Source organism: Pristis pectinata, chromosome 5 (genome assembly GCF_009764475.1).
Source record: "Pristis pectinata isolate sPriPec2 chromosome 5, sPriPec2.1.pri, whole genome shotgun sequence".
Taxonomy (NCBI): Eukaryota; Metazoa; Chordata; class Chondrichthyes; order Rhinopristiformes; family Pristidae; genus Pristis; species Pristis pectinata.
The window spans coordinates 82,836,786-83,081,176 of NC_067409.1; the positions used below are offsets into that span (position 1 = coordinate 82,836,786).

General features: G+C 41.4%; 1 protein-coding gene across 1 annotated transcript; it reads right to left on the reverse strand.

Moving 5' to 3' along the window:
* Positions 1 to 50,785: 50,785 nt before the first annotated feature.
* On the reverse strand, positions 50,786 to 238,891 carry LOC127570593 (engulfment and cell motility protein 1-like). The gene is given in 24 exon segments (XM_052016288.1): positions 50,786 to 51,785; positions 51,787 to 51,857; positions 59,009 to 59,086; positions 66,105 to 66,187; positions 68,209 to 68,316; positions 70,819 to 70,931; positions 74,330 to 74,493; positions 112,965 to 113,101; positions 131,770 to 131,878; positions 140,758 to 140,862; positions 146,550 to 146,678; positions 148,439 to 148,561; positions 153,205 to 153,255; positions 165,218 to 165,296; positions 169,296 to 169,447; positions 174,456 to 174,555; positions 182,716 to 182,751; positions 194,380 to 194,549; positions 196,116 to 196,166; positions 200,079 to 200,151; positions 201,514 to 201,554; positions 205,071 to 205,225; positions 227,382 to 227,622; positions 238,777 to 238,891. Coding segments are annotated over 22 exon segments (2,178 nt in total). The 5' UTR covers positions 205,149 to 205,225; positions 227,382 to 227,622; positions 238,777 to 238,891; the 3' UTR covers positions 50,786 to 51,658.
* Positions 238,892 to 244,391: the final 5,500 nt, after the last annotated feature.

Here is a 244,391-nt window from a genome sequence, read left to right on the forward strand (position 1 = left end):
TCACCTGAACATAGAGGGAATCGGTAAATATGAAAGGCTGTGGAAGGGGTTAAAAGATAAAATAAATTTCTGTTTCCTCAGAACAGTGAATCAGAAATCAAGAGGTGGTAATTTTGGATCATTATCAGAAGATTTAAACAGAATTTTTTTTCTCCACATCTAACATAAGTTTCTGCAGGTGGCTTTCGATGCACAGGCTAATATAATTCAAACTGTGTAAGTCTTTGAAATGAATAAAGGCAAGCACAACTAGCAGGAAAGGATGAATGGACACACAAGAGACTACAGATGCTGGAATCTGGAGCAACAGAATAAACTGCCGGAGGAACTCAGTGGGTTGAGCAGCATCTATGAGGGGGGAAAGGAATTGTTGATGTTTTGGGTTGAGACCCTACATCAGGAGTGAGAATGGAGAGGGGAAGATAGCCAGCATAAAGAGAAGAGGGGGAGGGGTGAAACAGGGGCCAGTTGGTGGTAGATGGACCAAGGAGGGGTGAAGGATGACGGGAGGATGGAGCCAGTTGTGGGAGGGGTCCTCAGTCCATCTATCACATACTGGCCCCTCTCACCCCTCCCACTCTCCTCTTTATAATGGCCATCTCCCCTCTCCGCTCTCAGTCCCAATGCAGGGTTTCAACCTGAAGCAATGACAATTCCTTTTTCCCCACAGCTGCTGCTGGACCAGCTGAGTTCCTCCAGCAGTTTGTTTTCTGCAGGATGGGATGAATTGCCTCCTTCCATTGAATGACACATGGCAGGAAGAGCAACCAGTACCGTATCAAGACGAGGTGACAGAGAGATTGGTGCAATACCAGACTTGTACCTCACATTAACCTTCCATATAACCTAGAGCATTTGCCTGTTCCCCTCACCAGATTCAATATCTGCTGGGGTTGCTTTAGATCAGTAACTAACTGCTTGATATCCCTCAGCTAGTAAGCCAAATTGGAAACACAAATTTTACAACAATCTGTTACTTTGCCACAATTAAGATAAATATGCAAATCAGCAAAATAAAAGCATGCAACCTTACAAAGATTTCTGCTGGATTCCCTGTGTAACTACAGCGTGAACAAGCCCACCAAGGCTGGAAGCTCCAACAAACATGACAGTTTATTCCAACATCTCCTCCAGACTGACCACAGAACTTCTACACTTTTGCATCCCAGTGAACCACCTGATACCGTAATTAAGAACCATACAGCACAAAACAGGCCCTTCGGCCCACCATTAAAGAGGTGGCAGCCTTAAAGCAACAAATGCCTGTTTACAACCAAAGCTACATATACTACATCACCTATTTAGTATAGGGAACTTTGTTTTCTTGCCTGTCATCTCTTACTCCTCCCCTTTTTTTATCCTGTTCCTTCCCTCACTCTTCAACATTGCATTTGGAATTTGGGGAAGGAATGGTACAAATTAGCAATAAGAAGGATTGAATCTAAGCATTGCCAAACAAAATAGACCATAAAATCTAATTACCAAAAAATTACAAGTACAGCACTTGATTTGACAGTACTTACAAAGTCACATTTATGTGTTCTTTCTCCAGTCCTTTCAATAATCCAACATCCACATAGTAAGTGAAACGCCAGCCAGTGAATGAATAAACCCAATCCCTTGCACTGCTTTTGTGGTAGAATAAACTGGGGCTACTATTTTTAGAATCGACGTCGACCTCCCAGCAACCCATTTATTAGCTGGGAAGACTGGAAAGCACTAAAAGGTACTCCTATGTTTAGGGAATAAAACATTTGGAGATGGGGTAATGGAAATTGAAATAAAAACAGAGAAGGCTGGTAACTCTGTCCAAGTCTAGCACAAGGAACAAAGGAACTAAGTTAAGTGGGATATTTTTACATTGAATGAGTGCACGGATTTGGGTAAGGTGGGAGGTGAAGTCCCATGGATTTAGTCCTGCAGGAGGAACAAGGCACAGAACGACTTCAGATAACTCTGAGGAGGAGGAAGAGAAGCAGGGTGCTAATTCAGGCAATTTACCAGCAGTATCGTATCTTGTTGCCTGAGATGTTTCCATTGTTCCACAATTCACTTGGGTTCCATCAGCTTAGGCCATATTTGTTCCATAGCATCACACCTACCTACTTCCCAGCTTCGCCCCCACATCCTCCCCACTTCTTGTTACGAGCACTAAGCTGTCCTGCAAAGAATCTTGGGTCACTTTCTCAGCACTCCCACTATGCATACTACTTGGCAACAATTCATGCCTTCTCATTCAATATCACACACCTGAAAAGGTCGCTTAATAGTCAACATAAAGAAAAAGCAAGATCTGAAAGTGGTGCAAAACAATATTATTTACATGGAACTCAGCATTCTAACTATGTGCAATTCACCCTTACATAACTACAAATCTCTTTGCTTCCTTTCCCTACTAGACAACGTGCTCCCTCCTCAGATAGAGACCAGGGAGAACATGAATAGGAAGCAGATTCGCAGATGTATCATTTACTGTTTTTTCTCCATTATCTGACTGATGATAGGACACATGGGTTATCAACGTGGAGAAGCTTAAGGCAACCCTGGAGATCAATGTGAGAACAGTTTCAGCATATTGCAAATTGCAATAAAAATTAGTCAATCTTTTTTCATTGCACAGTTGAACAAACAGAATCATGTGAATATTATTCTTTATCTAGACCTACGGGTGATACCGTTATACATTTTTTAAGCTAGGTCCTGAAGGACTACATCCCAGGGTCTTAAAACAAATGGCTAGTGAGGCCAGTGAGGTTGTTGCAATGGTTTTAATTTTTCAAAACTTCTTAGGTTAGGGGAAGGTTGCATTGGTTTGGAAAAGAGCAAATGTAATCCATTTACTCAAAAAGAATGGGGGATAGACAGGAGGAAACTACAAGATATTTAGCATGGGAAAAAGGCAGAGTGGATGTGGAGAGGATAGATCCCCTGTTAAAAAATAAGGGGCCCCCACTGAAGATGGAAGTGAGGCATGCTCTCTTCTCTCAGAGGGCCATCATTCTTTGCAACTCTTTTCTCTGAGAGGTGGTGGAAGCAGTTTCTTTGAATAATTTTAAGGCAGAGGTAGATACACACTTGATAAGCAAGGGACCACAGGTAGAGAGAAATGCAGAGTTGAGTCCACCTTCAGACTAACCATGATCTTATCAAATGGGCAAAGCAGATTTCAAGAGCCAAATGACTTATTCCTGCTCTGGATTCATATTTTTGTATGTTTGTATTTTACATGAATAAGTCTCTAGAACTTTCTGAACATATTTGGTCTTCTTCCACTCTGTAACCCTCTATTGCACTGCATTGTTTTATTTCATTCTTTCCCAGAATCTTGTTGGTTTTGAACTTTTTTTACTTTCCTTCAGCATCCTTTTACAAGTACAGAATGACTGAGGGCAGTGAAGGCCTTCAATATAACAGCAGGTGGCTGACTGTTATGGGAGGTGTTGGACCAGGAACAGTCCCTCTGCCATCACTTCCTCATGCACTGCTTCATTGCAATGCCCTGGTGGTCCAATTGCTTGTGTTTGTCTATACTCTGGGCTAAAAAGTCACCATAGATTGTCCTTCTCCTTTACCTTCTGCACTACCTTGAGGTTTGCAGTAACATATCCAATGATAATTGTTGCAACCACACATTCAGATTGAACAGACCTCTGCACCATTACACTTTCTCTGCAATGCTGCTATTGTAAGTTTTTCCCTGAATTAACCTCTCTAAATTTAGATAAGACAAAATAAATTGCTCGTTGTTTACTGACTGCAGCTGCAAAAGGCTGCCTAAATTCATTAAGGATATTAACATGACTTTTAATGAGCAAGCATGGACCTTTATCTCCCCTCTCTTTGTTTGCCTTTTGTAATCGCTATTTAGAGGGACAGAGATCCCCAGAGTAAAGCAACACACAGATGTATTGGCATTTTGCACTGACATTTTTCAGTTATCTACACTTTTGTCTAAGATTAATGAAGGAAATAATGTTGGCTCCATAAGCCTGATGTTTTGCTGTGGACAATGAGATTGTGGATTTGTGACAGGAGTTCATCACTGTCAAGTTTTACAATTTCAGCAGGGGTTACTGTCTGCTCCCGGGACTCTGTTATTTTTCACTTGGCACTTGACCTTTTTGACTTCTTATCAGTCAGGATGAGATAGAGCCAAGGGCACTTATATCAAGGGCAAAGACACCAGTTGAGGAAATCTTCAAATTGTTCCTTCCAGCAGCTGGTGATTACCTTTCTGTCCTTGACAAGTTTGTCTCTGTTCTTGGCTCCCAATAAAGTGAGGTTTTGCATTTTTGGGTCATTTTTGGCCTTAGTAGTACTGAATAATCCGAGCATGCTATGGCTATCAGTGAGTTACTGGGCTCCAGCGTTCTTTCCATCCAACATCTGTTCTTTAGGTCACAGGTTTTATGCTGGACCTCAGCCTTCAGGTGCTTATAGATCAATTTCCCTTCTTTTGAGGCATGGTGGTGCTTCCACCTGGAATAACTTGCATTTGTAGCTAATTATCTCCTCAATCTCCTCATCATTCTCATCAAATTAGTCCTGCTTCTTCTTAGTAGGAAAGCCAAGAGTCTCTTCAAATTAATTGGAAGGATAAGCAGACCACTGCCAGCACCTTCTCCCTCACCAGTGTCCCCAGCACTGAGGTTCAAGTTACACTTAGTTGTCACCATTGGTCAGACTACATCATTTGCAGGCTCCATATCAGACTCTTGAAGTAGAAACTCTATTCCAAGTTCCTTCATGGGAAGAGGTTACAAAGTGAACAGAGGAAAACATTCAAGGATGCCTTCAAAGCCTCCTTGCAAAAATGAAACATCCCCTCCAACTCATGAAAATCCCAGGCCCATGAATGCTCAAAGTGGACAAGGAGCATTCAGAGATGGCACTGACATCAGGGAAGTCCATCATCAGGGGCACGTGCAAGCTCATCAGAAACGGAGGAAGGAGCACATCACTTCACCAACAACCCACTCATCCATCCTGTCTGCTGTCTCAGGTCACATCTGTAGTAGAGTCTGCGGGTCCCACATCGCCCTCTTTAGTCACCTCGGAACCCAGAGTTGGAGTGGGAGTAAGCCATCCTCAATCCCAAAGGATGATTTAAGAAGAAGAAGAAGAATATTGTCAATGGTTCTAGTCTAGTCTATTGGTTGCAGGGTGAAGACAGTCTCAGCGAAAGAGTGACAGGATACCGCACTTCAGTTTCTTCAATAAGAAAGTTGAGTACATAATATAGTGGACTTCTAATTCCCAGTGCTTAGGTCATATTGTGTCTTATTTAGCAAGAACCTACTAAGATGTGAGAATTCCAAATGCTTTAGTCTAACGATGCAGACTGGATTTTAAGGATTAGCACATAATAAGAATATAAGAAATAGAGACAAATATAGGCAATTTGACCCCTTGCATCTATTTCACCATTCACTAAGAACAGGATCGACCTTCTACCTCAGCACCTCATCTCTGACCTGCAATTCACTGCTCTGACACAGTCCTTTGTTTAATTCCCCCTCTCTCTGCGCTGATTGATCCATCAACCAGATGCCTCCATAAACAGTATATCACCATGGCAACCCTGATTTCACACAATCACAGATATTCCCTTTGTCCTAAGTATCTCTCCTCAACCCTTTCTGCAACTTAAAACTAAGCTTTTATCTGATTTTTCCAGTTCTGACAAAGGATCTTTAACCTGAAATGTTAACTCTGTTTCTCTTTCCACTGATGTACCTGACCTACATGACATATTTTGCTTAATTTCCCTGCCATTTCCTTTTCCCCCAATATAACTTCTCTTGTCTCTGTCTATGAGGGGTGCTCTTTACTTTCTGCTAATCTTTTCCTTTTCACATATCCATGGAAACTTTGGCAGTCTGTTTTTAGCTCACAGCTTTGCACAGTTAGAGTTGGTTACAGTCAAGAATTCTAGAATTGAGTTCTACATGTGAAAGGAAATCATGAGATTCACAAATTGTTGTTGACAACTATCCATATTCCTCACAGGTATTAAGTGTGGCCTTACACTCTAGGACAAGATTCCTCAATCACATAATGTGTCCTATAATGGTGAATTTAGTGTCTCCATTACAAGTTTACAGACTCTTCTCACTCACAAGAAATGTTCCATTGTCAGCACCTGCAAGGTTATTTTGCTGGCTTTATCTTAGTTGATATTGTTCCAAAAATGATGCATTTTCCTCTTTGAGCAATTAAGGCATTAATTTTAATTGCCAAAAACAGATGAGACTTGGCTCAAGAAGGATGTTACAATACAAAAAAAATCTCAAACATGAAATCTGAATCCAACCCATTCAAACACACTCATTGGTTTTAACAGACAACTGGGGTGGGAATAATTTAAATTTCTAACTGTGCTGCAGATTGCATATTTCTTATTTCCTAAACAACATAGAAGGGGACTATTCAACCCACTGAATCTATGCTGGCTCACAGAGTAATTCCATTCCCCCCCTAATTCTCTCTGTAACCTATTGTCCCCACATTCCCATCAAATATAACACCCACCTACACTTGGGCATTTTATAGTGGCCAATTAACCTACCTGCCCACACGTCTCTGGGATGTGGGAGGAAACCAGAGTGCCCAGAGGAAACTCACACAATCATAGAGTCAGACAGCACAGAAACAGACCTTTCAGCCCACCATGTCAATGTCATCAATTACCCATCTACACTAACCCCATTTACCACACTTCATCCTACGCCCTCAATGCCTGGACAATCCAGATGTTTGTCTAGATACTTCTTAATGGTTCATATTTAAATTATTAATGTATATGACAGAGAATAAGGGTCCCAGCATAAGGGTCCCATATGGTACACCAGTGGTCACAGGTTTCCAATCAAAAAACAACCCCCTATCATCACCCTCTGCCTCCTATCACCAAGCCAATTTTGGATCCAATTTGCCAACTTGCCTTGGTTCCCAGATGCTCTAACCTTTTGGACCAATCTCCCATGTGGGACCCTGTCAAAGGGATCACAGGGAGAACATGGAAACTCCATATAAATGGAACCAGAGGTCAGGATTGAACAAGTCACTAGTGCTTTGAGGTGGCATCTCTATTAGCTGCACCTCTGTGCTTTACCTTACGTCCAGAAATTGTAAATTTGTCTGCCCAAACTTCCCAGCCCTAGGGAAACCTGGCAGTTATAGGAAGACAAGGACTGCTGTATCAAAGAGGTAGGTGCTCTTCCAGCATTGTTTGTGGGGCAGGAGGAGCAGGAATGTTCCATCCCACCGCCTCAAGTAAATCTATTTCCCACTTCACACATTGAGACCACCCCCATTCTGTCCCTGCTCTCCGATCATCCCACAATTGTTGTCCACTCTTGAGACTTGAATTTGTTACGAAAGTAGGAACAGGATGTCAAAGGTTTTGAACATGGGAGCCCAATTCACCAATTCCTTTGTGCCATTACTGTTGCAAACCAATTGCAAATGCTTGTGTTCTAAAGCCAGTTACTACAGGAGAAACTGCTGTCGAATTGTAAATTGTGGAGAAGATCAGGAAGGTCTGGCTGTAGAAAGACTGCCATACCAGGATATGTCCTTGAGATTCTGCTTCTGGATGGAGGGGTCTAAAGTTGTTCATGGGGGAAGCACTAAGTTGGGTGATAGTGAATCAGATCTCTGCTTTGCATTCCTTCCCATTCTCTTTTCCTTTGAAGTTCTTTTCACAATTAGCCACTTTGCATTATCACCTCCCAGTCATCCAAGGCAGTGCGGATTGGAGCAATGGGTGCAGTGTTCAACGTGAAGGATCTGCACTGCTCCAGATTTGTCAGAGCAAGATAGCAAATATTCCAATATAAGCTTTCCCTATCAGATGAAAGCCTCAGCATTATTTCCAAAAATACTCTGCTTTCACTGACATCCAGAAGTCAGGCAAATGCCTCACAGATGGATGATTGCTTGTTTAATTAAACTGATTTAATCCGACATGTTCAATAATTATGAAGCAAAATTCATCATGGAACATACACAGGGGGTCTTTATCCTTTGTATTATATTGTTCCAAATAAAGAAGTTCGTCAGCTTGACTTGGCTGTAAATACCACATCTTCTCTGAGGTGAAATTTCCTTGTTGCTTTATTTTTTAGGCAGGCACACCTTAGGTCACTTTCTTTGTGTGTTCCTATGTTAAGTTAAAATGTTAACCCCCTCCCCCTTCCCCCCTCCCCCCCAGCACTATCATATATGAAAACGTTCAAACATCTGCTAAAACTAATGAACCACCTGACATCTGGGAACCAACTCATTTTTGAGCTCCTCTTTGTCAATTGGACAGTTGAGAAAAGATAATTTATCTTTTTGATTGTGTGTGCCTGCTCATAAAAATGAGTAATGACAATGGCTGGGAGTGAAAGAATAATAGAATCAAACATTTCATGGTCAGGAGCAAGACAGGACAAACAAAATAGAGAGTTGCCCAGGCATTAATCTGACAGCTAACATTTAATAACTGTTCCTAACCGAAGAAAATTGCTTTATGGACAAAGCCAGAGTTACAGTATATGAGTAATTTAGTACATGACGTGTGGAGGTACAACATGTTTGACAGGAACAGCTACTTTTGACTTCCCAAAGCTTTTCACCATTAACATTTTCATGGTAATATGCCTACATCTATTATAGACTGATTGATAAAGACTAATTGCAGTGATTAATCAACAATATCATTATCCTTGTATAAGTAATTGCCAGGACATAGTGGATGGATTGTGGCCATTTCTCAGCTCTCAGTTCCTCTGTGGTCAATGGTGGAGAAGTTTAGAAGATCTGAATGGTCTGCTACTGCCTCCATTTTCTATGTTTTCATTGCGAGAAGAGTTGCTCTATTCAGCAAATGACACTTTCCCCACTATTCCATATCCCTGCCATTGCTGGCTCCTATTCTGTAGCTGGGGCTAACTAGAAGACTGCAGAATAGAAGGATGCCTTCAGTCCTTGGCATAGAACCATTTCTGTTCACAGTTAACCCTGAGTGAATGGAAAACAGCATGTGCAGGGATCAACTAAGTGGCGAAGCCAGTGGATCATATAAGATAGGGCTGGGTCTATTCAGAGTTCCCAGTTTAAAATAACTGGGAAAAGAAGTGGCAAGGGGAAGCAGGAGTTTTGTTTTACTCAGTAACTTGTCAAAGTCTGGAATGTGCTGCCTGATAAGGTGGTTGGATGGGATTCAATGGCAAGTTTCAAAAGAATGTATACTTGAAAAGGATAAAAGTGTGAGCTAATGGAAAAAGAGCAAGGGAGTGGGAATATTTTGTAGCTCTTTCAAAAGAGCTGGCATAGCTCTTTCTGTGCTCTATGATTCTACAAGGATATCACTTTATATTCCACCTCCGTAAAAGGGTCTTCTTCTCTTCAATTCTTGATCTGAAGCTATCTGATATAAATTTCATACCTTGACTAGACATGAGCATGGTTTAGAAATAGATTCATATGTAGCACCATCTCTGCTCTGCACCCACCCTTCATTTCTACTGAAGCAATGCAGATGAAGGTTTTTGTCTGTGATCATCTTCTTCATGCTATAAGGTAAGGGTCCCCAATGGGAAATATTCTTTATCATCTGAAATTAAGATTTACTTACAGCTAATGCTGCTGTTAATCAGCTGGAGATCAGTCACTGGCAATCATCAGTTTTGTTTGGTAGGCAGTAATACCTTATTAGTGGAATCTGCATATGCCTCTGAGGCTATTTGCACAATAAATATGTGATAATCATTTGAAGTATCAGGCTCAGCTGCTTCAGAAGTAGATTGTAGATTCAGACTTTACTCTAGAGGTTGAGTATGTTTTTGGAATGTCCTCTGGCCCCACAAAATTCAGACAGCTTTCATTTCTGCACTGTTGAGCATCCTTGATTTCATTCACTCCACAAGCAGCAGCTGTGCCAAGGCTCAAAGTTACAGAATTACAAACCTCTCCCTCCTACTTTAAAATGATTCATAAAATCTATCTCTTTGTCCAACCTATGATCACCTGATCTAATGTCGTATAATGTGCGCGTTGTTAAGTTTTGCCTAATACCCCTTCTATGAGGTAACTTGAGGCATTTTACTATCATCATTACCACTAACATCTGGGCTGAGGAGGTACTGCATTATCAGAAGAGCCATCCTTTGGATTTGAACTTAACCTGAGGGAATTCCATCCACATGTTCTGATATTAATGGTGAAACTGAAAGATCCCATGTCACCACTGAAAGAAATATGTGGGGGAACAATTCCTCTCTTTAACCAAAAGCAGCACCAAAAACATATTCCCTGGATTCTATGATCCTTCTGTATTGGTCTAGGTATTTCCTTTTACTCATTTTCAGGATGAAGCCATTGTTGGCAAGACCAGCATTTATTGCCCACCTCTAACTGCCCTTCAGAAGGTGAAGTATGCCACCAAGTTGAGCCACTACAGTCCATCTGGTGAAAGTACTCCTATAATGCTGTTGGGCAGGGAGTCCCATAATTTAGACCCAAAGATGATGAGGGAATGGTGAAATATTTCCAAGTCAGAATGGTGGACAACTTGGAAGGGAACCTGCCAGTACTGTTGCTATGTGCCTGCTGCCCTTGTCCTTCTTGGTGGTTAAATGCACAGGTTTGGGAGATGCTTTCAGAGTAGCCTAGTTGAGTAACTGCAGTGCATTTTGCAGTGACAAATACTGGAGATATCAACTTAGGATGGTGGATGGGCCATAGCAATTACTGGATGGTTATTTTGAGCTATCAGATCTGGTGTGAAGTCAGGACTTTGTCTCCACAAGGACTATGTGGTGATCACTTCTACCAATGCTGCCATGGACAGATGCATCTGTCAGAGTTAGGTCATCACTCAGGTTGGTTCACAGACTACCTGCCACAGACACAATATGGAAGCTATGTTCTTTGGGTCTCAGTACCTCAGTCAGACGTAGTACTACCAAGCTACTCTTGGTGATGGACACTGAAACTCCTCTTCCCTCTGCAACTTTCAGTGTTTCTTCCAAATGCTGTTCCACATGGAGGGGCACTAATTCATCAGCTTAATGAGGACAGTCAGTGATATTCAGGAGGAGGTTCCCTCACCCATGTTTGGCTGATATCAAACATTGTGGTGTATGTGAGAGAGAGCAACATTGACTTCTGGAGTAGTATGTTGAGTATGTCCTGCTGAGTATGTCCTGCTGGAGGGACAGAACATACTTAGGGACTGTGATGGAGGAGTCAAGTACATTGTCTGTAACTTATGATTCTGAGGACTGTTGCTTGTCTCATCTGTAGGACAGCTCCCTCAAATTAAACACCAGTCCTCGGATGTTTCTGAGGAGCATTTGCAAGATCAGCTCAGCTGGGAACTGAATTTGCTGTGTCTGATTTCAGTGCCTAGGTCAATGCTGTTTGGCGTGTCCGTTTTTTTAAAACTTTGTTTAAGTTAAGGGTTGTGGTAAAATAACCATGTTACATCCCCTTAAAGGGCATTTAAGAGTCAAAAATATTGGAGTGATAAACAAGTCAGACCAAGTAAGGATGACAGATTTCCTTCCCTGTAGGACATTAATGGAGCAGATGAGTTTTTACAACAACCCACAGTTTCTTGGTCATAAGTGCTAACGCTAGATGTCATTTGTTTTTCAAATCCCATATTAATTGAATTCAAATTCCACAGCTGTCATGGTGAGACTTGAACTATGTGTCTGGACTGTTAGTCAAGTTAATGCATCTATCCATGTTAACTGCCCATCATCAATGTGCAGGCTGTTGGAGACTGATGAACAATGTGATGCGATAACTGTAAATGCGAAATTCTTCTTTGATCCTAGATAGACATACCATGAGTGTAAATGTGACATTTCCAGTCTTTATACTTGGTGCTATGTACAGGCTTGCAATGGAGTTTAAAGGGCAAAATCACTTTTGGATGTTTTCTCAATTAATCTTTTGTCAATGATGGCAGCTAATTTTTATGCATGATAACATGAATAGTTAATGGACTAAAATCCCAAGAAGCATAACCCCAAGGTTCAGAAGTATTGTATTAAGGGAATGTGATAAAAAGAAAAGAAAGACTTGCATCTACATTGCACCTTTCACAACCTTTGGGCTTCATAGAATCATAGAATGGCTACAGTACAGGAGGAGGCCATTGGGCCCATCAAGTCCATACATCTGCTCTCTACCAGAGCAACTCCCAGAGCTCTCTACAACTGATAAGTGCTTTTGATGGACAGTCACTTTAGAATATATCAGTAATGTTGTTGGAAAGATGAGTATTGCCAATGGAGTCGTGTTGCCTGCGTCAGCTTTTCTTTTCTGAAGACAAAGGTAAAGGAGTGGATATCAACCTGGTAAACCAGACAGCAGTCAGGAAACAAAGACAAAATATAGTCGATTGTCAAGTTTTTTGATGAGGTTTATCATAGAATTATAGAATCATAGAACAGTACAGCACAGTAGAGGCCCTTCGGCCCACAATGTTGTGCGAACGTTTAAACCTTGCCTAAGACTAACTAACCCCTTCCTCCCACATATCCCTCTATTTTAAATTCCTCCATATGCTTATCTAGCAATCTCTTGAATTTGACCAATGTACCTGCCTCCACCACTGCCCCAGGCAGCACATTCCATGCCCCAACCACTCTCTGGGTAAAAAACCTTCCTCTGATATCTCCCTTGAACTTCCCACCCATTACCTTAAAGCCATGCCCTTTTGTATTGAGCATTGGTGCCCTGGGAGAGAGGCACTGGCTGTCCACTCTATCTATTCCTCTTAATATTTTGTACACCTCTATCATGTCTCCTCTCATCCTCCTTCTCTCAAAAGAGTAAAGCCCTAGCTCCCTTAGTCTCTCCTCATAATGCATACTCTCTAAACCAGGCAGCATCTTGGTAAATCTCCTCTGCACCCTTTCAAATGCTTCCACATCCTTCCTATAATGAGGCGACCAGAACTGGACAAAGTACTCTAAGTGTGGTCTAACCAGAGTTTTGTGGAGCTGCATCATTACCTCGCGGCTCTTAAACTCAATCCCACAACTTATGAAAGCTAACATCCCATAAGCTTTCTTAACTACACTATCCACCTGTGAAGCAACTTTCAGGGATCTGTGGATATGGACCCCCAGATCCCTCTGCTCCTCCACACTCCCCAGAATCCTGCCATTAACTTTGTACTCTGCCTTGGAGTTTGTCCTTCCAAAGTGTACCACCTCACATTTCTGCTACTTGTCAGCCCAGCTCTGCATCCTATCAATGTCCCTCTGCAATCTTTGACAGTCCTCCACACTATCCACAACACCACCGACCTTTGTGTCGTCTGCAAACTTGCCAACCCACCCTTCTACCCCCCTCATCCAAGTCATTAATAAAAATCACGAAAAGCAGAGGTCCCAGAACTGATCCTTGCGGGATACCGCTAGTCACAGCTCTCCAATCTGAATGCACTCCCTCCACCACTACCCTCTGCTTTCCACAGCCAAGCCAACTCTGAATCCACACGGCCAAGCTTCCCTGGATCCCATTCCCTCTGACCTTCTGAAGAAGCCTACCATGTGGAACTTTTTCAAATGCCTTACTAAAATCCATGTAGACCACATCTACTGCACTACCCTCATCAACTGCCTTGTCACCTCCTCAAAGAACATGATGGATGTGATTGGGAACTGAATGTCAAGGGGTATACAGTATATAGGAAGGATAGGAGGGTAGGCAGAGGGGGAGGTGTGGCCATGATGGTTAGTAGCGATATAAAATCAATAGAAAGGAAGGACATTGGGTCAGAGGAGGTGGAATCCTTATGGGTGGAGCTGAGAAATAGCAAGGGTAAAAGAACAATAATAGCAGTCATATATAGGCCCCCGAACAGCAGTCAGGAAGTGGACCATAAGTTGCAGATTGAGATAGAAAAAGCATGTCAGAGTGACAATGTGAAGATAATTATGGGGGATTTTAACATGAAGGTGGACTGGGAAATGCAGCAAGGCGGTAGTACTCAGGAGAGTGAGTTTGTGGAATGTCTAAGGGATGTTTTTCTGGAGCAACTTATTGAGGAGCCCACCAGGGGATCGGCTGTTTTGGATTGGGTGCTGTGTAGTGAACCCGAGGTGATTAGGGAACTAAAGGTAAAGGAACCACTGGGAACAAGTGATCACAATATGATTGAGTTTAGTTTCAAGTTTGAGAAGGAGAAGCTGATAACTGGTGTATCGATATTTCAGTGGAATAAGGGAAATTACAAAGGTATGAGAGATGAGTTGGCCCAAATTGATTGGAGGAGTAAGTTAGCTGGAGGGACGGCAGAGGAAAAATGGAAGAAATTTCTACAGGAAATAAGGACAATGCAGGACAGATATATTCCAAGAAAAAAGAAGGTTTTGAATGGAAAAAAGGCACAGATGTGGATAACGAGGGAGGTGAAGGATAAAATAAAAGCAAAAGGGGCGGCGTACAAAGTAGCAAAAATTAGTGGGAAAACAGAAGATTGGAACGATTTTAAAAATCTGCAGAGAGAAACTAAGAAGGTCATTAGGAAAGCAAAGATGAGTTACGAAAGGAAGCTGGCGGACAACATTCGGAAGGATTCTAAGAGTTTTTTTAAATACATAAGGAATAAAAGAGAGACACGGGTTGACATAGGACCAATTGATAACGGTGCAGGAGGTATTATAATGGATGATAGTGAGATGGCAAGGGAATTGAATGAATATTTTGCATCGGTCTTCACCGTGGAGGACATAAGCAATGTGCCCATTAGTCAGGAGTCTCACGAATTGGAGCTGAGTTCAATTGAGATTAATAGGGAGAAGGTGCTTGGAAAACTAAAGGGGCTTAAGGCTGATAAGTCTCCCGGACCGGATGAGGTGCATCCCCGGGTTCTGAAGGAGGTGGCTGTGGAGATAGCGGAGGCGTTGGCGATTATTTTTCAGGAATCGATAGATTCTGGCATGGTTCCGGAGGACTGGAGGGTAGCGAATGTAGTTCCGTTATATAAGAAAGGTGGGAGGCAGCACAAAGGCAATTACAGACCTATTAGTCTGACGTCAGTGGTGGGAAAATTATTGGAGTCTATCCTCAAGGAGGAGGTTACCGAATACCTAGAGGCGCAAGGCAAGATAGGACCTAGTCAACATGGTTTTGTGAAGGGGAGGTCCTGTCTGACCAACCTATTGGAGTTTTTTGAAGAAATCACAGGTAGGGTGGATAAGGGAGAGGCGGTAGATGTTGTGTATTTAGACTTTCAAAAGGCCTTTGATAAGGTGCCTCACAAGAGACTGATTAATAAGATGAGAGGTCATGGAATTATGGGCAGGGTAGCAAAATGGGTGGAGAATTGGCTGGTTGGCAGGAAGCAAAGGGTGGAAATAAAAGGATCTCGTTCTGGTTGGTTACCGGTTACTAGTGGTGTGCCGCAAGGGTCGGTGTTGGGGCCTCTCCTTTTTACCTTGTACATCAATGATTTGGATGATGGAATAAATGGTTGTGTGGCTAAGTTTGCGGATGACACCAAGATAAGTGGAGGAGTAGGGAGCATAGAGGAAATAGAAAGAATGCAGAGGGACCTAGACAGTTTAGGAGAATGGGCAAGAAAATGGCAGATGAGATTCAATGTTGAGAAATGTGCAGTTGTACACTTTGGAAGTAGAAATAAGCGGGTAGATTATTATCTAGAAGGAGAGAAGATTGATAGTGCGGTAGTACAAAGGGACTTGGGGGTACTTATACAAGATACCTTAAAAGTTAACCACCAGGTTGGATCGGTGGTTAAGAAAGCGAATGCTATGTTGGCATTCATCTCGAGAGGTATAGTGTATAAAAGTAAGGAAGTGTTGATGAGGCTCTACGGGGCGCTAGTGAGGCCTCATTTGGAATACTGTGCGCAGTTTTGGGCCCCGCATCTTAGGAAGGATGTGCTGACGTTGGAGAGGGTTCAGAGGAGATTTACGAGAATGATTCCAGGAATGAAAGGGCTTAAGTACGATGAGCGTTTGTCGGCTCTTGGACTGTACTCGCTGGAGTACAGAAGGATGAGAGGGGACCTCGTAGCGACATTTAAAATGTTGACAGGTAAGGATAGAGTAGATGTGGCTAGGCTGTTTCCCTTGGTGGGCGTGTCCAGGACCAGAGGGCACAATCTTAGAATTAGAGGGTACAGTTTCAAGACAGAGATGAGGAGAAGTTTCTTTACCCAGAGGGTGGTGAAATTGTGGAACTCCTTGCCACGCACAGCAGTGGAGGCCAGATCAGTGGGGGTGTTCAAGGAGGAGATAGACAGATATCTAAATAGTCAGGGTATCAAGGGATATGGGGATAAGGCTGGCAAATGGGATTAGAATAGTTTTTTTTTTCTCTCTCTTTTTTTCCCACCCCATTTCTTTTTCCCTTTTCCTTGGAGCAGACTCGATGGGCCGAATGGCCTGCTTCTGCTCCCTTATCTTGTGATCTTGTGATCTTGTGAACACTATCAGGCTTGTGAGACATGATCTGCCCTTCACAAAGCCATGCTGGCTGACCCTGATCAGACCATGATTCTCTAAATGCCCATAGATCCTATCTCTAAGAATCCTTTCCAACAGCTTGCCCACCACAGACGTAAGGCTCACTGGTCTATAATTCCCTGTAATTCCCTGTAAAACCTTAAACAAGGTTTAAACTCCTACTTTCCATAAATCAGAAGATTTCTATATATTTTTCTTTCTTTCATTCTATATACACCATCTAAGATCATATGAAACCCGAAAGACACATTTCTGAAGGATCTTGCCCAAAAGTATTCCCTCAAACCTGCCCAAGACTGGAACATTATTAATAATTTCTACAGTTTCTCAGAGGTCGGGTGCCAAATCCTAAACCACACCACCACACACCCTGGGAGTAAACAGACAATTAGTCTCCAGGTGCAACCAAAATACTTCTAAGGATCCACTTAGTGGCTATTGAATTATTTCACAGTAGTTCACCAGGTATATTAGCCAAGTAAATCCAGGATTTTCTCAATGTGCTGTGCTCTCATCCATTCAATAAAATGATATTCTAGTGTGGAGCAACACACAAGGGAGCTGGAGGAATGCAGTGGGTCAGGTAGCATCTATGGAGGGAAATGAACTGTCCATTTGGGTCGAAACGTCGACTGTCCATTTCCCTCCGTAGATGTTGCCTGACCCACTGTGTTCCTCCAGCTCCTTTGTGGGTTGCTCCAGATTTCCAGCATCTGCAGTCTCTCGTGTCCTTATTCTAGTGTGGTTTTGCTCTTTCTGGGTTCCCCTGCAAACCATCACAGCACTTTAGTTATAGAGAGATACAGGCTGGAAACAGGCCACCAGGTCCATGTCGACCATCAAACATCCATTTTCACTAATTCTGTGTTAATTCCTTTTCTTTAATTCTCCTATCAACCTCACCAACTCCCTGACCCCTTCAGATTCTACAGTGGCCAATTACAGACAATGTTCCCAATCCACCTTGCATCAATAAAGCGTTTGCACTATTGAACAAAACACTTTAATAAAATGCTTTTCCTATTTACTAAATACTTAGGAGCAACAAGCAAGTAATTCCCTTCCCTTTTGCCTTCTCTGGGCAGGGGTAATTCAGTGAATAGCAGTGTGTTGCCAAGTTAAAATCAATAAGCACAACTTCAATCAGAGTCCTTTGAGCATTAAAGAAGAGCAGAGTGGAAGGGCAAGACAAGACAGACCAAGAGTTTAACTGGAGGTTACTCCCTGACCCCTTCAGATTCTACAGCCTGGATATCTTTCGGATGCGGGAGGAAACCAGAGCACCCGAAGGAAACCCTCATGGTCACAGGGAGAACTTGTAAATTCCACGTAGACAGCACTGCAGGTCAGGATTGAACCTAGGTCTCAGGTGCTGTGGGGCAGCAGGTCTATTACTACTTGTACGACTTAACTCCATTCAGAGTGGTTGCTCATGAATGATCCTTAGGCAAAATCTGCTCTCATATTTCTATTTCAAATAATTTTCTGCAGCCAAGTTTTTGACGGACTACCAAGATTTACACCCAGAGGAATTTCCAGGATTTCCAGTACTTTCTAAATTACGTAACCTCCAGTTAAACTCTTGGTCTGTCTTGTCTTGCCCTTCCACTCTGCTCTTCTTTAATGCTCAAAGGACTCTGATTGAAGTTGTGCTTATTGATTTTAACTTGGCAACACACTGCTATTCACTGAATTACCCCTGCCCGGAGAAGGCAAAAGGGAAGGGAATTACTTGCTTGTTGCTCCTAAGTATTTAGTAAATAGGAAAAGCATTTTATTAAAGTGTTTTGTTCAATAGTGCAAACACTTTATTGATGCAAGGTGGATTGGGAACATTGTCTGTAAGGAATGATTCTGCAAGTGAGAATGTGTCAGACTGTTGAGTCTCATCAAAATGCCGAATCAATACTGTATCAGGTCTAAAGCAGCCATCAACTCGATTTGTATCAAATTTATGTCCTAGCCAGTTTACTTGCAGGTGAGGGCTAAAAGTCATATTATAAGGGAAATATGTAACTGGGTGCCAATTACATGGACATCAAATGACCAATACTGAAAATCCACTGACTTCAATGCTCATTCGTTCATGCACCCTATTCCTATCCCCATCCCCAAACCCACCCCCAACTCCCAACATCTCAAATTTTGCAGATACACACCAAGTTTTGCAGCTGTGTGTGAATCTAGCTTACGCAAACCAAAGGTCAACTATCTCTTTGTTATCCATGCTGTAAGTCACACAAAGTCCCATTCACCTGTTAGCCCTGTGGTTACAGACCTACACTGGTTCCTGGTTAAGCAATGCCACAGATTCAAAATTTTCACTCTCTTCCATGTTCTCAGTCCTGCCCTTTCTCCTTATCTTCTCGCTTTACAATCAATGGCATGTCATTCTTGTTCTCTTGATCTTCCCCAATTTTATAATGTAGTGCATTTTAATAATTCATGTAGTGTACTTAACATAAGCGGGCTGAGAATGAAGTCTCATCAGACTGGCTGAATACAAGCCTGTGGATGGCTGAAAATGTCAATGTGCCCATCAAATTTAGGACCACCTCCAATTCCAACTGGATTATTCCTGGGATAGAGCTAAAAATATATTGTAGGAGAAATATGTCTTTGGGTCTCTTTAGCTGCCAAAGTCCTAAGCTCTGAAATCTCTGAAATTCCTTTCCTACACTTTTCTTCTCCTGATGTCCCCTTTTGCCTTTAAGATGCTTCTTAAAACTACCTTCCAGGGAAGAATTTGCTCTCCTGTTCCAGTATATCCTTGTGCTATTTGGTATGAATTTCTGCCTGACAATGCTCCTATGAATTGCCTTGGGGTACTTTGCTCTGTTAAAGGCATTATGTAAATGAATATTGTTGTTGTTATTGTAGTGGGATGATTTTCTTGTCTGCATTATACTTGGCTAACAACCTTACCCTGAATAAAACATTCAAATATGCCCAGAGCGCTGAAAGATTGTTGGACCATCCCACTCCACGGCCTGTCTATTTAGCACTCTAATTCAAATCCTACAAGGCTCATGTAGACAACAGAGAAGGGAGAAAGACTCAATTTATAACAATTGACTGAGTTTGAATAAATGTATCTTAATGAATCCAAGAATGGAAACCTAATGGATCAAATAATGTGCCCATCACCCCCTCTATATGACATTCAAATAGACAAAGTCACTTCTCATTTGCTCTGTAAATGTAAAAAAGCCAAATACCCAATTGTTCAATTTGAAATAGAGGCTTTGAGCTATAATAATTTCTTATCACCCTGTGCTTACTAACCTCATTGTGTCCTGCAGAGACTGTGGCTGCAGTAGTAATCTTGTACTGATATCATAAGATGTCAGGATTTATGCCAACATTCACTTATTAAGCAATTGCATCGAAAATTAATGCCTAGTGACTGGATTGCACTGTGTTTTGGTGTATTGATTGTGAAGAGCAATAGGTGCCCTACAAAAAAATTGCAAAATTGGTGAATATCCATCTTGAAATGACAGTAGGGTGGTTCATACTCCAAAACAAGCTGAAACAGGACTTGCAGGATTCCTGATGGGATCTCACTTAGTTTCATACATCTCCCAATACTTCGCTAGCAAACTATAAGGGAAGAGAGCCAGACCACCAGCAATACACATTTAGTTGCCATGGAAGAGACAGGGGCCACAGAGTGAGGGAGACAGCTCCCATATTCACTCAAGGGGACATGCAGCTCCTGGTCCATGTGATACATGTAGGGGATGGGGAGTGGTGGGTGTGTGGGAGGGGAAGGCAAGACCCTTACTATTTGTGGTCAGATGAAGCTGGCAAGAGGTGGTTAGGTGGTTACTGAAATCTCCTTCTGCACTGAGATACCCCACATGCAATGCAGAAAGAAATTTCATTTCTTCACAGGGTGCATCCTGGTGATTTGTTTATCATTGTGTACACCCGCAAAGGGGAGATGTCACAAGAAAAATATTCTATACAGAGGTCTGAGTTAACATCAGGGATCAGAGATGTTATATCATGCCATTATAGAGGCAAAGATTCATTCATGTGTTACATTCAGTGCAAATGGATCAGCACAGCAGGATGTCAGGCGATGCTGTGCCTCATCTGGCTTCTCTTGGTTCAATTTCGATCTTAAGGATTATAGGAGGAGTTTGCATTGGGAATTATGATTATAATTGTCAGGCTCCTTATGAAGAATTCCTCTTACACCCCATGTCGATGCTGCCTGACAATGTTGCTCAGCAGGGAGTTGAGGCTGATGCAGAGCAGGAGCCCCATACTGGCCTTCTTCCTGCTTGTCTTCAGGGTCCAACTCATGGTCCTCAGGCTCTGGCTCTCATTGCTCTTCTTCCAGCAGTGGCTGCTGACTCGGGCTGCACAGCAGGGCACACATGATGACAAAAGCTCCTCATATTCTTGGTGTGTATTGCAGCACACCCCAGACCAATTCAGGCAGAGAAACCAGTGGCATTTCCCAATATGGTCCTACTAATTGCCTAGCTCTCATTGTATCTGCACTCAGTTTCTGTGGTTGAAGAGCCATGAACTTGTCCTCCCGAATCCAACCCTCTGGGCAGTATTAGCCACTGAAAAAATCCATAAGTGCGGTCTCCTTCCAGATGAAGTGGTTATTTGTGTTTCCTGTAAAAATGGTATTTAGAATTATACAGCACAGAAACAGGCCCTTCAGCCCAACTCATCTATGTCGACCAAGGTGATTTCCTGAGCTAGTCCTTTTTGCCTGAATTTGTCCATATCCCTCAAAACATATCCTATCCATGAACCTGTCGAAATGTCTTTTAAACGTTGTAATTCTACCCACCTCTACCACTTCCTCTCGATATACCCACTGCCATCTGTGTTAAAAACTTACCCCTAAAGTCCCCTTTAAATCCTTCTCCTCTCACCTTAAACCTGTGCCCTCTAGTTTTAGTCTCCCTTACCCTGGGAAAAAGACCATGACTCATCCACCTCTCCTTATACCCCTCATTAAACCTCTATTAGGTCACCCTTCAGCCTCCTTTGCTCAAGACCTCCAGTCCCAGCAACATCCTTGTGAATCTTTTCTGCATCCTCTCTAGTTTAGTTACATCCTTCCTATAGTATGGCAATCAGAACTGCTTACAAATATTCCAGGTGCGTTTTCACTAATGCCTTATACCAGCTGTAACATGATATTGTAACTCTTGTACTCAGTGCCCCCATCCAAGGAAGACAAGTATGCCATATGCTTTCTTCACCACTTGATGATTTGTGTCACCACTTTCAGGGAACTATGTACTGGTGTTGATTTACTTTAAACTGTACTGGTGTTAAGTGGGAAGCCATCCCTATTTACTATTGCAATACACAAAAAGTGCTGGAGGAACTCAGCAGGTCAGGCAGCATCCATGGAGGGAAATAAACAGTCGACATTTTGGGCCGAGACCCTTCATCAGGACTGGAAAGAAAGAGGGCAGAAGCCAGAATAAAAAGGTCGGGGGAGGGGGAGGAGCACACGCAGGGAGGGGATAGGTGAGTTCAGGTGATAGGTGAGTCCTGGAGTTGCAACTTTTGGTCACATTCAATAATTGCAAGAAAAGATTAAAATTGGAAAATATACAGCACAATTTTAACTGGAAGCAATAGTATTGAGCAGTTCCAGTGTGTTCCCTGTGAATCAAACAGGGAACGTATGGAAGTTTTTTCAAATGAACTGACCTCACAGAATGACCAGAGGAGCTGTATCTGCTGGTTGTGTAACATGCTACCGTGAGGAAATTCTTCATGTTCCACAACATGCTGTAAATTGAGGGTCTGCAAATCTTTCCTATTCACGATAAGCTCTGGGTTATTAAGGGCAGGGCTTATGGACGTCCGCACTCATAAGAAGCCAACAGTACTGACGATCCCAATGCCGGAGCTCCCACTTGGTCATCACTGAAATCAGTGTAAGTGAATCGTTAATTTGGAGAGAGCAGCCGGGCACAAGAGTGTGGCCAAAGATCTTCCCACAGAATGCCACATTCTCAGTGATGGAAGACCTGAGCCAGCAGATACATTACTCACCAGAGAGGCCCAGGTGGGATATGGTGCCTCTGAAGATTTTTTGCCTCTCCCCATGACTGCGTGGGTTTCTTCCGGGTGCTCCGGTTTCCTTCCACATTCCAAAGAGACGTACGGGTTAGGAAGTTGTGGGCATGCTATGTTGGCGCCGGAAGTGCGGCGACACTTGTGGGCTGCCCCCAGAACACTCTATGCGAAAAGATGCATTTCACTGTGTGTTTCGATATACATGTGACTAATAAAGATATCTTATCTTATCTCTTGCCCTGAGGTTCTCAACCTACCACCAGCCATTGTCATAACAATTTTTCCAGTCAAGTGGAAAAGACAAGTCAAAGTTTTGTCAAGTAAATTGTTAAACCTTAAACTTACCTTAAAAAGCAAAAAGTGTCAACACTCTTGTACCCGACTGCTCTCGCCATGGAAGTTAAGGTTACATTGACTCTGAACTTCCTCCCCGCAGAGTCATTCCAAGTAGCTGCGGCAGGTCTCTGCCATGCCTCCCAATATTCCTGCTCAGCACTGCATCAGAGGCGTCTCCCAGGCGTCACATACACAAATTTACTTACATTGATTTCAGTGATGACCAAGTGGGAGTTCAGGCACTGGGATTGTCAGTATTGTTTGGCTTCCTATGAGTGCAGACATCCATAAGCACTGCCCTTAATAAGTGAAATAATGTTCCTAATTCTATTGACCCTGTTCCATGATGATCATATACTTGGGTTTTTGGATTCAATTTATATTGAACACATTTGGAAATGTGTATTATAAGAATAATGATGTTATTTGGGCTCTCCCTAATATTGGGCTGTGCCAATGTGAATTTTAGGTCTGGCTTACCTTCACCCAGAAATGAGTCCTCTGGGTAATGTCCAGATTGGATCACACAGCACTTAAAAAACAGGTGCAACGTGATCCAGTATCAAGGCTTTTATGTGCTATAAATATACACTCATTATCAGCTGCTGCAGTATTGCGTCAGTGAATGATATCTCACTTTTAGTCCCTTCAATCTGCTTTTTAGTTACAAATAGCATTGGGATTCACAGCTTTACTGAAGATAGCTGAAATAACGTCACTTGTCAGTTGACCTTTGGAGAAAAGAAGAGCCTTGCTTTACTTGGTGCCACTTTATTGTTTAATTTTGGATTCAAAATTGATCCATTTGCTGAGTATTGAATGATGGGATGTAACTGTGGTGTGCAACATGCTGAAGACATTCTTTTCAAAGAAAATAACTGAAGTAACAGACCTGCTGTTGGCAGGTCCAACTTAAACCATTTCTTTCTTTTATTGTTACTTCTATCTCTCTCCTCTCTTAATGCTGTGGGTATAAAATTGAACTTTGGCAAGAATAAAAAAAAGGCTCATTATATTGTCTGCCCTTTGTGTTCTTCCAGAATTCAGTCCTATTGAAGCCAATTGGACTGAATAGTGAGCTGGATGGACTACAGGAAACCCTTGCAATTTCATCTGCTTTGCCTCCACTGCCCTTTTCAATTCCACCTCCAGCTGAGCTTCTATTCTCTGTAGTACTTAAAACAGCAATAACTATATCTTGCTTTAGGTAGAAACCTTACCTTTCAGAAGAGATCATGCTCTTTTTTTTCGGAAAATTGCAAAATAGAAAACATGAAGAAAATTCAATGGGTTTTTCTCCTCTGCTTCTTCTAACAATGACAATACTCCCTTCTTCTCCCTCATTTCACTAAGAATTATACTAAACTGCTCCACCCTTTCTCAATCTCACCTATGAGTCCACCATATGTCGTAGATTCAAAGAGAGATAGAGTGATTGAGAGATACAGCACGGAAACAGGTCCTTCAGCCCATCAAGTCCATGCCAACTGTCAACCATCCATTTATATTAATCCTACATTAATTTCATTATTCTCCCCACATTCTCATCAACTGTCCCCAGATTCTACCACTCATCCACACACTAGGCAATTTACAGTGGCTAATTAACCTACCAACCCATATGTCTTTGGGATGTAGGAGGAAACTGGAGCACCTGGGGGAAACTCTCATGCTTAGAGGGAGAATGTGCAAACTCCACACAGACGGTCCGAAGGTCAGGGTTGAACCCAGGTCTCTGGTCCTACGAGGCAGCGGCTCTACTCACTGTGCCACTCTGACACCACTGAGTCATTGTTCACCAGCAAACTCTTCAGAGAAATAGATGGGTAAAATTGTTACCTATTCTAGCAGAATTCTGTTAAAGGAATTATGCTCATAGCTGTCAGTATTAAATTATTTCTTTATTCCTTCTCTGTTATATTGCTGGCTACCATATTTTCCAGAGGTGGTAGGCTGCATGCTGTGCAGGCTTCATAATCCCTGTGATCCTTTGTCAAGAGGCTAATTTGGATAGAACTGGTTGGTCAGTGTACAACAGTACTTGAAATGAAAGACTTCTATTCAAATATAGTGTCATGTCAAATGTTTCGAAGGGTTTCTCTCAGATTCTGCTGTACCATCACACTCAACAACTCAAGTTCTGATTTGGATCCTTCCTTTTACTTCAATTCCAAAATTCTCTTCACACCTCTCTATAGGTTAAGCATCCACTGTTAATGGCCAGATATCCTCTTGGTGTTATATCACATTAGCCTGTGTGTCAGATGGTTGTGTGTGTGTTACTTCAGCAAAGTGAACCCAAAAAAGCTAGGCTGACCATTTGCTGCAGTGCTGGAGGAGTGTTGCACTGGTGGACCTGATGCCTCAGATGTAACGTTGAACTGAACATCGGTCTTCTCTGTCATAGAGTCATACAGCACAGAAACAGGCCCTTCGGCTCAACTTGTCCATGCCAACCAAGATACCATCTAAGCTAGTCCCATTTACCCACATTTGACCCATATTCCTCTAAATATTTCTGGTCTGCTTTTCATTTTTTCACAGAATTCTCAGCCATCAGTGTCCAGGTGCTATGGTTGTATTCACGCTGTTCTATAAAACTAGCACAAACTGACCAAATACTTTACAAGTGGCCCAACTAGAGCTTTATAAAGGTTCAACATAGAGTCAATTACCCTAAATGCTAACATTGTTTCTCTTGACATAGTTGCTGCCGGACCTAATGTGTTCTTCCTGCATTTTCTGTTTTTATTTCAGATCTGTAGATTGTTTTGCTTTCTTTTTGATTTAGCATAACTCTCCTGCTCTACATTCAAAATGTCTACTTAAGAAGCCTAAGATTCCACACATCTTGCTAACCACATTTAACGTGCTCTGCCATGTTAGTTAATGTGTCCACGAACCTCCCCCTCTCCCACCCCACACCAAGATTTTCTGTTCATGAACACCCGTCTTAAAGCTGAGACATGAAGTATTGCTCCAGATTCCAGCATCTGCAGAATCTCTTGTGTCTCCACTAAGTCTATGTTGCCACTCCCCATTCTTTCCATGAAGATGCCCCACCTCATTATTAAATGCCGTCTGCTACCTGTGGTCAGGCCTGCTGGAGCTCTGCTAGGCCATCATCCTTTCAGGTCTGCCGAACTCCACCCTGCCGGGTCCGCACCCAGGTCTGCCAGATGGACTCCAGATCATTCTGCTGTATCTGTGCTTCTCCCTGCTGCCTGCTACCTCTCTGCCCTGAGTGGTTCGCTCTCGCTTCCCTTTCTCAGCTTGTTCATGCTTTGCCCTACCTCGTGCACTGGCTCGTCACCCTGGCTCATCACCCTGCACCTCTTCACATTTCCCGGCCTACATTTAGTTGCCACCTTTGCACTTTCCACCCCTTCTCCTGGTTCACTCTACATGGTCCGCTAGACTATCACGCTTTCAGGTCCGCTAGGCTCAAGTTGATATAAAACAAAATCCCAGGGCACTGGTATTCTAGTCAATGTTTATCCCTCTCTCAACATCACTGAGACTTCTGGTTGTTATCACATTTATGTGTGTTGAGCTTGAAGTGCACAAGCAAGTTGCTACGATTAGAGAAACAAAGGATTGCAGATGCTGGAATCTAGGTGAAAATCTAGTGTGGCCTCCTATACTTTGGTGAGACCGAATGCAGACTAGGTCACCATTTCGCAGAACACCTGCACTCTGTCCATAACCGCGATCTGCATCTCCCCGTTGCCAGTCACTTCAACTCCCCCTCCCACACTATCACAGATATGTCAGTCCTCGGCCTCCTGCACTGCCAAGAGAATTCCAAGAGCAAACTGGAGGAACAGCACCTCATTTTCCGTCTGGAAACCTTGCAGCCTAATGGCATGAATATTGAATTCTCCCACTTTAAGTAATCCCCACCCCCCTTCCTCACAACACCCCCCCCCCCCACCATGCTTCTTCTCTTCTTCCCTTTCCTAGCCTCTTTTTTTTCTAGCTTTTTTCCCTTTCTCTCCCTACCTTTTACCCATCCCCTGGTGGACCTACTCTCCCCTACTCTCCCACACCTGCCTATCACTATCTCTTACCTGCATCTACCTATCACCACCTTGTGCCAACCCTGCCTCCCCTCTTTTGTCCAACTTTCACTGCTCTGTTTTTCCCTCCTATATATTGGGCTTCCCCTTTTCCTATCTTCAGTCCTGAAGAAAGGTCCTCACCCAAAACGTTGACCACCTGCTTTTCTCCACGGATGCTGCCTGGCCTGCTGAGTTCCTCCAGCATCATCGTGTTTTTCAAGCTGCTATGATTCCTACATTTCAATAACATCAACTCTAAGGGCTTTGGGATGTGGAAGTCACTATAATATTTCAAGTCTTTTTCTTAGAGGAATAACATTTTGGAATTTCCCTTGATTAGCTTTTGAACCAGGGGAAATTGTGTTCTGTTTATCCTTTGGAGACTAAGTAAATTAAGGTTTAGTACGTGAATGGATAGATTGCACAAAAACTGTTGAAGAAGTGTTTGGAGACCCAATTGCTCCTCTGTGCTTTTTCTGATTAAGTTCAATTCGGCAATGCCCTTGGGGTGAAGTTCAATTGTTAGCAGAGATGCCGAACTGGATCTGGATGATCAGCGGCCTGTTTATTTGATTTTCCAGCATATCAGATGGGATTCAGATCCTGTTCTTTAATTTAGCTCCCAAGACTTTACTAATTTGCTGTTGCATTGAAGATGCCAAATGCAAGCTCTTATATAAAAAGTCTGAGTGCTTTTGTACCACTTTCCATGACAGAGTGCTGATCTACTGGAAGTATCTTCTCTGTTTTATTATCTTCACCTCAATGTAATTTTCCTAGAGGTTAGCCAGATTAAGCTCCATCTCTTACAGAGCACAGTACTCAATCAGAGAAAACTTTTTATCAGTAACATCACATTTAAAAATCTTGGTGTGGGACAGTTCTTCTGGTTTTACAGCAATACAAATACATTCACCCCCTGAATCTTCTCCTGGGCATTAGAGCAAAGGTGGCGATCTACCCAGTATAAATCCATATTTTCACTTCCTGCCTAATTTATCAAACTTTCCGCTATTATAATAGAGAAGGAGATAGCAAGAAGAAAGGAATTATTTGTCCATTTTCATGATCAGTGCTCCAAATGACTGATTTTTATCTTTCATTTATTTTAATAACTTAAGTTGACTGTTGTTTTAGAATGTTAAACTGAATTGTTAATGTTGAATTTTTTTAAAGAGAATAAGTTGCCTCCCTCACATCAAATAGATGTATTACTTACACAAGCACATATTCACATATTTTATGGAGCAATTATATGATTGAACTGCAAATTTTAAACAGAAAAATTGCAAAGTATTAAGTTTTTGGAATGAATTATTTATCACATTAAATATTTTCCATGCTATTTTTACAAGAGTTAATTTTCAAGAATAAACTGTGATAAATAATTCATCACTTTCCAATTTAAACTATGCTTTAAGTATTGTAGAAGGTTTAATTTAGTATTAGATGATTTGGAGAAAGAGTTCAGACAGATTTACAAAAAGTAATAAATGTTAATTATTTTTCATATAGTAAGATGATGATATAAACTATGCAACATTCCTGACCCTTGTTCTTAAGAAATGACAATCCAGCACTCAGGTAAAAGGTAGCAGAAGTCTCCTTATGAGGATATAATGGGTCTCTTTTTCCTTTATTTTTGTTCCAGGATATGGAGCAGGGTCTGACATGCATTAGCCACAGATCCAGCAATGATAAAGGAAAGGGCAAAGTAAAACTCCCATATGAGATTACAAACTGGAATCTAAAGAATCTGGTGATGGATTTTGCACTGAGACTCACTCAATCTCAGGTTGAAGTGGCAGTGCTGAAGGAAGAGATTTATATGACATACTTTTCCATCGAAACCAGTTTCCAAAAACTATCTAACTGAAAAATAGGGACAGATTTAAGGGCACATCACCTTGCAAGATTGTCAGTTCTGGCTTCACATATGCTTGGAAGTTTCATCACATAACTTGATGCACCAGTGTTGCAGCCCCCACACTGGTCACTCACGGTGTCTTCTTCAGCCAATCACACACCTTACTGGAGGCACAAGAGACTGCAGATGCTGGAATCTGGACCAACAAACAATCTGCTGGAGGAATTCAGCGAGTCGAGCAGCATCTGGGTGGAAAGGAATTGTTGATGTTTCGGGTCTAAATCACAAGTTACTGACCTTTCATTATTCAGTTAGATGACTGAATTTAAATGCATTCTTCTTTCACCTCTTCGAATAGTTTTATAACTAATAAATGTGTGATCAAAGAAAACAGTACAAACATATTGTGTAAAGTTGCCAGGATATTTTTCCCCAGTTGCTCACAGCAGGATCTGGTCAACTAATCTTTAATCCCAGGAGAGTCCAAGACAATCCAGATGGAATGGTAATCCCATCCCATTGACATCCCCCTACAGTCTATTGCAACCCTCACCGCCTCACCTTCCTCCAATCAAGAACATCCTCGTTATTATAATCAAACAGTTGATTCATACTAAAGAGAGGAAGTAGCAGCAGCTGCTATGTTGAGCCTTTCACAACCTCAGTACGTACCAGAGTTTCAATGCCAGCTAATCACTGTTTGAAGTGCAGTCACCATTCTAAAGTGGCAAAAGGAGGCAAGGAAGAAAGCAAGAAAATAGGAGCAGGAGTAGGCCACCTGCCCCTCAAGCTTGCCCCATCTTTCAATATGATCATGGATGATCTATGCTGGTCTCAACTTATCTTCTGTGCCAGTTCTCCATAACCCTCAATTCTTTGAGCTTTCAAATATTGATCTACCTCCACCTTAAATATATCTAATGATCTGGCCTCCACCATCCTGAAGGCCAGAGATCATTACCCTCTGAGAGAAGAAATTTCTATGCACCTCTGTTTTAAATGACTGGTTCCTTATGTTGTAGCTATTTCCTCTTGTCAGTGTGACTCTCCCACCAGTGTGAACATTTCAACATCTACCTTATCAGCCCTCTTTGGAATATTTGAATAACGTTGCCCCTCATTCTTCTAAACTACAAGGAATACAGAACCAAACTGTCTAGTCTCTCTTGATAGGGCAACCTCTCATCCCAGGAACTAGCCTGGTGAGTCTCCAATGTTACTGTATCCTTTTTTAGGTAAGGGGACCAAAACTGTGACTTCAGTGGTTCAGAGAGAAAAGGCCTCTCATCCCCGCTGAAGGGTGACCAGGGAATGGAGAATAAATCACTTTCTAACCAACACCCACACCTGAGAATGAACTTCAGGAAATGATGCCTGGATGAGAGAATCAACCCAGTACAACTGAATGGGTTGTGGTTTGTATGTTGGCATCAGGAATATTTTGACAATGGAATAATTTAAGAAACTGAACATGAAGTATTCCTGTGGGAACTTGGAAGAGAGGACAAACACCAACTCCCTAACTTTAAAGAAAATAAGGCAAAGAATCATTTCCCAATATATTGTACCTAAACACTGAGGGGAATTTTTTCTGGGAATCTGTTCTCACGATTAGGCTGATATGCAAGGTTACACATAACATGAATCTGCTGAAGGGCTATCCATTTTTTAAAAAAATGATTAATTAATATGTGATCTAACAATTTCACAAAAAGTATTTCTGGGACAAATTACTTGCTTTTAGGCTAAGGAGATGCAAAATTAGTAATTTAAGTGTTGGTTTAAAATTATATTAATAACTCTTTCAAACCAATGCACATTTAGTTGATTGGCACAAATGACCTCCAGAGAGTACTATGTAATTAAATCCTGTTCATTAACACAATTCTCTGTCAAGCTATAGGATATAAAACTCTAGTCAGGGGAGCTAAAGACTATTGCTCACTTCCCTGAGCAGCTCCAGGCTTATTCCCAGATTGGCCCATGGCATATTCCAGCACTTGCTTCAATTTTAGTTACTGATTTTAAGGGCTAATTGCGTGCTGGTTTTAATTGAGCACAACTTTGTCAGAGTATTTTTTCCCCATTGGGATATGGAGAGAGAGTGGGAAAAGGGGAAAAGGGAAAGAATTTTACATTTATCATATCATCAGAATGTTCCCAAATACTTGGGAAGAACTACTCCTGCATTATAATAATTTCTCTGTGGACAAACACAACAGCCAATTCCCACACAAAATTCTGTAACACAGATGAATCATGTTCATTTGTTTTTTGTACTGTCAGTTGAGGGAAATACGTTAGCTAGAAGGATAACTTGCTGCTCTTCATTGTATCATTTATATATGCTTTAATGAATGAAATAGGCAAGGGACATGTTTACAAGGTGTCATTTAAAGGAACAGTGCTTCCAACAATGTAGCACTCCCTAAGTACTGCAGTGAAGTGGTAGCCTAGATTATCTGCTCGGTGTGAACTGTAATAAATTGAGCAAAACAAATTACACAGTACGATTATTATAATTGAATTAAAACTGCAAAATTGGGGACATCATCAAAATGAATGGTCATAATGACTCATTACATCAAAATATTTAATAAATATTTATGAAAAGTATGCCCAACATTGTCATATTTCTGTCTGGTAAATGTCTTATGAAACATCATACAGTAATGTCATGGAAATGCTGATAACCACCCTGGTACAGAAATACTAGTGGAAAGGTTTGCAGAACTATGGGGTTAAGCAGGATATGCAACTAATAACTCACTCAAAGAGCTGGCACAGTATCATTCAATGATCCCATGAAACAATTTTATCTGAAGAAAAGCTATTTCTGAATTGTTAAGTAATAACAATATGAAGGAATTAATTTTCATTTATATAGCAACCTTCATGAGTGCGTTTTTATTCCAGTTCTTTTAAGTAGTGGTCGATTATCGCTGCTTAAAATAACTTATCAGACTGATGAGTCACTTGTGTCAGGTTCATTCTACTCACATGTCCCAGGATAGAGAAAATTTATTCAGGAATAACCAGCTAAAATTTTTGGTGATTTTCATTAAAGAGTAAATGCAGGGTAGGGTACTGACAAAAACTCCACCAATTTTTCTTGAAATATGGCCATGGTTTCTTTAATATCAACCTCAGAGGACAGATGCCATTGCAGTTTAATATCTCATCTGGAAGACAGCAACCCAAATGGAAGTACTTGAAGATGGAGTTGTTATGTAGGTGGAGGTAGGCATTTGATGTGAGAACATGTCAGAATTCCAGCTCACTGTAATGAATTGATGCCTGTGAAGATTTATTGAATTGCGTAAATCAGAAAAACAACGAAATCAGTCAATCCAGACTGACAGGAGTTTCCAATAGGCAGTTCATTTAAAAACAGAGTGAAAGGCTACAGAAAGAGAGAGAGAGGGACGGTGAGTGTTGGAGACTTCTCTGCAGCAAATAGCACTTAAAACTGCATTCATAAATTCTTTTATATGGGAATATGAAAAGACGAAAATTAGAGAGCAAAACAAGTGAGCAGGGGATGGAGTTGTTACAGATTACAGACTGGTCCAGATACACTAGGCCAAATACTCATCTTATTGTTTTTAATTCAATCACAAGATGTCTATACCACTCACAAGGGTAGCATTTATTGCCCTTCTCTAATGGCTCCCAAACTGATCTTGCCAAGCTAGGCTAGTTAACTAGGCTAGTCTTTAGGGGAAGGAAATCCATCATCCTTACCCAGCCTATTTGTGAACAAACTGGATAGATTTTTATAATTAGCTGTTACTTTCATAATCAGCATTAACAGAACTAGAATTTCACCCTGGGTTTTATTTAACCATCTAATTTAGTTTAAATTCCACATTGGCTATTGAGGCATTTGAACACGTCTCTATATCATTCTCAGGATTATTAGTTTGTGAACATAACTAATAAGAACTACCTTACCTTATGATCACCAAGGAAGTAGACAAATCTGACTCCAATACTTGGAACATTGTCTTGTCATAATAAACATCCTGTTTCCTCAGAGGGAAAATCATAAGACATTATGGCAACAACCTTCATCCAAGCAGAGGTACCTGTTAGATTACATCACCATCTGATCAAGGGCCTTCAAGGATGTCCACATCACCCACTCTATGACAGGTATCAATGACTGTTGGACAGACTACCATTTAATCCGTTCTCTTATCTCCATCAGCCTGGTCCCAAAACATCAGTATCAACAGAAATGTTAGAAGATCAATATCAAAGCTCTCAAGGATCTTACGAAGGCGGGTCTCCTCTGGCAGCACCTCACAGTTAACGTATCAACTCCCAGACCTCAGAAGCCACAGAGTGTCCACAGCTGAAGGCAGCCCTGATGTCCACCACATGTAAAGTGACTCTTGTCTTCTCTACCAAGAAAAACTAGGACTGGTTTGATGAGAATGACCTGGAGGTTGAGGAGATAATTAACCACAAACATAAAATCAGAAGGTTCACTGATCCTTGAAGAAAAAGAAGTAGCTCTACCTCAAGACAAGGTCCAGCAAAAAATCCAAGACTGAAGAACAGATAGCAGACAGGGAGAGCACAGGAAGCTCAACAACTTGCTGCCAACCATGACATGTGTAGACCCTTCAGTGATATAAAAGCCACCTCTGGCCCAAATACCTAGGGGCCTATTTCACTAAGAGCCATGCACGTGGATGAAGTCATCAGGGACGATGTAATTGCAACCCACTCAGTCCAGCCTTGCTGGCACTCCTGACCAAGAAGAAGTCAAAAAGGCCATTTCCCAACAAAAAAGTAATAAAGCCTCAGAAGCAGATGGTACCCCTGCTGAAATCCTATAACTCTGCAGTGAAGGGTCATGAATCCACAATCTCATCATCTACACCTAGGAAGAGAAGAAGATACCATGATCATGACCATTTGTAGGAAAGGAAACATGTCTAACAGCGGCAACTTCAGAGAGGTTTCCGTGCTGTCTGCCACAGGGAAAGTCCTCACCAGAGTTGTCCTCAGCCTCCTCCTCCCAGTGGCTGAAGTGCAGCCTTTGATCATTTGAAGGAAAAGGTATTTGAAAATCAAGAACTCAGACTTGGCACAAAAATTCCCAACCAAGCCCTTCTTTCTACCAATCAGGCAAGTCAGCCCACCGCTGCCTGACTATCAACCTGCCAACCATACCTCTCACTACTTAATCCCACAATCATGAATCTGCTTCCCCAATCACTGCCTTTCCTCATCTAATGACGTTCCTGACCATGATGCTCTTTCCATTGATTCCCCCATGAACTGACCCCCCCCCCATGATCTCTGGTAGCCAATGCAAGCCCCAAACCCTGTGCTGGCCTCCCAGCCTGACCCCTTTATTGAACCTGGTCATGAACTCTCTGCTTATTCACCACTCCTCAGCCCTTCTCCCAATCCCTAACTCTTATCCCACTCCTGCGACCGTGGATCCCAGTCCAAGTCTAAATAATTTCCTTTGCTGTGGCAATGAATGCATAGGAACATCCTTGGTGTACAAAGCCCATTCAGTGTTCAAAGCTACTGAATATCTCAGTGGTGGGTCTTAGACCTAATTATTTGTTGGTCTGTCATGTACTGACTGTTTAATGCACCTAAACAGGCACCTCTTAATTTCTAAGCAATATTTCTGAATCAGAGTCACTGTGGAACCATGCCTCCTGGTGATCTTACTTTGCACTTACTCTGGTTTATCAGCTGGCATCACTGCAGGCTGATTATGTGGACTGTTAGAGGCAAGTTGATATAATCCAGCGCAGATAAAGCAATAACAAAAGAGGCGGACAGAAGCAAAGATATTTCATTAACCAGAGAATCCCGTCCAGACAGAGCTAGCTTATTATAAAGCCCAGGTGCCTTTACTGCTGTATTAACCACATATGCAAACATTGCATAAAGATTTAAATCTATTAAAATGGACAAAGCTTAGCTGACAGGGCTCTTGATGGATTTTAAGGATTACAACGATGAAGGAGTCCCATTGTTGCTCTGGATGTTTCATATTTTTTACCCACTAAATTAGTATTCCCCATATTCAGTCAAAAAGTAAATTATCTGACTTGCCCAATTAACTCCTCAGCCTAATTTATACTTGTCACCTTTTTAGCATTCATTGCAGATGAACTTCTTCATTATGCAGTCCTGGTATAGATGCTTTACCAAATGTGCCTTGATTATTTAATTGATCTCAGCACTTTGCTGATGTAAAATCATTGTCAAGAGGGTCTCCAGCCATGCAAAGTGTCATGGGGGCAATGGGCCATTTTGTTTACTGGGCCTTATTTTTTGCACAATGCTGATGAATTGTGGCAGCCCACAGGTTTCTCCAGTGACACCATCATGCAAGGACAGCAGAAAGCATGAGCAGAAAGTACTAGAGGCAGAAGTGGAAGAAATGAATGTCAACCTTTGACAAAAGGCAGCACTGAGGCATCACTGAATCATCTGCAGATTGAGAACCTCAGATAAATGCTGCTGTTGAGCTGCAGGTCCCAAATGAGCACCCATGTTCCATGTGGGAGGGAGGGGAAGCCTTCCAGCTTCTCCACTGATACCTTGGAGCTGGAGGGAAGGATGAGTTTGAATGAATTGATCCTGGCCCGGGGAGGGCTGTGAGGTGATCCTGGCAGAGGCAGAGCAATAATACTCAGTACTGCACTGAGGCAGCAGCCTGCCATTGCCACTTGCCAGATAAACTTCATTGGTCCATCAAGAAAATTGCCTTACCTGGCTTAAAGAGGCAGAGATGAGGCATTCAACTAACCGCTGTGATAAAACTAACATCCAAAATTGTGGAAAATGGCTGGCCTGCGGAAAGGACTTAGACATCTAACAAAGAAGAGTTGTGGCTCAGTAGCCACTCTCTTCCCTGAAGAGGACCTTGTTCTGCGTGACCACCTTTGGCACAGTTTAATGTGACCTCTTCAGGCCGAGAAAATGTGGATCTCTATCTATTTCATTCGAGCCTCCTTGTCTATCCCCCCACGAAGTCTTCTATTTTTCAGTAAGATCATCTTCCAACTCCAGTAAGTAGAGGCCCAACGTGCTCAACCTTCTTTCATTCATCAACCACTTCATCCAAAGAATAAACACAGTGAATTTTCTCTGCACTGCCTCCAGTGTAAACACACCCCTAAACATGGAGACCAAAACTGTGCACAGTATTCCAGATGCAGTCTCACCAGTGCCCAAACTTGCAGCAAAACGTCCCAACTTTTATACTCCATTACCCTTGTAGTAAAGGCCAATGTTTCATTAACCTTCCTAATTACTCACTATATCCGAATGCTAACATTTATGGCTCATGTGCTAGGAACCCCAGATCCCTTTGCTTTACAACACCCCACTTATATAATAATTTGATTTTTCATTCTTCCTTCTAGAGTAGATAACCTCACATCTTCCTACATTATACTCCATCTCATAACTTCTTGGCCACTCATTTAACCTACCTAGATTCCTTTTCAGGCTCTTTACTAACCTACCTATCTTTTTATCATTAACAAATTTGACCACAGTACATGCAAACTTTTCATCCAAATTATCAGTATGGATTATGCATAACTGAGGCTGGAGTACTGATTCTTGTTGCACCCCACCATTACTAATTGCCAGTGCAAAAATGATCCATTTATGCTGTCTCTTCACATTCTGTTAGCTACTCCCCACCATCTCCAAAGAATGAAATCCCAACTTCACTCATGTACCCATATAACATAAAGGATTCTTTTGAAGACAAAAAAATAGTGCCAATGCAGTTCTTACTTTATGGCAAAGAGGATTTTAGGGCCATGCAGGACAGAAGGAGGCCCATTGTGTTCATAGAAGCTCTGTGAAACGGCTATCCAATTACCCGCACTCCACCTCTCCTTCCGTATAGCCCTGCAGAATTTCCTTAGCAAGTGTACAACCAATTCACTTTTCAAATTTCCTTTTGAACCCCTCTTCACCATCCTTTCAGGCAAGGCATTCCAGATTTAAAACTCTTGCCTTGTGAAGGCAAATTTCCATCACCACCCACTATCCCCAACTCTGCTGTTTTGTCAATTGTACCCTACCTGTCCTATGGTTATTGACCCATCCAGCAGCAGAAGCTGTTTATTCATCAACATTTTGAGCATTTCTGTTAAATCTCCCAGTAAACTCCTGAGCTCCAGGAAAAGCAACCCCGAACTCACCAGTCTGCCGATATAACCATATGGTTTCTTCTTAAGGAGGAATTAGTGCCGTGGCATTTCCTACACCTATTTGCAAAGCCAGAAGGATCTCTTGGTTAATACCTCTGGCAGTGCAGCACTCTCTCAGTTCTGCCACAGGAGCACTCAACTCTAAGACATGGAACTCAAAACGCCAATCTAATTCCTAAGCCAAAAGAACTTCAAAACTGACCCACATTTGCCTCTCAAGGAACAGAATGGAATAAAGTGCCAATTTTGACCGGTGCATTCTCAGGCTGATGAATCCATGTTCAGACATAGCCAGACTGCTCCCAGGAACTACCACCTATAAAGGGCCGCTTGCATTTTTCCTCAGTAATAGTAACTCCTTTCAGTGTTAGTCTACCATCAAATCAAATATTTATTGTGGACAAAGTAATGTTGCACTTGCTCACAATTGTTACTACAGTTCATTGTTAGGTGAAAGCTTTGTGCATTATTAATCGTTTGAATATTGTACCTATAATGTACTGCTTCTAACTCCATGTCTAATTTAGTTTGCAAGCCTCAAATAAGGCAGCAAATGGAGAATTACATGACATTGAAAAGGACAGAAATATCCAGAAAGAAATTCAACCTGCAAGCTACAAGTTCACTGACTGATGGCTCTTTCAGTTTAGAAATTGGATTGGGGGTTGCCCTAGACTTGAGTACTCCTGTGGCAGTACTGAGGCACTAAATCTAGTCAGTAACTACTCTATCAGTCTGCTATGAATCATCAGCAAAAGTGTTGTGGACAATTCTACTCACAAATATCCTGTTCATCAAGGTTCACTGTGGATTTTGCCAGAATCACTCATCTCCAGGCCTCATTAACCTAAGAACTAATTCCAGAGGCAAGATGAGAGTGACCTTGACTTCATGGCAGAATTTTATGGAGTGTGGCATCAAGAAGCCCTGGTAAAACTAAAATCAATGGACATCGAGGAGAAAATTCTCCACTGACAGCAGTCACAGCTTCCCTAAAGGGAAATGGTTGCGGCTGTTGGACCAGTCATCTCAGCTCCAGGATATTGTTGCAGGAGCTTCTTGGGGCAGGGACCCAGGTCCAGTCATCTTTAGCAGCTTTATAAATAACCTTCCTTCCTTCCATTAAGGTCAGATCTAGGGATTTTCACTGATGTTCAATTCTATTCGCAAATCCCCAAATAATGCAATAGTCCACCTTGTAAGCAGCACAGTCTTGACACACTCAGGCATGGGCAGATAAGTGGTAAGCAAGATTTGCACTATACAACTGCTAGGCAATGATGATCTGCAACAAGAGACAATTGACCACCTAAATTGATGTTCAATGACTTTACCATTTTTGGGTCCCCCACTATTGAATTCTGGGCAAAAGGAATGTGTCACCATTGACCATATATTTTACTGAAATAGCCAAAAAAAATCCAGTTAGAGGCTGGGTATCGTGCAGCAAATAACTCATCTTCTGACACCCAAAGATAGAATACACTCTACTTGCCTGGTAAGTGCAGCTCCAGCAAAACTCAAGAAGCTTGATATCATCCAGGACAAAGTTTTTCAGTTTGTCTAACACTTCATCATGTTCCTCCTACTCCATCTTCCATACATCCTCATCCTCCATCACCTGTGCACCATGCCTGTAGTATGTACCGTATATAAAACACACTGCAGATACACACCTAGGTTTTTTTGACAGCATCTCCCAAACCTGTGGCCGCCATGACCTAGAAAGACAAGGGCAGCGGTGGTATGGGAACACCTCTGTCTGGATCTCCATTGTCTGAATTGTACATATACTGTCATTCCTCCATTACGCTGTGTCTAAATCCCAGAGTTTCTTACCCAACATCGTTGCAGCAATACCTTCACTGCATACTCAACGTCACCATCTCAATTAGGAATGAGTAGTAAATGCTGCAGTGCATTCCAGACCACAACAATATACTGAATACCAAGGGAGATAGAACTGCCCTGATTTTACTGATTTCACATCAAGCTATTCAGACCAGCAAGACTATCCCAGTGTTTATTGCAACACAAAAGCCTACCTCCATCTTACTTCATCTAATACCATCATGATACCACTCCAATTCTCTTTTCCTCATCTAGTTTCTTCTTAAATGCATCTATGCTATTCACCTCATCTTTGCCATGAGTTTATACATCCTATTTTTCTAAATACTTTTCCCTGTTTGATCTTAGTTTTCCTTTGATTTTTCTGTCTCTCCTAGAATATCCTGCCGCTTTCAATGGGTTAGGGCATTGTGATTCAAAGGACATTGTTGTTGTGTGAGTAGACTGGATGACCAGTGAAGCCTTACCTGTCCCTCAATGTGAGTGTGCTCAGGAGAAAATGCGTTTGGAACTGCATACTGCTTTATAATGTAATTTTGATTCAAGAAGATATATCAGTGATTAGACCATGCTGTGCTGATAGAAATTGGCATCCTTAACAATGAGACAGGAGTAAAATTTTACACCCACAAGAATTTTTTTCTCTAATTTCTCACCTAATAAGAGAACTCCAGGCATCTAATGAATTCTGTTTAATGAGCCAGGCACATCTCCAGTATCTAGTAGGCAGTAAATCATATTTTATCACTTCATTTAGCAGTCCCAAGATCTAACTTGATTTTCACCCCAAATTCCTGAGTTAATGGCTATCCTGCAGGCAAAATGTTGATCTTGTAGAATTTATAGTTTGGCTGAGCCATGCTGGGAAGGAAAAGCAAATGTACATTCAAGTAACTGTGTTGATCAAAGGAACAACTGTTAGGAACATTCAACAGTGAAGATAACTTTTTTTATATTAGTGACCCAGGTTTAACCAGACTGTTTGCAACTTTGGTATCCTGTTTGAACTTAAGCTTCTAACACCTAACTTACCCAACATATAAACACCTTCTCTCAGCTCCATAACACTGCAGATTCTGTGCACAATTCATCAACTTTTTGCTGAAATCTTCACCCATCACTTTCATTACCTCCAGTTTCAATTATCTCAATGTTCTACTGGTGGTCTCCCATTGTGAATTCTTTAGACATGAGGTCCAATATCCATACTTGCAAAAAGTCCCATTCATTGACAATCCTTGTCCTTATGGATCCACTTTGCTTGCTGATTTCCTAATATCTCAAAATTGGAATTCTCTTCCTTATGTTGGACACTTGCATAGTATCATCTTCCCTATCACTATAACCTCCTCCCAGAGCACAGTTCAAGTTCTCCCTTCATCTGTCCCTGGCTTTTGTGTGGGTGGCACATCAATGCAGCAGTTGGTGCTGCTATTGCACAGCCTCAATAGCATGGGTTCGGTAATGTCCTAGGGTGGTGTTTGTGCAGAGTTTGCATTTTCTCCCTGTAATCGTATGGGTTCTGTTCAGGTGCTCTGGTTTCCTCCCACATCCCAAAGATATGCTGGTAGGTTAATTGGCTCAGTAAATTACCCCTAGTGTACATAGATAGCAGGAGAAACTGAGTGGGGTAGGTGTAGTTGATGGGCATGTGTGAGAGAATAGGTTGTTGAAAAATAAGTGAGGAATGGGAATGACAGGATTGCTCTGAGAGCTAACGTAAACTCAAAGGGCCAAATGCCCCCCTTGTATGTGTAAGAAAATATGCAGAAACAAAATCCTTTCCTTTGACCCACTGTTAATAACTATGCTGAGGGTGACCTGATAGAGGTATATAAAATTATGAGAGGCATAGGTAGGGTAGATAGATGGAGTCTTTTTCCCAAGGTGGAAATGTCAAATACTGGAGGGCATAGCTTCAAGCTGGGAGGGGGGAAAGGTTTAAAAGAGATTTGCTGGGCAATTTTTTTACACTGAAAGTGGTAGGTGACTGGAACTTGTTGCCTGGGGAGCTGGTGGAAGCAGATATAATAGCAATGATTTAGAGGCATTTAGACAGACTCTTGAACAGGCAGGGAATGGAGGATTTTAGACCACATGCAAGCAGATGGGATTAGTTTAGATTGGCATCATGGTCGGCACAGACATGGTGGCTTGAAGGGACTGTTCCTGCACTTTACTGTTCTATGTTCTATGTAACCCATATCTCCCCTGTAAATTTATCTCAGTCTTGAATGCATTGAGTGATTCAGCCTCTACAACTCTCTGGAAATGACAGTTCCAAAGTTTCACCACCTTTTGAGAGAAGAATTTCCTCCTCATCCCTGCTTTAAATGGGCAACACTTTATTTTGAAACTTTGTCCCCTAATTTTAGTTTTGCCAACTAGGAAAAACGTGCTCTCAGTATCTACCTTATCAGGCTCCCCAGGCATCAATAAGATCACCTCCCATTCTTCTAAATTCAGACGATTATAGGCCCAACCTATCTAGCCTTTCCTCATATGTTAACCCCTTCACCCCAACAATCATCCTCGGGAACCTTCTCTGAATGGCTAACAATGAAAATATATCCCTCCTTAAATAAGACCAAAGCTATGAAGCAGCACGGTAGTGTAGCGGTTAGCACGACGCTATTACAGCGGCAGCAATCGGGGTTCGATTCCCGTCGCTGTCTGTAAGGAGTTTGTACGTTCTCCCCTGTCTGCGTGGGTTTCCTCCGGGTGCTCCGGTTTCCTCCCACATTGCAAAGACGTACGGGTAGGTTAATTTGGGTTTAAAATGGGCAGCGCGGACTTGTTGGGCCAGAAGGTCCTGTTACCACACTGTAAATAAAATTATTTAAAAAATTTAAATTTAAATAAGCAGTACACCAAGTATGCTCTCATTAATGCCTTATAAGTTGCAGCAAGAATTCCTGGATTTATACTCTACCTCCTTTGCAATAAAGACCTTACTAAATACTTGCTGTAACTACATCCTATCATTCTGTGCTTCCTGTACAAGGACTTCCTTTGCACAGCTGCATTCTGTTGTCTCTCTCCAGTTAAACAACGTTCTACTTTTCTATTCCTCCTACTAAAGTGGATAACCCCACATTCCCCCACATTATCCATCTGCTAAATTATTGCCACTCACTTCACCAATATTTATTCCTTTGCACATTCTTTACATCCTCCTCACAACTTGCTTTTTGACCTATCTTTGTATCCTTAGCAACTTTGGCAATCGGACACTTGGCTCCTTTATCTGAGTCATTAATATAGATTGTAAATAGTTGAAGCCACGATACTGTACAGACTCCAATGGAAATCTACTGCTTACATTTTGCCAAGCTGAGATTGACCCATTTATTATTTGTCATCGTTTTCTGGTAATTAGCTAAAGCTCTATCCATGATAATAAACTCAGTTCTTTATCTTGTGCAGTAACCTTTTATGTGGCCCCTTAACGGATACGTTTTGGAAATCAATGTAAATTACATCTACAGGTTTAAGATAAGATAAGATCTCTTTATTAGTCACATGTACATCGAAACACACAGTGAAATACATCTTTTGCATAGTGATTTGGGGAGCAGCCCGCAAGTGTCGCCACGCTTCCGGCACCAACATAGCATGCCCATAACTTCCTAACCTGTACATCTTTGGAATGTGGGAGGAAACCGGACCACCCGGAGGAAACCCACGCAGACACAGGGAGAACGTACAAACTCCTTACAGACAGAGGCCGGATTTGAACCCGGGTCGCTGGCACTGTAGAGCATTATGCTAACCACTATGCTACCGTTTATTCACCCTGCCAGTTACATCTTCAAGGAACTCCAATAAATTTGTCAAACATGATTTCCCTTTCATGAAACTGTGTCGAATCTGCTGGGACCTTTCCAGAGTCAAGGGAATTTTGGAAGATTCCAACCAAAGTAGTCACTGTCCCTGCAGCTTCTTCTCTTAAGACTCTGTGATGCAAGCCACCAGATCCAGAGCAATTGTCAGTCTTCTGTCCGATCAGTCTGCCTTGTACTTTCCATCTAATGACAATAATTGTTTTAAGCTCCTCACTTCTTTCGTGCACAGATTTTCTACTGTTACTGGTTTGCTTTCATAGTCTTCAATTGCGAAGATAGATGTAAAATATTTGTGCAGAGGCTCTGCCATTTCCTTATCTCCCATTAATAACTCCCCAGTGTCATTTTCTGAGAGATCAATGTTTTCTTTAGCTCTTCTATTCTTTTTTTAGAAATTGTTGCTACCTTTACATTCCTTGCTAGCTTCATCTTATAATCTTTCTCTCTTTATTATCTTAGTCATCCTTTGCTGTTCCCTAATATCTTTGCAATCTTCTGACCTATCACTAACCTTTGCAATATTACAAGACTTTTAATTTGATATTGTTCTCAATTTCCTTAGTTAACCATCAATGAATTGCTCTTCTCATGACATCTTTATTTCTCAATTAATTATATTTTTGTTGAGAATGTCTGCCACTGCTCAAATATTGTTTTATCTTTTAATCTATTTTCCCAGTTCACTTTAGACAATTCTGCTGTTAAATCTTATAATTGCCTTTATTTAAGGTTAAGATACCTATTTCAAATCCAGGTTTCTCATGGTCATACTGAATTTGAAATTCTATCTTGTTAACTTTCACACTTTTCACCTTTATTATGAGATCATTACTTAATCCTGCCTCATAATAAAACCCTAAATGTTCTGTTCTCTAATTGGCTCTAGGACATATTGTTCTAAGAAAATGCTCCAACTACGTTCCTCCTCCAACTATCTTTCTACTTTGATCTGTCCAATTTTTATCAAAGTTGTCCACAATTACTGTCGTTCCTTTCTTAGAATTATTTCTTAATTCATACTTAGTCTTTCAATACAACTACCGAACGAGGGCTGTAGACCACTCACACCAATGATTTCTTTCCCTTGCTAGTTCTTATCTCCACCTGAAATGATAGTATGTCTTCATCGTCCAAATCAAAATCATTTCCAACTACTGCACTGATCTCATCCTTTTTGACAGAGTTTTCCTCACCTCCTTTACCTTTCAACCTATTTTCCAAAGATGTCAAGTATCCCAGAATATTTTGTTCTTGGACTTGGTCGACATGCAACCACATCTCTGTGTGGTTTCAAATCATATCCTTTCACAGTAAAAATCTTTTACTTGGGACTTTGGTGGTGCTGGACTGATTGATTTTCTGGACTGCTGGATATTATTCCAACACACTTTTAATTTACTTTTTTTTTACAGTAGTATAATAAATTTTCCTGTGAGTTTAAAGGGAACACGGAACAGAGGCCCCTGTGAGTTTTAAGGGACCAAGGGATCCGGGGCCCTGGTGTATTAATGGGATCGTGGGAATCCGCACATTGTTTACTTGATGCAAAACCATCGGGAATTCTATATAATAGGAAAATAGGTAATTGGAATTTTACTGTATTTTCATTTACGAATGGTGACTTCTTTCAGATAAACAGCCATTAATTTTGTCTTTACGACAACGTACTTGCCTTGACTGGCCATTGTAGGTTCCTTCCTCTGCATTGGAAAACAACTGGCTACGTATAGCTGCTTCGTATTAATGGCTGGAAACTAGAGGGCATGGACCATATCTTCAGTGTCTCTAATAACGTGACTGTTAAAAATGCACATTAGTTGAATTGAGTGCTCCATCACTTTCTAATTATACATAACCACTCCAGGGAAATCGAAAAGGGGGGATGCATTTTATTCACACTTTCACACACTTGAAAGCAAAAGTTAATGGATTTTCCTGAAACAAGTTCACTGTACCTTCAAAGCAATTTTATCTACAAATGCTGTCGCTAGAGGTTTTATTATGTCACTGTAGATTAAGCTGTTAACTGCTGAGTAGCTTTTGGGTCTTTGGAACCTTTTTTTAAATGTGTTCTTTTAATTAATGTTTTCTTTAGGAGGTCAGGGAATCATTCAAAAATGCAGCGAATCAGAACTTTTTTGGTTACTCTAGCACCTGACTATATAATTTAAATTGCATTTCGGTGTTGCATTTTCCATTTCAGTTTAGCACTGAGGGAGTGCTGCATTAATGGATGGACTGACTGATATTAAAAAGAGATCCAATTTTTCCTGTTCAATAGGATGTAAGAGATCCCAGAGCTCCATTCAAAGAGCCACAGAGTCCTCTTAAGGTGCCAAAACCACTAGGATGCAGATTAACAAATTCATTGTAGTCTGTGTGATCTACCTCTGTGTAATTGACCACTACATTTACTTTCATAATTGTGACTTTGATGCAAAAAGAAAATCATCGGATGTGAATTACTTCTGAGAATATGCAAGTTTCCAGATGAATGCAAATCCTTGCAGGTAAATTGGTAAATTGGCTTTTATTGTCACATGTACCAAGCTGCAGTGAAAAACTTTGTTTTGCATGCCATCCATACAGATCATTTCATCACATCAGTGCACTGAGGTAGTACAAGAGAAAAGCAATAACAGAATGTGAATATAGTGTTACAGTTACAGAGAAAGTGCAGAGCAGGCAGACAATAAGGTGGAAGGCCATGACGAGGTAGATTGTGAAGTCAAGGGTCCATCTTATCATACGAGAGGTCTGTTCAGGAAAAAAGTGGAGGAAATATTTCTTAACCCCCTCCCCTCCAAACCCCATTGGTCCATGCTTCCTTACTGGGCAGAACCCCAGAGCAGTACATGAAAATCAGAAAAACACCAGAAACAGCATTACTCAGATGCTGCCTCACCTGATGAATGTTTCCAGCACTTTCTGTTTTTATCTCGGAATAATAAGCACTGCTGGTACAGATGTATTTCATATCCTGGCTGGGATGTGCCAGTGATATCTGAAGGGAAAGAAAGAAATAAAGATTCCTTGGGCTCAGTATAAAATTCATTTCTCTCCTGAGTAGTAAACTCTGCATTCTCTTTTGAATACTACAATTGAACCTGCTTTCTACATCGTTCTAGTGGTGTGTTCCAGATCATTACTACTAGTTGTGTGAACAAATGTGTCACCTGTCTTGCGAGTCACTTTAAGTCTCTGCCCTCTGTTTATCAAACCTCTTGTCACTGGAAGCAGCTCCTCAATTGTCCTATCAAAGTATTTCATGATGTCGAATACTTCTGAACCTTCTCTGCTCCAGAGAGAAGAACCCCACTTTCTCTACGTTATCCACATTCCAGTGCTTTCATAGTGAATCTCTTCTGTAACCTTCACAGCTTGGTATGGCAACTGCTCTGCCCGGGACTGCAAGAAACTGTAGAGAATTGTGGACACAGCTCAGCACAGCACAAAAACCAGCCTCCTCTCCATGTACTCTGTCTAGCTGCCTCGGTAAAACAGCCAACATAATCAAAGACCCCACCCACCCCGGACATTTTCTCTTCTTCTCCCTCCCATCGGGCAGAAGATACAAAAGCCTGAAAGCAGGTACCACCAGGCTGAAGAACAGCTTCTATCCCACTGTTATAAGACTCTTGAACCCAACTCTTTAATAATAAGATGGACTCCTGACCTCAAAATCTACCTTGTCATACCCTTGCACCTTATTATCTGCCTGCACTGCACTTTCTCTGTAACTTTAACACATTATTCTGCATTTTGTTATTGCTTTTCCCTTGTACTACCTCGATGTACTGATGTGAAGAAATGATCTGTATGGATGGCATGTGAAACAAAGTTTTTCACTATACCTCGATAAATGTGACAATAATAAACCAATTTACCTCCCCAAAGTTTGTCATCCCTCCTAAAGCATGGCAGCCAGAAGTGAACACAATGCTGTAGATGAAGCCTAAGGAAGTTTGGGATGATTTTATATCTTTTTAACTCTACCAATAAACCAAAGATCCAGGAATATTTTATAACAGCCTTCCTTCAAGGTTTGTATGCATACTCTTAAAGGCTCTTTGTTCCTTCCCTTTAAATTTATACCATTTGATTCACATTCCTCCTCATCATTTTGCTGACCAAGTTGAATCGCTTCACCCTTGACTGTGTCGCTATTCAATGTCTCCCAGGTCAGAATAAGTTCTCGCATATCTGCCCGCACTTGCTACAGATGCAACCCACCTTCTTTTTAGAAGATCCAGGCTGCTTTTAAGGAGAGCAGAAGTAAAAACACAAAATGCTGGAAACACTCTGCAGTTTGGGCAGCATCTGTGGAAAGAGAAGCAGTTCAAGAAAAAAATGATCTTTAATAAGAACTAGAAAAAGTTAGATATCAAACATATTTTAACTTGCAGGGAAGAGGGAGAGGTGGGAAGAATGGCTGTGATAATGGAGAACAAGAGAAACTGAGTGATGCAAATTGTGTTGGTACTGGTTGAGAGAGCATGGCAAAGATAATCACTGCTGATCTATCTGCAGAATGTGTAAATAGAAGTCAGCTGGCTAGCTTTAAGGGAAACTGGCTCTAAGCGTACCAGTCCATCTCTAACATGCTCCCAATTAGGTGTGCTGACTACATCAGAAGCAAGGGGTGGGGGTTAATGCCCATTTTTGTAGGATTCCGAACTTAGTTGCTAAAGATACCACATCCAGTCATGTTCAATATTTCACTATATCCACCTGTCATCATTAGAGGCAGGCAAAAAGGAGAGCAACAAAGGGGATTTCTGGATCTAGAGGACTGTGCACTGTTGCAAAGTAGAAACAGGCCATTCAGCTCACTGCTCCTCTGCCAGCTCTTAGAAACAGCTATTCAATTAGTCCTACTTTCCCTGCCCTTATTTCCAGTCACTGCAGGATTTTCTCCATGTTAGTAAGATTTCTTTTGAACCTTACAATTGAGTCTGCTTCCAACTGACTTCAAGCTGGTACTTTCTAGATCATAGCAATGCATTGCTTAAAATTTTCATCCCATGTCTGCTTTTTTGCCAAATGTCTTAAAGAAATTAAACCTATTCCCCTTAATCAACCAGAGAAATGGGAAATCCAGCACTGTTTAGAACAAAAAGAATCCTTGTTTTTTTTCCATGGTCTTGCAAAAAGAGGCAAACAGCCAACTTGCTTATTGGCCTCTGATGTACTAGTTTATTAAGAATTTCACCAGGTACAGGAAAACAAGTCTCAATTGCACTAATTTCCTTTCACTCTCACCCAGGTCGTTGGCTGACCTTCCTCCAGCATATCCCCTTGCCTGCACAATGGCAGTTGACAGTGGAGAGTTTTACCTGCTAAGCAATTTCCTATGAATTGGTTTCCTCTGCAGCGCTGATGACTGAACTCTGAGAGGCCTACATGCTTCTGCTCCATCGCTCATCCTCATCAATACCCTTGGAATTTATCAGGCAAGGTGCGACACTTTGTTAATAATGCCTTCTCCTACTGCCTGGATATGGTGCTAACTGATAAAGTTGTGGCTGAGTCACTGCTGGCAAGAATGGATGAAGCTGGACAATGTTGTCTAACAGTCTGACACCTTCACAGAAGGACAGCATTAAAAATTCAGAGAAGAACGTTTGCCAATCTCTTATCCAGCCGATGATCATCTCTCTAAAGATTCCCGACACTCCTCAGTGACAAATGTTCAGTATGTTGCCTTTGAAGTGACTTCTCAGCTAGTGAAACAGCAAACTGAAGTCATTCTGTTTTATCAAAACTGGGGGTTTTGGTAAGCTACAATATCCATGCCTACCCCTAATTTCTGATGAAACCATCATCTACAGTTCTTAAAGGACAATTTAACATCTGCCTTCTTTTTGGCCAGTGGTTTATCCATTAATCACAACACCTCGTTGTTTGGGTGCCTGCAACCAGTTCAGACAGCAGTCTGCAAGGAGAGTGAAACAAGGCCAGAGTGGCAGACTTTTCAGAAGCTTCAATCTGCAAAATTGTGATTAGTTTTCAGAATACGTGGATAATGTAGATATTAGAGGGATGTTTACATCTAGTTAATTTTAAGAGGGAGAATTGAAATAACTAGCATCAATATGAATCTGGGCCTGGTTGAGTTCCTGAACATGCCCAAAATTGGAGGCTGGAGGATCGATATTAATCTGTCCTTGAACTGAATCAGCATACTCACTATCTGCTCCCCACGGATGGGCATGTGTGTTCCTCCAGAAATGTGTTGGACATTCTAATGCTTAATCTGGACTTTCATATTTCACCCAGATTTACCTGCATCTTGTTATCCTCTGTGAAACCATATTACCAGGTGTATAAGAGCAGCAATCCAGGGATAGCCATAAAGAGAGGACGTTTAGCAAAATCCCTTGCGTTCAAAGAGTAATATATGCTTGAAATAAATTAACAGGGAAATCACTTGAAGCACAGAGCATGAATAGGTGCAAGATGGATGCACTTCTGATAAAAATGACGGGGAATATGGAGTGAAAGTGGAATTGACCTCAAAAAAAGATCTATGTTTGAACCAGATGACCTTTTCGTAAAACGTTATCTGAGCTCCTACTGCAGCAGCAAAACATCAGACAGCAAACTTTGCCCATGAAGCTCTCTCTTCAACATCGCTGCTGCTTGCACAGTTTGCCTCCTGCTACGTGAAGGTTGAAACACCAGGAGTTGAGCACTAGGACTGTGGGAGGAAGAATTGCGCTAAAAAGAATGTGCACTCGAAAACAAGTTTTGACATTTTTAGTGTTACCGAAATGGCTGTTGCTAACTTTAGACTTATCCAGTTTTTAAAGAAGAAAGCTACTTAAGCAGAGCCATTTTCATCTAAAATACAATCCTAAAGCAAGGTAATTACACAAAAACTTCATTAAACACCAGTGAAGCCTCAAGCTAGATTGTTCTCTCCAAGTCTAAGCACAACACATTAGAAAGGGTTTCATGACCTCAGGAAGAATGCAGAGATTTGCCAGAATGCTACCAGTGATCAGGAAGTGCACTTACACGAAGAAACAGGAGAATCTGGGATTGTGCTATGGAGTAGGGAAGGTCGTTGGGATATTTAGCCAGGATTTAGAAACGATAAATAGGAAAATGTACTGCCATCAGGAGGCGGGCTGGTAGTCAATTTCAAGATAATTCATAATGAACCAGAGAAGGAACTTTTCTCGCTGCAAATTTTTTTATATATATGATCTGACATGTAAACTCTGGAAGTATAAGAGATGATTCATTAATAACTATCAAAGGGAAATTTTCAAAAAGGAATTAAATAGCAGGTTTATGGGGTGAAAAACAGGGTAATGTGTTAATTGCATCAGTCTTTCAGAGGCACAGAATCAGCATGGATAGGATAGACTGAGTAACCATTTGATTTTTATTATAAAATTATTCAGAAAGGCTTTTTGACACAAGGGACTGGAAATTTGTGAGTGTCCATCACTGGGCAGTAGCTGGCAGAACTAAAGGCCTGGAAACCAGCGAGCTAAGGTTGTTGGGCAGAGGGAGAGCAGGGGATAGTGTGTCAGGTCTGGGCTGGGTGCGTGGGTTGTCAGCAATGTCAGGAAAATGAGGATGGGTTCTCAGAGAGATGGCAACTCTGACAGGGTTCCCCAAACATCAGCTAGGTAGTCCGTGCGGACCTCAGATTTTCATCTGTCATTAGTCAATGACAGACAAACAAGCTATCCAATTCCCCAAACTCCTCACAGTCCCTGGCTCCAGCCAAATTTCCAAACTCTCATCGCTTGATAACCCGGACTCCCAAAATACAGGCCCCCAAAATCGCACATGACTTTTCTGCTTATGGTTTAGCAAAGCTCAAGACCAAATCACTTATTAAACCTTTAAGGAGAGATACTATACATTAAAATTGATGACAGGAAGTTGTGATGGATAACCGATCTACATAACTCTGCACCTGAAGCAGAAAATCCACCTTGGTGTGGTTGACCTGTCACACATACAGCACCTCAATAAAATCAACTGCTCCTTTATGACAAGTGAAAGTAAATCCACTCCCTGGTAATAAACCTGTTACTTTTATTGTAAACCGCAAGGTTCCAAGGACATTTAGTCAGATATTACAAAATGAAGGACCATTACAATACCCAGGTGAGCATTTTCCATAAAATATATATGTAACAAGGCAAAACTGGTAAAACATTTTTATATATATCATACACAAAAAATGTTTTCTTGTAAGTTCTTTTACACTGAAATAATACAACATTGACATAATACTGCCTGTTTGGCATATTTCACAAATAAAAAAAAAGCACATGCAATATAGGTGCCTTACTCTACAGAGGATCAAAGCCATGACCATATGTTTAGTTTAATAGGGAATTAGTCTTTCCTTTTAAGTATGATCCATATTCATGAACTACAATGTTACTAGCATCACAAAGTAAACTTCATCTACTGAACAGAGTGTACAGCTGGAGGGTCGATTCTGAGAGGGAAATTTGAGATATTAACAGACGTAGATTGATTTCAGAAGTCCTTAATGGAAAAACACTGATCATTTATTTGTTTTTGATGTACAGATCAAAAAAAAAGATCCATCTCACCGCCTCTTATCCTCAATCCTCCCTGTTACTCTGGTAACAAGGAGCAAAGGACAATCCCAAAGTGCTGCCAGAAACCAAGGCTTTGGCAGGAAGGTGACGCATCAAAAAATCCAGGAGTTGATTCCCTCTCAATGGAGATTATATTGTGGCAAAGTCACCACCCTTAATGACACAGTGACTCATTAAGTAACAATTTGGTCTAGCTAAACGTTAGTAGAGGCCAGAGAGCAGCAGGAAGGTAGGTATGGTAGCAGATGCGATAACAAAGAGGCAGTTCCAGGTGATGCTGATTCCAGTTTATTCTCACAGCTTTGTCCCCGTGTTTAGTTACAGTCATAAACGAAGTCGTAGTTGCTCGGCTCCTTGGGGATGGGTGGTGGGGCTTCTGGAATTTGGATATTTTCTAGGTCAAGGAGGCGCAGCTTCATTTCCATGCTGAGGAGTGTGTCAGGTCATTCTGGTCAGCTCGCTCATCATCTCCTTCCCGAGTAAAGCATTCAGCCCATCTGTCCACACACAGTACTGGAAGAGAGAAAAGGGTGGCAATGAGAACAGTGGTCAACCTTCCATAAGATAAGTGGCACAGGGAAAAGGCTGTTCAGCCCAGAGAGCCCATGCCAGCAGTTATACTCCACATGAGCTTCTTCCGCACTGTCAGCCAAACCCTTTCTTCCCTTCTCCCTCAGGTGCTTGTCCAGCCTTCACCCAAATGCAAATATACTATCTACTTCTACCACTCCCTGAGGTACTGATCCCCATTCTCACCGAATTCCCTTTGATTTTTTTTGATGACCATCTTACATCGATGGCTTCAACTTCTGCTCCTCCCCTGTGGAAACGTTCTCACTACTTACTCTATCACCCTCAGCCTTCCTAATGAACCAAAAAGAGAAAATAATAAACTGAAAATTGGTTTATTATCATCACATGTACTGAGATAGTGAAAAACTTTGTTTTGCATGCCAAGCAAAGATTTTCCCTTTTGAAATACGTTGATTATTCATTGTTATACTTTTCACCTTTAGCTGTTCTATTTTCTCCTTTAGTAGTGATTCCATTATTTTTCATACCATCAGTGTTAAGCTGACTGGTCTATAGTTTTCTAGAGATGTTCCAATTCCCTCTTCTTAAATATCGATGCAATGTTGGCTGTCCACCAGTCTCCGGCACCAGATCTTTTTCTCGCGAATTGTCGAAAGCACGCAGTAATGCCCAAGCTCTCCCTCTGCTAGTCTTTTCTAAAATGAATGATTGCAAATTATCCAGACTGGTGGTTTTTATCCATTTTGAGCTTGATAGGTTTATTTAATATATGGTCTTTTACTATTTAAATGCACTTTTCTTATAATTCATCTCATTGTCCAATGTCATGTCACCTGTCTAATATCCCTGGCAAATATCCAAATGAAATAATGAACTGATATTTCTGCCTTGGCATTGTCTCATCCATCCCTTAATGACCACATCCCATCCAAACTCTTTATAATTGATGTGTCAGTAAAATGTTTTATGTTCCTTGATAATTTAATTTCATTTTTCCTATTTGCTTCCTAATTATGATTTTATTTTACTACTTTTGTAAATGGTTTCTATTCTCTTTTATCATGGATTTTTCTGTTGCCATTATACTTGACGTCTGTTAATTATGTCATCCTGTAAGGCTTTTTTTTAACATTTTCTCCAGCTTCTCTACAACCCTCACAATACTCAGTTACCATCCATCTCAATTAGGCAACATTTCCTGCAATAGAAATCTGGCTATCCAAACAAATTTGACCTGGTTAGTGACTTCGATGCTTTATTAAAAGTGCATAATATGTCCGGAGTAAAAGGCTGTGGAATCAAGGCTATTCTTTACTTTGAATGCAGCTCAATTTAATGGAACTCAAGACAAATGAGCCAAAATGAAAGAGGACTAATTTTTTTTATGATGATGAAGAACTGTTAAGATCTAAGTTATGAAGTGTTCCATAGACATTCCCTTCTTGGTGGGACAAGGGAAATAATATGGCCTTTTTTAAAATCCAACCCATTCCCTCATTATTTTCCCGGTCTACATGAGGATCCGAACAATAATGGCTATAACTGTGGGCAGTTAAATTGTTTCCACTGCCTCAAGTAAATACACGGTTGGGCCCAAGACACCATTGAGGAACTCCTGCAATGGCCTAGCGCTCAGATGATCGATAGGTTTATTTAATATATCTTCCTTTATCTCCAACCATTGCAGAGTTTTCCCTTTGATGTCCACCGACCTCAGTTTTACAAGGGCTCCCTGATGCATCACTTAGTCAAATGCTGCCTCATCCAGAGTGAAGAACTGTGAATGAAGGGTGGTACATAAACAGTTCAAAAGAATAATGAAATGTAAGTTCATAATCTAATGAATCTACTGAGGTGGTACTGTACATTGCCAATGACAGGTAATAATGTGCCTAGTATTGGCACAATACACCTCAGGAATGTAGAACTGGCGCAGCTAAAAATTAAGGAATATACTTTGTATTGGACCATCTGCAGGAATGTAAATATGAGCATTTTGGAGGGCCACATCAAAGACACATTATGCACGTCTTCCCCTACTTAATGACTTGCTGTGAAGCCTTGTGCCTCTGTGGGAACAGTTACCACCACCCACCTCAAACAAAACCCTAACCCTGCACAAGCCCTATGTTGCAAAATAAAAACTGCAGCTGCTTTTATTAATTGCAAAGATGTACATATTTGTTGAGACAGTACACCAAACTAACCAAGCAATATGTAGGAGAGGGACAGATCAACTCACTTGAGCAGAGTCAGTGACAGATTTTTTTCTGGGGATTCTCCATAATTAAGGAGGTGTAACCGTGATAGATCACTGCAGACAGAGCTTCAGAAAAGTTAGAATGAGAGAATAGTATTGCCAAGGCAAGGAGAGACTCAACTCCCATAATGACAGACATTTTTTCCTGAATAGAGGAATGCAGTGTCAGAAACCCAGAGGATACATTTAGCTACTGTAATGAGAAAGTGACACCTCAAAGTTGTTGGCCTTGGTTTGCTGGGTTTTCTAGCCTATGAGAAACCAAGCACCTTCAGGAAGATATGGACAACTTCATGGAAGAGATAAGTACCCTTACAGCACTGCTTGTGGGTTAGGAGAAAGAATGGTTCTGTCAGCATCTCTAGGACCACAGTTTAGGCTCCTTCTGCTACCACACGTAGAGGGGCTGAGTTGGGTGGGGAAGCCACTCAAACATCGAAATGGTGCATCACCCCAGGGGGCCACATACGGCAATGGTGCTACGGTTTTAAAAGATAAGTTAACACGACTGAATGTATTGACCATGAATGTAAAAGTTTTGCACTGTTTCTTCTTTTGTATATATTTTTTATTATGAATGAAATTTATTTTTGAAATATAAACCCTCTGTTTTCCCTCTTCCCACAGATGCTGCCTGACCTGCTGAGTATTCTAGTATTCTCTCTTGCTTCTTTTACTAGGGAACAGAGAGTGCTTGACACCTTATATTTCCAGCTTTTTTTCCCCCAGTTTCACTCAGAATGGGAGGGGAAAGTCACCCACACTGCCCTTGTCCCGACATCCACTTTGTGTGTGGTTGCATCAAGCTGTGCGTAGACTTAAGTACGCAAACACCAAGTATCACTACATATTGAGGTTCTACCTTGTCCCCTGGTGTTGCAAAGGATGGGCCTGGCCTTGTTGCTGCACAATGTTCCATTCAGTTGGACTTACTGCACTACCTGTCCTTCATAAAAAAAAACCTTCTGCAGAAAAACACCTTTCACCCCAAGTCCATCAGGCTGCGTCAATACAGAACCTCCTGCAGACCCCTGTGGGAGAAGGAAATGATGGATCGTGTGGGATGATTTCCTGAGCGACTGTCAAAGCCATTGTAGCAGAATGCCTCATCACCAGAACTCACTAACAAGCTCCAAGGTCTCTCTTGGCTGGCAGTTGGAGGGACCTCTCTGTCAGATCGTTACTGCACGGTTGGAGTCTCACTCCCAATGCGCCTTGCCCGTGAGACTGCTGCGGAGAGGTTGATACAACTGTCCACCTATTTGTGGACTGCCTGTTTGCCTCGCAAAGGATGCAGTAGTCCTGGCCAACATTTGTCCCAAGCAAAGGCATAACAGAGTCTCTCTGACCTAATGGGCTTTCCCAGGGATGGACACCAAGACAGACATTAAATGCTGCTGGAAGATTATCAACTAGGTGAAAGATGCTCCTTGGTCTTCCCGAAACCTGTTGGTCTTCCAGTACAATGAGATGTCCGTAGGGGAATGCTGCCGACTGGCACATTCCAGGCTGCAGGAGTACGTGCTGAGGGACACCCTGAGGTTCGGTGCAGCCAGTGCAAAGGCTTCATGAGGAAGGACTGCAACCTAAGGTCCCTGTCACCACCTGAATACTGAGGGATCCTGTGTAACAGCCTCCCAAACACTTGATGGGTGCTTTGTTCAAAGAGGCCACCTGAGTGGCATTGGTGCTCTGTACATATAATGTATTGACTTGATGATACTATGAATACAACTAAAGACAAATACTGATGGTATTGTATTTTCTCTATATATTTTCATGAATAACAGTTTATTTTTATAATTAAAACGAAAACGGCCTGCTATCTTGAGAATTGTATGTCCACTCTGAACAAACACCCCAACCAGCCCTGACTCTGATTGGGGATGCTACCCCAAGTGCCCACTGATCCAGTACCTGGTTCCATACCTGATCCTGTGTTTCTGGTTTTTTCTAAAGTGCTCTCTGCCCAAATATGAGCCCAGCCTGATGACCAGGGTGGCTTCTGGACAAGGAGTTAAACCTCCTCAATATATGGGGAAACCATGGCTTTTGGCTTTCCCAAGTAAAACTCCACAGTGGGCAGTCTCAAGAGCTGCATTGTGCAATCCTTTGGTTGTCAGTCAAGTATTCCTACCGATGGAATATTGTGCTGCAAACTGGGACATGAAAGTGCAATAACTTGCATGCCTCTATTAAACCTGAAAGTGAGCAAGTGATTGGAGTTGGATATTATATTTTTAAAATGTTATTTGGTACACCAGGTCATGAATCTGCCCTCAACAACTCCTGTGACCCTGGTATGACTTTGGCCTCTGGTGTCCTGTGTGTGGAGTTTGCATGTTCTCCCCAAGACCATGTGGGTTTCCCCCGGATGCTCCATTTTGTCCCACCTCCCAAAGACACGTGGTTTGGGAGGTTAATTGCTCACTGTAAATTGCCTCTAGTATAAAGCCTAGTGGGAGAATCAAGGGGGTGTTAATGGACATGTAAGAGAGGATAGGTTTACCGGGAAATATGTGGGGGATGTGATTGATAAGATTGCTCTGAGAGCTGACACAGACCCATAGAGGTCATTCTGTCTATCATGTCTTAAGGAAATATGAAATATGGGAAACACAAAAGAATACAGATGATGGGATCTGGAGCAACATCAGATGCTGGAGGAACTCAGTGGGGCAGGCAGCATCTGTGAGGGAAACGGACAGTCGATGTCGAGTTGAGACCCTTCATCTGGGACTGGAAATATCTTGGAAGTAATGTGGAAATATCTTGGTATTAACCATACTGAATTGTATTGAGCTATCGGTTTAGGTTTAAAAACAAACTGGACCAATGCATTTCCCCAGTATAAATTTAAGAATATATTGCGTAATTTCCACTAGAACCTGCTTCATCCCATCTACGTTCTGGGAGTTAAAACTACCCTCCAAATGCCAGTGCAGCTTTCAAAGTTAAACATAATTTGATGTTCAACGTCCTACAGCACTTTTCCCATTTGTGTTATTAAAAATATTTTTCTTTAAATAGTGAGTGCCAATGACATTTTTATGGGCACTAGGATGCTGACAGTGCAATGGATATGAATTAGCACTTGGCAAGTGACTCTGTAAGATTACTGACACATTCTGGGCTCATAGCAGAATCCACAGGGGCAGCTTGCCTATCTTGCACTGCAGTGTTCAGCATCTTGTTTATGTCATAATTTCTGCACACTAAGGACGCAGGTTTTCACAAAAATAAAAATCAGGAGACGTTGAAAAGGGTATCAGAGCTAATCACACCACATTTCAAATGTTATTTTAAATACCAAAGTGCCCTGTGATATAAATTGTTCTTTATGTTCATTTCAAGGACAGGACAACTCAGTCATTACCTTGATTTGCCTGCAGGACATTCACTCTTACAGATCCTATTTTTAATATGTGTCCATGGGATGTGGATGTTACTGGCAACACCAGCATTTATTGTCCATCCCTAATTGCTGCTGAACTGAGGAGGTGGTCAAGCGTCAATCACATTGGTTGCACCTAGTTCATCATGTAACCAGCTCGACTGGTCCTGCTGCAGAATTAAATATTGCTAGTTAGGATTAATGCCTTGATATTTGTCAAGCTGAGCTCTATTTGTTTTAGGCATCATTTGCTAAAGCTGTGGAGTTCAATGAATGTGCAGAAATGAAGAATGTGTTGTTTCCTTTCGGCAAGGAAATGCTTGCAGGGTTGATATCACTGAACAAGGTTCCTCTGCAGTACAAATTCTCCCTCTTCAAGGCATTATGATTGAGCATGCAAGGCAGGAAAGTCAAAGCAGGTCCTCATTCTGCTCTCTTACAAAGGGAATCCACAGTTACCATGTCTTTAAGAATAAAATGCTTCTTGTATGAGCAGACTTTACAGCATGTCTACTATACCTTCCCACAATTTATAACTCAGTAGCTCAGGCAACACAGACAGACACACCAAGAATGACCATAGCTCAACAAGGATTGCCTTGGTCGTCAGGGGAACTTTGCCAAGAGGAGTTTGATGCGTTAATAAGGTATGTCACCTCCTGAGATGCTTATTCCACAGCTTGAATCACAACAGGCTAAGTGGCCTCCAAGAAGTGCTACAGAGAGTCACAACATATGTCAAATTGTGATTTACCCTACAGGCAAAGTTTGGAAATGAGGCAATGACCAAGGTTGACCAAGAGGTGACATTAAGACACACACAAAGGCTGGCTAAGGTAGACTTCTAATGGAGCAATAGAGACTTTATTTAAATTTCCCCATTTAGAAGTTCACCCCCTTAAAAGTGTTGATTTCTCAAGCCATAAAGGATGACAGGAAGCACCAATGAGGACAGTCATAGAGGCACTGGTATCATGATTTATCATCAACACCAGCATTGTCATTTTAACGAAAAGCAAAACACTATTTTACCATTTACTTAGCATTTGTCATGCTAAATTATATTTGCTTTAGATGTCATATACACAAGAGCTCCAGCATTTTCTGAATTTACTTTAACTTAATCTGTTCATTGTTTTCCAACCCTACAGTGGAACAACAACACAAAATGTCTGACATATTATGTGATTCTAAGAGTATGAAGCAATTATATGGAATTTGTCTCATTATAAATTCTGCAGATTTATAAATAATGTGAAGGGAAAATACCAAACAGACCAATTATGATTTCATTTAACCTGATGGAAGTCAGACAGTTCCTCATTCTAACATAGTTGTGGCATTTTTTTATTAAGTATCATTAAGCAAAATACTAACAGATAATTTTTCAAAGCTTGTCAGTTCCCACGTCAAGTACAAAATTGTTAAGAAGGCAGTTTAAAAATAACATTAATGGAGGGGAGGAGTCACACTTACCTCATGCTTGTCAGGGGCAATGAAATTTAATGAGTCATCAGGGTCATACAGAATAGAGAAGGCAAGCTCCAACACCTCCTGTGGAGACCAGAACAATATGAGCAGTCAGTCAAAGTGAATAGGCCATCCTGCTAATGACAGGTCACATCCAAACCACGTGCACTTCACAAACTTTATTTTGAGGATCAAATTCAACAATAATAGCTCCATTTAAAAAGAGTTTTTGAAGTAGTAAAATGCTCCATGATGCTTCATTGGAGCTTTATCTAACAAATCTGAAACCAATCCACATGAAAGAGATCAGGGAAGAAAGGAACTAGTCAAGAACACAGCTTTCAGCAGCATCTTAGAAGAGAGGGCAAGAGAGAGGAAGAGAGGATTAGAGAGGAAATTACAAAGCTTGGGGGCTAATTAGCACCACCAGTAACTGGAGGGGAGAAATAATCTTGGAAGGGTGCAGTGGTAGTACAGTTATCAAGATCGGGAGGGGAGGCCATGGAAGAATTCAAAATCAAGGATGAAAACTGTAAATGAAGGATTGAGAGAAATATAGACCAGTGAGTACAGTGGCTGTGAGCAAACTGGACTTCTTATCATGACTGGGTAAACGTGCTGAGAACAAGTTTACTCAGGGTGCAAGGTGAGAGGCCAATGTGACAATCTCCAGTTAAATTTAGAGGTGACCAAGACATGGATGAGAGTTTCAGTGAACTAAAAGCTGAAACAGCATGGAGGAAGAAGTGAGCAGAGTTAGTGAGCTATCAAGAAGGGAATTACATTAAATGTCAGCCTTGGTAAAGCTTATTTTCTGAGGTTAAATGCATTAGTAAAATTGAGAACAACCAAGATTGTTTTTCTTTTTGGAAATGAGGAACAAGGCAACTAAAACCTTCTACAGTCCAGAATTTGCACTGAAAGGTATGTATCCGTATGTCACCCTCTAATGATACATTAAAAAAACTTTGTTAAAAATCTGCACTTTCCACTTCCGTCTGTGAGAGTTCTTCAATGCAGTCACTTCTCAGCTTGGTTGATGGCATCACTAGTTCTTGTCAGCAGCTTTTTTTGGGCTCAGTGGCAAGTGTTGCTGCTGCAGTGCTGACCGCAAGGTATGCCTCTACATATGTGCAAGGACATATGCAAAAATTACTAGCTGTATTTTAACTACAATGACCTGGATTTTGTCACTGGCAGTGAAGGAATGAGATCCCCCTGTAACTTTAAAGAAGACTTCACACAGAAACTTGATGGGATTGGTTGGCAAGGAGGCTGAGCAGCCAATCAGATCAAAGAATTCTAAAAGACCGCGCACTAGGAATTGAAAAGCACCAAGTATAAATTACTTTTTAACAACTTTGCCAAAAACAGAATCAAGACAGGGACCTATGCTTGGGACTAAAGCAGAGCCTGAAACATCACCAGATTTTAAGATCGGTGATGTGATTGGGGGTGGGGGGAGAGATAGAAAGAATGTCAATCCACAACTTCAAAATTAGACTTTTATGACTGGAGAGATCATTCAGCAGTAATTATCACTTAGTTTTAGTATGCTGTTAAAGTCTCAGATGTCAATCAACAAGGTTTAATACTTTCAACAGTTTTCACGCATTAAATGCTGAAGTTCATGTCAAATTGCTGGTTCTGTCTTGAGCTAATGTCATGAATACTTACTCTCTCAGTCTAGTGCTTTCAGTTTTAGTACATTCCAAAGTTCAAAAACAGCAATTTCCCTTCAACCATTTGGTTCTTGAACCAATTGGCACTTGTGCACATGACAATAAACTCGACTTAGATGTGGGCTTCCCCTTGTGTCCCCAAACAATCCTTCATTCTCCCCACCCCTTCTTTGATTTAGATAGCAGATCCCTTGATCAAATTTCTTCATATAAAGAATCTTCAAAGTGATTGACTTTCATGTGCTTCTGTTTGGAACTGACAAGAAAAGTAGCTGGTAACCAGGGGAGAAAATCTGAAGTACAACTTTTGGAAGGAGTGTGAGTTTACTTTTTTTATTTGTGCTTTCCACCACTCAGGGTTGAAGAGACACTATCATTTTCACAGAGGGAGAAATTAGTTCTGTGGCATCCTGGCTCTCAGTGTGTGCTTGGCAGCAGCTATTCAGCACCACTGGGATATAGCTACCACATCAGCTATTCTGCTCGTGCTCTCCTGCCTCTAGAGTTAATGCTTTGAGCACTGCATCTTGCAGCTTGCCAGAACTCAATAGGTTGTACTCCCACATTTGGTCCAGTTTACCCATCACCTCACCAACCTCTGGCCTCACCAGTATACAATGATTCTTGTCCTCTGACTGTTTCTGATTCTCCCTGGTGTCTTGTTTTGTCTTGTATGAGCAGACAAAAGTAACCAGTTGGAGACAAAAAAAACAGCTTACCTTGAAGCATCGTGGCAACACAGTTTCTGCCACCCACTTGCCCTTGGCAGGAACAAAAACCCATGATAAATGACTGAGAAAACAAATTCTGCAAAAAGAGTGACCGAAACCAGTCCAGGGTTTCACACTGACCAAATGCCTCAACCCATCCTTGCAACCGTTTCCAGTTCTTCCCACTAAAGGTGGTGAATCTCTAGAATTCTCTACACCAGAGGGTTATGAAAGCAAGATCACTGGGGCATTTAAAGAGGAGGTAGATAATTTTTTTTCCCTAGATCAGTGACTGAGGGCTATGTGTAACTGGCACAGAAGAGTTGAGGCCTGGGGCATATTGAAGGATGGACAGGCTTGAGGGGCCAAGTGGCCTACCCCTGCTCCTATTTTCTTATGTTCTTGTATTGGTCTACATCAGCTCCCATATAGTTTGGCGTTTTGTTACAGGACTTCTGCTGCTCCTCATTCCATCACCAGCAGCAACAGGTCTCCCTAGCTACAACTCTCTCTAAATACCTCCCCTTAACCATCCTTGGCAAGGCCTGCCTTTACTGCCTAAATTGATCCAGTCTTATAATAATAGGTTAAGGGACCAGAGTGGCCAAGGATGCCCGTTTCCTTCCCTAGAGAACATTAGCAAACCAGCTGGGTTTTTAACAACTATTTAACATCTTCATGGAATTACAGCAGCCAGACATTTGCAAGAGCAATGCAGCTACACTGCATACTCCACACCACAATTGCTTTCTCTGTGCTGAATTAACTCCCTATTGAAAACCTTGACTGAATTCATCTCCATCATGCTGTCCATTCCAGATGGTAACTGATTGCTGCATAAGTAAGCTATTTCTTATGTCACCCTTGTGCTTTAGTTTCTTTTACTGATCCCAGAATTTTATTTCTGAATTCTCAAACTGCTATGGTGGGACTTGAACTCACTCTCTCTAGCTTTTGTGCTCAAGTGACTGGGATTACTGCCACAGCATTATGCCACCCAACTCTATTCTCACCGTCTGCATGCAGTCTGTGAATATATATTAGTTTCCAAAAGCTGCAATATCCCTTTGTGCTTTTCAGTATTCGAGAGACATTATTTCCTAAGCTATGCCTCTTCATGTGCATTCTCCACACATTCAGAGTGTTTTCATTCCAATTGTTTGTCTGCACGCAGCGTGACAGCACAATTCACTCTAGGATTCATCACTTCTAGTGTAAAAAAAACAACACGGTAGCTTTCACGCTGAATCAAGCCAATTTCAGAGCTGAATTAACAACTTGGAGCACACCCTTTCTTGCAGCATGAGCAAGCGGCACATCCTTCAGCTGAGAAACCGGTCCTAGCTGATCAGTCGGGCCCAATAGTGGTGTCTAAGAGGCTGTTAGATAGACACATGAATATGCAGGGAATGGAGGGATATGGATCATGTGCAGGCAGAGGAGATTTAGTTTAACTTGGCATCATGTTCAGTGCAGACATCGTGGGCTGAAGGGCCTGTTCCTCTGCTGTACTTTCTATCTACAGAGGCCCAGTCCCAGCGTGGTGCAGGTCCATTCTGAGCAAGACTCTGCCCTAGAAAGGCTTTGAAGAGCAGTGAAGCCCAGGTATGGAAATTCACAAACATGTAAAAATGCTCAGGTAGCATAGAAAAATAAAAGTACTTTTTTTTTAATTGATGTGCTTAGTAATATTCACAATTAAAGAAATAACTACATTTAAATCAACAGAATTAAATCAAATAAAAAGGAAACTAACTTCTACTTACAATTCTCTCCACAGTCCTTTCTCCTCATAGGCTTCTAGGAGATGGACGTGGAACAGGCTTAGCAGGCTGACATTTTAGCCTAAGTGCCAGGAGATCTGAGAAAGTCTGTGTTGCCCAGTTAGGAGTCCATGAGGAGTCCAAGAGCATGGTGCAAGGGTGGATTCGAGTACATCTGCTGGCTTTTAACATGGTGTGGATCATTGTTGGATAGGATGTGAAACCAGTGTGACACCCAACCCTGTGGTTTCCCCACCCTCTATATAACGCAAAAATTTCCCCCCACCCTAATCTGTTGAACACTGTTCTCAGATCCCTGGTTGGGAAACATAGCTGGCCAATTCTGGTGCAAATCTGCTCTCAGTTGACAGATAATGTTAACCAGCAAACGTTAATTGTGCCCAGGGAGATTCAGCTCCTCATTCTCCATTCAGGCACTGCCTTTAGGTGGTGATGTGCATCACAGGATGCCTTTATAATACATAGCAAATGTGCTTTACTCTCGGAGATTGTGGGTTCAAATTCCACTCTGGAGACGAACGCATAACCTAGGTTTAGACTCTCAGTGGAGTACTGAAGTACAACTTTCAGATGTCAAACGTGGACTCTGTTGGGTGAATATAGAAGATTCTTTGGTCATATTTTGAAGAATTTCAACAGAAATAGCTCCAACGACCTTGGTGGTGTTCATCTCTTCACTTACTGGGACAGATACCCTGGTTGTTATTACTGTTGTTTGTGGAGCCTTGCAATGTATAATTTGGCTATGAGAACTGCAACACTGATGTCACATCAAAAGTACCTCAGTGGCTGTAAGACTTGTCCCAAATGTTTTGGCAGCATGAAGTCTCAAAAGATCTATACAAATGCAAGCCCCTGCTTTGCTTTCTCTTTTAAATGAAGCAACATTAATTTTGGATGGCTTGATAATGTCATCCAAGGAGCTTACGTAAATTATATTAATTCCACTGAGACAACCACTCTAAAGAAATTTTAATACCTTAACGGAAGGTTAAGGACATTGCAACAAGATAAATAGGACTAGTACTCAAGATAACATCAGAGAAACTAAGGATGGCAGATGCTGGAATCTAGATGAAAAACACTATGATGCTGGAGGAACTCAGCAGGCCAGGCAGCATCCATGGAGAAAAGCAGGTGGTCAATGTTTCAGGTCAGGATCCCTCTTCAAGACTGAAGATAGGAAAAGGGGAAGCCCAATATATAGGAAGGAAAAGCAGAGCAGTGATAGGAGGACAAAAGAGGGGAGGCAGGATGGGTATAAGGTGGTGATAGGTAGATTCAGGTAAGAGATAGTGATAGGCAGGTCCGGGGGAGGAGGGGAGAGCAGATCCACGGGGGGATGGGTCAAAGGTAAGGAGGGAAAAAGGGGTGTAGAAAAAAGAGAGGTAGGCTAGGAAAGGGAAGAAGAGGTATGGTTGAGGGGTGTGTGGGGGAGGAGGGGGGAAGGTTATGGGGATTATTTAAAATTGGAGAATTTAATGTTCATGCCATTAGGCTGCAAGGTTCCTAGACAGAGGAGGCCGAGGACTGACATATCTGTGATAGTGTGGGAGGGGGAGTTGAAGTAATTGGCAACGGGGAGATGCAGATCGCGGTTACGCAGGTGTTTTGCGAAATAGTCATCTAGTCTGCACTTGGTCTTACCAATGTAGAGGCCAAACTTGGAGCACCGAATGCAGTAGGTGATATTAAGGGAGGTGCAGGTAAATCTCTGTCTCACCTGAAAGGACTGTTTGGGTCCCTGGATGGAGCTGGTGTTGGGGCAGGTGTTGCACCTATGGCAGGGACAGTGGAAAGTTCCTGGTGTAGGAGTGGGATGGGGGGGGGGGGGGGGCGAAGGAGGAATGAACTAGGAACGCAGAGAGAGCAGTTCCTGCGAAAGGCAGAAAGGGGTGGGGAGGGGAAGATATGCTTGGTGGTGGTGGTGGGGGTCCCGTTGGAGATGGCAGAAGTGGCAGAGAATGATGTGTTGGATACGTAGGCTGGTGGGATGAAATGCAAGGACAAGGGGTCCCTATCCCTGTTGTGTCTGCGAGGGATGGGGGGGTGAGAGCAGAGTTGCAGGAAATGGCAGAGATGCAGGTGTGAGCTCTTTCGACCACAGTAGGGGGGAAGCCACGGTTAGTAAAGAAGTTGGACATTTTGGATTCCTGGAGTGGAAAGCCTTATCATGGGAGCAGATGTGGCAGAGGCGGAGAAATTGAGAAAAAGGGATCGCGTCCTTGCAAGAGGCAGGGTGGGAGGAGCTGTAATCGAAGTAAATGTGGGCGTCAGTGGGTTTGTAGAAGATGTCGATGGATAAAGAATCTCCTGAGATGGAGATGGAAAGATCGAGGAAGGCGAGAGAGGTGTCAGAGAAAGTCCAAGTGAATTGGAGAGCAGGGTGAAAATTTGTGGCGAAATTTATGAAACTGTCGAGTTCCGCACGGGTGCAAGAGGTGGCACCAATGCCGTCGTCGATATAGCAGAGAAAGAGTTGAGGAATGGGGCCGGAGTAGGCAAGATAACATTTGCTTTAAGTCTGCTCCACTCTCCACATAATCCATTACATTAATACTCATTAGAGTAGGAACCTACACATGCACACTGAGCAGAAGAGTGATAAATTCCAGCTTCTTTTCCCAATGCTCTTGAACTTCCACAAACTTTAACAGATGAAATCATTTTGGCTTTATGCCATGAATGAGAATGTTTGGTCATCTGAACATTAGAAACAAAAGGAAGTTGCAGAATATGGTGATTATCATCACTCCCCGTTCATTCGATCTATTTTGTAGTGTGCCGTGTTTAAACCATGCGTTTAGATATGTTCCTGGTTGCAGTATTGTTATACATGCTCCTAGGTTCAATTAACACTATCTTGATTCATAAAATTATCTTAGTTGAAAACAAAATCTTTTAGGAGTTCAAAGTGAACCATTACCTTATTCTGTTTAAGAGCACCCTTTTCCTTCATATGTGGACAATCCTTTCCTGTCACAATAGCTTTAATATCAGCCACAGGAACTGTGGAAAAACAAGAAACTCTTAAGAAACAATTTCTGCTTTTGGTACAAAGAACTGCATAATATTTACAGTATAGACCTTTCCAACTAACTCAGTGTTCCATAGGACACTCTTTTCAAATTGATTCACTCTCTCATTATGGTTGTAATGTAGTGGCACTGTATTGAGATGTAGTGATCTGGGAGGATTTTTTTTAAACAAAAGCATACAAAAAGGCAAAATTCAGCACACATCCTAGTGAGTGGGAGAGATAAAAAGAACACCAGAAGAAATGAAACATCATAAATTCTGCAAAAAGGAATAATGAAGTTTGCAAGGAATATCCAAATCAAAACATACACAAATTACATCAGTAAAAAAAAAGTGGATGGTCAGCAGCCTCCTAATAGGGATGATGTAATTAAAAACAAGAAAATGGAGGATGTGTTGAATTACTTTGCATCAGTGAGGAAGATTATGGCATCCCAGATCCCCCAAGAAAATTAACACTGTATCAGGAGCAGAGAGTTACCAAAATGATGACAAGTATTAATGAAGAAAACAATTGCACAAATCTCCAGGTCCAGTTGATTATTGTTTCAGTGTTTCATAGGAAGCAGTTGAGAATATTGCAGATGTTTTAATTATACTTTCTTGAAGTTTGCTTGCTCAAGGATTTAAGACTTGAAATCCTTGCTTCTCTATTAAAGCAAGGAGAGAAATGGAAAGCTGGGAATTATGGACAAGTTAACCTGCTGTCAGCAAATTACAAGGTCTATAAATTAAAATTAGAGTGACTGAAAATTTTGAATATTTTTCATTGATCAGAAAGAATTAGCATGGATTTGCAAAGGGTGGAAGCCATCCAACAAACTAGACTGAGTTTTTTGAAAAGGTGACTGAAGTAATGCACTTCCAAAAAGTAGTCGATGAAGTTCCTCATAAGAAACTCTCAGCTGATAAAGAAGCTGTGGAACTGAAGACAAATTACTGATTTGGTTAGGAAATTAACTGAGTGGCAGCAGAGAGAGAGAGAGGGAGAGAAGGAATAATGGATGCAGATTTAAATTGGCAGTTTGTAACTAACTGTATCTTGCTAGGTTCTGTGATGATGGTGCAACTATACATCATATTTATTAATGACTTCCACTAATCCAAGTTTGCTAACAACACAATAATTAAATGCCATTTTAAGCATTTTGTATAATGAAATGAAGTTAAGCGATGGAAAAAATGGTGGTAAATAGGTTTCATTGCAGGCAAATGTGAGATCATCCAATTTGTTTCTGATAAAGCTAAAACCTTACCGTTTAATTAATGAAAAGCTTGGAGCAAAAGAATTCCAAAAAGGCTTGGAGTTCTACTTGCACAGCTGATATCAATGTTATGGACAGACAGTAATAAGACCAACTGAATTCTGTTCTGCAGGTCAACTTACACCAAAACCAGAGAATACTCTGGTTAAACCACAGCAGGATCAGTACACAAAGTTCTGGATGTAACACTCAGGAAAGGTATCCTGGCCTTGGAGGGAAAGCAATGTAATTTAGCAGAATGATAATTGGATAAGGGTTTACACAAAGGAAAGATGTGCTTGCTGGAATGCAGGAAGTTAGGGAGTGATTTGATCAAGATATCAAAGTGAACTGATAGGGCAGCCAGAGAAAAACATGGTGCGAGTCTGAGCTTTTGTTTTGCAAATAGAGACCACTAAAGACAATAAAAATAATTAACATGCTCAGGTATTTATAGAGCATAAAATGATGCCTTTGGAATATTTCAAAGCAATGCATTTTGTAATTTGCACACAAGCACATTTCTAGCCCTCACCGATCAGAAGCAGAAAGTAGAAGGTCGAACAGTGCACTCCATTTTTTGGATTGTTAAGACTAAAATTACACTGCAACATAATGTAGCTCAGGCATAATGAAAGAGCATTCAGGCTTTCACCACCAGAGAATGGTATCTGTAGTCATCACATGCACTGAAAAGCACATAAGTTGCAAAGTACTTTATGCCACTCAGTTAATGATGTCACCTACGCTTGTCCTGCAAAGATTCGTATGGCACCTCTCCCTGTGGGCTCTCTTCCAGGTCACCATAGTGCAGGACCTTGTGGTTTGGCGAAAGCCGACAATACCAGAATTTATCTGCAAAATTAAAAATGTGCTCACTTAAGATTATTGGTTTATAAAACTTTTGAGGAAACACACTTATATAAGATTTTGTCTCAACTTAACCAGGAAAATAATTTAATACAAAAACAGAAAATACTGGAAATACCCAGCAGGTCAGGCCACATCTGTGTCTAGAGAAACAGTTAATATTTCGGGTTGGAGACCCTCTGTCAGAACTGATTTAATACCCGAGTCCAGTTAAAACATAATCACTGAGATTGAAACAAGAGGACTATTCCCAAGGCTGATTTGCTATTACTGCTGCCTTTGCAACTTGGCAAAGACATTCTATGAGGAGGCTCATGTCACCTTGTTACACTCTGCAATTAGTGCACAATAAGCAGGAGGTAATCACTGCAGAGCACTCAAAGACTAATACCACCCACTCAGACCCTATGCCACCTATAAGGCATCACGTAAGGTTCCTTTCCTGCTGTCGAGAACTTGGACTCCTACTTTTTGCTTCACAAATTTGCATGTCGTCCTTTTAACCTCCTCTAGATTGTTCCAGTTTTAGAATGTGGGCAGACAATTTGATAATTTAATTGTTTTGAGGATGGAACCAGGTTTTACTGTATTTTATTGATGTAATTAAAAGCTAAGAGCAGAAGAATATTGAAGTACTGGTGGGTGCAAAGAAAAGACGTCGCTGCTCCTAATTTAGTTGGTTTCAAACACTAGTAACCTAAATTAACATCAGCAAGATTTGTAGTGTGTATGCATACTGTGTCTTCCCTGCCACAAAGCAGTCAACTGCCCAGGGTCTACAGCACACTGCATAATTCCATGACTTTTCATTTACCATAACATTGACTATATGCTAATGACAGATCTCAAGGCCTGGATGATGGAATGGCTGTTGGAAACAGCTATGTGAACTGCTGAACAACAAACAGCTGGGGTTTTGTATCAAACTCAATTCCAACCTAACTTACTTCCATGATCTTGGTGCCTAACCAAGATCAAAAAATACTTTGTGTGCCTGTGATCCCTCATCCTACTCAATGTACCTACACCATCCTCCAACTGCTATCGTCAGTTCTCAGTTGTCCGGTTGAATCCCTTCCCTTTCACTGTTACTGCATTGATTCGACTGAATTTCCACAAGGCTCTCAGCTTGCATCCCTCCTACTCATTCATGTGCTGCCTCTCAGTAACACCATCTGCAGAGATTTATGTCAATGACAGCCTGATCCATTACACTGCAACTTTTCTCCATCCCTCGATGTTGACAGGCTCCTTGTTCATTGTCTAGTTTTGGACAAGCAAAATCTCCTCCAATTATATATTAGAAAGACAAAAGCCATTTTTTTTTGGCTCTTGCTTAAAGCTCTGTCATTCCATCCCATTCCCTGGCCAGTACTTCATGTCCGTTCACAGTCTCAGTTTCTTATTTGGCTCCAGGCTGAGCTTCTAACTCCACCATTTCTTCAGCAATAAGTTTGCCAACTTGCACCTTCAAACAAAAACTCACTTAAATCCTTCTCTGCTTTGACTTGTCTGCTGGCTGCAGCTCTCACTAAATTACCTCCAAGGCACTCCATTCTAGCCTCCTACCTTGCACTCGCCATAGACTTCAGCTCAGCCAAAAGCATAATGCTGTACCTTAACCCACCCTCACCAATTTACCACTTGGATCATTGTTGGCTTCTGGCCCTGCATAGCCTCCATTTTCATGCTCACATTCAACTCCCCCCATGGTCTACCGCTCCCTACCTCTGTCACCTCCTCTATTCTCACAACCTTAAATTAACTCTGCATGTGTTGTACCCTGCACTATCCATTGGGCCTTCCCGTACACATTGGTTAAAATCACAGCTTGCGTGCCATCATGTAGCAGATGCCAGATGGATGTCTGCAGGCAGCCAAAGGCAAGAAGTCCTTCTCAAGTGACAAAATCAAAGGATTTGAGATGTTAAAATGAGGGTGATGGAGTTCCCTGCATTGGTCTTGAAGTTGACATGTGATGTCCCACCTGGGACAGAATTTGTGGGCCCTACAGTAGCCTCATCTACCAACTCAGAACTCACAGAACTGGAGTGGAAGCAGGTTATCCTTGAACACCAATGAAAGCCTAGGAAGACAATATTAGTTGCCAATCCTTAACAGCTGTCAGGTGAAAATCCTGCCATATCCAACTTGGTTTCAGGGTGGCAGGAGCTTCTACTCGGAGACTAGCAGATGCTCAGAGCCCTTAGGAATGGGCAATGTCAGCACTGCCAATGTCACACACACTGAGAACACACAACTATAGAAGCACATGCATGTCTGCACTGTGTAACACAGGAGCGAGTTATAAACTTTGTAGATTAAAGGATTTAAAAATTTGAAAAAGGATTGAAAATTTTGAAAAAATTATTGCAAATAGATGTACTCATCATTGGTTATATGGAAAGGTTGGTTTGACTGTCCATTTAAAACACTTCTACAAGTTGAAATGTTCACCAAGGTGCATGGAGATTTGATGGTTGGTACCTTGTCGCCGGCGACTGCTGATCTTCCTGAAGCAGGTGCCTTCGCACAGTCGGTTCAGCCGCTGCTGCTTCACCAACTCCAGAATTTCAGGCTGAATCTTCTCCCTGAGCTCACTGCAGACAGAAAGGCAAACTGTCACCAACAGAGACCTACACCCTGCTCAAGAAGATGCAAGGGCTGACTGTGCGCAGTCTTTAAAAGTAAACAGAGGCAGCGAGTGAAGTGGTGGGAGTGTGTGCAAGGGCACGGGGGTGGGAGGGGATGACTACATGGGCGGATACGGAAGGCAAGGGGATGTGCTTGAGATGAGTGGGAGGAGGTTGAGTGGTGGGATGTAGGGGTCAGGTAAGTGTGTGGGTATGTGCTGGGGGGGTGGAGGGTGGGAGAAGAATGCTACCAGGACACTGGTGAGTACAGTGGACATGAGGTGGGGAGGGAAGTGCACAGTGTGGGACTAAACAATGCACAAAGGGGTCTGAGGGTAATGTACGGAGGTGGAGCTACTGACCTGTGCAGGGATGGGGCAGTTGATGTACAGTACATGTGTGTAGTAAGGGAAGTGCATCTGGGTGGTTGGCAGAATGTGTATCTCAATGTGATGTTTTATAGGGATGGGTATGAAAGAAAGAGTGTGATTGGGGCAGCAATATGTGAAGGGGAAGATGTGTTCCAGGGAGGTGCGGACGGGTGGGTCTGTGAGTTGGGTTATAGAGTCATGGAGAGATACAGCATGGAAACAGGCCCTTTGGCCCACCAAATCCACGCTGACCATTTACCACCCATTTTACACTAATCCTTACATTATTCCCATTTTCTATTCTCCCCACATTCTCTTCAACTGCCTCCAGATTCTACTTACACTCACCTACACATTAGGGGCAATTTATAGTGGCAATTAACCTTCCAACCCGCTGTCTTACAGTTATGGGAAGAAACTGGAGCACTCAGAGGAAACCCACACTGTCACAGGAAGAATGTGCAAGCTCCACACAGACAGCACCCAAGGACAGGATTGAACCCGGGTCTCTGGCGCTATGAGGCAGTAGCTCCACTAGCTGCACCACTGTGCCATTCATTGGATACTGGGTTGGGCAAGTGCATCAACGAAAGAAATTGGGGAAGTATATGAGGGGTTTGTTCATCAAACAGGTGGATGTTTGCTTGATGAAATGTTTGAGGAATGAGATACACTTTTTGTGGTTTGTTTCCCCTGGAATGAAGGAGGATTAAAACCAAAAATTAAATCGCAACTTTCTAAGAATATCCACCAACTTTCTGTTCTGTTTTAATTAATATATCAATGGAGTTTGGGAATCCTCATATCTGCTTCAGGATATTATGTTAATTTAAGAGCAAAGATAATCTCTACTTCACATATTGCCCTGTTATGTCCCTGATGTAGAATAAGCAATAATAGAACCACATGCTTAAATTAAAGAAATTATTTAATTATCCCACACTAAATTTCCTTAAAGACACGAACATATAAATTTCCTCCTACACTTTCTAATAGAAGCTAAAAATAAAATGGAAGAATGTGAAGACCTTGGGAGAGGGTTACAATTGTGAATGAATACTGAGTCACACTACACCTAAGTATTCCAACTGCTAATCAAACAGAGCTCTTGTTATTTCTTTTGAGACCTTATTCAATGAGACCCTGTGCTAACCACATTTCCCCTTTTCATGTTGACAGAGTAACCTGAGAGCTGGAATATAGATTTATAGTAATGCAATGTAAATCAGAATAACTTCATGGCATTAATTTGGAAATGAATTACATACTAATTTGAACATACTTGCAACCAAAAGTTTGAACAGAAGAAGGATTCACTGAGGTAGTCAATCCATGTTTGAATATGTTTACAAGTGATTTTGATCTCTCTCTTCAACTTTTCCCTCTTGGGCACTCACTATTCCCCCCATGACAAGCCAGTGCAGTGGAAGTTTCAAATTCTCACAAGTGGCATGCTAGTAATGCAATTCCACAACTAGCATGTTGTGCAGTCCCCAACACTAGGGGCAAACACATGCACATGAATGCAACTGATCCACTGTGCACCTTACCTGAAAGCTGAGAGCTTGAAACTAGGAAGTGATAGCTTTGAAGTGTTAGTGTTCAGTGGCACTACCTACTAGTACATGGTACAGACTATTGCACATATATCAGAGTCATATAGCAAGGAGACAGACCCTTTGGCCCACTGAATCCTCACTGACCATCACACAATAACCCTACACTGATCTAATTTCTATTTGTCCCCATATTTTATCCATATCTTATAATGGTGATAATAGTTGAGCCATAATTGACCTCATTTTGGCTGGCATGTGTTTTGGGGGGGGGGGGGCAGTGGGTAAGGAAGGAAGAGGAGGTGTGGGGGTACAAATGATCAACCGTACTTATTATTCCTTATCGTATCCAGTGACTCTAACTGGAAAGTTTTCACATTAAGATATGGGGAAGAGATGAGATGCACTGAATGTTCAAATCACCCGCAACATATGCTCAGGTATAATTTGGGCATTTAGATTTTGTTTTTGACCTTCATTCACGGAAAAGCCCAGAATTTATTGTCCACCTTAACTGCCCAAACTGAGAAGACAGAGTCAACAACATTGCCTTAGGTCTGGAGGCACGTACATGCCAGATGGGCAAGGATGGCAGACTCCCTTCCCTGAGGGACATTAGTGAGCCTTTATGACACTCCAGTGATTTTGTTGCCATTACTAGTGATACTAGACCTTCATTTTAAAAAAGTGCTCAGTTTCTTTTAAATTGCCCAGCTGTCACAGTGAGATTCAAACGTGCACCTCCACATCAATAATCCAGACCTCCGGATAGTATGTCAGTAAGTTAGCCACTTGGTAGGCTACTACACCCATTTTTAGAATGAGGATGGTTTATACCTGCATGTGGAACTGCATATCTGAAGCATTAGCTTGAGAGAAGGGGAGAAAATTAGCCCCAAAGAGAATCAGGTACATTTCCTTATTAATAAAATCTGCTCTTACTTTATGATAATCGTCTGAATTAAACACATTTTGTCTTGTTTTCTCTACATGTCAGTAACCAGAATACACCATACAGCTTCTCAAATCTATTATTCTTTTAATTCATATCCGATCTGTACCTCAAATTCATTGGCTTCAAAACCCTTGACATCCTTACCCAACAAAAAAATCTATTGATTAGAGTCTTGAAGGTATCAACTGATCCCCAAAAAAGTGCTGTCTGTGCAGGAGGCAGAGTTCCAAATTTCCACAAGCCTTTGTGTTGAACCAGTGCTTCTTAATTTCATTCCACATAGACCAGCTCTAATTTTTAGACCGTGCCCTCTGGTTGTAAATTCTTCACTGCCAATGGAAATAATTTTCCTGTCATCCTTCATCAAGTCAAAAACCTCAATTAGATCACACTTCCCAAATTAGAGGAATATATATCAAATTTGCACAGAACTTTCCACTTAGGTATGTGAAAGCGACAGATTAAAAACTGTTGGGTGCTTACAGGATTGGGCGAGATTGGAAGTCCTCCTGGTTCATCCTTTCCGACTGCCGGATTTTCAGGATCTCTGTGTAACTCAGGTTCTGTAATTTGCTCTTGAACTGGTCCAGTGAGTTAGGCTTGCTGGTCAGTGCTCTCATTATCTGCTCCTTTACAACTTGCATCACCTGATGTGAAAGACAAAATAAAAACCCTCTGAAAGTGTTACCAGCTGAGCTACAGTTGATACCCTTCCACTCAGTACCAGTTCCCGTTATTCCCTGTAGAACTATTTGCTGGCTTGAAGGTTCCACTGAAATACTGATGATTCTAAAGTTGCAGGAACCCTAGCTGCTCCATTTACAGTTTAGGAGACTTCGGTCTACAAAACAGATTGTGGTTTCAGAGAGGAGATAGAAGTACAAGTGCAAGCATTTTATATTGTTAGCATGTCAATTTTGAGATTGCTACCGCATGGGTCTCGCTGTTCTTGTCATGGGTCAACATGCCCAAAATGGTCTCCTTCCATAATTTTGATGGCTACTTCCAAACGAGATCTCAGCAACTCCAACAGGTTGTACTTTTTTATCTACTATTTCAGTTGCAAAAATTAGAATGCTTACTCAATACATTGATGCCAATGCACTTTAATGATGCATCTTACACATCTTGACTAACCACCTCCAACACTCTTGTCACCAGATATTGGTAATCATCAGTACTGGTTAAGACATCAGGGAGAACTCCCTGTTCTTTGATTCATACCATGGGATCTCTTACACCCAAATGAGAAGGCACAAGGGTTAACAATAGCACGGTATTACCTCAGTACTGGCAGCCTGGAATTTTGTATCGAAGGTTGTGGAGGGGACTTTAACACACAATCTTCTGAAACGCAACCAACTCAGCACTAGTTCAACTTTCTCCCTCTTGAACAATTTCCTTGGTTCAAGGTGCTATATAAATACCAGTGATCGTTGACATTCAAAGCCAAATCTCTTTTCAGAAGAAATTACCGAATCATATTCAGGCAAGAAAATGGCTGACTGCTCATCAAACAAACAGGCAACAGCAAATCCAGCACAAAAAATTAAACCCGAGTCTTTTTGTTGTTTACACAGCTTTGGACTACACCACATAGGATATTTATTCATTGAGATGGTAGGAAGTTATTGCAGGAACTGTGCCATATTACTGAGACTCAATGCAAACCTGGTCTGTTACAAAGGCTCACATGGCTGTAGAAAGAACACTCCCCTATGGAACAGTTAAAATTGAAGTGATGGATTATCCATTTCCAAGTAATGCCTCAAGTCATCTAACCAAGGAACACATCTTATTTTGCAATTTGAGTTTTAACCTGTGCCCTCTGAAAGCTTTTTGTTCCAAATGTCCAGACTCATCTAGAGACTTTGCAAAGGCACTGTGCAGTGAAGAATGGAGACAAAGTGCAGCCTGAGCTGTGTGTGCTCTCATGAAGCAGCAGGTCTACATTTGACCTTCATGGTCTTAGACTGTCAGCTTCCTCATACATCTTAATTTGAAAACGTGTCCTGAGTATTGTAGCACTTTTAGTTGCTAAGCACTAAAACATGGAACTTCTTCAATCATCACAATATCTTATATATTCCATAAAGCACACACCATGGAAAAGCAATAGCAAATAATGGGAACTAGAGCAGATAAAAGGAACACTATTTTAGCATTACAGGAAGTGTCCCTGGTTAGGAGCAACACACAAGGTGCTAGAGGAGCTCGGCAGGTCAGGCAGGGAAATGGACAGTTCATTTCACTGCATAGATGCTGCCTGACCCTTTGAGTTCCTCCAGCATCTTGTGTGTTGCTCCAGATTCCAGCATCTGCAGTCTCGTGTCTCCCGGGTTAGGAAACCAGCTATCACAAACTAGTTTATGAAATTGGTGACAGATAAAGTGGGGTATGGTTGGCTGTTCATGTTCAAGCTCTCCATAAAAATTCACCAAAATGCTCTCAGCTCAAAATATGATATTTTACTCAGCTTGTGTATCACTACAAAATTTGCTGAAGCAAAATTAATGTATGATTTTTCTCCAATCTCTGTCAGATTAAGAGATTACCAAAAGAACAGAGGAAATGTATCATGAACTTTCTCAAAGCATCCAAGAAAAAAAATATAACAGCCTGCCTGATTCATGGGAATCCCTAGCCCATGATTACTCAAAGTGGAGAAGGAGCATCCAACATGGACACTGGACAGTTCATTTCCCTTCATAGATGCTGCCTGACCAACTGAGTCCCTCCAGCATCTTGTGTGTTGCTCCTAACCATGGACACTGTCTTTGTTGCTGTAATGCTAAAATGGTGTTCCTTTTGCTAGAGTTTGCTAGGATCTGCTAGGGTTTCCAGTATTTGCCGTTGCTTCTCCATGGTGTGTGCTTTATGGAGTACATAAGATGTTATGGCTGACTGAGGAAGTTCCATGATTTAGTGTTTAACACCAAAAAGATACAATGCTCAGGACATGTTTTTGAAGGAAGATGTATGAGGAAGCTGACACTCTAAGACCATGGAGATCAAATGCAGACCTGCTGGTGCACGAGAACACACTCAGCTCAAGCTGCACATTGCCTCCAATGAGACCCTCTAATCTGTCTGACCGAAGCACACGGAAGTCTAGCTAAAATAGATGAAGTGCCATCTCCTCCCATCTGTGGCAGAGTCTGTGGATCCTAGACTGGTCTCATCAGCCATTTCAGAACTGGAGTAGAAGTTCTCCATGATCCCGAGGAAATGCCAAAGAAGACATGCCCAGAAGATGCAATTTTTAAAACCAAGAATTTCAGAAACATTTTAACTTAAAAAGCAGTGGGAAGAGAGAACAGCACATAATCAGGGAAATATTTCTGTGGAAGGGTGTTTTGCAACCAGACGTACTTGTGAACACATCACTGCGCAGAAAGTGGAATTTATTGTTACTTAATTTAAAATGAGCTTTATTTCTTAAATGGAAAAAAAAGTAGTCAGGTTTCATTATCAAGTTGAAATGCCTGTCTTATTGTTCCCAATACTGGGTTATCAAGGGGTTTGATTCTGATTGCTACATCAGTCAAAGCACCTCTGTGCAGTCTTGCTCTTTATCTCTCTCCTGAGGCGATGTGATGTGTATTTGAGCTCTCTGGGTCAACCATCAGTCTCCTGTCCAATGCAGCAGTAGCAGTGCACATAAATCATTTGTAAACAAAGGCCTTTTTGTTCTTTGCACACGATTTTCTTTGTTCCAATCCTTCTTAACATTCATTTAAAATAGCACAGATAGTGGAGAGTACTAATGAATAAAGCACAGTCATAAATGCTGTTAACAAATTGCCTACTTCTGACCACTTTCATTATCCCTTGTCCATACAGAATGCAGACGTGGTCAGATAAAGAAATATGACAGCACTACAAACCATAACACTACAAACAATGTTTCAGGATGTATTTGGAACATTTAAAATTGAAACAATCCCTAGAGAAACAAAGGACTGTAGATGCCGGAATGTCTGGATGAAAAACACTCTGATGCTGGAGGAACTCAGCAGGCCGGGCAACATTTGTGGAAAAAAGCAGGGGGTCAACATTTTGGATCAGGACCCTTCTTCAGGACTGAAGAGGAAAAGGGGAAGCCCAATAAAAAGGAGGGAAAAGCAGAGCAGTGATAGGTGGACAAGAGAGGGGAGGCAGGGTGGGCACAAGGTGGTGATAGGTAGATCCCTTCTTATTTAGTCACTGCTAGATTTCACATTCTTCTAATTGTAAACTTGAGTCACAAACATCTATGATTCTTGTGGATATTTGATCTCCATCATAACTAAGAATAGTAAAGGGAGGCTGATAGAAAGTGAGGGCTTAAATGCCACAGGACCTATGTGTTTCTTTGTTAAACTGACAGCTGAGGGTACCATATTGAGTCATTTTGTTAAGTGTATTATCATGTTCAGTAATCTACAGATGGTTACAGAAGATAGAGGGTACAATAATCATCAGCATCATAGGCACAGATATAGAGAGGATGATCGAGATTCTACACACTGTATGATCAATTGCCCATAGCAAGATAAATATTCAGCAGCCTGTGCTGTTAGCTGCTACCTTTGTAAACTCCTCCACTTCTTTACTTAAAGACACTCCTTGAAATCTACCTCTTTGATCAAGCTTTTGGTTACCTGTTCTCATACCTCCAGGTGTGTCTCAGTGTCAGACCTTGTATGATTCTCGACTATACTCCAACAAAGCTTTTACAGCATTGAAGGTGTGGTATAAATGCATGTTATTCCTGTTGTTGAGGTCTTAATTCTCTGTATCCTCAGGTGAAAGAATCATGGGTTGGGTATACACAATTTGTCCTCTCCTTCTTATGAATATGCTCTCACTTGGCCTGATTTCCAAATTTAAAAGTTTCCAAGATGTATGGAAGGGTTTTCTTTCTTTTCTACTTTTAATTTGAATTTACTTTGTTTACATTGGGCATTCATGCATTTGAAAACTGAATTAAAAAAACCTGTGTGTTTAGGTTAAACTGTGTAATTGAAATTTTTTTATTTAGAACAGTAAATTAATTTTAGTTAACAGGACCAGACTGTAGATGAAGCAAGTGTATTTGGCTGGGAAACTGAAAGCCAGCAGTCTTCATTCTGGTTTGTAGTTCTTGGGGAATGTGCAATACAAGAGCAAATCTGAGAAAAGGCATTTATAAAGAATGCCAAAAATATTCGGTTCTGTAAGAGTGACACCATGTGCCACAAAAGGAGATGTCAGGATGCTGACCAAGTGCCTGGTCAAGTGGTTGAATTCAAGGAGTGGCTTTAAGGAGTGAGAAAGGAGTTTTGGAAGAGAATTCCAGAGATTTTGGCACAGGCAGCGAGCTGATGGGATGGCCATCAACAGTGGAGCAATTAAACTCCAGAATACATGAGTGGAAGAGGACAGGAATTTGGGGGAATTGTAGAGCTGCTAGAGAGAGAGGAGGGATTTTAAAATTGAGGCATTGCCAGGCCGATTACCAAGCATAGCCATGAGGAGAGAGCAGCGCTTTTGAGAGGCAGGATACAGATGGCAGATTTTGGGCTGAGTTTATGTCTATCATGTTTGGCAGATGAGAGCCTAGACCGGAGGACGATGTTAATAACTCCCATTTGTCTAGTGTCTGTAGCAACACCCAAACACCCATGTCAACCTGTAAAAGGACAACCATATGGAGCATCCCTTTCACTGGCGAATTTTTCAACTCCAAGGAAACCTGGTCTTCAACAGTTAAGTTTGCATCAGGCAAAAATGTCTGGCTTTCATACTTCTAACGTACTTATGTTTTGAAATGATCTGTATGGATGACGTGCAAAACGAAGTTCTTCCCTATATCTCAGTACATATGACAATAATAAACCAATTACCTATTCTGTTACATGCCACCACAAAAATGGCAATGGGTACACGTGCAGTGCGTTATTGCAGTAACTGACTGTCTAACCCTGTTCTTCTACACTTCAAGGGAATGGCATTTATCCACATGGCCCTTGTGTTAACTCACTTGGCATATGTCATTGTCTGAATGGCAAGAAAAGCTTTAATTGCCCTTTTACTACATTGAACAACACATTAGCATAACAGGATTAGATAAAACAACACCTTAGCACAACAGCACATGAAAACAGCTTCTTTTTAATATAGATCCCTTCAACCAAGTTATCGTCTGTCTGGAAATAATGCAACAGGAAGAGCACTGGTTGGCAAACGTGCAGTTCTGCAATTCTAAGCAGCTGCCTAACATGCTTGGTTACACACTGTCTATCATCCTGAGGTGGTTTCCATGCAGGGAGCCACTGGGAGAAAAAAGTTACTCAAGAAAATTCAGAATAGTTTCAGGAGCCAACAACCTGAGTGCAGGTGTCAGCTGAGTGCAGCTTTTTGCTCAGAAAATATCGGCTTCGATTTCTACTCCAGAATCTTGAGCACAAAATTTACACTCAGGACGAAGGAAATGCCGTACTACCTGAAGTGCCAGCTTCCAAATAAGAAGTTAAACCAAAAAAATCGCATGTCACAATTTCAAAGGATGGAGGAGCTACTACTGGTGTCCAAGCTAATATTACCTACTCACCCATCAACACAGATTATCTGGTTATGACTAGCTGTGCACAAATTTTCTGTTGCGTTTCGCACATTACAACTGGGGTTATATTTCAGAAGTACTTCTCTGAGGTACCTTGTGGTTGTGAAAAGCTCCAATGTAAATGAGTCGGTCTTCAATCACTGCCACTGTAGCTGGAGTGCACCAGCTGCTTTGACCACTACCTGGAACTGGGGTGGGGGAGGGGATTCTCATTCAATTGACATTTTTCTATTCTGCCATTTGTACAGGATGGCAAAAGCTGTCAAGTCCCTTGACAATGTCGACAGAATAACATTGCAGAAGTGGAGTTTGATCTAATTTGAAAGCAAAAATCAGGATTTTTATTATTAAGAGAGACAGGAAATCACATTTATAATGGGTGCTGTAGGCAGTGAATGTTAGGGAATGTCTGGGTTACATGATGTTTGTTAATGTACAACTTAAATTTTATATTGCTTATATTTTCAAATGCTAACACATCCCTCATAACTAATTTAATTCTGCTTATATCTTTCTACATACAAGCTCCATCACTTCTAAAGGCATTGAAAAGCTTTTCTTTTCATGTGTGAGCCTCAATACTAAGATTGGCAAAGTTGTTAAGCAAAATTAGACATTACAGCTAGCCCTTCTGTCTACATTAAATAGCCAAAGGAGGAAAGTCAGGGGCAGATAGTAGGCTCTGGGAGAGATTTTAAGAAACGGAATTTATTAAGAGTGCACTCGCACGTGTGCGCGTGAAAGAGAGAGAGAGATTTAGTAAGAGCATGAGAGAGAGATTTAGTGAGAGAAATCTGGTGAGAGAGAGAGATTTAGTGCAAGAGAGAAATTTAGTAAGAGAGAGTAATTTAGTGGGAAAGAGAGAGAGTGATTTAGTGACAGAGAGAGAGATTTAGTAAGAGAGAGAGAAAAATAAAAGGAGAGATTTAGTACGGGAATGAGAGAGATTTACTAAGGGAGTATCCTGGAGGGATTTGTTCAGAAATGGGAACTTGGCTCCCTTCCCCCTCCACCAAACATGACCTACTGTCACTCTTCAATCCAGAAGCTAATTGGAATATCCCTCACAGCAGAAGCCTGAATCTATATGAGCCAGCTGCTCCTTATTTCCATCAGCTTAGACATTAGGGAATGGGAGCAATGTGCTGCAGATGTAACAGGTTCCTGAGAACCTGTTACTAAATGTTTAATCTTGTGATGAATGCAAAATCAAACCAAAATATTTCTTGCTCTAGTCAAAAATAGGGCTGAATTAATAATTGACCCAGCACTTTTTGAAATACACCAAACATAAACAAACAGCACAAATCAAATTAGTTTCACACTATTTGTTGGGTAAAAATGGGTAATAATAGCTTTCAGATTGTTAGTACCCAGCATAAGTGATAACTTGTAACTACTGATGACACTTCTACAATAATGACCTTTAAAACAAAACACCAAAAATTTCTCAGACACTGGGGATGAAACAAGCCATAAGTAAACCTTTACATTCTCTCAAGATGCCCTGATTTGATGTGTATAGGTCCACAGCTTAGATAGAAATGATTAACGAGCTGAATGAGCAACATTACCAAGCACCATACAGGACCCACAAATGACCAAATGTTGATTGACCAACACCCACTCCAAGCTGACTAACATTACCCAACCCAGGTGATCAATACTTCTAAACCGTGCCCTACATCACTCGATCAAAGTGATCAACACCATCAGCCCACCCAGTCAACAACAACTATCTTAGTAACCAGGAAGCTGACTGACCAACACCCAAACTCCAGAATTCAATGCTGAAATGAAGTGACTAGCAAACTGACGAACATCACCCACCCAGTGATCAATAAACTGACCAACTTGGAGTGGGTGTTGGTCAATCAACATTTGGTTATTTGTGGGTCCTGTATGGTGCTTGGTAATGTTGCTCATTCAGCTCGTTAATCATTTCTATCTAAGCTGTGGACCTATGCACATCAAATCAGGGCATCCTGAGAGAATGTAAAGGTTTACTTATGGCTTGTTTCATCCCCAGTGTCTGAAAAATTGTTTGTATTTTGTTTTAAAAATCATTATTATAGAAGTATCATCAGTAGTTACAAGTTATTGCTTATGCTGGGTGCTAACAATCTGAAAGCTATTATTACCCATTTTTACCCAACAAATAGTGTGAAACTAATTCGATTTGTGCTGTTTGTTTATGTTTGGTGTATTTCAGAACCCACCACTCAAGCCAAACAACTAATAAGCTGACTGACCAAAGACACTCAATCAATCTTAGTTGATGTCATTACCCGATACTGGAATAATCTGCCTTTTGTTGTTACTGAGCAGAAGCAGAGCTGTCTATCACTGGCAAGATGAGAGAATACTTGAAAGAATCCTTCTTAATCCACAGCATCAGCATAGACTCCAGTAGGAGTCCAAAGCTTCTGCAAGTAACTGGTGTTTAAATTAATCCGTGTATTCCATGGTGCTAAGTGACATTACAATGACATCTGTTGATGTTTCTGAAAATTGCTGGAGGAAACTGATTTACTGGCATATAATTTGTATAATTATAAGATTAATTTAATTGGGGAAGGATGCTGGTACCTTGTATATAGCTTTCAAATTTATAGGCTCCAGGTGCAGGAATCTTTAACAGGCAATCACATCCTGAGTACTTCAGTTTAATACTTGGTCATTTACTTTTTCCACAATGGAACAGATATACACCTTCATGAAGCTGAATAAACAAAACAAGCAGCCATAACCTTGTAATAACAGCCATTCTACAGAACCAATGGCACAGTTGATCCTCCTCCAAGGCCCTTCTACCTGTCTTTAAGCAGATGGGACCTGCCACACCTTGAGAATCATCAGCTTTTCCTCCAGCACCAAGGTCACTCCTGGTGGTCCCCAATGATCCATCCTTGGCCCCCACAGTAGCTAGAGTACAGAGTTTATGTCAGAAACTGACAATGGTGGGTTCAGACTTGTTTAGTTGGGGGGGGTGGTGGAGAAGTTCCTGTTCCTCCCGTGGGAGATGTCAGATAGTGGAGTAGTTAAGAAAGGTGTGGGTGAAGTAAAGGCTCCTAATGTTTCTCATCTACGTGCAGCCCCTTGGTAATATCACCCAAAAACCTGCCACTGGTTTCTACATGCATATTATTGATACCCAGCTGTATGTTACCCACACCTTTCTTAACCCCTCCATCTACTCTGTCTATCAGAGATCTCACTTTGGATAGGCAGAAACTTCTTTCAACTAAATTTGGGGAAGGTTGAACCTATCATTGTCAGTTCCTGTTATAAACTCCACTCCCCAGCCACCGACTCCATCTTTCTCCCAGGCAATGGTCAAAAAGTGAATCTGACTGTTCACAACCTCGGTGTTACACTGACCGGAATATAGGTCTTGCATTCACTCCATCATTATGTCTACTTAGACTAGCTGTGTAACACTGCCTGCTCTGACACTGCGTCAAGCTTATCTGCTGTTGAAAACCTCATTCATGCCTTTGTTACCTGTAGACTTAACTACTGAGATGGACTTCTGATTGACTTTCTTAATTTCACTCTTAAAAACAAATCTGATCATTTCAAATAACACCACCAAGTTCTGCTGTCCTGTCACCCCTGTGTATGCTGACCTACGCTGATTCCCATTTAGCAATGGCTCAGTTTAGAAATTCTCATCCTCACTTTCAAATATTTCCATGATCTCATCCATCTACATCTCTGAAATTTTCTCCAGCTCTATAACCCTCCAAGATGAAAGAATTTCAGTTTCAGCCTCTTGAGCATCCCTGAGTTTAATCTTCCACCACTGGCATCCATGCCTTCAGCTGCTGAGGTCCTAGACCTTAGATATCACAGCATCAACAGTTCCTGGAAATTTAGCACCACTTTGCACACTGAAATACACAGATTGCTCTGTGCAATTAGCATATGATCACTCAATCTTTCCAAACCCAGCAATAAGCTGTTGGCAGCTACTGAGTTCTCTGCTCTACAACTGATAGCTCAAAGACTTGGACTACAGCTTACATTCTGAACAGCATGCTTGATGTTAAATCTGGCCATCTATGTACTAATTGTTTCCTGGCCTTTGGCAGGTGAACATCAGAAAGGAAAGATATTACAGCTCTAGGAATGCCTGTAAAATAGAAGAGTCTTTTCTGTCCTTTGTTATGTTCTTTGTTCAAACATCATGGAGCCATGAATTCAAAGAGTGAAAGCAATTTCCAATTCCTCTAAAGAAGTCTAAGGATTGTAGAAATAATAATGTGCCTCTGTGAACTCTCTTTTAATTGCACTTCTAACTCTTTTCTCCATTTCATTATCGTGACAATTCCTTATCTAAGTCAGGGCCCAATTCCGTGAGAGACTGGACAAACTTCGATTGTTTTCTCTAGCGCATCAGAGGCTGAAGGGAGACCGGATAGAAGTTTATAAAATTATGAGAGGCACAGATAGGGTAGGTAGTCACAATTTATTTCCCCGGATAGAAATGTCAAATAATAGAGGACATGCACTTAAGGTGAGAGGGGAAAAGCTTAAAGGAGATGTGTTGGACAAGTTTTTTTTAAACAGAGAGTGGTAGGTGTCTGGAACAGGCTGTTAGGGGTGGTAGTGGAAGCAGATATGATAGAGGCACTTAAGAGGCTTTTAGATAGACACATGGATATGCAGGGAATGGAGAGATATGAATCATGTGCAGGCAGAAGAGATTTAGTTAATTTGACACAGTGTTCAGCAGAGACATTGTGGACCAAAAGGCCTGTTCCTATGCTGTACTGTTCGATGTTCTGTGGATCTCCTCCTCCCTCTTGTACTTTCCAACCCTTCCCCAGATCTCAACAACTATTTTCAATGTTATTACAGTTCTGCATGAATGGCCTTTTCCTGAGTCTGTTAAAAAAACAAGTTTAGGCCCCCAAGTAGGTTACACAATACTTGGTCGTTGTGAATCATGAACAAATGATTTAAAGGCAAATGTGGAAACTGCACAGAATCTGGTCCATGAAGTATGGATCACAGGGAAGAGGTAGATATTTTGGGGCTTTTTTTTCCCCAAATGCAAGTACATTTTCTGATCACCCTTTGCGACAGAGAAGGAACAACGGAACTGCAGATAGCTTAATGAGCGAGAGGAAAAAAAAATCAGGGTGTGAGCATACAAAAGTCAGAAACAGTAATTAAGTAGCAGGAAATAACATAATGCCAAGGATAGTATTCCATGTTAAGTTCCTCTTAATAAAAAATAACAAGTTGTCATGTGCAATTCTACATGTATTTGAAACCATTATTTGAACACCAAATGCCTTAAAGCTATGCGCACAGAAACTCTGATACAGAATGATATATGTGCCATGCAGAATCAGTTTCAACATCCTCAGTAAGGTGTGTGGACAAGAATCTGAGAAAATAGAACAAAATAACTCAGATAATTGAACAATGTTCATAATTATCCATCACTTAAAACAGGACATTATGTTAGAAGTGACACAAAAGCATGCTCTGATGTGGAAATCTAAAATCTAGATTTTGTGCAAGCCAAATGAAACCATAAGATTTCAATGCACCTACTGCAGCTTTAATAATGCTCACCATTTGCACAACCTTCGCACAGTGCAAAGGGGCTAGAGGAATAAAATGTTTTTGGAAAGGAAGTAACTGGAAGCAAATCATTAACAATAGAAACACATTAACAGGAGCAAACTATTCAGCTTCTCAGATCTGTTTCATCATTCAGTGGCTGACTAGAACTCCATGATAACTCCACAACGCAGATGGCTTGTTTAAATTCCATTATCATTTAATACCCTTAACTAACAAAACTCCAGCTGGTGAACAGTAAATCCTAGCGCCTGTGGACTATGGCTGGCCAACATTAGATGTGAAATCTGCTCCAACAATAATTGTTCCAAAGATCTCAGAACAAAACCCCAGCTAACACTCCAAAGAGGTGATCGGGGAATGCTGCACTGGCCGAGGTTTTGCATTTTGGAAGACCCAAGGGACACAGAGTTTGAAGCCAATTATCAGCTGGATGTGAAAGTTATGCTTTGTTAAGTGACAAATGGCAGTTGACATTTTCTGAGGGAAAATGCATTGGATATTGGGTCTGGAAGTTCCTACCTGGCAACATTACAACTGCATTGGTCATGGGTAGGACTGAGATCATCAACTTTTACTCTGCAGAACTTAATGTCAAAGCAGGAGATATTGGAACACATTCTACCACCCTGCTTTTCATGACAGCTGCTCATCACTCCCAGCAGAAAATCTTTTGTTTCCAGTTTGCTCTATAACATCAACATTTAAAGACTCATTCATAACTTCTGCAGGGTGCTGCTCAAAACACACCTCAGCCTCAAGACACCCTCAATCATGTGCTACTATATAGCATATGGAAAACTTGACAAGACTCAAGAGTGGAAGCCTGTGTGATGATGGCCTTAAGTAAAGCTGATACTTTTTTCACCAGGACTTCCATATCTCTCTCCAAAACTCCAGGCATGGTCCCTGGTATCACTATCCTTTTGCATAACATTGCTAAGTGCACACCACTTGCAGCAGTGTGTTTGGTGATATGGCCCTTGCACTGCTAGTCAGTTGTGGCGGTCAGGGATTTAGGGTAGTGGGGGAAGAAAGAAGAGGAACGAAGGCAAGAGGGAAGGAATGTGGGATTGGGTAAAGAAATTGACCTGCTTTTCTATTTCTGATCAGTGACCTTGGATAACTCCTGGAAAGTGCACATGCAGAGTTTGATCAAAAGACTTGGTGATGCTATCTGGTGTTTTATGGTGTGTCAATGCAAACTACCTTTGTTACCACAGGTACAAAGGTAGTTCAAACGTGAAAGATTTTCTGAGTTACATAAAAGCCTTGAACGGTATTGTACCTGAAAAATACAGTCCTCAACACTACTGCATAGTATTCAAAGTCATGAAGGACCAGACACACAACATTTTTCCAAAGGCAAGGGTGGAAATCCAGGCAACTTTGCATTTTCATCCATTATAAAGTAATTCATAGAATTAGCACTTAAACTACAATACTCTCCATTGACATAGCTGACAAAACAGAGACAACTTTCCCACTTGGACCACTCACAAACTCTAATGTTGGTAGTTTGATTTCTGGATCACTTTCCACAAGCTTAAATAACTTTATTAAGCAACGAAAAATAATTCAGCACTTCCTACATTTATATAAATTACATTCAACTACCAATCACAGAGATGCCCTTTCTGAGACAGATGTGTTGATATTTTTGATTGCCGGCTTTTCTGTTGAAAGGTGTAAGTTACAAGCTTGATTGTTAAAGATCAGTACCAAAAAACTGCACAAAGCAAAAAAACTCAGTTGCTGGAAACCTGAATAAAAACAGAACATGCTGGAAACACTCAGCAGAACAGGTAGCTCATATGAAGAGAGAAACCTGGTTAACGTTTCAGATTATCCACACTTTCCACATTAGCTGGGTTTCTCTCCCCACATATACTACCTGATCTGCTAAGTATCTCTTGCATGTTCTGGCTTTACTTAAGCAGCATTAAGTTGGAGGGCTTTGTAAAATTAACATTAGTTAATAAATCATCAGCCAATAGGCCCTTGTCAGAACCTATTTTTAAGCAAGCAACCCCACTAGCACAGAATCGCCACATATATCGTTTTGAATCAATTGTTAGCACTCTCACCAGTCTGAAGGTAATGATTTCAGGCTCTACTCCAGAGTATGAATAAAGAGTGAAGGTTTGAGAAAGTGGTGCATTTGTGTGCAGTGCCATCATTCAGAGGAGGTGTTAAGTTAAAACCCACTCTGACACCTTACTGAATCCAAAAGGTGTGGGAACTCCTTAAAATAGCACACAACCAAAAATAAATGTTTACTTGACTACTCGCTCCTGGGGGTAATCTTGCTGTTTGAGAGTTATTACTATGCAAAAATTGGGTGTAGCGTTAACAGCTTCAATGGCTCTAAAATGCACTGGAGAACCCCGAGGTACTAAGAGACATCAAAAAACATAAATTCGCCTTTGAGAGTCTTAGGACACCGTAAGCAAGTTACAGCCATTGAAACATTTTGAAGTACAGGTATAGTAACACTTATTACACTTAACCAAGGTGTCTACAGTAGACATAAATTGGTAATGTGTGCAAAATCCCAGTAACGCTCTGTCTGCATTGCTACATATCTGCAACACAATTGCTTTTGAAACACTGTTTCAAGACTCAATATCCTCTGTACGAGGGAAAGGAGAGAAAAGAACTAGAAGAAGTCTCTCTGAAATGCTCTTCGACATTCCATACTAGTTATCTCCACAGCACATCACTGCATTCTAAAGCAACTCAGTCTTTAGGACACTTGCCAATGGCATGCAACTTAGTTAACTCCTGACATCATCAGCAGGTGGCCTATTATTTCATCCTAACCAGTGCAGCCCAACCCAGCATTTCCTTCCTGTACTCCCACCGGATCTGCTTTCCAAATTAAATAACAAGCAACAGCACACATGATTGAGGGTCCTTCTTATCTCTCCTCAGCACAGATATTATCTTCATCTAGAACTGTATTGAGGCACTTACCTTAATGCAAGGAATGCACATCAAATTCCTGCTTAATGCAATTGATGATGAGTAAATCCATTACAGTAATCAGTCAGATCAATTCACTGCAGATCCAATGAAACTTGGAAACTTGTGCTGCTGGAAGGTGGATGAATCCGTATTTACACAGCTTAGCTCACTGTTTTTATTAGCGGCAGGACTACTTTTAACTTTGGTAAGAGGCTGTTGAAATACTGGAACACAATCTCAGTACAGATGTCTTTGTAACTGAAGGCACTACAGTACTGGACATTAATGTAAAGTCCACCTTGCTTCCTCATACAAAGTATGAATTTCATATGTTTTGTAAATTTGCAGATAACTGCCTCAAATGTCCCTTCCCTCAGGGTGTTCCTTGATCAAGATTAAACTTAAAAAATCATTTTGCTGTCTTTGCAAATATTGCATTATTATGTTTTTCTTTTCTCCTCTGGTCTCTTCCCTCCCCATTAGCTAATTATTGTGACAATAGTGTTTCACAGGAACTAGATTCATAGAGTCGCACAGGTCCTTCGGCACACTTAGATTGTGTCTACCATCACGCGCCCATTTTCATTAATCGAATTTTATTCTCCTCATCAACTCCCACCAGATTCCACGACTCTTCTATACACTCAGGGATAATCTACAGTGGCCAATTAACCTACCAACCCGCACGTCTTTGGGATGTGGGAGGAAACTGAGCACCCTGTGGAAACCCATATGGTCTCAGGGAGAAAATGCAAACTCCACACAGAATTACCGATTGAACCCAGACCACTGGTGCTGTAGGGCAGTAGCTCTACTAGTTGCACCACTGTGCTGCCCTGAAACTAGCAGCCTCTCAGTGCACATGCTTCATGTCTGACCTTAAACAAGGAGTTTCAACACATTGGTCGAATGTGGAAGGGACCATAGAACCATAGAACAATACAGCACAATACAGGCCCTTTGGCCCACCATGTTGTGCCGACCTTTAAACCACGCCTAAGACTAACTAACCCCTTCCTCCCACATATCCCTCTATTTTAAATTCCTCCATATGCTTATCTAACAATCTCTTGAACTTGACCAATGTATCAGCCTCCACCACCACCCCAAGCAGCGCATTCCATGCACTAACCACTCTCTGGGTGAAAAACCTCCCTCTGATATCGCCCTTGAACTTCCCACCCATTACCTTAAAGCCATGCCCTCTTGTATTGAGCTTTGGTGCCCTGGGAACGAGGCGCTGGCTGTCCACTCTATCTATTCCTCTTAATATTTTGTATACCTATATCATGTCTCCCCTCATCCTCCTCCTCTCCAATGAGTAAATCCCTAGCTCCCTTAGTCTCTCCTCATGACCCATACTCTCCAAACCAGGCGCATCCTGGTAAATCTCCTCTGCACCCTTTCCAATGCTTCCACATCCTTCCTATAATGAGGCGACCAGAACTGGTCACAGTACTCTAAGTGTGGTCTAACCAGAGTTTTGTAGAGCTGCATCATTACCTCGCGGCTCTTAAACTCGATCCCATGACTTATGAAAGCTAACATCCCATAAGCTTTCTTAACTACACTATCCACCTGTGAGGCAACTTTCAGGGATCTGTGGATATGAACCCCCAGATCCCTCTGCTCCTCCACACTCCCCAGAATCCTGCCATTAACCTTGTACTCCGCCTTGGACTTTGTCTTTCCAAAGTGTACCACCTCACACTTCTCTGGATTGAACTCCATCTGCCACTTCTCAGCCCAGCTCTGCATCCTATCAATATCCCTCTGTAAGCTTCGACAGCCCTCCACACTATCCACAACACCACCGACCTTTGTGTCGTCTGCACACTTGCTAACCCACCCTTCCACCCCCTCATCCAAGTCATTAATAAATATCACGAAAAGTAGAGGTCCCAGAACCGATCCTTGTGGGACACCACTAGTCACAGCCCTCCAATCTGAATGCACTCCCTCCACCACAACCCTCTGCTTTCCACAGCCAAGCCAATTCTGAATCCACATGGCCAAGCCTCCCTGGATCCCTTGCCCTCTGACCTTCTGAAGAAGCCTACCATGTGGAACCTTGTCAAACGCCTTACTAAAATCCATGTAGACCACATCTACTGCACTACCCTCATCAATCTTCCTGGTCACCTCCTCAAAGAACCCTATCAGGCTTGTGAGGTAAGATCTTCCCTTCACAAAGCCAAGCTGGCTGTCCCTAATCAGTCCATGATTCTCTAAATGCTCATAGATCCTATCTCTTAGAATCCTTTCTAACAGCTTGCCTACCACAGTCGTAAGGCTCACTGGTTGGTAATTCCCTGGACCATCCCTACTACCAGGGAATGAATTGACCAGAGTCTGCCCTTGATTGCCATTCTCACACAAACATATTCAGGTAGGGAGTCATAGTGGAACTGTGAAGCCTACAGTACGCCTGCCATTTCCTTCCCAATTGGAACCAGTTAATTTGGCAGACTACCTGGGTTATGTGGCACAATTCTACAATTGGCAATTTACCAAGTGATCAGTCAGGATGAGGTCCCATTTCATTAACTTCCGCAGCTATCAACCTAGAACCTCACTACTGCTACTAGGAGCTCAACCTCCATGAATTAACTGCCACTTTTCAAACATTCAATTGCAAAATGCTTTGTGCTCTTCCTTCTTTACAAGGGTAATATAGCCCAATAATCTACATATTATTTAGATGTAGACAAGAAAACAGTGCAACCTATACTCTTCAGTTATGTTGTGCAATAAAAGAATTCTTGATTGACCTTCAGCTGATGGTTATCCCCTGACCCCTGGAGATCTGCTCATGTGGAAGAATTTCAACAGAAGACTGGCTCATTTATGAAACCCTCCTTTGGTTAAACAGACAACAGTCATTATCTAATAGAGTCATAGAGCAATACAGCACAGATACAGGTCTTTCGGACCAATGAGTCCATGCCGACCACAGCGCCCGCGCAGCTAGTCCCAACTTCCTGCGTTCAGCCCATATCCCTCCATGTGTCGATCCAAGTGCTTCTTAAATGATACTATTGAATACATGAAGAATGGTCACCCTGTGAAAACCCAGTGGTGGTCTCCTTTGAAGTGTGCAGCCAGTCTTTGCAGCAGAGGGGGAAGAGAAGGAATAAAGAGATAAATCTTGCTGATGGTCCCACCACCCCTGTGATGTGGGCAGTTCTCACTTTAGGACAGAACAAGATAAGGATCCTCAACACCAAGACACCAAGTTAAAAGGTCCAATAGTCCAAATGTTGGCCAGCGTGGCATGGGTAAACACATCTCCCCAACCTGCCTTGAGGAGTTGCACGAATGAGGTTTCCAGCTCCTGAAAGTGCCAAACACAAGTAAATAGGGTAGTAAAGGCGGCGTATGGCATGCTTGCCTTCATCAGTTGGGATGTTGAGTAGAAAAGTTGGCAAGTCACGTTGCAGTTGTATAAAACTCTGATTAGGCCACATTTGGAGTATTGTGTGCAGTTCTAGTTGCAACATTGCAGGAAGGATGTGGAGATTTTGGATACGGTGCAGGAGAGGTTTACTAGGATGTTACCTGGACTGGAGAGTATTAGCTGTAAGGAGAGGTTGGACAAACTTGAATTGTTTTCGCTGGTGCATTGGCAGCTGAGGGGAGACCTGATTGAAGTATATAAAGTTATGAGAGGCAATGATAGGGTAGATGGTTGGAAACTTTTTGCCAGGATAGAAATATCACATACTAGAAGGCATAGATTTAAGGTGAGAGGGGGAAAAGTTTAAAGGAGATTAACAAAGCAATTTTTAAAATTTACTTACACACATGCACAGAGGGTGGTAGGTGCCTGGAACACACTGCCAGTGGAAGTGGTAGGAGCTGATATGACAGCAATGATTAAGAAGCATTTAGACAGATACATGAATAGGCAGGGAATAGAGGGATACGGGCCATGTGCAGGCAGATGGAATTAGTTTAGATTGGCATCATTGTTGGCACAGACATGGTAGGCTGAAGGGCCTGTTCCTGTGTTGTTCTATGTTCCTGCCTTCCCAACAGAGGGTCTGAATTTTTTTATGGTGTTTTGCTGGGATAGACTTGCCTCCAAAGCAAGGAGAAGTGAATGCATCATTTCACAATTCACAGGCAGGTTGTGAAGAGAAGTAGTGAGAAAGGTAATCAAAGTAAGAATAAAAACATGAGAAGAGAGAAAGAGATAATGGCCATATTTCAGACACTTTGCTGGTTATGTATTGTACTAGCCCAGAGCAGATATCAGAAATATTCTGGAATGGGATCACATTTCTTGCAGTCGAGGGATACAGCTCTATTTCAGATTTCAATAGGTAAGGACCTCTCACATACATACATAAATTAAGAAACTTTAAAAAGATGCTTTTTGAAAAAACTCAGATGCACAAACACTGATGCAGTGATCTCAGCCACTGATAAGCAAAATAGCAACACATTTAAAATGATACATACGTCATCAAAGCTGCCCTCCTGTGACAGACTGATCAGCTTATAAATAGTTCAATTAAAAAGTACTCAACACTTGAATACATCTCAGAAATATTTTTGAGATTTTCAAAGCAGTTTAAACTTCACCCATTCCCAAAGCGTCAAATGTTTTGACTCATAAGCAAGAATATAAATGGACAATATTTAAAAATGATGCTTCAACACTTCTGAGTTTTGTAGGCTTTCCTATATTAAATTCGTTCTCATCTCACAACCTCCTTTGATGCAGCATTCACAGTTTGATTACACCAGCGGAATCTGACTACAATCAAAGATTCAGTGTACTCTTACTGAGAAATGGCATCTGGAATGTGGCTGCAAAATCCCATCCCAGTTTATGACCAGACAGGCACTGTGTTTAATATTCCCAGCCTAAAGATTTCTCAAGGTTCAGTCTTCTTAACAAAACTCAACAAAATCTTTGAAACTAGATTTACATAATATATTCAGAGAGAGCACAAGTTAAAGGACACACTGAGCACCAACTAATAGTTTTTTTTAAGCAGAGTGGTAAGGCGGTCTGACAATGCGCCCAGCCAACTGGCAAGTTTTTGATCTCATTAAATTCCCATGAGGAAAGGGAATTGCATGGAGAAGTCATTTTAATAAATAAAAACGTTCAAATATTGAGAGCTGATATTCTTCACAAAGGAGCTGTTTATGGCTTACAACATTTTGTACAGATATAACAATGGATTGAAAAACACATCGAATACTCATTCAGTTCTCTCCTGCCTTCTAACAAGATGCTGTTCAGGCATTCACAAATAAGAGAGCACTGAAGAACTCCTCCAAATAAAGTATCTGAGGATTGGGGTGAAGGCCACCTTAATTGATTAGCTTCCACCCCACACCCAAACTTTTCATTCTTCCCTGCAGGAGGGGCTCAGTTTCGAAAAGCACCATTTAAACAGTCAGCCCCCAACTTAGAACAGGTTCCCCTGACTTCACTGCTTTTGAGTATTTTCTGCTGTGTCCCCTGTTCCATCCTTGCTGTCATTCCATGATTTCCCCACTCTTGTCAGTTCAGATGTTGACCACAATATCGGGTCCAATAGTCCCTACTCTTTTCCCAATTTTTGCTCCTTTCCAACTACTTCAATGGGACAGACAGCCGTCTGAGCTGCAGCTATTGATACAACTTGTATTAATCAATACTAAGTATAGTTCACATCCAATGTTACAGGAGTTCTTCAAAATTACCTACAGCAACAAAATTTTCTGGGACACCCCAACTGGAATCTGAAAAGCAGTTCAAAGTTACTTCAGAGAATTCAGTGAAAGCTGTCCAAAAAAACACACCATCTTACTAACCGCAGTTAGTTTACTATTCATATTCACTTCTGGACTGGATTCCTAAATGCAATGTTAAATGTCGTTTGCATGGATGAAAATCTCACATGCAAACAACGTTTAACATTTAATCTCGTATGTGGTCTCTCTAGTAAAAAAAAATCACTTTAAATTTCTGTTGATATTAGTGACATTCCTGGAAGTGTTTCCCATCACAGATTTGGCAATATTACTAATCATTAATAAAATATTATTGCAAGCTTAATAAATTATTATAAACAACTGGCTCTACCCCATGGGGCATTATAAACAGTAGAACCATGAAGTGATGATTGTTATCAATGCAGTTCAAAAAATCTGTTGGTTTTTCCTGTAAGCTAACAAGCACAAGGGGATAAATCCAAAGGGAAAATTAGGAACTCCAAGGGAGAAAAGAAGAAAAGCTGAGAAACCTGAAAATCCCAAAGCAACAGTCCTACTTCTGCCAGGTTATACTAAACAGAGGCATAACATGCAAATAAAAAAAACCTCCTGCATGCAATAAATAGCTCCAATTCTGTGCAGAGAAGGTAACAGCTACTCACACAGATGCTGCTGGTCCATAGTGGCAGGTTGCAAATCTTTATTTACGGAGCTCAAAAGGAAAACGAGAGGGTGTAGGGCGGGCGTTGGAGGGGTGGGCGGCTGGAGGAGCAGAAAGTATCTTTTTCCAAGATTATCAGCATACACTACTAACAGATGGTCTCTCAACAGAGTTCTTGCGATGCAAAATGTTTTAAAACAAAACACTTTTAGTCTGTCCAAGGGAGATGAGCTGGAATCAATTTGAAGCGGCAAAGCTCCAAATCTGAAGAGGAGTGTGCAGCTTTGCCTGTGTTTATAGAGTAACCTCTACCTGCCGATGTGCGGATTGGCCGATGCCTCTGTGCAAACGTCCAATAGCGGGAGATGGCTAAAGATGTCGAGAAGATGTCCTGCCTACTGCTCCAGCTTCCCTCAGCACTACAAGCATCATGTGTGTACTAACAGCCCGATCTCATGTATATCAGTCTGTCAGGCAGGAGATATAGTGGCAGGACAATTAAACAGTGAGAGAGAGAGAGAGAGAGAGATCAAATTCATTAAAATCACCAATATGTCATGGAGTGCAGAGAGAAAAAGCGCCTAGGTTCAGTAATTACCATTTCCCATTACCATGGAAACAGACTCCGGCAGCAAGTCAAGATCTGTTGTGAACAGCTGCTGTCAGCTTCATTAGAGGCACCGGCCCATCTTTTTATACTTGTTCTTAATTTTAACCTACAGCCTGACAGAAATTTTTTTTTCAAACTGCTGGCTGGACTATTACATTCTTCAATTTTTACCCTCAAGTCCAACTTCCTCACAGCAAAATAAAACGTAAAGAACTGTAAATTATGTTTAATATTACAAATAGTTCCTTTAATTCGACTGCCTCAAAATTAGATACAGTTAATAAAGCAAACCAAGATTTTCCTCCCACATTACAAAATGCAGCATTTTATCTGTATCTGATTTTTCAAGCATCCAAATGTCATGCCAAGATCAATAGGTAATAAATTTAACTGCCGCTACTTGGATAACAACGGTGGTTTGGAAATTCGCAGTTCACAATGCCTTATTAACTATTCTATGAAAGTTGCAATGGGTGAAGATCTGTCATCTGTAATTTATTCAAGTGCTTATAGTTTATTCCCAGAATGATTGAGAATGACACGTGTGCAATGCTTTGACTGCCAGCATCTGAACAATAGGCTGGAGGTGCATTCTGCTGTGAAGTGGTCAGTACTCAGCCACAGTTCACCCTATTTACGGAAACTCAAGAATAAATGTACTGAGTGTGGTGAAATCCTTGCCTTGGATTCAGAAAGAGTCAGTTGAATCCCTACACCAAAATAAAGACCGACTATCCCCTATGCAGTCATGAGTGTGTTGCACTGGCAGAAGTGGCAGTCTGTCCAATGAGATGTTAAATTTAGGCTTGGTCAGACCCTAAAGATGAATGCGCAGATCCCAGGATATCACTTGGAAGAAGAGCAACAGAGTTCCTACCTGGTTGATATTTATACCTCAAGCAACAAATCATCCAGTTGTCATCTTTTGAACGTTCGTGAACATTCTATGTGGGATTTGGCAATTGCTTTTCCAACATTTTTTGGGGTTTTTCTTTTGTTCTAATTGTGTTCTTGTATAATTTTTGTTGTCAATTTGTGTTTCACTTGTGAATGTTGTGTATCTGATGCTGTGTGCCTGTGATGCTGCCGCAAGTAAGTTTTTCATTGTATCGTGCATACATGTACTTGTGCATATGACAATAAACTCGACTTTGAGATTATGGCAGCAAGGTACTTCATTCTTTGTAAAGTACATTGGGACATTGTGAACTCAAAAAAAATGGCTACATTATTGAAGCCCTCCCTTTCTTAAATTTTAATAGCAAGAGGCATACTTTACAATGCCTGCATTTACAGATAATGCAACTCATTTTTCTAAAAATCATAATCTTATGTGATCCTTTGTGAAACTGGAAGAATTTAACGGGTCTTTTTTTGTTAGAACTTCAAGGGATTGAAACAATATGTAAGAAAATAACTTGATGATGGTAATGAAGGTGTATTTCAATATTCACTTTCTTAATCTATATAACTGAGAGCTTTCATTCTAAATATTTTAGCTGTTGTAAAACCAGACACCACTCAACATATTATTATGTTTAAGGTACATTGCCAGACAGGAAAAATACAAGCTTCACAAAGTATCTATTACTCCATTTAAAGGGCAATTAATAATTTCTTGAAGCTACTTATATTGCTCACATCAAAGGCTTATTCTGTTATCATTTCACTACTTGGGTGAAATTATTTTATTCCCAACTTGTCTACTGTGTTCTGTGGTTTTTGAACCTTTTATAACAATGAGCAATCATTGGCCGTCACAACTTTGAAAGCCTTAAAATCTTCTCCAAATCAGCTCTTGTGAATCGGTAAAGACTTCTGTGGCTTTCAGTCTGGTTGGCAGGATTACTTAAGCAGCCCTCAGGTAGCTTTGAAGCCACAGTTCCAGCTGCCTTCTGTTGAGCCAACACTAGGACTACAGAATCACTTCTCATCAGTAGTCATCAGCACAGGGAACCAGCATGGAGGGTGATGTTTAAACTTGTAAATAATGAAATTCTGCATCATTTGTCTAATAATTAACTAAATTAAAAGAGAAATATTCCTGTAGACTTCTCTGTCCCTTTTAAACATCTAATAGGACTCCAAAGACTTTGGCCCGAATTCCATTTCTACCTTTCTACACAGTACCGAGGCGCCACCTTTCCAATGCAGTGTTAAGCAGGTGTACATGAATGATTCCACGGCATTGTTTGAAAGGGGCATTTGAGAATTCCCCCATGTCCTGATAAATAATTATTTCTTCTTCTCTGCCTAAAACAGATTCCCTATTCATATATTTCATAGCTGTTTGTGGATTACTGCTGTGGGAAAATGGGCTACTGCATTTAACATGACAGCATCGCACTTAATGAGATACTTTTGTGGAGTTAAAGTGCTTTGAGACTTCTGGATGTTAAGAAAGGTGCTCCATAAATTCGTATCACTACCTCTTTCTAGAATCTAAAGGTCCACCTCTATACCCTCACAAAAGCTAGGTGACCGGGTGATCAGAAATGCAGAAGGTACAGAAATTCTTCTTTCATAAAAGACAGCAACAATATAATGACTTTTAATTTAGATTCTTTGGCTAATTCAACTCAAAACATTATTTGTCACTTTTCTACAGCTAAATATAGTGCTTGCACATTAATTAATTCATAACCCTTGTATTGTTTATCAATTAGCTCAACGCTGCCATTCGACACATTACCAGATTCCCCACTGATAAATGAAAGATAGAGAGACTTGAAGGCATAGTCTAAATTAAGCTGGTGGGAACAGATCATTTGTGTTAGACGCAGTGAAAGGGATACCAAGGAACAGTAACTTCTACAACTGTTTTGTATTTTTGATACAGGTGTAATCTACTTACAAAATGAAAATTTACAGCTGAACTACCAAATTAATAATAAAGCAAGGATCAACTGCTCAGCTATAAATTCTTTGGTCTTGTCTCAAAAAAAAATCCATGTCACTGTCTAACTGCCTTTACAATTCAACAACAAGGTATTGTTTGCAAAACTTGAACAAAATAGTTAAATATGAGCAGCTGTCAAAAATCAGCGAAAAGAAATCTCGTCAGCTCTTTAAACAATAATTAGATCCTCGGGGAAGTGAGCAAAGAAGCAGTGCATTTGAAACCTAATTATCTGTGATTTTATACCTTTTAGTGGCATGTTTTCAGCGAGAGTATACCATCTTGCATCAAGGAGGTGCAATATCTGGAGTTCAGAATATAAATACCAAACCTTCTTCCATGTATTAGTTTGTCTCACGTGAAGCACCATGCAACACATGGGTGAAATGGTCTCCACCCATTTCTCTATGCCTACATCAGCTGTTCACATCAACTCAAGGAAAGGTGTTTAGGGAATTCCTCATAGTTTCACTGAAATCATCCATAGTTTATTCCACACCAATTGTTCTTTTTATAAATAGAAAGCATTGTTTCGAGTGATGCTAATGTTCAGTCAATTAATGCTGAAGGATAGATGAATGCTGAGAGTTCTTTGGAGTGTGCAACCACAAACATTGAAATAAGTACCACGTAGCAAACTGCCTGAGAATGCCGAAAAGTGCAAGTGTCTTGCGATAATTTCCTTCAACTGAGAATTTCCCTACGCTATCGACCTTTGATCACGTGTTTTATTTCTATCACTTCTGCTCCCCTCCTTTTCCCTCTCTTCCAGAACTAGAAGAACATCTCCCTTGTCCTAATTTTCCCTTCCAATATCTCTACATTCAACATCATCCTCTACAATTTCCAGACACATTTTTCCCTTGAGCAACTATTCCCTTCAAATTTGCTTTGGTTCACTCTTCCATCCTATCCTCCACCAAAACTCACTCTCCTTCCACATCACTTTCTGCCTCTTTACCTCCTCTCTTTCTATTGTCCAAGGTCCCATACACATTTTCCATATGAAGCAGTGATTCACTTACACCACTTTTGATTTAGTATGCTGTAGGTACCATACATGAAGTGGACACGTATACACTTATCCATACCTAGGCATGGACACCAAAGTGGACACCTATACAAATACAGAGTAGGTGAATGTTTTGAGGAGTACATCCATTCAGGCCACAGGGATATTCCCAAGTTTCCTGTCACTTTAATTCTCCATCTTAGTCACACTCTGGTCCCTGTTGTTGGCCTCTTACATTGTTCCAAAGAAACTCAACACAAGCTTGAGGAGCATTCTGACAAATGCAATTACAGCCTTCAGCTCAACAGCTTCAAAGAATCAACAATTCCAGAACCATTACTTCAGATTTGAAAATTCATATTTATCTTTGATAATATCAGTTAATGATTCTGCTTCTTCCATTCACGCCTCCTTCAACTCCACCTTTTGTTTCTTTACTTGTCCCATTCCCACCCTCTCTCACCTTACACCTTCACCCTTTTTGTCATTTAACTTCCCTTGACATTCATCCAATGACAGTTTTTCTTTTGCTTTTTGCTCCCTCCCAATATCCCCTGCTTCTAAAAAACCTGTTTGACTTATTTCCAGTGCTAATGAAAGATCACCCACCTCAAACATCAACTCAGTTTCTCTTCTCCACAGATGCTGCCTGACCTGCTACTTGCAATATTTTCTAGTTTAATTACATTAAACCAGTCTGTATTTCCTCTCAGATGGACACAAAGAAGCCCATAACATGTTTTCCCCCAAAGAGAAACAGAGTCACACTTATGATAGTATTTCTGACATTCTAAACATAATTTATTCCCAAGCCAACATCACTAAAACAGATAGTCATTTTATTTTTCCATTTTCTGGAGTGGCTGTGCAGATTGGCCTCCATGCTTCTCTGTGAAACAATAGTGATTACACTTCAAGAACATTTTGTTGGCCATTAATTGCTTTATGACATCCGGAACTCATGAAAAGCACCGTCTTTCTCCAAGTTCTCTTTTGTTTCCTTTCGCACTGGGAATACTATTCAATCAATGACTAGTGAGTGCCTTTATCAGCATAGCTTATTCTTTGCTCAGCAATTCAGACTTTCTGACTTGTAGCCTCTTTTAACCCACCTGCCAAATGGCACTGTACCAAATGTGATGATTTTCCAAAGGATAGGCTGCTAAGAGTAGAAATCATGAACAGTAATTTGTTACCCTCTTCCTCATCCTTCAAATAGGACCTGCCCAACCAGCTGTTCTCGACCAGTATATGCTGCCCCACAACACTACCTTATGTTGCTGCAGTCCATTTAAAAAACAGGAATATTTCTTCTATCTAAAACAAAACTTCCATTATTTTTCAATGGATTATTTTCTTTGGGTGAACGCAAACTGTTTTCCCAATGGGCAAATACCCTGGACATTGAAACTATCAAACTATGACATGGTGATCAAACAATGAGTTCCCAACTTTCTTGAAGTAAGTTCAAGTATATTTTTTTTAAATTGGATCATTTTAAAAAGTGTTACTTTCATATTTATAAAACAGAAAGGAGTACATTTTGTTTGGAAAATCCTAGATAGATACTGGTGAAGATCAAAGTTTGGATGTGAAACAGGGATAGACGACGTATTATAGGATCATGGGCTGAAGGTATGGACAAAGTGGTAGGAAGAGAATGGAATGAGGTACAAGATGGAGCTACAGGGAAAAGGCAGGGTAATGGAACCAATTAAAGAGCTCACTCAAACTGTTGCTGTAGTTTTGATAAACTGGGTGTCCTCCTCCTGCTCTGTATGATTCTATTGTCTCTGTGTGCAAGCTTTAAGGAATTTGTTTCTTCATATCCGAAAGAGATAAGCCCTTACTCATCAATTGTATTCCAATATATTTTTGGAACTGATTTGTAATGATTAGTTGATGAATATGTTGGCATTGCTTAGATCTTTCAGAAATGTGGTCCATTATACAATATACTAAATTTTAAATTTATAAACTATTATCCATTAGATTCTCAGAAAGCTATGTTTGTTGACAGCAGCAGGGGTTGGAGGTAAATCAGAAACACCACTTTGGTTAAGTTGTAAATTGAACTTTGTTGTAGTAGACTTTTAAAATAGAAGTATCGAATTTAAAGGTTTACATCTACTTTGTCTATTGATTGACATGACAAAACTGTTATCAGCTACAATTGATTAAGTGCAAGCCAATCAATATCTCATTGACTAAGTACAAACCAATTAATGTGCCATTAGTAAAATCTAAACAATCAATATGCAATTAACTTAAATCTGAACAAATTAAACATTGTTCCATTCACTCAACAGGTTAAAAAAAAGACCAATGAATCAAGGACTGATAACAACTGATGAACTATTATTGTCCCAGCAATGCAATCATTCACAAACCAGTGAATAATATTATATTGACCAATAAATCTCTCAAGTTGTATATTTAATTCCTATAATTGTCTTTATTTATATACGAATTAAACATACTCGTATAAAGATCTCGGGTTTTCTCCTTTCTCTGGTGCTCTGGATGGGAATTAGATTTTTGAATCTTCACCTGGCATGACAAGTTGTGGTGAGCGAAGATGTTGTTTTCTGCCAGCTGAACTACAACAACATTGCAAGAACCCCTGCTACATAACAACCAGGCTGAAAGAGTAGTGACATATATCAGAAGGAATCAATGGAAAAAATTTATTTTTTCAATCCCATCTTACTTCCAAAGTACAAAAACAATGAGATGTGTTGTGGAAAGGAAAGGATGCTTGTGTTGAGTGGGATGATGATGATTAGGTGCATTGAAGCTGAATTTGAACTCCAGTTCCACTGGGGCCAATCCAGGTTGATAAATGGCTATCTATTCTGACTGAAAATTTAACGGTGAGAAAAATCTCCTTACAGACCATGATAAAAATGGCAGATTCAGCCAAGATCACAAGCCCACTGGGGGACGTTTGAACAAGAAACTGAAATGACATATGAAAGACTAGATAAAAATACTAGACTTAAATAAACCACATGTCAACAAATATATTTTGTTAAATCTAAATAACTGAATGGATATTTTAAGAGGAAAGTCGATGGGTGTTATTTAGATGGACTCCCAGAAAGAATTCTATAAAATCCCTCAGAGTTTTTATAAAGTTGAAACTAATGTAGTTGAAGGCAAATTATTAACTTGAATAAGAAATTAGCTGAGCAACAGAAGACAGTGTATGATGGGCAAATGTGCTATTTGGCAATATGGGACTAGCTATGTCCCACAGGGCTCCTATTAGAGCTGTAACTACTTCACAGTATGTAAAAATAACTTGGATGATGAAATGGAGAACCACATTTACAAGTCTGCCAATGATGGGTGACGTTGGCCAATGAAGAAGGCACATGGAGTTGGGTCACAGATCAGCTATGATTTCATTGAACAGTGAACCAGTTTGGAGGATTACACACGCTATACTGGTTCCAATGGATGTTATCTCCACCTAATGTGAAGTCTTTAAGCACACTGTACAAGGGCTATAAGCAAAGTATATTCCAGTATTTGAAAGATATTGGTGCCCAGAGGATTACGAGGACAGGTTCTGCAAATTTGTCATGTAATCTGAATATCAGAGATTATATCAAGATTTTAAACAAATAATCAATTTGACAAGGTGGGCATGGAGAAATTATTTCCTCTGGTGAGAATCAAAAACAAAGCATATAATCTTAATGTATATGAGGGTATTCAGAAGTGAAATCAGGAAACACTCCTTGACAAAGGATGGTAGAAATTTGGAACTTATTACTGTAAAAGGCAGAGACCTTGCACAACTGGAGCCTGCAAGGCTGAAATAAATATATTTTTGTTTGGTAATGATATCAGGGAACATGGAGCAAAGCAGAGAAAATGGAGTTGAAGGCAGATCATCCATAATTTGATTAAATGGTGGAACAGGCCCCAGTGACTGATGGCCTGTCTTGCTCCTGTGTTCTTTGGAAGGTGTGTAAACATTTATCATGTCAGACATTATACTTTCCGTAAGTCTTGTGCGTTATCAGAGTGAAGCAATGTCACATTCTTATTGCAGCAAGGCCCAAGTAAACATCAGAAATCATTCCACGGGTTCTAGTTTACCCATTGGTAATATTGTGAGAATTTAACTGGTTTATATTAAATATGTTAATCCATTCTATAGCTTAGTAAATGTGCAGGAATTCCAATAGCATTTAACAGCAGAAGTGGCAAGAAAATTTGTAGTGTTTTGGGTGCTGAATTTCATGGCTACAAATAATCAGCATGAATGAAACAAGAAAAAAACAAAATTCCACCTTGCATGCCAAGATGACTCAACAAAATCAAACTTTAAAACCAATCAACAAGATTTAATGGGATGGATATTTTAAATTTAAATGTACTTCTCAATCAATTATAAATCAAAGGAACTATCGAAAGGCTCCAAATTCAGGATTCATTTATTCTAAGTTGCAGGAGAGCTACTAAAGTTGTAAATAATTCCCAAAAAGAAAGCAGGATTAGACTTCAGATTGGTTCTGGTGATTAATATGCACCTTTTTAGGATTAATGCAATTCAACTATGAGGGCACTCTCAGTCATTTATTTTCCAGTTGTACACCTTTTCTTTTGAATGATGGAGTCCTTCTCCATTATGATTTACCAAAATATCTCAAGCCATAATTCAACACTGCCGGCTATTAATAAGGAGCAAATAAAAGAAACTTCAGTGGAAATAAGCTCAAGTATATTTCAGCTCACACAGAGACAGATTCATGTCTTGAATGATCAAGTTGATCAGTTCACAAAAATAATGCTGGACAGCCAGCAAATATATCACTCAATTATGCTCAAAGAGAAAAGAATTAAGGAAAGTGTTCACAAATTACATTAGTCAGGAAACTCAATGGAATTCTCAGCAGAGAATTAGAGACCTCTGGAAAGTGAACAGGATACTAGCAAGAAATTTAAGTAACAACCTTCTTAAATGTTTAAGTCAGATTACGTTGCTCCATGAATGGCAAATTCAAAGTATAACATGGAGGTATTCAATTTAGAGGGTTGTCTACGCTGGCAATAATCTTAAACCTTTTGGATCAAATAGCCTGATTCAGTATGGTAAATCTATGCATGGGAATAGCACAATGGTTAAGATCCTGGACTTGCAATCTAGAGACCCACATTGAAATCCCACTATGACAGCTGTGGAATTTAAGTTCAGATGAATGATCTGGAATTAAAAAAACAAAATTACCATTAGTAATGATAACCGCTAACATGAGAAAAGTGCCCGTAAATTTCACCTAGTTTGTTAATTTCCTTCAGCTGAGTAGATTTGCTATCCTTATCTAGTCTGGCCTATACACAACTCCAGACCAATCAATAGGAATGACTCTTAAATTCCTTCTAAGCCACTAAATTCAAGGGCAGTTAAGGATGGGCAATAAATATCCAACATCACCAGTCCCAAAAAGTGAATAAAAAGAAAAGCAATAATAGCATACATAGCCTGCTGGGTCATGTTTTGAGCTGTTACCTCTTAAAGATGAATCTGTTCTTATAACTATTAATATATTCTTCAAATAGCAACAGAAATGCCCATGACTTTCAAACAAATGATATTTTAAACAGAAGGAGCTCACTACGTCCTGACTGGAGAACACTAGTTCTGGGTAGAGTGATGTTAATCCTTAATTCTCACAGTTTAAACAGTGGAATAGTTGATCATCACTGAGAAGGCAAATCAACCTGAAGAATACAATGATACCAACAATCAGAAGGAGGTGGACTCAATTTTTTTTTCAACATTATGTGGAGGTAAAGGACTTGCACAGGCTTCAGATTTTACACTGGGAAAGGAAGAGCAGGATGCAGAGTCTACTAACTTAAGGTGAACTTACTGGCAGGCACAGCACTCCATAGAATGCAAAGAAAATTAATCACCAAGGTGATAGAATCTGCATGTTATCTAGTTGTGTGCTAATCATATTGGAGAGACAGTAGCTACTGACAGATCACAAGACCAAATCCATGTCATCAGCCAATGACAGTTTGCAGTGAAGGGAATTACTACACTGAGGAATAAAACTTGTTATCTGGAATCTCCTCCAAGATCAACTTTACAATTTCAGTGCAAAGGAAGTCTTGAAACAGTGCCAAATCCCCATCATTCTTTTCAGGATAAAAAATGTTTGTGGCAGCAAAACGAAAAAGCAATACATTCAAATATGAATGAAGGTTGCCACCACTTTTAGCATGAAAATGTTAAATACCTTTGTGCAAATACCTCCATGATCTGCAGGACAGTGAATGTACTCCTCAAGAAGTTCAGGTGGCCCACTAACTAAAATGCAATTCCAGTGTTTGATATTTGTTATGTGAGCTCCCAGAATGCTGCGAATCCATCCAGGACTTTCCTCTTCTCCTGGGGTTAGTGCAGTAAGTGGTGCTGGGGTAAGATATCGGCAATGATCTAATTGAGTGGTTGAGCAGACCCAAATGGTCAAATGACCTACTCCTGCTTCTATATCATGCGCTCCTCTCTTTAGAAGTATAATATCATGAAAGACAGATGATTTTCCTTAGGCTGTGCTACTGTGTTTCTACTTAAATGCTCTACTATGAAGGCGTCATATCATCAGGAAGATGTAGGTTACCAGGAACAAGCAATTTTTCTCATTATTTCTGAATGCTTACTGATGTGCAATATACGAGTGATATCCCTCTCAATCTTCAGTATATTTTCTCCCAGCTGAGTTCCCTGATGTGACCTGAAGAGCAGTACTTTTAATCGGCTCCCTGGATTGGCATTAAATTATTAGAGATCAACCATACAACAGCCACCAAACAGCTAGCTGCAACTGCTAGATGAAAATCGCATCTTAAAATTATATATTATATTTAAAATATCCTAAGCTGCTTTACAAGGGCAATACAAGGCGGAATTTGATATAATGACACATAAGTAGATAGTAGTACTAGAAGAAATGCTGGAAGCAGTCAGCAGGTTAGGCAGCACGTGCAGAAAGAAAAACAGTTAATATTTCTGACAAAGGGTCTCAGACCCAAAACGTTAACTCTGTTTCTCTTTCTACAGATTTTGCCTGCTGAGTGTTTTAAGATTTTCTGTTTTTACTTCAGATTTCCAGCATCTGCAATTTTTTGATTTTGAAAAGCAGATAGCAGGACAGATGATTAAAAGTTATAAGGAATGTTGTAAATAAGTTAAAGGAGACAGAGGAAATTCCAGAGCTTAGGGCAACAGAGCTGAAGACAACACTGGAAGGATGATCGAAACTCAGGAGATTAGAAATCAGATCTGGAACACTGTAGAGATCTGACGGGATTTCATGGCTGGAGGAGGTAGAAAGAGATGAAGCCAATGAACAGGAATTTTAAATCATATTCCTTTTGTTCTATAAGTATCTGTCAGCCAAGCAACACAGACACAATCAAGTTCCTGCCACTGTTAAAAACAGCAGGTATTGTTAACCCAGCCACTACAATTATGTCAAAGTACACTATTGGAAAGGAAAGAGTCAATAGTAACAGATTTGGGTGTATAAGAAGCCTTGCTACAATTACATAGGGACTTGGTGAGACTTTGTTGTGAGTACAGGTCCTCCCCAGGTTACCAATGCCTGACATATGTACAGCCTGTACATATGCACGAGTGTCTGGGAGACAGGCGGGATAGATTTAGTGGTTACTGCGGGACCGCAAGCATCTTCTGCCGTGTCGGATCTTAGTTTGTGGCTGCATTTCTGATTAATGAACTGTCTGGGTTAGGAAAAGTTGACAGGAATGGAACCCTGCCGTAACCCAGAAAGGATCTGTATTGTGTACAATTTTGGGCTCCTTACTGAATAATGAATATACTTGGTACTGAGGGAGTGCAGCAAATATTCACCAGACTGATTCCTAGGATGGCAGGAATGACAGAGGAGGAGGAGAGAGCATGTAGGTTGGGGCTCTATTCCCTAGAGATGACTGCATTAAAATGTACAAATTCCTTAGAATGCTTGACAGGATAAATACAAGACGGATGTTCCTAAAGACCACAGAGTCTAGAACTAGGAGCCAAACTCTTAAAATAAGGGGTAGGCCATATAGGACAGAAATGAGGAGGCATTTCTTCTCTTAGAGGGTTATGAATCTTTGAAATTCTCTACCACAGAGGGTAGTGGAGGCTAACTACATTCAAAATAGAGAATGATAAAGATATTTAGATATGAAAGGAAACAAGGGATAAGAAGATGGGGAAAAAAAAACGTTTGAGGTAAACGTATGCGGTGCAAGCCTGAGGGGGCCAAATCTTAGTCAGGGAGAGCTACATCATGAAAATAGACCTTTCAGCTCAATGAGTTCATTCAGCTCAGTTTTTACACTGATCCTACCCCAACCCATTCGAAATGCCTACTCCTGCTTATATTTATGCTCTTATGTAGATAAATATGTGGAATAAATATTCATTGGCAATACGCACATATGTAGTATAAATGCAAAAAAAGTGCATTTTTCAACTACTCTGAAGAGACTTGTTATCATCTACCTGCTCAACTACTCCCCATAGTGAAACACAATGAATAAATGTATGCCAAACTTAGCCCACACTTATTGCTATTGCTCAGAAATGTTTGCCTGTAAACATAAAACTGGACTAAGATCTTACTTGCAATTTGGTTCTATGCAATTTGCGGCTGGGTTATGAAGATGATATTTCAGCCAACTAGATCAGAGTCTACTTTTACACAAAAAACATTTAAACATGACTTGTATGTTATTTTGGGGAGTAGGCAAAGGTGGCACTGTGACACTGAAATGTGTCAGACAGGCTAGACAGGTGACTTAACATTTGAATAATATAAAGTTAATTAGCTAACAGAATTCCGTTTAAAATAAAATGAAAGAAAACTTGCTATATATTTTAACTTCTGCTTCATGTTTTACCACATTGTGTCTTTGAATCTGAAAATAACTGCAATAGATTGTGGTATTCCTTAGACTACCATTTTAAAGGAAGCATTCACCCTTTTATTTGAAATGGTTTAAAACATCTCTTTGAAGTGGGACATAACTGACACAGGGAAATAGCACGTAGGGTTAACACACATTATAATACAAAGCATATAGTAAAACAGTATTATGTTTCTACTCCAGTAAATAAATTGGACCTGGTTTGTGTAGCTAAACTAGCGAGTCCAGCAGTACAGAACATCTCAAAGATAATCTTATCACCACAAGAAACTAACAGAGGAGGATGTCACAGTCTTGTAAAGTATTTAAAAATAACGGAGCTAGCTTCAGGATGGTCTTTAAGGCAGTGAAGATAACTCCAGAGTATCCCCCAAGGCTGTTTCTATAGTAACCACATGTCTGAGTTAGGCCAATGACCTGACAAGAGGCACGTAGACAAAAGTAAATAGATGCCATCACCATGGTAAGCAAGACCTTAACATAAAGATAGGGCTTGTAAGCACGTGACGATTATGCAGGCAAGGTGACCTCAGAGGCAAATGATCACACACTTCTTGTCTTGGGTTGGTCAAGAAATGGTAACTGAAGATGCTATATTTTATCTCTATATGTATACTGTATAAGATGCCATGCTTTATAGAATTACAAGTGTGTCTGTACCACACTTATAAGGTACAACTACCCTGGGTATAAGGCATAAGGTATGTACATAAGGTACAAAATATATATATTTATACTGAGTACCTGCAGGTGATAGGTCAATCAATAAATACTTCTCTGCCTGACCCAAGTACAGACTTGCATGAATGATTATTTAGCTCCACAACACTTGGAATGATCTTTCCATTGAATGGACGTGTGGTAGACCTGCAGCACTGCTGGGTGAGTATAGTTTAAATACTACCCATAAATTTGATGTGAACTGGCCAACCTCTGTCTGTCTAGTTGGAGGTCGGTAGTTGAGAAATATGTAAGGTGAAAGAGACTTGCAATGAACCAATCTATGGGCTGTTCCCGGGGACACACACAGAGATGGACATCAACTGCTGCTGGAAGGTCATCAACTCGGTGAAAGACGCTCTTTGGTCTGCCCGAAACTTGTTGGTCTTCCAGCACTGCAAGATGTCTGTAGGGGAATGCTGCCGGCTGGCACATTCCAGGCTGCAGGAGTACGTGCTGAGGGACGCACTGAAGCTGGGCGCGGCCAACGCAAAGGCTCGGTGGGGAAGGACTACAGTTTAGGGTTCTTCTGCCACTGGAGAGGTAAGGGCAGGGACAGGGAGAAAGCCCCTAAATATTGTAAATACGGGAGCGGGTAGCTTCCAGGGAGCCACACGTGTGGCATCGGTGCTGTTTTCTATATAAAAAGGTAACACTAATGAATGATTTGTACAAGAACGTAAAGGTTTGCACTATTTTGAAATTGTATATAGTTTGTCTTTCATTATGAATAAAGTTTATTTTGTTTAAAAAAAAAATGACGCTGGAGGCATTTAGCCCAAGTCAAAGCCTGGATGCCATTCCCATGCGTATGATGGATATCTGTCACTTCTAGCTTCAGCTAGAGGTGGGATACCCATGATTTTGTTTCAAGATTCTTTAAAAGAGTCTGTTCCTTCCCAAGACCAAAGGGGTCCATTGTGTGACCTGTCCATCCTCCTCCTGGGACAGAAGTGCCACCACTTCATCCACTGGGGATTACAGGCATGGAGATTCCCGAATTTACCTCAGCCCTCAGGTTATTGGCTTGCCACTGAACAACAGCCCACAAATGCATCAGTTCCCCCAGCACAAGTTTTTCCCTGTCCAAGTCAGATTACTTATTGTTTTATTAACATAACTCCTGCTTTCTCTCTTTCATTTCAATTTGGTTACACCAAGAAATTGCTTTTGTTTCATCCAGTCTAAATTGAAATGACTGGTATTGTTTGGTTTTAATTCAAAATACATTTAAGAGCAGTCTAATCCCATTACTGCAGGTCAGAATGCTAATTTCTTTTGGATTGGCTTCTCCCTCACAGGAGGTTTTAATCAGTTAGGAAGGAACCTTAAATTTGTTTAATTAAAAATGTTAGTCATTGTTTTAAATATCCTATTTGTTTTAGGATCCTCAAGGTAGACTTTGTGCGAGTTTAAAAAACAACAAAAGGCAGTGTAAAATAATTTATTGTAAGGTCAGCCTCATATTCCACTGCTTGAAATGCTGCCAATGTGGATAGGTGCAGAGAAGTTAACCCTTTCCACTGACAGCTCATTCACTCTGAAAACCAGAGAATAAAGTTTTAACTGGGGAAACAGTGATGAACTTTGACAAAAGCCAGTCCAATGTCCCCCATTTTCATTGCCCCATCAATATTGACCATGACTTCAATCTGTAATCCTCTACTCAAATCCCTCTGCCTCTCTTTCCTCCTTAACATACTTCTTTAAATCTACTTCTTTCACCAGGATTCTGGTCAATTATCCTAACATGCATCCTGGAATATCCTAGATCTTTTAAAAGGCACCATGTAAGTACATAAAGTTGTTGTTAGGTATATTAATTAGCTATTCATTACTGTAATACTTAAGAGCCTGATGACCTTCATGGCTGTCCCTATCTTCTTGGCCATGTCATATCTACTTTTGAAGCTGGGATCCAAAGTACCTCTGAGACCCAACAAGGAAGAGGATATCTATTCAAGCCCGTAACCCAACTGTATTAAGGACAAGAAAATTTGTTTGTACACCACTTCATGTCATCCAGGTAATAAGTCATTCACATAGTTGAGGATTTGCGGGGGTGGGGGGGGGTGGCAGGAGACGAATGAGGAGTGAAAGATGATGATGGATTGTCTAGCTCTTGTGCCTTAGGCTTATAGCTATTGGGAAGAGTCCTCCAGCTCTTCCTAAACCAACAGGAACATTGCTAAAACATTTTAATTTACCTACAGAATGCAGAGGAAAGCTGAACAAGGCAGGTCATTGCTGGCAGTGGCCTGAATCAGATTCGAGGCTCCTAATTTACACAGGTACAGGTTATAACACCAGGTTCACGCAACTGTTGGGCAAGCCCGAGAGAAGGCACAATCCATTTGTGAGTTGCACATTTTAAGACATCAAAGCACTTAGTTCTGACATCTGCTTCACACCCCTTTTCTGCTTCCAGACCAATTCTTCATTTCATTTAAGAAATAGTGTTTAGAAGCAGACAAAACTATTCCGTGACATAACAAACTTTTAAAAAGAGACTGCATGATGCTGTTTTTCAAAATTACTTCCACAAGAGTAGGATAAAATGCTTGTTTTGCCTCAGTTTACATTCACAAATGAGACCACTTTTATCAATACAACCTATCAGATGCAGTGTCAACTGTTATATCCAAACCACCTTTAGAACTCCTTGAACAGTGATAAAATATTTGGAAGAATAGCAATTTACCCTTGCTGAATAGGAAAACCACCTTTAGTGAATCTGTATCAAATGCAGTTTATCTTTTCAGTCTATTTGGTAATTCATTGCTAACCTGGAGCAGAAAGCCAATAAAGCTGACTGCTCCTTGCTGAATGCACTGCATGCAGCCTCCTAATACATCACAGAACATCAAGGCTGCTTGTCTAAATAACTACCAGTTTTGGTGCAGTCCTAACCAGTCTGAACAAGGGCTAGAAAGTTACCTGATATCAGTCTTGCATTAAACAGAGTTCCACAGACACAAAGGCTAAAGGGATTGGGACAAAGAATCTGAGGGTTCTGTAAATTTCTGCAAGATTATACAATAAATAGAGCTGAAAGCTTAGTTTCAAACAAAATCCTGCAGGAAGATGAGTTGTTTATCCATATTGGAATTACAAACCAGTCACACTTTGCAGCAATATCACACCAACATGTCAAAGAGCAAATATTTAAAGACATTTGTTAAATTTAGGAGGCTGTGATTTTTACTGTGTTCCTTAAGGCAAAAAAAAGTCACCATATTTTAACAATGTCAGGACTGCAATTTTTCTGACAATAACTGATGATGTTACATAATATGCAACTGTAAGATCATCCTTTGCTGTAAGGACATAAATCAGAAACCATGATCTTCACTTGTATTACAGTCCAACTGTGTAGCAGCACTGACCTTATTGAAGTCTTCAGATGTTGCTCTCATTTCTTTCCATGTCTTATTCAGCAGTTGGATGCAGATGCAGAAAAACTCCTCAAATGATCGGTCATGTGTGAAAAACATGGGGTGGAATTCGTTGCAGGTGTCACTAGCTGCAGGGTTATACAGGAACTGGATGTTAGTGAATGGGAGGAGATGGTGAAGTAGTTGAAGAGAAGTGAATAGAGGGGAGGGGATCAATGAGAGTTAAAGAGATGATATTGATCAGGCGCGAGAGGAGAATGAAGAAAATTGAGGGTGAAGAGGAAAAGGGCTTGATGAGAGAAAGAAATCAAAGGAAGGGGGGAACTGAAGAGAAACGTGGGGAAATAGAATTGAAGAGTGGAGGGAAGGGATTTAAAATAAGGTATCAAACAAAAGAGGAGATCAAAGAGATGTGTCAGGAGGGCAGTGGAGAGGAATGAAAAAGGAGTTAAGAGTGAGGTTGTGGATAGAAACAAGACTAATATTGAATAGGAGTGAAAGGAGGAGAGAGAAGGGAGGGATGAAGATGAGAAAGGGACTGAAGAGCAAGAACGAAACATATTACACTCAGTTTAAAGATTAGGCCACAGATGTCAACATACTTGCCATCACTGAAGCCTCAAGTGAAAACACATAATCGACCAGAATGGTAACAAAAGTCAACACTCTCAAAACATATCCTTGTAGCTGTTGTTATTTATCAGTTAAGTTACTCCCAACCTCTTTGAAACGATGAAATCCTCATATTACTTACAATCAACAGATTTGAAACATCTTACTCGTCTTTTCACAATGACTTAAAAATTAGCCCGTGGTTTTATCTTGGTCTAGTAATATGCAGTGGCTAGATGAGCCATATTCCATTTTTATCAGGTGGAAATCCATGATTCTTTTAGTGCTTTTTTATGAAACCACCTACTTTTCCCTGAAACCACAAATCAAAAATGTTGATAGCATCTCCACTGGTATGTGGTTTGGATCTCAGAAGACATCCAGGCCAAAGGATAACTATAGCATTCCATGAAACAACAATCTGCCAAGACCATTAAGTAAACACCCTGCAGCCAGCAGGAAGCAGCTAGAAACAACTAATTGTAATCTTTTGTGCACAGTAGTTGATAACAAGGCATCCAGTCTCCTCAGCAAAGCCAAAAGTACTTCACTTTTGACAGAAGAGTACATTGGCAATTGTACATGCAGCAGCAAAAGGCAGTGAAACACTCCTTAATCATTTTAATTTAAATGTTGGCTTAGTTGAGTGAGTAAAATAAATAACTTTTATTCATATACTTCCTTTTATAATCAAAAAGGTATCCCAGAGTGTTTTACAGTGAATGAAGCACTTTGAGCTCAGTCACCTTTGTAATCAAAGAGATACAGAGCAGTATCATGATTTAATGATATTGGTTGGGAGAAGAAACATTGGCCTTGGTTAAGACTGCATTCCAGAACTTTTTGGTAAATACACAATCCCAGCCTACTCCCACTCTTCTCCGTTTTCCCTTGAATTTGCCCAGTGGAATTTTGTTGCACGCAAATTAGTGCTGTGACTACACTTCAAAGTGAATCCACTTACAATCTAGCATTTAGTATTTTTGGAGGCGATGAGGAGGAAATATGCAAGTTGTTTTTCTCTTAATCGCCTCAGGGAAGTCATAGAGAGAGAGAGAGAGCGAGTGAGAGCGAGAGATACAGCATGGAAACAGGCCCTTCAGCCCACCCAGTCTACACTGACTGTCAACCACCCATTTACACTAACCCTACATTAATCCCATTTTTGTTCTCTCCATATTCTCATCAACTCCCCCCGATTCTACTACTCACCTACACATTAGGGAAAATTTACAGTGCCAATCAATCTTCCAACCTACATGTCTTTTGGGATGTGGGAGGAAACTGGAGGACCCGGAGGAAACCCATGCAGTCACAGAGTCACCAAGGTAGTGGATATATAAGCTGAAAGTTTCATGCTGCAGTAGAAGAACCCTCTTAACACTGGGACAAAATGGGCAAGTTTTATTCTCCAAGTGGTTACTCCCTGCTTGGCCTAGGAGTTGTTGCTGCTGTGAATCAAAAAGGATTTCCAACATGCCATTGCAGGGCAGTCATGGCTACCTCGATCACACCAACCACTCCAACAATGGCTCCACCGTTCATCAGCAACAAGGTCCTTAGACGATAGAACATGTGGAGCTAATTTGAAACCCAGAAGCGGATTTGGAACAAGTTGTCCCTGTCATTCCTGCAACAAAGATCAAATTCCCAAGCAACACTTCCAAACGTGTGAATTACTTTTTAAGAATTTATTGTAACATAGTTATATCACATAACAAAGTCCTCAGATCAGTGGGGAGTAAATCACCACATTTTTAGAATGTTTTAGAATGGTGTTGTTTGAGAGAAAAATATTGGTCAGGACATGTAGGCTTCATTATGTCTACCCGAGATGGTTTAATGTCTCATTAAGATGGCAGCTCCAAACCTCCTTCAGTGCAGCATAATTTCAGCACCAACGTCAGGCAAGATTTTGTGCTCAAGCACGGGCTGAACCCTCAACCTTCTGACTCAGGGCTAGAAATAGTACCACTTAGTCAGGGTGACACTCTTCTGTGTGAGCAATGGAGATTGATCAGCCCACACCTCCAGCATCCTTGCTCCTTTCCACTGCGTTATCAGCACACTGTGAACATCTGATACTGGTCCAAAATACTCTCCTTATCATGTGAATCAAGCACATCACTGATGTGATGCAAACGGCCCCAAGATAACGATTCAAAACAGCATTTAGTCCATTTCCCTGACATACTAAAGAATACTCTATGGTAAAGGAAATCAAAAACTGCAGCTGCTGGAAATCTGAAATAAAAACAGAAACTGCTGGAAACACTCAGCATCTCCAGCAACAAGCTTTGCACCACTGTTCTGACAATGGATTTTTGATCTAAACTTCAACACTATTTCTCATTCCACAGATGTTGTCTGACCTGCTAAGTGTTTCCAGCACTTTTTTTTTATTTTAATACTCCGTGGGTTACTGCAGCTGAAATATTAATGGGATTCTTGATACAAGTACAGAAATATAAATCTCATGAGACAACTTGCTTCACAAATTTTGACCTCATTTGTCCAGTTAAACCTCTCCATATCTTTCAAGAATCTAAGATTAAAGCTTATTATATTTACCCAAATCAAATAATTTCAGATGCTGATACAATACAATTGTAAGTGAAGGTTGATGTCTTAAGTATTGCTGGGAACCTCGAGAGATAAGACTACTGGTCCATTTGAGCAAAAGAGGATGAAGCGAATCCTTCACCACAGATTCATCAGATTTCCCTAGCACTATATAATTCCCCACATGAAGAACATATACTTACAGTCAAAGTGCTTATTTCTTTGTTCCTAATTTTATCTCAGCTTCACTTGAAGATTACTGACAACGCTGGGAATAACAAATGAGGAAGATCTTCCACTGCCCCGGATTTGCCTGTTCCTTTGCAAATGGCTTTACCTGTCCCTCTTATGTTTTTAAATCACTGTCATCCAAGACAAAGTCAGTACATCCTCCTCCTATTCTCTCCTTTTGAACTGAAACATTTTCTTCCAAGAACAACAGGAAACCATTTTGAATTTAAAGGAAAACTTTTTATGTATAAAGCTCAAAGCTGCACAAGTAAAGGACATTTCCTGATGTAATTTGCTCATTACAAACCAGTGCTATGTAAGAGTGATCCAGATAGTTCTATTTCCTCACTTTCTCCCCAGGGGCCTGTAAATTCTGGCCTTTCAGGTACTTATTGAGGTCCCTTACAAATGCTACAATTGAATCTGCCTCCCCTGCTCCCCCTGGCAGGTCATTCCAGACCTTAATGATTTGCTGTCTAAAACAAAAGTTTCCTCATCTCACTTTTAGTTCAGATGAAGGGTCTTGACCCGAAACATCAACTGTCTATTTCCCTCCACAGATGCTCCCTGACCCGCTGAGTTCCTCCAGCACCTTGTGCATTGCTTCAGATTCCAGCACCTGCAGTCTTTTGTGTTTCACTTTTAGTTCTTCTGGCAGCATTCTATGTCCCCTGGTTCTCGACCCCTCTTCCAGTGGTAACAGTTTCTCCCTACCAACTCGCTCTATACCTTTCATGACTTTGAATGCTTCGATCACGAGAGCAACCCCAGCTTCTTCAGTCTATTCATGTAACTGAAGTCCCTCATCTCTGGAATTGTTTTCATATGGCATGTATGGTGCCCAGAACTGGACACAATATTCTGCTGCAGCTAACCAGTGTTTTATGAAGATTCTCCAGGACTTCCTTGCTCTTGTGCTCTATGCTTCTGTTACAAAACCCAGGATCACGTTGCTTTTCAGCTGCATAATTAACCAAATTGAATATTCTGAGGAAGTAACAGGCAGCATCCTGAACTAGGGATGTACATTTAGTGCTCAGGATGTGTTCCCAGGAACAAGACTGCTAATGGTATCAGCACTCGAATGTGTCACCATAGCACTGTATATATCGAGATGTGTTACCCTCAGCGCTCCTGTGTTGTAAACCTGACACCAACCACTGCCCTCCCCACTGCTGCGATCTGCTGTGTGTCGGAGACCTGGGTGCCAGGAACCTGGCACAAATCCCTGCTCTCAGCTGGCATTGCCACAGCAATGGTTCGGTGTGGAGTGGCTGTTTGAGGGCTGGAATTGGTTCACTTGGCACGGGTGGTGCGGCCACTCAGAGTGGAGATGAGAGGTTCGGGGCTGCACCCTGGCTGGTATGGCGAATATGGGCCACTGCTGGGGACTGACAGCAGCCATTCCATGTGTCGACAGACCACCTGGATCCTTGCATGTCCTCATTACCTCCAGTTGCTGGTGATGGAAGTTGCCATTTCCACTCCCTGCTCTTCCTTTGGCTGCACCACTCCCCATCAACCCTGAGATTTCTTTATTGCACTGTCCATCTTTGGCAAAGTTTCTCACTCACCAATGGCCAGCCAAAGAGCAGCTCTGACCCCCACATCTCAGTGCCCGGTGACTTGCCCTGGCCCAGCCTAACACCAGTCTCTCCACACCAACACTATATTTTGCGATCTGTAACTGCAGCACTACGTATATTCTGCATTGTTTTCTTTCTTACTACCTCGATGTAATTCTGTAGGGCATGATCTGTAGGATCGCACACAAAAGCTTTTCACTGCATCTTGGTACATGTGGAAATAAAAAACCAATACCAATATTTTGCTAGTGGGAGCACTAATGGCGGGAAGAGATTGGCTACAGGTTCCTGGTTCAGCAGGGAGAGCACGGGTTCTCCCTCGGTTCCAAGGCAGCAGCGCACCACCCTTTATTAAAGCACGAGGTCCTTGTATCTGTGAGAGTTCTTATTCCAGGATCAAGAGCGAATCAGCAGTCTGTGGAGAAGTGCTAAGATGGGTACCAGTGTAGCCTACACAGATTTTAGCAAGATCTATGATAAGGTCCATAAAGAAAACTGACTAATAAATACCCAAAACATCCAAAGGAAGGTGGCTAAAACAAGGTCAGTTGCAGAAAGCAAAGGATGGCAGTGGTTGGAAAGTTGTTTGCAGTGGGGTTCTGCAGGTCTCAGTATTAATCTCTCACTTTTCATGGAGTACGTATTAATGATTTGCACTCAAACACAGAAGGCACGATTTAATAATTTGCAGGTGATAGTGAAAGTAGCAGAGTGGCCGATGGCAAGGAAGAGAATGTCAGGCTGCAGGGAGACACCAACAGATTGGTTGAGTAGGCGGAAAAAAAATGGAAATCAACCCAGAAGTGTGGGGTCATGCACTGGAGAGGGCAAACAAGGCAATGAATATACGAGACAAGCTAGACACCGAGAAGTGGATGGGAACAAATTTATCTTGGATGATAGCAGTGCAGGTATACAAGATGGTTTACGCAGCACATAGGATACTTGCCTTTATTGGCCATGGCACAGAATACAAGAGCAGGGAGGTCTCATTTTAACTTTATGGAAGACCAGGATGACCATAACTCGAGCATTTTGTTTAGTTCTGGTCATCTATCAGGAAGGTGGTGACAGCACATCCCAGAGGTCATGTGGAAGATTTACGAGGACCTGATAAAGAACAACTGTCACAAGGGGAGATTGGCTGCATTGGAATTGCTTTCTTTGGAACAAAGGAAGCTTAGGAGAGATCTAGTTGAAGTGGATTGGGCAAGGTGAACAGCCAAAGGAGGCATGACGGGCCAAACATCTACCCCCTGTTTGGAATCACACAATGATCCTAAACAAAAATAAAAATGCATCATTTCTAAAAAGAATTCACCATTTTTCCAATACATAGCACTGACGATTTTTCTTCAGTCTTCACTGCCCCGGAAAAGTGGCTTTAATTTATAGAGGCTGTGTGGTTCTAAAAAGGTGGGGACATTCTGACAGATCAGTCGGGGTCAATCGCTATTTAGGCCACCATCTCCTGGATTCTCTTCTCCTTCGAGGCTTATATCTTTATAACCCTTCAGAGCCCCTTACAGAAATATTTGCTTCATCGTTAGCCAGTGGAGAAGTTCCCAAAGCTTGGAAGATGGCTGATGTTCCGTTGTTTAAGAAGGGTACCAACAACAAGCCAGGGAACCACAGGCCAGTTAGCCTGACATCAGTGGTGGGGAAGTTACTGGAGGGAATTCTGAGGGACAAGATCTGCCAGCACTTAGATAGGCAAAATCTAATTAGGAGGAGTCAGCATGGCTTTGTGTGTGGAAAGTCGCATTTGATGGATCTTTTAAGAGTTTTTTTTTAAGAGTAACCAAAAAGGTAGATGAGGGTAGGGCAGTGGATGTTTTCTATGTGGACTTCAGCAATGCCTTCTGACAAGGTCCTGCATGGCAGGCTGGTCTGGAAGATTAGGTCCCATGGAATCCAGGGAGAGGTAGTAAGGTGGATTCAAAATTGGCTCGGAGGTGGGAAGCAGAGGGTGGTGGTTGAAGGTTGTTTCTTGGAATGGAGGATGGTGACTAGTGGCATGTCGCAGGTGTTGGGACCCTTGTTATTCGTTATTTTATATAAATGATTTGGATTTGAATGCACAAGGCTTGATCAGTAAGTTTGCAGATGACACGAAATTAGGTGGTGGTGTTGATGGTGAAGAAGGTTATCGTAGATTACAGGGGGATCTTGATCAGTTAGGGAAGTGGGCCAAAGAGTGGCAGATGGATCTCAATACAGATAAGTGTGAAGTGATGCATTTTGGAAAGTCAAACCAGTGTAGGGCTTATACTATGAATGGTAGGGCACTGGGGAGTGTAATGAACGAGAGGGACCTAGGAGTTCAAGTGCATAGTTCATTAAAATTGATGAAACAGGTAGACAGGGTGGTGTTAAAGGTGTTTAGCACGCTGACCTTCATCAGTCAGGGCATTGAGTATATGAGTTGGGACATCGTGTTGCAGTTGGATAAGTCATTGGTGAGGCCACATTTGGAGTACTGTGTACAGTTTTGGTCACCCTGTTATAGGAAAGACATGGTTCAACAGGAAGGAATGCAGAGAACACTTACGAGGATCTTGCCAAGACTAGAAGGCCTGAGTTAAAGGGAGAGATTGGCCAGGCTAGGACTTTATTACTTGGAACATAGGAGAATGAGGGGTGACCTCACAGAAGTGTTTAAAATTATGAGAAGCATAGGTAAGGTGGATATTAGCAGTCTTTTCCCCAGGGCAGAGAAGTCCAAAACTAGTGGGCATAGGTTTAGGGTGAGAGGGGAAAGATTTAAAGGGACCCGATGGGCAACATTTTCCAGAGGGCAGTGAGTATATGGAATGAGCTGCCAGAGGAAGTGGTTGAGACAGGTACAACAGTACCATTTAAGAAGCACTTGGATAGGTACATGGAGGGGCAGTGCTAGAAGGATATGGGCTGAACACAGGAAATTGGGACTATTTAGGTGGGCACAATGGTAGGCATGGATTGGTTGGGCCGAAGGGCCTGTATCCGTGCTGTATTGCTCTATGACTCAATATTTCCAGGTCCTCAAAGTGTTTCTAATTGTCCTTACCCATAGGGCTTCAGATCCCAGTTTTCATAAATTCTCTGCTCCCTTCAAATTTCTCCAGAACCATCCTTCAAGTATTGCTCATATCAAAGAGTGTCTTCTTTGATGAAACCAGATCTGGGGTCCTGTCCCAAAGTTTCTGATTGACAAGAGCTTCACCTGGTCCTTGCAATTCTGCTTCAAAGTGCTGCCAGTCCCCTGGCTCCTTCCTTGTGCTTCCAAGTCTCAGGGGCTTTCCTCAGTGTAAGTGAATCCTAGCTAGCAATACTGTTCTTACCAAGTGGATTCAATGCAAGCATCACTTCAGACAACTGATTGTAATACAATAAATCCTTTGAGTTCAAGAGAAAATTTCTATTTTGGAAAAAAAATCTGTGTTTGACACTGTAGCTGCCATTCCTGTATTGACCCAGTTTGGCAAAATCACATTAGTGGTTGGTTAAAAACAGTTTTGAGGTGAGCTATGAATAGAAGGTTGGATAGAATCAGGCCGAGGGTCAAGGATACAGAGAATGATGCATAAAGAGAAATACCATCAGACACACATCGAAAGAGAAAGCCACACACACACACACACACACACACGCTGTGCCCAAAAAAAAGGAAAATAACAGCCACAGCAAAGTAATGAGGAATAACTGTGTTGACACTGGCAGTTTGAATAGCAAAAAGTGGACATTAATTAAGTACAGACCACACATTGACAGCAATACCTTCGGTCATTAGGCAGCTGGCATTTAAGTGATTAAAACATTGATGTTCAACAAGATAATCTACACCAAGCAAAGAGAAAAGTCTGATGGTCAGACCATGTCTAATGAAACAGGCTATCTCTCATTTTAACAGTGCTCATTTTAACAGTGCTCAAACCAATAATATGAATAGCAGATTAGAGCTGTGATCAGATTGATCAGGTTAGGAGGATTTGCTAATGCCCTGGCTGTCAAGCAGAAAAGCTGCATACAAAGGTCATTTGTTGCTAATAAGACTTTATAATCCTATTCTCTGTAATCTTCACTCAAAAAAGTACTCACCTGTACAGCAGAAAACACTAGTTGTATTGTTTGTGCAAGAAGAAATTAATATGAGTTTTTTTTAATTGAACAATCTGTTGTTTGAAGAATATGCACTTCCTAGATATGTTTCAATGGGTTGGTGTGGTTCTGGGCTGCTAAGAGTATACGTGAATAAACATTTGGCAGCACTCGAGTTTGCTCACGTAATAACTGCAGCAATGATACAAAAGTTACAGTGGAAATGCAGTCTGACTCTAGAGTCCATGGCCTGACCAACACAGGACAGGCTGCTTTCACTTTCCTCTACTTCAACATCAGTCTGGTCTTGACCTTTGATTTATACTTCACGTAAGAATAGAAGACAATTGTGAATCTTTCAAGTTTTATGCCCCAGGGTTTCTGTGGTATATTCAAAGCCAAGTCTGATAGATTTCTGGAATCCAGGAAAGTGGACATGAGGCAGAAAATCAGCCACAAATGGTCCAAGGATAGAGCAGGCCCAGGAAGCCATCTGGCCTACCCCTCCCCTCCCCCAGCAACCTGGAGCTGAGGTCATTTACTAAACAGGTTAAGGTATGGCCCACAATCACTTTAAACAAGATGTGTCACACTTTAATAGGACGACAAAAATAATCAAAGAAATCTTCAATCACCATGCTGCAATTGCACCTTCAAAACAAGGCTGATAAGCAATATGGGGCCTTTTATAACCTCAGAACATTCTGAGGCACTTAGCATCCACTAATAATATCTGTTACAATACAGGAAACATGGAAATGAGCTTCCTTACAGCAAGTACACACAAAGATCAAAACGATAATTGTTTGGTAATTTATTTTTACAGCAAAATTAGTTGAGGATAAATATCGTCAAAAGGCATTGGGCAGAATTTCCCAGCTTTTTTCTCAAATTAGTGCCATGAGATCTTTTATGTCCCATGTGATGACACTTCCAACACTGCAGCACTCCCTCAGTACAGCAGTGAAAGGTCGGCCTGGTTACAAGATCACAAGATCACAAGATAAGGGAGCAGAAGCAGGCCATTCGGCCCATCGAGTCTGCTCCAAGGAAAAGGGAAAAAGAAATGGGGTGGGAAAAAAAGAGAGAGAGAAAAAAAAAACTATTCTAATCCCATTTGCCAGCCTTATCCCCATATCCCTTGATACCCTGACTATTTAGATATCTGTCTATCTCCTCCTTGAATACCCCCACTGATCTGGCCTCCACTGCTGTGCGTGGCAAGGAGTTCCACAATTTCACCACCCTCTGGGTAAAGAAACTTCTCCTCATCTCTGTCTTGAAACTGTACCCTCTAATTCTAAGATTGTGCCCTCTGGTCCTGGACACGCCCACCAAGGGAAACAGCCTAGCCACATCTACTCTATCCTTACCTGTCAACATTTTAAATGTCGCTACGAGGTCCCCTCTCATCCTTCTGTACTCCAGCGAGTACAGTCCAAGAGCCGACAAACGCTCATCATACTTAAGCCCTTTCATTCCTGGAATCATTCTCGTAAATCTCCTCTGAACCCTCTCCAATGTCAGCACATCCTTCCTAAGATGCGGGGCCCAAAACTGCGCACAGTATTCCAAATGAGGCCTCACTAGCGCCCCGTAGAGCCTCATCAACACTTCCTTACTTTTATACACTATACCTCTCGAGATGAATGCCAACATAGCATTCGCTTTCTTAACCACCGATCCAACCTGGTGGTTAACTTTTAAGGTGTCTTGTATGAGTACCCCCAAGTCCCTTTGTACTACCGCACTATCAATCTTCTCTCCTTCTAGATAATAATCTACCCGCTTATTTCTACTTCCAAAGTGTACAACTGCACATTTCTCAACATTGAATCTCATCTGCCATTTCCTTGCCCATTCTCCTAAACTGTCTAGGTCCCTCTGCATTCTTTCTATTTCCTCTATGCTCCCTACTCCTCCACTTATCTTGGTGTCATCCGCAAACTTAGCCACACAACCATTTATTCCATCATCCAAATCATTGATGTACAAGGTAAAAAGGAGAGGCCCCAACACCGACCCTTGCGGCACACCACTAGTAACCGGTAACCAACCAGAACGAGATCCTTTTATTTCCACCCTTTGCTTCCTGCCAACCAGCCAATTCTCCACCCATTTTGCTACCCTGCCCATAATTCCATGACCTCTCATCTTATTAATCAGTCTCTTGTGAGGCACCTTATCGAAGGCCTTTTGAAAGTCTAAATACACAACATCTACCGCCTCTCCCTTATCCACCCTACCTGTGATTTCTTCAAAAAACTCCAATAGGTTGGTCAGACAGGACCTCCCCTTCACAAAACCATGTTGACTAGGTCCTATCTTGCCTTGCGCCTCTAGGTATTCGGTAACCTCCTCCTTGAGGATAGACTCCAATAATTTTCCCACCACTGACGTCAGACTAATAGGTCTGTAATTGCCTTTGTGCTGCCTCCCACCTTTCTTATACAACGGAACTACATTCGCTACCCTCCAGTCCTCCGGAACCATGCCAGAATCTATCGATTCCTGAAAAATAATCGCCAACGCCTCTGCTATCTCCACAGCCACCTCCTTCAGAACCCGGGGATGCACCTCATCCGGTCCGGGAGACTTATCAGCCTTAAGCCCCTTTAGTTTTCCAAGCACCTTCTCCCTATTAATCTCAATTGAACTCAGCTCCAATTCGTGAGACTCCTGACTAATGGGCACATTGCTTATGTCCTCCACGGTGAAGACCGATGCAAAATATTCATTCAATTCCCTTGCCATCTCACTATCATCCATTATAATACCTCCTGCACCGTTATCAATTGGTCCTATGTCAACCCGTGTCTCTCTTTTATTCCTTATGTATTTAAAAAAACTCTTAGAATCCTTCCGAATGTTGTCCGCCAGCTTCCTTTCGTAACTCATCTTTGCTTTCCTAATGACCTTCTTAGTTTCTCTCTGCAGATTTTTAAAATCGTTCCAATCTTCTGTTTTCCCACTAATTTTTGCTACTTTGTACGCCGCCCCTTTTGCTTTTATTTTATCCTTCACCTCCCTCGTTATCCACATCTGTGCCTTTTTTCCATTCAAAACCTTCTTTTTTCTTGGAATATATCTGTCCTGCATTGTCCTTATTTCCTGTAGAAATTTCTTCCATTTTTCCTCTGCCGTCCCTCCAGCTAACTTACTCCTCCAATCAATTTGGGCCAACTCATCTCTCATACCTTTGTAATTTCCCTTATTCCACTGAAATATCGATACACCAGTTATCAGCTTCTCCTTCTCAAACTTGAAACTAAACTCAATCATATTGTGATCACTTGTTCCCAGTGGTTCCTTTACCTTTAGTTCCCTAATCACCTCGGGTTCACTACACAGCACCCAATCCAAAACAGCCGATCCCCTGGTGGGCTCCTCAATAAGTTGCTCCAGAAAAACATCCCTTAGACATTCCACAAACTCACTCTCCTGAGTACTACCGCCTTGCTGCATTTCCCAGTCCACCTTCATGTTAAAATCCCCCATAATTATCTTCACATTGTCACTCTGACATGCTTTTTCTATCTCAATCTGCAACTTATGGTCCACTTCCTGACTGCTGTTCGGGGGCCTATATATGACTGCTATTATTGTTCTTTTACCCTTGCTATTTCTCAGCTCCAACCATAAGGATTCCACCTCCTCTGACCCAATGTCCTTCCTTTCTATTGATTTTATATCGCTACTAACCATCATGGCCACACCTCCCCCTCTGCCTACCCTCCTATCCTTCCTATATACTGTATACCCCTTGACATTCAGTTCCCAATCACATCCATCATGAAGCCACGACTCAGTGATTGCAACGATGTCATATTTATTAACCTGTAGTTGTGCCACTAGGTCATCTACTTTATTCCTGATGCTACGTGCATTTAAATATAGTATGTTTAGACTGGTATCTGCTATTGATTTTATTGTACCTCTATTGATCAGCAGATTATCCTGACTTTCTACCTGTCCATCCTTCTTACTATCTTCGCTACCTACTATCTTAGACATGTTCGTGTAGACCTCATCCCCTATCCTAACATTCGGTATCCGAACATCCTCATCCCCGATCCTAACATTCTGTATCCTAACATCCGGATTTGTTGTACTTCTATTATTCAGTAAATTATCCTGACTTATCACCTGCCTGTCATTCTTGCCATCCTCAATGGATTCGTTTCTATACACTTTCTCCCTCACCTTAGCATCTTGTAACCTAGCATCCTGGTTACCATCCCCCTGCCAGATCAGTTTAAACCCTCCCCTACAACTAAATTAAACATTCCCGCCAGGATATTGGACCCTTTGGAGTTTAGATGCAACCCATCCTTAGCAAATAGGTCTTGCCTCCCCCAAAAAAGGTCCCAGGTATCCAAGAATCTGAAGCCCTGCCCCTTGCACCAGTCACTCAGCCACGCATTTAACTGCCAGAGCTTTCTATTCTTCCTGTCATTGATACGCGACACGGGTAGTAGTCCTGAGATTACTACCCTTGAGGTCCTACTTTTCAACCTTCTCCCTAATGCCTTGTATTCCTCCTTCAGGACCTCTTCTCTTTTCCTACCTACATCATTGGTACCTACATGTACCAAGATTTCTGGCTGCTCACCCTCCCCCCTCAGAATATTCTCGACACGGTCTGTGATATCCCGTACCCTGGCACCAGGGAGGCAACACACCATCCGAGACTCATTATCGCTATTGCAGAATCTCCTATCCGTACCCCTTACTATCGAATCCCCAATAACCACTGCATGTCTCTTCCTCTGCTGGACCACAGTATCAGACACGGTGCCAAGGTCCTGGCTGCTGAGGTCTTCCTCTACGAAGTCATCCTCTCCAACCGAATCCAAAATGAGATATCGGTTTTTGAGGGGGACTGCCACTGAGGTGCTGTCTACATAATCTTTATAACTCCTGTCTATCTCCTGCTCGCTCTCCCTAACCAACCGAAGGTCATCCAGCTGCTGCTCCAGACTCTCAATCCGTTCCTTGAGGAGCCGCATCTCGGTGCACTTTGCGCAGATGTAGTTATCAGGGAGTCTGGTCGTCTCCCAGGGGCCCCACATCTGACACTCCAAACACAACACTAATCCCAGATGCATACTGCTGTATATGCTGTTTATGTCTCTGAACCAAAAGGCCACCACTGTGCCACAGCTGCTAACCATTCATGGCAGCAGAGTAACACAACTAATAGAGCTGTTGCCTCACAGCTTTAGCGACCTGTGTTCAATCCTGACCTCTGGTGCTGTCTGCGTGGAGTTTGCAGGTTCTCCCTGTGACTCAGGTTTCCTCCTATATCCAGAACAATTATACTTTAAAATACTTTCCACATCCTACCATCTAGGATGGGTGGAAGTTAAATTAAAATCCTTAGGCTTTGGATGGAAGGAAGGATAAAACGTTGTTCAGCTCTGATTGCAATCAGAGCCAACCCCATCTAGGCTCCTCCCATCCTAGGCAGAATAGTCAATGTCATCATGCTGAGACCCTGATTATGACTGCAGCTGATGTCAAAAGACCACATCCACCCAAGCACAACTTTATAAAAGCTGTCCAATACTGATAATGCTTCTTGTCTAATGCCTCTGCATCTAGATAGCATTCATATACGTCCCCCTGGACTTGGAACACATTTTCAAATTACTTATTTAAAACTTCAGCACAAGGGAAAATAGTTCTTTGTAAAGACTTGAAGAGCCTTTGACTGAAAGGAAAATAAATTAACCATGAACCCACAGCAAATCTGCCAACCAGTGCTCTTACTTATGTTAACAATTGCACTGACTTGTTCATGTAATAGGAAGAACATGCAGCACTACCCCCTTCCTCTGCTCTATGATGCCTAATGTCCTTAGACTGACTGCTGTGATCTCCAAGGCACACATCGATTTCAGTGAGCAGTCTATTCCCTCAGGGAGTTTTCATTAATTCATCCAACAAAAAAGGTTTTCCAAATTACTTAAATTCTTCATTAAATGTCAGCCACCGCACTAGCTCATAACATCCAAATTTACCACATTGTTCAAATGTACTCTGAGGCAAGTATATCCTTCCATAAAAAGGGAGACTAAAACTGTGTGCAATGCTCCAGGTGTGGTCTCTATCTATTTGGTTCTTTCCATACCTGTAAACAATATAATAGCCATTGTAAAGAAGATACATTAAGTAGATCCAATGAAAGAACTTGCATTTTGCAAGTCCAGAGCATCCTAAATCCGTTTGCACCCAAGTATATTAACAGTTGCAATGCTGGAAACTGTTTGCATACAGCAAGGAGATACAAACAGCAATATGATAATGGCAAGATAATCTACTTTCGGGATGTTGACCGATGGAGACATGTTGGCTAGGGAGCAGAGAGAATGACTTTGCTCTTCTTCCAGGTAACACCATGAGATCTTTTACATCCCTTTGAGAGGTCAACGGGACTTTGATTCAATTTCTCAGTTGAAAGTCAGTGCAATTGTGCAGCACTGCCACAACACTGCACTGGAGTGTCATTCTGCATTTAAAACTTCCAATTGGAACTTGGACTCACAAGCTCATTCACTTTAAGAAGTGAATACATGCGCTTAAAGTAGATCAAGTTATCTCTGGCCTCTAACTTTGCCTCACCACAAGTTTATATTTGACCCTGTTACTGTAACATTCTATTCAGTATAAGAGTTATACTGAATAGAATGTTACAGTGATGTTGTATTTAATTTGCTTTGAACTGTTAGGAAGAGATTAAGTTTCATTAATGTTTTCCAGACAATATTTAAAATCCTAACATTGCTCAAGCATTTTATCCATTTTACATCTGAACCAATGTATCCTGATAAATGCAAAATGCACCAGACCAGGTCAACAAATTGAAAACGTCTTTGTAGCAAAATAGTAATTTAACATAACTTCCAAAGTAAACCATTAGCCCTTGAATTGACTAATTTACCTTCTACTGTTTCAATTACATTGAATCCATAAGATAGTATTTTTGGACAACCTTCTTGATGACACAAGCACTATCTATCAATGCTCGAGAGTCACAATAGAAAATGACAACTTAGCAATTAACTCCCTCGAACACAGCAAAGCTATACTTGCACCAAGGGTGAAAATATCTCCCTTATTCCAATGCCTCAGAAGAACAATCTGGAAGAGTTTGGTGCACTTCCTGGGATGAAAGAGAGAAGTAGAATCCCACAACTTTGCAATAAAGGAAGGTGTGCCAGGGCAGGGTGAAAATAATCCCAATGCCTCACTCTCCTCCTTTAACACTCCACCTCCTGAGAATGCCACTGTCCCATCCTTTCCCCCAACCCTGTATAAATCTAAAATTAATCCCAAAACCCACTCTCTCCATAGCTGTGTGTAATTGTAGATAAGTTCCATTCTTCCATTTGCTCCCTATAGTGCAGCATAAATCCAAAGCTATTCCAACTGGCCCACTCTTTCTCCATAGCCCTGAATCACTTCAATATAACACCCTACCCACCCTGCCTCAAATGCTTATAAACACAACACCCACTTTGATTTTCAGGTATCATGCACTTTTATCTCATCACTCTCAATAACTGTACACCAGGTTTCCAGATGTTTGAAATCGGCTATCAGTCACGTTGTCCTCAATAGCAAACAGAGGGACCCTGGACCATGGTTCACTGAAAGTGGAGTCACAGGTAGACAGGGTGGTGAAGAGGGCTTTTTGCACGCTGGCCTTCGTACGTCAGGGCATTGAGTATAAAAGTTGGGCGGTCATGGTGCAGTTGTACTGGATGCTGACGAAGCCGCACTTGGAGTATTGGGTTCAGCTTTGGTCACTCTGCTATATGAAAGATGTTATTAAACTGGAAAGAGTACAGAAAAGAGTTACGAGGATGCTTCCAGGACTTGAGGGACTGAGTTATAGGGAGAGGTTGGACAGGCTAGGACTTTATTCCTTATAATGTAGGAGACTGAGAGGTGACCTTATAGAGGTGTACAAGATCATGAGGGGCATAGATAGGGTGAATGCACTCAGTCTTTTTCCCCAGAGTTGGAGTATCAAGAACTAGAGGGCATAGGTTTAAGCTGAGAGGGGAAGATTTAAGAGGAACATGCTGGGCAACTTATTTTTAAAACACAAATGGTGGTATCTATGTGGAATGAGCTGCCAGAGGAAGTGGTTGAGGCAGGTACAATAACAGCTTCTAAAAGACAGTTGGACAGGTACATGGATTGGAAAGGTTTAGAAGGTTATGAGCCAAACACTGGCAAATGGGACTAGCTTGGTTGGGGCACCTTGGTCAGTATGGACCAGTTGGGCCAAAGGGCCCCTCTCTGTGCTGTACGACTCAAATTTGTGATTATTATTTTTCACGTGTTTACATATTTTGTACTTATAATGACACAGAAGATGGCCATTTGATCCATACCTGTTCCGGGGGAACAATCCCTTTGATCCTATTTCCCTGTATCTCTGCAACTTACTATCTGTCAACTGCCCTTTGATTCCCTTTGCCATTAACCTATACTAAAAAGCGTCTTTTTCAATAGTCAATAGTGGTTGATGGGGATGCCAAATAAGATGGGCTGCTGTGTCCTGGATAGCACCAAGTTGTAGGAACTGTACTCATCCAGGCTAGTGGAGCATATTGTGTCATGCACCTAACTTGTAGATGATGGAAAGGCTTTGGTGTGACAGGCGAGTCATTCACCACAGAGCACCCAGCCTCTTACCTTGTAGCCCCAGTAGTTATGCGGCTGGTCCAGATGAATGGTGACCCACCCAGGATGTTGGTAGTGGGGGACTCAACAATAATAATGTCATTGAATGTTAATGGTAGGCAGTTAGACTCTCTTGATGGAGATGGTTAGTGTCTGGCACTTTTGTTCCTCCACCTATTGTGAAACTTTAACTTATTGAAGAGGCAAGTATATTGTGCAAACTGGGAAGCTGAAATCTAATTACTAGTTAGACTCCTTTATAGCCCTCATAGGATTGGACCATATTTAGCACTTACTCATTTTTTTAAAATAAAAGACTTAGCTCAAATTATCCAAGTCAGGTTTCAGTGGGTTGTGTGATTAAAGCAGATCGGGAGGGAATTAGAGACAGCAATAGTCTGTTATTAAATAAAAGCTGTGATGCCTCTCATGTTTCAGCTGCCTCAGTGTTGTGCTTAATATCCCAACATATTGTGAGGAGGTCCACCAGTGCCACCAACAGTGTGTAACAGGGAAATAAGCTCACAAGCCTATCAGTGTAGACTGGAGCTGTGTGATCAACCTCAGAGTTTCCAGTGCAGAATTACTGGGGATGTTACTTTCAAAGGTGTCAAGCAGATGGTAGATATAGTTGCCTATATTTCTATTGCGACTGCAAACAATGAAGCAAGTTTTCAAAAGCACTGTGCTGGGCATGTGAAAAATGCTCTGTAACTGCTAGTATTTCTTTTCAGATGCTTTACTAAGAATGAACAGCTGGAAGAGTGAAACCTTGACATTCACATCCCCCACGAAACCTATTGCTACCCCCTCCTTTGAAATCTATGATGCAGGTGGGATTAAGTCTCAAATTCAAAGCCTCGTCATTGTCAAGGTGGTAAACTGATAGAAAGTATTAACAGTAAGAACATTCATATTTCTCATAAACCATTTTTTTAAAAACAGAATTGCTACCAACATGTTCCCTCTTAACTCGGTATCTTAACAAATATTTGAGCTGTATTTAGAATAGTAACATGAAAACTTACGAAGTTCTCCCACTTTGAGAATTTCACACAGCATCCTGGTGAGCTCAATACTGCTACGACCAAATGGACACTCATGTTTATCTTCCCGACTGCTGTTCTCCAGTACAATCTATCAGAAACCAAACGAATAGTAAACATGTTATAGAAAAGTTACACATCTGTGTTCTAAAATGCCAGACCACAGAATGGTAAGAAATGGGTCTGAATGAATCAACAAATCTCTGGTAATGCAGTCACATCACCTAAGTTCAAGGTCAATTTAGAATGGACAATTGTTGGCCTACCCAATGATGCCCACATCCTAAAAATGAAATAAATAAGATGGATTCTGCAGCAGCAACCACAGAAATGTCCCAAAGTGCTTCACAGTAGCAAGGTGCATCAAGTTAAATTTGGCACCAATCCACAAAATGGGAAGATAATCAAAGAGATAGCATTTGAAGAGCATCAAAAGGAGCAAATGGGAGGGAGTTATAAAGGCAATAGAGAAGGGAGGGGAAAACAACGATAGGAATTTTAAAAATCAAGGCAGGACTTCACTGAAAGCCTTACTGAAAAATGCACAGGGCTGATCACAGCATGAATTAGTCCGAGTTTTGTTTGGCTGCAAATTTATGGATGGTAGAACAGATGATGCCAAATAGTAAAGGATTAGAACAGTCAAGTCCAGAGGTAACAAGGCTTGGGCGAGGGCTTCAGATGATTAAGCCAAGTTGTGGTGCAACTGGGTGATGTTACTGAAGTGGAGATAGGCAGTCAGTGGTGATACAAAGATACATAGTCTGAAGCTCAGCTGAGGCTAAATACAACATCAAGGCTGTGAAGCATCTGGTTCAACTGTAGACTGGTGCCAGGAAAAAGATCTGGAGGAAAAGAGTTTGTGATAAGGATTGAATACCATGGCCAATGTTTTGTTGAAGAAAATTTCTGTTCCTCCAGGACTAGACATTGGACAAGCATTCTGATAATTTAGTGATAAAGGGTCAAAAGAGTGATTTCGCTGAGCTGGGTGCAGTTAGCGTAGATGTGAAAACTGATGTTAATTTTGAGATGATATTGCTGATGGTCAGTCTGTAAGTGAGAAGTGGAGAGGCTGGGGCAGGCAGTAGCAGAGAGGGGCAGGAGTATTTAGCAGAGGTAAATGGTATGGATGTGGGAAGAGAAGTCGTGTACACGGGGACGGAACTGGACAAGTGAGGTACAACCAAACTGAACACTGGAGAGACCTTGGAGGGTAATGGTGTGGGCTAACAGATGATGGAGGTGGAAGGGGATAGATTACAATCGCACATTGTGTCAATAAGTGACTTTGATAAGAGGCACTTCAGTACTCTGGCAGGGCCAGACACCTGATTAGAGGGATTTAAGCAAACACTCTGAACAATACAAGCACGATTTTGGGTGGCTATAGAACAGCCAGTTTTGCAGTGCATCAAGATCCCAATGTGGAGTGTCTTTAACAAAGGAATGGTACAGATAAAGAACAGATTATCACAGCAATCAGAGTGCAACCTGAACCATATAATTCCCACCAGGCTTTTATCATCCAGCACTGCAGAAAGTGGCTCACAGAATGTGTGCATGTGGCACATAAAAAGAGAAAGAATATGTAAATACAGATGGTCTCATATTGAAAACATGGAAAAAGTCCCTAAATTTTTTCAGAGTCCCACAGACAATTTAAGACTTCAAAATCTGTGTGTTTGTTCTAACGTGGTAGTACACCATTGCATTCTTCCCTTCGAATGAACAAAGATTAAACTGCATCAATTACACACGTTCCTGGCATCAAATCTGTGCATATTTTGACAGGCCATCATCAAATAATTTTATCCAAGTTTCAAATGAGATGGAGATGTAACTGATTACCGTAAATAGACTGCCTTTCACGCTTGCATTAGGCTCAGCTGAAAATCTCAGATTGCATTCATGTAAAGGAAAAAAATGTTCCCAAACCCTGCAATTCCCCACACCATCACCCACTCCCAAGGGAAGTGAAGGCACCCCCAGTTATCAATGGAGCTCACCCGGTTTCACAAGGTCACAACACATGACAAGTCCAGGAGTTGATTGATGTCTCAAAGCCATTGCAGTATTTGAAGCCACACTTCTCAACCACCCACTCCCTGCATTGCACATGAACTGTGCACAATGTATAACCATCCCAGGCACTGCAATTTATGCTCTAATCAACCACATCATGTTTGTGAAAGCCCATAAAAATATCCACTATAAATTCAAATCACCAATGAAAAAACATTACAGGTCAGGACAGCACAGCAACCAAATGTTCTATTTGAATCTGTACAAGACTGCGGCGACAAATAATGTGAAGTGATCTTCCGTTAACACATGCATTACTCAAGGCAGCATTTCAATTGATTTCCAGGTTCAGGGCATAACAACACAAAAGCAAAATAGTGCAGATGTGGACATCTGAAATTACAATAGAAAATGCTAGAAATCCTCAGGAGGTCAGAATGAGTTCATCAGAACTTTTTCATCAAAACCTATTGCATTCTGATGAAAAGACACTGATTTGAAAAGTTAACTCTCCTTCCTTCTTCATAAATGCTGCCAGAACTGTTAATATTTTCAGCATTTTGTACTTATATTTCAGCATTGTGGCACTCCTGATGTTCAGACTTCAGACTGTATTTAACAGCCCTACAAAAGCAACTCGTCCTGTATGCCTTTTAATATCAACAATTCATCTTTGAAGATTTTGTTTTACAATTTTAGCCAGTGATATACGGTAGAATATATCTGCAAGCAATTATTAAAGAGAAACTGCACAGTTCTGACTCTGGCATCAGCCCATAGCCTAGTGCATGATTGTATCAGCCAGGAGTCACAATCTTACCCAAGTCAGTAGGTTGCGATTTTAAGCCCCGTGTCACGGACTTCAGTTCATAGTCCTGGCCAATACTTCAATGCAGTACCAGGGTGCTGCACTGAAGGGGGTGTCATGGAATAGAATGTTAAAATGGTGCCTTGCCTATTCTTTCATGTGTACTTAAAAGATTTCACCCTCCCCCTTCCCCCCTGACCCCCACCCCCCTCAAACCAAGTTGATTATTGGGCAGGTCTCCAGTTATATTTTAGTCAACATCATAGAAACATTTGGTAATTATTGCATTGCAACTTGTGGTAATGCATAAATTGGCTGTAGTATTTCCCACAAATGACTCTATTTCAGAAGTAATTCATAGTACCTCTGCATCCCAAATGGAGTCATTAGAATTCAATAATCAAGCAAGGCACTTAAATAGTGGATGCAAGACTGTAGTAGGAATGAACAGCTGTTTAAGATGTGGTCGCTATATGACAAACTTTCCTTGTTCCCCCACCAGCATGGATGATTGATGGTCAGCATGGATTCAGTGGACAAAAAGACCTGTTTCTGTGCTGTATCGCCCTGTTGCGGGCACTTCCATAATGTAATGGCTGTGTGCATTGGAGCTTTGGTGCTCTAAAGTTATAATGACACAGGAGGCTTTCAGCCCCATCAGGTTCATGTCACCTCCAGGACAGCAATCCCATCCATCCCTCTCCTTATTTCCCGGCAACCCATTTTCTCTGCCATTAACCGACATGAAAGAGTTGTTTGCAGTAGCTAAATAACCTTTGCAGTGTGGGAGAAACCTGAAGCATCCAGAGGAAACAATGCAGTCACAGAGAGAACATGTAAACTCCACACAGACAGCACCAAAAGTCAGGATCAAGCCAAGGCCCCTGGAGTTATGAGGTAGCACCAGTAACTCCTGCACCATCATGCCACCCACATTATGCACGTTACAGTGAAACTTCAAATATCCACTATCCCATTGTTTGGAAATCTCCATGGTTTTGCATCTGGCTCACAGGGCGACGTTTACCACATTCCCTTTAAATATACAGGTTGGGCACAGTTTCAGTGAGCTGACTGTCCTGGATCATTCTATGACCCTATGAATTAAAATTAAAAGTGTTTATAATAAAATCGCTCTTTGATTTCCTTCAAAGTTGTTTGCAGCAACATCCTGGAGAATTATTCTTACTTTCTGGAAGCGCCAGGATAGGCCATCAGTGTTGCTGCAGACAGACCACAGGTCGGGAGCCCTTGTGTTTACAGGCATCATACAGAAAATCAATGCCAATTTTCAGAACCTACTATGAATAATACCAAACATTTCATCTTGCATTATTCACAGTCCAGAGGCAAGGACATACTGTGATCCCTGCTTTACTTGCATTTGCCTGAGTAAATAGAACACATGTTGCCCTTTTCCTTTTGCCTAAGTTACATCTAATATTTACAGAACTGGAAGAATGCTCCACTCATCCATAATAATTGCTGGAGAGAGTTCTTTTGCTGCTGGCAACAGCTTACTTACAGATTCACCACCTCCCTATTTGAAATGGAGGGGACAGGAATCTCTTTTGGGAGTGACTTCACACTATTTTGATAAATGGAATATATGCCAATGGCTCAATGTTACTCATTTGCAAGAAACACAAGTTGTTGTGGCAAAACTGTTAGAGGAACAAATATGTAATAATGCACAACCCTCAGGAAGACTATAAGCACCATAAATCCTGCACAATATCTTCCTTTCATTGATTTCAATTTGGTCCTACTTTCACCAAAAAGAACTCTGGGTCTATCTTATTGTTTGGATAATTAATAACCCAGTTTTCAGATGATACTAAGATGGGTGGTGTTGTGGACAGCGTAGAAGACTGGCAAAGGATACAGCGGGATATTGATCAGTTGCAGATATGGGCAGAGAAATGGCAGATGGAGTTCAACCCAGCCAAATGTGAAGTGTTGCACCTTGGGAGATCAAATGTAAGGAGACAGTACACTGTTAATGGCAAGACCCTTAACAATGTTGATGACTAGAGGGATCTTGGGGTCCAAGTTGATAGCTCCCTGAAAGTGGCTACACAGGTTGATAAAGTAGTAAAGGCGGTATATGGCATGCTTCCCTTCATTAGTCGAGGCATTGAGTTCAAAAGTCAGGAAGTTATGCTGCAGCTTTATAAAACTTTAGTTAGGCCGCATCTGGAGTATTCAGTTCAGTTCTGGTGGCCCCATTATAGGAAGGATGTCGAGGCTTTGGAGAAGGTGCAGAAGAGGTTTACCAAGATGCTGCCTGGATTAGAGGGCATGTGCTATGAGGATAGGTTAGACAAACTTGGGTTGTTCCTTCTGGCGGAGGCTGAGGGGAGATCTCACAGAGGTTTAAAAGATTATGAGAGGCATAGATAGAGTAGACAGCCAGATTCTTTTCCCCAGGGTTGAAATGTCTAATACCAGAGGGCATGCATTTAAGGTGATGGGGGTAAGTTCAGTGCAGGGCAAGTGTTTAATACAGAGAGCAGTGGGTTCCTGGAATGCGCTGCCTGGGGTGGTGGTGAAGGCAAATACGATAGGGGCGTTTAAGAAACTCTTAGATAGGCACATGAATATGAGGGAAATGGTAGGATATGGACATTGTGTAGGCAGAAGGGATTAGTTTAGTTTGGCATTTTATTACTGATGTAATTGGTTCAGCACAACATTGTGGGCCGAAAGGTCTGTTCCTGTACCCTTATAAGCTGTGTTGCCAGCTATGTGTTCTCACATATCCACAAGTGCAAACTGAACAGAGACACCTTTACATTAACAAAAACTGAACAGCAGACTCTTTTCCACTTTTTATTCCCTTCCAACATTAAATTCTTAAAGCTCCAGGGGCCCAGCAGTAAAGCAGGGCATTAGCACTGGTGGCATGTGCCATCTAATCCCCATAGGGAAAATCACCCAAATATTTAGTTTGCAAATATTTCTCTCAAAAATATATGTGAAGCAATTCACAAAAAAGTGGGCTTCCTTGGATAAACTCAGGGGTTATAAACTTGGTGCAGTCATGCTGCCTGTGAGGCAACTTGCTGCAATGGGGTTTGCTTTGTGAAGGCTTGAAGTCTTAATTTAGGATGATGCTCCTAATGGAAGAGGGAAATATAGAACATTACAGCACAGTACAGGCCCTTCAGCCCACGATGTTGTGCTGACATTTTACCCTGCTCTAAGATCTATCTAACCCTTCCCTCCCACACAGCCACATGAATGATAGAAAAATGGAGGGCTATCTAAGAGTCTCTTAAATGTCCCTAATGTATCTGCCTCCACCACCTCTGCCGACAGTGCATTGCATACACCCACCAATCCCTGCATAAAAAACTTGCCTCTGACATCCCCACTGTACCTCCTCCAATCACCTTAAAATTGTGCCCCCTCGTGTGAGCCACTTTCACCCTGGGGAAAAGGTCTCTGACTGTCCACTTGATCTGTGCCTCTTATCATCTTGTACACCACTATCAAGTCACCTCTCATTCTCCTCCTCTCCAAAGAGAAAAGCCCTAGCTCACTCAACCTATCCTCATAGGACATGCTCTCACCCTCTCTAAAGCTTCCATATCCTTCCTATAATGAGGCGACCAGAACTGAACACAATACTCCAAGTGTGATCTAACCAGAGTTTTATAGAGCTGCAACATTACTGGTAGCTCTTGAACTCAATACCCGAAATAATGAAGGCCAACACACCATATGCCTTCTTAACAACCCTATCAACCTGCGCGGCAACCTTGACGGATCTATGGATGTGGACCCTAATATCCCTTTGTTCCTCCACACTGCTAAGAATCCTTCCATTAACTTTGTATTCTGCCTTCAAATTCGACCTTCCAAAGTGCATCACTTCACACTTATCCGGGTTGAACCCCATCTGTCACTTCTCAGCCCAGCTCTGCATTCTATCAATATCCTGTTGTAACCTACAGCAACCTTCTACACTATCCACAACACCACCAACCTTCGTGTCATCTGCAAACATAATAACCCACCCTTCGACATCCTCATCTAAGTCATTTATAAAAACCACAAAGAGCAGGGGTCCCAGAACAGATCCCTGCGGAACACCACTGGTCACTGAGCTCCAGTCAGAATACGCTCAGTCTACAACCACCTTTTGTCTTCTATGGGTGAGCCAATTCTGAATTCACACAGCCAAGTTTCCCTGGATCCCATGCCTCCTGACTTTCTGAATGAAAGGTAGTGAGGGACCTCTAACTTGATCCTTATGGCTGGAAAGAATTCAGGCCTAATTGCGTAAACTTAGTATGGGCAGCAGCAGAGTTGAGTAATCATAGGCTGCCTGGTGAGTGTTCAGGGAGTGCAGGAACTGAGGCCCCAGCAAGTGCTCAGATGACACAGGAACCAGGGACCTGGTGAGTGGAAAGGGAAAGAGGAAACTGGGGGCACTGTGAGCAGGAAGAGTGTGTGGGAACTGGGGACTGGTGGAGTGGAAATTACAAACATCACTTGGTGAGCTAGATGTCAAATTACTTGGATTTCCAAATGGTTGGAAAGCAGATTATTGGAATTTCTCTGTTTTCAATTGCAGGAAATAAACTTAGAAAAATTATATTGCTAGATCCATCTGTGTATCATATGTCACAGAATTAGTTTCAACTTCAAACTATTGACTTTTATTTGAAAGTATTACAATGGCTAAAATTTAATTGATCTTTCAGAGTTGGCACATGGCCTCAGCTGTCACTGCTGCCAAGGGGATACTAATGGATTACAAAATGCATTTTATGCTGATGCAGTGAGTCACTTTCACAGAAGCACTGATAAATGAATGCACGGAGGAGGTGACCCAAAAGATTCCTGTCAAATTATGAAGCTGTTTGATGGAGAGCCTTCTACTTGTGGGCGAGTCTAAAGGTAACGGTCATAAATATAAGATGGTTACAAACAAATCTAATAAAGGAATTCAGGAGAAGCTTCTTCACCCAGGAAGTGGAGAGAAGATGGAGCTCATCTCCACACAGAGGCGTCTAAGAGGGTTTCCACAAGGGAGAAAGGGGCAGAATGAAAAACAGAAAGATTTAAGTGTTTGGCTGACAGGAAGCATGTGTGAAGCAGAAATACTGGTGCAAATCTGTGGCCAGTCACAGTGCTATAAAATTATATGTCATTCCATTCAACTGCAATCACGACACTAACTTAAGTAGCTTGATGTAGCAATGACTCTAGTTTTGATAACTGAATAAATTACTCAAATACAATGCTTCTGAACATGTAGCCAGTGGTGTAAACAGAAACAGGAGTAGGTCATTCGGACCCTGCAGCCTACTCCACCATTTAATTAGATCATGACTTTTCTGCATCTTAATTTAGTTCACCCATAAAGCTCTCCATATCCCTTTACAACTTTACATGACAAATATCAGCCTTGGCCTTGAGGGCATTTTCAGAATTGGGGGCAAAAGAATTCCGGATGATCCTGTCTACCTCTGTGGAAAAATGCTTCCCAGTTTCCAGTGTTTAATGTCCTGGCGCTAATTTTAAGATTAGAGCCCCTCAACATCAATTCCTCCTCCAGCAGAGATAGTTTCTCTCTATCTACTCCATTTAATTCTCTTTCCTTGAAACGCTTCAATCAGATCATACAACAGCTTTTATAAAAATGAATACAAGTCACACATCAGTATTATTCCTGTGATCACTTCACAGCCAATAAATGGTTCCCAAGGTGTGGTGCTCCAAATTGAATGGAAATGGAAATAGAAATAGAAATCTAAGAACTGAAGACTCTGGTAATCTGAAATATAGACAGAAAATGATGGAAAATGCAGGTCAGGCAGCATTAGCAAAAAGAGAAAAGGAGTTAATATTTTAGGTCGGAGAAACTTTGTCTACAGAAATTGCTGACACTGGTTTTTGACCTTAATTTTATTTCTCTTTCCATGGATGCTGCCTGACCTGCTGAGTGTTTCCAGCATTTTCTGTTTTAGTCCAAATGGAGTTTAAACCAGGCTCTGAATAATTAAGCCACAACTTCCCCTGCTTCCTGCATTGCATTCCAAGAATGTTCACGTGATATCAGTCAGGGGTGAAACAATCCATGATGTTGGCATTAACAATGAAAGAGATTAAGTGACAGGCCTTACCCTAATGTAAGCATCCTGGTGATGCTTGGCAAAGTACAGCATGTTGTCAAGGGCCAGCATTCCTGGTGGGGTCTCAGTAAAATCCATGGCGGGATTCACGTGATTCTAGAGAATGAAGAGGTAAAGGAAAAAGTTTACACAGAGAGCAGCAGTTCACAAATAAGCAGATTTTCACTGCCTTGATTAAGAGCAATCACAATTATGATTATATTAGTCAAGGAGATTGTATTCATTCTGAAATCAAAGTAGCACAGAAACAGAACCCTTGCCCCACTGTTCTAATTACGACGTTATGGAAGAGCAACCAGACCCACTCCTTTGCCCTTTCCCCACAGCCGTGCAATAATTCCTCTTCCAGTTCTAGAATCCCCCTTCATGCTTGGTATCGAATCTCCTTCAAGAAAGCAGGTCCAGAGGCTGGCTGGAAATTAATATTCATGGTCAAAGTGGGTCCCTCTTATCTAAGCATGGTATCTGGATCTAATGTGACCTTGGATCTAGTTTTGGTCACCCAGAGTTGCCCAAAGTTGGAGGATTCAATATTGAGTCCAGAAGGCATCAACCTACTCAGGTGGAAGATGAGGTGCTGCTCTTCAGTCTTATATTGGGCCTCACTGTAATGGCACAGGAAGCCACAAACAGCAGGTTAGAGCGATGAGGAAGTGAAATGACAGGCAGCCAGAAGTTCAGAATGACTCCTGTGTACTGAACACACGTGCTCTGCAATGCAATCGCCCAATCTGCTTTTGGTTTCTTCCACATAGAAGAGATTTTCACTGGGACTCCTTCTTGACTACTGTCAGGAGGAAGGGAAAATCAGAGGACACTGAAAGGCCACACTTGCATTTCTAATGGCACCATGACTTCAGAACATCACGAGAATGACTTTTACACAGGGAAGTCCATTTAATACGTAGTCATTGATGTCAATGGGAAATCAAGCAGCCAATTTGCACGCAGCAAACAACAACATAAAAACGCCCATATGATCTATTTTGGTCATGTGGGTTGAGTCACAGAGTCATAGAACAATACAGCACAGATACAGGCCCTATGGCCAACCAGTCCATGCCATCCACGGTGCCCACTCAGCTAATCCCAATTTCCTGCATTCGGCCCATATCCCTCTAAGCCCCATCCCTCCATGTACCTATCCAAGTGCTTCTTAAAGGATACTATTGTATCTGTGTCAACTACTTTCTCTGGCAGCTCATTCCATATACTCAACATTCTGTGTGAAAAAGTTTCCCCTCAGGTCCCTTTTAAATTTTTCCCCTCTCACCCTCAATCTAAGGCCCCTAGTTTTGGACTCCCTTACCCTGGTAATAAGAAGGGGGAGAGAGAGTGGGAGAGTGAGAGCTTGAGGGATAACTACTGACCAAAAGACTATAGAGAATTCCCCTGCTCTTTTTCAAAAGGTAGCAACCATTTAAAGTGGAACATTCTTTCTGATTTGCACTGGACTCCAATCCAACATCTTTCTGATTCAAGAGATGACCATTCACAGTGCCACAGATGATCACCAAAGAAATCAAGCATGAGGAAAAAACTAAAATATCTTTCAGTCACATGTACATTGGAACACACAATGAAATGCTTCTTTGCATAGAGTGTTCTGGGGGCAGCCTGCAAGCGTCGCCATGCTTCTGGTGCCAACATAGCATGCCCACGAATTCCTAACCCGTATGTCTTTGGAATGTGGGAGCAAACTGGAGCACCTGGAGGAAACCCACACAGAAACGGGGAGAATTCCTTACAGACAGCGGCCAGAATTGAACCTGGGTTGCTGGCGCTGTAATAGTGTCACGCTAAACAACCGCTACACTACCGTGCCTGCTATGTGACTAGCCACATTTTGGCACATTTATCATTATTTGAACTCTATGGAGAGAGAAAGATCAAAATTTTAAGAAGGCCTTTGAATCCAGGTCTGGTAAGCAGGAAAGGGAAAAAGAGAACATAAATGGAGCAGGAAAAAAAAGACAGAAAAGTGAAATACAAAAAAAACTACATTTTTTAAAATCTCTAGCAACTTAAGCCTAATACTTAAAAAAGTTATTCTCATCCCCTACCCTGCTCCTGAGGCAGAGTGACAATAATTACAAATGATCAATTAAAAGGGCATTTAAACTTAACTTGCTATGGCAAGTTTGGTTTGGGTTTACGATGCAAATGCTGCATCGCCACACTATTCAATGCATTTCAATCATGAGATGACATTTTCTTCAAGCTGAATGCGGAGAGCCATAAGTTAGACAGCTTTCAGACTTGGTTTAACTGCATATCTGCCTCTCATCTGAAGCTGTGGTGCCATTTACTTATCAATAATGGAGAGAGCCATTAGGTTCACAGTTAGTTTGGCAGCAAATCCTTTGGCAGCCCAATGAGACTCTTAATCATATAAAAGTGGCTTAAGTCGCTGAATTATTTAAAAGCCATCACAAAAAAAATTCATGCATTCGCAGAAATAAAAGTGACAAAAACAGGAATTAGATCAAAAATTGTGACAACTATTAAAAGTTGGAAATTATTTTACAACTGTTTGTTTTGAGGCTCTCTTTCCCTATGTCATCATATTCTCAGCTTAACTCCAAAAATTTTAACGATGCAATTCTCATCACTTCTTACTGAAAACAGTAAAATGTCAACAACAAAAATTTGAAAATGTCAAATACATACTTCAATTTCTTGTTCATTTCACTGGAAAAGGTCAAGCATGCAATTTCAAATATTAACTCTAATGGCTTTTACAGAGCTGCACAGAAGGGTCAAAGTTCCTTGTTCAGGATTTTTAAAGATCAAGCCTCAGAATTTAAAGATATGTAAGCAGCTCAAGAAATAATTTTACAAGCATCACTTCCCACATCAACAGTCTAAGTCAAAAACCAGCCAAGAATCTGGGCACATGCTTCAATTATGGTTTAGCGGAAACACTCCCAACATCGGAAAGTCATGGGTTCTGGGCCCCCACTAAACACTTATAAACTTTAAAAACTTTATTTATACAGCACGGTAACAGGCCCTTCTGGCCTGATGAGCCCGCGCTGCTCAATTACATCCAAGTTAATCTACTAACCCGTATGTCTTTGGAATGTGGGAGGAAACCGGAGCACCCAGAGGAAACCTAGGCAGTCACGGGGAGAACATACAAACTCCTTACAGATAGCTGTGGGAATTGAACCCTGATTGCTGGTGCCATAATAGCGTTACGCTAACTGCTACGCTACCTTACTGCCCTTATGTTCCAAATTAAACTGACACTTCAGTCAGAGGTGACTTCTTTCAGATGAGGTAGTAAACCATGGCACCATTTGCACTTGCAGGAAGATGTCAGGGATCTTACCAGACTATTCAAAGCAACACAGAAAATATCCATCTACCCCCAACCATCCCACCCTGATCACAAGGCCAATATTTAGTCCCCAAATAACCTCACCAAAACAGATTATTTGGTGTCTATTTCATTGTTATTTGCAGCATCTCATTGTGCACTCAACGGCTACCGTGTTTTCTTACACAACAATAGCAACTATGGAATGAGCTGCCAGAGGAAGTAGTTCAGGCAGGTACATTAACAACATTTAAAAGGTACTCGGACAGGTCCATAGATAGGAAGGGTTTAGAAGGATATAGGCCAAATGCAAGCAAATGGTTCTCGTTTAGATGGGAATCTTGGTCGGCATGGACCAGTTGGGCCGAAGGGCCTGTTTCCATTCTGTATGACTATGCCTCTATAACTACAATTCAAAAAATACTTTTTGTTGGCTCTTAACCTCTCTGGGACATCCTTTGATTTCAAAAGCTAAATTGCCTTTTTCCTACAAACTGCTGAGGAATTAAAGATCAATAATATATAGGGAACCAGAATGTGTAAAGCTTCACAGAGGATTGGAAGTGGCAGCCAGTATAGGCTGGGGGAAATAAGGAGTGATGTTCAGAATCACACTAAACTCAGGCCTATAATGGATAAAAAGTTAGCCACAGAAATGAAAGAGCACCAAATTAACCAGGATTAATGCAAATCTACACTCTGAAGCCCAAAACACACAAAATGTGCAAGCAATTGTTGGCGACATAAACATTAGGTAGTGTTCTTTTATCTCTGACAGCGATATTTATGACCTTGCACAGTTTCAAGCCCAAGGCAACGCTCGTGGTTGTTCCCAACTCATTTCTTACTGTAATAGTTGCCTTATTCCACACACCTTTAGGCTCTTTTCATGGCCACTATGCAGGTACATGACCTGTATAAGAAGTCAAGGAAAGAAGGAAGTTGCATTTTTGTCAATTTACATGAGAACAGCCAGTTCAGAATGACTCTAGCCTCAATGTTCCTACCCTAGCCTCAATGCATGGATCCAAACATCATGAGTGCACCACAAGGACAAGGCAATTGTTGGTGAGGTAAACATTGGATGTGCTCCCTGAAACTACGTCCTGGCAAGAGCCCTCACCTTCAAGAGAATAAAAGGTGGGGAAAGAAAACAAGCAAACTGGTTTCCCATTCCTACTGCTAGGCAAAATGGCAATAGCAGTTTCACAGGTGTTTTTAACTAATCTCATATCTGAACAGGCAGATTTAAAACCAAATAAATCCAGGATTGATTGAAGAAACAAAAGCAATAGGTGATGCAAGATCATCCATCAAAGAAGCTTTGTGCAAAAAGAAGCAGACAGCTAGGCACAGTGTGATATTGAACACTGCTCCTTTCTACTACAAGTGGCACACTGAAAAATAAGACACAATGACCTTCGGGCATTTGTGAACACTATTCATACTCCAGGAGCTTTTACCTAACACAGAAATTAATCTCCTAATAACACAAACTCACTCAGAAAAGCAGTTGCATTAATGCATTACCAAAGGGCCTTTGATTTGTTAATAAAAATCACAGTCCATGAAAAACTAACAGCATTGTTCAATAGTGAAATTGAAGCTGCTGGTAATTTATAAGATGGATTATTAAAAAACATATGCAAAGAAGTTAAAATAATCAGCATACTGGAGGGAAATGATGAAACACAATTAAGGAAGATTTAGCTAGTAATACAGAAAATAAATCCTTATAACCATAACAGAACAGTGAAATATTTCACACTGCAGGGAAAAAAAATGCACCCTATAATTATAGATAAGTAGAGCTAATTTATTCATGGAAATGAATCTGAATTAATTTGGGATTCAAAGCCATAATGATAATTGCTCCGAATTCAGAAGTTCAAGGAGGCACGAAGCTAGAATATTTCTATTACTTGAGCAAAACTATTTTAAATTTAAATTGCTTTGTTGTCAATTCCTTCCATGCCAAGAGCCAATGATCTCATCCAGCACCACAGATGTAATGAATCATCTGGGAGGATGCAGTACTTTCTGTTCTGTATAAATAATGATTGGCCTATATGTAGATGTGATCCAACCATGTCAAACTTCACCAAAAAGCTTGGTCTTCAAAGGTAGTTTGCAACCAATCAAACACCTCCCTGAGTCTAACACAATGGATTAAATAAGTATCGACTTATAACACAGAGACAGGAAATGATTTTGTGGTAAACAAACAGGATTGGAAAAGAAGTTGGAATATAAATAAATATAATTAATTATCTGGCTTCAGCACCATTATCAATCCACCTTTAAACATCAGGAACTGTTCTCTATCCTAGTTTCAATTTGAAGAGAATTCTGATCAATGCAGTGCAAGTTGGAAGAGAAAAGATTCTGAGAAAAAGTACTCTTAAAACAACCTCATGTTTCTCCCTCTTGCAGTGTTTCCTCAGTGAATGAGTGAACTTACAATGAAGCCCAGTTTTTTATAATCTCTGGTGTACATAGATTTTCGTTTCTCAATGCTGCCGCTGTTGCTTGGTTCCAGTTCCGCATCAAACGCAATCCTTCGTAGTTCAAATATGATGTCTCTTTGGGCCTTTAAAACAAAGCAGGAAGGAGACTCATCAATTAAACAGAATTGGATGAAAGTAATAGGTGTGAGATCAGCTGCGCAACCCGTCAAAAGACATTTCTCTACAATGTAACTCCTGTGAGATTACCTTCTGCGCCCTTCTCCAAGTGCTGTAAATTGGCTTTCATTATGTCTCGGAAGACTAACAAGGCCAAAACAGTATAGCAAAAGCTGACTTCACTAACCCTGATGTATTCACGTTATCAGGTACTAAGCACTCTGACTTAAATTTACTTTCTAAGACATACTTACCAAACTAAAATGTTTCAGTGTTGAATGTGATGGAGTTCTCTTTTGGATATCAGCTTTAAGCACTCCCCAAGTTACATAGGGTAGCTGCAGCTAGTCAGCCTGTGCCAAAGCAGTACACAGGATCCTACAAGATCTTCCTGAAGAACACAGAAGGCTCAAGGAATCAAATGGCCCACTCCTGGTATTAAGTTCTGAGGAAAATCTGTTGCAATAGTACAGTGCCCACTTGAAATTGTATTGAAAAAGCTCCCTTTATCTAAGATTTCTCAGCAAGAGAAAGAGAGCTGTTCATTAGTGCATGATGGATGAAGCCCAGGCCTAAATAATGTTTTAACTTGCTTACCACTGTACCATCAAATTAATGTTGCCAACTGACAAGAAACGCAACAAACTCTTACCAGACACAAGATTGAGGGCTACAGAAAAAGTGTGTCAATTAAGACTTGGGAAATGAACTAAAATGACAAGCACTGATTACAAATAATAACAAACAGACGTAATCCATTATAGAAGGCTGTTATTCAACATGGAACACACGCAAAATCATTCAATTAGTCCTTATTATCCAAGTGCTTGATTATAACTTGGTAATCACTACCCACTGTGGAATGTGATAGGGAACTCCTCAAGAAGGGGAAGCTATTCCTATTTCTCAGGACAGCTGGAAATGAATGACAAACATCAGCCATGCCAACATTGCACCTGTTCAGAGAATGAATAATAAAAAAATGAACTGCATTCAAAGATTGCAGAAACAAAATGAATTCCAAAGCAGTTGCAGCAGCCCGAAGAACAAGGCTCTTGGTAGCTGTTGCAATGAGGAGGCTTCCAAATAAAGCATGAGTTGGCAGTAAATGACACAGAGTTAGGTAAACTTGCGTTGCAGATCACTGTACTAGAACATAGATCAGTACAGAACAGGAATAGGCCCTTCAACCCACCATGTCTGTGCCATCCATGATGCCAATCTAACTAATCCTATCTGCCTGCACATGGTCCTTATCTTTCTATTCCCTACCCGCTCATATGTCTGTCTAAATGCCTCTAGGTGTTGCTATTGTATCTGCTTCTACCACCTCCCCTGGCAGTGAATTCCAGGCTCCTACCACTCTCTGTGGGGAAAAAAAAGCTTGCCTCGTATGTCTCCTTTAAACCTCCCCCCTCTCACCTTAAACCCACACCCTGTAGTATTTGACATTTCCACCCTGGGCAAAAGACTCTGACTAACTATGCCTCTCACAATTTTATAAGTTTCTATCAGGTTGTCCCTCAGCCTCCAAGTTTGTCCAACCTCTCCTTATATGCTCTCCAATCCAGGCAACATCCTAGTGAACCTCTTCTGCACTCTCTCCAAAGCCTCCACTGCACACAATGCTCCAAGCATAGTCTAACCAAAGTTTTATACAGCTGCAACATGACCTGCCAACTTTTATACTTTCATAATTATAGACACATATATGAAAAATACTCACTTGATCCTGCGGATCCATCTTCGTCATCATTCGGTCTTCCAAAAGATTAAAAGTCAGCACTTGGAGGACATACAGCTGGTGAGCCATTTCAGTCTGAATGCTTCGGTTTCCACGAATAACATGCTGTTGCAAAGAAAGAATTTCTGTTCAGGACAGTATCAACAATCCACTTATAGCCCATCCTCATTTACACACCCACTGGCCATGTAACCAAGAAAGACAAGGCAAGATTTGTATATAACAATACTTGCTGTTCTACTAAGTTTTTAAAATTCTGCTTTGTTAACTAATTTCTTTCCTTTTCACCTGGGTGTACTGATTCACTGTATGATGGGTCAATGCACTCTATTCTGTTACGGACTCAGTGAATGTCCCTTTAAGATAGAGAGTGTGTGTGTGTGTATTTGTGTGTGGGGCGTGCTTACGTCAATAGAAGATAAAGGACGTAATGACGTTGTTGAAGAAGTCATAAGAGAAGAAGAGAGAGAGAGAAGGGAGAGAGACACCAGCCTGCTAGTTTTCTCTATCGATGGATGAGAAACAATAACTGTGTCTGCCACTGAAATCCATGTATGGAAGTTGGAAGTAATCCGGTGGAGTTCACTTTGTTGCTGACCTGTAGAAGGAAACAGGTATATGTGTGTGGACGACCACGATTCGGATGCTTTTCGGGGTGAGGAAGTCACTACCGAGTAAACACTGAGGTGTCGTTGGGTTCCATCGTGGAACATTTGGATTTCGTAATTACTCTCTCTATGTTCTCTACATCTACATCTTATCCTCAGACAATGGCGGTTGTCGAAGAAGCCTTTGCTCATGTTTCACCTTATGGCTTGCTGAACTGAACTTTAAGAACCATTCCTGGACTTGGAGTTTGGGACTTTGCCACACACACACAAAGAATTTAGTTTTTGGGGTTAATGTTCAAGGTTTAACATTTTTACTTCTAACATTCTAACATCTTTACTTTTATTTTTCTTATTATCATAAGTAGTTATTAATAAAGTAGTTTTTAACACTGAATCATGACTCAGTGTGTTTCTTTTGTTGCTGGTTCGTAACAGTTCACCTTCTGGTATTTCAGCCAAGCAGGTGTTTTCCTTTTGAATGGGATGGTGAGTGCTGGCGAGCTATTCAAATGCAGAGGGCAACAAAATCTAACCTAGAAACAACCTTCCAGCTTCCCAGCAGAGGCCACTAAATAGTGCTCAGGAACAAGAAGCCTGAGAGACTTTGCCCTACACCAGCCTTAGTGCACTGAAGCCAACTATTGCTTTGTCAAACACTGCGCACACTGAATAAAACCTGGCCTTTTCCCTGTTAGAGTACATCGTAAACTGTAAATTGCTTTAAAGTGACCGGACGTCATAAACCTCACTATATTAATGAATACTTTGGTTTCCTTTCATCCAAAATTCATTCTTCAGTGTGCCCATGGAACTACTTCAGATTAGATCATCAAAATGGAAGATTTTTCTATTTTTGAATCACTCTAAAAGGAAGTGGAGGATACTAGTTTGTCACGTATTGGGATCCAAAAGAGACCAATGACAAGAATAACACACATAAAATACTGGAGGAACTCAGCAGGTGTCCTGATGAAGGGTCTTGACCCGAAACGTTGACTGTTTATTTCTCTCCATAGGTGTTGCCTGTCCTGCTGAGTTCCTCCAGCATTTTGTGCGTGTTGCTCCAGATCCCAGCATCTGCAGAATCTCTTGCGTCTCCAATGACAATGACAAGAATGCTCAGCCAACAGACGAACTCATCTCAAATGTTATGGGTCATTTAAAAAATCTCTTCAAATAAGTGGATAGAATGTTAAACACTAAACAAGAAACCTGCACTAGAAAGTTAAAATTATATTCTTTTGAAGTCTCATGTTTTTACAGGTTATACCCTAAATTGTCCAAGATAATGAATATTAATTAGATGAGCAAGTGTTTTTGTATTTCAAGACAGCAGCAATGAACATTTTATATTTTTCAGCTCTAGTGGTTATTGAGTAAATGGCCTGTAAAATTAGTCAATTTGGGATCAAACCTTCCGTGAAAGCAAGATTATAATTTGCCTAATTTTAATTTTCTGGAGTAGGCTTCTTTCCCCCCCAGTGTTCAATATTCTGGCCTCTACTTCAAGAGAATTATAAATAAAAAGACTTGTGGGCAGACTTGGGATGAACTTTTTTATTAAGGGGTGAAATTTGCCATCAGAATAACACCGAGGTCATGGATGAAGAACCTGAAGATGGCAGTACCCAAGACACTGCCGTTGAGCAACTCCTGTACAATATCATGTAGATGAGATAGTTGACTTTCAACAAACACAACAATCTTCTTCAATACAATGTATGTACCTGGTCAGTAAGGAGGTTTCACCTCATATCCACAAGTTACTTGGACTCCTTGATGACACACTCAATCTTGAGGGCAATTACTCTCATCTCTGGAAATCTCTCCTCTGTCTATCTTAGGGCTGCGGATGTAATAGTTGGAGCTAAGAACTTGTGGTGGAAGGATCAGTGAGCAAGTTACTGGTGATAGAGGTACCAACTGATAACACTGATGACACCTTCCATCATTTTGTCAACGTTTAACGGTTGACCTATTGGGCTGGATTGGGTTTGCCCTGAAATTTTCCGTCTTGTCAGGTAAAGTGTAGTGTAATAACTGTATTGGATCAGCTTGGCTACAGACATGGAAAACGTTGAGCAAAATTTACAGCTGGACAGTTGCATGGTCTCATAGCTTTTGTTATATTCAGGACTCTTTGCAATTTCTTTACATTGTGTGCAGTGAATCAAATTGGCTGGAGACTGGCTGTAGTAACAATAGGGACCCTCAGGCAGAATGTGAAGCAATGCGAACCACATTTTATACTCCCTTTGCTTAATTTTATCTCCCTCAAACCTCCTGTGTTCTCAAGAGTTTCCAATATGAACTCTGGATAACGAAAAAGCAAGTCCTTCTATAAATGCTTTCGTTGCTCCATTCCTACATCTTGTCTGTGAAAAATGGTAGAACTCTACAATCTTAGACCTTGATTTTCACAAATTTATTGTGTAAAATATGAATGAGTATATGTAATATTATATCTATACAAAGGCTCTGTATAAATTTAGAGTCATACCCCAGCACACTTCACAGCAGCACTATAAAAACTAGATTTTACACTCAGTCACATACAGGAGACATTAGGTGCACTGAGTAAATGTAATCATCAGTCATGTAATCATTCTGCCCTCTTCTGCATTATTTTTTTTTAAATTCTCAGGCATGACTTCACTATCAAACCTGTCAGCTTTGCAGTTTGCCTCCTAAACTGCTCCATCTCTCTCTTCTTTCAAAATAGACTAGCCTTTATCAAATGGTACGGTAGGTTATATCAATAAACTTACAAGAAAATTACAGCTTCTCCAAATGTTCAATATGATTTAAAAATCATTCTGTGTAAATGTAATGCCCTTTGTCTGTAGGCTTTCTACCTGCTGGAACTACAGTAGATTCTGTAGGACTGCTGCCGGTGGGTTCTTATCTATTCAACCTGATTTTAACATTTCATTCTATTTGAATTCTCCCAAGTAACTGCTGTCCTTGTACAACTGCCAGCTTAATCCAAAGGGAGTTAGCAATGATGAACACAACTCAAAAAAAAACCTCACTATATCTTTCTCTTTGAATGCAAACTGGCTTCAACCAGTAAGTTTTCTATCTGGTTGTGTAGTGTTAGAGTGCGAACACAATTCAAATTGTAGTCAGTTTAGAAATCCTTATTGACAATTTTAAATCTGTCTGTCAGTAGCACGTTTCTGCCACTTTGGCTGGAACCTCCACCAAGTGCCACATTAATCGGGAAGCTTATTTGTGAGGTGCTACTTATGGTCCAATGATACTGGCAGGAGATTTAAAATAAACAAATGTGTAGACAATGTTGTCCCTTGGTCCAGTCTTGGTTTGTGATGAAGGTCAGGAAGTAATTTTCCAGAAATCTTTTGCTCTTTATGGTCCTGGATTTCTTGCCTCTCCCTGGAGAATATACATGGCTGCGTGGGTTGGAACTGTCTGACCATCATGAATGTGGAATACATTTACAAACCAGCTGGCATTCTCTTGACCTTTATTTAGCTCGTACATAAGACCGAGGCAATTATGAGGAGCATGCAACATTCACAGTTAAAGAGTGGCCTGACTGGCAGAGGGTGTATTCTATTGCAGTTCTTCCCACAACAGTTATGCCTATTGCTCATCCCCATTTTCACTGCTCCACTACTGCCATGCCTTCAGTCGTCAGCCTCTGTTCTCTCTGGCATTCCCTTCCTGACCTGCTCTCTGCTGCTTCAAGAGAATGCATTGGCCATTCAAAAATAAAAACAGGCCTTTTATGTTTCATTCTTAGAATTTTTCCAGGGCCAGCAGGAGTCTTCATAAGTGATCTGTTCGTTAAAGGATAACATTTCCATCCCAATGCGGTGTCTGACCTGACAAAATTTGCCATCCCTGCTGCTACCCCACTACTGGCAGCAGCACCCAAGCTCTGCATCTATGTCTCTTCTTTTAACACCCTTCTTAAAACTTACCTCTTGCCCATCCTCTCACCTCCTCTGCCTCAATTTCAATTCTTATGCAATTATGTTCCTGTTAAGTACCTTATGACATCCTACAGTTTTAAAGGTACTATTTAAGTAAAAAGGCATTTCTAACAAAATATACAATTATAGTAAAAGAACAAGTAATAACGTTTATCTAATATTTTTTCCCCAGACTTACAGATAAAATAATGGCACGCAACTGTTTCTGGGCCAAGATATTCGCTATTTCCTGTGCGGAAGAAAAAGAAAAAAAAATTTCAGTTAAAGATCTTTAGCACAATTTATCAAGAAATTAATATACTGAATAGGAAAGTTCTCAATGCACTTTTAAGTCCAAAATTATGTGAACGGCATTTTACCATGTAAGAAAAATAAACAATGTTGATTATATTTCATTGGTTTAGATTTGAACATCAATTGTAAATTAAATATCCAACTCCAGTATTGAGAGAAACAACATTTCCTCATCACCTCATTGTTAAATGTCAAGCAGACAGCTGTTTTTGATCACAAACTTCCGTAGTCATTATCTTACATCTCAGTGACATTGGCCAATCATGACAAGATGAGCAGAATTTTACTCCAGCCTAGAAGGAGTGACTCCATCCGTGTTTTGGCAAAGTGCTGTGGGCATCCATGAGGGACTCTGCAGGAAAAAAGATGCTGGAGGAACTCAGCAGGTCAGGCAGCATCCGTGGAGAAAAGCAAGGCGGTCAATGTTTCGGGTCTGGACCATCTTCAGGACTGAAGATAGGAAAAGGGGAAGCCCAATATATAGGAGGAAAAAGCAGAGCAGTGATAGGTGGACAGAAGGAGATTTACCTGAACCTTTCCTAATATCATCTACTACATCTGGTGCTCCAAGTGTGGCCTCCTCTACACTGGCGAGACCAAACGCAGACTAGGTGACTGTTTTGTAGAACACCTATGCTCCATCTGTAACCACAATCTGCATCTCCCTGTTACCAGTCACTTCAACTCCCTCTCCAACTCCATCACTGATATGTCAGTCATCAGCCTCCTCTACTGCCGGGAGAAATCCAAACGCAAACTGGAGGAACGACACCTCATTTTCCGTCTTGGGACCTTACAGCCTAACGGGATGAACATCAAATTCTCCCACTTTAAGTACACCAATCCTCCCCCCCACCTTGCTTCTTCTTTTTTTCCCTTTCCTAGCCACTCTCTCTTTTTTCTCCTGGCCATTTTTTCTCTCTCTCTCTTTCCTTTCCCTCTCCTCGCCCCATGCCACCTGCCTCCGTACCTTTTACCCATCCCCTGGTGGATCTGCTCTCCTCTCCTCCCCTGCACCTGCCTATCACTATCTCTTACCTGCATCTACCTATCACCACCATGTGCCCACCCCGCCTCCCCTCTTTTATCCACCCATCACTGATCGGTTTTCCCCCCTATATATTGGGCTTCCCCTTTTCCTGTCTTCAGTCCTGAAGAAGGGTCTTGACCAGAAACATTGACCATCTGCTTTTCTCCATGGATGCTGCCCGGCCTGCTAAGTTTCTCCAGTATCAGTGTTTTCCATCTAGAATCCAGCATCTGCAGTCCTTTGTTTCTCAGCAGGAAACAGTTACCACAGACTTCAGCAACAAACAATCTGCTGGAGGAACTCAGTGGGTCAAGGAGCATCTGTGAGGGGGGGGGAAATGAACTGCCAATGTTTCAGGTCAAAACCCTGCATCAGGATTCCTCTACAGATGCTGCTCCACCCACTAAGTTCCTCCAGCAGATTGTTTGTTGCTCTAGACTCCAGCATCTGTAGTCTCTTGTGTCTTCATAGTGAGCTAGATAACATGATATTCACTTTCAAAGGCATGCAGGGATATGCCGACATCTCTAATTCAGCACACCTCACAAAGCTAAAATCCAGTATAAAATTAAAAAAGAAAGGAAATGCTGGAGACACTCAGCAGGTCAGGTAACATATGTGGAGAGAGAAACAGAGGTAACGTTTAAGGTCTTGGAAATTTGACAGTCTTAGACCTGTAATGTTAACTCTTTCTCTTTTCACTGATACTATTGACCTGCTAAATGATTCCAACAATTCTAGTTGTTTATTCAGATTTCCACTGCCTGGAGTTTCTTTGATTTTAAAATCAGTAAGAGTTCTATTCCTTGCTAAAAGAACCCGCAAATACTACTCTTCAACAAGGAACAGAAAACTGAAGCTGAGAGCTTCACGTAAACATGATAATTTTACTTTATGTAAAAGGATAATGACTCCGATGCCAATCATTCAGCAATATGAACATCCACACACAAGCAGTGACTGTCACAGAAGATCCTACTTACGTGTAATTATGAGCCACCAGAGGAGACCCATCAATAAATAGATCTTATCCAGAAAGTATTCACATTTCATAACAAATACCATCTTGTGTTGCTTAGCTACAATTCACATTTATCTTCCATTGTAAAAAATGTTTGCTGCTCTTTCCCCCATGTGCTAATTATGCTTGCCTTTCGGCAGGGATACTCCAGTTCTCTTACTAGTGCTTTGTTGTATTGGCGTCTTATAAAGATGTCATTGTCTGCAAGTTTACAGTCACCCAACATGTCATGAGAACGGATGAAAGGAAAAGTGTCAACTGCTAGTAAAACAGTCACAATGGTGTCAGGATCTGGAACCTTCCTCTACTGAGATAATGACTCCTATTTCATATATAGGCAGTAACAAGGCCTGTAATTTTAGTTCCTGTATTTTTAGGGAGACAGAATGTGGAACAGATGGAAACTGCATTTAAAATATACTTGTTCTGCTCACATGGGCGTTACTGTCAGTTTGGATGGATTGAGTAGAGGTCAAGTACGGTATTAATCTTCTTAAGCTATACAACAGCACTACCACTGTAGCATGCTGAGTGGTAATCCTTTAAGTGCATCGTTATTAAACAACCCAGTTGTCACGAGCTCAAATCCCAACATGGTTGCAAGTCTGGTCATCTGTGGAATGGTACCAGAAAAATATTCCACAAAAGGCCTAAAACCTCCAGCTACTTCACTAAATTCTCAAGGAAGGGAGCTAACCCGGTTCAGCCTACATGCAACTCCCAGCCCATACTGTAAAAGTAACTTAGGACAAAACAGAATCTTGAGTTTCGAGCAAAGGTTCTTCCATTCAGTACAAGGTCACAGGTTGGAACATCAGTGATAAGGCTGGCTTTGATTATCCATCCCTAACAGAGTAGGCAGATAAGAGCCAAATACATTGGTTGGTCTGGCCACATATAGGCAGGCCTGGGTAAGGAAGCTAGGTTTCTTCCCCGGAAGGACATATTCCTTTTTTCCTTGATGCTAATCTTGATGCTAGCAGTTTCATTGTTACCAGCACTAGCTGTTCTTAATGTTCTAGATTCATTTAATTACTTGAATTTTAAAATCCCCTGGCTGCTATGGTAGAATTCAAACATGTCTATTATTCAATGGTCCAGAGCTCTGGATGCTCTTTGGTAACTTGACCACTACACTAACCACACTTGCAATGACTTAGAATAGCAAACACATGGGCATTGATCAGAATCTTTGATCAGATGAGGATCAAACTGCATCCACCAACTGAGCCCAAAAGCAGCAGATTATTAGGAACACTCTTAAATTACTTACAAGTTTCAGGTCATGAATCAGCCTGGCATGAGAGGGAATGAGCAAGGGGGAATAAGAAGTGTGTACAGGATGAAGCAGTGTCAGACCTTGCACATACACGGCTGGGTTTAATGAGTGCTGATAAAAGCGTTGCCTTGAAATCTGCCTAAAATCAATGTGTTTTCCAAATTTATTTGTAATTCTCAACAATTTGATTCCTGGTTGGCATTGATTTTGTCTGACATACATGCGTTGACAGTCAAGGTACTGGTGTGAAGAAATATGTTTGCATGCTGCTGATCCTAATTATATAGGGGTCTATAGAAATGAGGGGAAATGAGCATTTCTCAGTTTAGTGTTGCAAGCAGAAATAAGATATTTCAGATCGGCACAATGAAAGAATGTACTAACCACCTGCGTAGATGAATCTCATTGATAGCAATGGGTTGGCTAATCTGTGCTAACCCCACCTCACTCTGCTAGGAACAATCACAAAGTGAAAAGTAGCACCTTTAACTGAAAGGCCTGGTATGGCTGGGTGACAAGTAAAGCAATATTTTCACTGTAAAACATTGAGAACAGTATACACATTTCTATTATTCTTCACAGGGATTGGCTGCCACTAGCACGATCAATATTTAATTGCCTTTCTCTTGCTCCCCTTGACAAAGTGGAGGTCAGCCTTCTTGAAACTTGGTATAAACGTGCTCCCATAGCACTGTGAGGGATAATGCCAGGATTTTGATCCAACCACCATAAAAGGTACAGCAATACACGGCTAAACTACAAAGGTGTGAGACTTGGGAGCAGCTGGTGTTTCAGGGTGTTTGCTGCCCTTGTACTTTTCACTAGCACAGACAGCTATTTTAGCATGTTCTTGGCAAGTTGCTCCTATGCATTTTCTAGATACTCACGAGATGTTGGAAGGAATGAAAATTTAAGGTGGGGGGTTGGGGGTGGATGGTAGCTGGTCAAACTTTCTCCTGGAGCTTGACCAGCTACCAAGCTTCTTCAATGCTGTTGGAGTTGTCCCTAACTAGGCAAGCGGAGAGCATTCCATCACACTCCCGAACTGTGAGGTGCTTCTAAGAAAATATCTAGTAAAGCGCAGCTACTCTGAAGAAGTCCTACTCTCTCATAAAAATGAAACTCGTAATAGAAGTCCTAGAACAAATGCTGCTTAAGTTACGTATGATGGACGTTGCCTTTAAGTAGTTCAATCTCGAATTCTACCTATGAAATAATAAAGCATTTTGATTTAATATTAAAACTTTAGTCTTACGATCCTGACATAAAACTTTTGAACTCGCAGGGTTTATTATTTACGGCTGGAAGGGCCTGTACTGCTCAGAATCTGGTCGATCAAAACAGAGTTGCTTTGTTCAAGCAGTCGCTACTGGAGGATCAGTTCATGGCAAGCGTGGATGTAGTGGCTGGAGTGTGGCGACCACAGGCAGCTCACCAATCTCAGGAAATTCCCAGCCATATCAGTTCAACAATTTCAGATAATACACATCTCCAGCATCTTTATGATTCAGATTTTCAGGATCCACAGTATTACCATTACTATTTTCAAACAATAATTCTGTTCCTCCAATTTACTGTAGTCCGACCACTTGTTTCTTTTTCTGTCCTATTACAAATCTCTTCCACTATCATCTCTTTTGTCATTTAATCCCTTGCCCTCCGCCATATCACAGATCTTGGTTTTTCTTATTCCCTTTCCACTTTCTCTGCAAGTTAAACTCTGTTTCCTTTTAACTTTTCTCAGCACAGATGAAAGATTATTGACCTGAAACGCTGATGCTTTCTCTCCAGCAATTTTATTCTTTTTTATTTCAGATTTTAGTTTTGCTCTCCTGTTAACTGCTGGTTGCACTTGCAATTATTTTTAGAAACAGTCCATTTTAATACCCCAGAATAATTTAACATTATAACATTGACTACAATTCAAAAGCACTCAAGTTGCTGTCAGGTGCTTTGAGACATCCTAAGGTTGTGAAAGGTGCTATATTTCTCCCTCTCACGTACTCCGCTTGTTTATGGAAACGTCTGGATTTGGTTGAATAGCTGCACCTTTTGCGCAGAACGCTCCTTCCCTTCCTACAAATTCACACCTGAATGCTTCCTATCATACAGCTCAGAGTTAAAATGTCAAGAAGCAAACCTCACGTATAGTCACATTGAGAGGTTCAATGGAGGTGAATGTGAATAATGACAAGGACAGCCTAACCATGTCAGGAAGACAAAGTGATAATTCCAAATGGCCCCTGTCTAGACAACCAGCTAAACAAACCTGTGATAATTCAAATTTCTGCTGCCCATTTCTTAACTGTTCACCCAGCACACTCATATACACTGACCTTCATGCACTTCCAGCAGCACCTCAGTTCTCAGATTCAAGCCCTCAATGGCCTCACTCCTTTCTATCTCTTCCAGCCCCACTAGGTCTCTCCACACCTCCACTTCTGGTCTCCCACAGTTCCTCCATTTCCTTCACTCCATATTTGGCAGCCTGGCCTTCAGCTGTCCAGGCCCAGATTTCTACAACTCTCCACTCAATCTCTGCAACCTCCCATCCTTTAATATATTCCTTAAAATCTACCTCTTTTGACAAAACACATGACCATCTATCCCAATGTCTCCTTCTTTGGCTGTGTTAAAATTTTGTTTGATAACATACTTGTAAAGCCCAAGACATTTTGCAGTGGGAATAATGGCCTTGCTCTTCTGGGAGCCACCATGGACCCAATGTTTTTGTAAGCATTGGGTAAGATGCAAGATGAATTAAAAGCTCTATGTGAATGTCACCACTATTGGTCCTTCCAACTTCAGTCTTGCACAACATGACTGAGGGCTCACGTTTTTGTCACCAGTGGATAACTGTCAGCTTTGCCAATCCGGAAAAGCCGCTTTTAAAAAAAATTTTGGTAGAAATTTTCTGGAAGAGAAGGGGTATATACTTTGCATTATCAGGCAACAGGTTGAAGAAACACATTGAATGAAGTGGTGACACTGTTCAGCTTTGATTAACTCATTAGAAGCACCACTGAGACAGCAAGATGTCTCACAGAGTGAAGTAATATTGCTTTCAGTCATGCATTAAGACAGCTATAAGACAGGCTGAGAAGTGGCAGATGCAGTTCAACCCAGATATGTGTGAAGTGGTTCATTTTGGTAGGTCAAATATGTTGGTGGAATATAGTCTTAATGGTAGGACTCTTGGCAGTGTGGAGGATCAGAGGGATCTTGGGGTCCGAGTCCATAGGACACTCAAAGCGGCTGCGCAGGTTGACTCTGTGGTTAAGAAGGCATATGGTGTATTGTCCTTCATCAATCGGGGAATTGAATTTAGGAGCAGAGGGGTATTGTTGCAGCTATATAGGTCCCTGGTCAGACCCCACTTGGAGTATCGTGCTCAGTACTGGTCACCTCACTACAGGAAAGATGTGGAAGCCATAGAGAGGGTGCAGAGGAGATTTACAAGGATGCTGCCTGGAACGCAGAGCATGCCTCATGAAAGCAGGCTGAGGGAACTCGGCCTTTTCTCCTTGGAGAGACGGAGGATGAGGGGGGACCTGATAGAGGTGTATAAAATGATGAGAGGTATTGATCGGGTAGATAGTCAGAGGCTTTTCCCCCAGGGCTGAAACGGTGGCCACAAGAGGACATAGGATACTGGGGAGTAGATACTGGGGAGTAGATATAGAGGAGATGTCAGGGGTAAGTTTTTTTACTCAGAGAGTGGTGAGTGTGTGGAATGGGCTGCTGGAAACGGTGGTGGAGGCTGATACGATAGGGTCTTTCAAGAGACTGTTAGATAGGTACATGGAGCTGAATAAAATAAGAGGGCTATGGGTAAGCCTAGTGATTTCTAGGGTAGGGACATGTTCGGCACAGCTTTGTGGGCCGAAGGGCCTGAATTGTGCTGTAGTTTTTCTATGTTCTATAATAACTGGTCCTCAAAAATGTTTCTTAAAATGAATCTCATAAATTGTCAGCATTGAATAATCCAGAGTTTAACATTAAAAGTGTCAGCATTATGGTCTCTAGAGAAGATATACATTAACAATTTTTCCCTCTGAAGCAGCAACAGATTTTTTTTGGTGCTTACATTCTTGCAGGTTCTGAGTAAGAATGGGACTGAAAGTCCAGCCACTACATCATCTCATCTTCATCAAGGATATCTTATATCATTGGTCTTGGCTCACACTGGCAATCGGGGGGAGTTGACAAGCATGTGAGAGGGAAGAGGTTGCTCAAAGAACTGGCAGAGAGTCGATGGGCCAAATGGTCTCCTTCTCGGTTGTAAGGTTCATTCATGTAGCTACTTCAACAGCTGAAACATTACACTATATTTCTAGAGCTGTTATATGGAGGTCACTGTTTTAAAAGTGGTGCCTTTGCTGATAGTATATTGGACATATGTCTAATGCTATCTGGATCCAGATAAAGTGCAATCTGGAAGCTTTGTGCCCATTCAACTAACTGTTCTATTATTCAAGAAGGATCGACAACCTAACAGCAACTCCTGCTAAATGTTGCAGTTCTTGGACTTTGAGGCACGTGATGATTAGAACTGGATTTGGGTTGTCTTAACTTAGTCACCAGCGAAAGGACAATTTCTTCTGTGAAGTCTGAGTGCAGGTCTCAAAAGTGAACAATTCAAAAATGGAAAAAAAAAACAAGAGTGGAAAAATGCTCTGAGGCAATTTAAACAATATTCATCATGTGTGATGTCATGTTAAATGCGGTCATGCATGGCTTTAGGAAAAAAAGTAGGTCAATCTTGAAATTTTCAATTACTCCAGTTGATAAAAGATTGCATGAGTTGGGTTTCCAGAGCTTGAATTTAAGTACAATGAAAGCTCAAATCTGAACGGCAAAAAGCTAAAAAAGGTGAAAGTTCAGGGGGTATAATGTTCATCCTGTTCAGTATGGTCCCAACAGTTGTTAAAGCCAGTATTCCTACATTAAAGATAAATTAAATGACATGCAACTACAGTGCACCAGCTTGCACATTAATGAGTTAATATCAAGCAGACCCCCATATATAAAAAAAATACTCTACCTGAATCACATTTTTGTGTGTCAATGGCATTGCTAATGAACCCTTGTGTGAAAAACACTTCAAGCTTTATCTTATTAAAAGAACATCAGCAGTCAGCTGTGGAACCAAGTTCATTTAACCCCGTATCACGGCAGCTCATCTGGTCACATCGCAAAATTCAATTTCATTTGCTTTTTATTAAGATGTGCATTGGCTTGAATCACCTGGAATAATCTGAGCAATTCCAAAACAAAAGCTGTCTTCAAGCCAGCATTTCCTCTCTCAACCTGGCCCCACCATTAAAACTTGCTTCTGTCATTCTCATGCAATTCTGTTCAGGCCAGTTTTTGTGAAATAAAGATCACAAAAGGCCAAGACTAGCAACCACATTGCTCAACTTTGATGAGACTTTTGTTATCAGGTTCAAAATTAACTGAACTTCATCAAGAAAAAAATGCCCATCAACTCAGCTGAGATGTACTCCCATATAACCAGCTGCTGCAGGTGAGGTAAAACTGAACCACAAACTGGGAGGCTGTCAGCACTGGGTGAGGAAATTGGCCATTCTTTAGGGCAACTATTTTCATAGGTTTGCAGCTTCTGCAGTCAGACAGTGAAACTGACACAACTGTACCGATACCAGCTGCTCAAGTGTCATTTTCCTACCTTATTTGGATTAAAGCACACAGAGAACTTAATACCAGCTGCTCAAATGTCGCTTTCTGAACTTAAAACACACACAAATTAAAAAACTGTAAATAAAAATATCCAAGGCTTGAAGTTCTCTCGCATAGCACCAGATAAGTGAATTCTATGTAAAGCACAAACACTGGCACAGGTAGCAGAGCTGCTGCCTCACAGCTCCACTGATCTGGGTTCAATCCTGACACTCAGTACTGTCTGTGTGGAATTTGCATGTTCTCCCTATGAAAGGGGGAGATTCCCCTGGGTTCTCTGGTTTCCGCTTGCATCCCAAAGGCATGTGGGTTGGTAGGCCACTACAAATTACCCATAATATGTAGAGGAGAGAAGAAATTGGAGGAAATGGGGGGGAGAGAGAGAGAGAATAAAATAGGTTCGGGTCAGATCCATGTAAAAATGGGTGCTTGATGGTTAGCATGGACTTAGGTGGGCTAAAGGGCCTTTATCTATGACTAAATGCAATTGGGTACTTTGGGTGCAGATCAGTGTATTCCATCCAGGTCCTTCTTGTGACATACATTTGCAAAGAAGTCACTGAGTTTGCAAAGTGACATCAACTGGTGTGCAATTCATGTTTTGACAGCACTTGCACAAAATTCTTGTGTGCCAATGAAGCTCATGATTCACACAGAGTTGCCTTAAATGAAGAGTTCAGATCTGCCTCAGCATTAGTAGTAACCTTTGGTTACTTTCACATTTACTTCAAATGTCTGCTCTGGTCACCGGCACCGGTGCGGCGCAATGCGCCGCCCCCGCCCACGCCCCCCATAAACTGCAGAAACAGGTTCTTGCTACTCCACAGAACCACGCAAACATCCTGGCTCTTTGTCTCTCTCTTATGACACTTATTCACCTTTTGTCCTAGTTATAATTCTCATTCTTTTTAATGATCTCTTTCCTCTTTGTTTCACACTTTTAACCTCTGTCTTCTTGCTCTGGGACAGCTTTTAATAAGCAGGTTTCTATCACAAAGTCAGCTCAAAAAGATGATTGCAGTTGTTTCAGAAGCTGCTCTTTTAGTTACTTGATCTTGAAAATTCTTGCTAACCTTGCCAACCCTTATTCACAAGGAGCAAAAGGTAAACAGCTTATTTCCCCAAGCTTTAAACATATGAACTAACAAAATGCACCCAAGAGGTGAATGGAGAAATCCTAACTTTGGCAGCAGTGATAAAAAGATTAGCAATTACAATACACCACTTCCTGAAGCAGTTTAAAAAAACTTACAAATCCAGCACTGAAAAATGGCTCAAAGGCAGTTTTAGTGAGGCAGGTGTACAAATGCTAATTGATAGAAGGAGATAAGCCTGGCAGCCTCCATCTCCCAATGTTTCTTTTATTCATACTCAGGATATTAGCACTGCTAGGAAGGCCAGAATTTATTACCCACCCCCAATTACTCAAAGGACACAGTGGTGACCTGTCTCCTTGAACTGTGAGAACTAGTTTGTGTGAATTTTTAAGCCCACTTCAGAAGCGATTGAGAGTCAATAGTTTGCGGCTGGAATCACGTACAGTGCAGACTAAAAGGACTGACTGAACCAGTTACTACAAAAAAAAGACATTCCAACAGCTTTATAATTTCTCTTACTAATAATCAACTTTTTATTTGCCAAGTAGTAAACTGATTTTAATTTCCAAAAATCCCTTTGTAGAATCTGAACTTGGGTACTCTGGGTTATTGGTCCAGCCCTATATGAGGGACAGAAATACCCAAAACACTAATGCTTAAAATAAAGCAGATAACTCATTCAACCATCCCTACTTTCACATGCCATCAATAATGAATGATTATTTGGCACAGTGCTCAAAACCACGGTGGTTCTGAGCCCTAATTGAGATGTTCTTAGATCAATTAGTGCTCAGAATTCCCTCCAGAATCATTCTTTCAGAAAAAAACATTTCAGAGAGACAGAGAGCCCGAAATAAAAATGGACATAGCATCATTTAAGCCATTGAACCATGCTATATCATCTAGGGCACTGAACCAAGTGAGATACAAGTACAAAAGAATAGACACAGCCTTGAGCCTGTTCCACTGTTCCGATGTTGCTGTTGATCTGCACTGCAAGTCCCACCACCTGGGCCATGCCCTCTTCTTGATGCTGTCATCAGGTAAGAGGTACAGGAGCCTGAAGACCACACCTCAAGGTTCAACAACAGTTTCTACCCCACTGCCATCAGATTCTTGAACCAACCTGAAAAACCCTAACACTATTTCGGACTATATTTCTTTTTTCTCTCTCTCAGCTTGCACTAATGTCATTATGTTTATTTTGTCATGCAAAGTATGCATAATTTATGTTAACTTACGTTTGTCATATTTGTACGTAAAAAGCTAATTTTCACGGCATTTATGCCTATGACGATAAACTTGAACTAATCCCCAACTAGAACTAAGTCCATCTAGCTATTTTGGTTCCCAAACCCTTCATAGCTTTGCCTAACACAAATCTACTAATGTCATTTCTCAATATTTACCTTGAGTAAAACAAGGCTATCAAAGTAAAATATCTGCACAAGATTTCACAGCAATTTTAGCAGTTGCAAAATAAAGGAGTTGTGAGGAATGCCAATGATAGAATCCTCTCAAATCCTCCAGTCCAGTAACAATATGCATGGTGCAACCTCACTTTTAAAACATACAGTAGGAAATTAATGAAGAGCATGTTTTTTTAAAAAAAAATCCAAAACAGCTATTAACTAGAAAAGGCAATGACTAATTTTGAGGTGGTGATAACATAACATCACACAAATACCCAAGTTTAACATGCATTGTCATTGTATTCAGCTTGACAACTGATGAATTAGATATCAAATTGAAAGCTGTCCATATAATTACCTGTCTCCTGTCGTCAGGGGCTTTAAGGAAGAGTGCATTTATCACAGCAATTGTGTAAGTCTGAATGTCAGCATCCACCCTTTTGTAACCAAAATAATACCAAAAACAAATTAGTATGGAAACACACATTTGTTTTGTACATTTTATACAAGGTCAACACCAGCAATTCTGTCAGTAAAACTATATCACAGCAATCAGATTTACATCCAAGTCTCAAAATCAAATTGCTGGCTGAGAGCAAATCTCTTGTGAAAATCTACTTCTCATACACAAATCAGTGCAGTGGTACTCCCATTGATTATGACTTATTTCTCACTGCACTTGGTCAAAAGCAAACACACTGTTTGGCTTAAATGCGAGAAGTGCTTTTTGAAGGAAAGCTTTGTAACTAGACCTCTTATTATGCCTTATTTTCTAAAAAGGGTTTGCCCTCAAATCACCTCTCAAATACAACTGGAAGAACTCTACTGTAGTACTACATAATGTATTCAGATGCCTTAATATTTATATACACACAAATTTTATAAAGCCTGTAATGTAATATGGTAATTCTGTTTCAATGCTGTAACTCAACTACTATGATTAAAAACTGTCATACGGAGGAGCATTTGAATATCAAACACTTTCTTATTTAAGTAATTCTGGAAAACAATTTATCTCCTAGTTGGTAAGAGGTTCACAAAATCATGATGCAAGAGCATCTTCAGCCGAACATGCCTCTGCTGACTGTATGAATAAGCAATCCAATTAGTCCCACTCTGTTACTCTTGCCCATATTTTTGCACCCTTCAAGTATATCCTCTATTCCAAGTCAAATTTCACAAGTGAATTCCTTTCACCATCATTCATAACTTCTTGAGTAAAAAAAATTCTTCACTCTTCTAGTGTATTTTCCAACCTTTTAAATTTATCTCTGTTAGACATCCTCTTGCCACCAGTCTATTAAAAGATAGTTATAGAGGCATACAGCACAGAAACAAGTCCTTTAATCAATGTGTCCATGCCGACATTTGTATTTATCTGTACTAATCCCACTTGGTTCCTAACCTTCTATGCCCTGGCAATTCAAGTGCTTATCTTGATGCTCTTAAATGTTGTGAGAATATCTGCCTCCATTACCTTCTCAGGCAGTGCGTTCCAGAATGCAATCACCCTGTGGGTGAAAAAAATTCCCATTCAAATCCCCTCTAAACCTTCTACCTCTCACCTTAAACCTAGGCACTCTTGTCTTAGACACCCCTATCATCGGGAAAAGATTCTTACTGTCTCCCATATCTATTCCCCTCATAAATTGTTTGGAGCTGTCACAGGTAACCCCTCAGCCTCCTCCACTCCAGGGAAAACAAACCCAGCCTATCCAGTCTCTCCTCGTAACTAATCCTGGTGAATCACCTCTGCACCCTCTCCAGCACAATCACATCCTTCCTATATGGCAGCAAGAATTTTCTCTTAATCTGCTCAATGGACAGCAATTCCAGTCACTCCAATTCCTCCAAGTAACCAAAATCATCTCTCTCTGGTACCATGCTAATAAATCTTCTCTGTACCCCCTCCAAGAACTGACCATCTTTTCTCTAGTGTGATGCCCAGAATTGAATACAATTCATCAGCTGCCTAACCAATGATTTACAAGGATTCAGCACTCTATGACTCTATAAAGATATTGCAAGCTTTCAAAAAAAGTCTTTACTCTTCCAATTTACTCTTCCAGCTTCAAAGAACTGAGTAGGTACAACCCAAGTCTCCCCATCCACTTTTAAAATTTTATTATATTAACTTTCATTTCAAAATGCATCACTTCAGAGTCCTCTGTTACAACTTTCAATTGCTATGTATTTACCAATTTTACCTCTCCGCATCTTCCCAAAGTCTACCTTCCTCACCATTTCCTGAAATTATGTCCTGTACATCTAATCATTAATATATTAAAATAGTAGTTTTCCGTACACTGAACCTTGGGGATGCGGGGATGGAATCATGACTACTTGGTTTGAATACCTCATGAATCATGAACACCTCAGTTTGAAAAACTACCATTCACCACTGCTCTCTGTGCTCTGTGATCTCATTTGCATCCTCACTGCTATTTGCCCTTTAATTCTATGGGTTTCAATGTTCTTGATAGACATGGACACATCAGCAACACTAGCCTCATCAACCCTCTCAAAGTGATCAAGTCCATCAAACACAATTGACTTCAACAAATCTACCTTCATTTATTAACCTATGCATGCACATGTGACAATGACTTTTGTCCCAGATTATCCTTTCCAACAGTTTTCCCAATAGCTTGCAATTATTGGGTTTTCTCCCTCTGTCTACATTTGGACAGAAATTGACAACCAAAACCAGGTTTTGTTATTCCTACTCTCAAGGATGCAGCCCATCTGGACCTAGATCAATACTTAATATCTGCTGTTGCTTTATATCTGGCTCTCAATAGGAAGTTTCTCAACACGAGTCAGCTGTAGCACTTAAAATGAACAGCACTGGAAGCAGGGCTGATTAACAAGCCTGGGGTAGTGACTAATACTGTTAACTTTTTGTTCCTTGTTCTGTAGAAAATGGCCATGATTTCCCGTGTCTTCCCACTCGTGCCATTTTCTACAGAAAATGAGTGACTGAAGGGTTAGCCCAGTCCCTCAACCAGTGAGAATTTGCAACAATTACTTTTTTGTGGCCCTCAAACTCCGGAAAATATTTTAATCCTAGGCTCAAGGGAATCAAGCAATATGGAGAGAAAGCAGGAGAGTAATTTTACTGAATGGCAGAGCAGACGCGAAGGGCAGTATGGCCCACTCCTTCTTTACTTTGGTTTTTATCGATGCCTTCCTGTGCACGTGAAGTATTTTGCTATTTCAACTCTAGCTAATGCAAGAAAGCAGATTACTGCTGCAACAAGCCAGGAAGAAGACAGTCTACTGAGAACAAATAATTGGAGGATAGTCAGATATGTAACCTTTTAGAAGCCACAAGGCAGGGACAAGAATTTTGTCACCCACCCAACCACAATTGGTGCATTAATCAAAGAACATAGGAGGCCATTCATCCCATTGAGCCCGTGCAAGCTCTTAGAGGAGCCCAATATGTCCTGTTCTTTCCCTATAATCCTACAAGCAAAATGCTCAGATTCCTCTTCAAATTGGAGAGGAAACTGAGTACTGAGTATCATTACCTCGTCCCTGACTTGTTGACAATTATCTTAAATCTGTGTCCTCTGGTCATCAAGAGAAAGTTTCTCCCTACCCACTTTATCACAACCCCTTGCAATTTTGAGCAACTCCATTAAACCTCTCCTTAACTTTTCTGCTCAAATTCACTCATTGTGAATTTTGTTGGAACACTGGAATTCTCCTTCACCCAACAAACAAATGACTTGGAGAAACCAGACAAAGAGTCCTCACTGGATTTGGCATACCAGTTTCCACAAAACACAAAGTACAATTAAACCCCAGTATTCCATGAGACTCTTAGCCACAAGTAGAATAAATTTACAAAGGATTTACAGCACAAAAACATGCCATTTAGCTGCACTAGTCAACGTGCTGATATGCTCTACTTTGATGCTATGTTCCACATGAGCTTCCTCTCACCTACCCCTTCCACACCCTACAACTCAAGCCCATTACATCCTCCCCTCATCTAATCCTTCTTATTCTTTACTTCCGCCATGCATTCATCTAACCTGTTCTCAGATACATCTAAGTCATTTGACTCAACTGTTACAATTAGTCAGGGGATTTCATATTCTAAACACTCTCTGGGTAGAAAAATTTCTTGTGAATTCTTAAAGGATTTATTAGTCAATCTATTATATTCACAATCCCCAGTATTGATATCCCCATTTTATACACTGCCACAATTTTCAAAATCTTCTTTCTGGAGAAAAGAGTCCCAGTTTATTTACCCAGCCCTGACAGTTTTGACGTCATTCCTGTATATCAGTTTTGGACTTCTCCGGTGACCTTTTCCGTTCTGAAATATGGTACCCATTTTTGTAGTAAGTCAGGTCCAACATACATTAATCTGACTCAGTATTTTAAGTGTATTTCCAGGTAAGAGCTGGATGAGATCTTACCCTTGTAGATGTGGCATCAGTTGGCCAATAGTAATCTCTTGTGCCACCTTCTGGTAGAGATCATAGCTATTCAATACCATGGATTCCAAGATTGCCAGCGACCGTTGTAACACAGCAACATCCGTTGCAGTTTTGTTCACGTAACTTGCTATCTAGTAAATGCAGAAAAGAAAGGATTTAAAGTCTGGCTCTAAAGTTTCTGCAAGTAAACAGAGACAAATTCACCCCCATTCCTTCTAGTGCAAAATTGGTATTTTCTGAATCACATCAAGTTAATTGGTTGGGGAAAGGGTGGGGTTGAGGACAGACAGATGGGGAAGGACTTTGCCGGACAGGTGCTAGTATTCATCCAAGAATTTGACGGATTCCTTCTACAGAAATTCCCACATTCAAGAATAATTAATAATCATTGTTTTAAATGCTGAAGTCAATGAAAGAAGTTAAACACAGAAGCCCAAAAATTAAGTAGCATACCATAGTTTACTTTTAATCTCATGGTGATGAAATAAACTTCAGACAAAGGAAAATGTGATAACAACCATCTTAGATTTGTTTTACATCACCATAATTTTGAACAAGGATTTCTTGACGCAAGTCGTGCTTGTGATTTGAGCATTTGATGTGCATCCAATAACATCATTCCTTTTGGTGCTTTGCCATGGAAATAAGTCTACATTGTCCTGCATCGACCACCATCGGTCACCCATGAGACAACCACACTTTCATAGCATGAGGGGCTCCCAGATGGTGTTAAACACAGACATTTATCCTCTATACATCAGCACCCTCCACCCTGTGGTACTAACACCCCATACCAACCGATCAGCCCAGATGGTAACCCATAGGCTCTGCTGTGCCAAGGTCTCTGACCCTTGCAATTCCTAAATAGCCTCCAAGTCCAGTCTCTCCAACCACCACCACCTCCCATCAACCCCAAGTGGATTTCCATCAATCTTTCAGACTCGCTCTCCATCACACACGTTTCTTAACTTGGGGCTTGGATACAGCTTAAGTTTTTCCAGCAGCACCAGGACCAAAGCAGTCAATGGCACGCCATGTAATAACTGTAGTGACCTACATCTGGGAACTGATTAGTCTTTCGCCCCATACCCAGGTCAGACGACCGATTTGCACGTCAGGACCGCTGCGGGCGCTTATTTCTTTAGTGCTATCTAGCCTTTTCAGAGTACACCGCGGAACAAGGTAAAAAGGCATTTACCCTGCTTTCCCACCGCCCCCCACCCTTATGTCTTTTCTTATGTCTCAAGCTTTTCCTTCATTCATATGATGTGAGATTCATTGGCAGGCTTGGAACTAATTGTGCATCCTAACTGATTGTACTCGAGTATGTGATGGTGAGTCCCCACCTTGAACCACTGCAGTCTATGTGCTAAAAGTTTTCCCCTGTGTTTTTTTTAGACAAATAGTTCCTGATGCAGGGCCAGTGATAAAAGTTTGAAGATACATTTCCAAATCAGGATGGTGTATGATTTGAAGGAAACTTGCTGATGGTGATGTTCCTAAGAACCTAACCCAACTTTAACCCTCAGTCTTCTAAGCACTAAAAGCTGTGGGTTTGAGAGGTGCTTATGAAGAAGCGTTAGTGTGCTGCAGTGCATTCTGTAGATGGCACACACAACCACAGTGCTCAAGTAATGGAGAAAATGAAAGTTTAAGGTGGTGTCTGGGGTACCAATTAAGTGGGCTGCTTTGCCCTGGATGATGTTGAGGTTTTCAAGTGTTGTTGGAAGTGCACTCATCAGAGCAAGTCCAAAGTACTCATCGCATTCCTGGCTTGTGCATGAGAAAGCTTTGGGGTGTCAGCATACGTGTCACTCACCACAGGACAGCCGATCTCTAAGGTGTACTTGTAGCCACAGCATTTATGTGGCTGGTCCAGTTAAACTTACAGTCAATAATGACTCCCCAGGACATTGATGGTGGATGACACAGCAATGGTAATACCATTAATTATCAATGAGGAACAATTATACTCAATTGGAGATGGGTACTGCCTGGAAATTGTGTGGCAAGAACGTTAATTACCAGCTCAAGCCTGAATGTTGCCCAGCTCTTGCCACTTGGTCATGGGCTGCTTTATTTGAGGTGCTGTTTGGTGGGTTTTGCCATCGTTGAGAGCAAGGATGTTCATTGAGGCTCCCTCTTGTCAGGTATTAAATTGTCCACCACCATTCAAAACAGGATGTAGCAGGATTGCAGAACTTTGACCTGCTCAGCTGATAAGAGAGGCTGAATGTGTATAGCTTGCTGCTTCTGCTTCATAATGTGATCCCATGTTGCACCTTCACTTGGTTGTTGAATCATTTTCAGCTTCTCTTGGTACCGGTCCTGTTATTCACCACCTTTCCTCACTGATGAACATGGGTTGGTATTCTGGTTCAATGGTATGGCAGACTGGCCCCCTAGTATTCTATAATCTCCTGATCTACAATTTCTTTACACCAGCCCCAAAACATCATTCAGGCAGCCAGTTTTGAAATGATAAATTTGTTCCTAATGTACCCCATTTAGAACAGATGTGCCACACAATACAAAGGGAGTATCCTCCCACTAGTGCCATCATGGATAGGGGCAGATGCAACACATGGACTGGCAAAGATGAAGCTCTCAACACCTGCCACAAGCTTATCCAGCAGCAACATGCTTTGGTACTTGGCCAGTTTGGTCTATAGTGGTATTACTAAAACTGCTGATGATGGTCTCTGAAGGTCACCATCCATAGTATAGCTGCATCCTTACTGCCAATGACACTGAATCCTGTTGAAGACTCCCGAATCCTACCATTTCCCAATGGTATCCTCTCCTAGTGGGACAGCACGTATCTAGAGAGGATGATAAGAGTGTCTGGGGGATTTGAGTAAACAGTATAAACCAAGTTTTATTTTGTGTCTGTTGTGTTAACTAGTTAGCAGATTAGCTCTCCCAATTTCAGCATGGCCCCAGATGTTGGCAAGAAAGACTTGGCAGGGTCAAGTGATCTGTTTGGTGCATGGGTTATTTCAGGGCGATTCTTCTGGTTTCATTCTTTTCATTGATATCTGTAGCAGTTTTGAAAGAACATTCCCTTGCTGGCTATTTCAAGAACTGTTGTAAGGCAACCACTGTGCTGTGGTTCTGCCTAGTTTCCCTGCACTATGACAGCTACTATACTTCCAAAGTGCTTCGCTAGTTGCAAGGTTCTTTGGGATTTCTTGAGGCATTATAAAACATTCTTATCAAGCAGATAGTTCTTAAATTGCAGATAGTTCTTTTTATTCATTTATAGGCTTTGCTGGCAAAGCCAAACCTTATTGTCCTTGTAGAACCTGGACACAGCAGCTTGCCATTTCAAGGGAGTGCTAAAGATCCATTGTAGTGTGGCGTGTCCGGAGTCACAGATCAGCTGCACAAGGACAGCAGATTCCTTTTTGGGGGTTGGGGGAATTATTGAACCATTGTGGTTAAGTATTCAAAATATTTCTCCACAGGAAAATAGCTAATTAAAAAGTCATAAGGCCTGAGTGTTCCTGCACAACACTCAGCCAGTAATTATATGGCGGAGATTAATTATAGTGCACATGGATGGAGGTGGATTGACTGACCACTTATGCCTGGAAACAGTGTCCAAACATTGTAGGCGAAGCAGCACATTTAATACTGGCATGACATGTTTACAAAAACAAAGGCTTCTAATTTCATGCAGATTACCTGTTCACTTCGCAGTCTTGATGCTGATTATTTTATGAGCAAATAATGGGAGGAGAGGAGAATTTTAAAATGTTATGGTGGTGAGGTTGGTGCAAATGGAGGAAGCTATGTGAAGAAATCTGCAGGATTACACACAAGCCTTCACACTCGTGTTGTTGTTCCTCCATCTCTGTACACACTAGCCGCCTGGTTCAGTGCTGAGGTTCAGGAAGCTCTCCTTAAAGAGATACTATTCACTGGCAGAGCCACTTACCTCCTACCTTTGCCAGTCAGAAAGATATAATAACCAGAATAATAGACCACAGAAACAGGCCCTTTGGCTCACCGAGACTTTGCCAACTATCAAGCACCCACTGCCTTCAATCCTGCACTAATCCCATATTTTATTTTATTATTCTCCACAATTTCACATCAACTTCCCCCAGACTCTAAATCTACAGGCTGGAGACAATCAACTGACCAACCCACATGGCTTTTGAATGAGGGAGGAAACTGGAGTACCAAGGGGAAACCCATTTGGTCACAGGAAGAAACATGCAAACTCCACATACAGACAGCACTGGGAAGGGATGGGGTCAGGAGTGAATTCAGGTTGCAGGAGTAGTGAGGCAATAGCTCTATCAGCTGCGCCACTGTGCTACCCACTTAATTGGAGGATTTGAGAGGGTGGATAGAAAGGAATATGGGAAAAGAAGTACCTATCCAGGCTCTCAAGCCCATGCCATCCTTCAATTAAATCATGGCTGTTATGTATCTTAACACCATTTATCCACAGAGATTCTGCAACAAGTTCCATTAAACTTTTGAAATTTTCAATTGAGCCAGCCTCAACAGCTTGAGAAAGGGTTCTAGATTTCCACCACACTTGTTTCGTGCCTCATCCAAAAACAGGTCCTTTAACTGTGCTTAATCACATCACCCTGTAATAGCCTTGCTCAAAATTTTAGTCATGCCTTTTTGTTCTGCATTCTCTCCCTGTTGGGGTAGATAGAGAGAAACCACCAACTCCTTTGATTATCTTAAACAGGTTACCCTTTAATCTCAGGCTCAGGAGAACACAAGCCCATTGATGCAATCTGCTTCCATCATACTATCCCTTCAATCCCGAGATCATTCTAGCAAATCTCTGGCAAACCCTTTTCCAAGACCAATATATGCTTCCTGAGGTACAGTCTCCCAAATCGGATTCACCAAATCAGAACTTCAACTAATCGTATTCCATCCCTTGAGATGAAGTCCAGCCTTTTCTTTATTTTGTACCTGTTCATTAGATTCTTATCTCCCTATGGAGAAGGCAGTACACACAGACATGTTTTAATTGGATGGCTGAATAGGCTTGGAAATAACTCAACCTTCTTGCATTCCTACAGTGGGGCAACATTGCTTAATCAACCATCCCCTCCCTCACCATTACACCCTACTTTGCTACAACTACTCCAGCCGCCTTGGTACCTTTTTGATGAAAGCCACAGAAAAAGTGTCCCAGGAGACAATCCCATGGTCCATGAGTTCAACAAACGCAGTCAGGGTGAAGGACAACATGTCCCCGAAGCTGAAAAGACAAATAATCCCCAAGTCAGTTCCAGCTATTTCAATTCTGACAACATAAGAAGAGTCTGAAACAATTTTTGAAGCAGGAAACAAGGGAAGAGAATAAAACAGAAGAAAGCTGACTGGTACCATAACAAGCCCTATGGGTAACGTAGTCGCCAGAAAGCATGAAGAGCAGAAGGGCAGCTGGAAGAGAAAAACTGAATTATGCCATTAACTTGATAAACAGCAACACTGCAATCTGAAAGGAAGTAGTATTAGTAGTAATAATACAAGGCAGGCGAGAGAACTTCATGCAATTCCCATGCGCTGGATTTCAAAATGGCTTTCAGATTAGGTCAGTAAACAGCTTCATCCACAGCTTTACAGAAAGAGAGTTACAGCCAAGAATGACAGCAGTATTGCAGTCACCTCTTTATTAGTAGCATGTTAGGGTACAGATTGAAAATTTTAAAATTTAGCTCACAGAACTGTATGCTGTTTCCTGAGCTGCACCATAAACAAGTGCTCATCAAGTTGCAGTTTGTGGAGTTCTGCCCTGGTCTATTATGTGTTACCTTTTCTGAGACAAGAGAATGCATGCACCAGGCTTGCTATGTCTTCACTTCTGTAATTAATCACACACCATCCTCTCATTGCACACATAGATTTTTTTTAATATAAGAATGAGGACTGCGTCCCTGGCCGTAAACAGCCCAAGTTCTCATCTGTGCTGCTGAAAAGACAATAAACATGAAGTTTGCTGGATCTTGTTGTCTGATGATTCACTAATAATGGCTTTGAGTCTCTCATGGTTATATTAGCCAGTACGAGGGAGCTTGAAAAAATTAACATTCCTGATTCCAGTGTAGCATCCTTATGAAATAATATCCACATAATATTGCAATAAATTGCCAAATAGTGCTCTTGTATTCTGATAACAGCCCAGCAACGCAAAATATTACTAAACACTGCCTGCACTTTTCCAAAGTGGGAAAATCCAATGCAACGAGCATTCTGCAGCATTGCATAAACAGCACAGAGATACCTGTCTAGATGAACTGGTTCATATAAAGATGCCAGTGAGGGAATGGTCATGGAGAGACACCTGGTCAAGATGTAAGAAAACTCCTTGATCTTATTCAAATAACTTCATGGGATCTTCAGCATCCACCTGAAGTGTGCAGGTGGTAATATCTTAAGGATCAACTTCATCAGCACTTCACCAACACCCAAACTCAGAACAGTGTCACGGGATTCAATTCCATAAATTCCCAGTTACAAAGTGTTAGATTACTTGCCAAATTTGATCATCTTAGCTCATAGGAAAAAATACCCCTAGTCATGAAATGTGTTTACAGATGCAATGCACCTTCAAATGAACCATTTATTTTCCAGGAAGTTGGCTAATTTCAATTTGGAGACCACAGCATGGTTGGTCAACTTGTTTTTTTCCCACAATTATCCATTTCCTCACTCATTTGGAGAGTGACAATGTTGCAAAATGACGAGGAAAGAGGAAAGTGCAGTGAGATTATTGTAGAGCTTTCTTAAACAGCTGGCACAGCCACAATGGACCAAATGCTGTCTAAGATGGCACTGTATAGGATGCCCAAGATGGTACTGTAAGGAAGCTAACTGCACATGTTGGAACCCACCATATACCAAATCTGAAAAATTCTGCATTATCACAAATAAAAAAGAGTATTTGAAACCCTATTAATTCTACATAAGCAGAACAGTCAACTTTCCAATTATAGTATGAAAGGTCACTGCAAATCAATATTTTCCAGTTGGCTGAACACAGTCACAGCTTATGCAGAATTAATTGTGCTGAATTCTAGCATTCATGGTATTTATTGTTCATACTGCTATCCCCATATTGAATCATGGGGCTTCAATGCAAGTTCAAACTGCGAAGCATTTCCAAAAGAAGTCTTAAAATTATCAATGGCATCATATGTGCAGCAAGATAGTCTGCTGGAGATGTGTAGATCATTCATGATTGATCTGTACACTAGACAAGAGTGAAGAACCTACTGTTCCTATAAAATGCAGCTTCCAAGGCTCAACAATTGCTGGATGCAGTAGTTTTTGCCTGCAGAGACTCATTTGTCATGAAAGTACAACTGTCACTTCATTTAAGTGGTCTATAGAGCAGTGAAGAGCCTTACTTTGTAGCAGCAGGGGTGGGTTTGAGTCCTTACTCTGCACAATCCACTAAGCTGAACCTCATATGGCAAAAGTTCAGAAAAGTGCCAAGAGACTTAGGGAAGGAAGTACAGAACTAAATCTTTAGGCAAGTGAAGGTTGGCTCACGAATGATGGAGTGTGAGAGGCCAGAATTAGACAGATATCTCAGAGTTTTTGAACTGGAAGAGATTCCAGAGTTATGGAGGCAAGGTCATGGAGAGATATGAATACATGGAAGAGGATTGCACCAACAGAAAAAACAGGGATGAATCTGTACTAAGAGTCCCCAAGGCATGCTGGCATTCTAACAATAGTTGTTTTGGAAATGCCTGCAACAAGAATTATAGAACATTTATGACACAAGAGGTTGTTATTCTGCCCATTGTGTCTGTGCCGCTCAAGAAAGATCTACCAACCTAATCCCATCTTCCTGCATTTGACCCACAGCCCTGCAGGTCAAGCAGAAGCAAAAGTGAGCTATAAAAGCATGGTGAGCACTAATAGAATGTCAGTTTGCCCTGCCTGTTAGGTGCTTAATGCAAAACATACGAACCAAAAGCTTGAGGGAAGCATGGAGCAGGAAGCAAACATTCCGTGGGTAAAGTGACACAGTTCCTTTGTGTATACCCGGGAAAGCCAACATCAACGTTGGCATAATTACAGTGCATGTTTCTGTTTAATGATTCAACTTAAAATAACCTTCTGAACAAGATTTACTTTTACAAACTGAATATTCACTCAGTTTTCAAAATCTATTTGTAAGAGTAGTAGTTATATAAAGAAAAGCATAAAAGTACATATTCTGGAAACATGAAATAAGAACAAAAAATACTAGAAATATTCAACAGATCAGGCAGCATCTGTAACAAGAGAAAAAGAGTTAACATATCAGATGAAAGACCTTACATGAGAGCTGATGCAGTATTAAATAGATGGCTAGTAAACAAAAACACACCAGACTTTGCAGTGAAACCAGTGATTACTGTATGTCTAGACTGGGAAAAGCAACAAAAGCTCAAAATGCACAAGGCTCATATTCCAGTCCACTGGTTATGTCCTTTTGTTAGTAAATCTACAATGGGCCTTGCACCCACTCCAGGCACTGACCGTGTAACATCTCCTCCAGGGAAGTACTTAAAATCCAGGTTCAATGCATAAAGGGATTGAGTCACAACAAGGCAAACCCTTGCCCCATTTTCTGTCCTTCAGAGTCAAAAGGTCAGGAAGATCAATCCAATTATTTCTCGACAGGCAGATTTCAAATTTGTTTATTTTGTAAAGCAGTATGAAATCAAACACAATCAGAGGAAGAGAGCGGTTAAAAACCATCAATTAAAAGGGAGAGGAAGTCTCATTTCTGAGTCACGAGGAAGAGATCACTTTCAATCCTCCCCCACCCCACTCCAAGTAAAGTGATCTCAGTTGGGGCAGTGATTAATAGAAGACATTAGAAACTAAAATATGGATGAGAAAAGTCATTATCCATCCAGTAACATCCTGCAGGCCACCCATCACAATAATGCCTTCCCAGGAGTCTGCCTATGATATACAGAAATCAAGCAATCATCTCTCTCTCTGTGAAGCAATGCCTGATCAGTCCCAAACCCTCGTTGCTTAAATGCTGCAGTCAGGTTGAGTCAATTATATCTTTTTCCAAACCTATCATTGTTTGCTTTCAAAATCCTATGTTTCTCCAGTTTTGGCAACGTCAATCTATTGATCCCAAAGATTGGCTTGGATTTCTATTTAGACCCTCTCTTTGCAGTCCAGTCAAAACTGAGCATTGTATTTACCGCGTAGTTTACACAGTATTGCAATCATCAGATGATCAACAGGTTGAACTACATGAAGTTCCATTTGAAGTTCTCTGATGACTGATCTTAATGAGTACCAAGACTACTAAGAATTAATCATCCTATTCCACCAAAATCTCTCAGATCCTGAACTTATACAAATTTCTGAACGTCTTATATATTTGACTTACGTGCATTACTTACATTCATCCACTTCTGTGCTTTATCCAGTTCCTTTTTGCCATTCTTAATTTTTTTTCCTCCAAGATCAAACACCCCTATTAATTACAAGTCAAGTGGTATTCCAACCAACTTGCACCAAGTTTCTAGGTCACTGATGTTAAATACAAGGAGTGGCAGTGATAGTGATGTTGTTGAATATCAGGAGTACTCTTGCTGGAGATGGTCATTGCCTGACACTTGGTGGCATTTAAGTGAATTTATCAGCCCTATGCTGCAATCTCGTCTAGGTCTAGCTACATTAATGTATGGAATGCTTAATTTCCCGAGGAGCTAAGAATGAAATCAACAGTGTACAAACATCCCCACCATTGAACTTATTATAGAAAGAAGGTCACTGAGGTAGTTGAAAATGGTTGGGCCTAGACACCTCCTTGTGGAACTTTTGCAATGATGCTCTGGGGCTGGGATGATTGACCTCTGACAAACATAAGCAGCTTTGTGTGAGGTATGACTTCAAGCAATGTCGTTTTCCTTTTGATGCCCATTGATGTCAGTTTTACCAGGTTTTCCTTGATGCCACACTTGGGTCAAATGTTGCCTTGATGTCAAGGGCAGTCACTCTCTCCGACCTCTAGAATTCAGCACTTTGGTCCAAATTTGTACCAAGGCTGTGATGAGATCTAGAGCCAGTGGTCCTGTTGAAATCAAACTAAACATCAATGAGCAGATTACTGGAGACCAAGTGCCACTTGACAGCTCTGTTGATGACACTTTCCAACACTCTGCTGATAACTGAGAGTAGATTAACTGGGCAGTTGTTAACTGGATTAGATTTATCCTGTTTTTTGTCTGTTGTTCATAACTTCCAATAGATGCCAGTGTTGACACTGTACTGGAATAGCTTGCCTAGAGGTGCAGTTAGTTCTAGAGCGCAGTACTTCAACTGGAATGATGTCTGATCTCATAGTCCTCATAGTATCCCAGTACTCTCAGCCATTCCTTGATATCACAGAGTAAATCAAATCGGCTGAATACTGTTCTATGTGAAGGTGGGGATCACAGGAGGAAGCCAAGATCAATCACCCATGCAGTACCTCTGGCTGAACATGGTTATGAATGCATCAACTTCTTTAAGTGACTGCTTGCTAGGCCCTGCCATTGAGAATGGGGATATTCTTCGAACCTACTCACTCCTCCTCCCAGTAGCTATATAATTGCCCACCAGCAGTCATAACTAGATGTATCAGGTCTGCAGAACTTTGATCTGATCCAATGGATGTGGGGTTATTTAGCAACATCAAATGCATGCTCTTTTTTGTTATTTATTTTTTGTCCTGCATCACAGCCTCAATGGTTCTCAAACACATTTTCAGACATTCCCATGCTATTCCCAATTGCACTCCTCATTGAGCCAGGGTTTATTCCCTGGATTGATTATAATGATAGAATCCATTGGAGCTTCTCCATTCAAGTTGTATGCTCTGCTGTTCAATGTCATGAAGTTATATGGTCTGTTTATAATGCTCTTCATATATACTTGGCTTCAAAACCATTTGATAACTAAAGCAGGTGGTTCAGGGGATATCCACCAAGACCAAACCAATCCCCTAGGCAAACCAATCTACACTATACTTTGTAAAAAAATTCTTGTCAGAGTCCTCCCTTTCTCCTTAGTATAAAGGACTTAACATTTTCAGTGAAATTCTAATTTTGCGGGGAGAGGAAAAGAAACACTGAGAATTCAACACAACCAAAATAAATACGAAATTCACCAATACTCAAATACCATTTATAAATTCGAAGATAACACCATTGCTGTTGGTAAAATCTCAGATGGCAATGAGCAGGCGTAAAGGAGTGAGATAGATCAGCTGGTTGAGTGGCGTCACAACAACTTTGCACTCAATATCAGCAAGACCGAGGAACTGATTGTGGACTTCAGGAAGGGGAAGTCTGGAGAATACACACCAGTCCTCACTGAGGAGTCAGCAGTGGACAAGGGTGAGCAGCTTTAAGTTCCTGGGTGTCAACATCTCCGAGGATCTGTCCTGGGCCCAACACATTGATGCAATCATGAAGAAGGCACGTCTGCGGCTCTACTTTGTTAGGAGTTTGAGGAGATTTGGTATGACACCAAAGACTCTTGCAAATTTCTATAAATGTACGGTGGAGAGCATTCTGACTAGTTGCATCACCGCCTAGTACGGAGGCGCCAATGCACAGGATTGCAAGAGGCTACAGAAGGTTGTAGACTCAGCCAGTTCCATCACGGGCATAACCCTCCCCACCATCGAGGACATCTTCAAAAGGCAGTGCCTCAAGAAGGCTGCATCCATCATTAAGGACTCCCACCATATGGGACATGTCCTCTTCTCATTATCACCATCAGGGAGGAGGCACAGGAGCCTGAAGACCCAAACTCAATGATTCAGGAGCAGCTTTTTCCCCTCTGCCATCAGATTTCTGAATGGTCCATGAACCCATGAACACTACCTCATTGTGATTTTATGTCTTTGCACTGCTTGCTGCTATAAACAACACATTTCACATCATATAAGACGGTGATAATAAACTTGATTCTGATAGCTGTTTAATGTTAAGATCCTTATCAGTGAAATCCCTAGTTTCACATAAAATCTTAACTAAAAAAAAGGTACCAAGATCATTAATTACAATCGACCAAATGACTTTCATCAAACGGCTCCCCGTGAATGGTTTAGAAAAATGGAGAGTTTTATTACCCAACCAAGAGATGGTGCCTGAATACTGGCCCTCGGACAGTAGATTGAATTTAAGCAAACAAGTAGCAATTTTCACTGCAAAAGACATTCTCCTTCTACGTCGCACTAAGCTCAGAACTTGGCCTCTGAAGTATCTAGCTATAGTGCAGCAGAGAGTAACTGAAACAGTTTAATTCCTGACCTGTAGCTGGAGGATTTTAAATACTTTTGTTAGGTAGTCCCATGAATTTATGGTGATATTTGGGGCAGCAGTAATCCTGGCAGTTACAGTACTTCATGGTGACACACTGGATATAGCCAATTTTTAAATACATTAGAGGGACATTCAGTCATTTTTATGTGGACTAGCAACAATTTTCCCTGGTCTGCAATTCATGATTTAGGCTCTCAAAGGCAGAATGTAGCCATTCACTACTTCTCTCCCACGAAATCACATCCCAGGAGTTCTTTCACTAAAGCTTAGGGTCCATAACTCATCTTCATCCTTTTTAGCATCTCCAAGTTCATTTAAAGATTGGCTGTAACTCAGCTTCACCATCAGGATGCTTTGTTCATTGTGCTTTTACACTACAGTGTTAAGGCTAGAACTGTATTACTGGCAACAATCTAAACAATTTTTACAACAGAACCTTTACTATGCAATTGTGAAAGATAAAATTAACCAACTGGCTTAGTAACAACATATCAAACAATCACTCAGGCCTCATTACAGAGCAGCTACACCAGCTTATGGGTCTGTCTTGTTATACCAGAAAGCTTCATGAAATGGCACTAAAGCAGGGCCGAAGTCTGCCTGGAAGGAGGTGGGGAACAAAGTTCTTCAACTTTGAACCTTTTACCTGTAATGACACTCTAATTCACTCAACAAAGTGTAGATTTTCTTTTGCAGAGTTAGTAATTCAGAATGCGAATTTATTGCATTAAAAAGAAATCATATCTTCTGGTAAGGATTTACAGCTCAAGGATTTGACATTTATAGCCCAGCAAGTGCCTTGAACATTTTTAGTCAGTGTACTTCTGGATCACATACAATCTGATTCTGGAATCTTGCGTTAGGAAAGCAAACCGCCTGGACAAAGAAGTGCAAACAAAAGGCCGCTTTTTAGTGGACAGAGGAGAAATCACTGAGGTGCCCATTGCATGCACACACAAAGCACTGCACAGAGTGAGAGGCGACAGATCAGAGAGGGAAGCGTTATTGGAAAGTGTAAGGGCTTGATTTCCAACCATGCAGTGAGAGTACACAAAGTGACTGTCCAATTGGATTCTTACCAGGGCTTCATAATCTTCTGTAGTTTCTGATACCGTCTGCAAAAATTTAAAAACTTTCACATATTACACAGTTCTCCAAAAATACAACTTACATAGACTGGCAATAGGTCAGCTTTGCACCTTGAATTTTTTTCCTTTGCTCTCTTTCAGAAAAGTTCACAAGCTGAAGAGATATTTTAAATACAACCCAAAGTAGCTTTTAAAGCCAAGACTAAACGAGAATAAACTAGACTAAACTAAACTCCCCACTCAGAATAATTTCATTGGCTAACACTGATGGAGCAATACAATGGTTTTCCAAACCTCAGCAAAAAGCCTTGAGTGAGTAACGTGTGCAGAGAGAAATGTAAACATTATTTGTTAAGCCCCACTCCATCCCCAGCTTGGGGAATTTGGGAGAAACAGTGAAAAAAATATTCACAATTATTGTGCACAAAATTCCATTATACTCTCCAAACAAAAATAAACAAGAGTTGTAAAGGCAAATCATATAGCATGGGAGAAGATTACATGGCCAATGATGACTCTTCCCATTTGCTATCCAGTTAGTCCCATTTCCCTGTTCCTTCTCCATAAAATCTGCACCTATTCCTATTAAGGCATTTGAAGTTGCTTCATCAAGTCTTGTATGCCATGCATTCAGGTTCATTTCAACACATTGCAGAAAATAATTCTCATTTCCCTTCTGGCTTCTGTTGCATAAATTAATTACTGACAACCCCTGCTTGCAAAAGAGTTTCTCTCTACTTAGTCTACCGATACTTAAACTCTACTTACACAACGTCCTATTCTGTCTCCCTACTCGAGGAGTTTTGTCAGGAATGTAAAAGCAACTGACTTTCGACAAAATTTTTGCTGCAAGCACAAGTGAAATGGCAGGCAAAAAGTTTTCCAGAAGAGCTGTGCTGACAGCAGAGGCTTGAATGCAGCTTGCAGTATGTCAGGCAGATTCACAGCACTTCCAACACCCAGTGGTTGGCACATGAAATCCACAGAAATTGTCAAGGAATTGCTATTGGCACATCCAGCTGTATCTGTGCCAGCTCCCATTAGGCCAATCCCATTCCTCTGCAAACTATCTTCCCTCATGCTGAAACAATTTGGTGGGAATTGAACCCGGGTCACTGGTGCTATAATAGCGTTACACTAACTACTACATGACTATGCCGCCACTACGTGGAACAGAAGAGGAGTTGAGGCCAGCATAGATCATATTAAATGGTGGGGCAGGCTTGAAGGGCCTGATGGCCCATTCCTGCTCCTATTTTCTTGTGCCCTCATGAGGGCAGTTTGGCGTCATATTTAGGCCAGAGTTTAAGACAACCAGATGAGATCTTACCAACACTCCAGCAGTTTCACTATTGCTTTCTTAACACAGTCCCCCTCATGAAAATAAATTTAGAAACTTCATGAATCCCACAAATTTATGTGAACATTTAATATGATCTTTGTGTAAAGACCTAAACGGAAGTATTGCATTACCAGTGTAGTTGATAAAGAAAATTGATAAATGTGACTTTTTGTCAGAACACAATAATATAAATGTTGAACTAAGTTTGACACTTGTTCAGTTCATAAAACTTGTAAGCAATTCACTGTTTAAAAAAAAACAGAATTAAACATTGTGCTTCATTAAGAAAGATACCAACACTAGATATTCAAAACAGTATTGGGTTCAATTCTATATTAGGTTATTGTAATAAATCAAGTTAATAACTGTCCAAGATGTTTTCTTTTGACAATAGTTATTATTTCAGTGGGCGGCACGGTAGCGTAGCGGTTAGCGCGACGCTATTACAGTGCCAGCGATCGGGGTTTGATTCCCATCGCTGTCTGTAAGGAGTTTGTACGTTCTCCTGTGTCTGTGTGGGTTTCCTCCGGGTGCTCCAGTTTCCTCCCACATTGCAAAGACGTACGGGTAGTTTAATTTGGGTTTTAAAAAAAAATGGGCGGTGCGGACTTGTTGGGCCGGAAGGGTCTGTTACCACGTTGCAAGTAAAAAAAAATCAAAAAAAAAATTCCCTCCTAAAAGCCCGCATTAATTCTTACAAGTAGCGAGTTCCACATTATCATCACTTTCTGCATAAAAAAGGTTTTCCTTCACATTGCCCTTGTAGCTGTCACCTTTTAAATCTGTTCTTGAACCATCACTAATGGGAGCAGCTTCGCTCTACTTAGCCCATCTAAACCTCCATTTACTACATCTACACCTTGAACATCCCTAGTCTCCAGATTTCCAAGAGATGCTGGATGTGCCTTAGAAAATGTTGCTGTGTAGAAACAGTGGAAGATTCCAACCACTGTGTCACATTCTCAATGCTATTAACCTCACATGGAATGGCATTGAAATTTATGGAATAGAAACACACCATTTCTGTGTACGCTCCGCACAGATCTCCTCACCTTCTTCTTTATCTCACCCTGCCAGCATGTCTTCCTAATCTTTTCTCCTGCTGTTATATCCAGCTTCCTCTTAATGGCCTTTAGTGTGGTTTGCCTCAAATAATCTATATGGTAGCGAGTTCCACATTCTCAAATTCTTGATATATCTGCAGTATTATCAGCAATACTGGTTACATAAAAATGCATGTAGCAAGTAGATTTTAAAATACATATTTACATCAATAATATGTCCAGAATATTGATCACCCAGATTATTTTTTTTATTCTTATGCAAATTCATTCCTAAAAATATTTGCGTAGTCCTTCTCCCATAAGTCAATTAGTAAATGTACCCACCTCTTCTCTCCAGTGCTACACTACTTAATTTGAGGAAGTCCCAGATTCATTTCCTGATCTATGAATGGAAGAGGCTTGCACTGATTTGGTGCCTTTCATGCCCCTTTTGAGATCACCCTAAATTGCTTTGCAGCAAATGCAGAAGCCAATTTGTGCATAGCAAGCTCCCACAAACGTGAGAATGATCCAGATAATCAGCTTCAGAAAAACATTGACTCAAAAATGCTGGTATGGTCACTCAGGATTATTCCTCGTGTTTCTTCCAAAACAGCCACGTCCAAAAAGAAAGGGCCTTGGCAATGTATCAGTCTGAAAGATGGCACCTCTGATCGTGCAACAACACCTCAGAACCGAACTGGATTTTTGTGTTTAAGTCACTAGAGAAAGGCCTGAACTTGGCTTAGAACCTTCTGACTCAAAGGCAAGAATGCTACAGACTGAGAAATGGTGACACTATAATAAATCTTCTAGCAGGACACAGGGACCCCAAATTAAAAGTCAAGAGACAGCAGACTTGTTTTTACTCTTGATTAACTTTTTGCAGAAGTGCCAGCAGATAGACCTTACAGAGTACAAGAACACGTGTGGCTCTTGTTGCTGACCAGACCATAAATCCTCATTGACTAGAGTTTGTCCTGAAGGATGGACACATGGGATAAGCATTAGTGAACTACAGGTATCAAGAATCAGTGCTTCTGTGGGAGCAGGGAGAAAATCATTTAATAAAACAGCACACTGCGTACAAGTGAGAAATGTCCTCCACTCAAAAAGTAAACAGTTCAAAGATGCAGTGCATTGAGAATTATGACAGCTTTATCATTAACCACCGGTTCCACAGAATCACAGTGATTTCATTAATAATCAATCCCTGAATGGCCTTGCATGGCTGGACACTAAGCAACCAATTCCAACAGATGCAACAACATGGCAAGGATCCAGTGTAAATACTTCTCCAGCATCCACCACTCCCCCCACCCCACCACCACCAGACAAACAAACAGGCAGCAATACTGGAAAACCCAGATTACCCCTCTATCCATCTGATCATTTTACTGTGTAATCTGATTGGATACCAAGAAGACATGGATTTGAATTTTTTTAAATCACGTTACATTATAAATGCAAGTTACAATAAATAAGTTTCCATCTAACCAGAGAGTAGCAGCATTTCAACTTAAACTATGTGATATGATTTCAGTCGAGGATACCAGCTGAACAGGAAGCCACTTTGCCTTCTGTTCCTGTTTACAGTCCGGCTGCACCCTCTGGACAATGTGTGAATGTTCGCTGCAGGGCCAGACAGGCTCAGGAGTGGTTCAGCTTAAAGCCCAACTTCCATCTTATTTTAGAATATTCTTGAGTTCTGAAAATATTATGAAGAATCTCTATTCCAAAGCTCACTGTGAGATTATTGAGTGATTTTAAACAAATATGAAACTGGTAGTTTCTGTTCCAGCCATTTTGTAGCAATCAACCATGTAAAGAAGGTACATGACTAACATACTAGCTCTTCAACTGAAGCTAGCTGCTCTAATTCCATTCCTTAACCTTTCTGAGCTCCCAGCATCTCTATCAATGAGCTGCATTCTATGCTAGTCCAGCTGGTATGACCAATCAAGTCAAACAAGACTTGACATTTATAGAACCAAAAGCACTGTGGAAAAGGAGCCAGAAAATTGCTCCATTGTAGCGGTTGCTACCGCGGAATAAAACAAGACTCTACTCGGAGGATTGCCAAACAGAACTGGTTTATTTTCCCGCCTTGTGCGGGCCCTTTAAGGGAGAATGTTCCCGCCCAAAACAACCGGCAATGACGTAAGTCCTACGTCATCAGGACTTTCCCGCCCGCGGGTTCTCCCCGTCGCTCGAAAAGACGAGGCCCGCCGCCATCTTGGGCCTCGTCGCTCCGACGCCGTGCGACCCGACTGCCGAGCCAGTTCGCCCGACTAGACGGTGAGTCGCCACACAACCCCCCCCAGAACCGGCGAGACAGTCCCCAAAGTCCGTGGGCTGTGCCAGCTGCCGCTTAGGGGGGCGGCCTCTGCGTCGCGGCGTGGCAACCTCGACAGGCTGTTGCAGATCCAAATGGGCCGGTTTGAGGCGATCCGCCGTGAAAACCTGTTCCCTGCCTCCAATGTCCAAAATAAAAGTGGATCCGTTATTCCGTATGACTCGGAACGGTCCCTCATATGGTCGTTGCAATGGCGCCCGAGGTGTGCCCCTGCGAACGAAAACAAACTTACAGTCCCGTAGTTCCTTGGGCTGGCAGGATGGGGCTTGACCGTGCCGTGAGGTGGGAATCGGGGCCAAGGCACCAAGCTTCTCGCGCAGTCTTTGTAGGACTGCTGGGGGTTGTTCCCCTTGGTCCCGAAGGGCAGGTATGAAATCCCCGGGGACAACTAGTGGTGCCCCGTATACAAGCTCAGCTGATGAAGTGCGGAGGTCTTCTTTGGGGGCAGTGCGTATGCCGAGCAGGACCCAAGGCAGCTCGTCAACCCAGTTAGGACCCTTTAGGCGGGCCATCAAGGTCAATTTCAGATGGCGGTGAAAACGTTCCACCAACCCATTTGATTGAGGATGGTAGGCCGTGGTGGTGTGCAGCTGCGTCCCTAGCAGGTTCGCTAATGCAGCCCAGAGACTGGAAGTGAATTGGGTGCCTCTGTCTGAAGTGATGTGGGCCGGAACGCCAAAACGTGACACCCAAGTTGTGAGCAGCGCCCGGGCGCAGGAATCAGTTGTGATGTCAGCCAGGGGGGTTGCCTCAGGCCACCTCGTGAACCAGTCCACGATGGTAAGGAGGTACCGGGCTCCTCTTGAAACCGGCAGAGGGCCCACGAGGTCGACGTGTATGTGGTCGAACCTCCTACAGGTAGGCTCGAACTGCTGTGGTGGGACCTTGGTGTGTCACTGGATTTTTGACGTCTGGCAGTGCGGACAAGTCCTGGCCCACTCACTGACCTGTTTGCGCAGGCCATGCCAGACAAACTTGCTGGCAACCAGTCGGACAGTAGATCTGATGGACGGGTGCGCCAACCCATGTACCGAGTCAAAAACGCGTCTCCGCCAGGCTGCAGGGACTATAGGGCGGGGCTGACCAGTCGCAATGTCGCAAAGTAGGGTCCGCTGACCTGGACCAACCAAGAAATCTCGGAGCTGCAGACCCGAGACGGCGGTTCTGTAGCTGGGCAGTTCGTCATCGGCTTGCCGTGCGTCAGCTAGGGCCGTGTAGTCGACACCCAAGGATAGGTTGTGGATGGTTGGTCTGGAAAGTGCATCAGCAACGACATTATCCTTTCCGGAGACATGTTGGATGTCAGTTGTGAACTCAGAAATGTAGGATAAATGTCTCTGCTGATGAGCTGACCAGGGATCGGAGACTTTGGAGAAGGCAAAGGACAGAGGCTTATGATCGGTGAAAGCGGTGAAAGGCCTGCCTTCTAGAAAGTATCGGAAATGCCGGACCGCCAGATACAGCGCTAGAAGTTCCCGATCAAAAGCGCTGTACTTCAGTTCGGGCGGTCTAAGGTGCTTGCTGAAAAATGCCAAGGGTTGCCAGCGGCCTTCGAGTAGCTGTTCCAGTACCCCACCCACCGCGGTGTTGGACGCGTCTACCGTGAGGGCAGTCGGGACGTCAGTCCTGCGGTGTACCAGCATCGTGGCGTCTGCCAGGGCGTCTTTGGCCTTAACGAAAGCAGCCGCAGCCTCGTCAGTCCAGGTGATGTCCTTGCCCTTACCAGCCAGCAGCGAGAACAGAGGGCGCATGATACGGGCTGCTGCAGGGATGAAATGATGGTAAAAGTTGACCATCCCAAGGAATTCCTGTAGGCCTTTGACTGTGTCGGGGCGGGCAAAATGGCGGATAGCATCCACTTTGGCGGGTAGGGGTGTTGCCCCGTCGCTGGTGATTTTGTGGCCGAGGAAATCGATAGAGTAAAGTCCGAATTGGCACTTGGACGGGTTAATCGTGAGGCCGAAATCGCGGAGGCGGGAATACAGCTGGCGGAGGTGGGAAAGGTGTTCCTGGCGGTTACGGCTGGCGATCAGTATGTTGTCCAAGTAAATGAACACGAAGTCCAGGTCTCGGCCTACCGTGTCCATCAGCCACTGGAAGGTCTGCGCGGCGTTCTTAAGGCCGAATGGCATCCGAAGGAATTCGAACAGGCCGAATGGGGTGATAATCGCAGTTTTGGGGACGTCATCCGGATGGACCGGGATTTGGTGGTATCCCCGAACGAGGTCCACTTTGGAAAAGATGCGGGCCCCATGTAAGTTCACTGCGAAGTCCTGGATGTGAGGGATGGGATAGCGGTCCGGGGTGGTGGCGTCATTCAGCCTGCGGTAGTCGCCGCAGGGCCTCCACCCTCCGGTGGCTTTGGGGACCATGTGCAGGGGGGAGGCCCAGGGGCTGTCTGACCTGCGAACAATCCCCAGCTCCTCCATGTGACGGAACTCTTCCTTTGCCAGGCAGAGCTTGTCTGGAGGTAATCGTCGTGCTCGGGCATGAAGGGGTGGCCCTGTGGTAATGATGTGGTGTCGTACCCCGTGTGTGGGCCTAGAATTTGTAAACGAAGGTGCCAAAATCGATGGGAATTCGGCTAGGAGCTTGGCGAAATCGTCGCCAGAAAGGGAAATGGAGTCCAGGCGCGGGGCTGGTGGGCTGATTTCTCCCAGGGGATAGGTCCGGAGAGTGCTAGAGTGGACTAACCGCTTCCTTCGCAGGTCAACTAACAGGTTGTGGGCCCGAAGGAAATCGGCTCCTAGGAGTGGTCGGGCGACGGTGGCAAGGGTAAAGGTCCAGGTAAAACGGCTGCCGCCAAAGTGTAATTGAAGTGTACGGGTGCCGAAAGACCGTATCGTTGTACCGTTGGAGGCATTGAGTAGAGGACCTGGTGGCCTGTCACGAGTGTCGCGGCCTGTCGGGGGCAAAATACTGACCTCCGCTCCAGTATCAACGAGGAAACGCCGTCCAGATTTCTTGTCCTGAACGAAGAGGAGGCTCTGTCGGCGGCCAGCCGCCGTAGCCATCAGTGGCGGCTGGCCCTGGCGTTTCCCTGAAACTTGCAGGGTGGGCGGCATCGACGGGCCTCCGCACCCCACCTCTGATGGTAGGAGCACAGCTGGTCACCCGTGTCGTCGTCTGCGTTCCTGGGGCGTGGCTGCTCGGTTGCTGGGGCCGGGCGAGGCGGGCGTTGGGCTCGCGGCCTGGTGATTTGACTGACGGACAAACCGCTCTCGCGCTTGGCCCTCCACAGGACATCTGCCCGGGCGGCCACCTCACGGGGATTGCTGAAGTTGGCGTCAGCTAACAACAAGTGGATGTCATCGGGGAGCTGTTCGAGGAAGGCCTGTTCGAACATCAGGCATGGCTTGTGTCCCTCGGCCAATGCCAGCATCTCATTCATTAGGGCGGATGGGGATCTGTCCCCCAGGCCGTCCAGATGAAGCAGGCGGGCGGCGCGCTCACGACGGGAGAGGCCGAAGGTCCGGATCAAAAGGTCTTTGAAAGCCAGGTACTTATCTTCCTCCGGAGGCGACTGGATGAAGTCTCCAACCTGGGCTGCTGTCTCCTGGTCCAGAGAGCTAACCACATGGTAGTACTTCGTGGAGTCGGAGGTGATCTGCCGAAGGTGGAATTGCGCTTTGGCCTGGTCAAACCAGACGCTGGGCTGAAGTGTCCAAAAGGTGGGCAGCTTGAGGGCCACTGCGTTGGCTGCTGCGCTGTCGTCCATTTCGCGGGTCCAAAAGCCGTTTGGACCGTCGGGGTCACCAATGTAGCGGTTGCTACCGCGGAATAAAACAAGACTCTACTCAGAGGATTGCCAAACAGAACCGGTTTATTTTCCCGCCTTGCGCGGGCCCTTTAAGGGAGAATGTTCCTGCCCAAAACAACCGGCAATGACGTAAGTCCTACGTCATCAGGACTTTCCCGCGCGCGGGTTCTCCCCGTCGCTCGGAAAGACGAGGCCCGCCGCCATCTTGGGCCTCGTCGCTCCGACGCCGCGCAACCTGACTGCCGAGCCGGTTCGCCCGACTAGACGGTGAGTCGCCACACCATGAAAGTTAAATAGTGAGAGCCCCTTGGGCTCCAGGACCTCAACAACTTAACTCACTCTCCTCGTCTCCTTCTGTACACTTCAGTTTTCTAATTTTCTGCAACCTTTCTCCAGCTGTAAAAGTTAGTTAGCTAATGAGCTAATAGCCTATGCTTATTCCCCCAAGCCCATTAAACCATCAGCAGGAAATACTGCCCACTCCAAACACCAGACTTCATCTGGCAAAAAAAGGAAGTTACTCTACCCTACTTTAGAACTGTTGATTCTCTTTCTCAGCAAAATATAATCACAAAGATGTCATATCAGATCATCTAGCCTTATTTCCTCTGTGCTTGGATAAAATTCTTTAACTTGAAAACTTGAGCAGAACAACTGCTGCACATCGGGCTAGAAATGAGCACACTGCTACCCGAGTGAGACAGAAAAACAGGTGAACCAAGAGCAGGCAATAAATTAACAGCCTCTGTGACAGCAAAGCCCACAGTGATGAAGTGTTGCGTACTGGCCTCCCTGAATAGTAGCAGCAAGTTCCTCTTCACCCAGACCATACAAAGCTTAAAATAAACCAGCTTTGTTTCTCTGAACTGGCAAAAATTTATCTCTGCCACAAATCTAATTCAAATAGTTATACTTCTCTCCCCCACAGTTACTACCATCCCCAAAAGTCAACAAGTACAGATATTACTTTCTATAGCCACTTCCATTATTTCTCTTCTCTCCCATTATAATTACTGATCATGCCTTCAATACTTACTCCCACTCTGTCCTGAAACTGTGCTTGAGCTGAGAGGTTAAAGAAAAATTGAATACAGAACATATTAATAGTTTATCGTATTTAAAAAGAGGCGATAAGCAATCACCTGCTTAACTAGGAAGTAAAATGAAAAAAGAAATGCACCACTAAATGGGCATATTCAAAAGTCTAAACCCTCAGTGTACTGTCACTACTCCCTCACAAACAAGAACACAACTCCTTCAAAAGACATAGGCAACAGAACTGAATAAATATCAAGATCCTCCAACATTCTGCCTCCTGGTGGTGCACAGATTAGGCTTGATTACTTTTGTGAACTTCTTCCAAATGTCACATGATCTCACACAAAACAGACAGAAGCTTGGGAGGATCCACACTGCCTGGGCTGACAGGGACATGGGCACTCTTGCAGCCCTGAGTACACCTCATTACCAATAGTCAGGATTTTCTCTCCCCAATGTTGATAGCATTTAAGGATTCCATTGGCATTTGTTTAACTCGGTGCCAACATGCATGTGCAAAAGTGAAGGGGCACCTTAAAACTCTCTGCCCCACAAACTGGTACTGTTCACTCCCTGACCTACTTTGGCAGCTGAATGGTGAGTGGGATATTAGGGTCACCCTTTCAGGAAAGATTTACATATTGCATTTAGACACTGTCAAAAGGCATGCCCCTGTTGCTGAGAAACTGCCTGCAGCATTCCATAAACAGCACACAAACAGAAGAGCGGGACCAGCTGGCAGCACAAATGAGGGCACTTCTGGACAAAATGACTCACATTATACTCTACAAAAAAAAATTGCATGAATCACAAAGGACTTTTGCTGTTGTGTAGTGTGGTTCTGTTCAGTAGAGGTTGTGGCCTATGCTGAAATCTGTGGGCTCACCATCCATGAACTTGCTAGCAGTTCCATTCTAATTTATTTTATAACAAGCAGCAGCATTAAGGAACCACACAGAGGAAGCTGCCAGCCTCACACCTGTAATAGTGACACTGCGAGGGACTGGAGACCCCTCTGAAGCCCAGAGAGCTGGTGGATGAGTTGCATACAGAATCTAAGTTAGTTGAAACTAACTTCCACAAACTGGGTTGGAAGTTTGCAGAATCAACAATTCTATGATTTTACAAGGCACCAGAGGCTGCCATTCAGTCTGTTGCCTCCATGCTGGCTCTTTGTGGAGCAATCCCATCAGTCCCAACACCTTTCTCTTTTTCTGCAGCCCTGAAGTCATCCCCTCTTGACTGCCTATTTAATTCAGGACACCAGACTACACTTCTGGCCTCCACGTCAAGTCCTGCTGTGCAGCACAGTGGCAAATCAACTGTCACTTATTAATTCCTGGATTCAGAAGGTCCAGAATTCAGTAGGAATGGCTGAATGGCAGTAGTTCCCTTTGGAACTGCTGGCTACAGTCAGGAAGATTGAGCTCAATGTCTTTTCACATATTTGATTAGAATCTGACAGGTGGCATGGGAGTGTGAAGTTATCAGTGGGCAACCAGTGGCAGGCTGCTCAAGAAGACTTTAGGAAAACTGGAAAAAAACTCTGTAGCAAATCTGCTGATTCTTGGGAAAACATCAGACCTTCCCAACAGGGGTGGTGGTTATGCTTCAGGACCAATAATTCAGACAGTACATGTTTCAGTTTGCACCACTAGGAGTTTAAGAAGTTGAATTCGTTCTGGAAAATGAGTTAGTCATTAGTACCTCAACCAGTTCAGGGATGGAGGAAGGAAAGGTGCTGTCCTAACCTGGTCTGACTTGATGATGATTCACCATCATGCCCGACTCTAAACTGCCCTCTGAAATGCCTAAATAGCTGCACTATGGAATGCTCACCTTGCCACTGACACACACATCCCAAGAATTAATGGAAAAAACGTTTTTTAAAACTGCAAAATTGAAATCCAAGTGCATGGATTTTTCAGGTGATTTAATTACTTTATTCACATTGCAATACATAGTTTACAACTCCTTCCTCTGTCCCTACCCCAATGTTGGCATCCTAATCGTTAATGCTTTGTGCCACTCATTATCCACTGAACCTCATTCTTCCCATCCAGCTGTTTACTTTAACTAGACCTCAGGGCTACAGCCGAGATGTACAGACACTTACTCAGATCCACTTTCCACCATCTGAGTTAGGAGGGAGATGCCGTCAAGGTTAATGAACTCCTGGGCAAAGGTGATGTCACGGGAATGACTAGCCAAGTCTTTCAGTGCTTCCAACTTGGCATCCATGCTGGAAGACTGGATTCTTTCATGGAGTGCCTGTGCAGTTTGTGTCTAGAAAAGTAATATGGAGACAAGAACAAAAAGAAACATGGCAGAAAGTGTACTCAAGGCAAAAACCTTCTTAGTTTCTGCTCCCTCTCAAATAAATTGATCCAAAATAGAGCACAGTTCCATGGAAAGCAGAACTCTCCCGATACATAAATCAACCAGACATTTTTCATAGAGGAAGGGTTAATCCACACAAAGGATCTACAGATTATTCAACATTACAGCCAAGTTCCATACAGCCTTCATCAAATGGGTAACTTGTATTAGGAACCCTAGTTAATATTCTCCACACCAGCTGGAATGGTCACTAATGGAAATCTCAGAGGAAAACAGCATTTAAAAATTAATATGGGGACAATGCAAAACAGCCCATGTAGTACTTCCCAACATCCAGCGCAAGCTTGGCTCAGCATGTAGAAAACTTATCTTCAGGGAAAAAAATTGTGCGCACTAGGCCCACCTGAGACCGGAACAGAAACTCCAGGCTGATATGCCAGTGTAGTGCTGAGGGGATGCTGCCCTGTCACGTACTGCCTTTCCTTTGTAACATTAAACCAACATTTTGCCTGGTCTCTCAGGTCAACATAAAAGACCTCATGGCATTATTTTTATACAGAAGGTGGGGAGCTCTCTCCCTATGTCCTGGTAATGCATTCCTCAATAAATACTTCTAAAACATTACCACTTCTATAAGTTTTTTGTGTTTCTTTATAGAGCGAGTGCCAAATTCTGTAAGCAGACTGACCCTTGAAGATAATCTGAGGGCTGCTGCTTCAGTGGAAGATTATGATCCCAATTCATTCTCAAGGGAGAAGTCTTGAAAATGACTGACCTTCCCATGCTTAAACATTTTCTCCCTCCCCTCAAAAGGTGAGAGATTCAAAATGAATCATTTGTTTTTAAAAGGTCTGTTACACAGTTTTTAACTCTTGCCCGTCTACTCTCGATATAGTTCTTGTTTCTCACTGTCAGATAAAGCATGACTTGAATTCACAGAATGCCTTTTGTGGCCTCTACATGACCATAGTGCTAGGCACCAATGAAGTGCTTTTACGCAAGTGTCACTCTTGTGACAGTTATTACCACATTGCTGCTTGTGTAAGCTAGTAGCCAATTTATGCGCTGCACAATTACACAAATAGCAATGTGATAATGACCAAGTTCATTCTATTTTAGTAATGATGGTCGAGACATAAATACTAAACAGGATGTTGGGGGATAACAAATGCTTTTTTGCTAAGTAACAATGTCCAGTCTCTTGAGGGGGTAGTAAAGGCAGCAGTTCCTACGGTGCAGTATTCCCTCAATCTAGCACAGCGATGTCAACCTGGATGATATGCTCTAATCTCTGGAGTAGGACTTGACCTAGGGACTGAATCACCCATGTACTTTTAACAAAAGGAATAAACAGCCTTCAGCACCAGTTCAGCTGCTGCAAATGTTTTTTTTTGACGGTTGTCAGCCAAGTTATTGCAATACAAAAAAGGCATATACCACTTGATATAAAAATTGCATTAAAATAAACAACTGGAATCATAAAGAAATGTGAATACAACATAAGCTACTTACTGGTGACGATGCCAATCGAAGGATTGCACCATTTTTTATTTCATTACGGTTCTGAAGGAGAATAAAAATCCAACCAGTTACATCGTAGAAGTTTATTTTACGTCAAGTACCTCACTCATCAGTTATTATTTATTGTTTCTTCCCCTGCCTTCAGTGGTAGTGATTACCAGTGTATGATGTTTTCTCGATCACAATTCAATTGGACCAGTAACCTAAAGAAGTCCAGAGATCCCAGTATTGAATCCCAGGAATGATTCTACGCATAACACATTAACATTTTGCTAATACATGGTACATAGCAGTGTAGGTCATAAGAAACTACTTTTATCCAAAAGTTTCTCCACATCTCTTCACTCTGGGCTGGGGGTGGGCAGGCAGTGGAGCAAGAGTGCACAGGGCCCCACCTTATCTCTACATTTGTATATTGCCTAATTAAGAGAGATTTATTGCCACGATCACTCAACAAGTTCCTCGATCTCCAATCCTCCCTTCCTTATCCTGTTTATCCCCATTTCAGGACTGCATTTGCAACCGGCATGCACTGCAACCGACAGGTTCCCTGCTATGTTAATTATACTTCCTCACACCCTGCTTTCTGCCAAGACTCCATTTCATTCTCCCAGCTGTTCTGATCATGCCACCTTCCAAACTAGTGCTTTCAATGTTGACTCCTTTATTTTTCCCTCACCTGTGATTTCCACTCCTACGTAGCTGACAAGGCTCCCAACTGCATGTGTGCCATTTCGTGCAGTGCTGATCACATCCCTTCTCCTCCCACCCAGAAAATAGATGGGACTCCTCTCATCCTCATGCTCTACCCCACCAGCCTCTTTATTTAATGGATTATCCTCCCTAATTTCTGATACCTCCAGGCACATCTTCCTCTCCCTTTTCAGCATTCCAAAGGGATTTCTCTGCCTGTAACTTCACTCTTCTATCTCTATTAATACCTATTCCCCTTCTCAGAGCACATTCCCGTGCAACAGCAGGAGATGAAATACCTGCCCTTCACCTCCACCCTTCCCATTGCCCAGGCTCCAAACACATTTTTCTCCTGAAGCAGCAATTTATTTGTATCTCTTCTGATTTAATGTACTGCAATGACTGCTCATTAAGCTCTAAAGAATCAAAAAAAATACATCAATTTGTGCATCAATGACGTCAAACTGTACAAATTAATAAAATGTCTCATGCAGCGTGTTATGGCAGGTATCCTTTACAAACTTTGGTCATCCCCTCCTATATCTTTGCTCAGTGTCCATTTGTCTGTTAAAGGTCTCTGTAGGAGAATTAGTTGGCATGAGAGAGAACAGGTTAGTGGGAAATAAGTGAGAAAATGGGATTGTTCCGAGATCTGGCATAGGTTCAATGGGCCAAATTACCCCCTGCTATGTCGTAAGAAAACATATAAAAATAATACATAATGAAAGTTGCTGTCATTGGTGAAAAGGTAAAATGTGAATGTGCAGACAAGTTAGTTATGAACTTCATGAGCAAGGTCAGAGGAGTAATTATTTATCTGAAAATGCTCATAAAATAGCAGACATAACTCAAAGATAATTGCTAATAAATCCATTAGGGAGCCAGGGAAAAAATGGTTCATCCACAGTGGACTGAAAATGCAATTGCTACACACAGACTGGTTGAGATGCAATGGCTTAGAAAAACTAAACAAAATACAAGCAGAATAGAACAGAAGAACAGTATGCGCTCAGGCATGGCGTGAGGTACAACACTAGCATTTACCATTCTACAAGATTAGGAGGTGGTCATTTAAAACTGAGGGGCATAGGAACTTCTCAAAGAAGGAGAAGGGTCTTTGGAATTCTCTACCCCAAAGGGTTGCAGGGGTTGGATCACTGGAGGTATTTAAAGAGGAAGTAAATACATTTTTGAAAGATCAGGGAATTGAGGGCTATGTGAACCAGTACAGAAGAGAGAGAACTAGGGCAGATCAGCCAAGATCGTACTGAACAGCAAGGCAAGCTTGAGGGACCGAGTGGCCTACTCCTACTCCTCTACCTGCTCCTATTTCCTTTTCTAATTTATAATTTTAAGTAACTCAGTGTTACTGAAGGCTAAAGAATGAAACGTCAATAGAAGAATCTACTTAGAATACCAAACAGAATGAGTTTGGTCTTAAATTTTATATTCTTCATTATTCTACAATATAACTTTTTATCCAAATAATTATTTCTCCAGTCTTCTTCACTACCAGAAATTTTTATCTTCATCTCCTGAAGTATCCATTTCACCACTTGAGGGCAGCATTCTATCAGCCTAAACCTCACTGCGAACAAACACCCAGAGGCTTTTCAACAGATAACCAAAGCCAACCCTAATCAGTTTCTCAGTGCATTATTAGACAAACCCCTGATGGAATGAAATGGCCCAGGTTGTTGCACAGCACAGGAACAGAAGCATAGGCACCACAAGGAGAGCTGTCAAGGGTAATAGTAGAGAACGAGGACGGGGCAGAGGGGAAGAGGCGTGCACAGCCAGAAGATCAGAGGAGAAAGAGTGAGTGCAGCCAGAAGAAGCTGGCCTGACTGGAAGATTGTTGGAAGTGCTGGGAAATGTAAACTTAGTTGCTCCTTGCACCTGTTATCTGAAATGCTGTGCAACATGGAGACTGTGTTGCAGGACAAGGGGTTGGCCATTCACACCTAACATGAGAGAACTAGAAATATTATTACTCGGGAGGATAATGTATACAATGATGGAGCATCCAAATCCCTCTATCCCAGAGGATGTTTGGTCTTTGCATGTATTCAAGCAGAGTTTGATAATTTTTTGGAGACTGAATGAAGTGAGAAATGTAGACTATAGACTTGAGGTAAAAGATTACCATGGTTTCATTGCCTGTCCAGCTTATAATTAATGATGCATGAAGAAGACCAACTAGATCACCCATCAACTCAGTGCATCCTTATCTACATCGTCACCTGATCCATCAGTGTCTTGATATTAAAATTCTCTTGCATGTTTTCAAATCCCATATCCTCCAGTAGCTCAAAGACCTCTAACTGTGTTCCCTTTGCCTATCTCATTCCACAGGGCCCACCATTGGCTGCCATGTCTTTGGCACCCATATCCTGGAACTTTCTCCCTAAACCACTCCCTCTTCACTCCTTTGGGACACTCTGCAAAAGACAGGATTTGACAAATTTCCCATATCTCTTTTCTGGCTCAGTGTCAAATTCTGTTTGATAACCCTCCTGTGAAGCCCTTTGGAATAATTCGCTATATCAAGGTGCTACATTAATATTTACTATACAGGAAATAGAGGGATAGGAACAAGTCCCAGCCCATCTGTAACACCAAAGTATCTTTGGGAGCAGCAAGGACATGTCAGTGAAATTGAGGAGCAAAATGTGCAATAGTCGCTGCAAGTCATCAAGGCAGCTATAGAACATTGTGTTCTTGTAGACAGAGCCAGATAGTGACACTCTGTCATTGTTACTGTGTCTGTCAACACTGAACAGTACATTTAATATTCCTGCTCTCACTCCTTCATTGTTCCCACAAACAGTGTGAAGTCATATCCAGATCTCTGCAATGCTGTTGCTAGGTGTGCTCAGGCACTGATCTTACATAGTAAGCACATTACAAATGCTATAGGAAACCTCAAACTCTGCATCCACTCAACCCATGTTGCATGGCCCTATTTGTACTATATCAACAGCATTCTCAAAATCTGTATTGTGCCCTTACAAACACATGTATATACAACACGTCTTTCCATCTGTCTTCATCCCCTCCATCTCCCTCCCTTATGTGTGCTGCTCGTTGAGCCCCGACACCCTCTGCACTTGTCGCTTTGTTGCACAAAATAACAGTACCGGAAATGACATACAACCTCATTTCAACCCTGTCCGTCTATTCTTTCAATTCTAATGGTTATTCAAAATCTTTTGATTGCAATCCGCACAGACAGTGGGAGCATGAAGTGTGTAATCTTGCCTTTTCAGTGATGTAGAAGTTTGTGCTGTCCGCATACTGCAGAGCATAGTTTTCAGGACTTGGTAGAGACCAGCTTAATGTAAAAAGAAAAAAACAGTTAATTTCCCAAACTGTTACAGCAGCAGAAAATCAAATGAATGTTACAATCACATAGCTTTTTCTCATTCTGTATGTATTGGCCTGACATTTATTGACTCCTCTCCTCTAGCTCCTTTCACCATTTGTTGCCCTGCTAGAAGACATGAACATTTCACACTCGTCATCGTGTGCTCCAGCATGTACAATGGCCAAATGATCTTTTGCCATAGCAGCATATAATGACCCCAGTGAAGGCATCATAGTCATACAGCACAGAATCAGGTTTTTCAGCCCACCATTTCCATGCCACCATTGTATCCATCTACATTAATCCCATTTACCAGCATTTGGTATGTAGCCTTCTATTCAAAGGAAAAAGCCGGGAGCCTAATTGCAGCATCAGTTGTCTTCTGTAAGCAGTCCCATGATCATCAAGATTGGGATCAGGGACTGGAAATGAATCCCTCACTTCCCACTACCTCCCTGGAGCAGAAACACCAAGGCTAGCTGCAGCAACCCAACTAGCCTTCTAGAGAAGATCACCAACCTCAGCAGAGAATGGCATTAGAATCCAGGACCACCTGAGGCTATGGATTTCAGCACAGTACAGCTTACCTGGTCATTATCACATTGGTTTTTGAGAGAGGTTTGTGTTTGCAAATTGGTACCTTACAAAATGATAACACCTCAAAAGGCACTGAAATGTCCCGAGGACTGTGAAAGGCATTGTGGAAGTTCAAAGATTTCTTCCACCTCATCTTGCTGAGATAATTTAATCTTCAATCTAATTATGCACTCTCCATGGACAAGTGGCTAATATTAGCCCAGAAAACATACCTACATACCATATTAACTGCAACGTTGAAATATTAAAGAATGGCATCACAGGAATCTAGTAAAATGCTGGCTTGACATGGTCTTTAGAGATTCTTGGGCAGTAAATTACACCAAGATTTGCACCTGCCTTTGAAAAGTCCATTGCTATAGTTTGAACATATTATCATGTAGAGTTGCATACTTATCTAACTCTACCTGGACCTCTATCAATAAAGTGCAAGTAGATTTTTTTCCATCAATAACTAAATTGTCCCTATTTCTCTGATTTCTCAGTTAATACATCTTACTGAACAGAAGTTGATGACTGTCTCTTACATAGTTCAAAGGTTTTTCCATCTCAAAACAGTCTCCAATAGAACCCAAATCCTTGACTTATCACCCTCCCTCCACTTAAAAACTCATCAAATGACCTCTCCAGCGGCAGCAGACTGCCTCTCTTGTCACAGCCAAGCCGTTTTCTTTTCGCAAGGAATGTACTAGGATTCATAGATATGGATGCTCAAATTGTGGAAGCACTTACCCATCACAAACTTCCCGTATGATTGATGCCAGGGGCTTTTTCTACAAAAAAAAATAAGGGGGAAAAAAATTAGGTTTTTAATTTAAAGGCATGTTCCCAAAGTAGTGGCCAAAGTAATTACTGTGCATTCTAACCTTGCCTTTGACAAATTATTTTTGGCAACTTGACATTTAATGGCAAAGACTCTTGAGGCTCTTTAACCAACTTGAGCAGCAGTTAATTCTGGGCATACATCACAAACTCTCCCCATTTTGGTCAGCCAGCCTGGCACTGAGGGATGGGGGAGAACAAACACATCAGGTAGTGCCACTCATCCACTGAAGGATGCCATCAATTGCTCGTTTGCACTGTTCCATTGACAAAGCCACAGATGTGGGCAGCAAACAAGAGTACTCGGGAAGCTCCCTGGCACTCTAGTCACAGACACATAATAAACTCCTTCCATCTGTCCTAGATTTTGGCTCCTAATTTGGCCCAGCAAAGTTTTGGAATAGGCTGAATCTAAGTCAGCATGAAATTAGAGACACAAGATGCTGGAATCTGGAGTGAAAACTCAGGGGGTCAAGCAGCATCTGTGGAGGCAAAGAGATGGTCACATTTCAGGTCGAGACCGTGCATCAGGACACTCCAACAGGTTGTCTTGAGCGCAAAATTAGTTTCTTGCTCCACATTAATATTGGCACCAAATCTTGTGTCCTTTAAGTCAATATATATATGTAAGCCACCTCATAAGACTCATCGGGGCCAAGTATTGACAGTACTTGATTTCAGGCCACAACCTAATCCACATATCCAAACAGTAACACATGCTAGCAAATAATCCTCACACAGAAGCACAAACAGAATGGTAGAATCAAGGTTACAATCTTCCAGAGAGGTGCTGGGATCCCAGTGGAGCTTCCAGACATATCCCCAAGGCTTTTCCCATGGGCCGTGTCTGGCAGAGGAGGGAAATCAGCACAAATAACTTGGAAATGCAATGTAGTGATGTTGAAGCCAATGTCATTTTTATTCCCTGTGATATCTGTGCAAGTTTTTTTTAAATGTGTAAAAGATGTGTGAAATTCACTTGATGCTTTAAACCACTGCCAGCCAGTCACAACAACTTCAGCTAGCTTAATTTGCATTTCCCTCCACATCATCTTGGCAGCCAAGTTGCTTCTATTATAACACAAAGTCAGCAGATTTTTACAAGATACATCCTCAAAGAGGACAATGAGTACAAGTGTCCAACTGGCCACATGACAGGTCAATCACATGACCAGCTGAACAGGTTCCAATTGCCTGAAGGGGTCGGAAGGGAACGTCCTAGGGAATCGGTTTTACCCCTAGGATGTACCCCCAGGGCCCCAGATTTTTTCATCTGAGGAGTTGTGTGATTGTGGGGTTAGACAGGAAGTTACATAATTGGTCTACATTTCATTCATCTGCTGTTCAATGTCAAATGTTTGTATTAAATGAGGCTTAACCCAAGGTTGGCAGCAATAAAAAGGCACAATATTCTCTGCTCTTGCTGGCCTGACACTGAAGATGGCAGATATGCACCAATCAAAAATAATCAAATTAATGAATTATGTAGGGTTTAAGAAATCTAACAATCCAAAGTTCCACTGTAGTAAAATGTGTAATTTTTCATGATAATTCTGGTAGTGATAATAGGGTGGCTGCCTCATAGCTCCAACAACCAGGTTTAACCCTAAGCTCTGGTTCTGTGTGGATGGAGTTTGTAGGTTCCCCCTGTAATCAAATGGGTTTCCCCAGGTTGCTCTGGTTTCCTCACGTCAATCAGGCAGTGATCCGCATAGAATGTCCTTAAGGCCCTGTGGGAAAGGGAGATGATGGATCCTGTTTGAAGGTTCCTCGAGAAGACTGTCAAAGTCATTTGGCAGAAAGTCTATTTGTCAAAACTTACAGAGAAACACCAAGCCCTTGTTTGCTGGTGGTGAGAGGGGCTCTTTCCCATTAGATCCTTCAGGCACAATCAGGGTCCCAAGATATGTTGGCTGGTAGACGAGATAAATCGCTCCCTAGTGAGTGTGGGTGGTAGGAGAATCAGAGGGGAATAAGTGGGAATCTCAGATTGAGAAGGGAAAACATGGAGGAAATGGGATTACTCTGAGAACCAGCATAGACTCGGTGAGCCAAATGGCTACTTTCTCTGTCACGAGATAATACGAATACCCACACAATTTTCTAGGTTTAACAGAACTGGCTCTTATGTCCTTAGCTGATAAGTGACTACAGCTCCACACCATACATTTAAAAATGAAATGCCTTTCTTTAGGATCTTCAAGCTAACCTAGTCAAAATGATGAATGCAGTGGTTGCTCAAATCTTCAAACCCAATGGGAACAATAACCCCAGCCATCCTACAAAAGGATTAATCAACAAGACTTGATCTTTTGTCCTTTCCTCCTCTACAAAATGCTGACAAGATCAAATGATAATCCCAAGGGAAAAGTGGAGTTCCATCACAGTTCACCTAGACGTACTCAACCACTTTTCAATTTATTATGCAACTCATCAATGAACAGTATTAATGAAGAACCTCACAATTTAGTATTCTCTGAGGACCTTGTACTACAAGTCTTTAGAGCTGGAACATTACTTTTAAATGAGTCTATGAGTCATACCATTGGCACCTATTGTAACCTCTAGCTGTCGGCTGTAATTAGAATGCTAAACTGCTTCTTGATCAAACTGCAAGCATAAAGTATGGCAACATTGTCAATCACTAAACCTAATGCACGAGATTCTAAGGTATCCAGGTACCACAAAACTGTTTTGAAAAGCAGCTGTATAACATTGCCCTAATTACCAGTATTCTTAATATGCCCCAGCAATACAGAAAGATGAATTCTAAGTCCATTAGCTGCGACTTGCAACTAGCAATTCTTCATCATAGGAGATGAGGAGCAGCCAGCCTCTACCTGGCCAGAGAAAGGGGGTCCAATTCCCTTACTCCATAAATAATGTGTTATTCAATCCAGGTCATCTAACATCACCACTCTACTCTTGTTATTTTCTAACAAAAACATAAATATTAAGGGTTTCCATTTAAAGTTAAGATCCATGCAACAGAATGAAACCAGGGAGTTGTGTACATTGAGAGTTCTCTGGTAACCTGCAAAGTGCCACCATTTCTTTGATATTAACAGTTTTGGTAGTGCACAACCCCAACTTTGAGTACAAACCTTAGACTGAGATCTCAGCGGAGTGAAGAGAGAGTACTGCACTGTCGGAGGTCCTACCTTTCAGATGAGAGATTAAATCAAGATCTACAGTGCCTTCTCAGGGAGGTGCTAAATATTCCATGGGACTATTCCGAGGAGCCAGAGCAGTTCTCATGAAGTTCTAGCCAATATTTATTCCATTACAAACATAACAAATAAATTGTCAAAACTTCACTGTCACCTAATTACAATACAATTTCACTTCATAAACATTTTATTGGTCATGAAAGGTCTTGAGACATCCAGAGGTTATGAAAGACTAAATAAATACAAGTCCTCTTCTTTACGAAGAGCCATCCATTTTTGTTGTACAGAAGCTCTTACCTGATCAATTTCCATCAACTTGGGGAAGGCTCCCGGCCATTCGATGGCCACCTTCACAATGTCCGATGGTGGTGGCATCTTAATAACTTATACACTCACTGAAGAAAACAGAAGAAGTTGTCTCGGTGTGCAAGTGACCCGAGTCTCACCCAATCCTGAAACAGACACAAAAGCGAACAGTGTTGGAAAGAGATGAAACCTTTGCCTAGACAAATTCATTGAACCTGAGCTGCATCCACAGTACCCCGTAACCATAATTACCAGGTAATAATATGGAGGGCTAATCCCATGTGCGTGTAACATCTTGGTCTCCAAGATCATTGACCGAGCAGCAGCAGGGACTCCAGAGAATAAGGGAGCCCCATATCCAAAACCCTCCAAAAGCTTTAACAGCTGCCAAAGCTCCATACCAAGATTTATTGACTGTAACAATAACACCTGCGCGAGTTTTAATAGTTTTTAGAATGTCACTGACATTGAGACTTAAACCTGACATAAGTAATTCTTAAAAAGAAATCAAAGCATATTTAAAATAGGTTTATCTGAGATAATTACTATGCAACTTACCTTCCACATTGCCTCAGCTCTACAAACTCCATTGGAATTAGCGAGGTCACATATCCTGCACCAGGCTTAACCTGAAGCAGTATTCAAGAGGTGGTTCCCCAGAGCGTTTGGCGCGAAATCTCAGCAGGACTGAGGTCTGCTGCTAGATTCCATGGGGAACCCGACAGCAGAGCACGCTGTCAAATGAAGTGTTCCACATCTGGCATTATGTCCAGGACTTACTGCCACTTAAACAACTAAATGTTCCAAGCTCTATTCAGAATTGCCCAGCACAGGACAGTGACGTTGGTCTGCTGCGTTACTGACTGCAGTAAAGTTCAACAATGCCCAATGGAGCACCAAGTAGTGCTGGCCATTGGCACTTCTTGCAAAGGACCATGGTTTGCATTTCAATAGATTGTTTGACAACAATGAAAATTCATTAATATTAGTATCTTTAATATCCAATGTTTTTCACAGCATGTGACAAGTATAAATCTCTGGTACTCCCACCTCTCTCTCCTTCAAGTCTTTATAAAGCCCACCTCTTTAACTAATACTTTTGTCCGATTACATTTCTTGAAGCACCTTGAGACTTCTACTATGTTATTTGCAACAGTTGCAAATGAACAAGATTTCATATTTGAAGAATCGGTTCTAGACTAGTTTAACACATATAACCACTTAGCTGCTAAATCCCACTGAGGCAGCCAATTGGCACACGAGCACCAGAATTAGAAACTGGTGAACAAGCAATTCAAAAAGCAGAACTGAAAACTGGAAACTAGTAACAGAGATATTCAAAATTGTGAATTACTCCTAGTATGGATGGTAGGAGAATTGGGAAGAGTTGATGTGCATACAAGAGAGAACAGGTTACAGGGAAATAAGCAGGGGATCGATGGGATTGCTTTGATGGCCAGTACAGATGGGCCAAATGGTCTCCATCTATACCATTGGGAATTATGTGAAGATGAAATATACTTAACAAGTAAATTGCTATGAGTGAGCAAATGTGGAGGAACACGGGGTATGGGGGAAGAGACGACTGAAGTTCACCTGAACTATACCAATGCTATTAGTGACAAATTCAGATATTCAGTTTCTTAGGTAACATGAGGTTAACTGGACATTTCCGCCATGTATTTCCGAAATGATTACTGAATAGATGTTATTCTAACAACTTTGAGATTTCCATTAGTTGCAAACATCAAAGGTTTAGGGCATTTGATCTTTTAATTGTTACATATTAAAAGTATGTGTACGAATACTTGCATAATATAAATGCGAAAAAAGGCTTTGATTGATTCTTACTGATAAACCAGTGTTGTATTTTTTTTAATGTCGATGTGATTTAACCAGTCAAAAATCTACTTACAAGACCAGACATTAAGTCACGAGCCTCTTCATTCTGAAACTTTTAGAATGTTGCAACACCACCCACTCAATTATTACAGTATAGTCCAGATCACCATCCAAACAACTCCACATGTCAAACTTCTTGCCACACCCAGGCAGTGATGCGCAGGGGCTGTGAGCTGATGCAGACTAAGGGAACCCTTGATTATCAATAGACTGGTCCAACTACCCTTCCATACTTCACTCCAGGGCCACAAGAACCTTCTTCACTTTATCAGCTCCTCCATGCTCTACCACTGACCACCTGCATTTCCTTTGCAACCATCTTTTGTTTCTCTACTTTTTCCATTATCATTTTACCTTGCACCATCATCTCTTTCATATTTTAATCACTCCCAGCCAATCATGGAGCTTTCTCCCCAAACCAAACTCCACACATCCCTGGAGTTGCCCCTATAATACACAAGATGAACACTTGAATCGCTTAGGCAGAGAAGGCTATGTACAAAGTGCTGGGAGATGGAATATGGAAGGGTGCCCACAGGTCGGCATGGACGAGTTGGGCTGAATGGCCCATTTCCACGATGTACAATTCTATGACTATTAGAATCACTGAAACTCACAGCACAAGAGAGGAACATCATATTAGTGCCGACTTTTGGAAAGAGTAGCCATAGCTAGTCCCACACCCTGACCATAACCTTGCATCTTGCTGAACCGCGACCCTTTCAAAAATTATTTATGAAATCCACCACCTTATCAAGCAGTGTGTCGTAGATCCCAATAGCCTCAGACTCTCCACCAAAACTTTTGAATCCCTGACATTTCCTGGGCCAACTGCCGGGGACAATCACTCTCTTACAAAACCTATATTGAAAACTAACCTTCTCAGCTCAAGCAGTACAGTCCCAGTTTTTCTAACTTTCCTTACAGAATTTTTTTTTGTGGCTAAAGCAGAGACAGATCAACAACTATAATTTAACATTTAGTTGGTAAAGCCAGATATTTGCATCAGGAGTAGTGGAATGGATTAAAACCAGAAAAGGCTGGGAACACTCAGCAGGTCAAGCAGCATTGGTGGAAAGAGAAACAGATAATATTAAACGGTGACGGCTCCTCATTTGAACTGGGAAAGCAAGTTAACAATTAATTTTTAGTTGCAAAATGACTGGGGGAGTGACATATAGGACAGAAGGAAGATTTTTCATTGGGTGAGGCCAAAGTGATCCCAGAATCCAAAAGTGAATACATGTGTGAATATAAAAGAGTATTATTGTCACACCTATGACACAGCACCATACAGGCAGAAATGAGATAGCGTCAATTTCAATAATTTAATTCAGACCATTTATTTCCAAGAACCGGTGGTGCTACCCACAGGAAATCAAGTTCACGAGGAGGAGCATTAAGTGAAAAGTAACTAAATTTATTCAAGGCTTTTCTATGCCTCACTGGTTCTGGGCACTCCATTTCCACTGGATTTCCACCAACAATTAGAGGCTATAGTTATGAAAACATTGGCTGGAGCAGAGAAGAAAAAGTTAACCATAACACAAATCTTCAAAATTATGCAAGAATTGAGATGGTAAATAGTGAAAGATTGTTTCCACCAGTGGCAAATAATTAACCAGGTGACTCAGTATTTACCAATGTAACATTATCGATCACTATGAAAGGAGTACCTTTTGAAATGTAAAGCATTTTGGGATGCCCTGGGAACATGAAAGAAGTTGTACAAGTGCTGAATTTATCTTCTTTCATCTCATCACTAGGAGAATGGAAGAGCAAGTTGGACAAAATTATTTCCTGACAGAAGGAGATTATTTGGAACAACAGAATATTTTACCTCAAGTAAAATAAGACTATTCAGAGGTCCAAATGTGACTGGAAGCTTAATCAGCATCAAAAAAAGTGTCTGGTAAATGGTTATCATTGTACAGTCATACAGCTCTGAAACAGCAAATCAGAGGCCAATAGCTCAAAACCCACCAATGGCAAATCACACTGAAATAGTTCTGCACTGTAAAACTATTCATTAATGTCCCTAAGAGAAGAAAACCAGTCATCCCAATGCATTCCAACCTAGAATACCGCAAGGTACCTTCATCAACTCATGAAGTGGTCAAGCAAACCAGAGATGTACAAATAACATTTTTTGACAGACCACCAGCTTCTGAAGGGAACTTTGGATGCCCCTAACCTCTGAACAAAAGAGTAGACAGTCATAATTCAAAGTTTAACGCTAATTCAGTTGCCACATGCCCAATAACTGCCCCAGACTCTGTTCCTTCTGTATTATTTCTTTCCCTTCTCACAGGCCATTAGATTGGATGAAAGACACTGAACCCTCACGCACTTACACGGACATACCGGATCACAGTAAAGGAGAGATAAATTACTCCAGAAGTACAGAGGGGGGAACAAAACCTGCTAAATAAGACAATAAATCTTCACCCACAGATTACTGGAAGCGTAATTGTGCATCAATGACATCAACTAACCTTTGCACAGAGCAAATTCAGCAATTTGCTGCAAGGAAGGAGTACATTGCGAGCTGTGAGATGTCAGAAATTACCTGACAATTTCTGCTCCTCTGCTATGAGCAAAAATTGGAGCCCATTGGCAATCTCCCACTGGTACCAAGAAATCGCTGGATTTGCACCATATATATGAAGTTAGGGATATTATTGCACAGCACTAGCACCACAATGGTGATGTGATTAATGATCCTGCAAAATCACAACCTAGGTAGGCCAGGAAAATAGTTAAGTCTGTGGATTCTCAGTCCTGCAGCATTATTTTTCATCCAGTCTGTTTCCTTTCAGTTTTTTCTTTGTCTCTTCCTATTTCACTTTCTGTATAGAAGTGGAGTCCCATTCACATTTCCCCATTTCCTGTGATATCCCTAAATCTGGTGCATGAGAGCATTGCTCACAATTTTCACAATGGACATAAGTACCCCATGACCCGTCACTTGCAGCACCAACATCCAACTCTCCAGATGGAGGTAATGCTTGGAGGTAATGCATCTGCCCCATACTGTAAATGCTGGCATTACAACTGGACTCCGAGTGGTGCTTTGGGAAGGGGTTGTGAGGCTGAAATAGAACAGTAGCATTCCTGATTACCACGCAGTGATTTCCCCAGTGGAGGCCATGCACTTGGATATCTAACACATAGAAAACAGGATGGACAGCCTCTGCTTCTTACCATTACAGCTAACCAATTAGGATCAGAAAATGGAGATACAAGAGACTGAAGATGCTAGAATCTGGAGCAAAACAAACAAACTGGAGCAACTCAGTGGGTCAGGCAGAATCTGTGCAGGGCCCAAACCCTGCATCAGGGCTCCAGCAGTTTATTTTTCACTCTAGGACCAGAGAATGCACAAATTTAGACAAGAAAAAAACCCTCCCCCCGGCCCCCAACTCCCTCTTCAAGAAATACAGGACAGCTTGCGATGAGGGTGGTGGGGGTAAGAAACATTAAAAATCAGCCGGGAGGAAGAAATTATTCAGATGTCATCAGTGCACATTCTCATCCCTGACATAATCAAAAAACACTACAAATTGCACACTTAACTCCATTAAAGCATTTGCTGCTAATCATTTGCAGGAAACAACGAGACCAGTGCAAAAGCAAGTCTCTGATTTCAAGGTACCAGGGGACACAGCAAATTCTTTGAATAAAACAATTTCTGAACCATTACTATGAGCTCAGCACATTCTGGCTGTGATTGCTGTAGAACTCGCGCTTGTTGTTTCTCCAATTCAGCCACTGAGGTCAATAAGTGTGCAATGTGACATCTGTGGCAATAACAGATCCTTTATGAAAGGGTGGCAATGGATAACCACAAACAAGCAGCAGCAGTTGAAACATCCGAGAATTAGATCAGCTCCCATAGAGTGCATAATTGATCCTGTACACTCACACATCACTAAAAACAGAATAAGACACAATGATTAAGTAAAAAGCAAACCATTTCATCCCTCTGATATCTAGTTGGACCAAAAATACATTCACCATCATAACATCCTGACAATGCACCATTTTTTCCTTCTAAATAGCATTCCAATTTGGATGTAATCTTACATTAGAATCGAGGCATGAGCTCAAAAACAACTCAGCTTTCCTGAGTTTTTTTTAAATCTTTCTTCTTTTACTCTTTGTTTTTATCTCAGTCACAAAGGGGGAGCACACCTGCCATGCACAATGCTCTCTGGGATGTGAGCACTGTAATAATATTCAGATAATTTAGCTGGAAAGTTCACTAAACAAAAATATGTACTCAGCATACCAGCTGTCCCCAGGAATTCCCAACTCCTTAAAAGTAATGGCCTGCGACATCATCAGGCACTTGCAGGGTGGGCAAGGTAGGTGGGGGAAGGAAAGGACATGTATTTTACCAAGTGTGAACAACTAGGGTTGGTTTTCATCCAAAAGGTTGGATATCACTGACATACACAATTAACAAGTCATAATTCTAAAACAGTAATTGTCAGAATTCGTCATTGCACTATACTCACAACCAGTGCAAAGAGGCTGAAATGTGCAAAAGAGTTAACAAATAAAAGTCATTAGATAGTAACTGATGGAATTAAAAGAGTATCTTTACCAAGAAAATGATAAAGTGATACTTTGTAGTATCGCACAATTAGAAGTAGTCAGAACTTTGCAGAATAGTCTTATCTGGATGCATCACGGCTTGGTATGGCAACTGCTCTGCCTGAGACCGCAAGAAACTTCAGAGAGTTGTGGACACAGCTCAACACATCACAGAAACCAGCCTCCCTTCCATGGACTCTGTCTATACTTCTCGCTGCCTTGGTAAAGCAGCCAGCATAATCAAAGACCCCATCCACCCCGGACGTTCTCTCTTATCTCCCCTCCGATCGAGCAGAAGATAAAAAACACCTGAAAGGACGTACCACCAAGCTCAAGGACAGCTTCTACCTTGCTGTTACAAGACGACTGAACGGTCCGCTAGTACAGCGAGATGGACTCCGTTGGTATACAGGCCGTCCCTGAGTAACAAATGTGTTTCTGGACAGGAAATTCCAGAGATCAAAGCCAAACTAATGGAAGACGTGGCCACCAATGGCACAGAAATAAAAGTTAAGAGTACACTAATGGCCAGAAATGGAAGCATGCAGAGACTGAGGGTTATAGAGCTGGAGGAGGTTACAGGGACAGGGAGGTTTGATGGATAATTGGAACTTGGTGTGAGTTTGAACTTGACCAATGGAGTTTTAGAAAAACTTAAGTTTTCAGAAAATGCATAAAGTAAAAATATTGCTGTAAAGTACACAGGGAGGATGTAAAAACCACTTCAGGCAAGGATAGATACATAGAGCATTGTTAATTCCCAACCCCTCCCTCTGACAGTACAAGATCATGGGTTAAAGCATAAACAAGGATTTGGTTTCTGCTCTCTGAAAACATCTGTGTTGTGTTGCTGATTTAATTGGAATGCAATTCTGTTCTCGTTGATGATAACAACATGTTCTTTCTTAAGCAAGCGGACAGCTGTGTGCAAGATGTTAAATTCAAGATCTGCACCACAAGGGTGGATTTTTGTGTTGCACTACTTTGTGTACATTTTACAGATTAACAAAAGGATCATGGTAAAACCTAAAACTGGGGTTTAGCAGCTGGCAGAAAGGCTTCAGAGGCAGTAGTCTCATCAGAATCCAACCAGCATCCCATATTTGTAATCAGTGGACAAACAAAGTCAACATTGTTGTGACAAACACTATTGCCTCTTCGAGTGAATGTCAGAATGCTCCTAAAGACTGGGCTGTCTTTCTTTGTATTATATTTAAAATTTCCCAAATTTCCATCTATATAGAATGTAATCAAGGATTAAAGTACATGGATTATTCCTCCAAATATCCCAATGGGATTCCAGTTCCTAATAATTTCTGCTGAGGGAAGGACAGAGTGCAATCCATTAGAGCAGCAGAACAGCAACAGTTAAACAAGGGTGGTGAGATCCCATTCTGTATCCTTCCATCAGCATAATTTGAATGTTCAGATGTTTAAGAACAAATTATTTCACCAGCTTCAGAGAATGAATTGGAAAGTGTGAGAGTAATTATGCCATAACATTAAAACAAGCTTCAGAATGATGCATTAAATGGGGATATGCAAGAGGCCAGAACCGGAGGTGTGTACTTATCTAATTAACTTATGCACATTAACATAATTTTAATGTTATCAATTTTATTAGTTAGTTAGTTAGCTAATGATTGAGTTGATTACCATGATGATACTGGGACTTATTTGATTCATGTGGTCAGGAAACATAAATCCGTGACTAACAGTTATCCTGACAGGTTTCTGCTACATTCACAAAATTGAAATCCACAAGAGACCTTCTCATCAAACCTCTAGCCAACTTCTATTTATACTAATTGTACTGGTGGACGAAGGCTCCTACAGAGAACAATAATATTGGTTAAATTAATCCATATAAAATTTGAAAATTCATCCACTGCACAAAACAAAGTCTATAGGGCTTTAAGGTTATACTGAAATTCATTCCTGATTTTATTTGTCAATATATTAGCCATACAGCCCTTTAAACCTGACCTATGGATTATAGCTGATCAGGTACTATCATTCCACTTATCTTCCTGCTTTATCTGAGACAGGAAAGATAATCTTGACAAACTAAATCTACCAATTCAGTTTTGAAAATTACCCCTATCCTAGTATAAAACCCTTGATGCAAAGAATTCAACATTATCACTGCAAATATATATGGGAAATGTCCTCCCTGCTTTCATTTGTGAATGGTCACTTTCTAATTTCAAGATTACATCTATTTGTTCTCTATTTTCTCCCAGAGGAAACAGCTTCTCCAAATCTATGCAATTTAAATCTTTTTAATATCCCTAAGACCTCAATTTAAACATGTTCTAGTCTCCTATATCAATCTGAAAGCACCCAAGGCAAACTGTAATAATGTAACCACCTAAGCCCTAAATGCGCCTCAAAGCCCAACATATCCTTGATGAGATGTGGTATGGATAAAAAGCACAAAAATAACACACATTATCTGCTGAGGCTGCCCTGCAGTGGTCTAACTCATCGGCGCTAACTGATAAAACACTGCAAACATTCACCATCTTTACATTAACTGTACATTGTTTCATACATTGATCACCCTTTACATAAATAGCTCCTAATTTGAATTCACAGTTAAATTAGATCCTCTAGTCTTTCTGGCCTTTCCTACTTCTTTAAGTATTACTGATTTAGCTCATTTTGCAGCATTTGATATACTGACTGAAATATCCCCAAACTCCTCTCTGCCACATAATTTTTCCATTTGAATTTAAAACTATCTACTTAAAGGGTGATTAGTGCTTGGAACAAAAAAAAACTGTCCTCAATGTGACAGCATCACTCACAACATACTGTCCACAGCCACTGGTCATTAATAATACTTCAATCAAATGCAAAGCTCAATAATGTAGGCTGCAAGAGGAATCATAACTACCTGCACTTTAACGCAGGGCTCATTTGATAGCGGACAGATGCAGGACACTAGATGATCTCTGTCCATTTTCTGATCAAAAGGCACTGACATGTAACTTTACATCTACAGCTATTCAAGCCTGAAACCTGTGAACTCTGCAGAACAAGGAGCAACATTCAAACTTTAAGAAAAATTCAGGAAGTGCAACTTAACTTTCCACATCACAAGCAGCTGCACATTTTCTCTTGCACATAAAGTACCTCACTCAAAAAACAATGCATATTCTCCAAAATTAAAATTGCAGATCCTAGAAGTACAAGATAAAAAAAGAAAATGCTGGAAGAACCTTTCAGGTCAGGCAGCATCTGTGGAGAGAGGAAAATGGAATTAACATTACGGAATGATGGCATTTCATCAGAACTGGACAACTCTGACACAAACTGGAAAGGCTGGTATCAGTAATCATTGAATTCAATATTGAGACATGAAGACTGCCCGGAAAGAAGATGAGGTGCTTTTTCTCAGGCTTTGTTGGGTCAGTGCAAGACACCAAAGACAGAGAGATCAGACTGGGAGTGGGATGAAGAATAAAAGAGACAGATAATTGTAACTCACAGTCACCCCTGTAGACTAAACATTCTCCATTGAGGTAAGCCAGTCTGCCTCCAGCTTCTCCAACGTACAAGCAACCTCATCGTCTTATTCATTCAGTGTTCAAAAACTGGAAGCACAAGTGAATTGCTGCTTCACTCGGAAGGTGCCTGTGGGTGACTGGATGGAGGGAAGAGTTAAAGGAGCAGGTATTGCATGAGAGGTTGTCATGAGAAAGGGAATGGTTATTGCAGGAGCTAGATGTGAAGTTCGAACTGAACCAGGAAGTTGTGGAGAGAACAGTTCCTGCGAAATACCGAGGGGGGAAAGAGACGGGGGAGGGGTGTGCAATGTGCTTGTGGTGGCATCTCATTGAAGGTGCTAGAAATTAGATGATGACCAATTGAATGAGGTGGCTGGTTGGGTGGAAGACAAGGAGGAGCCTTGTTCGAGAATAAGGGGAGTTCTGGATGGGAGTAGAAGTGTGGCAAATGGAGCAGACACGGTTGAGGATCCTGTCAATGATGATAAGGGGAAGCCAAAGCCAAGGAAAAAGGAAGATATCTCAGAAGCTTTGTGTGGAAAGTGTTGTTGTCAGAACAGGTGTGGCAGAGTCAAAGAAAGTAATAGAATGGAGTCTTTATGGGAAGTAGGGTGGGAGGAGGTGAGGTTAAGGTATCTGTGGGATTGTAATGGGTATTGGTTGCTAATCTATCCCCTTAGCTGGAGCTAGTAAAGTCAAATATGGATCATGTGAAAGTGAAAGTAGGGTCAAACTGCCAGCAAAGGTTGGGTTCTCTACGAGTGCAAGTAGCAGCATCAATGCAGTCTCAGAGTCCTAGAAAATGATGGACAGATGGAGCCCCGAGGAGGAGCGAAACAAGGGGCATAGCATTGACCCATGCAAATACCCACAGCTTCACCTTTGAGTTGAAGAAAGTGAGCAAGTTAAACAGGAAGCCATTAAATGCAAGGACCAGGTCTGTCTAGGTGTGTAGGAATATGATGGTGGAGGGGGGAACTAGTTGGGTCTCTATTCAAGGAAGAAGCAATGAGTCTTCAGGCCATCTTGGTGTGGGATAGAGATGTAAAAGGTCTGACACACATGGCGAAGATGAGTTCTTTGGAAACAGCTCAGTTGTCATGGATGTAAGCAAGAAGAGAATGGACAAGGCAGATAGAAAATATCAAGGTAAGGAGAAATAAATTCTTCTGGACAAGTACAGACGTAAACAAGGAGTCTATCAAGACAGTCATGCATGGGGAGGAGGTAGAGGCAAGCATGCAAGTTTTGGGGACTATGAGGCTGGATGCTGTAGAGGAAAAATCTCCCAATGAAATTAGGTCAGTGATTGTTTGGGAGACTATGTTCAGTGGTGATGTCATGATTCAGAGGAAGACATGAGGGCAGCAGGCATTTAACCTCTGTGAAGTGGAGGTCAGTTTTCCCAAACAACAACATTGCCCTTGTCAGCAACTTTGATAACAGAGATTCCCTTGGTCCCCTCTACCCAATCTTCTTTCTGGCAAACTAAAACACACTTGTTTTCCCAGTTCTGATAAAAGGTAATTGACCGAAAAGGTTAGTTCTGTTTCTCTCTTCACTGATCCTGCCTAACCTGCTGAATATTTTCAGCATTTTCTATTTTAATGCACAATTCTGAAAAAAAAAGCAATAATATTCCCTAAAGTGCATAATCCTCCACAGAGGTAATAAACAAGCTCTCACACTTTCCAGAACTTTTTTGTTCAGTTAAGTTGTTTGGAGCTGATTTTCATGTTACTTTATTTGGCAGAAAGGTGAAGCTTTGACAGTGAGGAATGAACATACAAAGCACATCCACAATGGGCTTGAATCATATCTTGTGCTGCAGTCCTTTACAGCAACAAGGCCAACTTGCATGTCCTCTCTGCAGAGCACCGAGGTGATACAAGGTGGTCAAGCTTGAAACTGTCCTCACATTTATACTCACCTTCAGTTTCCAGCATTCTGAAAAACTGTGGTGTAGATTATGCAGCCAATACTGTTGGAAAATAGGATATCCAAAGCACAACCGCTTATAGAAATGAGAAATCCACCGACACAGAAATCAGCAATAAAATGCGGGTTTATTACAAGATGAAATTGCTTTCTCTATTATTCATTCTACTGAGCAGCAAACACAGAGTGATCTGACAGGTTCATTTAGTTTGATAGATAAATTACCCAAGGCACTCACATTTTTACTTTTTGTTAAATGTATTTTTCCTTCTCATCAGCATTTTCTCATTGCAACGGGGTTATTGCTGCTGAACAATGGAATATTTTTCCATTTCAACCTCACACGAGCACCAAGCTCTCCCACGTGAGGTATTGGTGCCACTAGATTAAACATTACCTCCACTCTATTGCATTAATGATAAATTGCAAATGGATGACACAGTGTCCATTTGTTGTCAGTTATGGCCTACAATTTTAAATTCACACAAAAAAAACTTTACTGCAAGTATAGACACCAGACTTTTACCTCATCAATCAGGGCTACATTCAAATTCAGGTTTCAGATGGAAGGTCAGATATAACCCATTGCCCCAATCCCTGCCAGTTTTGATTTAAGTATCTGCCCAAGATTGTTACCTCAGTTCAACCCATCAGGCAAGGTTTGTGAGGTGTAGCTTCACTATTACAAAACAGACTTACTCCCTGGTCCTTCAGCCTAGCATCTGGATGGCAACACTTGCTGGGCAGATCCCAGGAGAGCCCTTGCCTGAAGGGAATTCACTTTTTGTTTATATAACTAAATTCATTCACTCCATCATTTCTCAACACCCATTCTCAATTTCTCAAAAATTCTTACCCTCAATTAGTCTTATTTGTGCCCCAATAAATCTTTATCTGTCTTTGAACTTTTTACTATTTCACTGCCACTGAATTTCATGAACCAATATGTTCCAGTGCACAACTTTGTCTTCACAAGTGACAGCTCTGGTCACATTAACCTGCTGCAGTTACTGCTTTTTTTTTTACACAATTTGACAAAGACTCAACAGGCTGCTCAATGAAATACTTTACAAGCTAAATCTTCAATGCACAAAGCATTTAATGAGTCAGACAAAGGAACTGATTGGTATTGTTACTATGTAGTCCAATGATGCCACAATATAAAATTGCAACTTCTGTGGGTGTAGACTTTGTGAAGAGGTAGTTATTCCTCTTTCTGCACAACAAGAGTAGTGCAAGTTCTGTCATTTGTTAAACACATACCCCACAATAAATCCCAACATTGATTTTAGAACCTGTGCAAAGTTAACCCCAATAACCAAGTGATAAATTCCAATCTCATCCCCCCATCCCCCATAGGATTTTCAACTCCATTACTCCTGCAATCTTTGTACTTAAATTTCCATGCAAAAAAACTGGCTGCTTCACCACAGCTTTGACATGGAGTTGAGGTGCACCGCAGCCTTTGGCTGGGTGCAGCAATAGAGAGAATGGGATAATTAGATCAAGATCAATTAGAATACATATGTACTTTTGTCTACGAATTAAAATCAGACATCCTTCTTTTTAGGATGTTCTTCGAATAGTGGAACATCAGTTTGAGAAGGAGGGTGTGTTGGAGCAAAGGTTTACCTTGCAGCTTGAGGTGGTAGGGCTGCAAAACTACAGTCCTACCAGTGTTGGGAGGGTATAATTAGGGCAACACATTTACATGGCTTCCATTGCAAATAAAAGAGATATTAATTTATAATGGAGTAAAGTTAAACAATGTAAGAGGAAAGTATACAATAAATGGCAAGACCCTTAGGAGCAATGATGTACAGCGGGATCTTGGGGTGGAAGTCCATTGCTCCCTGAAAGTGGAAACACAAGTGGATAGGATGGTAAAGAAGGCGTACGGCACGCTTGCCTTCATCGGTTGGGGCATGGAGTATAAAAGTCGGGAGGTCACGCTGCAGTTGCATAAAGCTTTGGATCAGCCATATTTGGAGTATTATGTGCATTTCTGGTCGCCACACTGTAGGAAGGATGTGGAGGCTTTGGAGAGGGTACAGAAGAGGTTCTCCAGAATGATGCCTGCACTAGGGATTATTAGCTATAAGGAGAGGTTGGACAAACTTGGATTGTTTTCTCTGGAGCATCGGAGGCCAAGGGGTGACCTGATAGAAGTACCTAAAATTCTGAGTGGCATAGATAAGACAGATTGTCAGAGTCTTTTTCCCCAAGAGGGGAACTATTAAATACCAGAGGGCATAAGTTTACAGTGAGAGGGGGAAAGTTTAAAGAGATGTGCGAGACAAGTTTTTTTTTAAATACACAGAGAGTGGTAGGTGCCTGGAATGCTCTGTCAGGGGAGGTGGTGGAAGCAGATACAATAGTGATGTTTAGGAGGCATTTAAACAGGCACATGAACATGTAGGGAATGGAGGGATATGGATCACGTGCAGGCAGATAGGATTACTTTAGTTTGGTATCATGGTCAGCACACGCATCGTGGGCCAAAGGGCCTGTTCCTGCGCCGTACTGTTCTATGTTCTAATGTTTAATTGTGAATGCATTTGAGGAATTACCCTACTACCCTTCAAACAGCCCCGTTGCATAGTATAGGTCACTCATGAAGGAGGCTGGACCTCTATTTAGCACCTCACCTAAAAGATGCTTTCGACAGCAGAGTAGACTCCAAGTAATAAGGCCAAAGTAGAAATTCTCAAAAACACACTCAGCACTGAACAGGATGACAAGCAGTTTACTTTAGCTTCAGGCACTGATAGGGGAGAGGAATTAAATTGGCAATGAATGTCTCACAAGGTCTTAAAAGAGAAATATGTTGTACAAAATATTACTGTTTCCAAATTTGGACAATTCAAAGGGTCACCTTTAATCTCTGATCTCTTAATTAACCATCTGGGGTTAGTGCCCTACTGCTATGTACATTATTAACCAGTATCCAAGATTTCTTGTAGATCTATTTGAGATATTTGAAATACCCCTCACTATAAAGGATAATGAATTACTAGATTTCAGGAATACAAGGTCAATAATTCAGTAATATTAATTGTGTTAAACTTAATTTCATTTAGAATAAGTAATAAATCAGTAGAACAATCTAAAGAAATGTTTGATGTTTTCACTGGCTTATTCTTTGCTACGTATCAGTCCTGGCCCTCAAAAGATGACCAAAACAGATCAACACCTACTAATGTGCCACTTTCTGGACACTTATGGTAGAACAGCTCCTTATCCCTTCTTCTATATCCCAGCAGTATCTGGAAAAGAGCATTTGCATCTTAATCTGCAATGCAGTTAAATAGCACACAATTTCAAGCTGCATTCAACACCAAAACAAGGTTAATATAACAACTTGAAATTAATTTGCTTTAAATGTCACAATGGTTGAGCACTGGAGAAGCAGATCAATTGTTAAGATATGTGAAGTTTGTCATTTACAGACAATAAACCAGCTATGGTAAATAAGATACTTATTAGTCACATATACATCGAAACACAGTGAAATGCACCTTTTTCTGTTACTGTGAATGTGCTGGGGGCAAGTGTCGCCACTCTTCCGGCACCAGCATAGCATGCCCACAACTCCAACCCTTTATGTCTTTTTGGAATGTGGGAGGAAACCAGAGCACCTGGAGGAAACCCAAGTAGACAAACAGGGAGAACGTACAAACTTCTTACAGACAAAGAGCAGGAATTGAACCCGGGTCGGTGGCGCTGTAATAACTGAAACAAATGTTCATTCCTGTTATGTTCAGTTACAGTTTGATGCAATTTACTTGTAGCTTTTTAATAACTTTATCTCCCTCACTTATACATTGTACTATGTATCATATTTACTAGAATAGATGAGGGACTCAGCTATGTGACGAGGCTAGAAATATCATACCTTTATATTAAACATGGAAAGCATCTTTCCATGTTTAATATCAAGGCATTCAAAGGAGCACCAGACAAAGTTTGCCACCTATGACCAGGCTATACAAGGATCTTTACTGACAAGTGACTGAAAGTTGTCAAAAAGGCAAGTTTCTAAGGAGAAAGCAAAAATTGGCTTAAAAGAAAATCCCAAAGGTTAGGGCCAGGCAGTTGAACATATAGCCAAAGATAGAACAACAATGAGATGGCACAGCGCTGCTGCCTCACAGCTTCCTGGGTTCAATCCCGACGTCTGGTGCTGTCTGTGTGGAATGTGCATGCTCTCCCCATGATCTCAGTGGGTTTCTCAGGGTGCTCCAGTTTCCTCCCACATTCCAAAACCATGCGAGCCAGTAGGTTAATTGAACACTGTAAATTGTCCTTAGTGTGCAGGTGAGTGGTAGAGTCTTGGAGGGGCAGGGTAGTTGATGGAAATGTGGAAAGAATAAAATGGGATTAGGAAAGGGTTGAAAGAGTTTGCTGGTTGGGGACCAGAATGATACCAGGTTGAGATGTACAACCCACATATGAAGTGGAAACATTGTCTTTAAGGTGGTAGATACATATCACTGTCATTGCCCTCTCCATTCAAGCCTCTACCAATGCCATTTTTCAATTGTGCCCAGCAAAGAACCTAACTACACCTTTCCTCTAATCCAATAAGAAAAGAAATAATCACCTGTGGCCCACTTATTACTCTCCCATAGTAGACTGTCAAGGTCAGAAACACGACAGATGGGGAGAAAGGTTTACTGCCCATCTTTTAATAGCCCCAAGACATGAATCATTGTCCCATGCACTGCGTCCTGCCTTGAGCATACAACTGAACCAGCTACAAAATGGGAGGTCCAACTTCAAATGCTTACATAATAACTAAGATCCACTGGTGAGGACTCGGAATAAAGATATAGGTATGAAAGCTATTAAATTCAATCTATTATTCCTGTTGTACCATATCAAAGCTCATCCATTTAATCACCTTGGTTGTAATTTCCTCACTATTATCTCTAAGACTCAAACAGGGTGAACGTGTCTACCCTGCTGAAAATTAGATTAACAAGGAACATGATCAGTGCATTCATGGACAATTATTAATGTTTATCCAGTGTCAAAGGATTTAGAAGTTTACTCACTGCTGAAGCCAGACTAAGCATTCTACCTCATGTTCGATTGGAGAGCCAAAGTTTTACATTGGTAGCCCTCCACTCTGCTAACATAATCTTTTGCATCCAACAATGCTTGAAATATTGCATTCAGCGTTCTCTGCTGTTTTCTCTCTGAAACCATTTAATGTTCCAGACTACTGCCATCAGGGTCTGCTGCCCTTCACTAAGTTCCACTGACTGCTGGCTGGTATTACTTCCTTTATCTGCAGTCACTTCACATATAAAGTTCAAACTCTAATTAAGTGAGGAATACGAGCTCTATGTTCACCCTTATATCTTCCAAATATTTGTGGACAGATTCATTGTGCAACTAACCCTGACAAGCAGGATAGAATATAGAGATATAGGAACAAAAGCAGGCAACTCAATCTATCAATCCAGTTGTATCATATTAAAGCTTATCCATTTAATCACCTTGGTTGCAATTCCCTCACTATTATTAACTGGCAAAAATCTATCAAACTTAAAACTATTAATCAAGTTAGCATCTACTGCATTTTGTTGAAGAGGGTTCTACACTTCAGCCAACCTTTCCTAACTTACAAAAGTCATCCACTTTAAACACCATTTCAACAGACACTGCCCAACCTGAACATTTCCAGAATTTTAAGTATTTTGGTGTTGTTTCCTAATTTGGTCTGTCTTTAATGTTGAGGCTTGTACTACACTCCCCCACCAGTGAGAAATGTTTCCATCTACCTTTACAATTAAGCCCTAACCCACCCACAGGCCCATTGAGGAAAGCTTTTGACAGACATCAGGGCTTTTCCCCCAGTTTGGTCATCTGTCAAAGGCTTCTGAGTAACCTTGGCATTCTTAAACAGTGGGAAAAACTCTACCAAGCTAAATAATTTAAAATCACAATTAAAATAGAAATTAAAAACATAAATTGAAAAAAAGTAACTGCAAACAAGTTATTGTATAAACCTACCATGTTCTTACCTTCTTTTCTGCCAGTGATAAAATCTCAATTCCAGTAGCACATGATCTGTGAGACCTCCCAGCTTAAATGCTGGGAATTACAGCAAGTTCATGCTCTTCTGCTGGACTCCATGCATCACCCAACAGCAGAGAATAGTGATAGATTTATCACTAGGAACTTGTTAGCAAGTTTGCATCTTCCCCATTCAGGCACACCAGAGGTCCTGAATTTGCTGGCATTTTTGCAAATAAATGATGGCAGCTCACCCATGAGATTGCAGGCAAAACCTAGCAAAAGTTGGCCAATTTCATGCTTCGCCAATTTTGCATCACTCTCTTCCAAAGGAAAAATATCCTTATGAAATTACAATGCACAGAACTATTAAACTCACCAGGGCCTCTGTTCCTATGCTCCCTTGAAACTCACCAGCGCTCCCATTAAACTCACTGGATTCACTGGAAAATTCAATGTGCTGACGTGTAACATCTTAAAAAAAATAGAAGTGTGCTGGAGTATTAATAGGAATAACATCCAACAGTCCAGAAAATCTGCTTGTCTAGCACCAAAATCCTGAGTGTGCAGGATTAATGGAGTTTTACTGTTTTGTTATTGCAGATATCATTTAACCAAAGCTTTATACATCTTTAGCAAAACCTTTTTTCCCTTATACTTGGAATATAAAAGACCAACATGCCTTTATGCTACTCCACTAACACCTTAAAAAAACAAAATGGCTGAAACTCAATCACAGATCATTGCAGGACATCACTAATTACTCTTTTCCAATTATAATCAGGCCAACAATGTGTTTTCAGTTTTATGAACTTTAACTTTAGTGAAGTCTCTAATGCAGAACCTTACTGACTGCTACTTGCAGTCCATGTACACGATGCATTTCTCTAGTTATGCCCACAAAAAATCAGTAAGATTTTCAGACTAGACCCAGCCTTTACAAATTCATTTCAGATCAACTCAAACTTCTCTCATACGCTCAGCCACCCAATCCATAATCATAATTCCAATAAAATCCTCACAATTGTGATTAAACTGTAATAGACATTTCTCTCTGTCATAATTAAATAATAATGTCACATTGCCATTTTCCAATCCGTAAGAGGTACAACACCAAACAGTGCACACCTTTGGAAAATGAAACAAAAACAAAAGAGGCTGTAAACACTCAGCAGGTCAGGCAGCATCTGTGGAAAAGAACATTGCCTGACCTGCTGAGTGTTTACAGCATTTTCTGTTCTTGTGTCAGATTTCCAACATCAACAGTTATTTTGTTTATCATACCTTTAAAGTCTGTTGCTAAACCTGTTGCAATTGCTTCATTTATCTATCTAAAACCCTGGAGTGGAAAACATCAGGCCCTGAAGTTGCATCTATGCTTAGTACCATTATTCTTTTCTAATACTGTGTTCTTTCTTCTGTTCCAGCACATGGCCCATTCCCTAGAATATCAGGGGAAAACTGTACACTGCCCAGTCGTACCTAACAGAAACAAAGATGATCGGTTAGCTGCAGATAAATCAGTTTAGCCCCAGTTCATAGCTGCAGAAGTTACTTGGGACAATGTACTTGACACATTCCATCTTGCATGCTCTGACTCTCCTATCAACCATCTACACTAAAAGGTAATTTCCAGCCAATTAATCAACACATTTCAGGGATGTGGGAGGAAACTAAAGCACCCAAAAAACTACATAGTTATGCAAACTCCACAAAGACAACACCAAAGGTCAGGATTGAACCTGGGTTACAAGAGCTTGGAGACAATGGCACTACCTGCTGCACAAGTGTGCCACCCAGTGTTCACTACTGAGGATACATGTAACAGCCCAGAAGTAGCTGCAAATGGGGAGATGGAAGGGAGGGGTAAAAAAAATCATAATCAGGGAAGCGGTACTGAACAAATTGTTGGAGCTGCAGGCTAACAGGTCTCTGGATCCTGATGGATTTCATTCCAGGATCTTGAAGAAGAGGCTAGTGGGATAGATGATGATTATTTTAATTTTCCAAGGTTTTCCAACTGATTATTTTGTTTCCGAAGTTCCGCAGGTTTGGGAAGATTCCATTAGATTGGAAAATAGCAAGCATAAATCCTTTATTCAAAAAGTGAGGGAAGCAGAAAGCAGGAAACCACCAGACAATTAGCTTAACATCTGCTGCAAGGAAAGCATTAGAAGCTATCATTCAAGACAAAAAAAATCAAAGTAGTCAGGAAATATCAACATGGTTTTCTGAAAAGGAAATCATGTTTGGCAAAGTTACAGGAGTTCTCCTAAAAAGTAACAGGGATGTAAGGTTACTGGGGGATAGGCAGGAGGCAGGAGACTTGAGGTTACAGTGAGATCAGCCATTTTCTTATTGAATGGCAGAACAGATTCAAGTAGCTGAATGGCCAATTCCTGCTCCTAATTCACATGGTCATATTTTCACCATGGTCACAAAGGCAAGTCTCAAGCCGTGCATTCTCAATTAAGTGACTTGCCTCTCGACATGTACCCCACACAAGTCAATAATGTGATGGAATACTCTCCACTTGCCTGGATGAGTGCAGCTCCAACAACAGTCATGAAGCTCTGCCTCAAATCAGTCGCCGACTCAATCAGCAGTCCACCCACCAAGTTAAAACACTTACTTCCTCACGGGTGGTACTCAATATCTGCAGCGTGTACCATCTTCAACTTGCACTGTAGCAAACTTTCAAGGCTTCTTTGGCCTTTAATACCCAGGAAATGTACAGCAATGCACATGGGCAAAACACAACTTGCAAGATCTCATCCCATCACAAGTAGATACAACGCTTGCCATTCCTTCCTAGTTGCTGGGTCAAAAATTTGGAACTCCCTATTCAATAGTGATGTGGAAGGACAATCACCATTGTAGAGTCCATGTTGGCAGCTCACTACCACCTGCTGTAGGTCAAACGGGATTGGCTATATCAGTTAACCTTATCAGTGAAATCAACATCCTGTGAATAATTTAAACAAAATCTTCAATGGCGAAGGATGCACAATGTAATTATTCAACAAAATGCCTTTTCCTTATCTCAATTGCAATCTTCTCCATTTCTGTTCCAAAAATACTTTTCAGAATTAAATTTTGATTCCCTGTTATTGATCTTGATAAGAACTAAAAACTGCCAGCACCAACTGCAGAAAATTTGCTGTTTTTTTTTAAAAATTAACCTATTTTTGCCATTTTTTGTTTTGTGGTTGCACGTCTTTGTAACAGTGCAACTCAAGCACAACGTTTGGACAGGAAGTTACTAATTATACCTACCATTGCTAAGGAAAGTCACAATTAGATCACTCAAATTAAAATAAATCTTCACATCTGGAGACAGGAAACTACTTGGAATTTTTAGTGAAGTCTAATTTAGAAGTCAAAAGTGAGTGGCTTGTGGTCATTTTAACTTTACTGGTGTAACTTCTAGTTCCTACTTAATTTATGCCGAAGAGAACCAAACCTTGAGGAGAGAACCCCCAAATCGGTTAGTAAAGAAAGCTGCCAAAATGCTTACGCATTAATATAGTGACAACATATATGACTGATCCTGATGGTGTTTACAAGCCCAGTGCGGAGGGTTGCCATTGTCCCAGTTTATGAGAGAAACCCCAGAGGAAACTCTCAAAAGTTTGAAATAAAAAAACTGTTGTTGAAGTAATGTTTCATGTCATGCACACATAGGACACACACATTCCTAAAATTCAAACAAAGGTCATTTTATCCAGTTACAAGTGGTGATCTGTGTAGCAGTGGCAAGAATTTTAAACTCATTTTGATCTGATGCATAGCACTTGAGGCCTCATGGTTCAGGACTCGATCAGACTGAAACATTTGTTGCCCGATACCCTCATGCAAATTTCCAACCACTTAAAAGTAGCAAAGTTATTCATCCCACTTGTGGAAATAGCTAACCAGAGCTGGCTTTCTAGATTAAATTGGCTGCTGCTTTGGGGAATTAATAAATTACTATTTGTATGTTCTTCCACAATATTTACATTTCCTACTCCCAGTCATTACAAACTTAATTGTGTACTGGATACCCCCAAAATATACACACTGGATCCTTCAGAGACCATTTTAAGTTCTAATTACAACATGCTATTGTAGAAGGAATAACCCCACCCTATTACATTCAAGAGCAGTATTGCCTTAATGGTGGAAATGAAGTGTGTCTATGAAGTAACTACACCAGGAAATCCTGTCGCAAACCCGTTCTCCACGAGTCGAGTCCAAATAAAATGCGGTAAAATTCAGGCAGACTCCACCAACCCAGGCACACTGCCCATCAGTTTGCACAGAGCAGATCACCCTTTTGGTAACTTACGATTTCATGTCCAGCTAACAAAGATCGTTTAATTTCTTGCTTCACCACAGAAATTCAAGAAGCTGCCACGGGCACGAAGCTTACGAATGCAGCAATTTGAAAAGGAAGTAGGATTTACATCACTGCAGTCTTCAAAGGAAGCTGTACAATTGAACAAGGCACAGCCGTGTTGCATCCACAGCAATGGGGCAAAAACCACGATTCCCAGTTTCAAGCAGGTGAATCAATTTAAGAAGAATTTCTGAAATCACAAACAAAATATATCAGAGCTCTTTACAAATTAACATGCTGATTAACTAAATATTTGTAAGTTAATTGCTGCACATTTGGTAATAATTCTACACCATGTCCCTTTGACAGAATTCTGACAGCTATTCTTTCCCATCTTGAAGAGATATTCGTCTTGTTGGCTAATGTTTCACTTTAACCTGACTCTATGCCAAGCTAATGAGACCATTCATTTTTTACAGCTAGAATTAGGTGTAAACAGAGCAAACTATCCTTGGCAATACCAACCTTAACCTCACATACCCAAGTTTTAAATGAATTGGTTTCTGGAATTCACCAAAGATAATGACAACTAACCTATAAAATTATTGGATATATTTGAGCAGCGTTTGCACTGTTTTGTTTGATGTTTGTCAAGAAAGAGGTGACATGGTAGGCTTACAGAACAACTAATTGTTCAGGAAAAAAAAATCTAATTCACCATCTAATCCATGCTTTATTACGGGCACCTACTTTCCCTTCAAACATTTTTTGATGGCAAGATACAAGGGATGGTCCGAAGTTTGGGTTTGCCAATTACATTTAGGGAGCTATTACCATTAACCCCAGTACTCATGTGGCAGGGATGTGATGATGTATTCAAAATTCCAATTTCTCATCATCATCTAGTGATTCCCCCAAGCTAAACTGTAAATGGAGAAGGAGAATGAAGCCAAGCTTAATGCTGGTGCCCTTCAGTGTTGGAGTTTTCATAGTTTCAGCTTGCTTCTGCAAAGCAGGGAGAAGCCACCAATGCATTCAGCATCCAACCACTTCATGATCTGGAACTTCAGCATGGGAAGAAGAAAGTGGGAATAGTATTTTTTTCTCATTTCAGAACAGCACCACATTATAATTGCTCAAACTCTCTTTCCCCATCTGGCCCTCCCCAAGCCCTAAAATTTGCTGGAAAGGAACTTTGGGTTTAAATGTTGTTGGGTGAGATGTGCTTCGAACAAGTTAAATGGCATCAATGCTGCTTGTAAGTTAATTAGACAAGTACAGTGTACAATCATACCTCTTCACCTAACTTCTCATCTGAAAAAAAACATAATTATGGAGATCTATGTGAACTTGATCTCTCATGGTAGCAACCCTAAGTACCTACAAGCCATCAGATCAGATTACATCATGGTTTAAGACAACACCCAGCTGACCTTCAAAATATATTCTTTATGTCTGGCTTGACTTAAGTTCTTTAAGGATATGCCCATCTGTGCTAAGGTCACTGTTCATTGTGCAACCAGATTGTCCAATAGTATCAGTTGACCACTTTCTGGAACCACTGCAGCCTCTCTTCGCTGTAATAGTCTACAAACAGTCACAGGCAGATCACAGCTAATAAGGACATCAAAATGCCTTCTATCAAGAACATTATTGAACTAAATGGGTTTCAAAATCAATCATTGTTAACAGCTTAGTTTAGAGCTCTGGAGAACAAAAATAGTAATATAACAACAACAATACATTTTTGGACACATATGCTTCACCTAATACACATAACGTACTTCCAGTCACAGAGAAAAGCTCGCATTCCCACTTAGGCTTCAGGATCAAAGCTTTCCCAGGTTGGGAACCAGGTTGTGGTTTTTCCCAAATTAGATAATGAATTAATGTTAAATCAAGTCAATCAAGTAACTCTAAACCATGAGCTTTAAAACCGGGTTGAGACAGCCAAAACATTAAAAAAATCACAAAGATCTTCACTGCTAAACAGAAACAGATAATTTGGACAGGATTTGAATGAAGGTCTCCAGAACAGGAGGACTGGCATCTAATACATTGCCCAAGGCGTTTTCTACACACAGGTTTCCTACTTTCCCCTTACACAGCTGGATATATTGCAGTGATAAGAAAGCAATAAATTGCCTTTCAGAGAAGAAATAGTAGAAGAAAAATATTGCATTTAATAGGCCATCAATGGAAGCCGACGGGCACACAGAGATATAAGTATAACAATGACTAGAAGAGGAGCAAGCCTGAATCCCCCCAGATGAAGTAAATGTAGAACTGGTTTAGACCACTGCTCAGAAGCACCTGGGCTCGTTAAATCAGAACTAGATCTTTACATGGAACAAGTTACAAATACATCCCTTCATGGAAGCATACTGTATAATTGTTGAATGTGAGCTTCAATTATAATGACCCATAGAGTAGGGGTGGAAAACACTACCCTCAAGATGATCACCTTCCCGCTGAGCTGAAATGCTTCATACTTCAAAATTAGCATTGTGATCTGTTACTCGTCATTTTCCAAGTCACTTTGGAGAAATGTACAGACCAGAAATAAAGACCAAGTTTTAAAGACTATTTTCATCTTGATTTCTAATTACTAATAGAATTACTTTTCCTCACATTTTCATAGCTGCTGATGCCTTCTAACAAATCGCTGTCTAAATGTACATGAAACACTGTAGAAGCTGAAAACATCGTACCACATGTTTTCAATGTGACTCTGGTAGCCTGACAGTCTAGCATCGACAGCAAACAGAGTCAGGAAAGTAATAATGAGGCATAAAACCACGGCTGCCGCACAATGACTAGATGATTGTCATGGAACAACACCAAAAATAAACAGAGCAGACCAGCTATCTCATGCCTGACTCTCAGGCAGGGCACATATACAGCTGGCCAACAACCGCAAAGGATTACACTCCTGCTAATGAGTGCAATCGTGACACCATGTCAAAGGAGGCATAAGCTAAATTTTCCACATTAAGTATGGACAAATGTATGGAAGAACAAACCTACGTGCATATATTTTACAACTTTAAGAAGTCTCAAAACACTTCACAGACAATACGTTGTTTTCATCACTGTTTTAATGCAAGCAAACTTGGAGCAGGCATTTTCTCTCCAGTAGAACTTTCACCAACAGTTGTATCATAAGGAATGAGTTAAACTTTTTTGGTGGTATTGGTCAAGGGATGAACTCCCTGTCCTTAGCCAAACAGGCCCTAATCAGCATTGCTTCCTGTATAGGTTGTCATTTTTACCTGGGAGCACTAGTAAGGAGTTCTGTTCTGCCAGCCCCCAGGCAATCAAGCCTGCCCCAAGTGAACAAGCAGTCCATAAAGCAAGAAATTAAAACAGGTTTATATAGTAACCATGTATAATCCAGTTATTCACAGCCTAGGAATGGGAGATTGACACAGCAGATAACATGCACACAGTAAGCCCCCACATAATGATATAATGCAGTCATTATCTGTTGTAAAACAATATTGGGTAATAGATGAACATTGGCCAGGATAACATTCCCCTGTGGCTAATACCTCAAACAATTTAACATCTCATCTAAAAGACACCATGCAATACTCTCTCAGTACTGATCATGTGCATCAGCAGGATTATGTACTCAAGACTCTGAACTGAGACTTGGACCATAACCTACTGATTCAGGAGGACAGAGCTACCATTAAAATCTGTAAATACGATGAGATGCTCCAGTTGGAGTGGCGGGTAGTCAACCATTGTCAGAAGTTATGTTCTTCTACGTGGAATTGCACCCGGCTGCCATATCAGAAAAAGCCAAGGTGTCGAATCCAATGTATTCTTCCAGCAAGTTTCCAAACTCAGGAAGACCCAAGTTGACCTCGTGTGCTCTGGGAGGAAGGGACTGCATGAAAAACATTTACATGTAACTCCAGTTTCCAAGACTGAAGAATAGAGGTGGGTAAATGAAGGTAGAAAGACCAGGAGCACTGCCTAAATATGCTTGAAAATTTCAGAACAGACAGAAATCATTAGAGACACAAGAAAGACTGCAGATGCTGGAAATCTGGAGCAACACACACACAAAATGCTGGAGGAACTCAGCAGGTCAGGCAGTATCTGTGGAGGGAAATGAACAGTCAATGTTTTGGGCCAAGACTGTTCATCAGGACTGAAGTTTTGGGCTGAGACCCATCATCAGGAGTCCTGATGAAAGGTCTCAGCCTGAAATGTCAACTGTTCATTTCCCTCCATAGACACTGCCTGACCTGCTGAGTTCCTCCAGCATTTTCTGTGTACACTAGAGATCATTAGATATTTAATGAAGGGCCATTCAATGGGAGGAAACAAAAGAGAGTAATTGTAGTTTATTGTAATCAGCCAGAATCTCTCAGAATGGTGCACCAAGCCTTGGGTGCTGAATGATCTACACTAGTTCCTATTTTATAGCGAAACCAACAGCATGGGTTGAGACAAGTTGTCATTCTGCTGCTCAACTAGGAAGTGATTTGCAGTGACACAAAAAGGAGGATGTTTATTTTGAATTAAATTATATAGTTACACAGTTAAAAAAGAAACCTTTTATCTCTGTTGACCTAGGAATAGAAGATTAAGGAAAGAAGAAAAAGTAGTACCAAAAGATTGACAAACAGAGCAAGATGATTACAACTTTATATAAGGGGAGGATTAAATATCAACTGCAACAATTTGGAATAGTGAAAACTCGCAGTCGTGAAATGAAGAACATTCATGCTACCTGTATCAGGAATGAGCCAGTGCAACCACAATATCTGATGCTACACCATAGAAACTTTCATATTTGACTAACAAATTTCCATCAAGTTTACTTTCAGCACCAACCACCATTCCCCCTCCTCAATCTTTAGGAAAATTTATCCTCTTTAAAAGTCTCAAGTTCCTTACCAAGTCCAATTCAAAGGCACTGGGCATCTTCCAGTGGCTAACCAAGTCCTGATAATCTATGAGGAAGCCTTCGTGATGAATATCTACTAACCATGACAGCCCAGCCCTATACTGTAATCAGCTCTTATCCACACCTGACATTCAGTTCTGATCTGGAGACCAAGCAGGACCAAGAGTCAGAGGAGTGTGAACCCATGACAAAGGCGTTCTGCTAAACACAAACAACATTTATAATAACAACTTGCAATTTTCTACCATGTAGAGAAGGTTCAATGGACAAAAAACAAAGGTCCCAAGAAACTGATGGAGGTATATGGCTGAGTGATCCAAAGTGTAATTTATGTAACTTCCTGGAAGAGAGTTAGGTAGAAACGCAGAACAGTTCAGAGAGGGATGCTGAAGAACACAGGGGTCCGTCAAAAAGGATACCTCTGTTTATGATCAAGCAAAAGCAAGAGGCCATGAACAAGAAGATTTAGAGTATTCTATAGTTCATGCAGGCAGCAGCCTCTCTAAGGTGGCAATACAGTTGTGCATACAACTATCCTGTTTGTTACTTCATTTCAACAGCCTTGTCAGGCTTGTAAGCTTGAAAATACCATTGTTGACAGCAACTGCAAAAGAATTAATGGAACATTCCGAGAAATAAATGAGGCACCAGAAAGGGGATGAGTTGCAAGCTTGTGCCCAGGTGTTGACAGAAAAAAATAATAATCAAGCCTTAGAAAGGCAGCATGAGGCCAACACTTTTTCAAATTGATAAAATAAAAGAGGAGGCTGCCTTTAAATTCAGCACCGCTTTAGCCCAGGCATAGTAGTTAGTTACCTGTCCACCACCTTAGTTGGAGCATTGCATGGAGTCAAAAAGGTAAGAAAGAGCTGCATAAATGTCAACACAAAGAAAAAAGAAAAATAATATTTTTCTTTTAAAGAAGGAACACATGAGAGGGCAATCAGTCACACTGAGTTCAGTGAATGCAAAATAAACACTACAACTCATGCAAGATATTTTCAAAACCTGCACTACTACCTCAATATTGAGGGAAAGACTGTAGAGAGGCTCTTCAATAATGATGTCAGCCACCCTGCAGTCAGCATGCCCTCTCTAATGATGCCTTGACACTTCAGCTTGGTTATTATCACTCCCCTTCCACAAGCTGTGAATGGAACGACAGCAAACTCCCAAAACAGTTCCAAATTCTAGATCTTGGAACAGTTCCAGACAGTTGAAAACTACTCAGCAGAATATGCCAAAATCTAAAGAGGCCTACTCACACCAAAGCACCGTTCATACAACCAAATAGCAGCTCTTCTCTGATTGTTCTCTTCACAAAATGCCACTGTTATTTATTACTCAGAAAGCATTCAGTGCAAAGTCAATACAGCACACAAGGAGTTAAAGCCAACAACTCCAGGCTCTGCTTCCAAAATAGAGCAACGCTCCCTCCCACACTATTTCCTACACCAGTCAGAAGCGTGAACAGTGCAGCAAGCATAGACTTGCAGACCAGAAATGGTTCTAACTTTACAGGCTAGTGAAAGCAAAACACAAGGAAGGCCCCCAAAAAAGCTGCTGTTCATTTCATTAGCCCCAAAAGTTTATTATACAGTAGCTCATAAAACTGAGTGCCAAAACTCAGTGAAACAAACAAACATATCAATCTCTTCTTGTTTTTGGCCTGGAAACCTTTGGACAACGTCAGGACTATGACTGCTTCCCTAATGCAGGTGCATGTATTTGAATCAAACTGCAAGTTTTAACTTGGGCAAATTGCTTTATACAAAGGACCAGTACTGACATGCAGTCCTACACCTGTTATAATAAAGGCCTTGTACACAGTTAGAACAGATTCAAAGGAATCTTCCACCACCTAGTAACATCTGCAGACAATCTCTCTGATCACTTTTATTCATTCACAGGATGCAGGTTCGTATTTACTGCCCAACCTTTGGGCTCAGAAGGGTAGACCTGTAGTTTGACACCACTGAGTACCTGTAAGTGCAATTCAGACAGGAAGTGAGAGTCACCATGTTGGGATGGGACTGGACCCATATTTAGCCCAAACTATGCAAAGCTGATATGCTTACATCCCTGGAGAAAGCCAGTCAAGTTTTAAAAGAGATCATTTTCACTGGTACCAGCTATTTATTTCCAGAATATATATTTTTTGAAAACTGAATTAAAATTCTGAAGTTGCCAGAACGGGACTTCCATCCCCAAGTTTTCAGTATATTAAAATATACATGTTATATGCAGATGTATGGACTAATGCTGGGTATGTTGTGGTGCAAGGTTTCAGCTTCAATCATAGGTCATGTTCAAATGAGTAACAGTGCAGCCAAAGAACGTGGGACTGCCACAACTATTAGCCACTCCTGCTCCGCATGATTGGTCAGAGGCTCCTTGCACAAAACAAATAAAATTCAAATATCTTATTATTTATGATCTCACATCAAAGAAAGACTTGCATTTATGGACTGCCTTTCAGAACCTTAGACAACCCTAAGTGCTTTAGGCTCTATAAAGCATCCTTGAAGTGTAATCACCATAGTAACATGGTACAGTCAAAATCAATGTGCATTCAGCAAGCTACCATTACCAGTAATGAAATCATCATCACAACTATTTTAATGCCATTGGTTGAGGTATCAGATCTCCTACTCTTTGAAACAGTGATTGGAAGCCTGCAGGAGTGCACAGAGCCTGAGTTAAACTTCCCACCTTAAAGACATGAAGGTTTATGATCCAAAACACGTAATGCAGTCACATGGCAGATGTACCCCAGAACAAGACCTGCACACGAAACAGTTGAAACAAAACTGATGACAACACCATCATCCACAGCTTTGCCAGCTGTCAGGAAGGATGTATGTTAAATTTCTTTGACAGTCAGGAACAAACAACCAAAATCAATTAAAATTAAATTAAAATCAAAAGAATCTGAAAATTAAAACATTTGGTTTAATATTTTAAATTAAAAAGTTACCTGAAACTTATCATCCTTAGAACAAGTTTCCTCCATTCAAATCAATAGAAATCTAACCTAGTGCAAATCCACCCATCAGATTCCCCAACCTACATGTTGATGAATGAAGCTTTGCAACATCCTCCGAGAGGAACGCAACATCAGAGGGCAGCCAGGAAATCACCAATGTAACCCAGCCAACACAGACTGCAGTATTCAAGCAAGAGTCCCAAACTTGCTGACTTTTACCAACAAACTCAGCCCATTATATTAAGTGCAACGCCACTGGAGTATACATACATCTAATCTTTGGTCACATGCCTCAGGACTGGCTTTGTGAAAAGAATGTATTACTTAAAGTAACTGCTTAACTGAACAGTGACCTGAAAAAATGTAGATGCCAGAAGAAACTCCTCAATTTCAAAATTCTTGTCATCAAATCCAAAACCCTCAGTGTGCTCATCTCTATGTCCCTCCATGGTGGGCCGAAGGGCTTGTTTTGTGCTGTATGGTTCTTGTGTGGCCTTATGATAGCCCCAATTTCTTTTACCCATGCACTGATAAGCTCTTAGATTCCCTATTTCCTTCCTTAATCTCGGTCTCTCCATTCTATATTGCTCCTTAAACCAGTGATCATCTCCTTTTGGTATTTTATTGGTTTATTATTGTCACCCGTACCAAGGTACAGCGAAAAACTTGTCTTGAATATCGTTCATACAGATCAATTCATTACACAGTGCATTGAGGTAGTACAGGGTAAAAACAATAACAGAATACAGAGTAAAGTGTCATGGCTACAGGGAAGTGCATTGCTGGTAGACAATAAGGTGCAAGGTCTTAACAGGGTAGATTGTGAGGTCAAGAGTCCATCTCATTGTTTCAGGGGAACCGTTCAATAGTCTTATCACAGTGGGATAGAAACTGTCCTTGAGCCTGGTGGTTATGAGCCCTCAGGCTCCTGTATCTTCTGCCTGATGGAAGAGGAGAGGAGAGAGAACAACCCGGGTGGGTGGGGTCTTTGATTATGCTGGCTGCTTCACCAAGGTATAGACAGAGTCGATGGAGGGGAGGCTGGTTTCCGTGATGCGCTGGGCTGTGTCCACAACTCTCTGCAGTTTCTTGAGGTCCCGGGCAGAGCAGTTGCCATACCAAGCCATGATGCATCCAGATAGGATGCTTTCTATGGTGCATCAATAAAAGTTGGTGAGTGTCAAAGGGGACATGCCAAATTTCTTTAGCCTCCTGAGGAAGAAGAGCTTTCTTGGCTGTGCCTTTTGTGACTTTTGTCAAATTCTTGTAAATCCCTTTGGGACATTGTACTCTTTTTTTATTCAGCCCCTCAGGATTGACAATGATTTGCTTCCACACTGATCTGGTAGGTTCTTAGGTGGCTAATAAGGCCAATGAGATAACCACAGACTCTTCCACAGGTCCCTGATGGGTAGGGTGTGCTCCTTCTGCCACTTAGCAGGACTGATGCAGAGTTTGTGTGTACTCAAAAGGCAAGGCCTCGAGGTTCTCAATACCATCCAAATGGTCCTTCTCTGCTATGAGTGGTCATGGGCCAGAGGTTTCCAGGAGTAAGTAGGATGTTGTATTTCTCAAAGAAGGCCTTGAGAGCATCCTTGAATCTTTCTCTCTGTCAACCTGGTGATCTCAGCCACAACACAGCTCAGAATAGTGTTAAGCAAACAATGTGACCTGTGCAATTTAGGGAAATTACTATATCATCTGCAATCTTTCTGGGAATACCATCTTTAGGGCCAGGTATGATCTTGGTTTTTTTGTATCAGATGGAAGACTATTTAGATTTTGTGTTCAAAATCTGCAGTAGTACTAGCCAAAGGGTGCCAACGTGTTTTGTTGCCATGTAGAACATATTACTGTGGGAATTCCCCAGGGAAACTTCTAACTTCATGGGCAGTATGAATAATCGAGCTCTGAAGCAAAGTTTATTTCATTTTCCCAATTAATTTCTTCAAGTCAATCTAGCTTGTTGAAACAGATGTTCTGGTTTAGGATTTTCTTACTACTGCGATAACATTGCTAAAAGTAATCCCACCCTCAACCAAGAGTCATTTTAAGTAGTAATCCCTTCCCAAACTGATATGGCCCACAGTATATCACAAGAGTCCAGGGTGCACAACGCCTAGGATTGATGTGCTTCACTTCAACTCCTCCATTCCAATTAGTGACTCATCAAATGAAATGCAAGGTTTTTGTTAGATAATGTGTTCACATTGGTTGTTACAGACGGTGTCTATACTTTAAAGGCTCACTTTCAGAAAAATCAATAAATTTTTTCATGTTCCAGAGACTGAAAATAAACCACGAACCCATTTCATACTGATCAATGTTTTCTGAGTTAAGAAAGATAACAAATCGGTAAGCAGCAACTTCCTGATGTATGCACCGGTAGCACTCTCACCCCAGCTCCTGCCTACGTTTTGTCTGTTTGCAAGCTGCTTGGCTTTGTAGTTCTTAAAGAAATATGCTTCAAATTAATTATTTTGGGGAACTGAAGTTATGAAAAAAAATTGCCTCATCCTTCCAGTACAAAACACAGCTTCTCCAATACTGTGACTGTCATACTTTCCATTCCCTATAACTCAGCTGGAAAGCAATTTGCACGGAAGCCAAAAGGACTGGGAGATCCCTCTAAACTGAAACAAGAAAGGAGTTTCCGAACTGTTTTCCACGCGCCGCTCGAATTAAAAGTCAGAATCGAGGCCAAACCCTGCTCAGGATTTCCACTCCACCCACTGGACGCTCGCTCCGATGATGCGCCGCGGCTCCTTCGTCCCAACTTGGGGTGGGCCGGCATCAGGGCACCGCCGATGCCAGCAGACCCACATGTGGTCGGGCCATGAGCCCCTCGCCCCCCCACCGTGCTGCCCCGACTCTGGGGGAATCCCCTGGGCTCGAGCCGGAGAGGGGGCCGCTCGCGCTCTTCTGCACCAGCACCATTTTACTGGATGCTTATGCACACTTTTTGATGTTCTTTTTATTTAAAGCAAAAAAAAAGAGGAATGCTATGTGCCACTTCCTTTGGGCGGAGATGCAGCATTAATTGTAATAATTCCAGTCAGTCCAAATGAGAGGGCCTGACTGCAAAAGCCTACTCTCCCCCATTACATGCACCGATCTCTAAATTCCTGTAGCTGCCGTGAATGCATGCAAGAGACTACAATCGGACTGGGGAAAAGGGAGTGCGAGGTCGCTCTGGGACTGTCGGCAACTGGTGATTAGAAAACGAAAATACTGCAGGCAGAGAGCGCGAGGCCCAGTTGCAAATTGTAACTAGTGATATAATCCACCGGGGCAGGGAGGGGACAATGCACAAAGCACCATTCAAACAAATAAAAAACATAGTTGGGGGGGGGGTTAAAATCCATTCTCACCGCTCCAGGTTTACCGTAATTACTAAATGCAACGTTCATTCTCCCCGCGGAAAGGCGGTGAGGATGCCGACTTTAATTATTAACGCTTTACCCTGAAGAGGTCTGAAAGAAGCAATGACCTACCTCCTATTCCAGCCGCCTTCTCCACCATCTCAACCCCAGTGGCCGTGCGCTCATTACCGCTGTCATCCGTATACGCCTCCTGCTGGTCACTCCCTCCAAATGGGAATCAAAACCTGACTGATCAATGATTTCCACCCAGCTCTTGAAGAGGAAAAATAAATAACATGAACTACATATTTGTATCAATTAAGGTAGCAATAGATTCATGTGATGGAAAGGAGAGTATGACTGCTGATTGTGCCAAATCTTCTAATTTGAAAGGGAGACTGTGATAGTCTACCCTCTGAATCAGAAGATTTGGCACAGGAATCCTATGGCAGGTGCTTGAGTAAGAAATCTACACTAAAGTTCCACTGAAGGAATGCTGCACAGTTAGAAGCGCCATCCTTCAGAGGAGATGTTTAAGTAAAGCTCTGCCTGTTCCCTGAGACTGACGTAAAAGACCCTATAACCCTAATGAAAAGTCAACCAGCTGAAATAGCAACTCTGTTTCTCTCTGTACAGATGCTGTCCAATCTATCGAGCATTTCCAGCATTTTCTATTTTTACTTCTTTTCCGTAACATCTGCAGTATTCTGCTTTTGTGTCCTGTTGTACTATTTTGAAGAAGAGTCCTAGACAATTTCATTCAATTGCCCTAAAGCAGATTATCCAGTCTTTATCATATTTGTTTGTGGGATCTTTCTGTGTGCAATTTTGGCTGCCACATTTCTTACAAATTTAGCAAAATTTCCGCTCTTTTCAGTTTTGTTCCTTCAGACATAACCCCTAATATTTGATTTGCATTTTCTATGATCCTGCTAACCTGTGACACTACTTTTAGTGATGTGCCTATTTGTTTTTCAAGATCCCTTTTATCTATTTCAGGCTTTACCTGTTTTTATTCCTAAGTCCTTTTTTGACTCTCTTGATTCAATTATATCTTATTACATATGGAAAAACAAACATCCTAGACTAAATAAAGCTCATCTTCAGAAGGTTAAAAAGAATGGAGGTTTAGCCTTACCTAATTTTAGGTTATATTACTGGACAGTCAATATACGAAATCTTATGTTTTGGTTACATTACATTAATCAAGAGGCTTGTCCAGTATGGGTTTCTTTGGAAGCTAACTCTGTTAAAAAATTTTCTATTATTTCTCTGCTTGGTTCTTCACTTCCTTTATCATTAAATAAATTAACTGATAATTTAGTAGTTAAACACGCTTTGAGGATTTGGTTACAATTTAGAAAATATTTTGGCTTATCGAGATTTTCTTTGTCTAGTCCCATTTTTTCTAATTTTTTTTTAAACTTTCTATGACTGATGTAGTTTTTAAAGAGTGGGACAAATCGGGTATCACTTGTTTTCAGGATCTGTTTGTTGGAGGGAATCTTTCTTCGTTTGAACAATTGTCAACCAAATATAATTTACCAAAAACTCATTTTTTCCGATATTTACAAATTAGAGATTTTCTTCTGTCTCAACTACATTCTTTTCCTATGAGTCCTGATAAAAATTTACTAAATGCAATTTTTAATTTGAAGCCTTTTCATGATGGCTCAATATCTAATATTGATGACAAGTTACTAGGAATGAGAAAGGTTCCATTAGATAAAATTAAAAATGCCTGGGAACAAAACTTGCAGATGTCAATTTCTGAGGAAACGGAATGAAATTTTTAAATTGGTTAATAATTCGTCATTATGCGCCTGTCACTCTCTCCTTCAATTTAAAGTGGTCCATAGAGCTCACTTGTCTAAAGACAAACTATCCCGTTTTTATTCAGATATATCTCCTTATTGTGACAAATGCAATAACGGAGAGGCTTCTTTAATTCACATGTTTTGGACGTGTCAGAGTCTTAAAAAATATTGGACAGAGGTGTTTCAAACTTTTTCTGTGCTTTTTAAAATAAATTTTGAACTTAATCCTTTGACTGCATTATTTGGGATTGTCAGAGAAAAAGATATGACTTTGGAGGCTTCTGATCTGGCTTTTATTTCTCTTATAGCCAGGAGGGCTGTGTTACTTAAATGGAAGGAAGTTACTCCGCCTACTCTTGCTCAATGGTTACGGGATGTTATGTCATACCTGAATCTAGAGAAGATCCGTTGTTCAATTCTTGAATCTGACTTAGACTTTCAAAACCTGTGGGGATCTTTTTTGAATTATTTTCAAAACCTTTGATTTGGTGACTGAAGTACAGATATTGGCTGATATTGTTATGTCTCAAGGGTCTTTCCTTGTCTTTTTTTTTTACCAAACAGCTCTGGTTTTTGGTAGTGGGTGTAGATTTTTTTATAATAAAACGATTCCAATTTTTTTCTTTATTAACTAACTATCACATGTGATTATTAGAGTATTCTGATCTCAAGTATGATTTAACACAATGTATTCAGTAGTATTTTTATCCTCTCTTTGATGCATGTATTTTTTTGTGGAATTAATAAAAATATTGTAAAAAAAAAAGAAAGATCCCTTTGGTTCTCTAGGCCAGCAAACCATAGAGTGATGGAGTCATACAGCAGAGAAACAGGCCCTTCAGCCCACCATGCCCATGCCAACCTTTTTGACCATTTACACTAATCTCATTTGCCTGCATTAGCACCTTCTATGCCTTGTCATTTTAACTGTCTGTTTAAATGCCTCTTAAACATAGTAATTCTATCCAATTCCATCTCTTCTGGCAGCATATTCTTGATATCAACCACTCTCAGTGTAAAACGCTTACCCTTCAGATCCCCTTTAAAACTTCTATCTCTTGCCTTAAAACTATGCTCCCTTATTTTTGATGCCCCTACCATTAGGAACCTAACTCCCAAATGACCTTCATATTCTTCCTACTAAGCTGTCCTACCTTATATTTATTAGTGTTGAGCTTCATTTTCCAATCATTTATCCATTCTGCAAGTTTATTGATGCCCTCGAGTAGAATGTTACCCTCCTCCTCAGTATTGATCGTCCTCCTAACCTGGTATCATCTGCAAATTTAAAAGTTCTGTTTTTGATTCTAAAGTTAATATAAATTGCTAAAAGCAGTAAACCCAGTCTTGTGGAGCACTGCTACCTACCTTCTTCCACAGCGAATTGTTCATTTTATTCTCTTTCTCTGCTTTCTGTGTTGAAGCCAGCAAGGAATCCATTCTGCTACTTGACCCTTCAGTCTTCATTTTCTGATCTTATTCTTTAGACTATTTTAATGTACTTTGGTGAGAAAAAATTAAATTATCTCACAATTTAAATTAAGAAATAGAAATAACACAACAAAAAAATCAATTTATTGTTAAAGTTTAATTAACAGATAATTTCAATAAGGTTAATATGAATTAAGAGAACCAGACTACAATTTTACAGGTGTTTGATTTATTTGGTTGTTGAGACCTTGCTATAGCTTACTTCTAAAATGCCTTTCATTTCTATCTTTCATAACACAGAATGTGAAATATCTCAATGTAATTCACTCAGCGTATAAGAGCCGGCGCCCAATACATAGGAACTCGGTTCAAATTCATTGACTAATTAGTAATTAGACTGTCAGAATAGCAGTTCAAATACTGCTCTCACTACATTTCCTTCTTCAACTCAACAGTCTATTAGGAACCTTGGCACCTTCCTTTGGGAATTCAGCCAGATCCTAGGCAAAGTTCCAACAAGGCAAGTCAGATTCACTGCCAGACATTTAGTGACATATGTAGTTGAGGGACTTGACACCACTAAGCATGTCTTCTACAGATTAACTGTCAGCATGCATCTTTCTGAGATCTTAAAGGAACCAAGAAGCTGAAAAAAATAAGCAGAATAAAAACAACTGGCATTGAGATACTAGGATCTTGAAAAAATAACATCAGCTGCATTTTTTGAGCATGGAAGAAAGGAAAAATCAGGCATTCAAAGTTTTACTTTTCCCCACTCCATAGCCCAAAGATTCCAATCTCATGGAGTTCATGTGTAAAGCAAGTAATCTACTCAAGCAACAAATGTAGCTTTCTGTCATTAGAGAGTTTGTCAGTCAAACTTCATGGTCTGATACATCAAAGAAGGAATTTACAACTTGCATCTGTCCAGTCATTCTGAAGGAATCAATTTAACTCCTTGCTAAACAGATTCCAATTTCAGTGTTAGGATTTGTTCTTTGTCAGAAGGCGCACATTTGTCAGGCAGTAGTTATACCCACTATAATAGCCCATTTTGATCTTGGCTACAGTGGTCTGGACAACTTAACCAATGTTGGCAGGCTCCCAGCTGGAATTCTACCTCTTATGGGAAGACCACCTTAGGAGAGAAAGAACAATTATTACTCAATGGGTTGGTTGCCTCTAGAGCATCTGAAGAAGATGGCAATTAAAGAAAAAAACATACTGTAGCGACTCACCGTCCGGTCAGGTGAACCAGCTCGGCAGTCGGGTCGCGTGGCGTCGGAGTGACGAGGCCCAAGATGGCGGCGGGCCTCGTCTTTCCCAAGCGACGGGGAGAACCCGCGCGCGGGAAAGACTTGATGATGTGGTACTTACGTCATTGCCGGTTGCATTGGGCGGGAACAGTCTCCCTTAAAAGGCCCGCACAAGGCGGGAAAATAAACCAGTTCTTGTTTGACAATCCTCTGACTAGCGTCTTGTTTTATTTCGCGGTAGCAACCGCTACATTGGTGACCCCGACGGTCCAAACGGATTTTGGACCCGCGCAATGGACGACAACGCAGCAGCCAACGCAGTGGCCCTCAAGCTGCCCACCTTTTGGACACTTCGTCCCAGCATCTGGTTTGACCAGGCCGAAGCACAATTCCACATTTGGCAGATCACCTCCGACTCCACGAAGTACTACCATGTGGTTAGCTCTCTGGACCAAGAGACAGCCGCTCAGGTCGGAGACTTCATCCAGTCGCCTCCGGGGAAGATAAGTACCCGGCTTTCAAAGACCTTTTGATTCGGACCTTCGGCCTCTCCCGTCGTGAGCACGCTGCCCGCCTGCTTCATCTGGACGGCCTGGGGGACAGATCCCCATCCGCGCTAATGAATGAAATGCTGGCATTGGCCGAGGGAAACAAGCCATGCCTGATGTTCGAACAGGCCTTCCTCGAACAGCTCCCCGATGACATCCACCTGTTGTTAGCTGACGCTGACTTCAGCAACCCCCGTGAGGTAGCCGCCCGGGCAGATGTCCTGTGGAAGGCCAAACGCGAGAGCGGTTCGTCCGTCGGCCAAGTCACCAGGCCGCGAGCCCAACGCCCGCCTCGCCCAATCCCAGCAACCGAGCAGCCACGCCCCAGGAACGCAGACGACAACACGGGTGACCAGCTGTGTTTCTACCATCAGAGGTGGGGCGCGGAGGCCCGTCGATGCCGCCACCCTGCAAGTTTCAAGGAAATGCCAGGGCCAGCAGCTGCTGATGGCTACGGCGGCTGGCCACCGACAGAGCCTCCTATTCGTTCGGGACAAGAAATCTGGACGGCGTTTCCTCGTTGATACTGGAGCAGAGGTCAGCATTTTGCCCCCAACTGGCCGCGACGCTTGTAACAGGCCACCAGGTCCTGTACTCAATGCCGCCAACGGTACAATGATACGGTCTTTCGGTACCCGTACACTTCAATTACAATTTGGCAGCAGCCGTTTTACCTGGACCTTTACCCCTGCCAC